Raw genomic sequence first — 288,358 nt, 5'->3', positions numbered from 1 at the left:
TCAGTACACTCTTACTGATGGGCTCTCTCAGTCTCATTATGTTCCATCTGCTGAGTCAACTGCAACACTGAGTCGCAGACTCCAGTATATCTGGTGTTCAGATTAATATCAATCTGTTTTGAAACCTTTGTGCAACACAACCTGATTCTCTCAAACTGCTGCAGGTCAAAAAGTCAACAGTATGTGTTTGAAGGACAAACACAGAAAAATGCACACATCATATGCAAATCAGTTAGGCTTGCCAATTTGCTAAATACAAATATCAAATTGGCACCAGAAACCAAGCTGTGAATATTGACGGAGGGAAGGAAAGGAAATTCAGTCTTTGTGTTATTCTTTTGTTGCCCACAGGTGACCCTCTGCTGGGCAGCACATGCTATACTGAAGGAGAACCAAATATACTTGAAAAAAAAAGCAAACACATTGAAATTGAGCAGGATTTCAAGCTGCTCCTGGCCCAAACCATGTTGCCAAGTCCATCTGTTGCTCCTGCTCTAAGCCATCCACATCTCTTCCCCCGTACACCTCATAAGGCTAAATGTGCCAAACCTGGGCGAGGCGCACCCACCTGTCTCCTCCCAACCCTGAGGGAGATGAGGCGAGAATGGAGGAAACCCAGTCAGGTGTGGTGCTAGCAGGCTGCATCCTGTTTGTCAGGGCGGAGAAACAGAAATCCTCCTTGCTATTCCAAGTCATTTTAATCACCTTCTTTTGCCAAGATGCACAGCCGGCCCTGCCTGTGATTGACTTGGCCCAAAGCCAGCCTCAATACAATTTGTTGCATAAATGCTAAATCGATGGGTCATTACACTAATGAAATGACATGACAGAGGGACATGATACTGTAGTAGCATCAAGGTTCTCCATAGCTTCTGGCCATGGTTGGGTGCCAAGATTTTGAAATGTTTTAGAAATGCTAAATCAGTGAAAATCCTGCAAGTTGATGGTGAAAATGGCCTTGAATCCAGCCTGTGGCAATTCCTCAGTCTCTTAATGCGTATGTCTCCCCTCACTTTCACACACAACTAAACCACCCGTTGTTGGACTGATTCCTGGTTCACCTTCCCATGAAAGCCCACATTAACATCTGTTTTCACAGTTGAGAAATACCAAATCACTCTGCATTTATTGACTAGGTCCGGATCTCAGGGAAAGAATACAGATTATATGATATAAAAAGTCTTTTTTTATGGTTATTCCAACTGAGTTTGAGTAAAACAAAGCCTAAGGCATCTTGGAAGAACACTTTTCCTGCCCATTTAAAGATGTCCAGACTCCTCATTCATCTTACAGAACACAATTCACGTCTTCCCAAGAACCTTGAGGACTTGCTCTGACTTTTTCTCAGTTTACCTTGAACTTTTTTTTCTCTATATCTTTTACTGCCACCACGAAAATGAAAGGAGGGGGAAAAAAGTGATAAAAATGTTCAGATACGTACTGTTTGTGTGTGTTGGACCTGTGTTTGTGTATGTTGTAGAGAGGGAGAGATGAGAGAGAGAGACTGTGACAGAGAAAGAGACTGTGACAGAGAAAGAGAATGAGACAGAGAAAGAGATGAGATTTGTGATCTCATCTGTTCACCCGGGGCCTCTCTCCAGAGCGGCCTTTTACCGTCGTCAATCATCTCCATGGAGACATCTTAAAACTCAGATGGATGGGGAGCTCTGATGCATTTCAAACATGCCTGTGATACACACTTAGAGAGATTGAGGGTGGAAGCTACTCACTTTGTGTTGGACCTGATTACAGTTCCACAGAACACTTGGGTCTCTTGTTTAAGCAACCGGCAGCTCCAATGGCAACCATCGGAGAAGATATATTCAGATATTTTATAGAAGTTAAAGCAGCAATACAACAGTGGACAAATACTGTTAAGTGAAATTATTGCATTCAAAATGACACATTTAAGAATAATGCATAATATGCTATTTAATTATAATAAGTGAAGCAATACTGTGAGCATCACTTCGATGTTGTGACTTGTAAAGTTGGAGCCAATTTCGGTTACTTCATTTTTTTAATTTGTTTTCATAATCTTAATTTGCAAAGTAATAACAGCTGTCAGATTAGTTTATTGGAGTAAAAAGTATAATATTTGCCTCCAAAATGGTGGACTAGAAGCAAAAACAATGAAGTATGAGCACCTTTAGAATTCTACTTAATTTCAGTTCTTGAGTAAACACACTTACTTACTTTGCATCTCTGTTTGCAGAACCAACAGCCAGTAGGCCGGCCTTGAATACAATATAAAATTAGAAAAGTAAAGAAAATAATGTCCAGTGCATACATAGATAAGTAGTATTCATTATGTCTGAGAGGTCTAAGAGTGGAGGGGGCGATGCTTCAGAGACAAAAAAAAAAAAAAACCTCTGGATGTACCCAGTTTCATGGAAGAATAATACAACACAGACTATGTCGATGTTAGATACTCTTGAATAATGTACAAAATGTAGACTCTTAATGTAATGCGGAGCTGTAAGATGGAAATACCAGCAAAGTGGACAGGTGATGAAAAATCTATATTCTATAGAGAGGGGAGAGGAGCTGCTTTTCTGTCTGTTTGGCAGATAGCTCAGGATGCCCTTGTCTGCTTCTCTCCAAGAACAAGGTCTCTGTGTCTTGCATTCTCGCCTTCCAGCAAACAAACAAAGCTAATGTAATCCTCAGCTTCCTCAAAGCCTGATCAGAACGAGTCAGGGTCAGTAGGACCAGACAGAAGAAATACACACGGCGTATCATTAGCGTCACAATGGCTCGCCGCAGGATTAGCCGGCGCTGCTTTCACCGCATTTTCACAGCCAAGACCAACTTTTAACACCCAGCTTTGCTCCTCACCCGAGGGATGTGGAAGGAGAATTCAATGTACTTTCCTCTGTTTTCCTGAAATTTTATGAGAACTTCAACAAGTCTTGTCTTTTTGGCTGACGGCCTTTACAGCACTTACTTTGTCAGCATAATTCACTGCCATTAGAGCGGGCGATATAAAAGGGCACCCAAGGCTAATTCTAGAGGACAAGAAGTGCTTTCACTCAATCTTCCTTCAGAGACAAAAAAGAAACCATAACGTCCCAAAGAGTGTTGGTCCCACACACTGAGGCTTTTATTCCTGCAAGAAAAAGGGAGGAAAAAACTCATCTTTTTTCTTGTTTTCAGCTCCTGTTCTTGAAAATCGATGGCTGTCTTTTTCTGAAAGTCAATAGGAAAGAAAGTGACTGGCAGCACTTAAAAAACTAATGTCTTTTAGTCAGTGCACTACAATGATATCATACTGCAGCATGTTTAAAATAGGGCTTAAAATATGTGTTCTGTCATCCAAGAATTCCAATGATCGTGGTTAGGGTTTTATTTCAAATCTAATGTCTTGAAATATAGAGACAAACCAATATAAATGCATGTCAGTGTCATGATATTTTCTGAAATCACTGTACAGCACATGCTCACTCAACATACTTCAAAGCCAAATCTTGACAAAACGCTGAATACATAAAAAAAAAAAAAAACAATATAAACAAATGTCATTCAGCACAAGGTCCTTCCTGCATTCAGTCAGTGTCTTCTGGGAGAAGTCAACAAGCTCTCTCCTGGCTGCAGAATTTAGTGCCTTTGAAAGATTACAGGATGCATCAAAAGCAAACCCTGTCTTATAAATATTGTGTAAATCAAAAAGCAATTTAGATGGCACCAACATGGTGGTTGCACAAACTCCCTTTCTCCAAGATCACTTGTTCTTTTGATATAGAGGCCAGCTGTTCCAGTTGAAATTGGCAAGTAAAATCAGAGTGATTCCCATCAGAAGTCTGTGTGTCCAACACTCTTTGAATCGAAGATGAATACCACTTGAGGTGAAATTTGATTAAACTCGGCTTCAGAGGCATCATACTAAACATTGCTTGTTAGTTCTTTTAAATTTGTTCGCCTGTGATGCTCAATATTTATGTGTCAGTCAGTTTGTTTGTTCACTCTAGATCTTGTTGGCTGCTTTATTCAAAGCAGAGACGGGTAAAAAACAAAATTGTAATTCTATATGTGGTTTGTTTTGTAAAATTGTATAATTCTGACTGAAAGTGGTTTCTCATTTACTTGAAACTTACCTGATGTACTTCTGAAGTAAAAAGGGTCTTGATCTTGAAAAGGATGAAGGATGTATTTTGCTCCCATTTCCACAGAGATTTCAGCCTGTTGAAGAAAGGACATCATTGGGGAATAACCAAGGTTATTGCTTCTTCGGGAGCATCATTATATTTTCTGAGGCCTCATGGTAAGGCAATTTAATGGCATTATGTAACTGTGAGGCTAAAAATAAAAGATACCCCAAATAAGTGGAACCATCACAGACCGTTAAATCAGATGTGTCACACTAAAAGCTTTCCAGCAATTACACTTTCACATTCCTCAGACACATCTGTATTGTTCTGTACAGTTTAAAAGCTAGATGTATTCCTTGTGAAGAAGTTTTAACCATGAAAGCATTGACTATATTAGATCAACTGTACCTTATGTTTGACTTGCTGACAAGATTGAGACAGACCTGATCAGATAAATAAAATAAAATGCAATCTCAAGGTCCATTAAGTACTGTTCTAGAGCTTTCAATCAAGATTCACAATTTTCCTCAGCAGATGGAGTTTCCAATTCCAATTTCCTACTTTTTCTGAGCACTTTAAGGACTTCCAGAAAAGTCCAGAAAATATATATAATGAAGCTTGAGGTGAGGTTGTTTCATCAACTGCTGCATCCAGACACTTAGAGGGCAAACTCCACTTGGTGATGAAGACCATGCGATATGACTGAAAGCTCCAGGGCAGCTACTAAAGGTACCTAGAGTTTGTTTTTGCAGAGGTCATGAATGCACTCAAATTCATGCTTATAACACGTATGAAATGTGGTGATTCTTGCTCTTTAATGTGCTATAAATGGGAAGACAATACCATTATTTATAGATTATATGTATAGAAACATTATATTTTCATTGATACTTTCTAATGTTCAGCCAAAGTGAATGGGGAGTTCCACTAAAATGTACTCTACTTTTTGTTTGAGGGGATTTTAAGGGGACAATAGAAAGAAACCATGAATTTGTTTGTGATTGTGTCTTATTTTGTAGAATATATAGTGAATTTTTCCTCCAACATATATTGTTTTGCCCAGACCCTGAACTGTAGTTGACAAGATGGATGGGTTAATGAATAGATGAATTAATAGATCTACCCTTGTTTAAAAATAGAGTTATGACAATACTTCAATGTTAGTCATTTGATGTGTATTATTGCTTTTCTCCTTTTAAAAGAAAATCTCACAAGGACTTTGTACTGTAAGAAAAACCTGAAGGCAACTCAGAGAGCACAGACCTCCACCAAGACAATGCCATATCTTGCTTTGTTAATACAACTGAAAAAATAATGTATGGGTCTGTCCTGTGATTCAGATCGGCTCAAACATTTAATGGGTTCTTCCTTGGTCCATGCTACACAATTTTCACCAAGTTTAATAGAAATCAGGCTGGTAGTGTTTCCCTAATCCTGCTGACAAACAAAAAATCAAACCCAAGCCAATACCTGCAATATGTGCAACAATATATAACCAATCACAGAGGCATAAACATTCTAAGTAGAAACACTATGCTTGATGACTTGGCAGATGAATTAAAGGGAAATAGCTGAGACAATGTTTTGCATTCAGTGATTGGTGCATTAATGATGAAAAATTAGGTATCCCATTAGCAGTCACATTTCAAGCTTCTCACAAATGTGTTCACAACTGAGGTCAGAAGCATGGAAGTAATAATAGGCAAATTAATCCAACGGGGAAGTTGTACTGGATATGAGAGATCAAAAGGTACGCATATTCTACTGAAACAGAGAAAGTACAAATGTGCTACAGTGATAAAATCACTGATGGAGAGAGAGATAGGATGTAAACCGTTTCTTAAGATATGAAGAAATTATTTTTTAACAATGAATCCTCTGCGGAGATTTGGTTCTGGGCTGTGTCTGATCTTTGTAAAAAATAATTATCATCTGATCATTTAACAGTCAATAAAATGATAATAAAAATGTTTTTTTTTTTTTATTCCAACACTTCCTGCAACTGTCCTGTTCCACATCTGCTCCTGTTCTGTTCTGTTCTGTGGTCTTGCTAATATTACAAGTGGAAACGATAGGTGTGCTGCCCATTCCTTATTTTTCATATCCACTCATATCTTTACATAGACTCATTATAGCAGGAAAAACACTGGGTGGAACCATCAACTACATATAAAGATAAACAAAATAAATAAAATCTCAAAATATTTTTTTCCCAAAGATGTTTTCTGTTTTCATGTTACTTCGTATCATGCCGATATTTGCTGTTTTTCCATGATAAGGTTGGTTTTAATTAATTCTTTGATTCTATAAAATAGGCGTATAACGGCATGATTGACAGCTGTAATTGTCTCGCAATTGTGTCGGGCAGTTGTTTAGGCTGGAACTCGATAGCGGCTTCACTTTTTGTCACTACGGCGCAGACTCTGGCTCCAAATGACATCACCAGCGCAAGATGACAGCGGCCCTATCGGGGATATTTTGGTTTCACTGTTCAGTGGGAGGAAGTGGTGACGCATCATCCATTCTTTATCCAGTCGTAGGTTGTAACAAATACTTTTTATGGCGGTTAACTTTTATTGAAGTACACCAGGCTACCGTGTGAGCATGCATAATCCTGGACCCTTGAACTGACATATCTAAATGCTTTGCACCCATCAATTAATTCTATTAATTACAGCTTTGCTTTTTCTACCATGACATAGCCTATTGCCTTTGTATGAACAGTCTGAGTTTCAATCAGTTCAGGATTGCCCACTGTACATTACCTCCCAGTGCCTTTTTATGACTTCATAACCATCTCCCTGTCGTTTGAGGCTTCATTTCTCTCGCTGCCTGGTGCGGATTATTACCTCAGAGACTTAGCATGTTGTTATTCGTGTTTATGGGCGCTTCAGTGGGAGCCAGCACTCGCAGCAGTCTGGATTGTGGCCTGGTTCAGAGCTGTGGAAAGTGACCTTCTCAACAGTATATTTTACACCAGGCCCCAGTGGCCCGGAGCCCTCTGTTCCAGCTGGAACACACTGTTGTGCGACAGATGCCACATTAAGCAGCACTCCCCCCGCCATCAACCTGCTTCCAAAATCCCTCCACTGTCACTTTGCAATGGCCCTTCAGCTGGAACCGGACCGCCTGTGTGTACGTGTGTCTGCGTGTGTGTGCATTAACCAATGAGGTGAGGGTCTCAGAGGCTCAGGCCATCAGAATCGTATTGGACATGTGTGCACATGTTTACACTTAAACACTTATAAAGGCTCTCCAAACAGTTCTCCGTCTCTGAAGTGCTGATGTTTTCCCTCATCCCATCCAGACTGAAATGATCCGTGTGCGCTTTAGAGATAATGGTGGGGTAATTCTGTTTCAGTGCTGTTAGTTTTCATCTGAGAGCTACCTCACATTATACAATTAACTTTTATTACAAAACAATAAAGCTGTATCATAGTACCTTCAAGAGGCAGATTTAAAACCTTTTTTTTCACTCTTGGCTGACTGAAACATATTTTTATTGCAACAACCTCCATAAAATACCTTTTGTCTTAATAAAATACCATGTTTGTGTCTATCAGGTCATTTTAATGTGCAATTTTATGCCACTAGGGGTCTCTTGATCAGAATAATAACAAAAGATAGACACCGTGAAGTATCGTAAGAACATAGGTGTTGTTATCTGATACTATTTACAGTTAATTTCAGTTATTAAAGCTTTAATCACATTATATTTAGTAAAATGTATTCATTTTTGTCTATTAAAATAGCCGTAGTGTACTAAAAAGACGACAAACCATACATCTCTTGTAGCTAATGTTATGTTTCATACAGACCTACTAAAAACAACATGACAAAAATTGAAAATATTGAACATTGTTGTACTGTTATAATGTTACCTAAAGCATTATATTTGTGGCTGATATTAGCCACTTAGTATGGCACATGTTATTACAGTGGCTCATCATTAAAATACATATCAATAAATGCCTCTGTGTTGCAAAGTGGCAATTAATGAAAAGCTGAAACGTTATCTGGCAGAAAGAAATGCTGTATTACTGTTAATGAGGGCAATTCTGTGACATTGTAAGCTTTATAATTACTTTCTGACATATCTGATGTTCACATGTTTCCACAGAGCATTTATGGGGGTAAAGGTTATATTAATGCCATTGAAAGACTGTGTCCGGGAAAAAATTACAGATTTTTCTGGGGTTGAACATTGTCAGAAACATTTGGGAAAATGTAAGAACAAAATTCATCAAAATATATACAAGGTCTAGACATTTTAATGCAGAAGTGTCAAGGATGGAAGGAAATTATGTAAAGGAAGGGAATATTCTGTGTCTTTACTGTAGCAATGATGCTTGAAAAAACACGCTTTAAAAACATCCAGCACGAAACCTGTGGCAGGCTTTTGAGACGAACCTATAAAGATTTCAGTTAGAATATCCTTGGACAGCTCTATACGCTTGCTTTAGAAGTGAGGGAATTAGAAGAGCTGTCGAAAACTGAAAGCAACATTCCTCTCTCTGTGGATGCTAATTATTGTATTTGAGTCAAACCCTGACTGTCTATAGCAATAGGCAAGAGAGCACCACACACAAACTGAGGAATCATATTGATTTGCCAGACAGCCACACATCAACCCAAACAGTTGCTCCAGAAGTTTTTATTTACTCGCTGCATGTCTCAGATGCTCTCTTCAACCTTTAAGTTTCCTCTGACAGATACACACTGACAAAAATCTACACACAGTCTTTCCATTTAGAGCAGTTGTAGTCAAACTAAGTTTAGTTCAGCATTTTAGAATGTTTCATATTTCTTGACCTCGGGTCAATCAATACCTGTACCACATTATTATTTATGGATGACCATGTATACCCGAGCCACACTAAACAAGTGACAGATTAAATGTTTTGGGGGCATTTTGTACAGGGCAGAAGTTAGAACAGATTTTGTCTATTGTAGCTCTGTCCTTGATTTTCTGTGTGTTATGAGGAGTCTTTCAGGAAGTGTGATATGTCAGGAAGAGCCAGACATGCAGTATTATTAGCTGGGAGCCCGGCTAACACCCAGAGCCACCGCGCAGTGTGATTACGTTTGCCCCTGCAGTTCAAAACAGATGCTCTTCACCAGCACTGGCAGCATGGAAGAGCCTGAGGCAGGCAGCTATTTTGGGTAAATTAGTAAAGACAACAGTTGCTCCCCAGGTTGATGCTGCCATGCTGAGGTGCGGTGCAAGGCGACAGAGTGGAAAACACAGACTCAACCTGGGCAGCACAGCCCCGCGGGCGTTTGTCATTTGGAGGCGCTCCAGCCGACAGGTGGCTGCTGTGGTCGACTGCTCCCCGTGCACCTTATCCAGGTAATTAGCCATTCAGCTCGGGCACGCAGGAGAAGAGGGCAGTCATTGACAGAGACGGGTATAATGAAGACAGGCTCGCTGTAGAGACATTATTTTTGTACATTTCTTATCTTCATACTCCTGAGTATTGCTTGCTGTGTAAGTTGGGCCTGCTTGAACTACACCTTCCATGGTGGAGGCTGTGTTACAGTGATGACTTTGTCTCTATTTACTTACATAAATAAGTTAGTTGTAGCGTATGTCTACAAGTGTTTAACCCTTGAACTGCAGAAACTGGCAGCAGGTTTGAAAAGCATGCTTTCTTAAAAAAATAATGCTCAAAATTACACCACTTATCATCGACAGAAACTGTAAAAGTGAAATATTCCGACTGAGCTGCAGGCTGTTTACACAGAGCAGAGGATAAAGGTCAAGAGCGGTTGTAAGTATTGTTCAACATGTCCAGCCCCCAAATTTTCCAATATCTATAAAACTTGTAGGTACAAAAATGTGTATGTATGGATTACATTTTTTTTTTTTTGTAAAAATCAATTATTAAAAAAATACCAGTTGTGTGTTATTTTTTGTTTGTTTTTGTTTTGTTATGGCATTGTAACTGTGTTATACTGCACAAAAAACTACTTGACTTCTCCCTACTTCCAGCCATTATTGGGCTGTTTCCATATACGGTGCATGATTTATACAATGCAGTGAAATATGAGGCCAAAGCAGAAAATAAAACACCCTGAAGCTGCTTTGGGTTCAGAGGGTTTAAGGGGAACTTCATCAATTGAGCAGGAGTCAGACTGTACATGTGAATAAAGTTGTATGAAGCCTTCTGTGGCTCCAGAGAGAGCCATGCATCACATAAGGCAACATGCAGTGTTTGAAAATGAATTGAGGTTACCAGAAGTCTCACCTCTACTTGAGGCTAGTGACTCAAGGCTACATTAGCCGGCCCTTTTAAAAAAAAATTCTGTCCATCATCAGTCCGACGGTGTTACAGGAGTGCAATGCAAAACCGGCAAAGTACTCTTTTATAAGAGCTGTCAGGCCTCAGTCATGGCTGAAAGGTAAAGGTCCTTGACTTGGGAAAATGGTTCAAAGAAGCTAAATCTAAATGCTACAGTATCTTTTATTATATTGATATATCTGTATTTTCTGCAAAAGGTCGTACATTGTCCTCCTCTGTCTCTGCTATTTGTTTTTCTCTCTTTCTGTCAAGCTCTTTGCAGTTTTAAAGTGTTCTAGCAGTATGTTTACTTAGTTGTGTATTCTAACTGTGTTTACCATATGATGACGGCTCATGGGATACCGTTGGCCCTCTTTCATAAATATTTCAATGTGTATTTGTTCTGCAACTCGTGCTTATTGTACCAAATAAAAATCTATGAGCTAATAAGACAACAGCTATACAACGAGAAAAACTTTCAAGGAGAGATAAGTTCAGCCAGTTGATGGGATGCATCTTCCTCCCAGTGGAAACAGGGCAACAGCTAGCCCCACTTCATTATAGGCTTGATTACCTATAATATGCTATTGTGCTCATATTCAGCATTATATACTAATTATATTTAATTGGCCAGTAAAACCCCAGTAACCCCTCCAGTGCTACATGAAAGCATTGACCTCTACCAACAAGCATATAGGCCCAGTAGTGGTAATGAGCTGCCGTTTTCTACAGCTAATAATGACTTTTATGCCCTTTTGGCTGTCTGAAGTTTTGTGAATGGGTTTTTTTTAGGAAGCAGAATGTGGTTGATGGGTGTTCACTGTTTGAATGTTCATCACACAGTCGGAGTTGGAAGTTCTGTGAATGGTCTAATGGAGAGTTTTGGTTTAGTCAGTCAGCGTTGATGGGCAGTAAATGGGGAAAGGGAACTATGTAAATGGGAACCTGGCTGGTGCTGCTCTGTTGGGAAATCAGGTGGCCATTTGAATATTCAACCCCAGGGCCAGCGCTCTAATTCCTTCCCCCTCAACATGCCACACAAGGAGAAAGGAAGTGACAAAATGGCAAGGGGTGCACTGGCAAGAATTTGCATTTTAATGTGCCTGTCGGAATCACTTTGGATAAGAGCTGGGAGTATGAGAGACCACACAACCCCACGGGTCGGCACCAAACAACCTATAATAGCCGTCGCCCAGAAAACAACATCCTGTGTGAGAGGAAGTTGTTGTGAAATAGGAAAACCGGGGAATCAATGTTGTTGAGAGAACAGAATAAGTTTAGCCTCAAGGCAGATAAACGGAGGGAAAAGTAGACAGTTGGGAAATATTTCTCATTTGAAAAACTTTTCCATCGCCAACAACAGAAACAACCACAACCTTGAGAGAACTTTCTCTATAAGCTGTGATGGTAAACATTGTCATTAATTGCAATGACAGTCTAATTATAAAGATTGTTTTCCTGAAGGACAATTGAATTTTTCACGTCTGGAAAAACAACCAACTCCCAAAGCAATAACTGTGAGGACGAGATGTTTTAAGGAACCAAACCATACAAACGAGGATCATTATTCTTTCTCCTTTGTACCTACACTATGGAAGTATTTTCTTTCCTACTCCTCCTTCAACAACAAAGGAGAAGCATTGTTTTTTTCATCCCTACAACTCCTAGGAGATGAAGACAGCAATTTGAAAACAGCTGCCTGGGAGTTCATCTTCACACGGTGGCACTCTGTTATTGCTATTTAATGTCCTCAATCACATTGTCATTTGGCAGAAGGTGAGGTGAGTATCGAACGCCTTGATTAAATCAGTTCAATTTTATCCCCCGCCGTTACAGAGAGTATCTTTCCACGTATCGATGAGTGTGTGTCGCGCCCCTGGCAGACGCAAGGACACTGAGTGAGTGGCACTCAGACACTTGTGCTGTCAGGGACGGTCAGAGAGCAGACAGCCAGGCAGCGAGGCCAGACATCAGGATGCTATTGAGAAGCCAGAGTCATCCTAGAGGGATGCATCGTTGAGACTGATTCACCTCATTGTTGGAGCCATTTTGTGTTTTCAAGGTCCTCTGTACAGTACAGCTTAATGAGACTGCAGTCTCCTTAGATTACTAAGCAGCTGCCTCAAACTTTTTCTGCCTGTTAATAGCTTGAATACCTAATACATATTTTTCACTGAATTATGTTAACCTTGGCATGACATTTTAGTTGAACTATTTGCTGTTTGTATCACAGTTCCTCACTTACCAAACTCTTATAGATATACCTTTTTTTTTATCTTAAAGACTATACTATTACTTAAAAAGGGCACTTGAAAAAAAACTGCTAACACTTTACAATCACCATCATTTATAAATGGTAAACAGATCATTTATTCATGTTTAATCATCATTTATAAACTGTATATAGGCTTATTAGAATATAGATATTTAGAATGGTAAATACACAATTTATTAATGTTTAACTAACTAAATAATTTATAAATGGCAAATAGAAGGTTTATTAATGTAAGTTTATTGTTACTTTACCATAAACAAACAATTAAATTGTAATTAATAGTTTATCGATAGTTTTAGTTGCACTTATTATAACATTTTAACACCATATTAAGTATGTTAATGATCTTAAAATTATTCATATACCTTTAAGAAATTGGTTGAAAACATTTAACGACTAAATACGTATAGCACTTTGTAAATGGTTAATAATTGGTTTATAACCATCTATAAACATTACTTAGTTGGTTATAGTGTTTCACCACCCTCTCCAAGTCAGATTTTCCCCAACCTTACCTTGCATGGCAGTTGGATCCTCATAATATCACAAGAACACACTAGAATGGCACTAATCCATCTTGAGCTTCAAGTAATGCATTAGTGTCTGAACTCTGTCTACAAGCAACAAGAAACAAGCAACATCGCTTCAAAACTGAGACACCATGACCACTGACAGAGTCAGAGATGTTGGAAAAACAACAACAGAACAAGAGAAAATCCTCATGCTTTACTGAAGCCAATGGTGTGGAACACTTCCTTGGAACCATGAGTTTAAACAAAGGACTTCATGGTTCATTCAGGTGCACCCCATAAACTCTGAGAAACTCAAGCTGTTGTTGTAAATTATCCTTCTGCCTTCTTTTTGTTTTTGTTGAAAAGTTTGGTGAAAAAAGTGTTATTTTGTCTTAAATACATTATTTAAATTTTACCATTATGGCTTTAATGTGTGTGTAAGTACACTGACATGACTGTTAGGTGTGGTTTCAGGTATGTCAATTGTTAACTGTTAATTGTTAAGCTCCAAGAATACTTTTTACCAGTTATACGTCTGTCCAGCTATAGGTAAAAGGTACAATATATATCTTTCCATCGGATCACATACTGCACTTTTAATTTGCATTCAGAAGAAGAAAAAGATAGCCTTCATCACTGAGTCACCACAGGACATAAACTGCTGTCTAAAGTGTCAAATTCACAAGCTTTGTACACCCAACCATTCCGCCTAAACTCCCCCATAAGTGTTTTTGCAGCAGTATAATGATATCATTCTACTAAAGAGGACAGTCATTATCTACACAACCAAACAAGCTCACATATCAAGTATCAAGTATTGGAGTTGGCCTTAAAGGGACAGTCTTTACAATTCTACAATGTCATTCAGCAGATGCTTTTATCCAAAGTGACGTACAAATGAGAGTTAATACAACACAAGCAAGGATGAAATGAAGAAACGTAGCAAGAGTAAGTGCTGTGTGTTAAGTTTGAGTCCAGTAGGACGTAAGTGCTTTTAAGTCCCGCGATCGGTTATTGCGATACTTCTCGTTGTCATCTGTGTAGATCAAATGTGAAGGTGTTCAATAAAGAGTTGGTCTTCAGTCTCTTCTTAAAGATTGTAAGTACTCTGCAGATCGGATGGAGTTTGGAAGTTCGTTCCACCACCAGGGCAATATAGAGGAGAAGAGTCTAGTTTGAGACGTAGAGCCATTCAGCGGTGGAGGAGCCAGACGTCTTTCACTCGAAGAGCGTAGTGGGCGGGAGGGTTTGTGGACCTGAACAAAGTAGTCCAGATATGCCTTATCTTTTTTACATTGTTGTCTGGTATCGAACCGGAGATGCTGCAGTATATGGAAATATGCATCTTACATCACTAGGCCACCAGGATGACTTTGTTGCTCAAATGCACACAACTTTTCTAACTTCCCCAGTTTCATCCTCTATTTCCCGTTCACTCCATTTTCTTTACCTCCAATATCTTTCATAATTTTTGTTTAGCCTCTCAGTCTGCCTGCCCTGCTCTCTCTCTGGGCCTTCCTTGTCCACTAAACCCTTTACCGTTCTGTTGTAATCTGACCCGGCCTTCCGTGCCATTATTACACCAGCTCTCCCAGATCCGGTCCTAATGCAATTGGAAGAGCTTTTCCACTCTCACTGTTTCCCCATTTTCACTTAATAAACCCCCATCTCATTGTTTTTAGTCCACAAACAGAATTTCGCCTCAATTGAATTTATGCCACTGCTCTGGGCTTTGCAGCCTCCTTGCTCTATGGTTTTTCAGTATGGCTTGTTTGTTTGTTTGGAGCTGTGACATGGCACATAGAAGTGAGAGGATTGAAGAGAAAAACAACTGAAGCTTTGCAAGAAACGATGTGTAGCTGCATCTGTTTTGCATTTAGCAAAATTTGTTTCATGCAATTTCCATGGATTCCAATTTGAATTTCACTTGGGAAGGGTGCATCTGTTTGTTAATAAAAGGCCTTGTCCTTTAGCGGCATAATATCTTAATGAATTTGGCTCGATCTGTAGCTGTTATTGTATCAATAATAGTGTTATTTCTTGCCTTTGCAGTAAGTAAATGAGCTAAAGACGAACAAACATAATTATCAGAGCAGCTGAATCAATACTTCAAAAGTTGCAAGCTTTTTCTTCTCCCCCTCAGGTCTTGTGCACTAAGCCAGTAGAGACACTTAATGCAGGCTTCAGTCGGAGGAGATGAGCCCTCACTGTGCTCCTGAACAATCACTTCCTCCAGGGAAAATGGTTCCTGTGGGTTTAACATGCAGCTGATGGTTCACTTGATTACCTGCAGCTCTCTTCACTTCCGTCTCGCTGTTTCCCTCCACTCTCCTCTTCACTCGCTCTCATTGGTTTCCATCCTCGTTTGACCCTATTGATTTGCCCCAACCCGAGCTCCCGCTCACTCGCCTTTCCTTATTTATTTGCACAGTTAATCTGCAACACAGCTTTGACCCATTGTCCTGACAATGAAGTGGAAACAAGCTGCAATGGCTGAATGAAAAGCATGGCAATTGTGTTTCAATTGCTCTGCAGCAGGGGAAGCAGCCATGTCACAAGGTTAGCCAAGCAAAATGTTTATAAGCTCCCAGGCCACACTAGCACTAGAGACAGATATGGACAAATAATCAATAGTTGGTTTGTAAGGGAAGGAAAATTTGAGAAGATGGCAGATAAAAGATGTGCACGGCAAAGTCAAGTGAACTACTTCCTATATGTCAAAGTTGGGATGTAACTGTGTATTTGTACTGTGGTCAAATGCAGAATACACTGTATGTAGATCAATGCACATAATGCAGAACAAAAGTTAACAAGTGCAAGTTTAGTCTAGAAACGTTTAGTCATGCAGCATCAGCAGCAGGTGCTGATTGGCATGAGTCAGTCATAAAATCCATCCATCCATCCATTTTCCTCCGCTTGTCCGGGGCCGGGTCGCGGTGGCAGCCGGATTAGCAGGGCATTTCAGACATCCCTCTCCCCTCCACTGTGTTCTGGGTCTTCCTCGGGACCTCCTACCAGTTGGACGTCCAAATGGTAGGAGGCCCCAGTTGTAAAATGGCGAGAAAAAATGAAACCCCGTAGGTATGCGGGTGGATTAACACCTCAAGAAACTAAGCATCATTGCCTTGCATAGCTTGTTGAGTTGTCATTGACTAAACCGTCAACCCCATCAGGTATAACTTGATGAGAAGGGTTGGTGGACGAAAGACGAAAAAATAAGACCTGTCAAAGGGCGGATGAGCTCATCAAGAGTCAATGGCCATCCACATCTGGAGAGGAGATGATCTTGTCTATTGAAATACTTATGATGATCACACCAGACAACCACATACCGGATTGGTCATGGCCCAGGTGAACCGCGACCGAGTGCTCCATTGCATCGCAGGATGGAATCAAAAAACTGGCTCTCGAAATACTGCAAGTTGGATGAAAATGATCCCGTATAATTTACATTTACATTACATTTAGTCATTTAGCAGACACTTTTATCCAAAGTGACATACAGAAAAAGGGAAACAATCAAGGTATAGTGCGATAAGAGCCATTGGTGCAGCAATAAGTGCTAGTGACAATTCTGTAAGGAGTAGAATTGTCGTGTGGTGCTAGGAGAGCTCTGAAGAGCTGGGTGGGTGCAGTAACGGAGACAGCTTTGTAGGCGAGCATCAGAGATTTGAATTTGATGCAGGATAATGCAACAACAACTGCAGATCGATCAAAATGGAAAGAACTGGTGAAAAACATCGGCATCTTAGCTATGGATTATGATGATGATGATGATGATGATGAAATGAAACTCCGAAGCTGGAAGACATGACTGTTGGTTCTCGGTCCTGGAACAATAAATGTTTCATGCTTTGAAAATCCAAACATAGCCATGGTGGAACTAACTGTAACACTCCTTCTAATGCACAATATTTATTTTTTTATATTCTGGATATTGTGGTATTTTCAGTTTCCAAGCATAAGTTATGTAGCCTGTTGTGACCTTTTTGCCTTGTGAGAGAGTGTTTGTTCAGTGTTCATACAGTGTTTAAAATGGCCCTTATTGTTATAATGAAAGTAGTTTAGCAAAATGTTTCCTCAGTCCCCAGCAAGAGGACTTTGTCTGTTTCTGACACTTGCACTATTGTCTGTTCAAAATGATGGACTGCACTTAAAATGAATAAATAAAGGTAAATAAAGAAATGTATCCTTATGCTTTTACTTTTTTTTCTGCAGAACTTGCATGACGTCTTATGGACTCAACCTTTTATGTACCATTATACTCCAAGTCAACTATTACCCATGGATCCCTAATAACTACCTCCAGCCACCATATCCAAATACAGGAGCTCTGTTTGTCTCTTGCGCCTCCTTTGTTTCAGTTCGTTGCACCAGCAGCCACAGTGGAGGACACTGGAAATTATTTCTGGGATGTTGCACCCGACGAACGAATGAGGCTCAACTCTCCACGCTGCAACTTTTATTACAGCTTTGATTCGGCAATAAACTTTTTTTTTATCCCCCTGCAGTCTCATCATTCTTATTGTTACTGTGAGAGAACTGCAGATTTTCAGGAAAAAGGTGCTATCATATCCAAATGACCAACTCTTTTTCACATTTCACATAACACAATAAGATGTTATCGCATTCAAATGGTGTCCAAACAACTCTGAGAATAATGAAAATGAATAAAACTCTGATGGGCATAATCTTACGAGTATAGCAGAACAGCCGGCATTGATTAAAAGTTTAATTTTCCACTTGTGGTTTTCTACCTTGTTTTACTTATTGACAGTGCAGCTAATCAACAACAAACAATCACAGGATAACTGAGAAAAGTACAGCAACAAACAATAACCTATCCAATCTTAAACACAGAATGCTCAGGAAGAAAAGAGAGCAGTGAAACAGACAGAAGTGACTTCATTAGCTGTGTAAGAAATTCTATTTAACACCTCTCACTCTCTCGTGTTGCTTGCTTGATTGACTTTACAGAGCTATTGTTTGGCCCCAAGTGCCATGTCACACTGGCTGTTCAATGTTAAAGTGACACCAAGACAGCTGCTTATTATCACAAGTGCTGGTTTATTATGATTTGATGAAATGGAAATAATACATGCTGTGTAATTTGATTAGTATTATTTAATTTATAAACATGCATAATCAATTTAAATTGATCATGTGTTTTTATGTTAAATCTCAACCTGAAAAGTAACTAAATCTGTCAGCTAATGTAGTGGAGTAAAAAGTGCAATATTTGCCTCAAAATGTAGTGAAGTAGAGGTAAAAAGTAAAAAAAATTAGAAATACTCAAGTAAAGGTAAAGTACCTCAAAATTGTACTTAAGTACAGCACTTGAGTAAATGTACTTTGTACATTCCACCACTGGATGAGATACACCCCCCACCACTGTGTATTACTTACTTAATTGATAATACAATTATAATTATAATATAGGTTTTATATATACAAAAAGGTGCATCTCAATAAATTAGAATATCATAGAAAAGTTAATTTATGGCAGTAATTTAATTAAAAAAGTGGAAACAACACATTATATAGATCCATTACACACAGAAGGAAACATTTCATGTCTCAATTTATTTAATCTTTTCTAACTATAATGATTATGGCTTACATTTAATGAAGAACTAAAACTCAGTGTCTCAAAAAAATGTAATATTACAAAAGACCAATTTTACAAAGTATGTTTATTATGGAAATGTTGGCCTCTGAAAAGTACTTCCATCTATATGACTCAATACTTGGTTGGGGCTATTTGACTTGAACTAATGGACTATTGGAATATTTATTTGGACTGGGACTCGATTAAAAAAATAATCTAATTAATTAGAGGCTTTGTAATTAATTAATCAAAATTAATCGCATTTTAATCGCATATCAATATTTGACCTGAGAGCAGTGAGAAGTCATTTTTTTCACATGGATTTTTAGTATACCATTGAATAATGACTGAATACATAAGCTTAAGCAACAGAAATATTGTTTATTTTTGTTCAAGTCCAACAGACCAGTGCAATTTTTGCCATTAAATGTAGCAATAGCATATTTAGAAATATAGTACATTTCAGAAATTCAGGTAGCCTATAGGTAGGTAGACCTTCTGTAAACTATAATACTTTGGTTTTTTAAGTAAAACACAATCCACGCTAGCTAGCACACTAGCTGCTATATGTTTTGCATTGAGGTGATACTTGAGGCTTGATGTGCTGCAGTGATATGCGAATTCCTTGTTGCATAGCAACACAACAATGTTCTTATCGACGCTTCCATCCGTGCGTTTTTTGGAACAGAATTTCCCATCCACGGGGCCAACTAAAGCGGTCTCATCAGCTTCTTCATTCATGTTCACTGTGGTTTGTTTTTGTCTGAACTCATGAACGCTCAGTATAATCATGAACGCTCAGTATAATCGGTCCGCCTGAAACTCATCAATATATATATATATATATATATTACAACTGCCAGTTATTTTCCCTATCTTTCCCTATTTTCCTAAAGGATTCCCTTTAGTTCCATCCAAACCCTGGTGAATCTTCCTGGGCTCCAATGTGAAATGTTTAATGGTATTTCTCCTTCATTTTCTCTGTTCCTTCTGTCTCTGTTGTCTCTGGCTCTCTGTTGTCTTCAGCCGACTTGTCAAATTCAGGTGATGTCAGTACTGTGAGTGGCAGACAGGTTCTGGCAGAGGGTTATTGGAGAATATGAGTTAAAGTCTTGGAAACATCAGGTAGGCATCACTTCTCGTGCTGTTCTATTATTTTTAAAAGGCCTCCAGAGACAATCTCTCAAGTGGGTGTTGAAGGTGTTCCCACAGCCGCTGCTTTCTCTTTAAGCATGTCACAGGAAGGATAGATGAAGTTGACGTGCCACGGTCGGACTCACCATTTGACGGTATAAGGTTTATTGTCATTCTCATTATCATAAATCATTTGAACACGTTGGCCAAACTCACCCTATAATTACTTGAGCTTGGCAAGCGAACGTCCACTTGGCTGCAGCGGATGCTCATTTGTGACTTTGGCACATAGCTTGCAGTTAAATTGTTTGCCTAATACTCTCAAAGAATTACTCCCCATGCAAGTCCAACCTGTACGCCTGGACTGCTCCCAGTTTGGAACACAGTTTGAAAGCCAGAGGGCTTTGTTCTATCTTAACTCAGATGCATGGACAGTATTTGAGGATAAAATATTGGCATTAAAGCCTCCTCTGAGCAGCAGTGTTTGCAGAGAAGGTCCGGCGACTGTAATTACTACCTCAGCCCGACCATGAATTTTATCCCCAGTAAAATGAATAAAACTTCACAAGCTATCCCCAGCTATAAAATCCTGCCTCATTTACATGTCGTCTTTAGATGGAGTGAAACAATCCTCAAAATCGAGTTTAACAGCTCAACCGAAGTTTTTTTTTTCAGGGACATTAAAATTAATTTGAGGCCACTTCCACTATCGGTATATTTTATGTTAACAGAGGAACAAATATGTGTTATGCAAAGAGGGGTTTCAACTCATGACAAAACCACAGAGAATGTCAACCAGCTATAACGAGCCACTTTTTGGTTTGGCTGTACAGAAGACCTGGTCGGCAACAAAAAGCAGGCAGACTCTAGCTGTATCCCAAAGTCAAGGATACTTCCTTGGCAGGATCCTTCCTTCGGAGTCGGGTCCTCCGGAGGCGAGGCAAGAGTCCTTCCTTTCACTGGTGTAACGCACAAATGGGACAGCCTTCGGAGTGTGCAGCTGTGCGTCATTGCGTAATTGGACGTCGTGCTTAAATTCAACGCCGCGATTTCAAAATCAGTTCATGACATGGATGTGTCTTTGGCATCAGCATATATATGACACATATTTGTGAAAATGGAAGAAGATGCTTTAAGGTTGAATCTCCACGATTTAGCAAGTAAAAGCCACAAAGTGTATTAAACCTGAATATTTAACTGATCCTGGCTGAATTTGGCCGCTACTTAGTTTCATAAAAGCAGCGGCACATAATTCATCATGGAAATATGTTCTGTGATTTTTTATTTTACAGTACAGTACAATAACAGTTATTTATAAATAACAATAACGGATAATAGCGGACTTTCGGTCCCTGTAAACACAATAAAGAAATGTATAACTTTCTGAATGGCATAGTTGCACATACTACATCATCATCTGACGCATATAAATTAATTAACAATAACTCAAGTGACTGAGACGGCATAAATTAACTTTACCGGCAATGTATCAAGATGACGTTTATTATCTTTTAGCTAAATATTCTGGCATTTTTTTGTATATGTTTTTGCTTGACTTTGAACACACGTTTTGTAAGTTATGTGATAACATTCAGTGTAAACTGAAAATACTTATTTAAATGCATATTGCGCCGCCGGCATCGCTGTTTCTACGCTCGCCATTTTTCAATCTCCCGGTAGACCGGTGTGCGTGATGCTTTATGGGTAGTCTGAGCGCACGGAGGATACAAACATGCATCCTTGGAATTTGGGCAAAAGAAGGACTCTGTCCTCTGGAGGATCCTGGACATTGGGACAGTCATCCGACGGATGTTGATGACGTAGTATCCTTCAAATCCAGCCGTTTGAGCATCCTTCCTTGAGATTGGGATACAGCCAAAGTCAGAGACTAGCTGGTAAAGACAGTCCAGTATCTAGCAGCAAGACAGTAGGAGGAGTTGATGGAGACCAAAACGGAGCTAAAAAGAAAGAGTAGTACTTCCAAATATCTACAGTCATGGAAAAAAATGTTAGACCACCGTTGTTTTCTTTAATGTATTGTTCACTTTAATGCTTGGACAATTATAATAATGACAACAAAAACAGCTCTTAAGAGTTTAATTTAAGAGCTGATATCTAGACATTTTCCATGGTTTTCTTTATAATGATTTTGGTTATTATCAAGAAAACCATGGAAAATGGCTAGATATCAGTAGTTTTTACATTGCAACAGAGTTAGCAACAAAAAATAGCCACTAAGGTTGTTTTTTTAAGTGCCTCTCAATAACAACGGAGCTATTGTATTTCCGTGACTCAGACAGGTGAGTCAGAGGCTGGCTGAGTGGCCGCCTGCTGATATGAACCACTGCCCAGCTTTGGCATCCAGAGCACAACCATCTGTTGTGTGTCGGTGTAGGTGCAGCTTAGCATCACGCTGTGTGCTAATGATTATAATTGGATCATTGAAGCAACTAGATCCCTGTAGAGTTCCCTGAAGAACATCTGCATCACCTGTATGGTTGTTGTTTTTTTCTTAGAAAGAGTCTTTTTTGTGTGTGTGACATTATCGTGGTACTGTATAGGTGATTTAGAGGTTGTCTGAGCAATTACGTGCCCATTATATTCCACAGAGGTTTAACTTTCAAACAAGGGTCCTTTCAAGTCATATAAATGTTATATGTACGTATACACCAGATCCAGCCAACTGTTAAATTGTTCAAAAACAACAATTTGCAGACTGTAGACAAGCTGTAGCAGCAGCAGTGCTCATGCTTTGGACACTTTCAGTGCTTAAACTCAGTAAGTGATAAGAAAAAAACAAAAGTTAAGAGAAAGTTAGAGAAAAAGAAGCTGAAGTTTTGTAAGTGGCCATTAAATAAGCACAAGAAGTGCAATGTCCCGAGTCCCGACATGAAGGAATAATGAAGTCAGTGGAGGGAATGATGAAGTGGAGTGGCTCCGCCTCTGCAGCATCCATTATTTTTGGGACACCTCATCATGTTTTATCTCTTGGATATCATCCATTGTGATTAATGCATTTTTAATACTAATAATTAAAAAACAATTCAAATCTTACCTTAATAAAAGGATGTTTAAAATGTAGGTTTTTTGCACAAGTTGTGTGATCTTCCTCATTGATGAGATACAGGGGGCCTCATACCTTAAATGTCTGTATTATGCACTGGATTGCATGTTAAATCAGGTAAATCAATGTAAATCTTTTCTATATGGCCAAAGCAGGTGGGTTGACAATCATAGTTCTCCACATCATAAACCAGGTTCAGCACTAATAAATTGGCTCACTACTTCACTGCAAACATGGCAGTATGCAGGAACAGCTTCAATCTGCAAACAGTACAATGTTAATAAATTGCAGTATTGCATGATGATGTAGGGCAGGGATGGGCAACTCGGCCCGCACCCTCATTTGAAGTGGCTCTTCGATTACTTTTAGAAAATTATAAAGAATGTGTCTTCTGCGGCACTGAATCAGTTGTAATGACACAGATGACCACTAGATAGCGCCCCCAATGCAGACGCTGCCTTGTGCACGCACCAGTGCGGAAGAGACGTGGAGCCATGGCTAAAAGCTATCTACTGGAGGCCCTCTGCTTGTAAGGAGATGCAGAAAAATGTCCTTCAGTGCCAGGAGTTACTTCACAAATACACGGCCAATATCGAGACACTGCAGGAGCAGTTCAAGCATCGTTTCCAAGATTTTCATGCAATGCAGCCACGGATAGTGATCTTCGTGGACCCCCTCTCCGCTGTTGTCAGTGAGCAACCTCCAGAGTTGCAGCTGGAACTCTGCGACCTGCAGTCTGATCCGTTTTTACAAACGAGACGCAATGAGACGGGAATTTCATTTTGGAGTCTGCTTCCACAGTCCCGTTTTCCACTCCTCAGAGAGTTTACACTCTCAATGACCAGTATGTTTGGGAGCACCTATATTTGTGAGAGCAGTTTTTCAACAATGAAGCACATCAAGTCAAAAGAGAGAAACAGGCTCATGGATGACACACTTTTTCATCTGATGCAGATTGGATGCACAAAGATTGACATTGATATCCAGTCAATTTTGCACCAGCAGGCAAAGCCACAAGTTTCTCATTAAAAGAGGACTAGGCCTACTACTGATAGTGGTGAGGTAGAGTGGGAATACACGGAAAATGTTAAAATCTTTTAAGTGCAGTGTAAAACTGGACAAAATTAGTTCTTGCAAATAATGTTGGTCTGCTGTTCTGCAGCTTTCTGCCATTTTTGAGGTGGATGGTGATTTGTATGTTTATTTCCATGAGAGCCCTTTGCACTGAAAAAAAAATCGGTAAGTGGTTATTATTTATTTGCCCCTTTGTATTCATATTTATCAAATTTATTGAGCAAGAAATATGTTAAGTCACTGCACTGTATGTTGGTTCAATAAACATATATATATGCAAACATTTAAAATGGCAGTTTTATCATATCTGGTTAAGTGTGTGGTCCTTTGTGGCCCTCTGTTAGTGTCAATGAAAAATTGTGGCCCCCTCCATCATTTAAGTTACCCATCCCTGATGTAGGGTATATGTCAGGTGCTCCTTCATTGCAAAAACAAGAGGAGGAGAAAGCAGGAGTGGATGGACCAAATGAAAGAGGGACAGAAACGTTGTAAGAGATGTTAGTTGTAGGGGTTTGTTTTGTAGGACCAATAACAAAGCAGGTTGGCGGTGATCATTTTACCACACCACAACCTTACGTTGGCATTCTGTTTGAGGTATTTTGTCAGATTTATTGCGGAGGGGAGAAAAAAAATTGACATGGCAACTGCACTGTAAAAAATAAGTTATTTTCCTGTCATTTTCTTGTTTTTTCTTCACATTTTCCACATTAAGTGCAAATGCCCTAAAAAGAACGTTGAAATCTGTAAATTAATATAATGGGACACTATACTTTTTTAAACAGTATTAAACTGCTTAATTGTCCTGGATGTTATATTACAGTGAATTATATGTAAAAAAAAAAAAAAAATAAACAAAATATACATGAAATTGCTGAATGTAAAATTAAGGCAACTTTCTGTTTTCTTATAGTGAAACATTAAATTGAATGTCAAACAAATGTAAAAAGAAATCTGTAATATTGTTAAATACAGATACTTTCAGTATATTATCCATATTTTTAAAGAAATTAAATCAAATAAAAGACAAAATAACCTATAGTTGTTCACTATTATTTGACGGTAAGTGTTTTACCGTGTTTTTAATGATTTTTGGGTGCAACAGAGCCCAAAAAAACCCTTCAATAGACACCTCTATTCCTGTGTCTACATCACACCAGCATCTCACTCACGTGTGAAGAGCTTTCACACACTGAGGCAAAAACCACATCAACCTCGCATTTACATTTAATCTGTAACTGTAAATAACGTTTCTGAGTTTCTGATATGCTTGCGGTCTTGATATATGTTATAACTCAAGTTGCACATTGTATCAGTCAGCTATTGGTGATTTATTAGAAGGAAAATGTATACATATACACCATTTAACCTTCTTTCTATTTATATCAAGAGTGTAGATTCAAGTTTATCTAACCATTTCCATTAAACTGTCTCATCTATGTTTGTTAATGTCAGCGACAACAATCTGTCACATTTTTAGTCTATATTTAAATATATGCAATGACTTTTATATAGTAAATACCAAGCTGAAGTAATTTCTTTCTCCATGCAAGACATGTTTTTCTTGTGGTCTCCTTTTTTTAATTTTCTCATTTTTTTTATTGGGCGGTAAGCCTGAAATGTCAACCTCATTAGTAACAAGTCTGTTTTTGCAAAATAACACAGTTGCCATACAGGGTATACTTTCTTTCATGCATCAATATTCTCTTTTTTGGTTGGCTACATTTCTGACACCGGTGCCACAGATGTGTGATTACCCATACGGCCTGCCTTTCTATCTTCACTTGAAGAGAAAAAGAAAGCGCTCTCAGGTCAGGCCTCTATTTCCTCTGCTGAATTGTCTCTTCAAGTGCTGATACTGTCATAACATTGCAAAAATGAATAGTTTGGATGTGAAGGGTACAATGAACCAATTACTAAAATATTCTTCAGAGGAAAACAACATTTTATGGTCTTAAAAAGCAAAAATGTGACGCATTTATTGTTTTGAAAGTTACAATGTGGGGAAAGAAAAGTTTTTTTGAAAATACTTCCAATTCAAACAACTTTATCGGCATGTCTAACAGAGTCTATGTGTTCTTGTTTGCTCAAAATCCACAGGATTCAGATTCCTATGCCACCAGTATGTTTATCTATCGTAAAAAAAAAAAAAAAAATCTCTCAGATTCTTAAAAAGACTGTAAATATAAGCTGGGGGAAAAAAATAACCATCACCGTGTCAAAAAATGCTACCACTTCAAGGAATAACTCCAAACCAATTACTTTGGAAAGCCGGCTAAGCTGGTGCTTCTGTTTGTTTCTGCCTCTCCAGGAGAAAAACAGATGATGCAGTGGCGTTTGAAGTGAAACAAAAGACAACATACTGCAGGAAAGACGACTGAAAACAAACACTGGTTAGAGGATTTGTTCGCTCTAAAGAAAGAGATGGGGAGGAGGATAGCTTTCTTATCCTGACTTGTCTAGTGGCAACAATAAACAAGGAAGACAACAAAGTGAAACCTGCCAATTACCGCTAACATTTGTCATATCTGATTTTTTACATTTTTACATTCTCCTTAAGCTCACATTCAGCGGGGCCCAACAAGACATAATAACCTGAGCACTTGAGAAAAATGCTTTGAGGACTAGTGTAGTCCTCACTTGCCACGTTTTATCTCTCCTAATTCCCCCCCCCCCCCCCCGTATTTCTGACAAAATCCCCCCTCTGTGTTCCCTTCTTTATTTATTTTCCCTGCTCCTGCAATTTTCTTTTGATTTTTCTATTTTCCGTAATCTCTGCGAAAGTGTCAGTGTCGAGCATCACGCCGTGTCACCGGCTGACATCTGACACGGGCCAGGCAGCATAGTCAATAAAGGGCCCTAATTGAGTGCCACTGGCTGCTGTTTATTGACAAAATAAGACCTGGGAATTAGGTGTGTCTCCGTCGGGCGCTCGTGGCCCCGTCGTCCTCCCGCCTGTCGACAGCTGTCCACTTCCCATCCATCACCTGGCTCAGCCCGGTCCGCCGTCTGTGTCAGAGGATGGTACCTTGCTTGAAAAACAACTGCTTTACCTTCCCTTCCGTGTCCAGGTGGGGAGTGGGCGCATGAGGCAGAAAGAGAAAGCGAACATGGAAAAGGAGACGGGGCGTAAAGATGGAAATGAGAGTTTTGCTTATTTTATGCTGTGTGTGTGTGTGTGTGTGTGTGTGTGTGTGTGTGTGCGCGGTGTAGCTTGTGTCTCCATCTGTATCTCTGTAATGTCCATCACAACCAGCACCAGCAGAGAAGCATCCGCACAGTAAAGAAGTACACTCACGGTAATTAATTAGTGTTTATGCTTCTGAACACTATCTTTGTCGCCTGGCAAAAGCAGAGAGATAAGATCCCCGTTGCTGAGCGCTCTCTACCTGCTTAATTAGAGGCCAGGCAAAGCCTTCGGCAGAGATACAAAACAAAATCCAGCTATCTGCCATTTCATTGTTGAACACGACGACTCTTATCATCCCCCTGCTTTCCTTCCTCCAAATTAACTTCAATCATGCGATAATGGTTTGGTGGATGATCGTCTCTGCTCGCTACGAGGATATCTGAGTAAACATTCAGTGAATCACAGGATAAGTGCGGCGTCAATTTCTGTTATAGCTGCCAGCGTGGTGACTGAACGCCACCAAACCTCAACTTCTCAGCTGCGCTATCTCGTGCCGTTTGCCTCTCCTAGTCTTCTTCTGCTGCAAATCTGCAGCACCAGGTGGGAGCGATAAGGGCAAGATGGTAGCGTGACTGGCTGGTGCACTGGGAGACGCCACACTAGCAGGCCCCGGCTGACAGTGATGAACGAGCCATCCAGCCGTCTGATAATTCGTCACTCACAGCCAGAGAGAGGTCCATTAATCAAAACAAGTGTGGCGGCGCCGCGTTTTCTAATACGGACCTTCTTTCTCCCACCTCCTTCGATCTTTACCTCCTCTGCCTTAAACTGACGTGACGAGCGGCGCGCCAGAGAGAGCGACAATCTGTTGCGCGATTGGATTCAGACCCCGAATGTGTGCACAGAAGGGACGGGAGAATGTGCTGCCCGTGATTTCTCTAACTGGCGGTGGAGGTGGACAAGCATGCATGGGCAGCACGGGCTCAGACTGTGCAGCCCAAGGCACTGGCCTCTGAGGAATCACTGTCCTGGCAGGCAGCAGGTGGAGGGATGGGAGAGCTGGGAGTAGGTAGATTGATTGATCCGTTGCAGCCGTAATGCATCAGGAGTTTCCCAGTGGAGAGAGGCTGTGTGCAGAATGTTAGGCATTTCTGCTCAAATCTGGGTAGCAGGGCACAAATCAGCCGCACCAGAATCTCCAGAGAGGTTCCCATTACCGCTGCTATATATAACAGTAATCTTGTTAAGCTTCCATTCCGTCTGGGCCCTGGCAGGGGGGTTGATTCAGTCAATAAGTGACCCCTTGGACTGTAAATGAGATTCAGCCTGTTCTCTCAGGCAGGCGCATACAAACACAAAAAGACACACATCCATGCGTGCATAGATGCTCTCACAGGCACATGTGCTCTATGATCTGGTTGCTTTTTCTGTGCAGAGAACAGACCCTGTTTTAATGAGAGTGGGGGCCTAACCTGTGTGCTCTGACACGAGCCCCTAATGACAGCCATTTGGAGCCCTCTCTGTTTACTCCCTTCATTTGGAAACCATGCTTAATTAGAAATGGCTGTTTTTCAAGCAGAACAACTCGCGCTGTCGTCCTAAAAAGGCCCCCGAAGAACTTGAAATATTTCGGAGGGAACATCTGCTACGCTCCTGAAAAAGAGAAGGAAATAAGAGTAGTGATATGTGTCATTGAGGGAGCTGGGGAAACATTGGAGGACATGTGGCTTAATTCAGTTACACCTTCTGTTTAGCAGTAAGAGCTGCAAATGCATCTTTTCCTGGAGCCAAACTGAATATGTGAGCATAAACAGATATGCATCATATTTGAGGGGAAAATGACAAAATTTAAAGGCAAAAAAAAAAATCATGCTGCCTCGATGTGATTCAAAGTCAAGTGAGAAGTAAAGTGAGGGCAGCAGATAAAAATCACATGCAGCGCAGACATCTTGGCGCATGCTAATATCGTGCTCAGCAGAAGTCCCGGGCTCAGACGGCTGCCTTGTGCCTCAGCCCACAGTGCCTCAATGCTCTCGCCCCTTTACCATACAGCATGATTTACCCCCCAAGAAAAGCAATGAAAATTTCCCTCAGAACCCCTCAGAGTGACTCCATCAGTCTGTGCCTGCCTATCTGCAAATGCCAGCTCATTTCTCAAGCTAGGCCCCCCCAGTTGGACTCCAAACGCTGCTAACTGCTCATTCGTATGCATCCCTCCTGCCAAACAGCACATCAACTGGGATGAGAAAAGAGCCTAAAGTTTTCCTGGACTGTATTTTTGGTGCTTGGAGATATCAGAGGAAGCTAGTTAAGGTAGTTTTTGGAAGGAAGTTAGTGGAATTGGTTTGGGGGGCTCTGAAGACCTGAATGAAAGAGAACAGGGGTGATTGAAGCCTGGTGCTGTGTCTGTGTGGGACGGGAAGGACGCTCTGCATCACGTCCAGAGATGTAGACAGCAGCTTTTCACCCAGTGGTGTGTGTAACACAATGGGGCTATGGGGCATGCTTTCCATTGTTTTCCATCTTACTTACTTTCCTCTCAACCTCCATCTTGAGGTTGTGTCATTGCCACAGAGCTGTGGCTGCGGCTCGATCTCTGGCTGCTCTGTATATCCCTTAGTCACAGCTGCTTCCTCCCGCCATCTGTCCAAGTGATGCTGGTGAGTCCCAAAGAGCAGGGCCCTGCCAAGCGCCGCACCGCCACCCCCCCAACCCATCACTATACAATTTAGACATTAATGAGAGGAGGGAACTCAAAGTAGCTGTCGGACTCCTGTGCGTGTTAGCTTCTGCAGCTCGCAATCTCATGAGCGTGTGCTGATAGAGGATGGCGAGCCAGAATAAGACACTACTGTCGAAAACTGTGGCTAACATTGTTTATTTTTCATCTATTGATCATTGTTGTAAAGTGTTGCATAAGCCAAGTGGAAGCTTAAATACTTTTTATTCACTCTTTGTGTGCAGTTTGCAATGTTGTCAAAATGTCCAGCACCTGAAACCAGTCTAATGTCACCTTGCATGCAGCAGCCTTATTTAATTCCTTAGGTGTGTGTGTGTGTGTGTGTGTGTGTGTGTGTGTGTGTGTGTGTGTGTGTGTGTGTGTGTGTGTGTGCTTCAGCCTCAATCTGCCCCGACTGTCTGCACAAGACAATTATAATACTGTCTATCTTATCTCAGTCTGGTATTGTCACCACAAATCAGATTTCACAGTGAATTACATGGATTAAGCCTGTCGTCATTGAAGGGAAAACTAGGTTTCGAGTTTTTGCTTTGTGCCAAATGCAGACAACATTGTCAAGGGATGCTGGGAAGAGAAAAAAAGTGTCTCAGTGGGGAGATAGCCTCACACAGGAGGAAAAAGTCTTGGAAAGAGTAAACAAGGTCTTCTTAAACAAGAAGTGGTTTCTCCAGCACAATAATCATATACTGCCGGCCACCCACTCACTGCAAATAAGAGTAAATTCCATAAACAAGGAATAGTTTTTTGAGGACAGGGAGAGAATACTATTAGTTGTTGACAGCTACTGACAGTGTGTCCTGGGAAATAGTGCCAGTGCGTCACATTTAAAAGAGCAGGGTGAGTTACGCACACGCATACAAGAATGTAAATCAACTGCTCTCCGCTAATCAAGTACTCCACTCCTCTGCATGTGTTAATAAAGCTGTCATCCTTTTAATTACAGTTCTCATTTTAAGTAGCTGGTTAATATACTCCATTTAAAACTCTCCCCTCACCTCACATCAGTGCACGGGTGAAGCAACAAATCCACATTACGCCCCGTCTTTAAAACTTAAAAGGCTACGGCACATTTGTACAGTTTACAACTTCCACAAAACATTTGCCCTTATCGAGTGCGGCAGCGAGCTGTTCCCAAAAAAAAAAAAGCCGTCCTCTTGTTAGTATGCTAAATAAGCTCGGCTGACTGAGGCATTGCATATTCATGGAAGGCTCCGTTGCCACTGAGGTTCCTGCGAAACCCCATTTTCACAACTAGGGACTTTCATTAACAGCACTTTCTGTCGTGCCGTTCTGGAAGCATTTGGCCTTTCGTCTGTCATCTCGGCTAAAATTGTTCTGTCAGAGAAGAAGAGCACTTATACCGTGGCTATGTGCCATCTACGGGGACTGCTGCTGTGTCAAAACAAAAGAAAAACAAGGAGGAGAAGAGAGAACCAAACAAGCGAGCTAGCTGAACTGAGGACCACAGTGTGCTTAGAAGCCACCATGTCTGTATCAGATGTGTCTCGCCAGCGTCTCGCTTGATTGCCTGAGTTGGCGATGCTTTGAATAGGTAATCAGACTGTGCTGCCTCTACTCACCTTGTAGTGCAGTGATAGGAAGCGATGTAGTGTCTGTCCTGTACGCACCAAACCTCCACTAGTGTCTCAGTGTCAGTTAATAATGTAGGACGCCAGCTATGCTCTACCCAGTGAGCCCGGCTGCTCGACTAATGATGTGGCACAGCCTTAAAGTCACTCTCTAGCTTGTCCCCGTCCACCTTGCTCCATCCTTATCATCCACAAACATGCATACACACTTGCACTCACACTTTCTGTACATGCGGCAATTAAGTTCTGAGGATGATGAAGCAGTAAGAGGAGACGGACGTTTATATCTTTTCTTCAGACAGAACCTGCAGGCTGCGGGACCTGTGGTTGTTCTTATCATCGTTAGACAAACACTTTAATTAAAATAATGCGCCTCAGTATGTTTGCTTACCAGACCTAATTTGTTTTTATGCTCCGAAGCTTGCATGGAATTATTAATTCATGCCCACTTAACAGCAAATACGTTAGCCACGGCTCTGTCACCTCCTGACACAAATCCAGTGTTCACGATTCTAATGGAGTGCAGTAGACTCAGCGCCAAGCAGTGGTATCATTTTTGTGCTTATGCAGGGAGAACTGTTGAACAGATCAGCCTCAGGTAAAAACTCAAGGCTGGTGAACAGTGTTTCTGTGTCTAATGTGCTTAGTGATACTCCTCGGCTGTCACCAGAAAGACGCTGAGCAGAGTTTGTCATCGCGTGGACTCAGCTGGTGGATTCAGCAGGCTGCTCTCCGTCTCGCTCAAGCCCATGTCCAACCCTATTCTCGGGAGTTTCTTCCCACACGTTGTCCTCGACAAAAACCCTGTCATTCCCCATCTGGAAAAAACTATCGTAATTGCACAAATCAGTACTCGCTGTGTTTGGCAAGCTGAAACACTTATCATATCATTCTGTCAGTCTTCGTCTGTTTGTTCTGCTTCTGCACACCTCGGCTCTATGCCGTCCCTGCACTGTGACCACTGGCTCTGCTGGGACACTGCAGGGCCTATGACATCTTTTAATATCCAAGTTGTGGAGGAGGGGGTGGAGAGGAGGGTGGGGGGGCGGGGAGGGGGGTGCACAAAGCAGACAGGTCGCAGAAAGAGAATTCATTATTCAGACCCTTCTGCGGCCTGCTGCAGCTATACCGCCTTGCACATTCCATCTCTCAGCCTGTGAATTAGAGCCCCTGCCTGTCCTGCACATCTACTGTGACCCCATTATGCTGCCACATATACAACCCTCTGATGAGAGCTGCTGCTCTGGCTCTGCCACTCTAAAGAGAAAAAAACTCCTGTTACCAATTTACCACCTTATACACACACACACACACACACACACACACACAGCACCTGAACATTGTTATTGCTACGCCCACACATACACACCCACACATACAGTACAAAGCCACCTGCTCACCTTTCGATTCTTTGTCACAGACCTCATGCTAAATGAGATTCCAGATGCACGCACGCACACACACACACACACACACACACGCACACGCACGCACACACACACATGCAGTTTTTTTCCCCAACAGTCTGCCTCAGCGCAGGCATTATGTAGCATACCACACTCCATACTTGTTAAAGTAAAAGAGATACAGACAAGAGAGAGAGAAAAAAATGAAAAACAAGGAGAATGTGATTCAGTTGCGAGCCAAGGCATTTACAATACATGCACGTTGTTTTTCTTTCCTCCAACCCTCTCCAGGATGATGGAGTCCATCGTGTCTTACAGCAAAGACGCCCATGTAACCGAACAAGTGTGTAAGGAGTGAATTAGATGCAGCGTGCATTCTTGACTCCACTTGTGGCTGCTAATTTGTGAATACATATTCTAGGGTCTGCTGGCCGTGTCTCCAGCACAACACTGGACCGAGGACCCTTCTGACCTGGTGTTCCCAGGGAATGTTAGCATGATAAGCCTCTTGTTTACCAACATATTATGCCAGATGTTGGAAATAGAATATGCACGATATGTTACGTGAGTGGAGAAACTCATATTCACTTATGAGCTGCTGTATAGGCCGTAATTCATTCTTCCCTCTCACATACACAAAAATACTTCATACAATACAATCACAAAGAATACCCCTCACATTCACAATTTTTTGTGTATGTGAGAGGTGTTTTTGAGAGGTACAGTAGTGTTCAAAATAATAGCAGTCCAATTTGACTAACCAGATTAATCCAGGTTTTTAGTATATTTTTTATTGCTACATGGCAAACAAGGTACCAGTAGGTGCAGTAGATTCTCAGAAAACCAACAAGACCCAGCATTCGTGATATGCACGCTCTTAAGGCTGTGCAATTGGGCAATTAGTTGAAAGGTTGTGTGTTCAAAAATATAGCAGTGTGGCATTCAAACAGTGAGGTCATCAATTTTGTGGAAAAAAAAACAGGTGTGAATCAGGTGGCCTCTATTTAAGGATGAAGCCAGCACTTGAACATGCATTTTTCTTTGAAAGCCTGAGGAAAATGGGTCGTTCAAGACATTGTTCAGAAGAACAGCGTACTTTGATTAAAAAATTGATTGTAGAGGCGAAAACTTATAAAGAGGTGCAAACAATTATAGGCTGTTCAGCTAAAATGATCTCCAATGCTTTAAAATGGAGAGCAAAACCAGAGACACGTGGCAGAAAACGGAAGACAACCATCAAAATGGATGGAAGAATATCAGAATGGCAAAGGGCTCAGCCAATGACCAGCTCCAGGATGATCAAAGACAGTCTGAAGTTACCTGTAAGTGCTGTGACAGTTAGAAGACGTCTGTGTGAAGCTAATCTATTTACAAGAATCCCCCGCAAAGTCCCTCTGTTAAAAAAAGGCATGTGCAGAAGAGGTTACAATTTGCCAAAGAACACATCAACTGGCCTAAAGAGAAATGGAGGAACATTTTGTGGACTGATGAGAGTAAAATTGTTCTTTTTGGGTCCAAGGGCCGCAGACAGTTTGTGAGACGAGCCCCAAACTCTGAATTCAAGCCACAGTACACAGTGAAGACAGTGAAGCATCATGATATGGGCATGTTTCTCCTACTATGGTGTTGGGTCTATTTATCACATACCAGGGATCATGGATCAGTTTGCGTATGTCAAAATACTTGAAGAGGTCATGTTGCCTTATGCTGAAGAAGACATGCCCTTGAAATGGGTGTTTCAACAAGACAATGACCCCAAACACACTAGTAAACCAGCAAAATCTTGGTTCCAAACCAACAGCATTGATGTTATGGAGTGGCCAGCCCAATCCCCGGACCTTAATCCAATTGAGAACTTGTGGGGTGACATCAAAAATGCTGTTTCTGAAGCAAAACCAAGAAATCTAAATGAATTGTGGAATGTTGTTAGAGAATCTTGGAGTGGAATAACAGCTGAAAGGTGCCACAAGTTGGTTGACTCCATGCCACACAGATGTGAAGCAGTTATAAAAAACTGTGGTCATACAACTAAATATTAGTTTAGTGATTCACAGGATTGCTAAATCCAAGAAACAAAAAAGTTTGTACAAAATAGTTTTGAGTTTGTAAAGTCAACGGCATACACTGCTATTTTTTTTAACACAACCCTTTCAACTATTTGCCCAATTGCACAGCCTTAAGAGCGTGCATATCATGAATGGGTTAGGGTTAGGGTTAAATACAGGATTTAGTGAGTATTATATTTCAGTTGGAGTCATAATTAAATATATTCTGCACACCTTTACGATACAGTTTTTAATCTAAAACCATCACATCTTTAACAAGTCCCACAAGGTCGTTAATAACAACAGCAATGTGTTTCCCCACAACCTTAGGAAATAACACCTTTATCAAGCATTGAGATGCCAGTTCATTAGTATAATTCCCTGCTCTTTAAACTTAACATAAGAAAGGGTGTGAATGCATTTAAAAGTTTGACATGTTCGTACCTTAAGTGCTATACTGATTAAAGCTTCATTCGTTCGTTAGCAAAACTTTTTTATGAACATCGACCTTACCTTGGCTGCTATTTATCTTTTATCAAGAGGAGGGCAACGATGAAGAGAGAAGTGTTTATGATGGATGAATTTATAATGTCATCAAGTGTGTCTGCTGGAATTACGAAGGGGAAAAGAAGCTCTCAGCATGTTTTTTAAGTACTGTAGCGCTAATAGTTAAAAGGTTGCTGACCTCTAATGTAACATAATGTTAAGATGATATGAAAATAAACAGCCTAGCATTCAGTTCAACAGGAAAAATAAATCAAAATGCATCTGCTTAATAGAGAAGCAGCTACTGAGCATTTTTGTTGTTGATAAAACATCAATTAGTGTAAAGGCAGGGCAAGTTTTATCAACATATTTGTAGATGTGAGTTCAAGGTAGGTGCTTCCACATTCATTTTTTATGTTGGTTGGTTGGTTGGTTGGTAGGTAGGTAAAGTTTGATAGGTATGTTTTCACCAAAAATAAAAATACAGGCATTATCGACAGAATTTGAACTTTCTGAGAGGGTTTGAATGGATCTTATGTTACAAAAGTTTCCATTAAAAAAGTAGCCAAAACAAAGCTTAAAATGTGGTATATTCAGAAATCAGTATGTTCTACATGTTTCATTCAAACGTCACCAAAATTACCATTTATAATGACCAGATTCTATTAAAAACATTAAATTCTGCTCCACAGCGACACCATGAAGCCATGATTGATTCTGCTGAGATGAAAGGTCACATGAAAAATTGTTACTGAAAATCTCTTTACATAGAGCCAAGAGGAGAGGACAGGAGAGGCTGTGAAAATGTTAACAGCATAAGGAGAAACATTTTTTCCCCAAAAAATTCCTGACAATTGTGGGCACTTGGAAAAGTGTTTCATTTTATTACAGTTTTTAAAAAGAAATTCAACTTACATTTCCCCCCTTTTTTTTTATGATGTATGACATTGTAACTGTGTTATTCTGCACAAAAGACATTTGTAAGTTCTTCTAGCCATTATTATGCTAATTCAATAAAGTCAGAGGCATTGCAGTGAAATAAAAAGCCGCAGTGAATAAAATGTGAGTAAAAAAGAGCAAAGATAGTAGCATTAGGGTATACTTCACCTGCAAAATAACCATTTCAATCCAAAATATTAATTCAGTCGGAATTCTTATTGTCAGTTAAACAGTTAATTATCAACATCCCTACATAATATGTATTTGTATCATCCCATTCTGTTTAAAAACTGTCTGCAAACCATTTCCCTTCTGTTTACTCCAGCAGAGGAGCGTTAGATGAAAGTGGATAGTGCAACACAGCTAATGTGTTTTCCATTTTGGACTCCCTCAGAGGTTGGAAATGTCATGACTGCTTGGTATTTGTGAACAGCTCAGATTGCTCATAAGAGTTCACCAACTTGTATCTAATTTCATTTAAATACTGTTCTAACTGAGCCTTAAAACAGATCATTTTAAAAAAAAACCCATATGCCATACTTCAGCTTTGGCTACACTGTAAGTCCTCGTTGAATAAATCGTCGTTTTTTTGCACCTTGAGAGCTTTGAAATTACTTTAATTGCTTACTACATAACACATATTTCTCCATTTTGGTGGCAACACCTGAGCGACTGTCTCCATTTGGTGTGTCCCGGGCGGAGCGGATGAGACATGTGGAATACTAAACAGCACTTTTTGCCTCTCGAGGTTTAATCTATGGAGCTGTCAGGGCGGGGAAGTTAGCGGCAACTGGTCCGAAGAGGGAGCAAATTTATCTGACTTTCACACTCACATTCGCACACACACACACACACACACACACACACATTGCATCTGTCTGTTACCACATACTTTCTTTGGCACCTGCAAGCTTGCAAGATACACAGCTGGTACGGAGTTAAGGAGAGACAGAAATCGTTCCTCCTGCTCCCTTGGTCACAGATTAAGATACATTAGAGGCGTACTGAGATGGATGCTGGATGGAGGCCAGATATATTTGAATCTTAAGTGTGAAATGCAAATGGAATAAGGAGAATGTTGTGTGAGTGCATCTGTGTGAGCCCACGATTGTTCCTCTCGCTTGTGATCTATATGCAACTCCGTGTGACTGTGACTCCAAATACAAGCATTTCTTTTCCTTCTCTCACTGTCAGCTGTTCTTTCCTGAGGGTTTGTTTTCTGATCACAGCCAGAAGTGGATCTTCATTAGAAATGCATATTATGCACAAGTTAAGCACTGTGATAAACAGGCTGAATTCAGTATGATTCAACAGTCAGGATTCAGCGAGCCTGTCTGGTCCTTCCAGACATTGTTCTGTGTTTAGAATATTTTCTATGTCTTCACCTAGAGAAATTGATGGGCAGCAAGAAGGTTTGTCAAAAAAAAAACTTTGTTTACCAAGGTAGTGTTGAAATAAACCCAGCTCCTGCAACTCACAGGAGATTCAGTTCCATTCTTGCTGAGAAATAATGAATAAATCTTTGGCCCATATTCCAATTCTAATCAATTTGCTGTGATGAGATAGTGATACAGAAGCAATTTTGAGATGGGATTTTTTTTTTTTAGTTGAAGGGTGAAGAAAGAGCCATATTTGGTCGTGCAACAATTGAAATGGCAGTAAATTAAATCTGCATTTTGGGAAGAGAAAATAATCCCAAACTGTGTCGGGCTCAAGGGGCACATTGTGTTTCATGTGACTGCATGTTAATCAATGAGAGAAAAAAGGTAGTTATTAATAATAAAATCCAAACAAATCAATTTTATTTTGATCTAAAACCGTACACCATACATACATAGTCAGAAACTTCTATTATGGTTTTAAGTGTATTTAATGACATCATCACCCTTAAAAAAACCCACATAATCGACTTTCACCGCCACTAATTCATATACTATTGTTGTGCTATTTAAAACTGGTTCCATCTTAGTTAATTTTAGAGCTGCTCATTGATTTGCTCAGCTTCTCCCTGCCTTTCTCTCGCTCCCTACATGGTTTTTCAGTCCACAAATGAGACAAGAATTAGTTATCCAGCGCTCATCACTGCTAGGAGACTTTGCCGGAGGGAACCGTGTGGCAGCTCCGGAGACCGACCTTCAGTTAGCTGCTGTCGAAACTCAAATTCTGCCAGCGAAAAATCCTTCGCAACAACTACTGCAATCTAATTCTACAAATAGTACAATACTAACAATATCAGCGTAGCCTAATCTTTATCTGCAACTGCGTGAACTGTGCAGGAATAGAGAATTTAGACAATGAATAGGTGGAAAAAAAGCTGTGCTGCATCTGAATGTTGCTTCAGAATTTGAATGTCAAGGTGATATGAAGATTTGATGCTGCAAACTGTTCAGTACAGCCCCAGTATTGACATTGCACAGTACATGGGCTGCATGTTGTCTACTGTTAATACTCATCTCCAGCCAGGAAGAGATGTGGAACCCAGCATGGCTGTGGAAAGTATGAAATTAATTAATGTTTTTTCAACTGTCTGAAGGCAAAAGTGTAATGGTGTGATGGATTTTTTAAGAAAAGTGTTTGAGAAAGAGGTTTAAATGCTGAATAAATTCTCACATGCACACAAAGCACAGGTGCATGTGTGATAGTCACATTGTCACAGTTTTTCAGTTTTTTATGCAAATCAGTTAGCACAATATTTGAACTTGCTATTGTTCTGTGATCCATCACAGTAAACAAGTTTGCAATATAGTTTGTCCAAGTGACATCATTGTTGTCAGGCAATGCCACACAGGTTCAAACCAGTGTAGAAATGTAACTACACTGTAAATACATTTACTCAAGTACTGTATAGTACAATTTTGAGGTTTGTATACTTTACTTGAGTATTTCCATTTTATATAACTTTATACTTTTCGGGTTGATTTAAAGTGATTAGACCTTCTTTTTTTTTTAAAGTTAAACAACATAACAGTATTTTAAGTAGTTAGTATGAGCCCTATCTTTACTAAATTAAAATGCTGCTTGCATAAATGCACCAATAACAATAATCCAGTAATATATTTGGAATACATAAAACAATCTGAGTGGGGGCCATTCTGCATAACGAGTACTTTAAGTACATTCTGGTGATACTTTTGTACATTTACTTCAGTAAGTTTTGAATGCAGGACTTGTACTTGTAGTGGAGTAATTTCACAATGTGGTATTAGTACTTTTACTTAAGTAAGGGACCTGAATAATTCTTCCACCTCTGGTTCAAACCACTTTACAATGCAACAATAGTTCAGTCAGGTAAGTTTCATTGTCTTCTAATGTGATTTTTTTATGGACCTGAATGAAGGGCATTAATGCCTGGAGCAAAGATGTAAAAATATGCTATAAAGGCAATAAAAGTAGCAATAAAAATCTATACATAATTGTTCAGGAAGCTAAAATTTGCATATAAATCTACGAGGCAAAGCACCAACCTGGAAACGCTTTTTTTATTTATTTTTTTGCTAACCAACATTTCCAAATAGCGATATATAAATTAATAAGCTTGCTGATGACTGTTTGACCTGTTTGCTCATAATGAATGAACTGCTCAGCTTTGTGTCCAGTCACTTTGTCTTGGTCTGCCAGCAGCTATGGTTCAGCTGTTGCTAGCTGCTTTGCACATTATTTGTCATTAAAACAAGCTTGTGAGCTAAGAATGGGAATAAATTATAATCAACTTCTTACTGCCACAGTGACCCTATAGTGTGACGGGGAGCCGTAGCTGTCGTCACTGTAATAAACTGATCTGAGCATGCTCCGTCTACCAGTGGCGTCTACTAATACCACACTGCAGAATTACTCCACTCCAAGTAAAAGTCCTACATTCAAAACTTACTTAAAAAGTAAAAGAACAAAATATCAGCATCAAAATGGACTTAAAGTATCAGAAGTAAAACTACTTGTTATGCAGAATGGACACACTTAAATTGTTAAATATATTCTAAATATATTATTAGATAATTATTATTCATGCATTTATGTAAGCAGTGTTTTCATTTTCTAACGGTACGGCTGATTTTAACTACTTTATTTATTAGTTAGTTATGTGGTTTAATTAAAAGAAAATAGGCATCATGATTTTAATTTGATCATGTTTTTGAAACATGAAAAGATGAAAAGTAACTAAAGCTGTTGGCTAAACGTAGTGGAGTAAAAAGTACAATATTACAATATTAAGTATAAAGTTACATAAGTGGAAATACTCACATATACATTCCACCACTGCTGTCTGCAGACAATGTGGCACATTTCACTGTTTACACATTGTTACCAGAAGGTCCAGAACAGGATGTAAGTAAACCATTCTAAGTATCAGTTTATCAAGGAGGAAAAAATTAAAGACAACAATCTTATTCAAACTGAGCCACATGGATATCCAAACAGTCACAGCTGAAATAATCGAGCAGCAGCTGCTGCTGCAAAATTGATGTATTCTGCATATGCTGTGTTGTTCTGAGTATGAAAACGATACGTTGTGTCTTGGGGGGTTTAACCGGGAGGAATGTGCAAAAAGCTGTAGTGAATAATAATTGCTGTAGGTGATGTATGGTTTAGGATTTCCTGTCTGTGAGCCCCTCTGCTGTTTGATATGAGCATGGCATCGAGGCCTATCGGTTCACAGTTGAGTGACAGCATACGACAATCTCATGTTTGCAGAACATGTCTGACTGCAGCTGTAAATCCAGCAAGAGTCAATAGAGGGAAGAGGTTCAGTCAATCAAATCTGAACTGTCAAAGGCGTCCCTCCAGAGCGCTACTGATTGAAGCTCGGTTTGTTGATTGGATCAATTAGGCAAACATACAGTAATTCTAGCTAGAAACCCAAGCTAGAAGGCCTATTAAGATCTTAAGGGATAGCAAATATGCCACATCAATGGCACTCCAGTTATACCTCCCAGGCATGGATAAAACCGCTCATAAAATCAAGTGACTGTTTAATGAGAGTTGTATGGCAAGCTGGCTGCTGATTTTACAACATTTTTTTATTCCTACCACAGTATGAACATCTCAAAGAGATCTATATCTTCTCCTTCAATTATTTTTTTTTCTCCCCCTGCTCGAATGGAAAAGTCATAAAATCAGGTTTTTTAGCTCAACAATCTTTTCACTTACATGACAGTAAAGTCTCTCAGCCCAGCATGAGACTGTTAGCTCGCCACTGTGAGTCTAGACAGTTCCGAAACAGCTACATCTTAAATGCTAATCACTGGTGTTTGTTCGTTGTCTCCCAGTCCCTGAGCTTCAGTGCAAGTGACAGCCCATTTGAACACCGTGACTCATCGGCATACCATAATGAGAGCGTCAGTGCAAGGAACTCCGAGGCTGCAGGGCCAGCTCTGATGCAGGCACTCTGATATATATATATACAGAGAAGTCTCCCAGAGCTGCTGCACCTGTGTCATCCCACCCTGGTGGCTGCTTTTCACCTCTTCCAACAAGCGCCCGTCTCATTTCCACCTCTGATACATCGTCCCTGGGCTCCTGCCCGAAACCTCCAGAGGAGTCAAGAAAAAGACTGGCTGAGTTGCGACAGTCCAAAGTGTTAATTAATAGAATCTCTCATGAATCAGTGAGTTGGCAGACCTGCTAATCTTCTGCTGCAAGAAAGGATAGAAGTATGTATGTGAAGGTAGCTGAGCAGCACAGACTCATTTGTCCTTATTCTCCTTACTCTAGACTACCTCCTTTCTCCACAATTCATTGTTTGTCATTTCCCAGCACATGAACACCCAGCTGCTCATTCATTCACCCCCCTCTTTCCTTTTATCCATTCCAAGTTGTCACCTCACATAGCCCTATGCTAACGCAGCCCCCTCCACCATTACCTGATGTGTCGCAGTGACAGCACCACAGCGGGAGTGGTGTGATAAATGCAGGGCCACGCTTTGAATATCATCTATAAAGCACGGTAACTGAAGACATCAGTCTTCTTGTTTGTTCATTCCCTTACTCATGCGCAGTCTTGCTCTCTCTCCCATCCTCCCGCTCTGTCTGTCCCACGCTCGCTCCTCTGTCATCATGCTGAATCTGCTCGCTCCCTTTGCTGTCACCATGCAAGTCTTTATGGGTCTCAGAGTTGTCCAAGCTCCACAGGTTGCAGGCTAGACTCCATCCTAATCAGCAGCACTGGTGACTTTCTAAAAATGGGTGATTTAATGAGCCCATCTCTCTTTCCTCCGTAACAAATTTGTTTCTGACACATTCAAATCATGCCATGTTAGTATATATGTAACCACTGTTCAGTGTGTACCTCATTAAAGATGCATGACGCAGGTAATTTACAGGGTTATGTACAGCAGCTATTGCTGTCTATTTGACAAACTTAAATGCACTCTTTTAACACTTTTTTCTGCAATATGGTTATAGTGAGGTGGCATTTACTGTTGCCATAATTCTACATATTTTGCACCCATATATTACAGGATTTTTCCACATGGTTGAAAAACGTAACCAGCCAGGAATCAAGTGAGGGTTTTAATAAAAATTGAAGACATTCTGCTTGAATGCATTCAACATTCTATTTGTAATAAAAATTAGGATCTTAAAATAGTATCAAATAATCCCCTTTGACCTCTCAAAAAGACAAAACAAAACAATCTAATTTTACTATTTAATTTGTAATGTGCAATATATCAAATGTTTAAGTTATAAGCCACTCCATGCACCTGTATGGCACCACCACAGACAGACAAGCATCAAAATCCAAGCGGTGAGTGGCTTCACAGCAACTTGTAGCAGCAGTCAGAACCCTTCTGTAGTAGAAGGGAAAGGTACCCTTTCCAGTTAGCTAGGTTTGTAGTTTAGTTAATGTCATGTATTTTGGGATCAATGCAACTGATTCAGTGCGAGCAGATTACAATTGTTTAGGTTATCAAGTGTCTTTCACAGCTATTAGCGCTAGGTAGCAAACATGTGACCTGACAAGCACAAACAAGCAGAAAGTTACAGTTTAGTTTAGCTTTCATCACGGGACTAGGGTGGCCGTTCGTCTGGCTTTAGGCCAGACAGTCCAGCTTTTAAATGCCCTGTCTGGCTGCAAGCGCAACCTTAAGCTGGACACTCATTTGTCTTCCTTTTAAGAAAATGACAAAAAAGGTCCGCCTTTTGACATATTGCCTTGTTAGTTTAATATATATTGGCTAAAATGTGTATCAAAAAAGCTGTGTCAAAATAAGTAATTTTGTAATTGACACGCACTCACGCCAGTTGCTACCACCAGGCTATCAATCAAGCTCTCAGCGACTGAAAGTCTGAAAATGCCAAACGAAAGACCTCCTTTAACCCAGAATGGGCAAGAGAACACGGGTTTGTTACGAAAAATAAGAGAGAGTTTCATTTTTTTTGTACATTATGTCGAAGCGATGTAGATGTGAAAAGGCAGCAAAGGCAAAGCAGCTATGGAGAGACATGCTAGCACTGACAAGCATCGAGCTAATCGGAGTACAACTCTGCTTAAAACCGGATCATACCAAACAAATATCTGCTTATGTGTCCCCTTGTATGCAAAGTGTCCTCCTTTTTGATGTGAGGGAAATGGCCACCCTTGAAGAGACAGATCTCCCCTTAAAAACAAAACTAAATTACTTTTTATGTAACTTACGTGGCTCACGTCACTGTACTTACCCTATCCTACTACTACTTCACTTCCGGCATTTACATACATTTATTTGCTGTATCTTTGATAACGCCTAACCAGGACATTTTTGCCCTAAACCTAGGTCAGTGGTTTTGTAGCCTAAATTCACAGAAACTGCAGCTTTTACAACCTCTCATTTTGTCAAACGCTAGGTTGGAGATCTTGTTGTTCATGACATAGCTCTGCTAAATCGAAGGCAAGGCACCTGAACGTTAAATAATTAAGGCAAGAAGCAACTCACTGTGAAACAAAGTAAAAAAGTAGTGAAATTTTTTAAATTCCGGCCATCCAACTGACAGCCTGCACCTCTGATATTAGCACCGTATTTCAAATAGAAAAAAAACATGTATATAGATTATTCCAAGAATCTCAAAACTAATTTTCTTTCATAAATGTACCAGGAACCTCTCCTGCTGTGGGTTTAACTCCAATCATCCGAGTGCCTTTCGCCAGCATAAAGTCCCATTCAGCCCTCTAACCAATTCCCTGAAAGCATTCAGAATCAATTAATCAGAGTAATGGAATTGTTTTGTTGGTCTGTTTAACTCTTCCTTCCTAAAGGTCAGCAGTGCCCTGGAGACTCTAGACCATATGTTATATAGTCAAAACTTCCAGTCTGACCAGAGAAAACTCTCTCCACAGTAGTCATACAATAATGTGCTTTCTGTGTCCACCACTAGAGCACATTCAGAGGTCTAAAGGTCAAAGAATTCTGTCCACATGGAAATGTGATAGCACTTTGGCCTTCGGCTGCAATGTGGAACAATGGTTTAACTAGTGAATAAACGCAAAAAGCTGCAGAGAAAAGATTTAAGCTGCAGGAGATAGTTGGGGCACTGAAGGAGTAAGCCAGAGCAGAGAGGAAGCCAAACATAACACACAGCCATCACTATTTTATTCCTCATCAGGCTTATAGTTTAAGTTACAGCAGGTTGTAAAGCAGATAGCAGGTAGGGATGCCAGAGTCTTTAAATTGGAGATTTAAAACACACAGTCCCCGCAAAGATGATTCTGTGAGCCTATTTAATCAACTGATCGACTCAGCGTAACTCATTTGGGACTTTTGAATGCTCTTTTTATTGCGATTGGCGTCTTTCAAACAAGAATGTTTGCAAGGGCTAAAGACGTCCAGGGGGCACATGACCTTTTTTTATGGTTTCATAATGTCAAATGTGTGTGCACAAGAGTGGCTAAAGTTCACCGTTTCAGCCCAAGATCAACAGTCTGTAAACAGAACATATCAGGAAACAAAAATGAAATATCAGCTTGAAAATGAGTGAGTCAGCAGTGACCGCAGACTATTCTCCACTGATGATTCAGAAAATCCTTATTTATAGAGTTTTAAGCCTGGAACCAAGCCAACCATGTATGAAATGAATTCTGACCATATAACATTTAACTTAGAGGGGGAAAAAGGATTGAAAATGTGGGAAAAGGCAAAGGTAAAAGACTGTACATAAACCACTGCGAATGATACGACTTTGGCGATAATTTAACGCACTTCTTGAATTTAACCTTTGAATTCACTCTTTGTCAATCTCTATAAAACACAGCATACAAACATTTCCCTACTAACAAACAACAATATTCAGAGATATTGCTTTTAAATTTCAGGATTGTGAGTAGTGTAGAACTTCTCCATGACCTTGCCAATAGAACATGTTTTTCCAACAAGATTTCCAACCCAAATAACAGAATAGGTTGTCAGTACCACCCATAATGACCAAATCAAAAATGACCCACATGAGCATTTCGCAGTTTGTGGTAAGAGCATTGTAAAAAAAAAAAAATAGCACACAAGTCATTATACATATATACGGACGGTTTGCGGTTGTAAAAAAAGGCTGCAGTTTTGGTGAATTTAGGCTACAAAACCACTGACCTAGGTTTAGGGCACAAAACTTCCTGGTAAGGCGTTATAAAAGACAGTGTGAACAGTAAGTTAACTATTTAGAAGGGTGACATGAGCCATAGAAGTTACGTAAAAATCGTAAGTTATGTAAAAAGTTGTTTACTTTTGTTTTCACATGGGACACAACCTTGTTCTCCTCAAGCTGGTTTTTCACATTCGGCATGTGACTTAATTTGGACTTGAGCCACGTCATTATACACACGTACAGTTTGCGGTTGTAAAAAGGCTGCAGGCTACTTTTTGTGAATTCAAGCTAAAAAAACCCTGACCTAGGTTTAGGGCAAAAAACTTCCTGGTGAGGCGTGATAAAGACAATTTAAAAAGTAGATGCATTATGCAGAAGTGAACTAGTTACAAGGATGACGTGACATACAGTAGTCCGGTGATGTTTAAATCACAGTTTACTTTTGTTTTCACATGTGACAGGAACCCCGTTCTCCTGGGCGGTGGACAGTTGAAAATCTAAATATGGGTCATATTTTGCTGCTTGTACAAACAACCTATGGGGTCGTTTTTGAGTGAAGACGAGTCTCTATTTTTACAGACTTGTATCTTCTACAGGAGTATATACTATCATTTCACAATGTCATGTGGTAAAATATTATGACTAGTAATTTAAATCCCGATTCAGAATATGAATGACATTTTCACTCCCAGAACCTCCCCGTTAAGCTCTCTACTCAGATATTTGTTAAACTAACGAAGAGACTGACACTGCCTGACCTGCAGCCACGCAGCTGTCGAGCATGCAGAATAAATAGTAGTTAGAGTACGATACAAGTAGAATATTATGCCTTGCTCCAGTCTGTTTCCTCTGCACTATAGCACTAGCACTTTATAGTATTTGTATATTATATATTTTAAGAGCTATTTCTTTCAAGTTATTCTGCACAAACACATTTAAATAAGAAAACCTGATCTGAGTGCAGTAAGCCTTCAATCTGCTTCTTTCTGTCCCTGTTTTTCTGTTCCACTCCCCCAGTCAGACAGACTCATGATGAACTCTCATGCTGAATTGATTACAGCAGCTGTTTGATTGTTGGCCGTCCATCTGCTCCGCCCTCTAAATTGTAACCCCTCCAAGAAAACGGTGGCTGGCGACTCTCACATCCCCATCCCCTTCTGTGCCACTTCCATCAACAGCCTTATTCAATTCCCCTGGAGCACATGAAATCAAATTTGCACACAGCTCTGAGCTTTGCCCCCGTTGATTTTTAGTGCGGGACAAATTATGTCTGCTTTTCAGAGAATAATGTGAACCCAATTACTTTTTGTACTTGTGAGTGATTGCAAAAAAAGACTGCTAAAAGAACACTTTCCTTTTCTGATTTAAAATAGTTGCTTGTGTGGTTTTCTTAACACTTTGGAACTCATTTGATGTTCTGTTTACTGTCTTCAATGTGCTGTTTTCCAGCTGTTATACAGTATGTGTATGGGTAAAGGCTCACTAAGTATAAAGAGATAACAAGGTGATTTAAGTACAAAGTCAAAGAGGAAGGTTTTGTATATCAAACAGTGCATACACTAGTTTTGAAATTCAGCTTTTTGTATTATTTCTGTGCTATCCTGTAGATATTTACAGGTGCAACACCCATTATTCAAAAAAAGCTTTTTATCTTTTTATGTAGTCAGGTTGCCAGTAATTATCATGGTCTTCTCCTCATGGACTCAGACAGATTTTTCAACAACAGAAAAAAAAAAAGTGACCTCCTGTGAACTTCTTGCTAGGTAATAGCTCCAATTTGCGTTTTCCTGCGAGTAATCTTTATATTGCTCAGTAATGGGCTTGGCCTCTGCTGCATGCATCACACAATGCCCGAGCAGTGGCTTTTTGAAATGAAAAGAACCGAGAGATAAAAAGAAGGTAGATTGGAATGAATCAGAGGGAAATGTCAAATAACGTTACGTGTCATACCGAAGAGAGACTTTGAAGACTGTCCCCTCCTCCTCTCTGTTAAGATTTTGTTTGTCTCTGTCAGTGGATTAATGCTTGGTTTTGTGCCTTTTGTACCAGGTGGTCATGTGGGCTCCACTTGCTGTTTTCTGACATTGGGTGACAGACACCCACGCTGCACAAAGACAGTACAGACATGAGGAACGGGTGAGATCCATCATGATATTGTGGGAATCTGACACCTTTAAGAACATGCCAGGACATGTCTGTACTGTACAGCCGCTGAGTGCAAGCAATGTGATGATAAAAGAAAAAGAAAGGACTCTAAATGTAAACTATAGTCTCACACAAGTGGCACATTTATGTGCTGGCTCATGATAAGGCTTGTGGAACTGAAATAGATGGTGCCACTTGACTGTTAGATTTTGCAATATTTATTACTTTGAATGCAACTGTGTCACCTGTGTTTGTCTGCCCTGGCACATGAAGTCACTCACTGGAGAATAGCAAGGTCAGAGCTGAAGAAAGAAGTGTTTTGTTGTTTTTCTCTCCAACATTGTCTTCAACGCGCATTTTCTAGCTTGCTTTTGTGTTTTCCTTGCCGGAGATATACTTTAAGCATGAGTTCACATACTCGACCCACTGCATTGTGAATCAATTGTTCACACAATGTTACAATTTCATTTAGCAGACGTTTTGATCCAAAGTATGGTTTTCTTGATTATAACCAAAATCATTATCAAGAAAAAAACATGAAAAATGGCTAGATATCAGCTCTTAAATTAAACTCTTATGAGTTATTTTTTGTTGTTATCATTATATTTGTCCAAACAAATGTACCTTTAGTTGTACTAGGCATTAAAATGAACAAGAAATTAAAGAAAACAAGGGTGGCCTGATATTTTTTTCCATGACTGTATGAGAGTACAACACAAGCAAAGATCGAGTCAGTGCAAAAAGTGCATAGAAGGTTCTTTTCCCTCCCATTTTATATTAATTCCCCATCATCCATGTTCATTATGTGTGGAGATGTTCACATCAGAGCTGGGTCTTTAGTCTCTTCTTAAAGATTGAGAGGGACTGGGTGGTCCGTAGCGTAGTGGGTTACACAGGCGCCCCATGTATAGAGGCTACAGTCCTCGCTGCGGTGGAGCCGGGTTCGAATCCGGCCTGAGCTCCCTTTGCCGCATGTCCTCCCCTCTGTCACCCCCTTTCTATCTGTCTCTCTTTCAATAAAGCATGTAAAAATGCCAAAAAAATAATCTTGAAAAAAAAAAAAGATTGAGAGGGACTCTGTAGATCAGCTTGAGTTTGGTAACTTGTTCCACCACCGGGGAACTACAGAGAAGAGTCCAGCTTGTGAGTTCGGGCCCTGTAGTGGCGGAAGAGTGTGGTGAGTAGGAGGAGGTTTGGACCTGAATGATTTCAGGTAGGCCAGAGCAGTTGCTTTGGATTAGATGCGGGCTGCAACTGAGCAGTTGGGGTGACATGTGCTCTTCTGGTTTGGTTGAAGACCAGAAACTGTACGACACATGTTAGTGGATGATTCCACTAGAGGGCACACAAATAAGTCCATATCAAACTACTGGATATGCAAGATGTAAATAACACACATGGCAACATTCCAATAGGTTACTACATTGTTAATTCTGAGATAGTGGCAAAATGACCATCATAGATTAATTGTAGGGTACAATGGTGAGTACCACTCCTACACTGGCCCTACTGTTCATGTGTGTATTGCATCTTGCAGACACAAAGTGCTCATTTCTGACAGCATGCACAATAAAATGCTCCCAAAAGTGCAGTATATACAATGGAACCAGCCTGACGCCTACAAATCAACATGCTTAAGTTGTAAACATGGTGAATGAAATGGTAAATGGACTGCAGTTACATATCGCTTTTATCCAAAGCACTTTACACTACAGACTGCGCTCATTCACCCATTCACACACACAATCATACTGGTGGCAGAGGCTACCCTACAATGGTGCCACCTGCCACCATTGGGAATACATTCACACACTGATGAACGCAGCATCAGGAGCCATTTGGGGTTCAGTATCTTCTCAAGGATACTTCGACATGTAGGCTGCCATGGTCAGGGATCGAACCACCGACATTCCGATCAATGGGCAACCACTCTACCAACCGAGCCACATTCAAATTAAAATTGTACCCTGCTTCATGAAAGGCAAACCTTTGTTAAGGTTAATATGCTTATTATGAATGGCCAAATGATGCATTGCTTTAAATGTTGCAGGGGCAAAGATTGTGCATTATCTACATCCCTTCTGTCATGGATAGTCAAGTGTACCCTACAGTGAAGGAAATGAAGCAGTAAAGCACCATTCCCCAGCATTTATAGAATTCGATCAGCCCTTATCATGACTGCCACTTAGATACTTTCAGGGTCATTTTACTCAGTTAAAAGACGATTCGACCTCAGACGAAGGAAAGAAGACTCAAGTTGTATTAATCCGCATTCCAAGAACTGTCTTTTAAATCCCAGAGGGGGAATCTATCATCCTTACTGTGTTTTAAATTAAAGAGCAATAAAAGAAGAAATCATCTCCACTGTGGTGTACATTAAAGAGCCAAAGGAGAGAAGTAAAAGGATGTCTGAATCTAAGTCAGTGGTTAATCTTGTTAGCACAGTCGGCTACGTTACAGTATGTGAGAACAGGATGTGGGCAAGAGTGTCTCAATGAGAGTAGAGCCTGTGTCATCTGTAACTCCACGCAACAGTAACAGTCAGCCATAGTCCACTCACTTGCACACTCCCTGGGGCGAGAACTCCGTAGAGAGAGAAAATTGGGAGGATAGCTATGACTGAACTGCATAGCGGCAGCTCCACCTCAAACAGCCCATTCCAAACTCAATTACCACACATCTGCACCCCCGCCGCCAGCTCTGGCAATCCCAGGAAACTCGGAGGATGGTTGGCCAAAAAAAAAAAAAAAAGCCTTTATCTTTGGCTGCTCAAGTAGCAGAACACCTAAGGCTTTGAGTCTGTTGAGCACTGGGACTGAGACTGCAAATGAGGTCTGTCACATCAGCATTTGCAGCTTTTCATAGCTCTAAAATGTCATAAATCCTGGGAGAATAGAGAGAAAACGCTAGCTTGATTTGAATGGGAGATGCAGTTTGAGGATGGAAACATGAGCTCAGCAGGATGGCGCAGAATCGTGACGTTTTCTCATCAGGCAGGATGAAGAATGACAGTATAGTAGGACTGCATAAGATACTAAAAATTACTTGTTTCAGAGCAGTTTCCTGACTGCAGAAAAGCAAACACCCAGCTCTGTGTTTGGCAAATTTACAAGGTAAGACACAAGAAGCTGCCATGTCTCTGTGTTGGAGTACTATATAATTCAACTACTGTTTCTTATATTACCTTGATAAAAAGCTGCACATTAGATTTCCCTTTTAGGAGGCATCTGCATGTCAGCATTCCTTTATTTATACAGGCAACAAGTGTTTGGGCACAGGTGGGGGCTGGTCTGCTTTCCCATGAAAGTTGGAACATTATGATGCCAGCCAGGGCTCTGTTTAATTACCTTCTCTCTTTCTGCCCCATTGATTTACATTGTGAGCTCTTTAATTATACAATTCATCACCTTTTAAACATGAAAAACGGTGTAAAACGTGCGCTAATTAAACCTTGTCGAAAGGTTTTCTGCAAGGGCCCAGTAAATCAAGCAAATGGGTCTGTGATGAGTACGTATGTATGTATGTTGTTTTTTTTTCTTTCTTCCATGTGTTGCCATCAATTCTACTTAATCCTCAGTAGCGAGCTGATGGAGCCTCCATGTTCTTTGAAGCAGGTGTCCTGCATTAATGTTAATGTCTTTCCTTGCTATACAGCTTTTGTGCAGTTTGTTTTTGTTGTTTTTTTGTAATGAGAAGAAGCTAATAGGGAGAACAAAGCTTAATATCATCCAACATCGATGGTAAGGGAGGATTGATGACTGGAAAAGGTCTCAGATAATAGAAGTTAATGGATACACACCCTGTTGTTTCATCACCGCAGCTGCTTGTGTAGAAGGTGTGTATGTGTGTATACAAGTCATACACATTTACCTCTGTTGTTTTTGAAGTTATAGATAGTCCAATGTTTTTGTCACATTGTCAACAAATCCTGTTAAAAGACTAAAACCAGCAGCGAATTGATGCAACTAGCAAGTACTGGCTGTGTAGCTATTATATGTTATCCCTCTGTGCCAAAGGGCTCCATTGTTATCCAAAAGCAATGAAAACGCATCAATAAGCTGCACTGTTGCACCGGGTTACATGTTCCTTTATCGTGATGAACACAGCCACTTCAAGTCAATAATAAATCCACCGTCCTGCTGCAGTAAATATTCACTAGAGCACCGAATGTGTATTAATCGGCATCTGAAAAATTTGCCCCAACAAATAAACCATTTTTTCTTATTTGAGTAATGTGTTCTCAATAAAACAGTGCCCAGCTTTTAAAATATATACAAATAAGTATAAAAAGTATATTGTATTTAAATTTAGAACAATAGGAACAAATGGGCTTGAGGTTTAGTGGCACGTGCAGGTTAAAGGTGCAACTTGTAAACTATGGCCAGATTTTTCGTTTAAAACATTCTGTAAATAAACAAACAATCAACAGAACATACATACATACATACAGACAGAGAGACAGACAGACAGACAGACAGAGAGGGAGAGAGAGAGTACTGCAGGCAGTATTACATACACACCAATCATCTTCTACTAGGGTTGAGCACTGAAAACCGGTTCCAAGTTGGACCAGTTCCATAAAGTCAGCAGAACCAATACCGAAATCAGAAATGACAGAAAAACAACAGAGCGGGAAAATCCTCCTACTGCTTCACTGAAGTGAGCAGTGTTGGAATATTTTGTCTTCCTTGAGAGTTTATGTAAACAAGGAACGGTAAAGCAGGTGGGTACCGACAGGGACTTCATGGTGCATTCAGGTGCGTCATCTAAACGTTAATGTCATGTTTAAATTAAAAATTGAATCATATTGTGACGCTAAAATTGACTCTCCAATCAAATTGGGGATTCTGAGAATTGTGGCACCCCTAATTCAAACATACATTATGAAATGAACTTGTGTGAAATGTTGTGTGTAAAAGCCATGCTTTGCATCGTGAGAAATACTCTGTCAGTCGGTTTCATTCACCGGTGAGTCGATGATGAAAGGTTGAGAGGCAGAACTCCCCTCCCCTGTTAGAAATGATGGCTCTTTCTCCTTCCTGGCGCCACACACTGACAACAGCTGTCACCAGTGTTCCACACAGAAATGAAATAGTCACGGGAACGACAAACAAAACAAAACTCATAAAAACAGCAGCTCTGGCTGTTTGGTTAGGACCTTGGCATGGAGGCTGCTGCACAAGGGCTAGATATCTTCTTGTGTAAGACTCACCTTTGACATTGAGAAGCAATGTTTAGCATGCCTCAAGATGAAATTGACCTCTTTATATTCTTTCTATACCATATGAAGAAAAAAAGGTATGCTTACAATGTATGAGGGATTGCTGAATATATTGTTTAATGTAGGTGAGAGGTCTCAGCTCAGTGATGTGCCATCGCATAGAGAATGTCAATCAAATGGAGCAACCGATCCACAAGGACACACGTTATGAACCAGGCTGCTGCAGTGTTATTTTCAAGACTTTAGTCGCAGCTAGGGAGAACAGAAGCCGACGGTGCTTTTCCAGTAACCTTGCCTTGTGTGTAATAATTTCAGAAAATCTTCCCGTATTGTTGTGTTGTGCCGCTCGTATCCAAAGGCAAGCCATCAGTGAATTAATTTGAGTAACTGGCGAAATATTTGGTGTCGGCGGAGAACTGGGGGCTTTTTAAATGTCACCTTCTCTATATTCTGGGGATGCTGAGGCTTTTTAAATGGCACCGCATTAATGATCCGCGATTAAATGCTCAATATCAAATAGAGGCTGCTCCAATTACAGTTTGTTCAGTTTTGCTGTTGTGTGGCCTTCAGTTTCCCTTTATGAAAAGCAACTTATAAAGACACACGTCGCGGTGGCGCACATTGGCAGCTGTAAAACTCTCCCGAGATGATATGTGCCATTTCCAGTGAACCCCTTGCTGGAACAAAGACTTCTTTTGTGTCTTTCCTCTCTTGATCCAACATCAGTGACCAAATTGAAATCCTCTCCTCTGTAGTGACCTGCAAATATCTGGGGACATGAGATAGGAGCGCTCACTGCCTTGAACAATGCCACAGAGTTAGGCTCTGATTCATGCTGAAAACGGATTAATTTCTCCACAAATTAACTGCTAATTCTTCCCTTATCTTTGCCCCAGACTCTCATTGAGTGAGTCGCCTTTTCTCCCTTCCGCTCTCTGTTTTCTCTCTCTTGCTCGTGGCTCTGACTTTGTCGACCGTGGCTTGGGCGCAAGCCGTGACTGGCACTACTCTTCGGTAGTCTTTCCCCATGAGTCTGTTCTGTAGAGCTCAGAGACATGTCCCATATGTCCTCATTTCTTTTTCTTAGAGACGTCTACGAGCTAATTTACCCCATGAGCTGCTTAAGGATTTAATGACAGTGACCAATTCAATTAGATGTGTGAAGTGCATGCACACCCACAAACGGGTACAATAAATGTAAATGTAGAACTTGGTTTACACTAACAAGAAGTGATTTACCACTCACACAGAAATGTGACCTTTGTTTTGTAAAAAATGACCACATTATTCCTCATGTTGCAGGGTGGCCTTTCTTCTGTTTATTTATACTGTGGCATAAAAGAACGACAGCCACAAATCAAGTCCCTGCGAGCAGAAAGCGAGGAACGGTGGCGAGGATCTAGCAGCACAGTTAACACTCCCACCAAGCCCTGTTTGATACTGGACCTTTAGGCTATATGCAGCCTTTTTAACAAGCGGATACAGTGAATGGCTCGGCCTAGTAACGTCCCACCATCAGATTAGCAGCACCTAGCTCGTAGACGGGAATGTACCGCCGTTGTCTGCCATTTAGCGAACTTTAGAAAGGACACCAAGAAAGGACACGGATTCATTCAAACACACCTCATCATTTATTCATGAAAAGTGAGCAGGGAATTCAAAGCTTTCTTCCTTTTATTTAAAGCGGTCTTATAGAGAATAATGTATTTCTCGCTGGGAGATTGTGGTTTATCTGCCTAGCGCTCCTCATCTGACATCCCTAATGGGCTGGCAGGCAAAAATTAGAACATGCGAACACAACTTTGTGCCTGCACGTGCAAGAGCAATAATATGTGCCCACACATGCAGGTGAGAGCTGCATCACACTCCCTCTTGTAAACACTCGTATGTATCCAGAGGTAATGGGCTCATTATGTTCAGCAAGTGGTGAGGTTTCTATGCACTATATGCCACATTTATGAAGAAAATCTCACATGAGTTCCATTGGGACGCTGGTGTTTCTATAAATACCGTGACATGACTCGGGTGAAATGTCCTTTGAAGTCAAAAGTGACTCACGCCGAGATTGACAGTGGCATTTAACTTTACTCGGCAGCTCCTTACCCTTTCATACCTTGATTAATAAGCCAAACTTATTATTCTCTCAAACTCGCCTAATATTGAGATAATGTGTCACATCAGGTTTTTTTTGGAGTCATTTTTCATAATCGTTGTGATAACCCTCCTTGAAAGGGGTGGCCGGGTGCAGGGAGAGCGAGGGTCGGCGAGGTAGCAGCCAGGGACAGCTGTAGCACTCTATAAATGAGTATGCTAATGCTGACTGACATTTCCTTGAACAGCGGAGAGGGAGGAAATGCTTGCTCCCAATTATCCTAAACGTCAGTGTGAAATCCATACCCATCTGGGAATAATTCAACATATAGGTAATGGGATGCAGAGACAAAACCCAAAACAGAGTGTCAGTTAAAGATTAAATGTGATGAACAGGGAAAGAGACAACTTTTTAACTTTGCTTTTCTAAGAAAATTGTTGGTTGAGATCCTTTCCCGATCTCAGTGTTGTGATAAAGACAACACACACAGTTATGGTTTTATTCTTTCTGATCTAATAAAAGGCCAACTGAAGGTCAATTTGGAACCCTCTCTTGTCCCAGAGCCCCTTCACCGAGTGATGAAACCTGAGGATAGTTACTGTAAGCTGTTTTGTTGAGTTGCCTTTTGGTGAAATGCTCTCTGGTTAGCAGTGATGCAACAGCTAAGGGAAGAACGGAAGAGATGAAGCTGCAATTTGTTGCCATTGACAAAAAGTTATTATTTTATTACCTTCATAATACCTGTTTCATGCTCTTGTGCACAGGAAGGTGCAAAAAACACACACAGTCGCTGAAAAGCCTATTCATTCATACTAATTGAAGTCAAAATGGCTCCAAGAACCTAGACCTCTTCTCCTCTGTACTGTTGCTCTGTTTTACTGACCTGCAAGAGCCTGAAACACGTCTAAGCACAGCTGTAACACATAACCCTAGGCTATATGACCGATAGCTCCTGTTGCTTTAAATTAAGCCTCCATTTTCACAGCAGATCGTACCTGCTGCTGGACTGACTTGTGAAAGGGAGGCTTATAAATCTAAACACTGATGGTTTCATTATTCTTTTGCACATCAACATTCACATTATAATATTCCAAAAAAGTTGTGACGTTGTGTAGAACAAAAATAAAAACGTGTGTGATAATATGCAAATCCTTTGTGACAATAATTCAACTGAAAAACTGTACTTAAACATATTTTATGTTGTTTTGGAATCAGGGTTTGAAGCAAAAATCTTGAGTTCAAACTATTATTACCTTGCTTTAAACTGTCGTGATCATTGTTTTCTCCTTAATGGAAACTTACACAAACTATCCCACAGATAATGGTGATTATAGTTCATGAAAACTCGAATTAACTAGAATTGAAAAAACATTTTCGTTAACTGAAAAATAATAAAAACGAGTTTAAAAAAAAAAAAAGATAACTAACTGAAACTGTATTGTGCAGTTACAGAACTAACTACAATTATAGTGAAAACGTTGTTTTGTTGTTTTCGTCTTTGTCAACTTTTTTCATCCATAAGCCTTTTTGGCTGATATGAAATCTATTAATTTAGCTCCGACCAAACAGCTGCTGGTTAGTGAACATGCAGGAACACATTGGTAAATATATTTATTGAGACTGGGATGTTACACGACTATGTGAATCGATCGCCTTCAAAAAGTTCAGCACTTCACTCAAACCAAAATTCAAAACACCCAGAAGCTGCAAGAGTTAATAACCTTATTGGGGCTGAGATGGATCACGCAAAGGAGATAAAGGTAAAAATGTATTGTGACCTTTTTGAATCACCTAACAAGAACCCCATTACAAGAAAACTAAAACTAATAAAAACTTAACTAAAACTAAGCATTTCCAACAAAATAAAAACCAGCAAACTCACTATAAAAATGAATTAAAACTAACTGAATTTGAAAACAAAAACTCATCACAAAATTCAAACTGAAACTAATGAAAAATCCCAAATTATTGAAACTTTGCCACAGACGTGATATGAATATAAATTGACCTGTTTAGAAGTATTAATGCTTGTGTGTCTTTTATCCATGAGATATTTTCAAACACTGAAGGCCGACACATAACACTGGCGTCATAATTCCATGAACAGTTAAATAACCAGACCTTACCTCCAATCAGCAGCTGTTCTGTACACAGAACTCCGTGAGATCTACATACCATCGAGGTGAGAGCTCTGGTGAGAAAGAAAACTATTCATTATGCTAGAGTGAGTACACTTCAGCGTGACTGTCGCATAAATGGAGATTAAATGCAATACCTCACGGACACAGGATTCAAATGTGTATAAAAGAGCTTATTAATAGTAAATATTTTTATGTTAGCCTTTGGCCTTTCGAGACGATTAATTAAAACCAGTTTCATCCTTGACACTGAGTCAAAATCCTGTCAAATGTTCTTAAAATCTCATTACATTCAGTTTACCAAAAGCATAAAAGTAACAGCATCAAAACGTTTTTGTATCCGCTGTATGAAATTGAGTCAAAAATGCATCTTAGACAGCTGACCTGCAGGCGTTATTATATTTCTCAACTTTAGTTATTTTGAATTAATGTTTTTTTTCCTTCGATAAAGTTCCTTGATCTCCATCAGAGCCTGAAAAACGGCTCATGTGAGAAATTGTTGTGTTTGAGAAAAGTACTATAGCCCATAACCTCTGAGTGAACTGAGGATCTGAATGAACACCAGCAGCTCCGGCTTAATAGGAGCTGTCCGCTGGAAGTGGTGCTGAACTGCTGACTGGAAAGCAGCAGCACAATCCTTTTCTGCCACTGACTATTTCAGTGTGCACTTTAAGCACACAAGTTGAAATGAGACACCCTTTGTTGCAAGCTGCAAAGCTGAATTTATCCACATTTCTTATATTAACCATGATTTAAATTATTATATTTAAGTGGGAAAGCATCACTCCTAGAACCGGCAGAGACTTTACACCCAAACACAATCTCCTTCAGCTCTTAAACAACTTGTAGTCTATTTTGAATAATTGGTTTTAATGTTTGTGCCTCGCAACTCCACTGCAAAGGGCTGCAGCTGAATATTACTTTCATGATTAATCTAACAATGATTTGGTCTAGAAAATATCAAAAATGTTGGAAAATGTCCAACGCATTTTCCCTGAATGCAACATCAAACCAACAACACAAAATATATATATTTTAACTAAACAGAGTGCAGCAGAGATTACATATTTTTTAGGCAAACCAGGAAGTTTCCCAACAAAAAACTGAAAAATTAAAATGAGCACAAGTAGCTGAAGATAAACTGAACTTTGACGCAAACATTGGCGGTATATGTAATAAGGTGAACCAGCGTCTGTTCTTTTTAAGGAAGCTGCAGAGTTTAATGTACACAGGACTTTAATGAAAATGTTTTATTCTGCTTTTATTGAGTCTCTTCTGTTCTTTAATGTTATCAGTTGGTTTGGACATCTCATTCTGAAAAACAAAAACAAAACGGAAAAAAGGGACAAGCTGTTTTTAAGGAAGGCAATATTCAAAAATGAACACCACTTTTAAGATTTTTAAATGCAACGGCCAGAAGCTCAAAGCTGACACTAAACCACAAATGAACTAGACAACAATTGTCACAACCACAATATTCTAACTCTCTCTGTGTTCAGTGTGATGATGTTTAATGTCCCTGACAACCTCTGTGGTCTCATTTAGCCTCTTGTTAGCAACCGCCTCTTTGAGACTCATAGAAAGAAAGCATGAAAATTCACTTAGCCTTGTGTTAACCACAGACATGACTTCAGGCATCTAAATAAAAACATATTAAAAAACAAACAAAAATTGACTTTGAGACAGGGCAACCAAATGCACAAAGACACCAACACATTTCCAGGTGTTAGGACTTATTCCTGCAACACTAGTGGATTATTTTATCTTTTCAGCTCTAGTTATTATTTGAGTGCCTACTCAAATATCATTGAAGGCTTCCTGGCCAGTACCACATCACAACAGAGACACAAGGCTAACAACCTGCTAGTTAACACAGTGAGTGAGATATTGTTTCTCAGGAGTTGGTGGAGAGCTACTAATAAAAAATAAAATAGAGCTGGAAAGTGAGTGATTATTGGACTTATCCCCCACGGGGCTAAAAATTCAATTACAGCAGCTTTAAAGTAAAATATTTGATGTCTTGTGAATCAATGAACCCTTGGCTTGGAGGAGCGAGACGCAGAGTCCCAGAGTGACGCGACATTCACCTTTTATACAAAAACAGCATTAACAGTTGATCTAAAACTTGAGGTATTGTGATCAAACAGTTCACTGGATGATTGAGGAAAAAAGTGAGATAAACATAGCTTTAAAACATCCAGATGTTCTTGGAACAGAACCCAGTCCCAATAGGGCAAACATCAAGAGAGCAAAGCACCCATCAGATGCTGCTTCAAGCTGAACTCAATAGTTGACAAAACTGAATCTCAACTTATACCACAAGAATTGGAGAAATTCAGACAAAAGTATAATATTTCCAAGTTTGAACATAAATACAGTAAACCACAGCTCATCCCAAAGAAAAACAAACAAAAAACACATGCAATCTAAATAATGGAGAACAAATGGAGCAGGGAAATGTCCTAAAGTAATGAACAAATGAACAACTCATACCTAAAGTACTTGCAACATGCCATTAAACTGCTAAACAAACCTCATCCAGCTCACCAGGGTCGTAACCATGGATTTACTTGGGGTGCAACAATACATCGATCTGTACCTCTTCAACGATCCAATATCAGCAATGCAAAGTGAAAATATCCATAGATATCATCATCTAAACCCATTAAGACCCAAGTGCTCCTAAAAAAACCCTCTAAATCCTCAGCATTTTTTCAAAACAACCTGCAAAGAATGTCGAAGTTTCCTAAATGATTTGTTTCTCTGCCTCTGTAACAGATTTTTTAAAAACATTTAAAAGCTTAAACCATTGGCTTAACTGTAGAGAACTGCCTTCTTTGTTCTAAAATGCATTAAGATTTAAAAAAAAAAAATCTATATTCAAAATGATGGAAATAGGAAGAATTATCAAATTTCTCAGCCTCTGTAGCACATAGAAATATGAAAAAACCATATGAAGGCTTAAACCCTTTGCCTTAACTGTAAATCTCTGCCTTGTCCTAAAAAGCATTAAAACCATTTCAAAACATCAAAATACAACAACAGCCAGTTTGTTTTGTATAATCTCGTCACTGTTCAGCTTTATTTTCAGATTTTTTCCCCTGTTTGCTTTCCACACAGTGAATCATGTTGCATTTCATCAGTTACATGTCTTGAAAAAGAAAAGGTTATCCAAAACCTGCATTTGTCCCTCCAGGTCTTAAAGGTATATACACACAAATGTTGCATCCCATCCAAATGAGTTTAAAGATATGCCTTTATTTTGAAAATCAACAGCCCAGATTTTCATTTAATTGTCTGGAATGTCAGTAAAATTGTAAAATCATATTTTAGTTTCTTTTTGTGAGTCAATATAAATGTAACTGAGTTAAATGGGCATATGACATCATCTCATACTGATCACAGGCCCTTGAATTGAATCGAACTCTCAGTGTGGCCGATTGTGTGATATCAGCATATATCACATCATGATCCAAATAACCGATATATTGTATCATGATGAAACAGATACTGATTGGCTTGTTAAAACAGGGGCATTCATGTGAATCTTCCCAGTCTGGAACTTATTTTTTTCAATAATTTCCAACACCACATCAAAGCCCAAATCGCACAATGTTATCCATAGTGAAAAATAATTGGTGCCCAAAAATGTAATGTGTTCTGAGATCACACCAGTGTGAATTAGCAGTGAGTTACAGACACACACTGCTTAGAGAGAGGCAGCCAACGTGAGTCATCATTAAAAATATCACATCAAATGTTTAATTATTTTTAAAAGGTGTTTTTCTTCTTCTCTCATTCTCTTCTACAACCTCTAAACCTGAGGCCTTGTCTCTCGCATGACTTGATCGAAGCAAAGAGATTTTTTTTTCTCCGTTCCTTGACCCGATGATTAAAGAGCTCCTCATATGTTATTTAAATTGGACTGCAGCCTATTCATCTGGCTGATAGAAAGTTGTGCATATTCCATATCAGGCAAGTTATTAATCCTCATGTCATGCTTTTAGATTAGGGTCAGCAGAATTGATTTCTTCTGTGCAGGTTTAGCAAGGGAAACAAGACACAGAGAAAGCAGGAGAGCAGGAGAAAAGATGAAAGCACGGCGAGCATGCAGCTGTAATTTCTCATAGTCACATATCTGCGAAATTCATACATATACATATATTCATACACATGCATTTATGCATATATTGTACGAATATATGCAATGAGGTCATCACTCACTACATGAAAAACAATTATTGGCTCTTTTACCATGTGGAATCAATCAGCAGATTTCTAGGAAAAGAAACCAAGGGCCGTGTCAGCGTCTGCACTCATTTTTCCTGCTGTTCCCAATATGTAGTCTTTGTCCTGCAGATGGAAGAGAATTACATCTACTTGCATTTCCCTTTTGTCTTCGTCCCTAATTCATGCAGAGTGCTTCATGCATGAGCGGCCACACTTGTTGATTTCCTTCCAGACTGCAGTACAGAGTGCTGCTGTAAATTGAAATATTGGGGTTCAGACTTAATTTCATAATAGCCACTAACTATATTGCACCAACTTCTCTTAATGAAAAAAGGCGGAGATTTCATTTGACAGTAGCTGAAAGCCTTCAGGGAAAGATTGATAACTTCCTGAGACACTCTGTGTACCGTGCACTCTAAAGCTTGTAAAGCGTACATTTACAGTAATTAATGGGCAGCAGCTTTGCCTGCATGAGTGCATGAGTACAGTATATTAATAGAAAAAAATTGCAGAATATCACTGTATTCTTGTAAATTTTCAACGCATTACTGTTCACAGTTTTGTCGGTAAATGTCTGTACAACTGCAGTACACTAAAACTTTAGTGTAAATGTAAAGTTAAGTGCAACTATTTAGTTTCTTTCTGTAATTCAGAAATACATTTGCAGTATATTGCTGCATTCTTGTATATTTACAAAGCAATACTCTTCAGTGTTGTCAGTAAATTACTATATTTTTAGAGTACACATCAAAACTTTCACTGGAAATTTACAGTAATTAGCTGGCAGCAGCTTTGCCTGTAAAGTACTGGGTTTTTTGTTTCTTATGTATTTTAGAAATAAGTATATTACTGAAATAATAAATACTAATACTAATACTAATACTAAAATAAGTATATTACTAATAACTTTGCAGTATATTACTCTATTCTTGTAAATTCACACAATACTGTAGATTGCTGTATATTCACAGTACACTATAACTTGTTAGTGTAAATGTACATTAAATTCATGTAAATAATCTCTTTAAGTGCTGTTATCTTAAATCTTTTTGCATTTTAATATACAGTTTGACACTGTATGACATCAATACAGTAAGATACTGTTCAGATTTCACTGTAAAATGTATAACCAAGGTATAAAATTTGGTAACATCGCCATAAGCAACTACTCAATAAGAATAAATGCTGTGTGATTATTTACTTATTTTTGATTTCCTATATTATCCAGTTTTTAAGCTTTCATGTTTCAGTATGAATTGATCAAAGAGATGAAATTTAATCGCTGCATTTTCTCCCATTTCAAAGTAAATCAGCACGCACGCACACACACACACACACACACACACACGCACACTAGGTAAATATACAAGATAAGATGAAAAAGAACATATATATCAGCTTCTAACTTCAGCACTAATGAGTTTGCAGACTGAGGACAAGGCAGCTAATCAGGAAGAGCAGCTCAAGAAGGAAGTAACGTGGTCTGCAGTTCTTTACCTGCAGGCCGGGGTCATCGATCAGTGCAGACTTTGCACCTGATTAAACAAGACAAGAGGCGTTAACTCAGGGACGTGACACCGAGCTGCAGCCTTACCGCCTTTTGTTTCTCTCCCTGTCTTTGCTCTGCTAATGGATTTGCCTATTAGCAGTGGAGAAGGTCATTATAGAAATTAAGATTTTCTTCTTCTCTTTGTCTCGACACGAGCCCGTGGTAAAAGGAGCCTACTAGAATTACACCTGTGAGACTTATGTCAGCACAAAAGGCAGCATGAGTCACTCAGTGTAACAGGCAGCTGAGTGGCAGCAGCGAGGACGGTTGTGTAAATTTAGTGTAATTGTCTCGAAAATTGCAGTTGGAATGATTCATCGCTTTATGTGCAATGGCCACTTGTTTCCCTCATTAGAAGCCAAAAAAAAGGAAGTCTTTTACCAATGAGAGCAGTAGCGATTGTGAGAATTTTCCGCTGTTGATTCGTTCCGTGTTTGTCTGTGCTTTTGTCATCGTGACATTGCAAACCAAATGAAAAAGGACATGAAAATGAAAACTCTGTGAAGCCATTAGGCTGCATCTCTCAGTGGGCCAGTTATATTATTTGGACTGAAGCAGTATCAGCATATGAAAAATATATTACATTTTCTTTTATTGAATTCAAGGCAGCTGAGCTCTGTTTTGTCAAAATTCTCCCAGAGTGAATGATTCAGTTAGAGTGTATACCGGCTTTGCTGGCTGGCTGCCTTGCTATCAGAGAGCTGTTTTATTCAGGTATGTAAAAAAAAAAAGAAAGAAAAAACCTCAGTGGAGCTCTCAAGCTTGAATTTGTTTTAAAGAGATTTTTTTCTGTGTTTCCTTGATGGAGCAGGAGAGGAAGGAGAGATGTCTGAAGCAGGGTGGGATGCGGGGCAGCGGAGGGGTTTTAAGGAAAGACAAATGGGGATGAGGAATGGGCCGTCGTGCCCCGTGCTCAGCTAATGGATCATGTGCCTTCCCCTCGAGTGGCTGGCCTCGCCTCTTACTGACCACGGTGCTGCTGCAGTGTAATTACCTGCGGTGAAGGGATAGCTATTGAGAGAGGGGCCAGCAAAATAGCAGATAGAGAGGACGTGAGTAAAGAGTGACAGGGTGGAGGACCACTTGTCAAACCATTCTCACCTGCAGGAGGGTTTCCAAACGACCTGACTCATCCAATGTGGGTTTACGACCTTTTAGATTATTTATATGAAAATGGGAACCGACTTGTATGTCAAGGGCTCTAACTGGATAACTTCCTTTTTTGCGACCCAATCACAACTTTTGACACCACCACTCGAACCTCTTCAGCAATTAGTAATTTTTCCATGATGATAAAACCTGATCTGACCCTCAAAGAAAAGTTCTCTGAAAGGCCTGGATACACCGGAGAGATTCAGCCTTCAGTGAAACTAATTTTCATGCCTCTGCAAAATATTTGGTTGGAGAATGAATTCTTGGTGATGAAGTGACTGTGCTTGCAGGGCTTCTTGGTGATCTGGTGAACTTGCCAGCCTGTTCTCCCCTCAAAAACGTCAGTATAGGTCATGTGTACAGGCAGTGAAAAAACTAGCAACAGGTGCATCTTAATAAATTAGAATATCATAGAACAGTTTATTTATGTCAGTAATTTAATTTAAAAAATGGAAATAACACATTATATAGATCCATTACACACATAATGAAATATTTTATGTCTTCATTTACTTATTTTCTTCTAATTAAAATTATTATGGCTTACATTAAATGAAGACCTAAAATTTAGTGTCTCGAAAAAAATTTTTATTACAAAAGATCAATTTTAAAAAATATGTTTAATATGGAAATGTTGGCCTCTGAAAATTATGTCCATCTATATGACTCAATACTTGGTTGGGCTACTGGAAATGGACTTTTCCATGATATTCTCATTTATTGAGATGCACCTGTATATTTACACATTTCAATGTCTGCTGTGATGCATCCTCCGCCATCTTGCTGACGAAGCAGTGATTGAAAACGAAGTGAAGTTAAAAAGGCGGATCCCTGCATTCAGTAGAAGGTTGGGGAGGTGGATCAGTCAAACAAACGGTGGAATTTCACCCAGGAGAGCGTGGTTTGTGTCCTGTGTAGAACAAAAGCGAATGACTTTTAACAACTTAAGTTACGTGGTTTACATAAATTACATGAATCATGTTTTTGAATGTAACTTGCGGCAGTCACGTGAGTTTAAAGTTTAAAGTTTAAACACAGTTTAAAGTGTCTTTTTTAACGCCTTACCAGTACGTTTTTTTACCTAAACCTAGGTCAGTGGTTTCATAACATAAATCCACAGACACTGCAGCCTTTTTTACAACCGCAAGTGTGCAACTTGTGCTATTTTTAGAAGGTACTGCTGTACCGCGAGCCGATATATGTACACACGTGTCGTAATTTGTGGTACTGACACAATCTCTTCTGCTGTTTAGTTTGGAGAACTTGTTGGAACTTGCAGACAAGGCTTGGGCTCGTCAGTCACGACAGATTATCTCTATTTTCTCTCCATTATTCTGTTCACTTTCTCCGTACAATTTGTTTTGTTCACCACATTGTTCACTAGAGCTGTTAATCCTTCTCGATAATCGCATTCTAATTTAATTCATTGTCTTAAACATTGGAATTGCATTCAAAATTTTTGTGCTCAAATTTAGCACATTATTTATATTTTCTTTGTACTAATAATGGAAGTTTAAACTAACACAATTCATTTCCATTCATTATCCTTAACTAATTATCCATGACTATCACAAGGCTGACATATATACAACCATTCATGCTCTCATTCGCTCCTACGGGTAAGTCAAGTTGCATGCCTTTGGACTGAAGGAGGAAGCCGGAGTACTGGAGAGAACCCACGCTGACACGGGGAAAACATGCATACCCCACACAGAAGAGCCCCAAGCTGGATTCAAACCCGTGACCCTCTTAACCACCAAAGAAATTCACAGGTCAAAATTAAAAACCTACTTTGCAAATCAAAAAAATCACTGATTCAGTCAGAATGAATTGGAACTGCTGTGAATTGTTTCCATTTTAAATGGCGGTGAGACCTTTAGTTTCCATGCAAACTTTCAAAACATAGTTATTTCATCAGCAATTTGACCATGAACGGGACTAGAATTAAAGGAGACCTCCATCTTTGGCTCATGATTTAAAATTTCTTTTGCTTTTTTCTTCGCGGCAGTGAATTAAGCTGTTAATTTTCCCAACGAAAGGTTACAGGGATGATATTTCAACCCAGCAGCTATCATGCTTTTCATGACCGCTGCAGCTTTTTTTTATGCAGTCTATCTTATGGGGCGCACAACAACTCATTCTCAGCCTTTGTTCCAAAATGTCTCCCTGCAGCAAGCCGTAACTCACTGTTGAAAGTGAACAATACTCCAGAGTTTCTTTTCAAAAATAAAAATACATCACAATGGCCATCGATAACCTTCGTCGGCACGTCATTTTGTTTTTTCTACGGAGGATGGAGATAACAATGCTAAAAAAAAAGAAAAGATTTTTTTTTAAATCTAACTGTTCAGACTGTTCCTCCGACTCTTTCTTTCTGCTGCTCTAATGAAGGCGAAGTGAGACGGCTCCTTGGTATTCACTGAGAAAGGAGAATGCTGGGACAGGCAGGCTTGCCGCGGGCTCAGGGTTAGCACAATTAAACGGCTGTCTCGTTGGATTATTGTGAAGGTTGCCTGGGCAAAATTAATAGCAGCCAGCCCTTTTGTGCTCCCTGATCTCTCCCACCTCTTCCCACACACAGGGTCGTGGGTGCCTGAGTGTCCAGAGGAACGATACGAAGGGAAAGTGAGAGAGAGAGATAGAGAGAGGTAATGGACCAATGAGCCAGAGGACGGAGAATAGTGACACAAACAGCTACATGAGCAGCAATGTTGTCATGTCTGAAAGGGTTCAGTTTTAGTTTAAAAAGCAACAGATTGTTTTTGCTTCTGTGTGCATGTGATAAGAGTTTTAGTCAATAATAAATACAGCACAGGAGGGTTGCTGGTACTGCTGATTCCACTGAGAATCAACATGCAAACCTGCAGCTCTTTGCTGTTTTTACCCACTTTTTGTTTTGATCTGTCGGTATAAAACCACATGTCCAAACCCAATTAGAAGAAAACATGTAGGGTGTGAAAAGAGGAAGAATAGAATAGATTGACTTAAATGTGTCAGTTGCATTAAAATAACTCTTATGTTTCCACACCTCTGTGTCTGTGTCTAGATGTGCAAGTACACACAAGGGTTGGGTGATATAACAGTATAGTACAACGATAGAGATGTGTCTTACCATAGAGCCATTTTGAGCTCTTGTGATCTCATGATCTTGCACAGTTTCATGATCTTGCCAATCCAGCCGCCTACAAGTAACTTGATTTTCCTGTTTGCCTTAAAATACTGTGACACTTCTCAGAAACCATAAAGCTTCCATTTTGGAAGAATTTTAGTTTTATTCTTCTGATTCTTACAAAGAACAAAAAAAAATACTACTTTTATACTTCTACTATAAGAACAGTATAGTTATTTTAAACGATTTCTTCAATGGATTTACAAAACAATTACAGTGATTCATGATTTATATGACTACGATTCAATTATACAGTCATGGAAAAATTATTAGACCACTTTTATTTCTTCAATTTCTTGTTCATTTAATGCCTAAAGGTACACTTGTTTGGACAAATATAACGATTTTTAAAAAATCGATCATAAGAGTTTAATTTAGGAGCTAATATCTAGCCATTTTCCATGGTTTTCTTGATAATCAAAATCATTATCAAGAAAACCGTGGAAAATTTCTAGAGATCAGTTCTTAAATTCAACTCTTATTACCAGGGCTACACAGTGGTGAAGTGGTTAGCATTCTTGCTTCACAGCAAGAGAGTCACCAGTTCAACTTCGGCCTGCAGCTCTTCTGTGTTTTTTTGTGGAATTTGGCTTCCTCCCACAGTCAAAAACTTGCAGCTTAGGTTTAATTGGTGCCTCTAAATTGCCCGTAGGTGTGTATGAGAGTGTTTCAGCCCTGTGATAGTCTGACAACCTGTCCAGGGTGTACCCCGCCTCTCGCCCAAAGTCAGCTGGGATCGTCTCCAGAACCCCACGACCCAAATGTGGATAATCGTTTAAGGATAATGAATGAATGACGTATACCACTTTGGCCCATATTGCACAACCCTAGTAGATGATATAGTAAATGCTAAAAGGACTGCACTTGTATGGTCTTATTGCGATGACTCAAAGCACTTTAACACTACAGACAGCGCTCATTCAGCAACATGTCAGCCACCTGCTACCATCAGGAATTTATGAATGCATCATTGGGAACGATTTTAGGTTCAGTATTCACTTCAACATGTAGGCTGCCACGGGGATCCAATCACTGCTCTGTTGCTTTGCAAACCCCAATTGGCCAAACATTACTGAATGCAGCTTTGTGGGATACAGTTATATGGTTTCTCTCCCGGGAGACAGGCTGGTTTAGCGCTGGCTCTGTCAAAAAGTACAGCAACCAAAAACCTTTATCATCATTTACAGTGTATTCTGATGTTTTTTCACTCGTACAGAAACATAAAAACATGTCTGGATTTTCATGAAAATCCGTACTTTTATGCACATCGAGACTGCGCCCAGCTGTTTTCAATGAGTGAGAACAGCTGGAACTCGCTCTGAAACTGCAAATTGTAATTTTTACATCAAGTTTAACTTAACTTAACAACATATTGTGTTAACGAAATGGTGTTTGAGGTATCAGCTTCTGTTGGACAGAGCCAGCTAAACTGTTTCCTGCTGCCATCACTGCAAAGCACATCAGGAATCACACGCTTTAATGCACAGATATGATATTTATCATCTCTTGTCATAATTTGAAAGAAAACAAACAATTGCATTCACCACAATTGTTGAATTGTTCCATCAAAACAACTTTGGTGGTAAATCAAATAGCTAAGACTCAATAGATTGTTTGACCTCTTGCACACAATCGGCTTTGTTGATGGAATAGATACATCTTAAGCAGAACACATACTCTTATCTTATCTACTGTGCAAAGTTGTCTCTTCCTTTGTAATCGGACAGCAAAAAGCAAGCCATACTACATTAGAGAGCCTCTTACTTATAAATCAGGAATAAGCTCTTCTTGGTAATAGAAATGCTAGATGCTTGCCATTAAAATGGACATAGCTGCGTATTTTACATTGTACTGCTTCACAGTCTTCTTTGTCATAGCTATTCATGGAAATGAGTGCCAGTGCTGCATACATTGTTGTTATTATATGTGAATTATTATTATAAAGCTGTTGACTCCTGCATAAACTAAATCTGCAGTGTGCAGCGATTCTAATGTAGCATATCCGGAAAAATCCTGCAGATATCACCAAATTAAAAGCAAAGCCACAAATTTGATGGTTTGTAGCTTTGATTTAACAAAGCCATGTACTTTTTATATTGTATGCATGTTAAATGACATTAAAACCAACATACAGTACAAGGTTTATTTCCATTTTTACTCTCTACATTGGAAACCATGGTTGGCTTTAATGCACTGGTCAAAAAACTAAACATTCCTGGCATGGTGCTTTATTACATGTTCACCTTTTTATAGGCTTTGGAGATTGTTGGTAACAGACCATGCCAGGATTGCCTCCATTACTTCCCTCCTTGCAGAGTAAATTAGGGTCACAATTGATCTCCAGGTCATAAAAGTAACCTTTTAAACATTTGTGGGCTGGAACAGTATTGCATTAGGTGCTGCCAGAGACAGATAAATACCTCGATACTGGGGTTTTATAGGCATTAATGCACACTAGAGATGTATTGTCATTTAAAGGTTGAATCGAACTGAAATGTGGCACCCACATGTCACAAATAAAAGATGTTTACGTTGTAACAATTTGAGATTGATAATCAATGCAACTGTGCAGAGCAGAAAGCATGCTAACATTGTCACTTTATAAAAAAGTTTACGATTGTGTCGCTTTGGCATGACAAGCCCAGAATTCTATTCACCCACAGAAGGACCTTTCCCTCACAAGTGTTTTTGTGACTAAACCTAACCCAGGGCTATGGTTATAGTTTGACCTTAATGGGGAAACCTAACCATAAATAACCCGGAGATAAATAAATAAGGGCAGAATGTGCTTTCTGTGTATGTGACAGAGAAATAGAGAGTGTGGCAGCCTGGTAGACAACTTTGCATATAATATATTAAAATAGTGTTGCCTGAAACATATGAAATGGATGCTTCTTTCAAATGGGTTTGAAGGTTTGGCATCTTGGCATAGCTCCCACAATATTGGCTTGCCGGTAAAGTGCAGATACACTGTCATTCATGAAAGAACATAGTTTGTGGTTCTTTTGGGAAACATGCTTCTTTTAGCCTGTTCATCTCATTCACATAAGACATACTAAAAAATGTAAAAAAGCAACTAGCAAATATCAACCACTACAGATGTATGATAATACTGCTTTGATCGGAGCTTAGAGAGCTGTTTATGGGAGCTCAGCTCCCACTCGAACACATACAGTAACTTGCACCTTGACCTAATGCATCCTTAACATAAGGCCCTTTCATAGTGCCATTTCAAGCCTCGACACATATGGCTCTTTAACATCTCGCCTGCATTATGAAAGCGACAGATGTGGGATGCTGGTATCAAATGATCCTCCAGAGGTAGTCAGATGAAAATTGGTGGGACTGTTGGAAGCGGGACCACGAAGAATCGGCCATCCCGGCAAAGTGAATATTTGGCGTTGCACGTGACATCTAACACACACCTCCTACTTGCTTCGACAGTCATCGTATCACAGCATAACACAGCTGCTTATTGTAAACAAACCGGCATGCGAACCTTACACAAAGTGTACAGATTGTCCGTTGCTTGTTGTAAACAAACGGAGGTCGCTAACTGAACACACACTGCTGCAGCACATACACACTGTACTGCTACAGAACTAACTGTGCAGCCTATTAGCACTGTGCTACTGTGCAGCAGTGCTGCTCCTCTGTCGCACGTCACTATCGTCTCCTCCTACCTCGCTCCGCCACGCCGGACTGCACCAAGGTTATTATAGTTAACAAAAACTAACGAAATAACGAAAACTAGAATTGAAAAAACATTTTTGTTAACTGAAATAAAAATAAAAACGAGAGTTTTTAAAAAAACGACAACTAACTGAAACTGTATTGTGTGGTTACAAAACTAACTACAACTAACTAAAATTATAGTGAAAATGTCATTCGTTTTCGTCTTTGTCAACTTTTTTCATACGTAAACCTTTTTAGTTGATATGAAACCTATTTCATCTATCTGCTTTTATGATTTAATAAACTTATCGGGGCTGAGATGGATAAGACAAAAGAAATAAAGGAAACATTTATAAACTAGGACTGCGCGCAGTACTGAACGGGCCCTCGCAGAGTGGAGCCGTCGGGGGAGGGCACGTCGGGGGAGGGCACGTCGGACGCGGCGCTGTTGGCTCAGTCCCTATGCGTCCCAAATGGCGTGTCTCCTACCACTGTGCTCGGGGTAGGTGTAAAACATAATACTTGCTGTAGCCAGCAGGGGGCGCTATGACTGTGTGTCAGTATTGACACGTGGGTGTGTTCCGGGCTAGACCCTAATCACGTGTGTGAAATTTGGGACAGATTGGACAATGTATGGTAAAGTTATACAGTCTTGTGTGTTATGGCGAGACGGCATATTTTGCCGCCATGCCACGCCCACATAGTGTGACCGTGGGTAAAGCTTTATACAACTTTTGATCCCAAAGGCCTTGTGATGCTACTGACCAAGTTTGAAGTCATTGGGATGAAATCTGTTGGAGGAGTTATGTAAAGTATGCAAGGTGGTCATGTGATGAAAGGGGGCGTGGATAAAAAATAAGGGGCTGGGCTTTATGAATTATTGTTATATAGAAGTGTTAAGGGCTGGACTCTGATGAAGCATGAGAAGTTTGGACCCGATGGGACAAAGAATGGAGAAGTTATAACAATCTTGTGTTTTATGGCGAGACGCCATATTTTGCCGCCATGCCACGCCCACATAGTGTGACCGGCGGTAAAGATTTATACAACTTTTGATCCCAAAGCCCTTGTGATGCTACTGACCAAGTTTGAAGTAAATCGGGTGAAATCTGTAGGAGGAGTTCGTTAAAGTGTGCGACCTGGAAATGGCCAAAAACGATGACAAGTGCGATAGTCAATCCAAGACGGCGGACTTCCTGTTGGGTTTGAGGTATGGGTCCAAGAGGCTTTTTGGTGCGTCTCCACATGAAGCACGTGTGTACCAAATTTCGTATCTCTACGTGAAACCTACTGCTGGGGCTAGGCGTTAAAGTTGTTACTTCCTGTTGCCATCGGGGGGCGCTATGACTGTGTGTCAATATTTACATGTGGGTGTGTTCAGGGCTGGACCCTCATCACCTGTGAGAAAATTGGGACAGATGGGACAATGTACGGGCAAGTTATACTGTCTGGTGTGTTATGGCGAGACGCCATATTTTGCCGCCATGCCACGCCCACATAGTGTGACAGGCAGTAAAGATTTATACAACTTTTGATCCCAAAGCCCTTGTGATGGTACTGACCACGTTTGGAGTAAATAGGATGAAATCTGTTGGAGGAGTTCGTTAAAGTATGCAACGTGGTCATTTTATGAAAGGGGGCGTGGATTAAGCATAAGGGGTGGGGCTTTATGAAATATTGTTATTTAGAAGTATTAAGGGCTGGACTCTGATGAAGCATGAGAAGTTTGGACCAGATGGGACAAAGAATGGAGAACTTATAACAATCTCGTGTTTTATGGCGAGACGCCATATTTTGCCGCCATGCCACGCCCACATAGTGTGACCGTCGGTAAAGCTTTATACAACTTTTGATCCCAAAGTCGTTGTGATGGTACTGACCAAGTTTGAAGTCAATTGGATAAAATCTGTAGGAGGAGTTCGTTAAAGTATGCGACCTGGAAATGGCCAAAAACGATGACAAGTGCAATATTCAATCCAAGATGGCCGACTTCCTGTACGTTTTCGGGTATGGGTTCTTGAGGCTTTTTGGTGCGTCTTCCCATGATACACATATGTCCCAACTTTTGTGTGTCTACGTGAAAAAAACCTATATTGTGAGGATGTTTTGAAAATTTTGAGGGGGCGCTAGTGAGTCATTTTGCATGGTCCATTCCCGCGAATACCAGAATACGTACATTTCAAATCTGATTTATGTATATTCCAAATATGGTGAGTTTTTGAATATGATAAAGGCCTCAAATAAGCGATTTACTTTCCCTAAAAATAATAATAATAAACGGACCAATTTCAATAGGGTCCTCGCACTGTTAGTGCTCGGTCCCTAAAAATAAGAACTAATTAAAACTAGCAAACACACTCTAAAAACTGAATTTGAAAACAAAAGTTGACAATGAAATCAAAACTAAAACTAATGAAAAATCCAAAACTATTATAACCTTGGACTGCACCATGAAAAGGCACGAATATCTCTCTTTTGCGGGATCACTATGAACGCCCTAAGGCGAAGAGCCAGCACAGATCTTTCCAGCAATATAGTGGGTCATTTGTGGGGCCGCACTATGAAAGGGCCTATAGTCACATCATTAAACAGATTTAGCTTTCAACAGTGATCTGTAACTCAGATTTGTATTATTCTGCCAAACGTGAACTTGACAGCATGGGCAAACCAGCCTGGTCTTACGAACAAGTTGTAGTTATTTCAAACTAAATTTTGTAAGCTGACAAAGGAATATAATGTAACGTTAAAAGCATTTTTACAGCATTTTTCTACATAAAGCAGCTAATGCAACAGCAGTGATCATGTGTTATTGTGTTGCAGCCACGTTTCCATCAGGCTGAAAACAGCGCTCGTCACGTCACATTTCGTAGGATATCATACCAATCACGCTGCAAATGCATTTATAAGGACATATACGGCCTGATTATGAGAATACATTAGACCACACGGTGTATTTTGTTGTTTAACTCGGAAACAAATACCAATTCAATGCTGCCAGCAGTAATTTCATCCTGATTTTAAGGAGTTTGTGATAATGGTTTATTATTTTGAAAAACCCTTTTCATGCCGTGTTAATGTTATTTTGTCCGCTCTCTATGAAACAAAAAGAGACTACCTGCCATGACTTAATGTCTCATTCTCGTCTTCATTTCTCGGCTGTGCTCAGTTTGTTGCATTATTTGTCTGAAACAACACAAGGGAGCGCGAGCATTCTGCATGCAACACGTTTGTGTTCCTGCTTTGATTTCTCAGCGAGAGAGGTACAGTTCAAGAAAACTGGTTTTGGAAGAGCAGAGGCTTATTTATTTTTTAATCTTTTTATTAAATCAATTTTAATCTTCCTTCCTTGTTTTCTATTTCCAAAAAAAAGAATCAATGCAATAATCCATATCTGTATGATTTTCCCATCAGACTTTGCAGATAGCGCTTCACATTCAGAGTTTATTTTCCAGACCTTTTTGATTATGACGGGCTTGTCTTTTTGCTCAGACAGATGTTGTCTTGAACTCTGTCAGAGTGAATAGATTGAATGAAAGTAGGCCTTTCCTGAGAGAATAAGTAAAAGATTCAACAAAGGTCAAAGCTGTGAATTATTTAATCTTTTTATCTCAGGATGGTAACATGGTCCATCATTTGAGAGACGAAGGCTGTGCAACCTACTGGATGATTAATTTGCCAATTTTGATGGAAAGCTGGCGGGATGAAACCTGAATCAATTGTTTTATATGTTTTCTGTGTTTTCTCTCACTTTTGATGTCTTCAGAGACTCATTATAGGCTCTGAATTCCCCTTTGCTCACATTCTACTTTCACAGCCTCAATGAATTTTTTACAAGGGCGGCAGATCTTCAGGTGGTACCACCATCTTCAAATCCATTGAGTATGCATTGGTCTGTATCTCTGGTATATCTATACATAATAAATGGAGGGGGGCTAAGAGTGACATACGTATGCTGCACGCTGCTGCAGCAGTTTGGCTACATTTACTGTAGTGCTTATGACAAAAATACTGAATTGCTTCCCTGGATCAAAATGTTTTGTTATTTTTAGTGAGTCTTAATGACGTTTTTAAGAACAAAAGTCTGAATCACAAAATAAAGTTTTGTTTCTTTTTAACCTTTTGCCTTTTTAAGGCTGTTGCCTCTCTGGGTGCAAAAAAAATATTGATTGCTACATTTATTTCACATGCACTAAACATTTTCATTAATTGCTTGAATAAATGTAGTTCCTCCTCTCAATCCCAGGCTTCTGCAACCTTTCAACCATCACACACACACATACACACACTACAACTGGCACATCCAAATCTCCATGAGTATAATTATTATAAGAGTGCTTGTTAGAAGAAGTTCAATCCACTCTGTCAGTGTTTACATTCTCCAAGCCGGAGCGAAAAGCCATTGAGCCAAAGAGGATTCTCTACGAGGGACTAGAATGGCCAACACCCGAGTGCTGGAGTGGTCCGATTTTGCCCCCTTCAGACGTGAGCACAAACACCTCTGTGTTTACTCCTGGAGTTCAGTGTCTAACAGGCCATGAAATTACATTTCCAGTCTGCACGGAGAGGTCATCTCTTCAGTGCTACACCTGAAGACAGCAAGCCAATACAGAGTCAAGCTGTCATTTTAATTAGTGTCTACTGTCTCGTATTGAACGCCTATTTTAGTTCATACACTTATTTACAACTCTGTCCCCTGGTGCTTTTTAGGAGGAATGGCAATGGGAACAACTGTCACATAAACAGCGTACAATGTTCATAAATGTTCGGAGAATATTCTTTGACCATATTAATACTTGCACTTTTAACATTTTACTCACTGTGGCCTTGTATTTCACTGCAATATACAGGTGCATCTCAATAAATTAGAATATCATAGAAAGTTTATTTATGTCGGTAATACAATTCAAAATGTGGAAATAATACAGTATATAGATCCATTTCACACAGAATGAAACATTTCATGTCTTTATTTAATAAATAATATTATTTAATAAATTATTTGTTATTATTTAATTATTTAATACATTATTTTTTATTATTTAATTATTTAATAAATTATTTTTTATTATTTAATTATTTAATAAATTATTTATTTCATTTCTTCTAATTAAAACAGTTATGGCTTACATTTAATGAAGACCTGAAATTTAGTGTCTCAAAAAAATGTAATGTTACAAAAGACCAAAAAAGTGTGACCTTTTGTTTATATAAATATGCATATGTTTAATATGGAAATGTTGGCCTGTGAAAAGTATGTCGATATATATGGGGATATTTGACTGGAAATGGACTTTTCCTTGATATTCTAATGTATTGAGATGCACCTGTTAGAGTCCTGCACCTATGGAATCTACACAAGCAGGGCTAGAGGTGGGAAAAACTAAAAAATGTGCAGAATCACAGTCATAATGCATAAAAAGGTAAAAATGCAAGTTGAATTCCTCTGATAAATCTTCTTCGTTATGTCCTATTTTCAGTAAATATTTGTCAGGTGACCGTTTGCCTCAGCAAAATCAATCATAGCTTCCCTGTTGCACTGAGGAGTGCAGAATTTAATGTTTTTAACAGGATCTAGTTATTCCAAACTGTTTATTTCTGGGCAAGGTTTTAATATGACACATGCAGAATAAAGTGATTTTGACAGAAGTGTAAGAATTTTATGCTCAGTTTTGGAAACTTTCATAACCGATGATGCGTTCAAAGACTGTCGGTCTAGTTCAAAGTTAAAATTTTTATGATAACTATGATAAACTGTGTATTTTTACCATTCCTCTAAAGTAAACATACTTTTCAAACCCATAGGCAGGTTGCTGGAGGATAAACTGATCTCCGGGTTAAAAATAGAATTGGTCCCTTAATTGCAAGTTAAAAAAAAATTTACTTACAGAACTGAGACATGTTTGGACTTCAAAAGGGCGTTGCTAAACCCAATTGACCATCTTCTATCTTCTTCAGCAAAAGGCCGACTGTCTCACATATGCAGCAGGACTGTATGACCTTTTTTTTTGTTATATCTTTAATAAATGGAGCAATCTGACCATTGAATATAGCTTCCATTCTCCAATGTCAACACAAACATATACTGTGCATCATGACCGTGTTCACAAATATGACACTTCAGTGTTACATCCTCACATTCAGCATCTATAGTACATCTATGAAGAGATTTTTCCTTCTTTTTTTTATCCCTTGAGTTGATATTTTCCTTTGCCTTTCTCTCAACCTCTAATATTAAGACATAAACAGCACTATTATAGCTCTAAGAAGCATTAGTCCATCATCAAACACCACACACCCAAAAATCTTGAACCCTCTCCTCACTGATAAAGCACACCCCAAAACCATCTTAACCATAAACTAGCAAGTAATTGCTTAATAAATCAAAACTGTCAAGCCAGTCGGGTCCTGTCAAGCTCAGGCCAGGTTGCAGACTTGTAGCCCAGGCGAAAGAAATTCCACCAACTCTCATATTTGGAAGGATTGATTTGAGCTTTCACATGAAGCTATAAATTGACAGAAACTTTAATGTCTGCTCCGAGATGTGTTTGACCACAATTTTCCCAAAGCTCGGCATGATTATGTTTTGTAGATGCTGCAAATGCACACACTGATGGATGCTAACGACAAACCAGAAAAGGATTTCTTGACAATAATTGCTGTAAATATGTATCATAATTGGCATGATTTATCTGTCAATTCTCATTTTCCTCAATTCAGACACAAACTAAAATTACCGCCTTGTGACAACCAGTCAAAAAGCAGTTTACATTCATGTCTCTCCTGACTCTTAAGTAGTAAGACAATGCTTGATGTGACTGCAAAGAAGCTCCAAATTCTACAAAATTATGCTTCACACCAGTCCCGGCGCCAGCTCAGTACAGAGGGTGGGGTATGTATGATATTTTAAGTTTTACCTTGATAAGAAATGGCGGCACGGGCGGTTCACTCTCCTCGCTGTGCGGCTGAAGTTCCCGAAGTTCCCATTCATTTCAGTGCAAAATTTGAAAACTTTGAAAACTCACTTGATTTATTACCTCTGAATTTTTTTTCAGGGCAACACTATGGTCTCAATCACTAGTAAAAATTTTCTTCAAGACAATTTGATGTCAATAGTTCTAATAATGGCCCCATTTAGAAGAAAATACAAGATAAAGAATCGTATGATTTGGGGCGTGGCTACAGGTCACTAACAACGCGAGCCGTCATCAGGAGAGAAGCAGAGCAATGGGTTTCCACAGCAACGTGTCAAAGTTATATATAAAGTTATATAGATAGAAAAGAGGACGTTTACCGATTTGGTCTCATAACTTTGACCCTTTCACTGTATTTTCACTTAACGAAAATGTTTATTTGAACGTTTAGCTCAGTAAAAATGTCTTGTTCAGCATTTGGTTGGATTAACAGACACTCCAAGGAGTCGCTGCTCATTTTTCTGAGGAAAGTAACATACATTTTGTTTTGGTTTTTTTGCTAGCCAAAACTAGCAATTGATGCTAACATGAATTAGCAGCGGCTTCTCTTAGTCAGGTTGAGGTGTAGAGAGGCGTGTAGTCAGTGTCGTCAGATCCCTCGCGCTCCGCCACAGTCCAATTATGGTCTGCTCCGCGTATCGGAAACAAGATGGCGACGCAAGATGGCGACGAGTGTAATGCTGAACTCGATGCTTCCGACGGGCAGTCCACAAACCAATGGGTGACGTCACGGTGACTATGTCCATTATTTATATACAGTCCATGGTTTTAACAAGTCAATGGGAGTTCTGGGTTGTTTTGAACACATCATAGACCGAAAAAAAAACAATAAATAAAAAAATTGTTTTAAATGAAAATGCTACGTTTTGACTGAGGGGGCGCCGGGACTGCTTCACACACATCTTCAACCATGCAGCAAAGATGACCATTACAATACCCACATTTCAAGGTGGGCAGTGGGACCCCAGTGATACCTATTGAGTATTCGACCAAATTTGATATCTGATCAGAATCTACCCTTCTGTTACAGAATTATAACCATTATCTGTATATAAATAATGGGCGTAGTTATCATGAAGTCACTCATTGGTTTGTGGACTGCATGTTTGGGTCAAATTTCTGAGACAAAAACCCGGTAAAAAAGTTCACAGCTATTTAGATCCCCCTCCAAAAATACCAAAAAAAGTCCCATTCAGAATGTTAAATGAAAATTTGAAAATTCACAGAATTTTGCAACCCTACTCCTGATTGACAGCTTGTCGTGTTAGCAACCTGACAATCAAACCACACCCCAAATAATACGCTTCTTCATCATCTATTTTCTTCTAAATGGGACCATTATTTACACTATTAACATCATATTGTCTTGAAGAAGATTTGAAACTGAATCAATTAAGACCATAATGTTACCACAAGAACTTTTTCTGAAGTAATAAATTAAGTGAGAATTAGTCTAATTTTGGATTGAGATAGATAGGACCGGAGTTCTTTTGCAACCATTGTTAGCGTCCCCTGTTGGTATTTTTGAAGGAATGCAGGCTGAAGGCACTTCCAGGTTTGCTTCACTACCTTGTTGTGACATTAAAAATAAACATTATGATGTCACAGTAAGGTTGACCTTTGACCTTATTTATAACATGTCATCATTTTATCCTACTGGACATTAGTCCAGAAATGTTGTCATAATTTGCATTAAATGTGTTTTATGAGGTCATAGTGACCTTGACATTTGACCACCAATATCTAATCACTTCATCCTTGAGTCCAAGTGGACATTAGTCCCAATTTTTTTTTATATCCCAAAAGGTGTTCCTGAGATATCACATCCAGTGGGCCATCAGGTACCATCAAAATCATACACTTTTTCTTTTTACTTTTAGTACGTACTGCAGCAGCTCTTAAAAAGTATGTACTGCTGCATGCAGTGTGTATACAATCAGGGATATTACATCATACCATGGCGCCTTGAATATCGACCTTGTGGCTGATACATACGGTCAGCAGGGGACTGTGTGTTAGAATAGCCAGAAAAGCATCCTGTTTTGTGTTTTTTTGGTAAGTGCATTTTGCATACTATGTATTGGGACATATTAAATCTACCTTCTTGCATACTGACTAGTAAATTAGTATGAGCACTGGAATGAACAGACCATGCCTCGGGCCAAAGCTGTCGCCAGCAAAGAGCAAGAAAATAGTTTTTCAGCTGATGTTTGCAGTTTAAAGTTTTCTTGTAAAGCATTATGAGTGAATTACTATTATTTGAAGGTTTTTCCAATACAAATGTAAAATATTATTTTTCTAAATCAAAATGGATTTTCTTGCCTTATCCTTTCTTTTGTCAAAATACAGACAGCCACTGAAGAAGATTTCGAGTTTTGTCAAGTCATAGATCACTTTTTATTACAAAGTAAGGATTTATGGGCTCAATTTAGGCAGAAATTGCTTAAAAGATTATTTGCCCTACACCGTTTATTATTATTAAAACCTAAGGAGGTGCCAATTATTGTTCACATGATGTTGAAAATCGAAATAAGCTTGCAAGAGGTCAAAGGAAATATGTTGTAGGAAGCAGACATGGAAAAACCTCCCACTTGACATACAGTGAGGGTGATCAATGTGTGAGCTAAATTCAGATCAATAGTCATCTTCATGAATATATACAGCCTGGTCTGAGGAGCCCCATTTGTGTATTTCTACATATCTGCTATGATCTCTGGCAGACATCTGAGGCAAGTTTCTTTCTCTCATTTGCACGATGAAATGTGCTGCATGTTCTCCCCTGACAGCCTCTGCCTGCATACATTAGATTCATTATACATGCACTCTATACATGATACACTTTCATACATTCTCTCCATTGTGCATGTGTTTGTGCCACATACAAATGCTGCCTCTTCATCTTTTGTGCAGTTGAAGAAAAAAGCTGATTTCAGCAAAAAAATCCTTCATGGGATGCTTTCTGTCGCTGATCAAATATTCATTGATCAGTTTCCCAATCTGTTGGATGTGTTATGTGTCTGTGTGCCTTTGTTGCATTCTGTTCACAGCTAAGGTGGCCTTTACTATTCAGATCAATGCACACAGACCCTCCGCTGCTTTTAATATTTCCAGGCACATCATTCAAACTGCCAAACGCTAATGAAATACACATACTGTAATATTCAACACCTGTGCTTCAACTCCCCTGGTAGGTCTCACAATCTCCTTTCATATTCAGGTTTCAGGGAAATGGCGATATTCACCTCTGAAGATTACCGGAGGTCATTTCGAGCACAAGCAAAATAAGACGGAATAGAAATAAGGAGAGGTGCCTCTTAAAAATTCATACTGTGTTTATCCCTGACGTGATTTTGCCCTATCACAATGGAAGACAAGACAATGCATAGGCGATAAGATCTATTGGGTTTATTTTCATTGTCTCTGAACTCCCAATCTCCTCTGAGGCACTGGCCGCCCTCAGGCATGACCTTCTCCTCACCTACATCACAAGTTTTCGCTTGACTTGACTTTTTACTTTCTTTTATTTTTAATTATACAAACTTGAGAATCCCCCTGTTGCCTGCAAGTGCTATATGAGGAAAGAATACAGGTTAAACTCAATGCAAGAATCCAGAAAGCTGCGTATGAATTCAACATGTGTGCATGAAACTTATTAATGCAGGTCATGTGAGTTTTATTATATGCTATTGCTGTCCAATTGCACACTAAAAGCAGGGCAATTAGACGAGCCCCAAATGTGTGCTCCCTTGAAATCAGCATTGTGTTTTTAAAAAGAAGTGTACTGCTTTGAAACTTGTCAGGAGACTCTGAAATCCCTTTAGTTTCAGGAAACCACCATCCATAACTTTCTTATTAATTTTCCCATGCAAAAGCCTTCATTTAAGAGCCCGACCAACAGGATAAACCAAGCATTTCACTCCTGCTATTTTAGCAGATAATTGCTGTTAAGCCAAGTAAACCTCACCCCAGTGATAGAACTACTGTTTTAGAACCGCGGAGTAATTAGCTCTCAAAAGTGTCACAGCAGCTTCTCCTGTTGTGTGTATGCTGGATTTGCAAGCAAACAGCCCTGAGTTGGTGTTTGACCTAATACACTAACCATGACAGGCCCTCTGTCTCCACAGTGCTGACCTGCCTGACCTCTCCCCTTGTGTTGCAGCAGCATGGCCAACTGTCAGCTTGGTTCTCTGCTATATGACTCAATGGATAAACAGCAGCTTTGCTATGATCAGAGCTATGAGATCTGCTTTAGACCTGAAATTTGCCTTGAGTATTGACTCCAAAACTTACTTTATTAAAACATTTTCATCCCAAAAGTATTTTAGTTCAGGCTTTGAGTTAAGTTAAGGTAATTTGACAAACAAGCATAAATTCATGCATGCATCTGCTAAACACACTTAACGTAACACACTCTATGCCAAATTTCAGCTTCCTCAGACAAAATTTGTGGCCAACAAAGACTGACAGAGGGAGCTATAGAGCTGCTGGCCCAACTAAAAATGCCTTAACATTTAAAGGACTTACAGCCATGATGATGGCTCTGTGAGGCTTTAATAATGCGCACTGGAACTGTAAGGAAAGCATGGTAGGCTTAAAATGACAATATTAACATACTGATGGTTAGCAGATCACTTTTTTCTTCATGCTTCGCTCCTACTTTGCTCCCATATGCAAGAATCAGAATGTGAAGCGTCTCCAAATGACATAAATTTATTCCTGTAGCACAATTTGGCAGCTGGTTTTTCAACCTTGCAACAGAAATCAAATATACACCATGCTTATTGCCCAGCCCCTGCAGGTAATGTTCAACATCTTAGTTTAACATGACTGTATACTATTAATTGACAATTAGCATGAGAAAAACAAAATCCAGCTGAGGCTGATGGAAATGTCATTAGTTTCGCAGGTACAATTATGAGCTGACAATGGAGCTTACTGCAGGACCATCACAGTTTACAGTATACTGTCTGGAAACCATAAATGTCTGAGCCAAATTTTGTGCCGATCCATGTTGTCGATATTGAGACAATTTATTCAAGACCCAAAATGTCAACCTCATAGTGGCACTAGACGAAGAAGTCAGTAGGCTTCATCTTCTGGGGACCATGAATGTCTCTCATAAATTGAACAGCAATCTATCCAATAGTTGTTGTGATAGTTAACTTTGGATGAAAGTGGTGCAATGATCAACAAGCACTGCTATCCTAAAGACACATCGATAAATATTGACTATATTAATTTCATGTGTTTATCCTCTATCTCACATGAGTCATAAATATACAGGCTGAAGATAATCTAGCTCAAAAAGTTAAAAGTTAAAATTCTTTACTAGCGAGCATCCAGTGAGCTGCTGGATATGCATTTCACTTGCAGTTGGTTTAGGATGACTTGTGACATTATCTATAGACTTGCCTGCAAGGACTTGAGACCCAGAAGACTTTCGAACAACTGGCCATAACACAAAAAATAAATGAACTCATACTTGTAGAGATCTGAAGAAGAGGTCACATGTATCTTCATCCTACAACCTTACACTCCTCTGGAAAATAATGGTCTTTAACAGTTTTTTGTTGTTTTTTTATTGCATTTTGTTATGCACTGAGCACACTGTGAAAACAGGCTGGAGATGTAATTAGTAGTTAAACTAAATGCCATGTCTTCCTTTCTATATCCGGCATGAGTCCTGACCATAGTTATTTTAAGGACAGTGCTGGTGGCTCACAGTGAGAGGATGGCTTGTGATTAGGAGAGATCCATATCAGTTCTGAGCATATACTTGAGAGCAATCTTTGCTCCCAGTCAAGATATTGGGGGTTCTTTTCCTTATCACCAAAAAAAGACGTCGTCTTATTTGAGTGGGAGAGGCTATTTCCCTAATAACTCTTCTCCTATTGTTATCTTCATATAATTAATCTCCATTAGTGGGGAGGAGAGACCATGTATAACCGAAAAAGATCAGAACCAGAAGGATTTAAGATCTTCTGTCTTCAAGGGAGCAAGCAGGAGGTCAGCGAGCGAACGTGGCTTTCACTTTATTCTAATCTCTCAGTGAAATCATTTCGGAGAGGACACAAAATTACTTTCCAAATGAAAAATGGAAAAACTTTCAGGTTAATTTATGAATACCACTTCATTTTCAGCATGACTTTACCCTTAAAATTTCACCTAAATTGAAAAAGAACTCGGTGAATGTCAATTATTTTGGGTAAAGTAAAACAGTGCAGACTGAGAAGTTAGAGAATAAGTAATAAAGGTTCAAAAAAGAGCAAGTTATGGCTCCTTTCTGACCATCAATTATCAGGACTGCTTTTCTATTCTAAATCATATTTTTCACAGTCTTTTCTTAGCAGCAGTGATTCCCAACCAGGGGTAGCAGGGGTACTTCTACAGAGGAATTTGGGGTATTGGGCTCAATTAATTTGAAAACCCAGAAATTGTGATTTGTTTTAGAAATCTATCCATAAGTCAGCTGCAACATTTGAGATGAGTGAGTGGAGAGTAGGGATGGGAATAAATAATCGATGATCGATAAATTGTCCTTAAGAATTTGTTCGATCACGTTGAATTTTTAATCAATCTGGGTTTTTTTTTAGTTGTTTTATTTCATCTATGACTGTTTATCAGTATCACTGAATTGAAACCGGCCGAGCATTCAGTTCTGCAGCTGTACCTCGAATAGTCAATGAGCTGAGAATTAAGTTGGATAAAGCTACAGTTTGCAAACTGAAAGTTGCAATAACAATTATAAAACACAGAAATACAAGAGTATTAATTTGAGCAAAACTAGCTTACTGTATCAAACCCTGCTAGCATTAATTACTGAGTTTAATTTCATTCAAAATTTATTTAAACACAAAACACACTTAAATATGCAAGATTACTGTGAAAACTAACCTCATGCCTCTTCAGGGCTGAAAGATTTAACATTGAACTCCTCTTTTCGTCCTTTCAAAATAAAAGCATCCATTATCAGAACAGGCTTTTGCATAGTACTGTATATACAGACATGGAAAAAATAATTAGACCATTGTTTTCTTCAATTTCTTGTTCATTTTAATGCCTGGTACAACTAAAGGTAAAGAGTTTAATTTAAGAGCTGATATTTAGACATTTTCCATGGTTTTCTTGATAATAACCAAAATCAGTATCAAGAAAACCATGGAAAATGGCTAGATATCAGCTCTTAAATTAAACTCTTATGAGCTATTTTTGTTGTTATCATTATATTTATCCAAACAAATGTATCTTTAGTTTTACCTGGCATTAAAATGAACAAGAAAGCAAGGAGAAAACAAGGGTGGTCTAATATTTTTTTCCATGACTGTATATATCTTTTATTTTGCCCATGTATGCATGCAGCATTTAATCAATTAAATGATTGTTAACGTTATAGATAATCGAGTTGGCAGGTTTCTTCCAAACGCCCATCTCTAGTGGAGAGTAGATTGCAAGCAAGAAGTTGAAATAGGTAGCGGGTAAATGGTTTAAATTGACTGCTTAAAGTAATGGACACAGCAGAAATAGTTGCTTACAGTAATCCTAAATGTTTGATCTAAATGGCAGTGTAGATGAAGGGGTTCTGGTTGATCTGACAGGACTGTTGGGGGTCTGTTCGACATAAAAGATTGAACACCACAGCTTTAAGAAAATAAAATAAAAACAGAAACTTTTGGACTTAAGCAAACACATCAAACAGGCCAATAAAAACATCTTCCTCGTGCTGCGACTTCCACCCCCGTTTGCTTCGCAGACATTGTTTTCACCGCCTTTCATTTTGACATTTTGCTTGACGTGCATGTGCAATGATTCACCTCAGCTGTAGACAAGTGTGATGCCAGGTGTTTACTCCAGCCTGCAATCAGCTGTCTAGTTTGACACTGAGTCTCCATGATCTTGTCAACAGGCGCACATATTGCACGCTACATCAAACACACACATGCATGCACAAACTCACAGACACGTGCGCGCACACATCACACAGAGACGGAGCCTACATGGGTTGTTAAGCTTGCGGCTTGCATCAGTGGGGTAGATCTGTTCGGCATCGAGCCTTGTCATTGCTGTCATCTTAATTTTGGGCTTGGCACGTCCCCAAATCGCCTCCCTGCCACCACACACCACCACCACCACCACCACCACCACCACCGCCACCAATTGCTTCCTCTGCACCGTCTTCATCAGGGTGGAAAATGGATGGGACACCAACCACAGACTGTTCAACTTTTACATGGATGTGTCTCCCTCTCCCAATCAAACACAGAGCAAACTTCTTAAGACTCCCCAGGAAAAACGGGAAAAAAAGACAGTTTTATCTCACTTTTGCAAATGCTTGCCCCCCATTTCATCAAGCTCTCCCCTGTGAAATATATCCCTCCTACTCAAGCCAAAGCCCACGGGGGCCAAAAGCCAGTGAAGCCTCTTATTGAAATTGCCATCTTATCAGACGAAATATCGCCAAGACATCGCTTCACAAATAGAGTGGTAATAAGTCTCGGTCAAGTGAGGTGCCTTTTTATATCACCCCCCCTAGCGTACAATGACGCAGTTTTTTATATTACTCAGATGTTTGGAAGATAAAATGGCAGCGCAGCAGCGGCTGACTCTCCAGTCTGCTGCAGGGAACAGCTGTCAGAAACAGCGCTCGATGAGAGAGAGAGAGAGAGAGAGAGAGAGAGAGAGAGCACACCGCTACTACAGTCTGTCATAAATTATGCTATTATACAGTATATTGGATTGTTTTTTATTCTCTCCAATCTAATCTAATAGGGCAAAGTAGATAGAAGAATAGATCGAGGAATTAGTCTAAATGGAATATTTGCAAAGTGAAAAACAAGTCCAACTCCTGTCAAGAAATGTATCTAATTTCACAGAATGCTAAAGGAGGGAGGCTTGATGTTGTACTTTTCAGCATTATCTTTATTGAATTCCAGTCACTTCTTGAAAACATCTCTGCTTCGAGCCCTTGACGACAGTGGCGATCAATATCTAAACAGGTCTATACGCATTTTCTGCCGTGTACTTTGAAACAGCTGCAATAAGATTTTTTGCCTTTCCCTTATCTGCCGTTCTGTCTCCTACCAACGCTCGCAGTTCAAACCCTCTCAATGCTCTCTGATTCGGGATATGCTCTAATCTCAAACCACTATCTTCAAAAGGCCATATGCCATGCCTCTCTTTTGGGGGCTGCCTAAGATTGCCTCCTGGTAAGCACTTTCTGGGGAGCTCTGTGGGGATTGCTCCGTTTGATCTATGCTACCTGGACTACAATGGAGCTGCAGAGGAGGATCCCCTCTCTCTGATCTCTTCAACACGCCGACAGCACACTCCGTCTCCCCTGTGGGCTTGGCTTGTGCCTTCTGAGAAATACAACCTATTTCATAGCGCTCTATTTCAGCTATTTCAATTCCAATAGTTCACTGTCTCTAATCCAATTGGAGCTTTGAGATATCTGTGGCCTCAGCTAAAGCCAAGCAGTGGTTCTCCAGGGTGACTTCGCTGACGATAAGAAAAAAAACCACCCTCATGATGAAATACAGGTCTCATGCTTACTTTTCTTCTGCAAATCTAGAAGCTTTATTTTAATGAATCTGCGGTGCAAAGTGCAGCACATGGGGCCTGGAACACTTACTTGCGGTCATTTTGTGGCCCAGCTTCGCTCGCTATAAGCAATCAGGGCTGAAATGAGATGATGATATTAGAGGATCTGTGGGTCTTTTTACCAGATTTGGTTTGGTTTGGGTTTCATGCATCATCTAGCCTGGGTATACCCATACTGCCTTGTGCGCTCGATTTCATTTCGAACCTGCAAGCCGTCTGGAAACTATGACCGTTTCTTAGCCGTTTTAGGGATCCAATCACGGAACGGGGAGGGACGGCAAGACGATGATGCGTACTATTGGACAGATGGAAGCTTGTAGTTTTGTAGTTTGCTTACAGATCCAACATGGCTGCAGCAGACGAGAAGCTCTCTTTAGCTGTAGACGGAGTGTAGTTTAGAGCGAAAGTTTATTTTAAAAGAACGTTTGACTTTACACTCCTGTTTCACCATGAAAAAGGATGTTTTAGCCTTGCTTCCGACAGGATTTGCCAGAAGCCTAATCTACCAACTAGCCCCGCTACCGCTCGCTGCTGTAATGCCGGTGATCTCGCTACAAGCCGGGGGACAGCGGAGCCGGCGAGAGACCCACAGCAGCTTGTTTATTGCCCATAAAATCAGTGGATGTGTGACTGAATGACATGAGGGGGGAATAAGGCATAAAAATAAATAATCTTGCAGAAAGCAAGAACTGGAGAAGCAAAACAGCAAGCAACACTCTCTCACAGACACACACACAGACACACACACACACACCAACACTGCCGGTAGACTGTGAGCTGAAACTACAGAGCAGCCAGAGTCAGAACATGCTGCAGAAAAACATTGCAGAAGCAGAATTGAGCATTTTAGTCTCAAAGCAGAGATGGGCTAGTCTGGATATGTAAACAACTTCTGTCGCTCTACATACGTCATCTGGTATAACTGATACGATTGGCTAAGAGCTACGTACAGACGCTTTTGATAGACATTCTAAGTGTCCAATAAACGGCTCCGGAGGATCGTAAACCATGCCTCTATGGAAAAATGAATTGTTGGTGTCCAGACTAATCTCATTTGTCTCATTTCTGGCGTTAGCCAGGCTATGCATCATCACTCATGACCAATCCAATCTTTTATAACTTTCCTTGACAATAAGAATATTCTGGAGTGGAGTCTGTATTAAGGGTTTATCCCACTGGGACACTGAGTGTATATAGAGCAAGTTACTGCTGAGAACTTTTGCCCACTGTAGAAAATTCTTCACTGGCCAGGTTTCCGTCCAAACGGATCATTTTCACTCAAATTCTTACAAATCTTAAGAAAATGCAAATTAAGCTTTGTTTCCATCTACTACTGATATAATTTTAACATTTTTCATCGTTCATATATACATTTGTGTAGCTGCAGGTCATTTATGTGGTTCTAAACTTTCTGTGTATTATTATGACAATACGAAGCATTATTTCCTCTCTAAAGGCAGAAGTTCTTGTGAAAGTCTTCCGGCAGCTCAGTTCACATCTTCAGTGTTGACTCTATCTCCAAATTCAATCTCTCTCTGTGCTCCAGAAGAATTCCCTGCTGTCCTTGCTGAATGGCAAAGCCCTCCCCCAAAACGTCTCCCATTAAGCCTTTCTTAAAGGCCCACATACCGTTTATCCACACCCCAACACACAGGAACGCAGCAGACCCATCTTCCGCTTACAGGGCCCCAAAATCTCATCATTTCACTGGTTGAATCCCATGACACAGAGAAGCAGGTAAAGAATCTGGCGGAGAACAGACTGCATGATGCGGCACAAACATTTCTGAGAGTCTTTCTTCAAAAGAAACATAAACCCATACCATTATTGTGTAGCATTTGGTCGCGCTGTCCCGCTACTTGGTGGGAAAACTTGTTACTTGGTGTTTCTTTATTAGTCCCACAACAGGGAAATTTCAGCAAAAAATGTATAGCAAAAATTTTAAAAAGCATCAATAACATAACAATAAATAGAAAGGCCAAAGCATGCACGATGACTTTGGTCCCCAAAGTGCACCTCAAAAGAATAAAAAAAGACAAAATTAGAAAGGAAAAGCAGCTCAACAGTTGGCGAGAGCTGCTGCAACAAGATGCCACTAGGACGGCGTCAAACATCAAAGGGGAATGAAACCAAACTAGAAGCACAGTATGAACATAATCTCTCACTTCCTCTCCATGGTTAAACATGTTAAATGCTGTTAATTTTGGTGTCCTGTCATGCTTAAAAAGAGCTCTTGAATTCTAGAGATTGGGGGAGAAAATCAATACAGCATAGTGTCTCGATATTTTGCCTGGCAATATTATTTTGATTCATGGCCACCAAGTATTGAAATTTAGTGTTAATTTATCGTCATTATTTTCAACGTTTTTTGTTTTTTTCAAAGGCCGTAGTGGGCCCACTTTTATGAATATACTGGAGATACTGGTATCATATCAAACTAGAATCTAAGGAATCTATAGGCACCATGTGCATCAGGAGATTGTGTCAGGAAGTTGTCGAAATAACGCTGCAAATTTAGACTTTTTTTATGTTTAATTCAAAAACAATCTACTTCACTGAGTAGCTTAAAGTCTAGGAAAGTTTGAGAAAATGCTGGAGTTGTTGTCGTACATGTTTGATATCAGTTCAGTTCAGTTTGACTGAATACTTTGTTGGTCAGTCTGTGGGTTTGACTCTCAGGGATAAATGGACTGAGAATTTTCTCTTATTTGACAAAACAATTGGAAACAAAATTCAGTTAAATAGTTAAATCGTAATATATTGTATCACAATACTCATCATATCGCAAAATGCTTAAAATCTCAATAATTTGGTATCATGACTCAAGTATCAGGATAAAAAATCGTATTGTGGGGCCTCTGCTGATTCACACCTCTTTTGCATTTCCCACCCTAAAACTTGGGTTTAGTATCAGTCACCATCTATATCTCAGGAAAGTGCCCCCAAATCAGGCTGAGGATGGTAGAAGCAAAAGCAGGACCCTTGACTGTGGCTACACATATCTTAAAGTTCCTGTAGTGGAAAAGTACTGGCAGCCTCCAACTGCCAGTTGGTCGCACCATAGCCTTGTGTGTATAGTCAGAAGTAATAATGTTTTCTTTCCATTTAATATGTTTTATAATGAAGTCAGATACAGTGAGAAAAGTTCGATAATGATTTGCTTCTGAATGGAAACCATTAATACAAAGCATTCAAATATATCAGACCTTGCCTTGGCTTTCAGTCGCCTTGAAGAGAAGCACGGCTACCGCTCCTGGAAATCCTTGGAAACACATTGTGCCACTGAAAGGAGAGTATGACACCTATACTGTTTCAGCCAAGCTCTTCACACTAAAATAATAATAAAACACAGAACAGGAGAAGACAAAAAAAAAAAGAACCGTGCTCCCAAGGTTTAATACCATGTACACAAGAACCCTCAGCCTCCCAGGGCCAAACATTATTCTTCTTCACGATGACCAGGGCTATTCAAAAATAAATACATATTTACTGACAATAAATACTTTCAATATGTATGATCGGTTGTATGAATGCAGACTTTAGGGCCAGCTAGACAATTTAATTTTTCCCAAAGGCGTCATTTGTGACAGCTCACTGGAGAACAGAAACTCACCTATTCAGTGGCGTCTGTGTTTAGAGCATAACCAGTAAATGAAAGACGTCTTGAAGGCAGCAAGGTATTCACAAGAACAGAACTGTATGATTTCTTAAGATATCCTTTGCAGCCAGATTCTAATATCATAGTATCCTCCTCTAATATCCTTAGGTGGCAATGGCTTTTTCAACATGTTGAACACGTGAAGGCCACATGTTGCTAATGTGAAGACTGCAACATGTTGTAAATGTTGAGGAAAATCTCTGACAAATACTGGACGACAAGAGTTATAAGAAAAACAGCCTTGTGCAGGATTTGATGAAAATCAAAATATAGATGCAATTATACGAACAGCAAGTGAGTTAATTTCTATTTTAGGTTCTTTATACCTTAGGTTCTTTACTCATGTAGGGTCTGACTCATGATTTCCTGTTCATCCCAATCTGGTGTACTGGGAACTCCTAAATCACTTAAAACAGGGTCACCATCCTATCTCAGCTAAGCAGCACATCAGAGTCTGATATTTTAACATTCTAACATTCTTACAATGAATTTCTCCAACTTAAACATGCGCCGACTGCTGTTTTAAACATGTTTATTATTGTGGTTGGTTTAGGCACCAAAACCACTTGGTTAAAGTTTAGTCAACAGAACAAACTTCCTAACTCCATCCGATCTGCTGAGTCCTTATTAATCTCTAAGAAGAGACTGAAGACCAACTCTTTACTGAACACCTTCACACTTGATCTACACAGATGACTATGATAAAGCCTGATTTCCACCGGGCGCGTTACTGCAGCGTCACGTCAGCATTGCAAACGCCGTTGCAAATAGGTAACACTCTAATCAATAAGAGCATTTCCACCAGGTGCGCTGCGTAACGTTACAGCAGCGTCACGTCAGCGTCTCTACACGAGCATTAGGTAGGACTTCTATTTCTCCGCGAGACGCTGCCAAATCGCGTGAATCTCAACAGAGCAGATCGCACCAGACAGGAAGTCCGACTCAGAATCAGTGTAAAACACTTCCGCCCCTTTCAAAATAAAACACAATACGCAGTTCATGTAGCCTAAAACTACTTCACATCAACATTATGTTATGACCAGGGCACCAGATCAGCAATCAATCAATCAAAGGGTCTCAGAGGATCGGCGACACGGACGACAAGAGACTGATTGTTGAAGTGGAACATCATACAATCATTTATGACATAACATATCGTTTTTATAAGGATAGATGGTCAGATCAACAGATCTTTCACGTCAGAGAAGCAAAGTAAGCTGTTGGTTGTTGTTGTTGTTGTTTACTTTATACACACAGTTTATCCATAGACTGTTTAAATAGAGTTTAGAGTTTATCACGGGATATTGCGGTCTCCCGTATGGTCAGGATTATCGCGTGATCTCGTTATCTCGCGTGTATATGACCGGCTCGCTAAACTGACGTGACGCTGCTGTAACACGCCCGGTGGAAATCCAGTAAGTATCGCACTAACCGCTCACGCGACCTAAAAGCACTAACATCCTAATTGACTCAAAACGTGACACTTACTCTTGCTATGTTTCTTGACTTCATCTTTTTTGTGTTGTACCTCTCATTTATATGTCCCTTTGGATGAAAGTGTCTGCTAAATGACATTGTAGAATTGTAGAACAGGGTTGGCTGAAAAAGACGATATCCAGACACGGGACAAGAATGGTAGTGGATTTGAAAGTCTTGGGCTCATATGGGTCATCCACATCTATTCCTGCCCACCTGATAGGCGACCTACATGGCTTTCAATAATATGTCACTTTGACAGAATTTCAGGGCATTACTTTTTCTACTTTTTAGTAACTACAAATCTGTTCAGTCTGCTTGGACCACCACCAATATATTAGACCACCTGTCATATAAACAAGAAAACATAAATATTTTAGAAATCTTTCAAAAGCTTGTTTAAAACTAAAAGTGATATGTTGTTATTTATTTTTGCAAAATACAAATTGAATTCACCTTTTTATAGCCAGATTCGAGGCGTCTCACTGGGCTCAGAGGGGTCAGAAAATAATCAAGCAGAACATTAAAGCACTAAAACTAAATTGTTTTGTTCAGAAATGCAGGTAAATAACTGGAATTTGACTCTTAATCAAGAAATAATAATGTACTTTACTATTTTTAAACTTTTTTTGTAAAACAGTGAATTGAAAATTAATGGATAATAATTATATTTTCGCATTAAAAATATCATTTGGGTTAAAGAGCTTCTACATACTGCTGTATTAACCATTATAGAAACATAAAAATTATTTTGGTAATTAGTAATGGTGTTAATTTAGGACAACTGTGGCATAAACCGGAGGTCTAACACATTTGTTTAGGGGTCCTTCCCCAAGAAAATGTTAAGTTTTCTTAAAAATATGCAATTTAACAACATTTTGGACCCTTATTATTAACATAAATGGATACTTAAAACTTGAAACGGATAGAGCAGATAATAAACAAACTTAGCTTAACGATATGAAACTCACTAAAGAAGTCCTCTGGGGACCAAGTCCAATCAGTTGATCTGGGAAAGGTAAGCTATATATTGAACAGGAACCCTACCTGTAGACTTTCAGGTTTGTGTTATCAGGAAAATGTAACACCACTGCTTTGACGACTTCACAGTCGACAAGGATGGATTACGTAAATGCAAGACTGACAAACTGATTAACACATCAATCTCAGAAGGGTTAAAAAAAACTGATGCAGTGGGCTGGTAAACATTCAGCTTAAAACAGACAACGGAACAGAACAAATTACTTAGAAAGAGTAAACTAATCAGAATACTTTAGTCGTGACAGATGTGCTGAAGAGACGAGACAGCTCACGTACACGGATAAATTAGGCTGATTAAGTCATCGACTATAAAAGATGCAAAGCAATATGTTTGACAGCCGAGGCGCTCTTCAACCTCGAGTTAATTTATAAAGTTAAGCTGACCAATAAGTAAATCGCAGCTCCTCGAAATGAAGCAATTAAGATGAATAACTGAACAAAAGAGACCCTTAACTTGATCATTCATTCCTCTTTAATGCTGTTGTTCCAATACCAATAAACTTTTTCACTATAAAGCCCAAAAAGTCTCAAATCTAATCACACCAAACTAATGGCATGTGTATATCAGCTCTCAGTAAGTAACAGGCTTTGACCCCCATAACTCCTGTTAGCAAAGGAAACACATGTTTACCAGCTCAGATTCAGCAGGAGGCGCCTGCCACGGAATAATCTTGCTGTTTGATGTATCTTGTACAGTTTTCCCTTACAGGACAAAAAGGTAAATGAGCTGAGAGTCATTCCAAGGACAAGCATGCTGAATCAGGTCTGTGTTATTATGAAGGCTTGCATAAGTGTGTATGTAAGGGATACATGTGTGTATTCTCTTTGTGAGCAATCTGTGCAATAAATATGGGTTCATGTGGTCATACAGAGTGGTTAACTTGATGGTCAGTGTAATAATAAGGCTGTCTGTTCTGTCTCTATTTTTACACATACCCACTCAATTGCAAATGCCCTTTCTGCATAGCAATTAAAATTCAATTACCTGCAGATGCGGAGGAATGGCTTTCCTTCTGGAACATACGTTTTGCACATCTATTTCCCCTTTGCCGCTGCTAATGCAATTACAGAAAAGCGTTAATGGGAGTGAAGATTGGAAATGGAGCAGTTTAGGAGGGGCAGTGGAAGGATGAGCAGACAAGAGTCAGAAAACTGATAATTGATATTGATGTCTGCCGTTAAATGATAATGCCACATGCTCCCCTTGGTGCCTCGGGAAGGGACCGGGGTCATGATGTGAGATTGTCATAGAATTTAAATGATCATAAGTTTTTCAGAAACGGCGACATTTCTCTGCCACGGCTTGTTTTATAATGGTTTAGACGTTGGTGAATTTGTTTGGGGAATTTACAAGCAAAGTGCTTATTTTGGAATTTTATAGCTTCTAAAGGGCTCTTCAATAAATCACTGACAACACGGAGAAACAATCACGGAGATTGAAATAATGAAAAAGAGGAAGGGGTGTTCTCTTGAATATATCATTCCACAATAAATCTGTGATCTGTAGTCAACAAGGAGAAGACAAATGGCTCTCTTGTCAGACACATCCTTCAATTTGAATTCTTTCCTACCACTACACATACATGTAGCACGCAGAAAAATATGGGCATCAGTGAAATCGCAAAGTCCAATGGGGGAAGAAATATGAGTGGCTAAAGACAGGCTGTAAAGAAGGAGTTTAAAACCAAAACAGGTCCAACAGGCTATGGTCATCTCTCATTGCACTGGAAAACTGTTTGCACACAACTATGGTAAGCACAGTAACTTGGTCTATGAACTATGATGGCTGTTTAAAGGCAGATTGTGTCTCCTCGCTCACAGATATCAGGAAATACTATTGCAAGTGACCTGTCATCAGAACCAATAACAATGATGACAACAAATACAAAAATAAGACCCATATTGAATCGAACTATATATAAGTCAAGAGCCAGAGCTAGCTGCTAACCACCGTCTGTAAAGGCATCACTGACCTTATCTATATTATCACCTTATAAATTTGACAGCATACAATGACATATTTGCATGTCAAACAGTCGCAGAGTAACACTGTAACATTTCCATCCAGCTGAAGAATCCACTTACTTTCTCTTTTAGCACCGTTTTGGTCTCCACCAACTCCTGAGGGAAATATCTGGCTTTTTAGCTACAAAAAAATCTCCACTCTGTTTAGCAGGACCCTGTACTACAAAGCAAGTTCAGAGTTTCTTTATCTGGTTTCACCAAATCGGAAAAAGCGGTACTACGAAGGAGGCTCTCGACCTGCTAAGTCAATGCAAGCCTGTTCCCATAAAATGGGTAATGTTTGCAGCATAACACTAATCACAAGCAGGAATAAGTCTACTGGCAGCAGAGCAGCATATCTTACAAATGAAGAGCAAACTTATATATGAAAAACATTAAATACATCATACAGGGTAAAAGCAACACAGTAAGAGATGCCTGTGTGAATCATAGACTGTCTACACGTGTTGTACATGTAAGCCTCATTACCACTTTGAGTTATGATTTTTATATTTTATTAGTTCCTATTTCACACTGCCAGTGTTGCAGCTAAAGGAATGTGACTAAAACATGGTTCAATGCATCTAAGCAACGCATTAATTCAATGAATAAACACAAATGTAAGTCGTCAGTCTTTGTGTAGCTGTTAGGATGCATTCTTTGTAATTCTGCACAGCATGCATGTGTATTTGTATGCATAGGAATGTGTATTTGTGGAACAAGACTTGTGTCGCCCTTGACCACTTGAGTAAGACGTCACAACCACCTCTCGGCTTGTTCTCCTCATTCATCAAACCACAACAAAAATGCATACCATCAGTAGCATACAGTCTAACACTCTATGGTGTGAAAGCCTAAGTTTTATAATATCTCTATCCTATCTAGGGCATGAGCAGATCTGACTATAATTACATATTGTGTATGTGTTGTGATGTATACCTAGGGTTTTATACATGCTTATTCTTTTTGCTGCAAACCTGGCAGTGTGAAATGGATTTTAAAAAACACATTTAAAACAAAATTCAATGTCGTACTTTCATATGTTAAGTACAACAAGTACAAGGTTTTAGTGCTTCAATCAGTCTATATCTGTCATATAAAATATAGTCAAAAGCGGCCCGTCTCTCGCCCCCATAAGAGACCCTCTCACAATCTATGCAGCGAGCTTTGCAGAATCTTCTATGAATGGTGATTACATTTTCTAAGTATTCCAATTTGTTATATTGTTCCAGACAATTAATCTCGGTCCTTCATCACCAGAACTTCTGATGAATCTTGGGAAAACACAAAAGCTACTAGGGCATTGCAAACAGACGAGTGCTTGAAAATCCACAGAAAAAGACCTCCTTTCTGAAGCAACATCTGATTTATAGTACAAGGAAAAATACATGTCTTGTACATGATGTTTAAATGTGTATATATTGACTTATTGAAGTGGTCCTGGATCCCGGAGCAGTGAAGCATGAAGCTTTACGTTAGGAGATTACAACGAGAACTGGGCCTCCATATCTCTGCCTGAGCCTAGAGGGGCTCAATGGTTATCTGGCCTTTTCTCATTAACTGGTAGATGAAAGTGGGAGCTTGTCTTCGGTCATGCGTCCCTTAGAGAAAACCTGGACTGGGACATTAATAAAGGCCTGAAGTCTAAGGGGAATCACTCTGGTCCTATCTCTCACGGACGAAAAGGAGTCATTTCTCAGGGTGCTATTCACATAAGCCTCGGCTTCCACTTCTGTCTTACCCATTTCCATGAAACCCCTAACTCAAACCAGAGAGGGGTTAAATCTCCCCAAAGCCCTTCAGACTGTTATAATGTGTTACATTTTCACAATGAGGCAGTTATGGTCGGCTGCTATGTGTTTAACATCATAATATCATGTGTGTACAATTGTCCTTGGGCACCGAAGAGACGTCTTGTACAGAGAAAACCCTGTGACCATTGAAAGGATATGTGAGAGGAATATGACACTGTTATTAGAATGAGAAGTAATTTAAAAGTCTTAAATAGGTCATACATTCAGTCCAGAGATAAAGGAGTTGGAATCAATGGCTGTAAACCATGCAGGTCCAAGCAATGTTAGAACATCTCCAGGAGGACTAATTAGCTTCCTCTTTGTGTACCTTAACCTGGGTGTCTTAATAGTGTGCATTATGACTTTGGGTTATTTGTACGCACCGTCTCAGATGGAGTTAAATGTTCTGAACTCAACCGAGACCGACAGCGAACTTTGCTGGAAGTATATCCCTATGCAGTTAGCTACTGAAATAATTCAGCAGTCGTGTTTCTGATTCATGGACAAGAGTTTCAAAATATTCATGTGTTAAGCTTTAGGAGACTTGTATTGCTTTGTCAGAGTCCCTGTTTCCTGAATCCTATATGCAGCAGGCCTGGGCATTGGAACAAGATTGGATGTCAGTATTTGTTTAGTTAACAGAGAAATTGCTTCTTTTTTTTTTTTTTTTTTGCTTTGGAACTGTTAATACCTAACTACGATGCCTAATATCTGCTACTATGACAAAAGCCAGACACCAAGCTTATGTGTATGATAATTATAACATCATAACACATTCAATACACTCCTTACATTGTATTTAATATGATTGTTTTGACCAATAACTGCGTTGAGCTACCCCACAATAGAATTTGCCACAAAACATCAGCTCCAGTAGCTGTATGGGTAGTCGACTCATCTAATGTTAAGTTACAAAGTTACATTGTTATATTAGTTTATCTTACTTCTGCTTTTCATGAGAATTAAAAAAACTAATAATGTGAAAGTTTTTTGAGTTGCCTCTTAGAAAATGCTTTCTAATGAGCAGGAATGCAACTTATATGTCTAGGGCTTTTATTGTGAAAGGGGGGCAAGGAAGTTGTAATGCACTGCTGTTGACAATGTGGGAGACAAAAGAGTTTGCGGTCTTGGTTCAGACTTTAGAGTGTTATTATTTGACGAACTCATAAGTATAGGCACAACTTTTAACTCTCGGCTATATTACATCATCTGTGAACATTATTTCTGCCTAAATCACGTCAGGTAGATTAATCCCTCACTACACAGCGTCATCAAAAATGTATTTTGGACCCTATTCTTACATTGCAACACAGTGTTTATAAGTTTGAACATCAGATATACTGTCCATGTACAGTTTTCAATTGAATATATATGTGACAAATGATTAGCAAATGATCGCATTCTGTTTTATTTACATTTTATCTCAACTTTTTGGGAATCAGGGTTGTAGATTTTTTGCAAGTATTCATAACTTATTGTGAGTATTTGAATACCAAAATGTCTGAAATGCCCATAGGGAGCTAGTATAGCATGTCAAAAGTGCGGAAATGCTGATTTTTTTTCTTTAAATTCGGTCTGTAAATGATGCAAACATTAACAATATGATGAGATTTCTCAGCTATAAATGTATCCTACATCAAACAGTGTTTCATTACAGTTACATACAAGTGATCACAACATTTCATGAACTCGTCTTGTTGACTCTTGTTCACGCAGCTCCATTTGAGCCAAAGAAAGTTGCTCTCTCAGCTCAAACATCGTTCAGGCTTCACATTCCTGGCAAAAACGAGCATTGAAATAAGCTGATGAGCCTAAAGATTTTAATTAAAGTGGACGTTAAGGGGTTATATATTTGTGAAGTTCACCGTGTCCTTGTTACTCTTTCCTGTGCAGTGAGTGGATGTGTATGGGAGAAAAGTGTTTGTGGGCCAGACGCCCTCAAGTGACCTGCAGCCGAGTTGTCTGACAAACGAGGCAGATTTGGCAGTCTTAAAACAAGAAGTGAATGTTATTTCTCATTCCTACAGTACAACACATTTCCTCCTTCTGTGCTCAGGTTCAAAAGTCATTCATGCCCAGAGTGCATACCTGGCCACAATACAAGGATAAGACAAACTTAAAAGATGGCAGCGGAGTTAAGGCTTGGCAGAGTAAACCTTCAAGCTCCCTGAAATCTACTGAGATGGATGTCTGGAAATGCTTTACAAAAGCACATCTTATGAATTTTAACAGCCCTCCCCTCCAATCCGTCTGGGCAAGACAAAATAGAGAAACACAATGTTCTGCCTTGGAGGTTTGACAGAGATATCAAAAATAGACTTTGCCAATTGCTCTGTGAATTCAACCAATTAGGCCAAGACAGGCAGATAAAACTTCCTGACAGCATGACTGATCTGAAATGTTGTTTTGAATTATCCTAATGGTTTAGACTTACTGGCTTTCAAGGTGAATATACTTTCATTTGCCTTAACAATTAGCCAGATTGTGGAAGAAAATCGCATTCTGGTGAGGTAAATCTATAAATCTATTTGATTACAGCAGGTCAAATGAAAAGAACGGGTCGGACAGAAATGGGAAATTGAGATTTTCCGAGCCAAAGCACAGCAGAAACATTAAATGACAATGTTGATTTCAGTAGAGAGGGGACATGCGGATACCATATTATAAAATCATCGCAGATAAATGCTGTGATTCACCTGAATTTCGTGCGAGCAACTTCCCATTTCCTCTGTTGAATTTGCTTCCCAGATTGGCTGCTGAGCTCGTACCATCAAATAATAAGAAGCAATCTTCAAAAAATAATGGAGCTTGCAATGAAAGATGGAAGCCAATAAGCCATGAATAGAAATAGATTTACATCATGATTATAATTTGAAATAGAAGTTTGTGGTCAATGTAGAGTACAAATATACATTAGAAAAGCATACTCTGTGTTCAGCTCAATAAGCAGCCCTGAATGACACCGAAATAATGGCTTCCCAGAGTTCGATAATAGTTTCCACTGTGTGAGACAAGTTTTTTTTTCCACTTCTGTTCTTTCGGAAAGATGACAAAGTTTATATGGAAGAAATGGTGTTGAGAACAGCTGCTCTTGAATATGTTCCAGTACGTGTTTGTTCTCTTTTATCCGATTAATGTTAAAGCCCTGACAGAAAATATATGGCTTAATTAAATATAGTAATTTTTTTTATCCAATCTCCGTTCGGATTCCCTGGCAAATAAGCTGGAGCTTTTCTTCGGATTCGCTTATTTGATGGGGAAAATGCCATAAGAAATGAAAGCCCATCTTTCCAAATGACAGTGATTTAGCTCATAGACAGGAGATTGTGGGGGAGCTATCTCACTTGGACAATTTGATGTAATATCTTCATCTAATAACAGTCATTTCTTCAGTCTGAGCCCTTCCTGGTTTCTAACTGGGTTTTGAATGACTACCTTGTGAATTACCTGCGAGAGTCGTATCACTAATGGCTTTTTAATCACCTTGAAAATCACTATATCCCGCGCAAAACCCGCTCTCTTTCACTTGTAGGGAAACTTCTCACTTTGCCTTAATGATCCTTCCAAGCACAGACTGTTATTGTTTTTCTGTTGGTGTGTGTTTCTGTTTGGGGGGAGGGGGGGTTTGTGAAGATGGCTCGCTCTTAATAGCGTTTTCGTTTGCCAATCTCCAATTTATTCGCCGGTTCTCCTACATCATCTCTGACAAAGCAACAAGAAGCCGCTGGAATAAAAAAAAACGGAAGGAGAAACAGAAGGAGACACTCTGATCTCTTTGCTGAATGTAGGGGGAGGTAATCTAAATTGAGTCAAATCCATAAAAAGATGGTATTAGACTTTCATGGTGTAGCATCACTGCAGAGAGTAACTAATAAGGGAATTAATCCTACTGCTACGGCTCACAGGCTTCCCCTGCCTCGTCCTGCTTTCCTAATCTATCATTTCCTCCTCTTACAAACAAATACTATGCTCATTCACTCATGTCATTGTGGATATAATGGAGTAGACGCAAAAGCATGAAAATGCCACCAGTTTAGGTGTCAGCTCTTGTTAGTGTAAAACTTGTATATCTAAAAGCGCAGCTTGCAGAGGCTTGGCATCGCGTGTGAGGGGGCAGCTGAAAGAGAGTCACATTTTACTCTGAGTATTTGCCAATTTCTCACAACCATTAAAGTGATAGCGTAATGGTTTGGGAAAGGGCCAGAAGCCTCGATCCACAGTGTCATATGAGCACGCTGAAAACATTTAACCGGTTCAATGGTATCCTTTATTACATTCTCAGAAAAGAAAAAGAGACTGCTTAGGCGTCAGCTAAAGGCAGCAGCAGGGGAATCTAAAGTGCTCTGAAGACACATGAATACAGCAGCAGTGCATTATTAGCAGAGCAGAGTTGCTGGAATTGATGACTGTCAATCCAATTTTTAGGAGGCACAGACAGACTAATGTGAGGATAATGAAATACGGCAAATAGTTCAGACGGTAAGAGGGAGAATATACAGTCAAATTAGATTTCTTTCAGAGGTTAAAACAAAACTTTATTCCAACTTATTCCTTCAAAAGAAGACTGCATGTTGACGTTTTGGTGCTTGAGTGTCAAAAAGTGATCAAACCAAGAGTCTACCTACTTTATGCACCATTTGGCCCCAATGGTAACATCGCGACCTTAACTTTGGATTTTGAAGGACAACCCATTGTCAGTTTTGACTGGGAGTGAATTTGTATGGAGTGAGGGATGTCACACATAGAGGGCCGCGGGGCCTAACAGCTTTTTGGCCCAGCGTCTGCCCCTTGGGATCATCCATAATTCATGTGGGAGTCATGCACTTGTCACAGTGGCTCTGTATAGTGAGTTCCACAAAGAGCAGAGGTGTGGGTGAATGGCAAACACAAATGCGATGCGTCTTCCAGCATCATCCTCCAGCAGGAACCAAGCACAGCTCAGTTCCTTCACTTGTCTGCATAGTAATGTCGAACTGGAGGTGCAAGTCGAGGTGGCCTTGTGTGCATTCATGTTTAACATATGATTGTGGGTGACTCAGTCTCACTCACACACAACACACACAGATGCACAGAGTTTAGAGTTCAGTTTATTATTGTGTTGCAACCTGTGTGTGCTCTAACGTACTCTCATATAGTAGTTTGTACGATGTCCTACAAAGACTTTCGCTTCACGTTTCGTTTAATATTCTACGAAATTGACTGCACTTGAATAGAGCTTTTCTAGTCATAACGACCACTCAAAGCACTTTTACTCTACAGGTCAGCGTTCATCCATTCACATAGAGGTGGCTAAGGCTACCTGAGGCCACCTTGCTATTCAACCCTTTCATACACCGATGGCAGCATCGGGAGCGTTTTGAGGTTCAGTATCTTGTCCAGGGTCACTTCGACATGTAGACCCTCCGATCAGTGGGCGACTGCTCCAACAATTGAGCCACATCCATAGCCATTTATTTTACTTCACTACTTCTTCTACTTCTGGACATAACTGCTGTCATGGTGATACAACCACTTGCCTCCTAGTTCAAAGACCAGGAGCACCATCTGAGAACCATTCAAACTATTTCTGCAGATGAATAAAGAATCTGTAGGCAACAAGAACATATCTTGATATCTTGGTTTCTGTTTAAGTGCATTCGTCCATCGAGTAGTATTGACTTGAGTTGCAGAATTCTGTGAATTTTCAAAGATGGAAACTTTTCATGGGAATTAAGAGGAATAAACCAAGAATTTACTAAATTAAACGTTGGCCCTTAACAGGGAACTTAAATAAAGTTGGGGACAATATATTTTAGCATCATCTTAACTAAAACAACCAGTACACTTGAATATAATTGCTATTCCTCCATCACATGTTCAATTCAAAATGTACATGTTGAATGGGACTTTTTGGAGGGAGAGGGGCTCTTTTCATTTAACATTTTGAATGGGTGGGGCAGGGGGGGGGGATGAGTAATATTTAACTCAACATTCATGTTTTTGTTGTTCAATGAAAGAATTGATTGTTCAATAAAATAATTTATTTGATAAAGTTCTACTTACAGATATATCTGTTGAAATGACTGAAAGAGGTGCATTGTCGCATTGTCGCATTGTCTGAAATACAATCTCAGAACCCATCAGCTATCATCTGACGACAATTTCGCATTTTATTACTAACGTAGCTAAACTGATAACTTGTGAAACTATCCTGTCTTGAAGTTGTCTCTGAAACCTAACTTAATTGTCGCCTCTCAAGTTGCTAATCGGACTGTAAACAATGAACACTGCATGGAAAAGGAAGTCTTGTCTTAGATATCAGTTATCCAGACATCTGATGGAACCCAAAAAAGGTTTGCCTTTGATTCCAGAGGATAAATTGTTGTCAAAATGATAGCTGATGGGTTCCAATAGGGCACCATTAGTAGCTCATTCACCAGCAGAGTGTCTACAAGCTAACGAGTAAAAATCCAATCATACAATCTGAAACACTCAAACTAATGCACTTTTCTGCAGCAGCTCCATTCATCCCCAACATGCTTCCTATGTGCTAAACGTTTAAAGTTGTTAACTGAGATTACCCATGATTTCCTGTTCATGTGTGTGCGTTAAGGGCAGTTTAGTCTTCACAGCGGAAACTCTGTTGCCACGGAGATTCTTGGAGAGCTCCCGCAAAGGTCACAGCCTTTTCCCGCCAAGTCTAACTGCAGAACTCTTTGGTGTGAAAGTTGAATGGTCAATTTCTGGACAGAAGGGTTCTACAGAAAGTCTTGGTGAGACACATAGTTTGTTTGAGTTACTCTTAACATACAATGATATTGTTTGCATAAACTCATAATTGTAATATTGTCTTTTAATTGTTTATGTTAATGGTGCTTAATTTTATCACATCTATGCACATTTTAACCAGCTTTCTCTCCGGGTCCCCTTAAATAGAATTCCCTAATTTCCCCACAGAGACTCGTAATGTTTCTTTTTAATATTATTCCCTTTGATCTCTCCTGCTAGAGTTGCTATTCTCCTACATTACCACTCCTCTCCATGCTAAGTTATAGTTATCGCTGTCTTGCACTTGAAGGGGAGTCCAGATAAATTCTAAAATATGCACAGCATATTCCAAAAAGGCTTCCCGTCATCTGTAGCTGTACAATTCGTGTTTGTGAACTCCATCTCTCTTACAAAACCAGACACAAGAGGATTGAGACAGCTGTGATGCCCTGCTATTGAACAAAAAAAAATGGGATGAGTCATGAATGGGATTCTGTGGGTGCAAAAAGTAGAATATGCTGCCGAAAAAGATTCCTAACAATATGCTTTTCAGTTGCTCTCAAAATAAACTTCAAAATTTCTTCCATGTATTCTATAAGTGAATCAGAAATGTTTTTTATACAGATCAGGAGACAGTAACTTAGAAAGTTAGAGTTTACTCCTTTTTTAAAGGCATTCTAGACATTTTTGCTTGAAAATAAATATATAATATGTTCAGTCTTGACCCTTTATTCAAGAGATATTAGACGATGGCCTGCACGCACATAAACTCTATATTTCTTTTTCTTTCTGCAATGAAGTTAAACGCTCTCCATCATACCCACTTGGCACTATTAACACATGTGGGTGTACAGAACCGTCTGCAGGGGCGATCCTGATCTGCGTTGCCATGGAGAAAATAGCTCAATGCTTGGAGGTCAAGACTGGGTTAGTAATGGAAAAAAAGAATGCATTTATCAAAAGACACGGCCTTTGCCTGTCAAGGTGTTCCTCTTTGTCTACATTCTTGCTTAATATCTTGCATTAAGGCCATCTGAGAATCCAAAAGCTGAAAATATGTGCTAAAAAGACTGAAGTGGCACCTTTCACATTTTTTAAGCAAGGACGGACAGCTTTAAAGAACTCTTAACTTTTTCCCCCAAAGAAGAAATGTGTTTACATGCCTCCATTGGCAGCCAGTGAATGCAGAGTTACAGAATGGATAAATAGATCCATTTTGTTTTTGGAGATCATAAATATCTCATCTAACTCTAACGGTGTGGTGGGGGAGAGATTGGATAAATATTCAACGACGCGAGAGGAGTAGGTGGAAAGTGAGAGATTTCAATATACCTCCATAAAGCAATAGACTGCAGCAGCAATATTCTCCACGCACAAAATGGCAAGTGCTGGTGAACTGTTTTTGGCATTTGAAAATAGATTCTCTGTCCCATCTTCCCAAAGTGCCCCGCAGCCATTTTATAGCGTAATCAGGGCATTGGAGGAAGGACTTCTCTCATTCTGTGATACCAGCGATTGCCCTCAGAATTCATCTTAATATCTTTTGCTACAGATCATCACCTAATTACCGCTGACAAAGAGCAGCTGGAAGGTACATGGTATTAGAGGAAGTAATGATCCAATGGTAATGAGAAGAGCGGGTAAGATATAGACATTATGTAGATATGAAATGTACTGATTAGACTAATGGAATCAATGTTATGGTCACACTAGTTTCAAGCATTGAGGAAGGAAAAAAAAAGCATTCAAACAATGGAGAGGGAGGGAGGAGTGTGGTGTTTGTTTGACTCGACACTATGACGCTCCAAAGGATCATTTGTAAAGAGTCGTGCAGATAGACTTCTGTCTTTTTACAACACAACTGCAGCCCACAGGTACCTGTTTGCATTGCTTTAAGTGGTATGCAAACAGCAAATGATCAATGATAATGAAGCAGATTTTGTTCCAGGGACACTACATCGATTTTACAAATGTAGATCAGTTTACTCATCACAATAGGTACTAATATGAAAACCAGGGGTACATTGTTGAGGTTCTTGTACTTTACTTTTATGTATTTCCATTTTATGTAACTTTATACTTCTACTTCACTACATTTTGAGGCAAACATTGTACTTTTTACTTTTTTCAGTAATGGTGAATATGTTGCTAATAGAGGCACATCTGACAGTACTGCTTCCAGACTAAAGATGTATTTATGCTTATTGACAGCACCACCGCCGCAGTAATTGCATGTTTTGCACATGATTATTCTGTAATAATATTTCCCATCTACATACTTATAGAAGAATGAGAGACTAATGCTGTGAGCAGAAGGTTTGTGTGGAGTATAGACTGTATAAAATATGGGGTAGCCTCCATGATGTCAACGATAGAGGAGCCAAGAAATTAATCTCAAATTGGATGGCTCCAGCTGTCGCCATCTTGGCAGTGCACGACTCCTCCGAGCTCCTGGCTAATACAAAAGGGGCAAAGAGTTGAGCGGGGGAGGAGCTGGATGCAGCGGTGAGCCACCTGCGAGGGCACCTGCCTGTCACTCAAAGCAACCATGCCCTTGAATATGAGCAACTTTAAGCCTTAATATCAATTAAATGGGAGTTATATTGAAAAGTTACCTCAATAACAGTTTTCATGAAAGGGGAAATTAGCTATAGAGACCAAAACACTCAGTTGGTCATTTTAACACGGGAGTCTATAGCCATGTTTCCGTCTATGAATTGCTCTGTGCATTTTAAAGATTTGCATGAGAAAAGTTTGATGGAAACACCGAAATTCAATACAAAACTTTTGAAAATGGCCATACAAGTTGAGGTGTTTTTTGTCTTTTTTTTAATGCACTAAACGGGAGATTGTTAATGTTTTTTGCAAATAATAATTTGCTGACATGGACTCTGAGCTCATGACTGATCAGCTGCTTCTGCTTTGACATGAAAGAAGGATTATAAGTTGCCCAATTGAATCTAATACCTGCCTGTCACTCAAGGCCACCATGCCCTTGAATATGTATAATAATAGTAACTTTAAGCCTTAATATCAATTAAATGGGTGAGTTATATAAAAAGTCACCTCCCTGACTGTTTTAGTGAAAGGGGAAATTAGCTATAGAGACCAAAACCATGAGAAAAGCTTGATGGAAACACCAAAATTCAATACAAAAGTTGACTCTCCCGATGCTGCATTCATCGGTGTGTGAATGTATTCCTAATGGTGGCAGGTGGCACCATTGTATGATAGCCTTGGCCACCAGTATGTCTGTGGGTGAATGAGCGCAGTCTGTAGTGTGAAGCGCTTTGGATAAAAGCGATATATAAGTGCAGTCCATTTACCATTTACCAAGCCTTGGAGGTTGCAGCTTTGTGTGGAGACATCCTTGTTAAATGTGTGTTACTAAACAGCTGCAGATTACTGAGGCTTTCTTCACCTGAAACTTGTTGGAGAAAACACAAGCAGCTACTAACTTCTTGGAGTCCTTATGTCCATAAGCAACATATGCTCTGAGACCCGTTAGCATGCAATTATAAATCAAGCTTTACCCCACACATGTGTAACCAAGCAGAACCTTTGGCACCAACACCGATTCACAAACCAATGAAATTTGTCATCTTAATGACTGCATTTGTAAGCTGCTCTGATGCTAAGAGGTGAGTATCAGCACAGCGTACGGCCAACAGCTCTGTCCGTGCTGAGCAAACAGAGGCCAGGAAATGTTAGCTGGCTAATGCAGCCCTGCTGTCAGCCAAGACCGACACTGTGGGTGCAGAGTGGTGCAGGCAAGGGCAATCTGACTGAGGGCATGAGGGACGATAGACATCCTGGCACTGCAGGCTGGCAGGTGGGTGTATGTGTGAGTGTGTATGTGCGTCAGCGTGTGTGTGTGTGTGTGTGTGTGTGTGTGTGTGTGTGTGTGTGTGTGTATGTGTGTGTGTGTGTGTGTGTGTTGGCAGAAGGGGAGCAAGTGGAAATTGATGGTTGTACAGACACCAAATGGCAGCTGGGCAGGTCTCAGGCATGGTCCAGAGGACAGTCAGAGAGAACCTGTTTATGATGTACTAGACTCTGCTGTACAGTTCGAACAAAAACTGCACGAACAAAGCGTCACCGTGAGAAAAATATGTTGTCAACGTGTTGCTAGGGAACTTCAGTACACTCCCAGCACAGCCATCACCCTAATGTGAAATAATTAGCCTGTCTGGGAGGAATACTACAAGGTTCTAATCAAAAGGAAGATTAGAAGATTAGCCAGAAGATTAAAAGTTTACATGCTATCCCTCTTCTCTCTGCACCTGCTCCAGGCTGCATGGACCCAGACCCACCAGACCCAGGGGGGCAGTGGCTGGTACCTGTGTTTCATGATGCTCTGAGTGCAACAGTTGGGATATATTCTGGAGGGCTGTTTAAACTGTGAGTGTACTTTAACTGGAATCCAGAGAGAAAAGAGCATTCATTTATCTGTATAAATACCAATGATTAATGATTTTAATGATTAAAAGTGTAAACATTTCAGTTCAAAATGCCAAAAACCTACTCTAACAGTTTGAAAAGAATTGTATAATCTGAAGAAAAATAGGTGTGGATAAAAGTCCTTTTGATATTCTTCAGGTATAGCATGTGTAAAACTAGTCTCTCATTCTTTCTCTTCTTTATTAAATTGAGAAAACCTGCTTCTCAAATTCATGGTGCAGGTAGAAAGGGTCTCCTGCTGTTATTCTCCAAGTTTACCCTGAATCTGAAATTCTGTATTTTTTAAAAAGCTTTTTTTTTCCACATCCACACCACCATCACCTTTGTTTCCATGCCTGGCTCAATCTGATTTAACCTGCAACACTCACACCGTCAATTTTTAAATCTGTATGTGTGTGTAATCCATTTTGCACCTTTTTATGGTCATATTTGAAGGTAAAAATGAAGGTTTTGATCACAAAAGACGCATATCGATGTATTAAATCCGCTACCGTATGTTGAAGTAGTATCACAATGGATCCTTTACACTTTTAAAAAACGCAGAATATACCTCTGATATGACCTGGAGCAAATCAGAAAGGCTGTGACACACATTCTTATTATTCTATTCATTTCTGAGGCTTGGGTCATCAGAAATATTTACTTATACTCCTACATCCTGCAAAACATCGCTGCAACCTTCACTTTTCCAGGAAATCACAGTCATTTTTCTGAGTGCCAGTAACCTCTGTGACCTCTTCTGAATTAGTTCTCAATGTTCTGTTTATATCTGCAAAATATGAACTCACAACTGCTTCCCAACATGTGCAGCAAGCTATTCTTCTCCTCTCCTCTTCTATTATATTGTCTTTTTTGTTTTTCTGACTGAACCTAGCCTGAATGGCAATGAGTCGTGACAAAATATTGGTCTTTGGACATAATCGAGAACTTCGCAGCAAACTTTTCCGTGGCTCCTCTGACAAGTCTAAGTGCATTGAGATTCTGTCAGGGTAAACCCTCAGACTCTCTAATAATCTCCCCTCATCTGCAGATGTACTCTAAGTTTGCCTCTGATAAGGCTGCCGGAAAAAGGGATCAATACTTGACAAATCAATCTGATCAATAATCAGGGAGATTAGGGGAGCGGTGCAGTAGAGAGGATTTTGAAGTACTCTCCTGCTGCATTTCTAATGACAGGCGCACTTGAACATAACTTCAATGACACAGCCATTCAGTTTAATTTTACATTAACTGTTAAGCCTTTGCATTTCATCCCACATTATCACTGCAGGTGCTTTCCTGCAGTGAATAACAACTTTTTAGATCCAGCTAATCCTTCACAGCAAATAAATGCACCCTACCACCTCGGCTCTATTTGACAGCGTATTCATGCTAGATGTGCATTTAAAGCTTTCTACCAGTTTCATGACTGAAGTAAATTCAATAATTACGGTTCAATAAACTATTTCAGGTAATCTTTTGTTGCTTTTCACCCATAGATCAAATCGTGATTAATAACAGATACCTGCCGCTGCACTCATTAGCTCTCGAGTGCTTCTGCTGTCGCCCATATAGGCCTGCAGGCAGAAATGATGTGTATCATTAATGTCTATAGCAGAGCTCCTGAAATTCCATCATCCAAGCTTTATGTGTCTGGTACAGTTAAAAAAAAAAGATCTCAAAGCCAAGATCATTTTTTTCCTTTAACCCTATTTTGCCTTTTTAATAAGCCAGCTCATAGTTACAAAGTACGAGCATCCCTCAGCCTGGGGGTACATATTTTTATTACCAACTTAACACAAGAGAAGGGGGTAATATTTTAATACTAGGTGTGTCCAAAAAAAAAAAAGACTTTAAATGAGTTTTCAGTGCAGAATGAAATCACAAACGAATACTGCTGAGTAAATAAATTAGCAGTTGCCCGAGGCGGGCCCATTCAATCCATCTTTTGGAGGAGAGATAATAATTTGTAAGTGCAAATTATAAAGGAAAACCAAGGAAAAGTCCATATTTCTAAAGTATATCTTCAAGCTGAATCAAAGCTTATAAGTAGGGTGGGTCAAAAACAGAACATTTTGGGGCATAAGACTGATTAAAAGGAGTCTGCTTAAATCTTTTCATACGGCATAATGTGTTTTCATCCTGCAACAAATCCAGTCATGCAATCACTGCCTTTGTAAAACACAGACAACTGCTGACTAGTGGAGTCCATTCCTTGATACACAGCGTCTCCCATTGTCACAGTGAGGATGAGACACAGTTCAGTGCAGTTTGAGTGATTACTCACTGCCCTCTACTGGCAGAAAGGAGGAACTGCGGCTGTGTTCATATTCACACTGGGCTTCTACAAACAGCTTGGCACAGAGGATCATGTTTGTTGCTGTGCGAGCAAATGGAATAAAGATCATCCGGTGCAGAAGAGCTTTAGTTAAACCGAGCATGGTCATTTGTTGTAATCTATGAGGCTGAGATGATCCTCCCCATGGAATATTACTGTAATACATCCAGTCCTCACAGATAAGGACATTCAGTGAAGATAACGAGTAACAATAGATGATATAATAACACGAGGACAAATACCAGAAGAGCACACACTCATACACATGAATTAAGCACTTGCATAATACTTATATGGGAATATATACAGAAAATGTTCCCTCTTGGTAACACCTTAAAAAACACATTGTTTGATCAGTTTGATACTTTATGAGCTTTCCTTATTTTATGAAATTGCATGTCATTTTTCAGAAGTCCATTATAGGAGCTGATTATTTCTTTATTTTAGCTGAACCACGTGTTTAAATTTAATTAATTCTAAAAAAAATCAAATGAAAAAATGACATTTCTACAACATTTTCTCTTCTTGGAGTTTTCAGTCTGTTCTCTGTGACACCTGACTTCCTCCAAATATAAGTTAAAAAACTTATAGGATGTCCATCTTTCTGCTTGTAAATTAACTCTTTACAAACTTAATATATACGTGATTATGCATAGCACATATAAAAATAAAAATGAAATCTTCGTTTAGTATAATACCAATTATGCTTGGTAATTTCTGTCATCAAGCATCAGTTTGTTGCAAATGCATCTCTAAATATTCTTAGAAAAGTAGTTTTCTGAATATTGGATTTTAACAGTTCAGAAGTAATTATAGGTTATTTATTATTATTATTATTATTATTATTATTATTATTATTATTATTACACATACAGCCACAGGGTGTGTGGGACTCCAAACAATAAGAGAAGTAACACCAATGTCAACAAATCAAGGTTAAAAAAACTAAATATTCACTATGATAACTTTATAATGGACAAGGTATAAGATAAGCTCCATATCAGATACCATTCTTTCCATTATCTACATTCCTATAAAACTGCAGTTCTATTATATCACAGTCTTTGAACAGTGATCAAGGACATTTTTCACAATCTTTAGTAATGGAGTAACAAGTAGGACATAGTGCAAAGCCATGCTAAGACAAACGGCTCATTTTAATCTCTGTTATGATGAGAAAAATATTTCGAGGTTGCAAACAAGTCTACAAAAACAAGATCTGACTTCATGAAAAACATGCATTCTGCAGTTTGTTTTTGAAGTCTTCAACTATTACTGAAACAAACTGCACTCCAATCTTCTATCGTGATTGACAAGAGACTGCTGAAAATTTTAAATCCTGAGTGAGACGTGCCCGATGGTACAAGCACTGATTGAGTATCTGGGGGGAGATGGCCCATAGATACGGGCAGACAGGTAGGTAGTAGGTTAATTAAAAACGACTGATCTTGTGTTTCCCGTCTTTATGAATTAATGCCATGTCAAGGTGGATCTCCGTGGAAATGGACTAAGCTGTCACTCAAACTTTAACGGCCGAATATTCTCTCCTTGCACAGAGCTCATGGTGTAAATTATTGACAAAGCTAGTCTGTCGTATTTGAAACTTGAATACTAAAACAGTTTTCAGCTGATGGAGCTCATTAATGAACTCAGCTCCAGGAGAAATATCTATACAGGATCTGTATTCAATAGTGCAGTGAATGCACTGCCATTTCCTCAGCCACAGCCATCTCAAACAAAGTAAATAAATTAGAAGGCAGTGCAGTACCTTAAGGTAAAGAAAAGTGAAAGAAACTGACACCCACGGAGCAGAAATGTGTCTCACAACTCCGACTATAGCAGGATCGGCCCATTAACTGCACTCTGCTGCTCAGATATATATCGAATTATTTTTGTCAACTTGTGGGGATAATAGATGAGAATTTCTTCTGTGCGAACCATTTATATACTTAAAGGCTTATTATTCTGACACCCTTTGGATTTATCTGCCTTGACTGTAAAAGATAATTGAACCCATAAGTCAGCAGGTTTGGTTGCGATTCGTGTCGTCTCAGGCGAATCTTTTAGCTGTTTGAGCAACCATAATTTACAGTTAGTCTGCGACGAGAAGAAATACCTGCTGGAGTATATACACAAGTAAAAGATATAACACAGCAGTGGTGCAGGAAACAAATTGGCCCTTGGGGCTTACAGCCTGCCTATGTCCACAGTGACTTCAATATAAGAAAAAGAAAAGAACAGGAGTAAAGTGAAATGATCACATAGACAGACAGACAGACAGACAGACAGACAGACAGATAGATAGATAGATAGATAGATAGATAGACAGACAGACAGACAGACAGACAGACAGACAGACAGATAGACAGACAGACAGACAGACAGACAGATAGATAGATAGATAGATAGATAGATAGATAGATAGATAGATAGATAGATAGATAGATGTGTTTGTAAAAGTATTCATCAAAATATACTTAAAGTATAAAAAGTAAAAGTACTCATTATGCCGAATGACCCCACTCAGATTGTTTTATATATTCCAATTATTGTAATATTATTATTAATGCATTTATGTAAGCAGAAATTTAATTTTCTAAAGTCAGGGCTCATTTTAACTACTTAATATACTGTTATGAGGTTTAATTGAAAAAAATGTCTAATCACTGTAAATTGATCATGTTTTTATGTGAAATCTCGACCTGAAAAGTAACTAAAGCTGTCAGCTAAATGAAACAGTGTACATAGTAAAGTACAAGTACCTTAAAATAGATAGACAGATAGATAGATAGATAGATAGATAGATATATAGATAGATAGATAGATAGATAGATAGATAGATAGATAGATAGATAGATAGATAGATAGATAGATGTGTTTGTAAAAGTATTCATCAAAATATACTTAAAGTATAAAAAGTAAAAGTACTCGTTATGCCGAATGACCCCACTCAGATTGTTTTATATATTCCAATTATTGTAATATTATTATTAATGCATTTATGTAAGCAGAAATTTAATTTTCTAAAGTCAGGGCTCATTTTAACTACTTAATATACTGTTATGAGGTTTAATTGAAAAAAATGTCTAATCACTGTCAGCTAAATGAAACAGAGTACATAGTAAAGTACAAGTACCTTAAAATAGATAGATAGATAGATAGATAGATAGATAGATAGATAGATAGATAGATAGATAGATAGATAGATAGATAGATAGATAGATAGATAGATAGATAGATAGATACCAGTGGAAAAAAAAAACAATTTCAACAATCACATGACACTTAATATTTGGACTGAAGGCAGTCCAATTTGGCTGCTTCACCAAAGGCAGAGAGTCTAACCTTGTGTTGCTCAATGAACTGACACCTTAACATGCTGTGTGAATATTATTGTTAAAGAATGTTAATACAACACGAAGTTCACTTTTGCCTTCCTTGTTGAATAAATGCTTTCTTTCTGGCAAGATACAGTTTTGGAGGACTCAGTTCTGAATGGGTTTTATTGTCCATTCAATAAGAGCAATAATTGACTTATGAACCAGCTCTGCAGTGGTATTTTCTATCCTCTGTACTAAATATTTCACTTTATATTGGGCACATCAGTGGCGTTTAGTGTAGAAATGATGGGCCACTTTAATGGCACAGATGCAAATTGTTTGACATAATGCACAATTTTATACTTTCCCAACAGGTAAAACATACACAAACAAACACAGGTGATAGCCTCATCTTACTAGACACGTACCTGTTTGTGTCCTGTCGTGTTTGGTAATCCTCCCAGGAAGATGTTTAATATCCTCAAAGTCTGTTCTTGAACGGGTATCATCCCAACGCTGAATAACACCAACAGGATGCAAAAAATTGTCTTCTCCAACAAGCTAGCAGATAACACTAGCCATTAAGCTAGAAACATCAAAACTGCTTATTTTTGGTTTATAACGATATCGCGTGTTTGGTGTGCACTGATGCGTTTATTCTCACGTTTTCACTTCAACAGGCTCGTGTACAAATGTATGCTGTAGATGATAGTCCATGTAATTCATGATAACTGCAGTTACTAATCTCTAATAAAAGAAACTAGAAAATTTCCTCTGGGGAAATTTTGAAAGGGCCACGGGGGCTACTGCCGGTGTGTGTACACTATGATGAGATTCTTCAGAGATTTCAAACTATGCCCTTTAACCTCAAAATGTGTGTGTGTGTGTGTGTGTGTGTGTGTGTGTGTGTGTGTGTGTGTATGTGTGTGTGTGTGTAACTAAAATCAAATAAAGTTACCTGTGTGTGTGTGTGTGTGTGTGTGAGTGTGTGTGTGTGTGTGTACGTGTGTGTTTGAAGCATATGTATGCATGTGTGAGGAGTGTGCGTGCTAACGTGCATGTGTGTGTGTGGGTATCTGTAACTGTAATCACATCAAAGATCAAAGGCAATCAGATCAAAGCAATCAACAGAATTAACTGGCACCTGTTCCGGCAGAATGACAGCAGAGGTAGACAGAGTGGAATTTCTGGCCTCGAACAGAAAGCTTTTTTGGCAAAACCATAATACCTATCATTGATCCGACTTCACTTTGAGCGTCCTGAGTTCTTCCTGAACGTCTACATATGTTTGTTTTTTAAGAAAAATGAAAAAATAGCTTCGTTAGAGCGATCTAAAGAAACATTTAAATCTCCCTTGTTAAGAAATCTTCTTGCGTTTTTAATATGGGAGCCAATGAGGCTGTTGATGCATGTTGTTGGTGCATCTGTGCGTCTTACGCCCAAACTATAACTCTGACAGCTTTACCAGAGGATTGTGAGTGAGAAGACAAATTTTCCTACGTTTCTATGTATAAATTATTTCTGTAGAGTGGAATTTGCGGCCTGGAGCGCAGTTTTCAAATTTATTTTTTGACAGTTATTTCTCTCCCTCTACACTCTGGCGATGATGTCACACACTGTGACACGAACATTCCGTGCAATACACACCCATTATAATCCCAGAATTTCTCCAAAAATGATCATGGTCATTGAACAGGGATTGATAAAAAACTATATGACTTATCGAAACGTGGATTAATACACCCATACACAAGACTTGTGTCTACTGTTTAAAGTTTAAATGGAGTCTCTAGGTGAAATTATGCGTTTAAAGATCTCCAATTATTGTTCTTTTTTGCTCACTTTTTTTTCGGCCGTCCCATTCATTTCAATGCAAAATTTTGGGCAGTTCGTATTCTGTAGAGAAAAGTAATACCACACCCATCCCGATCAAACCGCACGTTTTGATATATAATTTGACAGACTGATGACAACTGTAGCGCAGGGTGACAGGTGTCACCAGGTAATCAACCGCACCTGGCAGCAAATTGGACTTTGCGCATGCGCATTGATGTTCTTCCCAACTGGGTACATTGATGGGCGTCAGGTTTTAGAATAATAAACAATTAAGACATTTTTTTCATGCAATAATCCATAATTATATCAATTTCTAAATTATGGCGAGGATTTTTTTTCTGGGATTTTTTTTTTTAATTCAGCAGGAATTTTATTTATTTATTTATTTATTTATTTATTTATTTATTTATTTATTTATTTATTTATTTATTTATTTATTTATTTATTTCACCAGTAAGTCCCTTAAGATGGCAATCTGGCTAACACAGCATACAATTTAAAGTTCAAAACAAGATTAAATACAACAGACAGGAAATACAAATTTCAAACATATAGGGGACATAGTTTACAGTCACACATTATAGGGTTTTTATTGCTGATTATTTATAGTTTTTCCACCAGAATTATGTTTCTGATAGTGTGGAAAAGGCTTTAAACAGCATTTAGACAATCTGTGCATTTTAATACCCACACTACCACACCATTTATTATGCCAGAAAAAAAAGATTTTGTTCCATTGCATGGTATGTCAAATGCAGTATGCCAAAACTACATCCAGTCACATTTTGCAGTATGCAAGCCAACACTCTTCTAGCTATGGCTAGAGGGTCAAAGTTCAAGGCACCATGTTATTAGGAAGCAGTATGTCCAGATTATATGCATACTGCATACAACAGTACATGATTTTTAAAGGCAGCTGGAGTAAAAACTATATAAAAGATGTGATTTGGAACACAGCTGCAGCTTTATTTTGATGGATCATAGTTCAAGGTGGTTGTGAACTGCATGAAGGGAAAAAATGCTTGAAAGATTTGTTTTGCTGGTGTGGTTCCTTGACCTGAGTATATTTCTAAAAGCCTGGCTGCCTCGAGTCTATTGCATAGGCCTTCATACATGAAGCACCTATTGTCCGTCTTGGAAGACTTTTTCCTTATTCAGATCGAGGACTGTGTAAATAAACTTCACGACCATGGATACAGAGGATTTTAATTCTGCTTTGGTATGGAGCAGCTTGCATCATGATTAAAAGCAATGTTGCAAGTCACCATCAGGGGGCATACCAGGTCTGCTGGGGAGGAAATAGTGTTTATTTCAGTATGGAATCAGTTTGCCAGTGTCAGCATAATTCAACTCACATGCAGTGAAAATACATATCAGCCACTGTCAAAAGTTATTTTATCATGACTTCACAGCAGGACCAGGGATTGATTCCCTCATGCATCCATTACTGCCTGTAGTGTCAAACTGGACTCCCAGCAGTTGTCACCAGCAGCCTGCATAGCCAGGAGAAAATGTGAGGTTTTATGATATAATATAAAAAAAATTGACGGATAGTCGAATAAACTTGACAAGTTTTCCTCACTTTAATATATATTACAACAGTTACAAATCTGATCAGAGAAGCTTTGCACAGCTTAAAGTAGCAGTACAAACCCTCACCTTTATACAGTATGTACACCTTCAATCACATATAATCACACCACCTTGGGTACCTTCTACAAGTTTCACATTTAATATTTACCTTGAGACACCCAGAGCCTCCTCACATGCAGCCTGCCTAGTTTGAAGGACTCTTGAGACCTCTCAAAATACTAAACCATTAACCCATAATGTACCAATCATGTGTTTATGATGGCATTCACAAACCTAATTTGTATTTATTTATTTCTAGCAAAATATCTTCTTTTTCACTGAGGGAGAGGAACAAGAAACAGTCTGTGGCCTACTTGTCTTTCACACATACAGGAAAGAGCTCATGTGTATTATTTCTAACCAGCTAAGCACAAAAAGAATAGGCTGAGATGTAATATGTGCATTAGAAATATGGATGAGATTAACAGGACAAAAAGCAATCACAATATTCACATAAATGCACTGCACTTTTATGTCCTGCCATAGACACTCTATCTTTTAAAAGGGAAATCTTCTTCTTCATCATCAGGTTCTTGATGGGGATGATTAAATTAGACATTATATTAATCTAAATTTTATTATAACAGGTTGGTATTCCGTTGAAATATTAGCATTTTTTTAATATGAGTATTTTTACAATACCTTATCTTTTTTTTTAGAGTAGAGTAGATTAGCAAAACCAGAAGCAAAAGGTGTGAATATAAATTATAGGAAAAAGAAAAAAGTAGTAGCTTGAATAAACAATTAAAAATATAAACCTACTATCTTTGTGAAAGCCAAACACTGTTTTCCATTTACAGAGAATCATTATTTATTTATTATTATTATTATTATTATTATTACTATTATTATTATTATTATTATTATATTTAAGGCTATTATCTATACCACAATAATATTACGACTGATAACGGGTAGTGCGCTTTTTTCGCCAAACACTGGCCCTCTGTACTTGCCGTAGCGCTGTATAAAAGCTTTCCTAACCGGAAGTTCCACCCCTTTTCATCCCCTCTCTGGCAGACTGAGTGAGTTACACATTGACACATAAACAAAATTACAATTTTTATCATCATCCATCCTCTTTCACTATAATAGTCACATCCCCTGCTTTGCTAAGTTATACTTAATAGATTCAAAAGCTACGTGACGAGATAAATATTTGCTCTGTATCACCTTTATTCCCGTTGTTATAACCGATGAATTGACACCATCTTTCTCTGCTCTTCCGCAGCGCTCAGTCCGCTGACACGGCGCCATGGTAAGCACTTATTCTCATTTAAATACTCTAATACCGAAGCTGTGAATGTTGTGGGTGTACATTTCGCAACGGTAAATGTGTTTTTTGGCCATTTATTGATCGCCAGATACGTAACAAAGTGGCTAGCTTGGGCATTAGCATTAGCATGTTGCTGCTAGCTCGGGCCACCCGGCTACAGGCTCTAAGGACATGTGTACGAGTGTGTGAATTTACCTTTTGTAATTGGTTGCCAGAGGCAGTGACTCCAACACTGCCAGTTTAACTATAATAGTCTGCTATAGCTCATCATAACTCATTAAGAAATATCTTGCGTTACCCATTGGTGGCCAGCTTTGGCTATAAGTACTAACTTTGACTATAAATTGTTTTTGCAGTCAGCAAGACTATGCAAACATCTCAGGCTGATGTGCTCGAGATGCTTTTTTCAGGCTTGCAAGAGTAATGATGGACCTAGTGCTGGGTTTCGCTTTCTAACAGAAACATCAGTTCCACCGGTCCCCTAACATCACCTTGTTGTTCATGCTTGATCTGTGAATTTTGATGCTTTGTCTTAATAATAATCATTGTACCTGCCCTGTTCTTTATTTGTAGCCTCGTAAGATAGAAGAAATCAAGGATTTCCTGCTAACAGCCAGGAGGAAGGATGCCAAGTGTAAGTTATTTTTTCTTAACTGCCTCACCTGTTTGTACTGGTTGATGTAAATGAAAGATATGTCTTCACCTGAAATATAAGTTCATCTTAATGACATGGACAATTACACATGAGCCTTCTCCAAATAAAACAACCTTAAATTCATTTTATGTCATATTATCTAATGTAACTTTTGAGTGCACAGTACTCTGAAGACCAGCTGAATATAGTATCTATAGGAAAGCAAATGGGTCAAGATGTACCGAATTCAACTAAATTTCATTAATGGTTCCAAGAATCTTTCTTGGAAATAATTCAGAAGTTATGGATCTCTAAAATATATTATTTGTAAAGTATGTTTTTGATACACCTACTAACTGAAGTTTGAATTGTGCTTTCAATCCCAAGGAAATGTTTCTGTTGAGTTGAATCTGAAAAGGCTTGTTTGTCTCCCTTTTTAGCCGTAAAGATCAAGAAGAACAAGGACAATGTTAAATTCAAGGTGCGGTGCAGCAGGTACCTGTACACCCTGGTCATCACAGACAAGGAAAAGGCTGAGAAGCTCAAGCAGTCCCTGCCCCCAGGTCAGTATTATCAAGAAGTCAGCATGTGAAGCAAACACACCATGAGTGAGACATGGCAGTCTTAGTTCAACAAGTAAATCATAGTAAAGAACATTGTAATGGAAAAAGTTTCATACATTTGACCTTGAACAACATTGTCTTGGATTGTTTAGTTTTTAAGAAGTTTGCATCTTCCCTCAGTTTAAAAAGTACCATGTGGAGGTTTGAACCAATAGTCGCTTAGAGCATGTTTGTGTGAGGGGGTCTGAGACTTGTTCTACTTGCATGTGTAAATGGATGTTACAGGGGAAACTATGCAATGTGCTAATAATAAAACTCCAACTGATGTAAACAAGGCAGTTTTCAGAAAACTCATAGAAACCCATTGCAGATGTTTTAAAATTTAGCAAATCGATTCAGTGTGTTTTATTGGGCCTCAGGAACCAGTGCATCTTGGGTAGAAACAAATGGTTAAGCTGTAGTTGTTTAAAATAAAAACTAAACTTGGCTGGGTTTTGTAGGATGTTTAATGGAAAGAGTCCACAGGGAGAGTAGATATTTGGTTCTCATGGATGAAGACTAACTGCAACTTAAGGCTCAATTGCAGACAGTTCGACCAGGGTAGTTTATTTCAGTATGGGAAGTTCTGAAGATGGAGACCATTAAAACTCAGGCTAGAGCAGAGTAAATATTACTTTATTTAAAGAGAATAGGGTTATCTTTGCCAAGTATGGCAAACAAAATTCAGAGGTCTCAAAGTTGACCCCTACATCTACATATGGCTTTGAAAATATTTGTAATACATTTGTGTTTGAAGCTCATGTTTTCCCAGGTCTTGACTTTCTAGTTAAGTAGATGCTCATACATTATCAAAGTTAAAAAGAACAGTGTGTTGGAGTGCAAGCAAATTAACTTAAAAAAGTGTGCTTCCAGTAATTAAAAAAAACAAGTTCATTGTTGCATACTCCTTCACTGGACATCTGCCAAGCTGTGATGCAAACATAATTGGACTATTATGACTGCATTGATTTGGTTATATTCTGTGTGTAGTTGTGTGGATTCATTTGCTATTACGTAATTTGACAGATGAATCTTAAGCCTCCATTGCAGCCTCCTTGTTGAGACAACTCTCAAATTTTGCTGGCAGCTATTTTTTTAAATGGAGACTACATGAGTGATGTCAGTCTGGCTTATCAGATGTTCAGTTTAGGCAAAAACGGTGTTTATGGTTATTCCTTAACAAGGGATTCTCAAACGTGTGTTCATTAGTGGGTACTCATGATGCATTCCTTCAAGTAAAATGTGTAAGGGAATATTCTGGTGTGTAAAGTTGGTGACCCCGTCTTTGCTGATGTGATGTAAATGTTTACCTTCACTAATGTGTTTTCTTTGTCTTAACAGGTCTGGCTGTTAAAGAGCTGAAGTAAATCCGTGATGTACAGATAATTGTAATAAAAATTGGAAAACAGGTTTCTTTGTCTGTGGTTGTATGTGCAACATATTGTCCTGCAATGACACAAACATGATGGATCTGAAAACTGAAATGCATCATGTAGTTTGTGTCCCAAGTCATAAGGTTGGGATACATGGGGTTTTGGTATGTTTTCCACAAGATGTCAGATTTGAGCTCTAATCAGACTGAGGAGTGTAAAAAGCACTGTCCTCTTAAAATAAACCCCCAATATCACCCTATGAAAGATGTATACTTTGTTTCACTAATTGTATGTAGGTGGTTGAATACCCTTGATAGACTAGACTAATAGATCTAAAAGCTCTTTACCTTCTTGGTGTCATAACTCACATCTCACTCTGATAAATGTTGTATAAAAAGAGAAAAATATTTGCATATATGAAAAACTTTTTCAAGTCAATGCTTTGAAAGTAAAATAACATTACTCCTTGGTACAGCAGATTAATTCCAATAAGGTAGTTTTGCTGACCACTGTTAAACACTGCATTTGCAAAATGCATACAAAGGTGGATAAATCTTGTTGTACTGTGCTGCTGCTGCAAAATAAAATAATCTGCCTTAGTGCAGCATCATAAAGTCCACTAAGACATCAGTATATTAGCACCTGTTGGTATTCTTGCAGTAAACCCTGTGAAAGCAAGAATTTCAGACTGGGTGAATTGATCTGTTTCTTTGAAATCCATCACTAGTTTGATTTTACTAGTGTGCAGGTGTCCTGCAGCTGCTGGAAATAATTAAACATTTCAATATCATTTTAGTGGTTTCAAGGTTTGAAACATGCTCAGATTTTTAATAAAACATGAATTTGGGTTAAGTTAAAAACATTTTGAAACATTTAACTGTTTCATTTCCATTCATTTGTACAATATATATAGTATGTTCTGTATACAAACGTGATTTACCACAGCTGTAATATGCTGGGAAGTCTTAAATCGCTTGAATTTTACTTTGGGATAGTTCTGATAAAATAGATCTTTATTAATCCCTAAGGCGATTCTGGTTCCAGATTGCTCCAAAGCCTCCGAAACAAATACAAAAAAAAAAAATCACGATATAGAATAATAAAAGAAAAACAATGAAAAAAACTGAGGACGTGTCTGCACAGAATATTTTTTTCTGTTCTTCAAAAAAAGAAAAAGTGTAGATAAAAGTTTCTCTTTGACTCGTACGTCCCCTCAGAGGACAGCATTTACAGCCCTGCTGTATATCAAAGTTCCTTGTAATTGCTTCAGTTGGCCACTGGGTGTCAGTGCAGTAGTTAATTACAGAGGGAGTAATGAAAAAAAATAACTTTAGCAATGAAACATTAAGTTCGGATTGAAAAAAATAGTATACCTACAACTACTACAGTGACAAATGTTTATTTTTTGTAATAGTTTTATGTCAGACATGCTGGCGGACTGATATTTCCAAACTCTACAAAAGGGGCGTCTTTGCGCGCTCCCGTATCTCCTCGTGTCCTGTTATGTGCGCGATCCCGCTGGTGACTGTTGTGTGCGTTTAGAGCAGCTGTCGGTCGGACTAGAGCGGAGGGTCCACACAGACATGGGCGCAGTGAGATTATATTTTCTTTAATGTAAAAAAGAAAAGAAAAGAAAAAAGAATCTGCCGGATTCACTTTGCAGCAACACTGCTGTCCCTGCAGGACTTATTGTGCGTGTCCTCTCATGTGTTGGCTCAGAGTGTGTTTCCACAACCGGAGCATGCTTGTATCATTGTCTTTGTCTGATATGAGACGGGATTAAGATCTCCGGAGCCCGCTGTAGTGAAGGGAAGGCTAATTTAGGCTGTAGCCCAACTTTTTCTCGGGGCAGGGATGTCTTCGGCTCGGGTGGATTACATCGCGCCCTGGTGGACTTACTGGCTTCACAATTTTCCTCATATCAACCTGAGGTTTCAGCCCATTGACAACGGCTTCCAGCCCGAAGAGGAGAACTATCAGCAGGTCAGTAAACGATGGGACATGGTGCCCTATCAGGAGCCCAGTTATCAAAGACACGAGTACAGGGACACAGTATCTGTGTGTGGGATATTCAGCAGCGAGTTTTTAACGATATTGGCACATCTTCTCTATAATAACCCCTTTATGTATTATGATTAGTATATTATCATTTTCCTGGCATCATTAAAAGCTCATTACTGTTATTATAATTAACATTTCAAGTCATTTATGCTTTATGCTGCCTTCAGATTCAAGTTTCATTTTGCACTTTTGATGACCAAAGTGGCCCATAATGTCTCTAAATGCCACCCAGTCCACATAAGTGGTAGCCACCTTGATGGTGAGTCCGCCACATCAAATCCAATCCCATAGATCAGAAGACCAAGTCAGTCATACTTGGTGCAATTTCCATTATAGTGGTCTTTCTAAAAAGCAATTTCCCTTCGCAAAGATGACATTACAGCATCAAATTATGTGCTTTTTTTTGCCAAGAAATATTGCAGAAATGTTGTTTCCCAGTAGAGACAGATCATGCACATCTTGTAAATACTGGCCTGGTAACATTTTTCATTTTTTTTTTGACAAATAAGTCCAAGTGTGTGTTGGAGAGAGTGAGACCAAGAGAAGGGGGATTAGTAAGAACACTTGTGTTTGAATGTTCACAAGGATGTGCTTCACCCATGGGAGTCAAAGTGCTTCCTGTCTAACTCCAGAGGCGGTGACAGCACTGTTTCACACAGTTTTGAATGGGTTGGGATCAGCCCTCGGATGACTAATGACCTGCTTGTGAACACATGTCAAGCACTATGAATGATTTATTATTTCACTGATTAATTTTTCAGGGTTACAGCTTATCTCCTGTCAGTGCGTGTAGGTACATCGTACTGAGAGCAGATGACATTTAAGTTCGGTGCTGCAGCGTTTCAGCATGGTGGTTTCCAGGACGAGGTCAGGGGACCTTCAGGGTTCAAGGGAGGCAGAGAGGGGCCTCACACAGATGGGGATTTCATTTCAGAAATGAGGTGACATGCTGTGATTAGTCATGGGAACATGCTATACAGGTGTGTTGTCAGTCACATGTAAAAGAAACATCTAACAAAAGATAAACCTGCAGAAAAGCTGTTCAATTTAGGCTTATAAAGTCTGCAGGATGCTATGCACTGGTATTACTAAAGGTGTGCTGTATTGCTTGGTAGTATTTTGCAGTCATGCATCTTACATCGTTGGATTAGCTGAAAGACAGGACATTTTAAAATTGCTGAATAACTGACACCATAGCTTCAAACATCTATTACAAGATTATATATGGTGAAATGTAGTGTAACAGTAACACACTGATTGTAATAATGTCAGTTAGATAGCTAATGTTTGCCAACATTAGCCACATTTTAACTTGTGACAGCAGGAAAAGCACAGGTGTTACTGATAACATATTTACTTGCCTCTGTTCTATTCAAGTATCCATGACTGAGCCTGCATGTGCAACATTAGGACCCTGAACTTTAAGATGTTGAATGGATTTCAGACGTTCTTTATCGGATCATTTCTGTATTATATGCTCTTTCTCGTGTGACAATTTTTGGCCACTTGGGGGCAGAAGAAACAAGCTGTAAACAGCTGCAATATATCAAACTTTTAGGGTGATATATTTACTTTTTTATTGAATGTATATTGTAGGGCTGCACAATTAATCAAATTTTAATCGTGATCACGATTTTGGCCGCCACGATTAAATTAACCTGATTGATGGTGATATTTCCATTTTAAAATGCGGGCTCTCCTGCATATCTAATCAAGCACTTTCTACACCAGTAGTCATCCAACCACCGGAGGGCAGGGCCGTTTTTCTCCCCTAAAAAAAGCCTGGTTGCTGATTGGATAGAACGCTAAGCAGGATGTGACGTAGTACTCTACGCCACAACAACACACGCCATTTGTAAAAGCCGACGAAGCAATGTTGCCAATTTAGCGACTTTGTTGCTATATTTAGAGACTTTTCAGTCCCCCTTAGCGACTATCTTTCAAAAAAAGGCGACTGGCGACAAATCTAGCGACTTTTTCTGGTGTTATTGGAGACTTTTGGAGAAGAGTAAGAACGAGTTGAAGCGGCCCAGTCCTCCAGCAGCAGTCTCTCCCAGCTGCAGAGCCGGAGGGGATGTTAACCCCTTAGCGTCCAGTCTATGTATGTGCTGCTGCTGCAGGAGGTGTTCACTTAACATGATAAATAATCGTGATTCATAATCATGATTACAATATTGATCAAAATAATTGTGATTATCATTTTGGCCATAATCGTGCAGCATTAGTATATTGTATTTTTCTACATCACCTATATATCCTATATCGTTACAGCAATATTTACATCATTTGAATGATACTTTACGTTCTGACTCTTCCACGTTGGAGCGAAGTTGGAGCAAACCATAGCGGTGCATCTTTGTAACATGAAGGCTTTACCACATGGTTGTTTTATATGGACTTTTTATGGACTCTTTCCTGGGATTCTAACTTCTGGTTCCAAGCCCGATTCTCAACCAGTAGGCCAAGGACTGCCCCATTGAATTACCATTTATTGAATTACCAGAAAATATGGGGTTACAGGATAGGCGATTTTGGCCATATTGCCCAGCCTATACCAACTTGTAAGAACTTGTTGTCTATTTACACATCCAGCAACATGTATGCTATCCTTAGTTTTAATTCATGATTTTTTAGCAATAAGACAGATATAAGTCGACAATCACTTTACTTTTAGCTCATTTTGGGGCTCCACCTCCTACTTAGCAACCCTAATTGCAAAATGTTTCATGAGCTAGTCGCTGTTTTGTGCAGATTAGGTATTAGCTACAGAGTCTAAGCTCCCTATTTGTACAGGATTTGAGCTTTATTCCCAAATGTTTTAGTGTCTATGGTCCAATAGCATCTTGAGACACTAAAACATTGTCTTCAGCATTAGCTGTGATGCTCCCTTTTGCTTTTAAGTGCTATCTCTTCACCTACAGTGGTAGTTTGATGCATTTCTGCTCCACAAGATATCAGATGGCAGCACAAATAAATTGGATTTTTGTCGTGCTGGTATCAGGTAAGAGAGGCTAAGTGAAGGAGATATTTTTCGTCCCATGCTGCCAGTTTCCATTCTCCGCAGCACTGTGGAAGTGGAGTCGGGGCCGCGGGGTGTGGGAGGGGGTGGTGGTGAGTCTCAGCAGGAGAGCACAGCTTCCCTCTGAGAAGACCGTCAACCACAGGCGGGCACTTTTTAAGTCAGGGGTGGGAAACCCCCGTCAACCATCAACCTCTCTTATTCTCTCACTTTTGTATTTTTCTCCGCTCCTTCTATCTTTTGTCTGTTTTTTCCACAGATATAGGTCGAGCCCTTCATGCTTCCACTTTGTAGAAGCATTTTCTGCACAGCACCAAAGCTAATGACACAATTTCAAGCTGATGCAATGCTATTTAGGCCATTACATTTCCTGTCCTTTGTGGGCTGTCAAACTTAATTCTGATCACCATCTCCTTGGTCGACTGAATTAGCAGCAGTGATGATATGCGGCATATGCAAACAAGGGAGGAGAACTGGGGAAACAGGTGATATATCGCCCCTGGATGCACTTGCAGAGCTGTGAATTATATTTGAATATTTTAGGGCTGGTGGTAAAGTCGCTAATGAAGTGACACAAATCTGTATAAAAAGGTCGTATGAACACTTAAATAGGGATTTAGTTTAAGGGAATTTGCATGTTACTTTTTGTTCCGCACACTGCAAAGCTTCACGCTGTGGAGGATTTTTATCCATTTTGTTTCTGCCGTGGGATAAACAGCATTGCAACTGTGTTTAAAAGTAAAGAAATAAGTGTAACAGAACAGAAATTAATTATTATAATTGAGCATTGTAATGTTGAGTCCACTCTTTTGTAAAAGAACTGCTGAATCGATGTTTCGCTGGCTGCTGTTGTGGAAAGTATTGAGCAGTTGAGCTGTGTGCCGTTTTCAGAGGAACTGTAATTGGCTGGTTGTAGTGTGGGCAATCCTGGTGAATTCCTCTGTTGGCTCCGAGCCATCGAATGTGATGGAATGCAAGGGGTCATGATCTTTCACTGTTCTTTGTCTGCATGTGTGTGTGTGTGTGTGGTAGTAGGTTTCTCACCCTCTGTTGGACACTTGTATTGTCAGTAAAGGAATGCATGGATCACCTGACTAGAGTCCCTAGTTTCCCTAATTTCTGTCTTCTGACAATAAGCAAGCTATTCTTCTTTATCTTACAGTCACATATTTTGGAAAATCTTTCTCAGAGCTGCATCAGAATGCAGAGTTAGGGGTTCTGTATCCTGGGAAAGGACTACAATAGGTCACAATACAAGGTTAATAGTGTACTGCCTGCCCTCACCCTGCAAGCACTTGGGACAGTCTATAAGCACTTTGTTTTTACCGTACTGGTGCCTTCACTGACCTCTCCAGGACAAAGTGGCATCCTTGCACAGTTGTTAGGAGTTGGGGACTCTTAGGTGCAACACAGTTTTCTCTTGAAAGATGCAGAAAAGTCAATAATCGTAAAGTAAAGATAACAAATGACTGTATGGTAGAGTTTGCAGTTTGTGCACAAATACGTGCTGCAGCTCCAACAGAAGTTTCCCGGTCATTGAGTGTAGTGACGGAGGTTTGCTATAGAATCGACTCCAGCCCTGGAGACATGAACAAAGTGTCTCCCCTGTCGAGAAACCCAAGCAGCAGACATTAAAATCTAACAATTTGGACCGGCCTGTACATTCCTTATGGCTAAACCAACTGAATGGTGAGACTGGTCAAAAATGACAAAATAGGGCTCTGTGTTGATGTTTTATTTGCTCACCTTTTGATAATCATGATTTATAATATTTTTTTACATAACTTACAGTAGTCACGTAACTACCTCACTTCCGGCATTTACGCACATTTATTTACTTTTTAAAAAGTCTTTAAGAACGCCTAACCACAACATTTTGCCCTAACCTTGTGGTTTTGAAGCATGAATTCACCAAAACTGCAGCATTCTTTTGCAACCGCAAACTGTTCACGTTTGTCTTTCCTCCTGAGATAACCTGCTGATTTCCTCAGCGATCACTCTGTCCTCTTCCACCAGGTCTGTCTGTTGTGTTAAATGTGTTTCTCTCCCTTTGTCCCCAAGCCTGGAGGATGGTAAGTAGACAAAAACTGAAAAAGCACACCCAAAAATAAGACGGGGACCTAGTTTTTCTAACAGTGTGTGTGCCTCTATGTGTGTGTGTGTGTGTGTGTGTGTGTATGTGTGTGTGTGTACTGAGCCAGACATCATGTGTGGGTCAGCAGGTCCCAGTCCATCTGACTTCCCTTACCATTTCCTGCTTTGTGACCCAAACAAGTCTGTGCCAAATACTTTCTGTGTCCATTTTGTGTGACAGCTGGTCTTCCTACTCTGATACTTCCCAAGCAGCCAGGCCAGGGTGACAACAGTTCATTGGGTGCATTTATGGTCACTATTATTAAGTCTCTGAGTGACAGAACGCTAGAAGCAAGTATGGAAAAAATATGCATTAAAAAGTTTGTGCTTGCATTTGCTTCATGATATTGAATGATTTTGTTCTCTGAGCCGCCATGCAGCATTATTGCTATTACCAGGTCCGATTATAACCAAACAATATAGGTAATAAGTGATCAGTAATGAACTTGTGCACAACTTAGAACAGTCTTTGGTCCACTTCTGGTGCGGAATATGAAATCAGAAGGCAGTTAGCTTAGCTTAGCATGAAGATTTCCTGCAGAGACTGTTGCCCCTGGCTAAGAAACAGTCAAACCACAAATTTTCATTTTTGTATTGTGTATGAATTAAACAAATCAGATCTAATGTGAACATAGCTGTTTCCCCCTTTCCCCAAACTTTATGCTAAGCTAAGCTAATTATATCTGGGCCCCAGCTTCATAATTAACTGACACCTCTAAAAGTGGCATCAATCTTCTCATCTCAAGCCCATTTTTTCCAAAATGTCAATTTACAGTATTGTTAAAGAAAAAGTTTTCCATTTATGAGTTTTAAATCCACCATAACCCTATTTTGCACAGTTTTTAAAAAAAAATATTTAAGAGGGTAAAGTTCACTGGAGAACAATATTTGGACCACTTATTTTGTAGAATATGAAGGCAGAAGGCAGTAAGCATAGCTTAGCATGAAGACTTCCTGCAGAGACTCTTGGACTCTCTTAAAACTCTAATGCTGCGTTCGATTGCACTCGGAACTCGGAAAGATCCGACCTCCGAGTCGGAAAAGTGCAATAAAATGGCCCTTGAACTCCGGATTCCTACTCGGGAATTCGGGTAGGATCCAAGCAGCCTGAGCAGGTCGGAAATACGTGGAAAAAGTCAAAGCAAAATGCCGCCACACACCGTGAGAGGTAAACAGTCACTTTATCTTCAACATTTAGTCTGATATGTATCGTTTTAATTTAGTATTTGCATTATGAAAGTGTAGGATTACGTTGTAGTGGTATTTGCACTCCCACTCTGTTAATTAAAGAGTTTGTCTAACGTAGTAGGGACGAAAAAGCACAGTAAAAGTGTAAAAAATATTATAGTTTTTCCCATTTTTAAACTACATTAGTCTCTCTTAGGTAGCTGATGTACTTCCCCCGAATATTTTTTTAAATGCTCGAAAGACATACAAACAAACATCAATTTGCTGTGGCCGGCCATGTTTTCCGAGGTTGAGCAATGAAACGCATTTACCTCGGAAGTCTGAATTTCCAACTCAGATCTTTCCGAGTTCCAAGTGCAATCGGACGCAGCAGTCTCACACAAAAGCTCATGTAAAACGAACTAACTAATTAACATTTTTTGCTCTGTTGTGTACAAATTAAACAAACTAGATCTAATGTGATGATTATGCTAATTTAAAAAAATCTTAAGATCATCTTCCCTCTTGTTTCCAATCGTTATGCTAAGCTAAGCTAAGCTAACCATCTCATGAAAATGGTGAAATCTTTGCAAGATTGCAAGCCCTTTTCCCATATTCTTCCTACAGTATTCTTAGAGAAAAGGTCTTCTTTTTATGAGTTTCAAATCCATCCTAACCTATTTCGCCCAGATTTATATTTTAGGGGGAAACTTTTACTCATCTTATTACTTTATAAAGACCATCCTATATTGCATAGTGTTGCCACAGTATTGGATTCATGTATCTTATATTTAGGAGGTAATTTGTGGAAAGATAATATGATAGGTCTGTTTCCGTTGGTTGTTTTTGGCCTCAGTGGAACTCTATCTGGAGGTCATAGCTTGCTCACATCTTTTTATTATCTGTTGAACACAGTAGATATACACAAGTGTTGCTGAAGGAAAATGTTCTTGCTATTAAATCAGTCTTTATTGTCAAGGAGCGTCTGAATTGCAGTGTGCATTATGTCCTGAACATTAGAAGGAATGTGAAAATAACACTTTTGTATCATGTTCGTCCTTGCGCTTGTTCCAGCTTCAGGTCACTTAACTGACAGCTCTGGATCCTCAGTAATTCAGCAGATTTTAATGCAAAAATAAATCAGTTTTATTACCGTATCTGAATTAGACAACTGGATATATTTCACACTTCCTGTGTATAATTACAGATGATTAAAGAACATTTGTCTATACTCCGACAAAGACTCTTTACTTAATAGCAGCACAATTTGTCCTTGACAGAACCCCGCCACTTTCCACGTCTCACCACTGATCACTTTAATGTCCGGCTCAGACAAGTTTCTATTGAAAGCCTTTTATCTTGCTATTACCACGACCTCGGATTATATGGTATAAATGAACAGGCCACAGACTTTGCTATTCAATTACAGAAGCAAACACAGACTCTTAACACACTCGATCTTTCTGCTTCATTGGTTTTTCTTACAGAGATTCTCTGGGAACAATGTTCCACCCGAGTGCATGCAAACAGCTTCCTTCTCCTCTGGTTTTTCTCTTGTCTTTGTTTCCCCCCCTCTCTGTTGCTTTTTCTGTGTTCATCAGCATTTCCTTCACCTTCCCCTTTTTGTTCACTGATGTTAGACCTTCACATAGCGGCCTAATGGATGCACTGTTGTGTCAGAGCCGCTCATGTGCAAAAGACTGCGAGGATTTCTGTGAAGTCATGAGAATAAAATACCCCACTTTTGGGAAAAGATAATGTCCTTCAACTAAATGTTGCAGCTACTTTGATTGAACCGGAGCAACGTGTTCCTATAGTGCAGTTACTGTGTCAGTTGTTAATATTTTCTAATTCTGTGTTCTCAAATATTTGCATCAGCCCATCTTCACACAGTGCTGCTACAATTTGACTGATTGCAGCTGATTTTACAACTGAGTGCTGTTGTGTTAGCTGTGTTTAGTTTGTGTGATAGAAAAAAGGGAATTAATGCATACCAAGTGCTGAAAACCCATTATCTGCTCAGCTATCACAGGCTCTGATTGCACTGAAAAACTCCTATTACCTCCTCCTCAGGAAAAATCTTTCAAAATCTGCCATTCTTGATTTCCATGCTCTTCGTCCCACCTCAGCCTCTCTCCCCTGTTTGTGTAACTTCAGCGTTAAAACCGTGATTCAGCCTTTGTAGCTCTCATGATGTCTTTTTTTCTCTTACGTAGTCCTCGTTTGTGTCATGCATATACATAGAAAGACGCACTCACGGTGTCCCCTCTGGCTCTCCAGAAGGTCATTAACCTCAATCTGTCTCTGTAGTGCTTGAAGCCAGTGATTAGCATCACCCGATTGGCTGGATGGTATGGTCGAGGTCTGTACTAATAAAGCAGTATGCTCGTCCCTCAATGCTGATCCAACGATATTTCAACAGGAAATGACAGCGCTGCATGTCTATCCCTGGTGCCAAGGGTTTTATCATTGTTTGTTGTTCTTCTGCACTCCTTTGTGTCATGATTTTAGTTTGGTGATAAAGAAGTGAACTGGAACAAGTGGATTCACGCAGCCACATTCCCCTCCAGCAGAAACAACAATGAAAGTCTGCTCTTCTGTGCGAGCTAAGGGGGGGTTGGGTTTCCTTTGTTGTGGGGGGAGCAGCATCAGAATCACGACCTCTGACTCCCCTGAGGGGAAGGTTTGGGCTTCGGGTTCGCTGAGGGTGTCAAGGAAAAAAGGGAGATAATACGCTTCACTGCTCTCCAAAGGTGTCTCGGTGGAAGCGAGGCCCGCACAGAGAGCAGTTTACTAGAAAGAGATTCATGAAGGTGATACACAACAAGCACCTCTATGGAAGCTCATTTCCACCAGTGAAAGAGGAAAATAAGGTGAAAATGATCCTGTAAGTCATTATAATGACAACGACTTTCTCAAAAGTGTCAAAATAATGACTTAGTGCCTCAAAATAATCATTAAGTACCTCAAATAATGTCTAAGTATCTCAAAATAATGGTTTCATACCTCGAAAAAAATAACTATCTCAATGTTAGCACTTAGTATCTCAAATAATGACTGATTATCTCAAAATTATGATTTAGTTCCTCAAAATAATGATGTAGTACCCCAAAATAATCACTTTGTATTTCAAATTATGACTTAGTAGCTCAAAATAATGACGTAGAATATCAAAATAATGGCTTAGTATCTGAAAAAAATGGTTTCTTATCTGTAAATAATGACTTAGTATCTCAAATAATGACTTATTATCTCAAAATGTGATTGAGTATCCCAAATTATGACTTAGTATCTCAAAATAATTACTTCATATTACAAAATAATGACTTAGTATCTCAGAATAATGGTTTAATATCTCAAAAATCATGGTTTATTATTTCAAAATAATGATATCTCCAAATAATGACTAATATCTCAAAATGATGACTTCATTTCTCAAAATAATGACTGAATGAAATGAAAAGTGTAATAAACAGAGAGCTGCAGCTCAGCTCCTAAACATCAGAGAAACCCTGATTTTCAAGGTGAATCTGATTTATTTAGTGTTTTTTACCCAATTAAACCAGCAGGTCCATTTGTTCAGGAGAGGAGGAGAACTCTGGGGATAATTCAGCTTTCAATAAAAACCTCCTGAACACTGAAGGAATTCTAACCTGTAGAATCTGACTGAAATTACGACTTTTTTCTGTCCTTTGTTGCTATTTTGACCGAGAGACCCCGAAGCAGCAGAAATTAAACATTGCACATCTTTTGAGAAAGTTGTCGTTATTTTAAGATACTAAGTCATTATTTCAAGGAAGTTAGACTGACTCACAGGATGTTTTCTTTTCATAACGAGGCTAAGTTTCTGTGTTATTTCATTATTTTGCTGCTGGAAAGGGGCTCGCATACATTTCTCTTGCTAAAGCAAATGAGCAAACACCTCCCAAAGCTCCCGAGACCCTCAGTTTTTTATCGCAAAATGTTGAGGGTAACAAAGCAGTGCAGCGTAACAGATTTAAAGGATCCTTTAGCAACGAAGCCCCCTTCTTCTTCCCTTTTCGTCCTCCTCTCATCCATAACCCATGGGTCGCTTTGCTGGGACTTAATGGCATCCCAGCTGTGAACACGGCCAGGCCCAGCCGAGTGCACTCTGCCGGAAAGAGTCCTGGTCCCCAGGGCGTACACCCGAGTGTCACAGTGCGACAGGCAGCAGCATGGAGGAAGACAGTGAGTCGGACTGCTCCATTGATCTCTGGGGAGGGGGGCATTTCTTCACAGTGATGCCATTTCTCAAGGCGCTCTGCAGCCTACATCCAACCCTGGTGGTTTTTATTATATCAAGTGTTGGTATTACACTGTGCAGCATGTTAAGTGTATCAAAAGAGGAAATGTCAGAGGAATGATAAGATAATTAAAATGAATCTTGTTTTTAACCCTTTATCAGGCAAAGAACTATATTTGGTAACTTCAGGTAATATTTCGAGAAAAAAGTTGCAAATTTACTAGATTAAAGTGGCAAATCTGCGCGAAAAAAGTCACAGATTAACGAAAAAAAAGTGGGAAAAAAGTAACTTTTTTCTCCCAGATTCACCACTTTAAATCTCATAAATCTGCACATTTTTTTCTCGTAGATTTGCCACTTTTTTCTCGAAATATTACCTGAAGTTACCAAATATAGATCTGCAAACAAAGACCAGTGCACTCAGCTTGAGTTGCACTATGGGAATTGTAGGATTTGGTGCTTTTGCAGCTTTTCTCACACTTGACACTTAACCCTTGTGTTGTCTTAAGCTGTTTTATTGTAGGGGTTTAGTGAAAGTGGTTAATTTTAAAACCAAAATCTACTTTGCATGAAGAAACCACTTGTCATTCATCACAAACTTTGTGAATATCAAGGTTTTCCCTCTTTACAGTACAAAAAAACTGGATTCAATCAGCTGAATCCACTCGTTTTTATTACAACACATCATAATTGGTTTACCGTTTTACTATTTACTTATTGCATAGGTGTACACATTATTTTTTAGCAAGCGTGCATGCGTGGTTTTTATGGTTTTTGTTGTATGAAAGTGATTTTATAGCTGCCGGGTTAAAAAACAAACCCCTAAGACAAGATTTGTACCCTGTTGGTGTTCAGCTTTCATTGAAATAACATGAACAAAGGCAACATTTTACTTTTTCTCATGTTGCAGTCATTCTAGAAAAAGTCATCATCTTCTTTCAAGTTGAAGAAAGATCATTAAAGGGGTTTCCTTTGCTGTTATACATAGCGGCATGTCATTTTTGACCCTTAAGACAACACAAGGGTGAAGCTGTGTGTCAGTCAGAGTCTAAGGTCGGCATTTCCAAACTGCAAATCCAACTTCCAACCTCTAAGCGTTCCAGTCGCACAACGCCAAACCTAAATTAAGAAAACATGGTGGACCACGACAAACTGATGTTTCTTTGGCAATCTTTGCTGTGACAATTGAACTGTCAGCAGTGCAGCCTCCGTTTATATTTAAATGAAGAAGAGGAAAAACAATGTACAATTTACAGTACTTTTATACTTGGAAACATGTATATTTTGCAGATTTACTTTATGTTGCCCTTTCGTTGATGGTCTACCATTTATAACATGCTTTCATGTGCTCCCATTGTTGTTTAATGTCAGACAAATGCTTCTTCATGAAGAAAAGATAGATGGATTTGCCCCGTAGTAGAATCTCTGACTCTCTATTTCTGCTTTTCTAGTAGGAGGTCAGACATTGTCGAGTTCAGAGATGTCAGGATATAACTGCCTCTGCAACATTGATTTTTGACAGTTATGCAACACTAAATCACAGGAATATCCCTTTGTGAAAGAGGAGAGAATACGAACTCTTCAGTAAAGTCATAAAATCGTCTCTTCTTCCAGCAGAAACAGGACGCTCCTGCTGCTTTTCTACTCTTTGACATTTAAGGTGGAATTTCTGTCCTTGCCCATGTCTTCTTCCTTCTCTCACTGACCTGACACTCGTTTAACCCCTATCATGTTGAAGAAATGTCACTGTCCATTCACACACACACACACACTCATACACTGTGCATCGGTGCACACTGCGCCTGGAGGCCTCCTCCACCTACACACAGCTGTCTGCCACCTGCTGTGGAGCAGCCATGCTTGCGGAAGACACTTCCTATCGCTTAGCGTGCATTTAGCACTACTCCAAGCTTGTGGAATTCCACTGTTACATCAGTCCTGCTGAGCAGATGCACTGCAGCAGATGGAGGTACTTTCCATGTCTATATATTAATTATGGTCACTAGTTGTTTATTAAAAATTGATTTTTAATGGGCGTTTAGCATAAGGTATTCACTTACTTTGTTTGAGTTTGCATCTGTCTCCACATTCAGCACATCCTCCACCTCCTATGCTCTCTGCCTCGTTCCATTCTGCTCCAGTAAAGCACCTTGGAGTGCCCGTCAGGAGCTATTTATTCAGGTCAGATGTTCTGGGTTAAACATGCATGGACATTGAACATTTGGAAACGTTTTATGCAAGAAATCTCCGTTCAGAGTCCTGATGATGAACTGAAGTTGCGTGACTGTGAGGATTTAAATATGGATTCATGGGCTGCATAGAGTTGGATTTATTGCAGGGCTTTCATATTGGATTCAGTGCTAAAATGATGAATAGATTAATCCATAACTCGATTGACAGAAGGTTAATTGACAATTATAATTGATTAGTTGTTTGTGTCATTGTCAAGCAGCATTCACTGGCTCCATCTTGAAGCCAAGGACTTTTAGATTTGCATTTTTCATTACTTTGACATTATGCCAATTAGCCCATAGCCTGTATAAAAGAAGTGGACATAATTACTGTGATGTTATACATTGGTTTGTGGACTATTGTCAGAAGCCTTCAATTTGGCATTTTCACATTTTTTTAAACCAGAAGGGACTATAAATACATATAAATACAGACTAAATATAAAAGTGAGGGGTGGATTGAACACAAAGACACTACCATGGTAGCCACTTGTCAATCACAAGCGAGCCACATACCCTGCTTTATCATCAGTTTTACTCTAAAAGTGCCAATAATTTACAAAATGAAGATCATGCTGTATTGAAGGATACCTAAAACTAGTGGTTGTGACCATAAACTCATCAGGAAAATGTTTACTGAGGTAATAAATCAAGTGAGAAGTAGGGCCATTTTGTCATAGATTTCTATACAATTGGATTTTTTTTCTTTTTGCAACACCATATCATGCCTAAGCAACAGAATATGTTGTTTGTCATTGACTCAAAACGATATGTATGACCGTTATAGATAAAGTTGTTAAAAAGTCACATGGTGCAGTTTTATACATGTGACCGTCATAGTGACGTGACTGTTTGAAACTAAACTACTTTGTTAGGTTTAGGAGCAACAAAAACTACTTGGTTTGGTTTAGGTGCAACAAAAACTACTTGGTTAGGGTTAAGAGAAACAAAAACTACTTGGTTAGGGGTTGGAGCAATAAAAAACTACTTGGTTAGGTTTAGAAGCAAAAAACTACTTGGTTAGGGTTAGGAGCCACAAAAAACTACTTGGTTAGGTTTAGAAGCAAAAAACTACCTGGTTAGGGTTAGGAGAAACAAAAACTACATTGGCTACATCTGTTACGCAGTTAATTTACATTGTTATGTTACATGACATCACATAAAGGTTAAGTGAAAATAACTTAACATCAACTGTTTTTATACTTTTATATTCTCCCCTTGTTTATATTTATGTTTTTTTTACATTACCCTTGTTTATACTTCTACTCCTTTCTGCTCTCCACTTGCTGCTGTAACAAGCAATTTCGACATTGTGGGACTAATAAAGGTTTATATTATCTTATCTTTTGTTTTGGTAACATAAACAGCAGTCTCTGTTGTGTTGCTGTTGCCAGATAGATACAAAAATGATTGAATAAAAAAACAAAATAATGGTTTGCTGTAGCCCTAATTGGACTACATTGTATACACTTTACTGGCTGCTTTTCAGAGTAACAGATGGCTGTAAAAAAGTTCCTCTTATGTTAACTTTGCTGAGTTCACCTATGTGTCATCCCTTAAATTAGTCATCCTTCCGGGCAGAGCGTTTGGCGGACTTTTTTTTAATATTTTTGTACATCCAACAATGGGATTTGTAGGTTTGCTCACTATTTTGGGAAAAGAAAAAAAAATTGTAGCATTATGCAACGCTCCAGCCTCGGGGGGGAAACATCGACAATGGACTCGTAGGAGAGAAAGTGGGCCGTGCACTGAGTGATAAAGAGTCTGTCTGAGGTAGCCATGTGGACGAGGAAGCTTTGTCTTCCCGTTGTGGACAAAGGCACGTGTAAAAACACACTTTGTCATGTGGGCAATCTTTGTCTCTTTGTCTCTTTCCTGTGTCTTCTCTCTCTCATCCACACCCTGCTGTCTCACTGTTTTCATTACCTACAATATTCCCTCCTCCACTCTGTCACCCTGTCTGCCTATATCTCTTTTCTCTCCCTCTCCCCCCTCACCGCCTTTCCGCTCAGCTAGATCTTCCTTCCTTTTCTTTGCCTGTGTCACTGCCTCCAGCCTCGTGCGCGCCCCACCCCCTGTCTGCGGGGACAATTGAGAGGAAACAAAACAGAGAAGAAGACAGTGGAGTGGGCCTCTTGAGTTAGGAATGAGTAAGTAAGGAGAAGGGTGTTAACATATTGAGTCTGCTTTTATAGGAAACTACTCAGACCTAATTTAGGTAGCAGTTAAGTGGTCAGAGCTGCCAATTTGATTTTACCAAAGAGTGAATGTGTGCACACTCCGGGGCGGTAAAAGATAAATGGTGTTTTTAAACTTAATGGAAGGTTGGAGCACTTGGGAAGTGATGGTTCCAGGATGGGGTTGTGTGTGCACGTGTGTGTGTGTGTGTGTGTGTGTGTGCAGGTGCAGTCTGTGTGTGCGACGTCGCTCTGAATGGATGCTACATAATTCAGAAGCCATTATTTTTGCGGCCCACTACTGAGAAGAAAGTACAGTAGAGAGAGAGATGGACGGACAGAGAGAAAGTGGAGAGTGTTGTTTCGGCCGTTACTGCTTTAAAAGCTACCTTTGAATAAATGTTTCTCCAAATATGAGCTCCTTCTGAGGCCCGGGGCGATTCTTTTTTAAATTATGCAATGGGTTTTTACAGGCTCAAACACCAGGAAACTTAGTAAAGGATAATATAAAGGAAAGTTTATTCCTTTGATGGTCCGTGTGAACCCTCAGGAGCCTCAGCCAGGTCCCTCTGCACATTTTCCTCCCTGGTTCTTGCCCCCCTCCTTCTGCCACATTATTCACCGGTCACCAGCTGCCGAGTAGTTCTGGTGATGAGTGTGTGGACCTGTGCATCTCAAATAAATGATTAAATACTACAAACACATTGTGTATAAAGGTGCATCTTCCACCTTCTCTTTCTCTCTTTTTAAAATCTCAAACACACCCATCACCACCCTGTCACTCAATACTCCTTGTCCCATATCTTTCACTCTCATGTAGCACCCTGACTTATTCCAGACAGATCCAGATATTTAGCAGAGCCCGACTGATATGGGATTTTTCAGACTGATGCCAATAGTGATTTTAGAGGGGAGAGATACATTGATAACCGATATGGTGGCCAATATAGTAATTTTTTGAGCTGGAATGAAAGTAAACCTTTTTTATGTGGATTGTGCACCAATTTCTCACCACTGAGGGCTACTTTCTCAAACATAACACTTTATTAAATAATATTTAACATTATTATACTTTATACAAACAGTGAATTACATTGTCAGCCAATTCTATAAATCATAACTCAGAAAATAGAGAACAAATAGGAATTAAATAAATAGCTAAGTAAACATCATTATTGTTCATTACTGACTATTAATATATATATATATATATATAAGTATATATAAAAGAAATACCTAACACCATTTCGAAATCCTGCCAAGCAACATTTTCTGCATTGTATAATGTGTAAAAAGTTTTAATAACAGCAGATATTAGACAGCTTAAACACCGATACTGATAGGCCTTTGATGGTCCAATATCGGCCGATAATATCTGTCAACCCATCTATCTGTCGGCCTCTAATATTTAGCACGCTGGTTACTGATCTTGAGCAAGCACAAAGTCATTGCAGAGTTGTTTCTGATCTGGGACTTTAATCTTTGAGCTCCAAAAACTGTCTGCAAGGGGAAATTGCTTACAAAAGTAAAGCAAAGTTTATTCCTTTCATGGTCCGTGTGAACCCTGAGGAGCCTCAGCCAGGTCCCTCTCCCTGGTTCTTGCCCCCCCCCTCCTGCCACATTCCCTCCTTTCTCTGCATCTCCTGGCTGCAGGGGGAATCACAAGACAGAGGCATGGCAGTTTAAGCAGGCCCGTCACATGCTGCTTAATTCAAATAGGCTGCGATAATTCGCCCTTTCACTCGTCCTCGCAAGGGCACCAACTAACCTGCGCGTTTCCATGGCTATAAGAGCGGCTGGGTGGCCCAGTGTGCAGGAGTTCCCCCCTTTTTCCTCCTCTGTTGTCTCCCACCCATCCCCCCCTGCACATATTATCCACCTGCGCCCCACTTCTCCATCTCATTTACCGTGTTCACCTCAATTACACCCAGTTTGCGCTGACTCCATCACTCCAAATCCCACCCCGCCTTCTGACGAGACTCTTTGTCTCACCTTGGTGCTCACAGCCATCCATCTGTCTGAGCTCAACCCATTAACACATTTACAGTCCCGTGTCTTAAACCGCGGCGCTACATTTCCACTAATCTCCAACACCTTTTTTATGGGGCGCTGGAGAATATATGGAAGTTTAAGGGGGGTCAATGAGTGGAGAATTGCCCCCATCCTTTCCTTTGACACTGCTTCTTCTTCTTCTGGGTTTTTTCTTTTTTTTCTTTGTCAGCAGATGTGTGGCCATCTACATGAAAGGCATGTAGCTGTGAAATGGGACAAGATGAGGCACTGCACCCCAACAGATGGAGCTGGGGGGAGTAGAAAGGAAGGTTGTTTTAATGGGGGAAGGGAGAAAATTATAGAGATAAAGATTCAGAGTGCGGTATGAGCATTGATCTGGATCGATTTATTGATTTATTGATCAACGATCCAGTATCATCGATGCTAATGCTACGTTTACACTACCTGACATTCAAAGCTGTCAGATTGCTGCACTGTTCACCCTAGAATTGGGGTAAAAAATCGATACAGCATAGTATCACAATATTTTGCCTGGCGATATTATATTGATTCTTGGCGCCAAGTATTGATAATTAGCGTTCCGACAGCCGGCAGTATTTTTGATGTTTTTTTCCAGAGGCTGTAGTGGGCTCACTTTTAGGAATATACTGGAGATACTGGTATCAAACTATGGTATGAAATGAGAAGATCTAAGGAATCTACTCAGGATATCGTTTTGGAAAGTTGTCTAAAATAACGCTGCAAACTTAGGCTTTTTTTATGTTTCATTCAAAAAAATTCAGAGCAGTGAAGCTTAAAGTTGGGAAAAGTTTGATAAAATGCTGCAGTTGTTGTCGTCCATACATGTTTGATATCAGTTCAGTTCAGTTTGACTGAATACTTTGTTGGTCAGTCTGTGGGTTTGACTCATTGTGGAGAAATAAAAAGACAGAAGTGAGATGAATAGACTGGGAATTTTCTCTTATTTGACAAAACAATTCTTGATTGAATTAAATTTTTTTTCAGTTAAACAGTTAAATCGCAATATGTTGTATTGCAATACTCACCATATCGCAAAATGCTTAAGATCACAATTACATCGTATCGTGACTCAATTATGGGGATAAAATCGTATCGTGGGACCTCTGGGGATTCACACCTCTAGTCCACACTTCACATCCTGCTGTCCTGTGATCAGGGATCAGTAAGTGTTTGTGGTTTTCACACCTCATGACTGATCGGTGATGTGTGAAAATGATTCACCGGTCACCAGCTACCGAGTATTAGATGAGCGTGTGAACCCGTGGGTAGGCAGGTCAAAAAGACAAAGCAGCATCTCAAAAAAATGATTAAATACTACAAACACATTGTGTATAAAAGTGCATCTTCCACCTTCTCTTTCTCTCTTTTCTTTAAATCTCAAACACACCCATCACCACCCTTACACTCAATACTCCTTGTCCCATATCTTTCACTCTCATGTAGCTCCCTGACTTATTCCAGACAGATCCAGAGCCCGACTGATATGGGATTTTTGAGACTGATAGTGATTTTAGAGCGAAGAGATACATCGATATAACTGATATTGTAGCCGATATTGTCATTTTTTGAGCTGGAAAGAAAATAGACCTTTTTTTTATGTGGCTTGTGCACCAATTTCTCACCAATGAGGGGTATTTTCTCAAACATAAAACTTTATTGAATATTTTTTAACATTATTATAATTTATACAAACAGTGTATCACATTGTCAGACAATTCTATAAATCATAAGACAAAATTAATTAAATGAATAGCTAAATAAATCATCACAATCATTACTGTTCCATTATTGACTATTCAAAAAAATTCTAAAAAAAATTAAATAGCTAACACCATTTCTAAATCAAGCAACATTTTCTGCATTATGTATTGTGTAAAAAAAGCTTGGTAACACTTCATATTAAAGTCCTTGTAATAACCATTAATTAACAAGTAATAAGGCCCTTGTAAGTCCTTACAAGATGCTTATTAACATTATTGTGTGTTTATAAGCTTATATAAGTGTTAATAATGGCATTACAAACACCCATGACCCACCCATTATGTCTTTGCCATGCCTTTATTAATCTTATTTTGTTTGCTTATTGATATTAAAATATACTTTATTGCTCATCTATTATAAGTTAACTATAAGTTAACTATGCTTTTTGCAACTACCGGATCTAAAGCGAGAACAATGCCTTATTACTTGTTAATTAATGGTTATTAAGGACCTTATTATAAAGCGTTACCAAAAGCTTTAATAACAGCACATATAAGAAAGTTTTAACACCGATAAGATAGACCTTTTATACGCCAATATCGGCTGATAATATCTGTCAACAGATTTATCTGTCGGCCTCTAATATTTAGCATGCTAGTTGCTGATCTTGAGCGAGCGCCAAATCAACGATGTGCTGCCTCTGATCTGGGACTTTTATCTTTTTGACTCCAAAAACTGTCTGCAAGGGAAAAATCATGACAAAAGTTGTGTCATGTGAACCAGCGATAAGAGAAAATATTGAAACATATCATACGCCCTTCTTTTTAAACTTATATTTATTCTTTTTATTAAAAATAATAGATTGTTTTTCACTTAAATGTGTTAAATATTGTATTATCTAACTGAAGATTATACACTGAAACTTTTCAAGGATGTCAGTTAGATTTGTTTAGCTCAGAACTGGATGAAATATTAAATCATCCATCTTTCTTACCTTCAGGTGTGCATGAACTACGTAAAATGTAAAATTCCTATTGGTACGGGCAAGCAGGTAATAATCCGTATCCATCCATAAAAATCCATCTATATCTATGTATATCCTGCAGCTGCCTTTTAGCATTTTTTTTAAGTCGACAGCTGACTGACAGTGTCAGATGATCCAAACAGCTGTTTTGAGGCTTCTGGAGGATTATTCAATTTGTGATTTACCTGCATTTTCATAGCAACCGTTGACATAATCCTGCAGATTCTTCCATTTCTGGATCTTAATCCCACTACTTGACTTGCAGGACATACAGCATCACAGCATGAGAACAGATGGCTCAGCACCAAAAAGATTTCAGATGGACTAAAAAAAGGAAGAGTAAGGGGAGGAGAAAAAAAAAAGAAAAAAAGAGGGACTGAGCTTGAATAAACCCATCTGCTCACAGACGGATGCAGAATTCATTTGAGGCTGTTAGGACGGTCTTGTTGCTATTTTTGTCACGACACTCCATCTCCCGCAGAAGGTGGGATGGGGTCTAAAGGAGGAAGAAAAAGGGAGAGAAGTAGATGCAGAGATGAATGAGGAGGTGTCTGCTCTCCAGCTGGAGACAGGGACGATAACAAGCTCCCAGAATGCAGCTGGCCCTGTTTCCAGGGCTTTTGAAGGAATATTTATCAGTTTTTGTGTGTCTTATTACAGCACTTATTCCAGTAACTGTTGACGGATTCTCTGTTTGGAGTCACACAGACTCCTGACATTATGATGCTCAGCTGAGAGAGACATTCACCAGAGGGGAGGGAGTGATACAAAACTCTGTCAGTTTGTGTTTCAGTACAGTGGCACAGGTAATTGGAAGCCAAATGGAAACAAAACTTTTGTGAAGATTTACTTTTTACAGAAGCCCTGAGAGGCACGGGACAAAATAAAGTAATATATACACACACACACACATATATATACAGTATATATGTATATATATATATATATATATATATATATATATATATATATATATATACATTTTGCCAGGATAATTCTTCTAAATTACTTAAGTTTCGGCGGGTAAGAGCAAAAGTTTTTTAGGCTTGGGAAAAGATTTGTTGAATATGTCACATTGTGTGATGTCACGTAACATGACAACATTATAAGTCATTTTTGCAAACTATAAGAACACTTTACTGGTGACTCCTGTTATCTATTTTGGTATTGATACCTGTGGGGTCTCTGCAGCACACACTTTCTGCTTCTGAATAGCTTTAGACATTCATGAGATGCAATGTATGCATATTTCAGCTATATTTTTACATTATAAAGCATGTTGCATATAAACTGTTTAGCTTTAGCTTGAACACAGTTATCTTCGCTATCAAAGTAAAGTTAGACAGCCAAAGCAGAGTTAAGTTCGAAACACTTTTAGGTACACTTCATGTATGAAAGGTACTATACAAGTTAAGTTATTGTTATTATTATTATTTACTCAAATAAAGGCTCTTCTTTCACCATGGTGGATGTGACAACTTGTTGCTGCATGCATTTTGTATATAATATCTTACTATTGCTATTTCACACATCATTCACATTATTCGTTCACTATAACAGCTACACATATTGATTGTTTTCTTGCCTACCACTTACTGTTTTTTCTGTGTATTATCACTATACACATGTATATTAATCTGTACTTTTTGCACTTCTGGTTAGATGCTTAACTGCATTTTGTTGTCTCAGTACTTCCACTGCAATGAGCATTCAAGTAAATCTAATCTCATTTTAATGTAAAACACACTGTTTACTTGTAATTAAATGTGCTACATACATTATGATTCATCAAGAAAAGTGCACAGCCTGGCCTTTAATGAGTAGGCGAAGCTACAGGCGAGTTTCCAAAAAACTAAAGTAAATCTTATGAATTTTCTTGGATGCTGGGAAGCGTTTGTGGTGTGTTAGTCTTAAATACTTAAATAATGACATCTGCTCCCTTCTCTGTCTCTCTCTCTCTGTAGTCTCTGATATTCCTTGGCTGTGTGGCAGCTGCGGGGCTCGGCCTCAACCTGCTGTGTCTCGCCATCTACCTGAGCTGTTTGTGCTGCTGCCACAAAGATGAAGAGGAGGAGAGCAAGAAGCCCAACTCCTGCTGCGTCACCTGGTCGGCCGTCGCCGCCGGCCTCATCACATGGTGAGAGAACCAAGACACGGACAAGATGTTAGAACTAACTGCTGATTACAGTGCACTCACACACTCACAAACGCTCTCCCTCTTGATGTCTGCAGCTCTGTGTTTGCCCATTTTCTTTATTGGTCACTCAGTATTCCTGCCGGGGGCTGTAAATGGCACGGTGTTTTCACTGCATAGACTCTCAGCCTGTTCCTGCACATTCTGCAGTCCCACCTGAGATCCATAACCTATTAGTTTTCTGTATATTTGTCCACAATGTGTGTCTGTTTGTCTGTTTCTCTCTGTTTTCCCATTTGTATTCTCATGGCCTCGCTCTTTCTTGTCTACATGCCTTTCAGACCACCTCTCTTTTGAAATACCCCGAGCTGCTATTTGCAGTTCTTGCAGGTACTTGTGGTTTGGGTTCACAATGGTATCCGTAGTCGTCTTTATTTCCTTCCTTTTGATGAGATCATTCTTTCATCTGTCTCTGCTAAGTCTCTGGGGTTGATGTTTATGAAGTCTCTCCGATAACCCATACCATTTCCACCTTTTTGTGTGACTCGCAGTTTAAGAAAACAAACCTAAAATGCACATAAAGATGAAGTTTTTGATATTTCATACAAGCAGAGTTTTCTTTGAACATCAGCCCGGACATGTGTTTTTCAAAACAGCTCCTGATAGGGAGCTACAGCCTCTGGTTCGAGGGGATTTTGTGGGAGAAGTCATGTGGGAGTGTTATGAATATTCTGCTGACAATATACGAGTATGATTGTGCAACCAACTGGCAGACAAATCTCTTTACCTTGATGTCTAGAACCTCTGGATGGGGATCATCAACTGAGTCGGCAAAATAAAATGCAAAAAGCTGCACGTAGGCGGAGAGGTAACTGTAGAGTATGTCATGCATTTACATGAGACAAATGCAATAATCTCAGTGTTTTGAAGCCGAGCCATATTGAATATGTGCAATCTACTAGATGTACAAAAAAAAAAGAAAAAAAAAATTGAAATATTACATTGATTTTTGTTATTTGAAGAAATTAAACATTTAAAAAAAAATAATAATAACTATAAAAAATGATAATTGTATATGGACAAAGTATTAGTATTTTTGTGTAAAAACATTCAAATATACTAACAAAAATAATAAAAATAAAACTTAAGAAAAATGTATTTGTATAGCACCTTTCAAAAAAAGTGCTTGACATCAGCAAAAGCAAAAAAAAAAATAATCCAGTAAAAAAGACAACAAAATAAAATAAATAAGTAATAAGTGATTTTTTTTTTAATTTTATGTAGAAATAAACTAAAATAGATACAATAAAATAATAAAACAATGGTATTGATCATTAGGCATAAACATAACATATAAAAAATAATATTTTTGTATTAATAAATTATTAGTGTTGTTATTTAAAAATATTGAATAATAATTAATGTCAGCTGTCAGCGGCTCCAGCCCCCGCGACCCGATTGCGGATAAGCGGTTAAGGTCAATGAATGAATGAATGAATGAAGAAAATATATATTTGTATAGCAACTTTTTTTAAAGTACTTCATAGCAGCAAAAACAAAAAAATAATCTAATAAAATGACAATAAAATAAAAGCAACTAAAGTAAATACAATAAAATAATAAAACAATAGTAGATTGTGATTATTAGACATACACAATAAGGAATTCATTTAGAAAATAAAAATAACATAAAAGCCAGCATAAACTTAATCAAAGTGTATGATGAAATAATAAAACAGTAGAAATGATTATGCACAGCAATTCATTAATTTAGTAAAACTGGTAAAATACACACTGTTTTGTTTGAATCTGGCAGCAGCATTTTGAATTAAGCAAAGAATAGAAAGGTTAAGCATTTTAGTGAGTATAATCAAAAAACCTGCACATGCGGGTCATTCTAGCCTTCCACAGACTCTCTGATGGGAATATTAAACAGGTCTTGCAACTAAGTACAGCTCAGAAATTATAATGGATTTTTTAAACTCTTACAACACTTGTAAATAACATTCCCCCTGCAGCTTACCGCTTGCCTGAACTAGCAGACTGTAAAGTTTATCAAGCGTGGCCTATTCATTTTGCTTCTGTAAAAACCTCCCGCTCACATCGCTGGCTCGATAATGCACCACAAACAATGGAAAAACAGGTCACAGGTTACTGATAGTGGGTAAAATTAAAATTTTCATTAGTCCCATTAGTACAGGCGTTATGTCACCATCAAAAGGGAGGAAGTAAATAATGAATTCCATGCTCATGTCTTATGTATGGGTAAATTTGTTCAATAAACCACTTAAATGAGCGTGTTTAAGAAGAGAAATGTTGTTTTGAAGATGATATCTGACCCAGTGTTTTGCCTCGGATCTCGAGGAGCGGTGCAGTGAGATTTGTTTTGGCTGCAGGCTGCTGGATCTCATCAAGTCTGTGTTCAACTGAAAACTTCCCTGATGTGAAATGGCATTATGTTTAGCCTCTGATAAAGATGAATGATATCAGTATTGTAGCTTTTAGCTGGTGCACAGGCAACCTGGAGCACTTTATATTCTGTCAAACTTCTGAATCAACCCCTAATGCTGCAGAAAACCTTCACCTTACAAAGTAAAGGTTCACTGAAAGTGTGATAAAGTTACCGAAACACACAAATGCAGCACAGTCAGCTCTGACATCACCAGATAGAGACTATGAGCCACACAATAAGATTTGCTCCCCCTCAAAGAAGCTAATTGAATTAGTTGCCAGAGGAGTGGAGACTTCTCTCAACCATGTGACAGTCATGTTAAGCAACCAGTCAGTAGTGATATTAAATTAAGCCTCGCGCGTTATCGTACATCTATCTCTTTGCAGAGACGGTTAATTGTTAAATTGATGTCCTGAAAGCTCAGCACTGCAGAGGACAGCTTGTGTTCTGTAGGTAGTGGTGGAGAAAGTATAAGATCCTAATAAAAAATATACTCTTATACAAGTGAAAGTCCTTCATTGAGGTCCGGGGTGGATGGGAGGGTCAAACAAATACAGGATTTCACCCAAGAGACAGCAGTTTGTGTCCCATGGGCAACAAAAAGTCAATTCTGAGGTTTTTTACCTTAGCCGGGATGTTATAAGGTTATAATAGTTTTGAATTTTTCATTAGTTTTAGTTTAATTTCGTTGTCAATTTTTTTTTCAAATTCAGTTAGTTTTAATTCATTTTTAGAATGAGTTTGCTAGCTTCGATTAGTTTTATTTTTTGGAAAATGCTTAGTTTTAGTTTAGTTTTTATTAGTTTTAGTGTTAGTTTTAGTGTTTTTGTAATGGGGTATTTGTTGGGTGCAAGATTCAATAAGGTCACAATAAATGTTGCCTTTATTTCCCTTGTCTGATCCATTTCAGCCCCAATAAGTTTATTAAGTCATAAAACCAGATAGAAGAAATTGATTTCATATCAACCAAAAAGGTTTACGTATGAAAAAAGTTGACAAAGACTAAAACTAAGGACATTTTCACTATAATTTTAGTTTGTTTTAGTTAGTTTTGTAACCACAAAATACAGTTTCAGTTAGTTATCGTTTTTAAAAAAATCGAAAATGTGTTTTCAATTCTAGATTCGTTATTTCGTTAGTTTTCGTTAACTATAATAATCTTGGTTGTTACATTATGTGACATCGTGACATATTTTCTTAAAACTCACCAAGTAGTTCTGTTGCCTAAAAAAACCCCAAGTACACCTGTTTCACAACCAGTGTTGTTGGAAGTTACTTTTAAGGATAATTAGTTATGTTATTAAGCGACTCCTTATTGAAAGTTTCGAATAAAGTACTTTCAAAGTGACCTATTCACCCATTTAGTGTGTTGTCACTTCTATCGTAAAGAAAAACCCACACTACCAACTCTTATCTAAAGAAAACATGGAAAGCATAACATCTTCAATTTAGGCTATGTTTACACGAGGACGGTCTGAACAGAAGACGCAAAAGTGGCGTCGCGTCTTCACTTTTTATTCCTCGTTTAGACGAGCATTTTTGGGAGGAAATCTGCGTGCATAGTGTGTGAAATTTGATTGTATGCATGCCAGGCGGCATCACTTAAAGCGAAAAGAGCATCTTTGGGCATGCAGAAGTTTTCACGCCACACATTTTCATCAGCTTCTCCTTCCACAAAGTTCTCCACCATCCACTAGATCTCCCAGGTCTCGTTCACAGCCGTCTGGCTCGCCTCCGACGAATTGCTGCATCCTAAATGTGATAGAGGTAATTCCAGATCCTTCTCTGTTCACTAATACTATCTGTACATATCCTGTACATTTGGTGGAAAGACTCCTGTAAGTTTATTAGAGCTGCCAGAGCAGCTTGAAGGTCCGACGCATGGAAATAATCCCACGTTTGTTTATTTTCCTGTACTGGAGCATGTATGTGACGTAAACACATATGTGACGTGAGCAGATCTGAGCAGACGGACACGATACGGCGGAGCGGATTTAACTTTGCGTCCTCGTGTGAACGGGGCCTTAATGTTACCCCCAACACACAACATTTCACAACACTAACCATGTGGCCATTTCACAACATTAAATACAGCGGTCTTACAGAATATCATTGCCTTCGGGGGAAGTCATGTGTTTGTTTGATTATTCTATTCACCACACACTTCCGCAGACTTTGTCAGACTTTGTAGTTTTTTGGATGAAGACTGTCTGTTCTGTCAATCAACTCATCAATTAGTCCCCTTATTATTTTTGTAGTAACTGTTGGTTAGTTGAATTTATAGCAAAACATATTTTATAATCCCGTATACGAAAATACGAAAACTACAGTTTTGCCAAAGTTTGTGGAAGACTTGTGGAAGGTGCACTTATTTGGTGGGGGGATTGGAGATCTTCCCCCAAGATCATTTTGACATTTTTCAATTAAAAAATATGCAATTACACATTATTTTGGACCATATTTATTACCATATCTGTCAACAAAAATGTGGGAAAGCTCCAGCAGATAATATATATAAACAACACCCAAAAAGCCTTAAGACAAAACTTGCTAGATAAATCCACTGAGGACCAAATAATATCAAATACATTTAGAAATGTGCAATTTTTCCCTCTGGAATGCAGAGGAGTTATAGACTGACGTGAAAGTCAGTACTCGAGTAAATGTACTTAGTTACATTACATCACTTCCTGTAGGCGAATCAATGATTTATATTCCCTTTCTTCTTTGTCATATTTTTGTACCTCTGCCCACCGCTGCTTAATGCTATTAAACAAAGCGTAAAATGAAAAGAATAAAAGAATAAAAAGCCTCACCAACAGAGTCTTTTAAAGGGAAACTTTTAAAATATTTAGCCACTAAACGACGGTCGCTAAAAGCACGATGACGAAACATTGTGGATGTCAAATTATCTTTGAATCACCACCTGGAAAAACAGCACTAAAGCACTAATCAGACAACACTTAGCTTGATGTCGCACACATTTATTCGGAGGTTGAAAATGGCTTCTGTTCCCACACAGTCAGGCCGTCTTCATTACGAGATATTGAATCATTCATGTGCAGATTCTTCAAGTGTAGAGTGACTGAAAAGTGGCAGCCCTCTTCACATTAAAGATGTATGGTGTGAAATCAAAATTAGAAGGGTAAAAACACAAGGAGAAGGAGCCAAGAACTGTGTATCATCGTCAGTATATTCACGTATTGTTGCAGTTTGACTCAAAATGCAAGATGCCCTTATGAGTTTATTGTCTGATTAGATTTTAAATTAATCTGAATCTGTCTGGTTTTCACAGTATCAGGTGGGAACTGCTGTCTTATTTGATACTGTAGAAAAAAATACATTCTATGAAATGTCCTGGCACATATATCTCATGTTTCTTATATTCTGCTCAATGTTTTTTTTATCCGTATTGTTCATGAGACATACACATAACTTATTAAAAAAGTATAATATTATATATTAATAAATTATTAGTGTTGTTATTTAAAAGTATTAACTTATAAAAATATTGATTAAAAAAAAAAAACTTTTTTTGTATAGCAATTTTTAAAAAGTGCTTCACAGCAGCAAAAACAAAAAAATAATACAATAAAATGACAATAAAATAAGTGGAAAAAATGTACATGTGAAAATAAAATTTAAAAAAAGTATTGATCATGAGACATACACATAACATGTTTAAAAATTATTATATTTATATATTAATAAATTATTAGTGTTATTTAAAAAAAAAAAAAAAAAAATTTGTATAGCAACTTTTATTTAAAAGTGCTTCACAGCAAAAAAAAAAACCCAAAAAATAATATAATAAAATGACAATAAAATATAACTGCTGCCTTGTTTGATACTGTAAAAAATTACTTCTATGAAATGTCATTTACATATATATTTCATGTTTCTTATATTCTGCACAATGGTAATCCCATTAGAGTGACATTTTTTTTATCTGGAGTAGATTTAAAGAGCTTGCGCCGCCCGACTTGATAAGCTGTAAGACTTAATATTGTGAGATGAATGAAGAGGAAACATCCTGCGGGAAATCAACTCTCCTTCATGTGATTCCCAACTTTGATTATGTCAATCTGCTGGATATGTGCAGTGACTGCCCACTGGGTTTTGAATTGGACTTGGGAACAAGAAAGCGGGCTTCATTTTAATCTCATCAGTCCAGATCCTGTTCCCACCCTCACTTTGCTCCTCACTTCTTATCCCTATGTGTCCTCTTTCCTCTTACTGCCTCCCCCTCTTCCTTCTGTCTCTGCTTAAAGTTTTTTGCCCTCCTCCACTCTAATTATGTTTGACAGTGGCTGGAGCTGATATGCTGTGATGTCCATCCTAATTAACAGTGGTGAAGCCGGAGCAGATGTCACTCAGCTGTAGCTGCAGCCCTGCCCATGGTGCAGCACATTAAACTGTAATTATACGGTTCTGTAACTGATCAAGCTGCTTGGCTGAGGACATCTGGACTGGGACAAAGGTTTACTAAATTATAACCATTATAGATTATACATTACAGTAATAGAAGGTTGTTTTCAGGCTGTATTCATATTCAAATTCAATTGAATTAAATGTTGCTTTACTGGCATGAGCATCATGAATTACAGCAGTACAAGCAGGTTGTACAAGGTTTGAATATATATGTATAACCAGAGGTGGAAGGAGTATTCCTTCCACCTTCCACTTCCCTTACTCACTGCAAAAAAAGCCAACTTGTATTTTTGGCCTAAAACAGTGATTTAAGTTGGTAAAACTTGGAAATATAAATTATTGACATTTAAGGCAATACTTTAAGTTAGCACAACAAAGAAAGCCAGTTGTCTGCTCTAAAACATGTTTGTGAGTTGTTGTTACTTATATCTTTAAGTTGGGGTTCACAACAAGGGACAATAGTTCTGCTAACTCTTATTTCTTTGTTGTGAAATGTGGGAAAGCGGTGAAATTCGGTCATTAGCGAAAGCTAGCGGCTAACTGATGCTAGCGGCTAACTGATGCTAGCGGCACTGCTTGTTACAGCTACAAGAGTAGCCATTAGCGTATCAATGCTAACTCAAAATTGTGGTCGCAACATTAGCTGACATTTCATAGCGGCGTTACAATCGTGCCAATTCAGCACATTGCAGAAGTTAGCAGAAGTAAGGATTAAAAGGTATTACAATGTAAAATTCAAAAGTCTGTTCAAAAATCTGAATTCAGAGTTGAGCAAACTCAAAAACAACACTTGAAATATTTAGTTTAATTGTCCAACTTAAAATTTTATTGAAGTTTGTTGCCTTGAAATTTTGAGTTCACCCAACTTTTCTTTTTTTGCAGTGCTTAATTAAAAGTACTAATACCACACTGCAGAATTACTTAGTGAAAGTACAAAAGTATCAGCATCAAAATGTACTTAAAGTTTCAGAAGTAAAAGTTCATGACTGCTCATGAAGTTGGAATAAAATATTATTTTACCTCTTTCCATGACATTTTTGTGATAATGTGATTTATTCTTCATAGATAAAGTGTATTTCTCAAAACTGTGTTAATTGTGCTTTAATTTTCATCCTAATATGTTTGGAAGAGATTGATGAATAGAGGACTCTGAAAACAAAATTATTCCAACTTTATGGGCGAATGTGTATGTGTATATCCTAAATATATTATTGGATTATTATTTTTGTTGCATTTATGTCAGCAGCATTTTACTGTTTTCTAGGTGGGGCTCATTGTAACTACTTTGTTGTTTGATCATGTTTTTTTATGTTAAATATCTACCTCAAAATGTCTAAATGTATTGGAGTAAAAAGTATAATATTTGCCTTTAAAATCTAGAAAAGTAGAAGTATGAAGTTACAGATGTGGAAATACTCAAGTTAAGTTCAAGCACCTGAAAATTATACTTAAGTACAGTACTTGTATAAATGTACTTTAGCTACAAAGAGGTGGACTTAACCGCAGAGACATACCTAGCTGGGTAAGCAAAGGTGATCTCTAATTCAAAATGAACAGCCAACTTCTTTTTGTGAGTGTTTTAGTACAACTGAACGCTGAACGAGAGATTTTTAGTCACCAAAATGAATTGAAAACACATTGAAAGGGTCAAAGCTCTAAGACGAAACACAGTTTTTCATGGTAGCAGCTTGTCAATGACAAAGTAGCCAAGCACTAAAGAATACCCTGTTACATCATCTATTTTACTCTAAATGAGACCATAATTTATGAAATGAACATTATGGCTTATCAAAAGAATTTAAAACTACTAATTGAGACCATAAACTCACTATGAGAATGATTACTGAGGTATAAATCAAGTGAGAAGTAGGGTAATTTTCTCATACACTTCTATATAATCTGACTACTTTTTGCAACCAGTGTAGTCGCCCCCTGTTGGCCATTAGAAAGAATGCAGGTTTAAGGCCCTTAAATTAGCTTCACTTTCAAAGCCAGAGCTCACTGCGTGGTTTACAAGCATAGCAAATTTGAAAATAAACATCCAAAACCTTTTCAATAACAATTGCTAATAATAATAATAATGATGATGTAAAAGTGAATTGTTGCCTCAATTATTTTTAATATACTGTGCAAGATATCCATTAGTTTTTGATCAGGGACAAACATTCATTTAAAAGATACTTGTTTATTTGAGCCAAGCAAACACAAAAACTCACAAATAATTAAATCACACTCATAAACCTGTCTAGAAATACAAAATATGATGACGGAAAGCAAATATGTGACTTATAAAGGGTAATTAATAGTTGCCAACAATATCCACTCCACTTAGGCGCACTGTGTCAAGGACAGAAAGTACAAATTATAAATTTATACACAAGGTAAAGTGAGCAGCTCGACTGTTCAGTCTGCTGTTGGAATGAAGTCAGTAAAAAGTAAACAAAAGAGAGTTATTAATATTCTTAGATGCCTTTTTGAGGACTTGTTGAGTGTTAAGCTCTACTAGGGATATGTCGGTTTTTCCAACAATTTTAGACTTTACATTTGCTTCCTGTCTTGTTGACAGTCGGATGCAAATCAGAAAAATATATTAACATTTAAAATACTTTCAATTAAAGAGGCATAAAGCGTTGTCAGTATTTTCCAATCTGATCCAGTTTAATTTGGCAGCAGACTCACAGTGCGGGCTTCACAGCAGTGTCGTCGCTGCTTATGTAAATGGATCGTCAGAAGTTATTCTCCTTTCCAGGACACTTGAAATATTTATTTGTTGTTGTTTGTTGTGATAGGTATCTGTTGCCAAGCGGAAATGAGAAAAAGGGAGCGAGGAAGAGAGTTTACATGCTATGGGTGTCCTCCGTTGGATCCCACACAGAAATGTTTTGGCACACGAGATGCTTTTCATAGCATGCCTACAATATCAGCATGTTTTACAGCCCTTTTTTATGGGGTCATGTATTTATAGTAACTCAAAATTTATAACTTTCTCTTCATCTCAGGCCTTAAATTGGCTATTTCGGAAATTTCCCTAGCCCTGAAAATGGAGACGTGTTCATGCAAAATTTAGAAAGAAGCTATTTGTGTTTTAGGCCAACTGCATATTAAGAGGATTTTTTTTTTTAGGGGTAGGCCCTGGCTCAGACTTCAGGAGGTAAAATAAAAAATGTCTATATTCGTCACGTCTGGAGAGTCACTGCTGCCATTTTGGGGCAAAATCTCAAATATTCAAACATGTCTGAATGTATTAATAGTGGCTGAGGGCGTTTCTTTTTCTGCTGCCGGCTGAAGATTTTGCTCCCTTTTTCCTGAATTCCCCCTCAATGTCTTTTACTTTATCTACTTTGTCATTTATCAACATGACAGTTTGGACTTTTGCTCAGTGCATGCCTACTCCAATCTATGATACTCTTTCTTTCTCTCTGAATTAGACCGTAGATATTTAAAGGAGCAGCACTAAAGGAACAGGAAAGCACCAGATAGTCTCTCTCTTTGCACAAGCCTCTCCCGGTTTCCTTATATTAATTAGATTCTACCCTTAAAATATTTGCACGTTTCAAAGAAGTCCATGTTTCTCCCGGCTAGCACAGTTTCTGCATTTCGACACACTGAGATGAAAGGAGAAATACTTTTCATTTGTAGGTAATATTTTTGTGTTAGGGGGGAACAAATCCAACATAAAAATGTGCCAGTAAATGTGTCATCAGGAGACTATTATTAAATATGGGTGCATGAATCAAGGCAAATCTTGTATTTTATGTCTCCTGCTTTTTTTGAGTCTCGCTCTGTTTGTCCCGCTGCCTTGCTCTTTGCCTGTGTGTCATATTATTTGCTGTAAACTGTCCGTCTCCCTGCTTGCATGTATATTCAGTACACACTGTCTGCATGTATCACTGTCACTCTGTCTCTTTTTGTCTGTCTGTATCCATCACTTGCTCTCTCTCCCTCCAAACTGATGCTTTCATGTCTCCTCTTCCTTAACTGTATCTCCACCTCCCTTTCTCCATGCCTCTCCCCGAGGGTTTATGTTAAAACCTGCAGAGCGGGTGGTTTACCTGCAGGGGGTCAGCTAATGAGGCTCCGTCCTTGTTGTACTAATTAGGAAAATAGCCCCCGTCGTTCTGCTCCACCTGCGCTCAGCATCGACCACTGCCACCCTGCACAGCTACAACTAGCGCCAGACTTCAGTGATTCCAGACGAAGCATCGCTGGCTCTGGGTTTATAGGCTCTCTTCTCTGCTACATCGGGGAGTAAAGTGAATCCACGAGGTTAAGGAAACTGTTCAAGTTTCAATTAGACTGACTCCTGTTTGCATCCCTTTGGTGCTGACCTGACCTGCCTCTGGCCTTCATCTGGAGCATATTTTCTGATGGCTCAGAGCGAATCTCTGCTTCCAGGATCCTATATTCCCCAGCTCAGCATACTTTTTTTTTCCTGGGTCAAATATTCAGTTTATGTTGAGGCAGTTTGCATTCACCAGAGCATAAAACCTACTAATATACTCCTTAAATATGCAGGCTAGACAGTTTTCTTGATTTTTAACATCTATATATCCACAGTGGCTGAACAGATTTTTCCATTTAAGCTGCATTTGAAATATTTATCTCCCTTTTTTCTCTTGTAATTTGAACCACGAAGATCTTTATGATGTTTGTTTAGCCTGTATAAAGAGACTCAGACGCCCTGATCATATAGAGATGATTCTGTTTATAGGCCTATGTTTACAGTTACTAGTTTGCAGAGTTGTTGGATAATCGTTTTAAGTCAGTGAAAAGTAATGGATAAAGAGCTGAGCGAGGCAGCCAAAAGTTATGAGAAGTAGGGTATTTTTCTCATGCACTTCTATACAATCTAACTTCTTTTTGCAACTAGTGTAGTCGCCCCCTGCTGGCCATTACAAAGAATGCAGGTTTAAGGCCCTTAAATTGGCTTCACTTTCAAAGCCAGAGCTCACAAGCTTAACAAATTTGAAAATAAACATCCCAAACCTAATTGCTAATCATAATGACATTATATAAGTGAATAGTTGCCTCAATTATTCTTAATATACTGTGTAACATGGATAAACATCTGAGATAATATCCTAAAAGTAATGGTCAAAACATCTGATCTTAGTTAAAAATAATGGATAAAAACCTTCGATACTTTGCTGAAATTAATAGATAAACAGCTGAGCTAGTTAGCTTAAAGTAAATGTGGTTGACATAAATTTTGAGATAGCTTTGAGTGGAATTAGTGATTAAGAGATCAGACAAATCTGTATTGATGTTTTACGGTTTATTAGATAAGTGAAGAGGCAACTGCACTCATAAAACCGTGTAGAATTAATGAGGTGATAAAATATTGATCCATAATTCATCATCGAGTCAAATAGCCATAGCTGCATCTGCTCAACTCCTGGGAGTGATACAGATCCCAGTGAAGCAGCAACACTTCCTGTGTTATATTAACTGGTATTGATTATCGCGTAATGAATTTTGAGAAGAAACGGAGGAGTCAGTGTTTGAGATAATTTGCCTGCAATGTAATCTGGGAATCACCTTTAATGCAGTATGTAGGCTATAATTCAACAGCTCCACAAACTACATCATCCAAACAATCACACACAGACCACAGACTGTATAAAAATAGTGGATATAGTCTCTGGAACATCATCTGTTTGTTTGTGGACTTTGGTGGAAACCTCAAGATCGACATTTTGGCCATCGCTATCATGGTTTTTGCACCCATTCATGCAAAGAATGAATCTGGAGCCAAATGGAAGTTATAAGCTAACACTAGCACTACCCAATTAATATTCAAAATGAACAGTTGACTCCTTAGAGTGTCTTCTAGTTTAACCAAACACTAAACAACACCAAAGTGACCAAATTATATTAAATTAACTTTGGTGAAGTGACTAAAAAAATTTTTAAGACCAAAACTAAAAGTGCCCCATGGTAGCAGCCAATCAGGGTAGTCCGCCCTAAAGCATACCCTTCTTTATTGTCTATTTTACTCTAAATGGGACTATAATTTCAAATCTGAACATCATGCTGTATCGAAGAAGACTTGACACTAACGATTGAGACCATAAACTCATTAGGAAAATGTTCACCAAGGTAGTAACTCAAGTGACTTCTTTTTGCAATCACTGGAGTTGCCCCCTGCTGGCCATTAGAAAGAATACAGGTGCAAGACACTTCTGCATTGGCTTCATTTGCAGGCAAGAACTTCATCACTTTATACTGACAAACCAAAAATAAACTGAGGTAACAATGAATGCAGATTCTTGCAGACAAAGCACAAGGTTCCACGCCAACCAATCTTCATCAAAACACCAAATGAGGAAAGATGGTGTTCTTCCATCTAGAAGAGTTTCAGTCACTCTGAGGTGCTCTGGAGGCTCGTGGTGGTCCAAAAAACTTTACCAAGACACTTTATGTTGTTTTAGCCTCAGTTTGTCATAAGCTGAATCAACACTTCTGAACATTGCTTCAAAAAAGTAGGATTTACTTCAGGGCTGTATGAATTGGATTGCACAAATGGTGTGCTTAATAAACTGATGACTCAGTGTATGAACAGTTCCCCTTCAGTCTATGACGAGTGTTACCGGTTCTAAATGCATGTCATTGGATGATTAATTGTCTGATGGTCTATCTCAAACCTTTACTCATAGCAGTGACTTTATGGAATGTGCTGTGTCGTTTAGTGAATCATTTCCCCTTAAGCTTAATTTTTAGTTCCATAAATGGGGAATCATTTCCTCTGAAATTAGCACAGATGGGGTTTTTTTCAGGTGAGACACTCAAAGAATCATTGGCATTTTACTGCACTTGGACTGTTTGTTAATTCGTCCTTAACCCCTGTTTATTGTAGAAATAAACTTGAATTTGAACTTCCTGACAGTCCTCGAACGGATCATAGGTTACGAAAGTTTCCGTTTGAAAAAGTAACCAAAAAGAAGCTTAAAATTTAGTCTCATTTAAATGGTCACCAAAAATAAACCATTTGGATTAACTAGATCCTGTTAAAAACATTAAATTCTGCACTCGTCAGTGCAACTGTGAAGCCATGATTGATTTTGCTGAGATGAACGGTCAAGTGACATTATATATATTCACTGAAAATCTGAGGGAACTGCAGGCTGTTTACACATAGCAGAGGGGAGAGGACAGGAGAGGTTGCAAGTAGAGGCTGTATAAAATGCAAATAATTAAATATGTATAACATGTAAAGACCCAATTTTGTTTTTCCAATATTCAGGACATTAGGGGCCACTTGGAAAAGTGTTGTTTATATAAATTTAATTTTATTCCAATTTTTAAAAAATAATTTATGACAGAAATTCAACTTTTTTATGATTTCTGTCATTATAATTGTGTTATTCTGAACAAAACACATTTTGGAGGTTGTTGCCACTTCTAACCATGAATGTGCTGATTCCATAGAGCTGCAGAAATTATATATTTTATATATATTTTATATATTGCAGTGAAATTCAAGGCCACAGTGAGTGAAATATAAAAAGAGAAAGAAACGCCCTGAAACAGCTTGTTGGGGCTCATGGACATCATTGTGTTTGCAAGATATTCTTGTCCAGTGTATGTTAGGAGACTTTAAGTTTCTACATCTGATTTATGTTTCTGTAGCTGCTTTAGAATCCCTTCATATAGCACAACAATGCCACATCGACTTCGGGGAAGAAAGAAGCTCAGAGGGACTACTTAAGAGTGTGCTTTATGTTGGCGGTTGTTTTGTTTGTGCTGATGCTCCAGCTGAACAAATGAAATCCTTGGATGACTGAATATGCAAAAAAACAGTTTTCAAATTATGCACATACACATTCAGAAGTCTGTATTGTATAATTTCTGGTTCAAATAGCGTTGTTTACATAAATGAACACAGAAATTCAAACACTTTCTTGCAGCTCAAGTGCTTTATAGATACAGTATATTTGTTTTTCCTTCTGTAGTGAATCATTCAGTCGTGAGGTTTGCATAAACACGTCCATGTAAAGTAGGTTTGCGGCACGCAGGTTCCACTTTCGGTCACTTATTTTTGTGTTTTTCTGAAAACAATGTACAAAAAGTAAAAGAGGGCAAGTCGGACATGGTGGTGCAGCACAAAGACGTACAAACTCTGAATTAATCTAATTTTATCTCTCCGACAACCTTAATTGTGTGTCTCTCCAAGATGCTCCCCCAAGACACACACACACACACACACACACACACACACACACACACAAACACACACGGGGCAGCCTTCCAATCCACTGCCATTCATTCTGTTTGGATGACTACACTCACCTTGACAATTAACTGTTAAATAGACAGAATAACATTTCCGTCTCCTTCCGCTGGATTGTCCCAAAATGCCTCATTACCTTTTTGCATCTTTTTCCTGTTTATGCAAAAGTCAGGGTTGATGGAGAAATTGATGATACGGCTTTATGATAATGCTCAAATGCCAAGGCAAAAAAGATGGCATGAAATATTCATAAATGTTTTGTAGGTGCTGTTGTGGCTCCCTCCCTGTAGGTAGTGTATCTCTGCTGTGGGATGCACTGTGCTTTAGAAAGTATTTAATTTGAGGTTGCATTAATTTTTAAACTCAGGAAGGTTTCTAATAATGAATTTATATCTCAGTGAGTGAAAAGGACGTCACCTTCGACATGCAGGATTTACTAGACGAGCAGTGCTGATGTTGTACCCTGCTACTTCTATTCATTCATCAAAGGCTTACCTGTCCCCCCATGTCTCCTCTCTCTACAGCATCGCAGTGGGTGTGGGTTTCTATGGCAACAGTGAGACCAATGACGGCGTGTACCAGTTGACCTACTCCCTGTACAACGCCAATCACACGCTGGGCGGTGTGGACAGTCTGGTAGGTTAAACAGTGTCACACAGTGTTGGAACCGGGGCCGTGGAACGCCCTTTCAGTTTCAAAAGTAGACAATGTGCTTTTTTACTTGTGTTTATCTTTTATAGCCATTTCACCATACACATATATGCATTTTACAGTGTTTCTTTTTCTTTAGTGCACTTGAATGCAGCACAGACAGAGCACATTTAAGTGCAGAAACTGTAATATAGGCATTATTGTCTGGTTGCGAAGGCTTCAGTTTCAAAAAGTAACCAAAACAAAGCTTAAAATTGTGATATTTCTGTCAAACTCACTTTACGTGTGTCCTTTTTTGGAATAACTAGATCCTGTTAAAAACATTAAATTCTTCTCCTCAGCGATACTGTGAAGCCATGATTGATTCTGCTGAGACGAACGGTCACTTGAGAAATATTCACTGAAAATATGTTTACACAGACCTGAGAGGAGAGGACGGGAGAGGCTGTAAACAAATAATTCAGTATGTATAGCATGTGGAGATCCATTTTTGTTTTCCAATATTCATGACACTTGTGGGCACTTGGAAAAGTGTTGTATATATAGATTCCATTTTAATCCAGTTTAAAAAAAAAATATCAGAGAAATTTAACTTCAGTCCATTGACTTTGTATTGAATGAAGGAGTCTCCTCATCAATTCCGTCTCTTAGCAAACAACAGAAAAATGTCTAAAAGCTACTGTCAGGTGAAATGCACTACCAACAGGGTAAATAACCCATAATTATATATATTTTTTTAAACGTAACTTTTAAGAGGAGACAATGCCTTTTCAATCACCCCATTCAAAAATTGATTTCTTGTTAATTTCAGAAATCTAATACAGGTGAATAGTTGAAGAGCCTAAATGGTTTATGCTATGTCCCTTGTCTTTCACATGTGTTTTATATTGATCGGGGCATTGAAGTGAATTGATGGTAATGAGTTGAACTGAAAAAAACAGTCAAGTATCTGCAGGATTCTGCTATTAAAATCTGGCCTTTTCCACCACCGGTGTCACACATTTTTATGTCCCCTGCACATAAACACATGTTTACCTCATCATGTTAATTAAGCAGCATCATGTTTTTCTGTTCGGTTCACTGTGTGCTGTTTTGAGAGATATACTGTTTATGGATGAGAGATGTAGCTGGAAACAAACAGCTCTGAGTGCAAGCTTCAGAAATGCTTGTGATGTGTTCACACACACAAACACACATTTGGAAAGCCCAGAGGACTCAATTTAGTATGCCTTTAAATGTTATTATAGTCTTTTTATGGCTTCTTTTTTTTTTTACCACTACACACAAATTGACAGCCTCTCCACACAGAAACTCTTTGCTTCCAGACAGACAGCTCACACACTCTCAGCCTCCCTGCTCCACCTCCTCCCAGCCACTGTGGCCTCAGCAGAAACAAAGCAGCACCCTGTGTCTTTCTTGTGCTCACTTTAGCTCAGTATGTGCGAGCATGATCCTTTTTCTATTTTTATCTGTCTCACCTCCCATCACACAAGACGCCCAAACGCAGCTCTGATTTGGCACTCGTGACAAGTCTTTTTTTCCTCCTTTCAGCCAAACTCAAGTTAAAGCAGCTTCTTGTTTTAATGCTTATATAAAAGTTGTTTGTGCAGCAATATAAAAGTTAATTACCTGTCAACACTATTAGTTAGAGTACTTGGTGATTTGGCTCAGCGAGCCACAGTATTGTGTTGTCATCATGAGTTATCCTCAAAAGACTTAAGACCTTGGCTTGTGCCAAACTTGCATCACATAAAATATTAACTGCAAATTAGATGAAATTATAAAGATTTTAAGTTTGCGTTGAGTTGGACTTCATTGAGATCTGTGCAGACTAAACAAAGTCTTGCCCTGAGACTTTAGACTGAATATTTCTGTTTGAATGGGAGATATTCTGCTCGATCATCATCTTTGTTTCTTGGGGTTAAAAACAGATTGTGGCATTTTAAAGAATGACATTATCCAGGCATGCCAATTTACAATATTTTGTTTTAAAATAAGGGCTACTTTTGCTTATATTGTGCCCTACTTGTGTGCATAATAACACTTTTTGAAAAGTAAAAAATACATATGTTGCAGTTTGACACGGAAAAAGTTACACCCACAAAGCATGGAGACAAGAAAGAGTCCCCTGATTCTCCGAGGACAGTCATGAGTCCCACTTGTTAAGAAGTATAAAATATTTTTATGAATCTGTGGCAGCTGTCTATCTGGAGCATAACAGCACGGCGTGCTACTTCAGACTGGATATCAATTAATTCCTGTTTGCTCTAGGCCTTTTCTCAGATAAAATAAATAGAATAGAATAAAAACAATTTAGAAATTAACATAACCTACTACTGGGTCGTATCATTTTACTTCTTACACTTTGCAGCAGTGTTTCATGCACCTTACGGGGCTGATTTCACAAAGCTACGTGTAACTGTTTTGATCACAGTAATAGAGAGCCAACATAATGACGTATTTTTGTAGGACAACCTGGAAGTTAGCATCACCATGGGGTCTATTGAGAATTAGCCTACGGGATTTTTGCATTGGATTTGCAGAAAATAAGCTAAACACATGTTTCTGATACTTCAGCAGGATAATTTTCACAAATTAACACCACTTTTATGATGTTTGAATCGTTAATGCAGCCAACATGCTGTAGCGAACTACTCGAAGGTCTCAAGACTTGCACGTCACTACCGTTAGCTTCAGACGCTCTCCGACAAGCTAACCAGCAGTTTTGACAAGCTAGTGAAACTGTAGTCAAATAAATTGTATATAAACATAATTTACAATCTACAAGAGTTTGCAAGGGCACTGAAAAACATGACTAGAGGCTGTAAGGCGGACTAGTGAATGAGTTCTCTGGCGTGTGTCCGGCGTAATGGTGTTTAATATCCCCGACAACCACTGTAGTCTCACGTAGCTTGTTAGCATCTGCCTTTTTAAGGACAAATAAAAACTGCAAAATTCACAAGTTGGGGGATTTACTAACATATTTTATGTAGTACAACACAGCAGAAAAGGAAATTATTTACTTTTATTAATTCAACTGATTTTTTTTTCTTGTAAAAACAGTAAGAACAGCAGTTACCAGTTAATGGAAATCCAGACTGAGACTAGACTTGAGACTTGTAAATGAAAACTGTGACAGTCAACATAAAAGTAGGTCTTGTTGGTAAACATCAGTTTTGGCGAGTGGTCGTGTGACGTGTCAGCACGGGCCGATACCTCGGCTGACTTGCTGTCGAAGAGTACAGATTAAGTCTCCATCTGCTTTAATGGAGATTAATGTGGTCGTGTGTGAGCCACTTAGTGCGGTGACTCAACACGGCCTCAGTAATAAACACTTTGCAGAGAGGGTACGAAGCCTGCGGCGCCATGTTCTTCCTCTGCTGAGGGGAGAACACCAGCTCAGATTTTAATGGAGGCAGTTCTTCGCTGTCTGGCTCTGATTGATGCACTTTATAAATAATTCAAATTAGAAACATGTAAGAACTCCGAGATTACTGATGTTGGAAGATCAGTCGAGCTGCTGTGGACTGTCAGCAGGGATTAGTTCTCACGTGACGTGCATTAACATGTTTGCCTTTTTGGTTTATTCCAGTTAATCAATAGAACCGCAGCTCCTATAACCTCAACACAGAGGGTCAGATTCATCTCTCCAGTACTTCTAGATTGTATGATTTGCTCGGCGATTATCAGCCACGTTCATTTCTCAAAGTCATATTAGCAAGAGGAGAGAGATCATTAACATATAGCTCATCTAAAAGCTTGTCAGTGTGTCCCTCAGGGACGTGTGAACTCGTGCAAACACATAATTGGACATGGTGGCCTTTATTTTAGCAGCTTGTGCGCGTCAGCTTGTATGTGTGTGAGAGAGTTCATTGCACGCAGCGACGGACTGTTAAGGAGTCTCGTTCTCGGGTGGGGACAAAGAGCTCAGTGTGCCACACACAGTTCCCAGTCCCCCCCCACCTAATCAACCATGAGCCCGGGAGACAAAGCCGTTTGATGGGGCAGAACAAGGAGCAGAGCCTGCCCGTCTGATTGGCAGAGTCAGGATTGAAATCTGTATTGAAATCATTGACAATGAAGGCCTCACTGCCCTTTTGGCCCACACAAATGCCTTTTTTAGCCCGGCTCCAAGAGAGTTTAGAAGTGAGTTCGCTTCTAAAGACTCAGTATATAAGAGAGGAAAGGAAGGAAGTTAGACTCATTATCATTAGATGCTTTTATCTCGGCTTCTGTTGAGACCTTGATTAGTTACGGTCTGGAATATATGCATATGATGTGTTTATGAACACACACAACGTCTTCGTGAGAATTTCAATTAAACAAAACACTTGCATACTGAGAGAGGTGCAATTTAGAGATGCAAAAAAAACCATCAACAGAGCTGTGAAATCTGGAAACTGGCCAGAGGGGATGCTTTATGGATGCTGTAATGAGACAGATGTGACATTTGAAGAGTTTAGCCACACTAATAATAACTCTATTGTTTGGAGATGGGTGTTGGAGAGGTTTGGCAGCCAACAGTCACCCAGTGGATCGGGTCGATGTCTGGGTCAGTCGCTTAGCATTTGGCCGGAGCTCAAACACGGTTTGGAAGTCGGCCCACTAGATAATTACAAACATGAACATTTCCGCAGCATTCTCATAAAAAAGGTATTCATAATGTGAAGGATTTTAAATTGAAAACTGAATGATTTTTAGTGCTTTGAGTGGAGGTTGAAAGATAATTAATGTTGTCGTAATTAGTCCCAGTATTCCTGATATTTAACCTTTCGTGTGGGAGGAAGCTTTCACAGAAAAGGGGAGCGCTCCACACAGATGGTCCCAGTCAGCCCAGGTGCACTTCAGCCCTTCTTGCTGCGAGGCGTCGATGCTAACTACTGAGGCAACATGCTGCGTGTGTCTGTGTACATGCATGATCGCAGTCTGACCCTGGGTTCTGTCCAGAAAAGAGAGAGATTTCTGAGAAAGTATCTTGGGTGTATTGTTCATGAGGGATGAGTGTGAGATCAGTGCAGCGGAGGCAGTGGAAACAGATTTATGGTCACTGCAAGAGGTCAGCTAGAGTCGGGCTGCAGCACAGGTTTTTATTTACAGCTCTGCATCATATTTACTGTTGATATCACCTCCACAACACCAGCTGGATGTTTTACCAAAAAATGATACATGTATGGATTCCTCCTCCTCTCAGACAGTCACTTACAGTAGAGCTGTAATACAGAGAGCATCATCATCTCTCATCTGACCCATAGTTAATGTGCTTTGGGTGATTTTTAACCAGTGAGTTAATTTAAAAAACTTGTTACCTTAGAGGGTAAAATTGTAGGTGGTCAAAAAAGTGCTATAAACTTATATGTTAATATTATTTTCCACTTTCACTGAGTTAAATCTTTGAACCAACATCTGTCCTGATAGAAAAATCAAAAAACACAAAAAAATATTTTTACTCACGTGCAGTGGTTTGAAATGTTTGCAGGGTTACACAGCTGAATACAAAATGTAAAACTCAAGTGATTATAGGCTATGAACAAAATACATGAAGATTCATACAAACGAGAACTTATAAGAGAATATTTCACATCTTGAAAGAGTAAACAGTGTTTTATATTTGGTACACCTACTGGATATTTATTCATTTTCAGTATTTGTATCCATTTTATTGCCAGTTTCTTCACATAATGTCACTGTTTAGTTTTCTTATGAAAAAAAAATATATATATATATTCTGTTTACTAAAGGCTAGATGATTTTTCTTTTACCCGCAGATATGTTGATGAATAGCAATAACAATCATTTTGATATTTTTTTTTTGTGCAGTCTCTTGTTACCATAGAATACCAAAATGTCACACCTAAACGCTATAAAAACTACTATATATTAATATTATTTTCCACTTACACTGAGTTCAATCTTTGAACCAATGATCATAACACTGCATTTTTTTATTTTCTATTTTTTATTAATTTAATTGCCAGTTTCTTCACATAATGTCACGGTTGTTATTTATTTTAAAAAATGTTTTCAGTATACTATACATACGATTTTGAATTTTATGGCTGCTGACAGTCCTGGGAGCTTGATGTACATAGCAACAGACACTAAGGGGACGGAGCTTTTGCGAACCGTCAATTAGCTCGCTGTGCTAAACGTTTATGAGGTGAAAGCTCACCTCACATATCCACTAGTAGAGCCGAGTCTTACTTTTGCATTAACACGGCAAAAGGTCAAGACAATAAACACGGCCAATACTTTCACTTTTATGAGTTGGATATCCAAATTACCGCTCCTTTCACCACCAGAAATTCTTCACAGTCTGCTCTGAAACAAGCAGAGAGCAGTTTGTTTTAACTTCCGGGGCAGTTGCAGCTCAGCTCAGCTGTCAGTCAAAACGCATTGATTAGCCAATAGGAATGCACCCAGAGAAACCCGCCCACACGTGAAATTTGTGCCAGAACCGCAAGAAAAAAGGCTGGCATCACAAACACACAGACAGAATCGCAAAAGCAAAACCAGAATCGCAAATGCAAAACCAGCAGCAAACAAACAAAAAACAGTTATTCAAAGACTTAAAGGCAAAAGATTTATTTTGCAATTACACAAATAATTGCAAGTTTTGAATTCAACAATCAACAACTCTAGCAGGTATTTGACCCATAGGGCAAACATGAGAAAATGGCTGGTTGTGGTGAAAAAAAGTAAAAACTCCTCTTTTGAAGCCAAGACTCTAGATTGAAAGCCTATTATAACTGAATGCATGATTATATGCTGTAATGGCCGTGGGATCAAAAGTTATGGTTTTAATGGGTTTCAATGGGCATTTTTGTCCTTGAGGGTCTTATTGAGTGTCTGTATTTTGGCTACACAGTTTATTAAAGACTTATTACAGGACCTCCAAAATTTGGACAAAAACATAATTGTCAAAATTAAGGCCATATGCAGGATCACAGCCAAAAAATGTCCCTAAGGATGATGCACGAAGGTTGAAAGAAAGAAATGTGTTACAGATTGGTCTGTTTTCCACCAAGAAATGTGGGCAGTTTTGTGTGTGTCTTTCTGGGAATATTACATAATCTGCTTGTAGAACTAATCCTACATTTCCCACGAACACTATGTTGTGATGTGTCATATGAACATTGGCTACGTGCCTAGTATACGTGGTATTAATTATGTGCTAGCTACGCTGATACGGAGAAGATAATAAAATAAAACAAAGGGGCGGAAAGTAGTAGTAGTAAAGTTAACGTAGTTAGGCAAAGCAAACAAATACAGTCATGGAAAAAATTATTAAACCACCCTGGTTTTCTTCAATGAATTGTTCATTTTAATGCCTGGTACAAGTAAAGGTACATTTGTTTGGACAAATATAATGATAACAACAAAAATAGATCACAAGAGTTTAATTTAAGAGCTGATATCTAGACATTTTCCAGGGTTTTCTTGATAATGATTTTGGTTATTATCAAGAAAACCATGGAAAATTACTAGATATAATCTAGTCTAATCATTTTTTCCACGACTGTATGTGGAGATATTTACCTGGAGCAAAAAAAACAAAACAACAGAAGACCAAAAGAGGAATGCTGAAGACACAGGGGACACTGGAGATGAAAGAGGAAGGGAAAAGAAGAAAACAACAACTTTTAATTTGAAATGGCTGTCACGTCATGAGTGGTTAGTATTTGACATTATTAGACAAAGAAATGAATAATATGTACTGTAAAAATTTGGTTAGTAGAAAATCGAATTGGCTGGTAATTTTAAAAATCTACCAGCCATGATGGCTGGTGATCGAAAAAGTTAATTTAAAGCCCTGTTAGTACTTGTTTATCAGCTGCAGAAGTAAAGACCTCTCTGACATCTGGATGAGTTCAAACATGTCTGATGGAGACGTTTGCTGACTTCTGCAATCTCATGTAAGGCTGAAGAGAAAGTACTGACTCGGGGTCAGAGGTCATCTCTGCAGCCAAACCACTTTCCCTCTGAGTGAACTCTCTTTACAGACATTCACGGAGCTGTTAGAAGTGCTCGCTGCAGCTCACAGCAAACCATTTTAATGTGCTGATCCCACTTCCTTCCTTTGGTTCACACACTTCGCTGTGTGTGGCTGCTGGTTTTTTCGAAAAAGTTTTGATTTAAAGCCCAAAACAAACCCATGCAGGACAACCTGTTTACTGTTATATATTTTATTTATTTATTCTTAATTTGAAAATAACCTGAAACCTGAATATACATAATAATCATATTTATTTGATTTATTAAAAAACGTTAACATAATATATATACCCCAAAAAATGATGCTTGGGGTGACTAAGAAATGGTGTTAACTGTTTATTTTATTTTATTTTATTTTTATTTATTTAAAAATCAGCAGTTGACTGACACTGAACATACAGTACAAATATTTATTTAACCATTTTTTTCCCCAGATATCATTTCTCAGTTTTCAATTTAAAACATTATATGTATACTATTTAATAATGTTATATATTCTTGAATAAAGCTATTTGTTTGAGAAAGCAGCCCTCAGAGTACCTTTGCTGAGGCATTTAGGTGCAAAATCCACATTAAAACGTTATTTTTATTGGGAACTTTTGTGCAAGATGGCAGCTCCTTTATGGATATTATGGTTTAATTTTTGTCTCCATACAGTCTAAAATAAACACTGTTTGTTATCATACATCATGGAACACGTTAGCTGATGACATAATTTGGCCAACTATCCTATCCTATTACATAGTAATTGGTAACGCTTTATATTAAGGTCCTTGTAATTACCATTAATTAACAAGTAATAAGGCCCTTGTAAGTCCTTACAAGATGCTTATTAACATTATTGTGTGTTTATAAGCTTATATAAGTGTTAATAATGGCATTACAAACACCCATGACCCACCCATTATGTCTTTGCCATGCCTTTATTAATCTTATTTTGTTTGCTTATTGATATTAAAATATACTTTATTGCTCATCTATTATAAGTTAACTATAAGTTAACTATGCTTTTTGCAACTATCGGATCTAAAGCGAGAACAATGCCTTATTACTTGTTAATTAATGGTTATTAAGGACCTTATTATAAAGCGTTACCTAGTAATTTATTAGCAATAATGTTAGCAGGCTGAAGAGAAAGTACTGACTCAGGGTCAGAGGTCATCTCTGCAGCCAAACCACTTTCCCTCTGAGTGAACTCTCTTTACAGACATTCACGGAGCTGTTAGAAGTGCTCGCTGCAGCTCACAGCAAACCATTTTTAAATGTGTTGATCCCACTTCCTTCCTTTGGTTCACACACTTCGCTGTGTTTGGCTGCTAGTTTTCCAAAAGTTTTGATTTAAAGCCCAAAACAAACCCATGCAGGACAACCTGTTAAAGTCTCTGTGGTCATCTCGTATCTGAGAGGAGAAAAAGAGGAGGCAGGAGAGCAGGAATATATTTTTAAAGAGATGTTCTGCTGAGCTTCGTTGCCCGGCGGTGAGGACGGTCTCTGTCTTGCGGTGACCGAGCTGCAGAAGCACTTCAGACCCATGTTCCATTTCACGCTCTAGCTCCCACATTCAATTTTAATTGAAGGGAAGTCTCTCCACTATCGAGCAGAGAAAACCAGTTAGAGCAGGAAAAAAGGGACGAATCCTATATCTTAACCTTTGTTTTTACTTAAAGATATGTGTCATAAATAGGGTTGTCACGATACTAAGATTTTCAACTCAATACCGATACTCAAGAAAATATTCGATACTCGATACCATTTTCGATACCACAAGGATAAAAACAAAGACCCCAAAATTTAACAGAAATATTTTTATGAACAAGAAAAATGCAACATGTAAAAGTTAACAGAACAGAATATTTTCTCTCAGGTTATTAAGTTTACTGATATACTGTACGTTTTATGTGGTAATTATGTTTGATGTTTGTTTGTGTCTAGTTTTAGTTTTAATGTTATTTAATGTGTTAAAGTTCTTATTTACTATTGATTTTATTTATTTATTTATTTATTTAGGTTGGTTTTGTGATTTTGTGGTTCTTTTTCTTTTTTTTTTTTTCTTTTTTACTGTTTTTGTCCATTGGTGACTTATGTTGTGTTTTGTTTAAATTAATAATAAAAATAAAAAATAAAATAAAAATTAACAGAACCACAGGTTAAATATTTATAATAAAAAACAGTTGTGCAAAAAGAAACTGCAACTATGATAACAAGCTTCAGATACTCGATACTTTTGAAAATGAGTATTGTATCCGGATAAAACGTTTTAGGGTTGTCAAAAGTATCGATACTCAAAAAAGTATCGATACTTTTGACAACCCTAGTCATAGATAAACTAATCCTTATTATTAATGACAACTGTGGCTGTTTAGTGAACTGCAGTCAGGATCCTATTACTGGCGGCCGTGATTAACCTGGAATGAATAATCATATTCATTCGATTTATTAAAAATGTGTAAATAACCCAGAAAACCATGATTGGGGTGACTTAGAAATGTTGTTAGCTATTGATTTTATTTTTTTAAATGTCAGCAGTTGACTGAGAGTGAACATACAGTATTGATGTTTATTTAACTACTATTATTTTTATTTATTCTTCATTTGAAAATAACCTGAAACCTGAAAAAAAAATCATATTGATTTGATTTATTAAAAAACTATTTTACATAATAATAAACCCAGAAACAATGATTGGGGTGACTTAGAAAAAGTGTGTTAGCTATTTATTTTATTTTTATTTATTCTTTACGTGAAAATAACCTGAAACCTGAAAATAAATCACCATATTTATTCGATGTATTAAAAACTTATATACAACCCAGAAAACGATGCTTGGGGTGATTTAGAAATGGTTTTAGCTATTGATTTTATTTTATTTTAATTTATTTAAACATCAGCAGTTGACTGACACTGAACATACAGTACTGATGTTTATTTAGCTATTTTTATTTTATTTATTTTTTCAGATATTATTTCTCAGTTGTCAATGTAAAACATTATATGTGTAATATTAAATAATATTATATTATTTAATATTTATTTTTTTAATAAAGATATTTGTTTGCAAAGGGACTCTGAAGGCTGCTTTCTCAGAGGCATTTTGGTGCAAAATCCACATAAAAACTGTATTGTTTTTTGTGCAAAATGGCTACTCTCATACCTGGGAAATTATGGCTCCATTTTTGTCTCCATACAGTGTGTATAAAACTATCCAATCACATAGTAACTTGCAAACAAATTATAGCTAATATACACTAGCGTTCAAACGTTTGGGGTCACTTAGAAATGTCCTTATTTTTAAAAATTAAAATATCAGACATACAGTCTAGACATTATTAATGTGGTAAATGTAAGATTTTCTTATGAAATATCTATTATATAGTGTCCTGTGTTCCAGTGGCACATTGTGTTAATCCACGTTTATAGTGCTGAAAGGCTGATTGACCGTTAAAACACCTGTGCATCATGTTAGCTGCAAAATGAGAAGCGTTGGAGTTAAAGTTGGAGATTTGTACAGATTAAAATGATTTCTACCATTGTCAATGTCTTTGCTATATATTCGATTAATTTTGTAACTCATTCCATGAATAAAACAGTTTGTTTTCATGGAAAACAACAGACATTTTTTGGACTGACCCCAAACTTTTGAGCACTAGTGTATGTTGACAGTACTGCGTATACTGCAACTAAATAAACAGGAGGAAAAGTGAGGGAAGACAGACTGAGTGACCTATCTTAGCTTAAAAAAACTAAACAAAACAAGGCACTTAAGAGCGCACATTAACATCACAAACTTCATTTGTTTTACTGGCAAAACTGTCCCCTGTCCTCTACAGAGTAATCAGTCCACAGGCCGTCAGAGGGAAGAGAAAAAGTCAGCGAAGCTCTCCATTTTTAAGTTATCTTGCAATCTGTTCACCCTTTGGGAATAAAAAGTGATTCATGCAGTGCTTTAGATAGTATCTTTAACAAATGCTCTCATCAGTTTCATCAATTTATCAAGTGATTACAGGACGACTACAGAATACAGTGGAAGTTATTCTTGGTCTTAATCTGGCAGCGGTCTTCAGAGTGTGATTCACAACTTCCATAAAACAACATGAAAACCAACTTTGGCGAGCGGTTTTCTGTTTCAACTCAGTGATGGACAATCTGGGAGGTTTGTGTCTTAAATTAAAAATGTTCTCTTACAGCCTCTGTCTTTGTTTCGCTCTCTCAGATTCATCTCTCATGCACCGCTTCCTCCGAGGCCGAGCATGAGCCCCAACAGGCTTAAAGATAGAGATCCAATTCTAGTGAAGGAAGTGGGATTTATATTCTGTAGAGCCTGAGAGGGGCTATTGTAATGTTGCAGCCAGGAGAGAGACACACACACACACACACACACACACACACACACACACACACACAGACACACCCAGATCATTCAACAGAGTCTTTTTCCAATCCTGATATTATCTCTGAGAAGAAAATAGATGCTCTGATAGCAATCTTTATGAAGTATTAGTAGTAGTTTAAGACAATGTGAAAGATGGAATTCATAAATACTATTTTTGGTAACGCTTTATATTAAAGTCCTTTTAATAACCATTAATTAACAAGTAATAAGGCCCTTGTAAGTCCTTACAAGATGCTTATTAACATTATTGTGTGTTTATAAGCTTATGTAAGTGTTAATAATAGCATTACAAACACCCATGACCCACCCATTATGTCTTTGCCATGCCCTTATTCACCTTATTTTGTTTGCTTATTGATATTAAAATATACTTTATTGCTCATCTATTATAAGTTAACTATAAGTTAACTATGCTTTTTGCAACTACCGGATCTAAAGCGAGAACAATGCCTTATTACTTGTTAATTAATGGTTATTAAGGACCTTATTATAAAGCGTTACCCTATTTTCTTCTATGTAATAAGAGATCATATTGTGATCGTGTAGCCCAGGGGTCGGCCAACTGCGGCTCCGGAGCCTCATGTGGCTCTTCTGGTCAGAGCCGTTGATTAAGAGAGTCGCGTCACATCCGTTCACGCCAATGGACCAGTTTTTTACTGCAGTTGCGGAGGGTGAGCCTCTCAATAGTTCCCGGAAGTTAACAGGAAGTACAACAAGCGCAATAGAGTTGCAGTGTCGCGGAGTATTCATGATGCACTTTTGAATGCTAAGACATCTAAAGTATATTCTACATTATCAGCTACTAATTACCAAAAATCAGTTATTCCACTCTAAATAGTTTTGTCAAATGGTCGCCAAGGACTTCAGGGAACTATCTGAAGTCTACATGGATCACGTGATGAGTTAGTGTTTTGGACTTCCGTTGGCGCAACTTTTTTAATCAACGGTTCTGCTTCAGGCCATCTACAGTGGCTCCCTGCAGACTGGTCTCCCCTCAAAAACATCAATATAAGGCGTTTGTACAGGCAGCAAAATACGACTCATATTTAAGTTTGCAAGATGGCTGTCCTCCGCCGCCATCTTGCAGATGTTGTAGTAGTAACTAGGGTTGTCAAAAGTATCGAAACTCAAAAAAGTATTGATACTAAAACGTTGTATCCAGATACAATACTAATTTTCAAAAGTATCGAGTATCTGAAGCTTGTTATCATAGTTGCATTTCTGTTAAATTTTGGGGTCTTTGTTTTTATCCTGGTGGTATCGAAAATGATATCGAGTATAGAATATTTTCCTGAGTATCGTGACATCACTAGTAGTGACTGATGGCGATTTGGAGTTTAAATGGCGGATATCACACTTTGGTCAAAGCGAGGGGAAGAGGATGGGTAGAACAAACGGCAGACTTTCACCAGGAGAACAGGGTCGGTGTCCCGTGTAAAAACAAAAGTAAATTAATTTTTTTGTAACTTTCCCAACTGGCTCAAGCTACACTCTTAACTACTTCACTTCCGGCAATTATGTATATTTATTTACTGTTTGAACTGTCTTTTCTAACGCCTTACCAGGTGCTTTTTTGCCCTAAACCTAGGTCAGTGGTTTTGTAGCATAAATTCACATAAACTGCTGCCTTTCTTAAAACGCTTGGCCCTGCATCGAGAGCTGCTTTTGACAAACGCTCATACGTGTCATTATGGGTGGTGCTGACTAACTGTCTATTCTGTCATTTAGGTTTGAGATGTTGTTGCTCCCTGTGGCTGTTACAAAAAAAATGTATGAAATGAAAGTTATTTCTTTACATTTTAATGTTTCATTTATCATTGGTTTAGGTCCAAAGCAATTTGTATTCTTTAATTGAAAAAATGTGTAGCATTAAACTTTTTTAGTCAACTAAAATGTGCATCGTAGCTTCAAAAAGTCTGCGGCCCGGCGCCTTCAACTCGAAATTTTGCCAACTTCAAGTCTAGTTTCGAGTTTTTCTATCTTGACTAGCTTTCAATTCCAAATCTCCTGAGATATTTCTTTGGGTCCAGCCGCTTATTTGCACTTGGCTCCTTGCTGCATTCTGACAAAATCATATTTAGAAAGCTCATTATGACCTATTAGTAATGTTGGTAGGTTAATTTAGATTAGCTAGGTTTGCAGCACCATTCTGGCATTTTCCCCTTTTTTTTGTCAACAATGGCTTTTTTACACAGTTGCCTTTAAAGTTGGAATAAAATATTTTTTACCTCTTTTCATGAAATGATTGTGACATTGTGATTAATTTTAGGATAAAATGTTTATCTTCTCAAAACATTATTAATCAATCTCTTCCAAACATATCACAATGATAATTAAACCACAATTAACAGAAGATCGTGTCTGAAAACAAAATTATTCCAACTTTATTGGCGACTGTGTATCAGTAAATGTTGGCGACCCGTGGTATAGCCAATGAGACAAGAAGAAGGAAGTGGGACACTCAAAGCTTAGAGTCTTCAAAATAAATACACAGCCATGTAAAGGAGAAGCTCTACATAATACCTGCTGTTCGATATATTCCCCCCTCTCCTCAAGCCAGAAGCTACATTTGATATTTGACGGCACTATTTTCAGCCCAAGGCCAGATGTCATTTGTCACAGTTATGTCATTTGTCATTTCTGTTTGTTGTTCACCTCCCGGCATGTAGAAATGAATACCCCACAATAAAATAGCTTTTTTTTTTTTTGGCCCAAACACACTCTGCTGCAAATTGTTTGTTTTGAAAGATGCGAGGAGAAGAGAATGCTTCTCCGTGCCCTCAAAACATCAGGCTGAGATAAAGAGTGAGAAGACTGGGACTGGGGGAATCATATCTTCTTGATCGGTGCGGATCACTTACACGGTGAGGATCAGAACCAAGACGGGAGGAGAGATTAGCTGGATTGGCTGTCTCCACAGGCGTTTTAGATAAGATTCTCACACAGGAGGCAAGGATCAGATACATGCCTTCATTTCTCATCTGCGCAGTCTGAGGAGGGAGAGGCATCAATGAGTGATCAGATAACAAACAACCGAGCACCACAGGCCTTGGGTTTGATCTCTGTGGCTGCTTCGGTGGCGTTCTTTGTTGTCATTTGAAATATCAAAGTCACAAAGTGTATCTTTAAGTGACTTTCAACGTTAAAACTGACTATGTTTCAAATAATTCTGATTTATTTTTCTTTCATATGTCATTCTCAGTGATATGTTACTTTAGGTCAGTTTATTCCAGTGTTTTTTCATGCCTGTGTGGCAGTGGCAGCCTCATCCTGGCTGGAGCTTTATGTTTCCAGGTCGTCTGTCCGGACTCAGAGCCAACTGATTAGAATTTGGTGGTCAAAGGTCAAAGTCCTCGGATAACAGGTTTCTGGCCATAACTTCAGAATTCATACGCTTATTATGACACAATTTCACACAAATGTCTATGTCAGATGTCAAATGTCAGTTAATATTGAAAAAGGTCAAAGGTCATCTTTACTGTGACGTCATATAATGGCTATGGCTCAGTTAGTGGAGTGGTCACCCACTAATCAGAAGGTGGTACGATTCTTGACCATGGTAGCCTACAAGTATCCTTTGGCAAGATATTGAACCCCAAAATTGCTCCCGATGCTGCATTCATTGGTGTATGAACGGTTCCTGGTGGCACCGTTTATGTTTGAGTGGTGGCAAAGACTAGAAAAGCGCTATATAAGTGCAATCCATCATACTGTTCAGCAAAAACACTGCTTTTTGTCCATAACTGAGGAACAAATGAGAGACATTGATCGTATTTCACATTTGGTCGGATACTGAATTGGTGACACTAATCTTTGGTGTCCACCTTGAAACTGTGGTGATTCTACAGATCTTCTGTGCTGCTGCATTCACAAATACCTCTTAATAAATTCCTTCAAAGTCTTCACTAGTTATATGAATCTGGACACACATGAATGTCAACTGCAACTTGACTGGCTTCAGATTACATTTTACAGACATACTGTTGGCAGAAGTTAGTCTGTACTTGGTTAGGTTTAGGAAAAAAGCAATACTTTTTGTCCAAAGAGCAAGACTTCTGCAAACTTCTTCCTTGTGCCAGAGGCGGTAATTCCAGTTTGATGCTGCCACTGGGGGATCTTCTAATTCTTCACTTATTCGCTATAAATAACGCAAATAACTAATTTCTAATCAGTTGAATTCCAAACACGAATACATATTGCAGCTGTTAGCACGAATGGATGGATGGATGGATATTTTTAGCCATGTTAGCAGCCTGGCTCTATGGATGACCATGTCACCCTAGACTGAAATTAATCATTAACTATTTGATGGATTTCCCTTAAATTTGGTGCACCATGCATGGCCTCCAGAGGGTGTATTCTAATGACTTCCTCTGATTTTTGCATTAACACCACATCGGCATTGTTGAACATCCTCAACACTGTTTGCTGCAGATATTCAGGGTTCCTAAAGTTGACTGATCCTGTAACTTTAAACCTGTTCCCTATCACCAGGTAAAAGTATATATGTGTCCAATAGTTTTGTTTGTGACTAAATACCTGCAAAACATACGCATCAGCCTTAACCATGCTGACAGACTAAACTAAGATGGTGACCCCGGTTTATATTATTTGCTAAATATCAGCATGTTATCATTGTCACTGTGAGCATGTTATATGACGTTATTAGCATTAAGCTCAAAGCACAACCATGCTTACGAGCAGCCTCACAGAGCCGCTAGCGTAGCTGCAAACTCTCAGTCTTGTTTCCAGCCTTCCACTACGAGCTGCACACAGAATGCAAACCCAACTAATTACTTCCACACAACCTCTACTCGCCTCAGCTCCAGCAAATCCCGTGCCTGACAAACACAGCAACAATATGAGTTTCTCTCCTGTGAATGCCAAGTACCCAGAGCTGAATAGAAGCATTTATTACCCTTTTTAATTATCAAATAGCAGGATGTCTCTGTGAATGCCATTTCCCTGTAAACAACTTCCCCCTTCGAGCAAAGTACAGAGTAATTAAACCCAAGGAAATGGGTCGGACCTGAACAGAAGATCCACTCCACAATAATAATACAGTCTGGCTGTATTTACCGGCTAGGTAAAAAAATCTGATGTGTAAAAATCAATGAGTCAGTCTGTTTTCATTCTGTTTGTCTGAGAGGATCACAGTCGCCCTTCAGGATCGGATTAGTTCTGATATGATTACATGGTTTAAACAGGTAAACAGACTATCGGTATCATTAGGGAGCCATCAATCGGAAAAAACAGTCTGACAAACAACAGCAGTTGTGGAATACAAATCTCCAGCACCAGCAAACGTACTATTTCACCTCTGGGCTCTCTAGTTTTGGCAGTTTTCCAAGCTGAACTGTTTACTCAAAATGGACCTTTTCACTGACACCCACACTCAGTATTCCAGCTCTCCCACACTGTCCCCCCCCCTCTCCCTGCTCTGCTGCACACACCAGCCTTATGTTAAGGCCGACCTCACCTTTGGCCTTTTTTTTTTTCTTGGAAACTTTCTCAGGCAGAAAAGTTGACCAAAGGCACCCACACATGAGCAGAATTCTGCACTGTACTCAGGACTAAAAAAAGCCTGTCAATACATTATTATTTTAGTAGCTTTCATGCTTGATATTCCGCTTCTTGCAGCAGTGCTGTTGTAGCGTTCATCTAACCCCCCCCTCCTCCACTTCCTCTCCCTCTTCTGCCCTCCAGGTGACTGGCACCATGGGTAGCATGAAGAGCGGCCTGCACCAGCACCTCGCCAGGCTGGACGAGATCTTCGCCACACGGGGCGACTATGTGCAGACCCTGCAGTTCATGCAGCAGATGGCTGACAACGTGATCAAACAGCTGCTGGGGCTACCTGACTGGGAGGAGGCTAAAGTGGACCTGGCATCCATTGCTGATCAAACAGCAAACATAGAGTACTACAGGTGAGGAACAGAGAAGTACATGTGTCAGGCTTGTATGGTGCAGGAGGTGGGGGGTGCATACACTGCTGGTGGTGGTGGTACACATGTGCAGGTTTCCAGCAACGGAAAGAGGAAAACTGCAAAAATGGAACACATCCAGAGCTGGGAGTGCAAAATCAGGAAGCTTATGTTTTTTTTCCAAGGGTGTAGTGCATCCAAAATTGCATACATGTTTCACCCAAAAAATACACACATTCACACATACATTTTAATAAATCCCTTCAAAGTCATTACTAGTTATATTATATGAATCTGGACAGGCGTGTATATAATATGCGGTTTGACTGGCTGGCGGAGGCATGCTGTTGGGAGAAGTTAGTCCGTACTTGGTTAGGTTTAGGAAAAACAATACTTTTGGTCAAAAGAGCAAGACTTCTGCCAGAAAGCCCTGAAGCCAAACTTCTTTCTTGTGCCAGAGGCGGTAATTCCAGTTTTATACTGCCACTGGGGGGCGCCAGAGGGGAATCTTCAAATTTGTCACATGATGGCTTTAAATAATACAAATAACTAATTTTGTCTTTTTACATTTCTTCATAAGGGTTTTCCATTGTAATGGAAAAACTACATCAATTAATTTCCAAACGAATGAATGGATGGATGGACATTTTTAGCCATGTTAGCAGCGTGGCTCTAAGGATGGCAATGTGGCTCTGTTGGCCCAGACTGAAATTATTCATTAACAATTTGATGGATTTTCCTTAAATTTGGTGCACACATGCATGGCCTGCAGAGGGTGAATTATGATGACTTTCCCTGACTTTTGCATCCATCACGGATCAAACAGAAAACATAGAATACTGCAGGTGAGGAACAGAGAAATACATGTGTCAGGCTTGTACGGTGCAGGCGGTGGGACACACACACACACACACACTGCTGGTGGTGCTACCGATGTGCAGGTTTCAAGCAACACAAAGAGAAAAGCTGCAAAAATGGAACACATCCAGTGCTGGGAGTGCAAAATCAGGAAGCTTTTTTTTTTCCAAGGGTGTAGTGCATCCAAAACTTTGTGGGAGTCAAAAAGTTCTAGAGAAAAGAGCTTTATAAATATGTAGAAGTAGAGAAGAGTTATTTATACCTCAGGGAACACTTTCATACACTAGATTGTTAGAGAGAAGACATCTAAGCATGATGTTAATTAACTAAGAATGACTTATCACATTTTTCCGATCATATTTAAATACTACAAATGAACATAGAAATATACATATGTTTGCTTCTACAAGATACACTTTAAGCTGATGGTATCATGTCTCTTTTATGACTGCAGCCACTGAGCAGCCTGTCAGTTGAACATGCAGTTGAATAGATAATTCATATGTGGGTAGTAACATACTTTATGACCTGAATATATCGCGTGATATTTAGTGGATGGGATGTAATGAGGCGGTTGCATGTGTGCATCATCCATAAGTAAGATCCTTACAGGCATGCATCTCAGTGAATCAAATTAAATCAGCAGCAATCATTGCATCATGGCACAGAAACAGTCTTCAGAGCTATTAAAGTTAGGAGTTATTATCCTGGTTCTGGTCTAATGACGGTGAAACTGACACTTTTATCATCTCAGAGCAGAAACAGGCTCATTGCCAATTCTCTCCTCCTTGTGTAGGCATGATGGTATTTCTGTGGAGTCTGCAGGATCAGACAGGGTGGTGTGTTTGTATTGATCTGTAATGTGACTCCTCTACTCTGCACATAATTCAATACCCCACATAGCTGCACACTGATAGAGTGGGCAAACTGAGAGCAGACAGCCAGACACTGTAAGCTGTTAATGGACTCATTATCACTGCCTCATGCCCCAACAAATAGTTGTGGTCGGACGTGTGTGTCTGATTGTTTGTGTCTGTGTGTGTGCATGGTTTTGATTTGACTCATCAAAGTGGAAGTGGTGCGTCAGAGTTGGCGGCCTGTCTTCAATGTGCTGTAATATTTAGTTTACTCTTCAAGCATAGTGTTACTTTACTGACAAACAAAAGGAAGATCCTATTTTTATTTATTCTGTGGTCTATCCAATTCCTGTCCGTGTTTGACATTGACAACACCAATACATTTTTTAGTTTTCAGCTTGAGACACAGCAGCTTTAAGAGGTGTGTGAGGTCCTTTTTATATATATATTTGATATTTCCCAGCATCGACAGCATGCTGTTGGTAAGGACGTGTTTGAGGTGGGTGTTGTCCCAACAGGGGTGCTGGAAGTGGGGACCCCTACTTTACTGCCTGATTTGGAGTAGGGCTGGGCGATATGGACCAAAAGTCATATCCCGATATATTTAGGCTGAAAATCGTTATACGATATGTATATATCCCGATATTTTTATCCCAAAGTGAGAGCAAATGTTCAGTCAAATCAAAGCCAAATATGACATGTCACAAGTAGTTTTATTGAAACCGTTTAATTTAGTGAACATTAATACTGTTTAACAACAGGAGTACCTTTTTTTAATCAAAGTTCCATAAAGCGAACATTAAAAAAAATAAAAAAAATAAAATAAAAATCGCCTATTAAATAAATATATTTATATGACAGAAGAATAACGAACATTATAAAATAACTAAATATGACAAACCCTAGTAAGGGCAGCATTTACATTTATGTATAAATCTGCTTGCCTGGAGCAAGGATCACAGTGAAAATTTGAACTATATGGATATATGTGATAAGGTCTAATTCAATATCACATTTAAAAAAATATTGACATATTTTTTTAATTGATATATCGCCCAGCTCTAATTTGGAGTCGCAGCTGGAATGATCTCATCACAAGGTGCTAGTTAATCCTGGAATTTGTAAGTCTTTGCCTGATATCGAACAGACTTATCAACCCGTTACACTCCCTTTTCCTCTTCAGTCCCTGACAGCCTCAACTCTAATTGATTTCCGTTAGAGAAGGTGAATCAATTTTCTCAAAACCAATCACAAGAAACCAACATATCCTCCTGAACCTAATGCCATTGGACACTGACGCACAGCCATGCTAACATGCTGGGTTAGTCAGGAAACACTCTTGTCATAGATTTAACCATTTATTTCAACAAATAGAAATACACCTTTACACAAAATAGACTTGGCAAAGATGGTTCCATTACAGAGTCCTCCCTGGATTGACCAAACCGCAATGCTAAACCAAAACAGGGAGCGTATGACAAAAATAATGTGTTTTTAAACATTTTTGCATGTTCTAGTAGAATCCAAAAATGCAAATATTAACCTGAAAATGAGTATAATATGCCCTCTGTAAATATTTTACTCATTCGCACTCAAATAAAGCTTCTCTTAACACGTCTGAAAAAAATTCAGCTGGTGCAAACTGAAGACAGGACACAGAAGTACATCAAATTTATTCTGCAACTCATATCAGTCACTCATTGATATAAAACTCAATCGATTTTACCTATTCTGCCTTATAGAATACACTAGTAAGACCGTATGAGAAAAATAATGTGTTTTTAAACATTTATGCATGTTCTAGTAGAATCCCCAAAGACAAATATTAACCTGAAAATGAGTATGATATGGCCTCTGTATATATTTTACTCATTCTTACCAATTGAACCAGTTGTAGATGTGGAAAAACAGACTTTACGTTTCTCAAATAAAGGTTCTCTTAACACGCTTGGAAGCAGATTTTGGTTTTCTTTCCACTTTACAGTATCTTAGCCCTTGTGGAACCAACTCTCCCTGAAAAAAAAAAGTCATCAAATGTATTCTGCAGCTCATATAAGTCACTCATTGATATAAAACTAAATCGATTTTACGTATTTGGCCTTATAGAATATACTAGTAAGTGTGTCAAATCAGTAAAAAACAGTTTATTTAATTTATTGTATAAAAGAAGAAATAAAGGAAGGTAAGGTGTGATTTTATGGGCCTCTTAATGGGGTCCCTCAGTGAGTGTGGGCCCTGGGTCAACTGGGCCATAAAACCCACTATTGGTAGATGATGGTGACCTCTGACCTCTCTGTGGAGGAATACATTATCATATTTTTTATCATTATTAGATTTTAAACTGAGTCCTATCACATTTGGAGCAGCTCTCTGCTAGCCAGCACAACTTCTTGAAGACATGTAATTTTCTATCATACATAGAAATGTAACCCCCCCTCCACCCTCCATCCCCATGTGCCTCTCTGCTGTACTCAGTCTGACTCTAATTGGATTAAGATGACACAGACAAACACGGTGGCAGTGTCACCCGAGAGCCTCCATGTGCATGTTGACATCCCAGCTTCTACTGCCAAGAGGGGAAACGATGAAATGAAATAGCAAGGAGGAGGTGGTGGCGAGGAAGAGAAGGGCGAGGGAGGGAGAGAAAAAGGGGGCTGACGGGGGAAAGAGACGGAGGGTAAGGAGATTAAAGAGAGTGGAAAAAAGAAAGAGGAGTGCATGAGAGATGAGGGAGATGTGGGAAGGATGCTGCGGAGTGATGGAGACAAAGATGGGTGGAAAATAAAATAAATAATTGAAAAGAAAAATCAGAGAATAATGTAGGAGTGGGAGTGCAGGAGGTTTAATGGGAAACAAGAGAAAGATGCACACTGATGGGAATGATAAATAAGGGGGCTTTAATTAGAAGTGTTGATTGATAAATCAAAGTGAAAAGGTGATATAACCACACCTCCCCCTGTTTGTTTCACAGCATGAAACATTCAGCCATATGGATTCGAGTCCATCCATTATTAACCATCTGGACAGGCTTTCTGTGTGTCCGGTCACAGACTGACCACTGCTCAAACAACAGATGGGAACACTGAGGAGGGCAATACTGGAGGGGATCACAGGCGATACCCTCAAGCATCAACACACCTCAGATGACAGCATGTGTCCACTGAGGTGAAAATAAGTGGGACACTCTCTCCACTCCCAGTGCTTTAATGACTTCAAATTCTGGTTTATTAAGATTTTTGTTACATACGCAATACACCAGGTTCCCAAATGGTGTGCCGTGAGGCAAGTCCAGGTGTGCCATTGAATTTTGTGACAACCAGACACCATTAATGCAGTGTGACTCACAGCAGTATTGCCAAAATAAGTGCCTGTCACCGGTAGCAGGAGATCATCATGTCCTCATACCTAAATGTAGTAAATCTGGTTAATGTTGTCAAGCAGTTGCATGTTGTTTAGCTGACTGTAGTTGCAGTGGTGGAAAAGGTATTCAGATTCCTTACTTTAGTTAAAGTCCTGCATTTAAAACTTACGTAAAAGTACAAAAGTATCAGCATCAAAATTTACTCAAAGTATCAAAAGTAAAAGTACTCGTTATGCAGAATGGGCCCACGCAGATTGTTTTATATATTCTAAATATATTATTAGATTATTTGTATTTATGCATTCAAGCAGCATTTTACTTTTGTAAAGGTAGAGCTACCTACCTACTATACTGTTATGAGGTATTATTTAAAAACAAATGTCTAATCACTTTAAATTCATCATGTTTTACATGTTAAATCTCAACCTGAAAAGTAACTAAAAGCTGTCAGCTAAATGTAGTGGGGTAAAAATTACAATATCTACCTCAAGATGTAGTGAAGTAGAAGTATAAAGTTACATAAAATTGAAATACTGAAGTACCTCAAAAGTGCAAGCACCTCACTTTAGTACAGTATTTGAGTAAATGTACTTAGTTACATTCCACCACTGTGGAGTTGGCATAACTTGCACCTGCTGAAACACCCCATAGTGACCCATAAAAACTTGGTCAAAACGATCTATATCTCGTGGAGTGTTCTAAAAAATAATGCACATGTGATTATACATACATGTACAGTTTGTGGTTGTAAAAAAAGGCTTCAATTTCATTAAATTTAGGCTACAAAACCACTGATCTAGGTTTAGGTCATAAAAAAAACTTGGAAGGCGTTATAAAAGCCACTTTAAAGAGTAAATAAATGTGCGTATAGCATGCTACTTTTCCCCACTGGCTGGCTACTCCATGTCCAAGTGGAAAGCTCCTGATTATTGGAGTATGACAAAGTCTTTTTAACACAGATAACATGTGTTAAAGAGACTATTTTGCACAGGTATGAATACAGGTGTGCCTTGAGATTGTGGCTTGAACTTTGGTGTCTAAATCACTGCAGTACACATTGATAATGCTGAAAGATTACAATTTGAAATTCTGTGGAAAAAAAGCTTTATAATCTAGTTTTTTTTATCCACTGAAACAACAGTTATGGCTTCCATATTTTATAGGGTCATCCCTTTGTTCCAATGTTCTGTCTCTTGATTTAAACTAACATTGTAAGAAATTGGTTAGGGCTAGCTTCTCAGTTCAAATTCCAAAAGAGCAAAAGGATTAAGATGTTTCCAAAGCAATTTGAGTGGTGAACATCCTTTCAGCCACTGTCGAGATATCAGTGTCTAAATTTAAGAAAACTGCCTGTCGGCTGTTGGGTGATTTCTCCATGTTTACCAAAGGAAACATGTTGAATATTTGACCTAGGGAAAAACATGAAAGCCTTTGAAAGGTCTCCCTGATGACTCATATTAAAGGATAGATCGAGGGAGCATTGGACCCTGGGACATAGATCCCTATTTTATCAGCCGTAGCTAACTAGCTAATTAAGCTAACTTAAGCTCCGTGAGTTGGTTGAAAATCGTGTCTGGCTGTTTGATGTTTCCACTCGAGAACCATATCAAAGGAGTTACATATGCACTGCTGTGCTATAAGACTGAAGCGTATGATAGCATTGTTTCATGAATTAAACTTTTCATCAATTAACATTGGAATCTTATTTCATTAAAAAATAACCCTGTTTAGATACTTAGTAGGGAAAAATATAGTTGGGTGAGCAGCTTTGAGGTTAGATTCATGCTAATTGTCTTCAGTGGCAAGTTTTTGTTGATGTTACTGGAGTAAAAACTCCACAAATCCAGAAAAGAAAGTAGGTCAGGGTTGCTTAAAAGTTACTGAGTAGATTCATGTATGTTTTGGTCCTGAATTTTGTATTTAGCTTAAGGTATGTCTTTTGTATTTTTTATGTAGTATGCTAGTTAGCAGTACATGCTGACAAGCAGAACACTGTTTAATCAATTTCTTGCACAGTCGGGGGACCTGTTCAGTTTATTGGATTGTGAACATAAAATTTAAATTTGTGAACTATGAACATAAACTACTTCATTTTAATCTGTGTGAACTGCACTTTAAAGCCAGCTTGTGATGTTTGAATTTGCACAACACTGCTGTTGTGCCTATGTTGCTCAGCTATGATTGAAAAAGAGGTTTAGCTGCCCACAGTGGTATTACAGGAACCCTGGCAAAAAAACTGCACCATTAAGACCCAGGTTGCATGAAAACTGAATTTCCTGTTAACAAAATTACCTGCTCTTTGCCAAAACAAGCATTTACCAGCAGCACTTTTATTTTCCATCTCTGTCTGTCCCTGCAGGTGGCTCACCTACCTGCTGCTCCTCATCCTGGACCTGATCATCTGCCTGCTGGCCTGTCTGGGGCTGGCCAAGCAGTCTCGCTGGCTGCTTACCACGTGAGTCCAATACGCCTTTGTTATTTACAGAGACAAGAGCTCTTTTTTTGGTTGTTTACAAAGAAAGGAGGCAATCTGCTTTATGGTTTTTGTGTGATTTTCCTAAAGGCAGAGAGTGAAGAGGCAGGGGCAGGATGTATGAGAGAAGGAGTGGATTGGGAGATTAGCAGGCTGAAGTAAATCACAACTAACTGGGAAACATGAATTTAGTCTTAGTCACATTTATGCTGCAGCAGCTGCTACAGATTTCATTTGTCCACATGTTACAAGAGACCAACACAATGCTCTTTTCTCCAAATCAAACACTAGATTCTCCTTGTACATTGTCTTTGGTAAAACTAGGCCAAACTTATATTTTCTCCCAGTTACTACTAGATATCCTCTGATGTCATATCCTATATATAAGTGCATCCAAGAATCTTTCATTTGGAGTTTCTACGACTAAGCAGTGAAACTCCCTCTCCTGCACATCTTGTTATCCTGATGAATGTCATTGTTATTTATGAGTGCAAAATAATTCATGCTGTGCTTTTATACCGAACAGGAGCTCCATTTTAGCAAAGAATGAGATGAATTAGTTTGTACTGGTGTAGACAGAGCGAGCTGGAGGCAGGAGCTGCTCCTCTTCTCATGGGAACCTGCCTGTGAACGATGCAGCAAAGTATTGGATCATGTCCTTGTACAAACACTGCCCTGCAAGCCCTGTTGTATTTCACCATTTGCCTTTCAGCGTTGCCAGCGGTGGGTTGAACTCGCTCCGAGTGTTGCCGTGTCAATAGCTTTGCTCTACAAATTGGATCTGAGAGCTGCGGGGAGATGGGAGCGCAGCCATTTGATGTTATCAACAATATAACTTCCTGGAGATTGTTATTCCGGTTAAACACTTGACCTGCTTTAAATGGCTTCAGACATGAATTACATTCGATAACGGACACGGTGTTCTGGATCTCCGGAGCCTGACAGGGCACGTCGTTAATTATTCAGCTTTGTATTTTTAGGCCCTTTTTCTCAGATTAATATTTTATTGATTTTACCTTTCATGAGTGACAAGAAAACATGATAAATAAATAAAAGTACATGCAGTGTATATTAAAACAACACCAAACAGAAGAAAAAAAATAAAGGATGATAATTGTTATTATATCACAATGTCCTCTAGATAGGAAACAATAGCGTTATATATATATACTGCTCAGTATCTGCTGACACAGGCTACCATGCTTTTCTTGCTTCTTTTTTTGAGCTTCATTACCAATTCCAATTGCAAAGTTCTGACTCACCATTGTGAGTTATACTTCCAGAAACTTCCAGATATGATGACTTGTTATGGCAACCCGTAAGCTCTGTGTTATGCTCCAGCTCATTCAGGAGCATAACAAAGAGAGTTCAACACAGCAACAATTTAAGTAAAGAAGTAAATTTATTAAAGTCAAACCCAACTGAAACAAACTTGCAGTCAGTAGTGAGGTGAATGTGCTTTGACAAAGCAGATATGCTAACATAACCATCACAAACAAAGAACAACTAAATCCAACCAAACAAAACTAAAGCTGGGTCCCTGAGAGGCAACAGCCTTCCAGGAGGAGTCATCTTGCAATCCCCCAGCTTATATAACCTCTCAGCAGGTGCAGCCAATCCCACAACGACATGGGAGGTACCAGCCAATCAATAAGGACTGCAGCAGAAAACAGAGGCAGGAGATAGCAGGTATCTGCATGGCCCAGGGTCATCACACCTGCCATTGGTTAACCTTCATTTGCAGTTGTGCTCTGCTGCCATACTATCTGTGTGTTTTATCATGCAGAAGTGTCGAACAATACTCCTTGCATTCTCAGGACTGCTTTATGCTTTCAGTCCCAAATGCCTGTACAGTAACTGGAAAAAGTCAGAGGTTAATGAGCCACTTTAACAATGGCCATATCACTTTTTCCCTCATTCAAGAGCATTTTTTTTTCCCCCTTCCTGACAAGATATCATGACATGGTTACCAACGGTTACCCTTGGGCCTTCTAATTTCATATGATGCTACAATGCATCTTTACCATATCTTTACAACTTAGCCTGCTTCAGCCTCTGCACTAAATAATAGTCTGACTCTTAATTTCTGTTCCAACACTTGCTTTTTAATTCCTTTGAATTTTTGTGTTTTCTGTCTGTCTTTAAGTGTTATTCATGTTGCTGCCTGTCTTGGCCAGATCTCCCTTCAAAATTAAAAAGTTATTAGTTAGTATTCTTAATTTCAATGGGACCGTGGGAAGTTTATTGAAAAATGAGCAAGCCGAGTGCTGTGAGAAATGTCAGTGAAAACAGAATGTTGGTATGACATTCAAGACATGAAAACACTCCCACACATCATTATACACTAGCACTGAAAGATTAGTTATTGCAGATGATTATACCTAGCACACAAATACTGTACTTGTACATACAGTACATATTCACACGCAGTGCCTCCGCTTCCATTTAATCTTCTTAAAGTATATATATAGCTTAAGTGTATCCATCTCCACTGGAATGTGATTTTTTTTCTTTCTTTTTTTTGCTGCTGTAAAGGAGCTTTCACAGGGCATGAAATCCACCCGGGCCTCCATTCACCCAGCCGAGCGTCACTCTGTCGCTCTCAATCAGTCAGTTCAGGGTGTGAGCCGCACTAAACTTGCCCTACTAACCACGAGCCCACCCCCACTTCGCTCTCCCACCCTCTTTTTGCACACACAAGATGAGTCAGTGTCAAGAGTGTCTGCCCTCCCAAGGCATGCTCTCTTCCAGTGGAGTGGAAGCGGTTCGAGGCTTTTGGGAGCAGATTACACTCTGGGGGCCTGCCGACTCTTCCTGGTGCTTATAACTGGCTGGCTCTGTGTTAGCATGACACACAGTAACAGCTTAGACACGAAGATACACCCACATGTGAGAGAGGGAGAGACATCCATAGACCTCGCTGTCAGCAGTTTTTATCTGAATTTCTTTCAGTCTGTTCTGTTCTGAGGAATTATTCCAAATTGAGCGCTGCAAACAAATTTACATCCACCTCCATTGTTGTGGGGTGTTGGCAGACATCTCAGAAAACTGACATCTCAAAACCTGCGAACATAACACAGCATCTATTGGGTGAACTGAACCTTAAAATGTCACTACGTAAATACAGAGTAAGCCTGGATTGCAGGATCGTGTGTGTGTGTGCCCCTCATGCACATAAAAATAAAAGGGAAAAAAAACTAATTTTCCCTGGATGATAGGAACCGTTTGAGCTGTTGTGAGCAAGGACGTACACTGAGAAGACTTGTCATTTATACAAACAAAGCAAATGAGTGGGATGCACTGAAATTATAATGAAACACACAGCATTGGTAAGAAGAAAAACATTATTTACTGCCTGGAGGAAGGAATGGTAATAGAAGCTACTGTATGTGTGTAAAGTAATAAACAGTTTTACAAGAGGAATTCGGGTAATCTCAAATGTCCAAAATTGACCCTATAGGTCTGAGAAAAATGGCAGCAGAGTTCAGAAAAAACATTGCAGTTTAGCTTGTAGATTAAATATCTGTTACCTCAACAAAATTTTGTATTGTATTTAATGCAAGAAGGCAGATATTTGGACTCTTGAGACTTGACTTGGAGGTTAAATACTTGTGACTTTACTTGATTTGATGACTTAATATCTATTAAAATGGTTATTGTTTTTAATGTTTAACATTACAAGTGTCAGATCCCTGTTACTCACACAATCACATACAATCTGTTCTTTCACAGCTCCGAGTTAGCTTAAGTTAATTAGATAATGACTGATATAACCAGTCACCCCAATCAGTAGAATACATTATTGGTATTGAAACATTGTGTTTCTGTAAACCACTTTGAAACCCAATGTCTTAGTTAAGGTAAATTTCAATGTTGATCTCGTTTTAACATTTTTGCATCATTAACCGATGCATTAAATGTCTGTTAGTAGATGAATGATTATGTTTTGTGTGTGACTATGTTGTGACTAGACTTGGGACTTCAACTTTACCTGATTGATTTGATTTGACTTGAGATAAAATGACTTGAAACACATTTCTTCAAGAGCATGTTTTTAATTTTAATATTTTAATTAATAATAAAAGTCTGCTGGTCTTCACTGGCTTCATTTTTCAGCTCTGCAGGTTTCAGTGAGAGATGTTGCTTGTCTCGTGCACACATGCATGATTAAAACACAATTAAACATGCAATAGCATGAAAATATTTTAATTCTATCTACAAAGAAGGACTCAACCTTTTTAACCTTTGTTACCTTTTGTTTGTTCCAAATCCGCCTGCCCAACCTAAATATGAATTCATGGTGTACCACAGGGAAGTGTACTTGGCCCCTTTTAGTTCGGCATCTTTACAAAGAAACCTTCCAGGACAGGTTACTGAATGCATAATCTATATGCATGGAGATGGCACAGATCTTTAATATTCATATAGTCAGCAGGAATGGAAGGGGCCACAGTCCAGCAGCTGTGAATCCAGGTCACTGCAGGTTGTAGATTTGATCAAACTCAGGTTGTTTCATGATTTATTAAAACTGCAGCTATTCAAACTTTGAAGAGGTTGCACTAAGCTCTAGAGTAATATCCCAAGTATACATGTACTTCTAGTATACATCTAATGTAGTCAGTTGATGGTAAGACACACATAAACCAGTAACAGGCTCCTGAGCTTGTTTTCTTAACAGCACAAACACTCATTAATTCAGTGAAGTCTGGGTGTCCAGTGTTTTTTTTTCTGCGTAGCAAAGTCACAATCCGTGAGGAAGTTATGATTTGTTCAAGACACAAACACAATATAATGAGGTGCGTTCCAAGTTAGTCAAGTTAGACGATTTCTGAGATGACAATCACAAGGCAGAAGAGAGAACGATGTGATTATTATGACTAATTGACATTTGCAGCCTGTACCCAGTATGTCTTATACATTTCTGCTTTCAGGTTCACTGCACGTTCATTTAATCTGACAAATATAATAATGGTTTGTATAATGATATTTAGATCCATCACTTTCCATATTATTTATTCAAACTGGACATGACAACAGATTAAAGCAAAAAGCTGTAATTCTTTCAGTTGAGAAGAAAATCTACTTCACACACTGATTTAATTCAGAGTGACTTGACCTCCTCCCTTGTTGAGTGCACTTGCGAGCATCATCTGCCCTGCTTATTGGCCTCTGAGACTTTTTCACTTGATGTGCTTTGCATCAGGTTTTCACCCGATTTCCCGTGTAGCTCAGTGTCCACCAGAGCACAAAACTGAATACTGTCTTGCTTGGTTTCTGCCGGCGCTAAGGAGGCGATCAGAGGGCATTTTTATCCTTTTGCGCGGTCATCCAGCGTCATAAAGAAACTCTCACACGGTCCATGTGAGAGCTTATCATACACCCTGCAACAACAAACTGTCAAATAGGCATGGTCGGGCAGACACATTGGCCAATGGTTCCCAACCTTTTTGGCTTATGACCTTTTAAAAACCAAAGGGGGGCTTATCCTGCTCAGTGTTTTATATTATTTGAAATATTTTTAGCAGTTGAAAGTGTTTAGATTAGTCAAAAATAATAAACATAATTTTGTTTTCTGCATGTCACTCCAGTGTGAAAATGCTGCACATTTATGTGTGCACAGACACATGCCAACAAACCAAGAAGCAGACTCACATTTAGATAAAACAAGGCACAGAAACATTCAGGGCATTCGGTCTGAGAAAATAGACTCTCCGTGTAACCATATGCAGATACATGCATGCATTACTGTGGTAAACCATACTGAACCAGTAAAACAGTTGAGCAACTTTTGCATCTGTTCTGCTTCTTGATTTTAAATCGAGATAAGGACTCTGCGACGACTTGCTCTCTTCCCCATCTATTCCCTTGTTAAGTGTCGGAGGGCTCGATATCAGAGGAAGGAGACAGACTACAAGAGTGAAAAACTGATAAAGAGTGAGGCAGGAGGCAGAGGAGAGATAGGGGAGACAGGGGTGAGGGAATCGAAAGTGTAAAGAAATGGCAGAAAAGATAAAGGAAGAATGAGAACAGAAGAGGTGACTTATAAGCTGAGTGTTGGGAGCTCGGTATCTCCTGAGCACATTGTGAATAGGATTATCTGGGGAGCTGTTGAAAAATGAATGGGGTCTGGACATGCATAGGCAAATTACACTCATAGCCCTGACTGGATGTCCCCTGTGCTTATCTGGAAAGTGCCACAGTGGTCAAATCAACAGGAATTTATTGGATTTCCTGCAGATAATTTCACCTAACAGGAGCTCATCTATGACAGGACCAGTGTTCATCTTTTAATGGGTATTGATCTGTTCCAGACACATCGCCGCACCCTTGCACGGAAAAGTGCTCACCCATACGGTCCCTCCCCTTCACATCACATGTCTCTGATGTCATTTTCTGATACTGTGAGATCATCAGGGGGGAGCCCGCTGTGAAGCAAAACCACATTTTTATGTCCTCATGGGTGCAGGGAACAGTCACCCACCCAAGGGGCCATAATCAAATGTAGGCCAACAGAGCGGATACACTCGTTCCTCGGCCCATAAAGCCACTGCACTGCAGCTGTATGTTGAGGCTGCAGAATTATCCCCCACAGAGTAAAGCATGACCCTTAACTTCTCCTGTTGATGACAGGACAATGAGATCACCACTCCTGGCCCTGGGGGCTCACGCTGTTTCCTTTCAATAACAGAAGCTATTATGAAAATAGCTCCATTTGCGTCACTGTACTCCCTCTGCAGGACGCTGATAACTGTATGAACTTCAAACCACCAAAGACCAGTTCATGGCAGTCATTATACATATTTGTAGATTAAAATTGGATCATAGGACTACTTGTTGAGGGAGGACGGAACCTGACAAAATAAAATAAAAATAACTAAATGCATAAATGACATGATAAATAAATCAATATGCCAAGTAATGTGCCAAAAATTGATAAAATGTATATAGTTTTTAATCTGCTTTATTATCCATTTATCTTTGTATTACTTCCCCTATTTATTTACTTCCCTTTTATTAATTGTTAGTGTGTCACATTTTTAAAAATATTTTTTATTTATTTATTTGAAATATATGATTTTTTTTTTTAAGTTTATATATCTTATTATTTTAGTATTTGCCAATTGCATTATTCCCCCTATTTCCGCTAATTTATTTACTTCAGTATCCATAAATAAGCACCTGTTTGCTAAGAAGTTCGGCACATTATATTAAAAGATGATGATATATCAGTGTTGTGTTTAAAGCTTGTTTCTGCTGCCACCAAGTGGCCAAAAAATGAAATTATTCATTCATTCATTATGTTAAACCGATTATCCGCATTCAGGCCGGGGGGCTGGAGCCGATCCCAGCTGACATTGGGCGAGAGGCGGGGTACACCCTGGACAGGTCGGCAGACTATCACAGGGCTGACACATAGGGACAGACAATCACGCTCTCATTCACACCTACGGGCAATTTAAAGTGACCAATCAAACCTAAGTGCATGTTTTTGGACTGTGGGAGGAAGCCGGAGTACCGGGAGAGAACCCATACTGACAATGGAGGGAACATCCAAACTCCACACAGAAGAGCCGCAGGCCGGAGTCAAACCGGCGACCCTCTTGCAAAGCAGTGTCTCCACTTGTAATCAACAAAATTTATTGGAAAGAAGTTACTGCAAAATAAATATAAAAACACAAATGCAAAATGTAAACCGTTGAAGTAAAGCTACTTTGGCAACTTTACAAATCCGTCATGTTCTGCTTGTTGAGGCTCCAGTTAATCTGCGTCTGATTCAGTGATTGTTTGAGTTGCACTGTGACCTTGCTGCTGCTTTGTGTCCCTGCAGGATGATGGTGTTTGGCGTGCTGACGCTGGTCCTGAGCTGGACTTCTCTGGGGGCTGACCTGGCCACTGCTGTGGTGAGCTGCTTGCTTCCTCTCCCCTGACTTGCTCTCCTACCCCAATATGAACTAGTTTAAACTGGTCTGCAATCAATACCTGTCGTGTCTGACAGTAATGATAAATTGCTTCAACTACACGCACACTGCTCTTGAAAAATGTCTTTGAATGTGTAGGGGTAAGGGAGGAGAGATGATTATATACTGCTGCACATATGCTTATGTGCATATACCTGCATGTATATGTGCAATAACATCTGCAGTGTGTCATAACAGAAAGGATGGAAAATCTCAGGGACACGCATGCACCTTTTTACCAAAATGTTAAAATATAATACAAAATAGTGCATAGCTGCTCTTCAAGTGTCCTTTTAGTCTCTCTTCGCTGCCTTTATAATTTTTCTAGCCTTCTCTGTAAAAAAAAAAAAAACCCCTTACAGCCATGCAGTGTCATCTAAAAAGCTTTTAGCGCCTTCTCACTGCCCAATTTCCAAAATTCTTCTGATCTTGATTTATCTTTCTGTCACCTCCGACGCTTTGATCTCTGCTGTCAAACGGCATACCGCTGAAAATAGACTGACAAAAGAACAAAATCCCAAACCTAAACCTTGTCAGCATCATTATACAAGCCTGAATAACTTAATTCAAAGTCAAGGATTATGACAACAGGAATCCAATTGCAGCTTTAAAGCCCATAAGGCTGAATAGCTGAATAATTCCAGTGTTTTGCTCTATTATGGTGGCCCCCCACCCAATAAAAAACACATAAATGTTTGAATGACCTTGAGGGTTAGAATGATATGTGAAAATAGAGAGATGCATTTGAAAGAGTATCAGATGGATGAGCACTGGTGTTTGACTCATCTGCCTCAGGCGTGTGTGCTATTTTTCTCAGGTTTTGTTGCTGGATGTTGTGTTTTGACTGGGGGCTCTAGAGGAACATGTGTGAATTTAAGTTGGAGATAATGAGCACCGGGTAGAAAGCAGTAGGAGGTGCAATCAGTTACAACAAATTAGTCTCTGGTTTCGTTTTACAGCTTAATGTCTCCTTTACAAGTCTCCACTCTCTGTGGCCTACATTTGCCCGATCGATCGTTGAGATTCCTGTGGAGTCCTTTTGATACCAAAAAGCCAAGACTTACAGTCCCAAATCCTGCAAGCATGCAGTGTTCAAAATGCTGCACAATATAGAACGACTACACCAAAATCAAAAAGGTTCCTTCTCTGGGGAATATGAACATTCAATGGTAATCCAATCCTAGCCCTTTAAAAGTCGAAAAGTAGCATGGGATACTGGGAGGTTTTGTCTTCAACACCATTCAGGGTTCTTCGTTCAGGATGTTTTTAATGAGAGCTGAATTATCTGCAGACGTCTCCTCATCCCCAAAACAAACAGACTATGTGATTTATACCCATAAACACACTGAATAAAGCATGAAACAGGACATCCTGGAGGGTCTGCCAGCCGAACTTTTGCTCAGCTTGTTTTTCTGATAAATTAAGATTTAGACGTTTCATTACTGAAATCCATCATCCAGTTCGAATATATGGTTAAAAATAACCAAGATCTTAATAGTGCTGGGTAAATGTGGCTTAAAACTGGATAAAAGTCAACTTATGGCAGCTTCTGGGAGACAACCACAATACTGACATTTTAATGGGAAATGTTACATATTATACCATTAAGGATCACAAAAGCCTCTTGTAAATTTCATTGCAATTGTAAAATTGTAATTGTACATTATTAGAGTATTAGATTATTTGTCCAGTTTGTAGGAAGCAGTAAAAGAAAGGTCATATAACAATCCGTCTAGGACCATGAATATCCGCAGCTGTAAATATTTTAGACATCAGTGGTGCTCAAGGAAAAGTTTTGACCTAGCTTGACAAAAAAAAATGTTTAGGGGGTCATTAAATTCATTGGAAATCATCACCTGGAGATCATAAATATAACACCAAATTGTATAGCTTTTATAGCTGTATATATCTGTCTTCTAGCTATATTTACGCTAGACCAAGATGAGTTGTTTTGGGGTGGCTTCATGAAAGAAAAGGAATGACAGAGACCATTGTTACATTACTCTCAATGTGATAGATTTGAGGATTTTTTTTTGTGCAATCCAGGGAATATCAATAAAACTGCTGTTGGGTTGTCAATAAGACATCTAAAAAAAAAAAAAAAGTATTTTTAAAGTACAATCAAGGAAAAATCTAAAATTCTGTTCATTTTAAAATGCATTCATCTGTTTCTGTACATTAACTCTTCATATAAAATCATGACATTTACGTCATCCTGTTATGTAACCTGTGTGTTGCGTGGTATTTGCCTGAGGCTGACCCTGACTGGATAGTGATACTGACGTCCACGGTGACTTTTCTCCGCCTGAGAGAATGCATCGCTGCAGCTCAAAAAGGCCTCATAATTACCCAGACGTCGATAAAAACAGCTGTGAACAAACAATTACATGAACAATCAGCAGCGGCTCTTTCATACATCATCAAACATCATGTTTCTGTGTGAAGAATCGCGTGTGTGTCGCTTCTCTATTGTGTTTGAATGTGAGCGGTTAAGGTGTCTGTGTGTGTTCCTTTGTATATTACAGTGTGTGTGTAACCTGCTTGTGTGAAGGTTATACAGACAGTGCAGGTGTGTGTGTGGCTGACACTCTGTGACTCAGTACAGTCTGCCCTGCTCTGAATACGAATGACACATTTCTAGCGATGTAGAATAATTTGTAGGGTCGTCATTTGATTAATCATTTAGTCTAGGAAAAAGCCCATGGTGGTGTCTTAATACAACCTTTTCTGTCCAACTAAAGGTCTAAAACCCAGAGATATTCCATTCAGAATTATATAAAACAGGGAAAAGCAGCAAATCCTCACATTTAAAAAGCTGGAACCTGTGAACTCTTGCTTTATAAATGACTATAAATGACTTAAATGCTTAATCATCACAAGTTAATTGATTGCAGTAGATTTTCTGCCAAAGGAATCATTGTCAGAAAAGTATGTGACAGAAAAAATAAACCTAATGTGAATAATATTGGAAGATTTCACTTTAGTTCAAGCTAAAAATGTCTTGTTAGTTTGCTTTTTGTTTCCAGAATTGGTTTCACTCTTGGCACCATTCATCCATTTCTGGGGGCTTTCAGAGGCTGCAGACTGTAACAAACACTGGACAGGTCATCAGTCCACTGCTGGGCTAAAATACATTGACATTCACACCTGTGGGCAACTCTCCACATGAACTGGCTTTAATGGTTTTGGACTGTTGAGGGTGTGTAAGCGGGGAGAACATGCCAGCAGCCGCTTAGGTTTCACATCTGAAAATCACTGCAGTGCTTGCTCTGACCTCCTCGGAAAATGTACTTGCCACTGCCGCCACACTGCTGTGTCCCACTTTAAATGAGAACAAGTTTGGTTGCTAATGATGTCAGACAACCACCACATCCAGAGGAAACCTGCATGCCAGAGTTTGTGTGTAAAAAACTGTTTGTTTGTCTTTCTGAGGATCTTCATGTGTGGCCACAGTCTGTGCTCACAGGTGTGCGTGTCAGATTTATTTGTGCTTGACTGACTGCGAGTGTTTGTTGTGTCTGCATGTGTATCTTCAGTTCTGTGTGTGTGTGTGTGTGTGTGTGTGTGTGTGTGTGTGTGTGTGTGTGTGTTAGTCGGCTGCAGTGAGATTAATGCCGTAGTACACAATAAATGAATGCATAATGAATTCACCCCTTCGCGGGACTCTTAATTACAGTCAGTGCGTGGCAAGAACTCTGCAGAAAATCACTGTTTTCCCTTCAGGAATTCTAACAAACTTGCTCCTGAAATGCAGAGCTCTCTCATATCCCTTGTTTCAAACAAACTAGCTCGGGTTTACCGAGGAACTCAGCTTGCTGCGTCTCATCTGCGTGCACATGCTCATTAGCGCCACCCTCCCCAAAGGAGAAAGTTAAACTATGAGCAGTGTGTTTGACCTGAGCCCGGGGGACATTTAACATTCAGACAGCACAGTTTCAGATGAGACCAGCACTCCTCACTTTTGTTATTTTGGCATGCAGGTTTCTTGTTAGCACTGTGCTGTGGAGTCAAAGTGGTTGTGAGTGACGGAATTGAAAAGTATTCCCGTCTAGACAGGCTGAAGTGGATTATAACAGTAGCCTGTCCTCTTTTTTTATTCTTCTGTCAAAAAGTGATATGAATGATGTGAAAAAGACTTTCAAAGTGTTAATGAACTATCAATGTCAAGTATTGTCAAGAGTTTGACAGTCTGATTCCTTCACTGAATGGTTCTTTGTGAATTTCTGTTTCTAACCTCCTCATTTCAAGGACCTTTCATTATTTATAGCTGTTGTCTGTTCGCCGCTCTAACACATCTCCTGTTTTTTATTTTCAGGGCACAAGCGATTTCTGCGTGTCCCCTGATAAGTACCTCATGAGCCAGACAAAGGGTATCATCGGTACCGGTGAGTTTCAGAGCGAAGAATAAGAATAATGGAATTGTAATTATGGGAGCGTGAAGCTTTGGCTGTGACACTAATTGCAGTGCAGTTAAGGCAAAAAATGAAAATGTATCAGCTTCTTCTGTGTTTGTGTTTTCACAGATATTGTTCATTACTACCTTTACTGCAACCAGACTCTGACCAATCCATTCCAGCAGGTAGGAAACAGATGATGCTCTGCTGACCTCCTACTGAATGTTGACTTTAAGGTCATAATGATGTCTACATGTCAAGAGTTCTTGCCTAATTAAAATGTAATTTTAAAGTGAGAAATGTTCTGATTTAAATCAGGAAGTATATGATTAAAAATCATAGACTGTATTGTCTATAGGTTTTCATTTATGATCATTTTAAAGCCTCAAAATATTCATCTTGTTCTCTTGAAACCAGAAAACCATGCCCACTGTGAGGAGAAAACAATATACAACCAAGGGCTGAAACGCTAACAAAATGCCTGTATCTAGCAAAAAACATTAGATTTAATCTTAAAATTCTTATTTTAGCACTCTATGTCTCCCAGGGAGGGCAGTTAGCTAGCTATTAGCAAGCTAATGTTTGCAATGTGTTAGCAAGCTAAGGCACTTGATTTATTTCCATATTCCACCACAACACACGTAACATTCAAAAATATTAGCCTGGACATATTGGATATGTGGATTGGATTTAAGCTAATAATATGATTATTTTAGCACTCTGTCTACCAGAGAGGACAAATTAACTGTTAGCACACTAATGGTAGCTATATGTCAGCGAGCTAAGGCACTTGGAAACATAATGCTGCATATCTTTCTGATAAATTTCCATATTCCACGACAATACAAGTAACATATTGTCAAAATGTTTTAGCTTGACTTACAAAAATATAGTCATCCTGGATATATTGGATATATGGATTGGATTTAAGCTTATCATATGATTATTTGGTACTCTATTTCTACCAGGGAGGACAGTTAGCTGCTAGCATGCTAATGTAAGCTATATTTTTGAGGCACTTTAAAACATAATACAGCATAGTTTTCTGAATTATCCACATTATACTACAACACATGTTACATAGTGTCAAATGCTTGAGCTTAACTTACAGAAATGTAAGTTAAAACTGACTTTGAATATATGATTTAGTGATTAAATGCGATACATCTCTAAGTTAACGTTTAGATACTGAGTTTCATGATCGCAAAGTTTCCTCATAGTATACATCTGTATCCACTTTTGTCCTCTTAAAAGTTCAGTTTTTTGATTCGTCTAATTTTAATAACTTCGTATGGGTTCTTGCCCTGTTGGTAGCGCCTTTCGCCACACAGCAGCTTTTTGACATTTTCTCACTAGTCCGCCTCACAGCCTCTAGTCATGTTTGTCAGAGCTCTTGCATACTCAGTTAGGCTACGGTTTCACTAGCTTTTCAAAACTGCTGGTTAGCTTGTCAGAGAGTGTCTGAACGGTAGTGACCTTCAAGTTATGTGACCGTGGAGTAGTTTTCCATAGCATAACGTTAGGTTTTTACTTCTGTCGGCTGCATTGACGCTTCAAACATCATAAAAGTGGTGTTCATTTGTGAAGATTACCCTGCTGAACAAAACACGTCAGCATCAGAAAAGTGTGTTTGCCACAGAGCTTATTTTCTGCAATGAACTAAAATCAATGCAAAATTCCCATAGGCTAATTCCCAATAGACCCAATGATGATGTATCATTTCGTTTGCTCTCCATATACAGGTATTAATAATAACTTATTTGTTTAAGACAGTGGAAAAGATGGTTTGTTGCGGTATAAATATTGTAATCTAACATGATAAGTGGTAGAAGCCATCCCTGGTTTTGGCTAATAATACCATTGTTTAAATGCCCGAAAAGATGGTTTTATGCTAGATGTTTTAAAACTTGTAACCGAAATGTCCAATGTCGGTGCTAGATAGGGAGTTCATTCCTCTGCCCTTCGAGCCTTGTCTGTGTCAAGCTCTTTCTTTCTCTCTCTGCAGCCCTGTCTGTCTGATTTACATCCTACCTTCACCTCACAACTCAGCCTGAACATTACAAAATTACAAGCATCCAACCCTCCATCTCCCAGGCTGTCACCATCACTTTTCTCTTTTCGTCTCTTCTTCAGTTGTTGGCTGGTGTCAGGCAAACAAGCCAAAACAGGCCAAAGATGTGGCAAAGCTCCCACAACAAAGGCTTTAAAATTACAGCAATTTGGTGAATGTTCTTCTCGCTTCTGTGAGGTTCTGTGAGGTGACTCTGAGAGGAGCAGAGTAGATACTGTGGGTCACATCAGTGGCTTCACCACTGACATCAGTCAGTGGTAAAGTCAATTTCTGCAAGCTTTGGCCCAGCGGAGCTCAGATCTTATTATCTGGCTCTCGTAGACATGCCCCGAGGATAACAAGAGCGCAGCAGCAGAGGGCAGACAGCCGTCACCTCGCCTGGTAAACAAAGTCAGCACTCTTTTCTACGCCACACAGATACCCAACAGGTGCAAAGTTCACAAGCGAGCTGCCAGATACAGGATTTCACACTGATTGGCAAACATACAAGCCCTCCCTCTCTTCCTATTTCTATGCTGCGTCTCTCTCTCACTCTCTCTCATGTATTCTCAGCCTGAACCGCAGCCGTGCCCTGTAGTTCTACCCTCTGTGCCCTTGTATTTCATCGCTCTGGGGCATTACTCCTGCGTTAACTTCTTTCCACAGCTCTTTTTCTATTCTTATCATCGTCATCTCTTCTCCTTCTCGTACTGTCCTCCTCCATCCACTTTCTTTGTCCTATTTTTTACTTTATTTGGCTCAGAACAAGCTCATCCAAGCTAAAATAAAAAGCCAGATCCGATCAGGCCGTTGGATTGTGCTGCAGAGAGCAGTTTGACCACGGACAGTCGTGCAGATTCAGAGAAAAAATGTCAGATCAGAGGAAAGCAATTACATTTATGGATGGTTGAGGTAATTGACCATATCCTGTTTCAATTTAACATCATGCCACAGGCCAGGGGGTTTCCAGGCTACTCTTGTTAGGTTCGCCGACTGCGAAGATACAATTTTACTTTAGAGATGTGACAGATTAATTCGTTTATGGTTATGCTTGGATGTTAATTTAAAAAGAGGCATTGGGCAGAAGGTGTTTTCTTTCAGTGAGGTTGTGATCATCTACTTGTATTGAGCTGAATGTGGAGGCTTATTTTGCCCCCTGTTGGTGGGAACGTAAACCTGCACCACCACAACACCAGACAAACTACAAACTGTTGTAATGCAGAAACAGGATATTTTGTGTTCACCGCTCTAAAAAGTAGTATATAGTTGGGCTGAAATTGAGTTAAGACCAAATGAATGGTTTTCATTTATCTATTTTGGGCCTGTGCTTGAGTTTTGTTGTCCCTGTATAAATTAAATTTGAAAAGCAAAAAGTGGCCAAAGTGAGCCTTATCTAATAAAAATCCACATTTTTCACATTTATCTGGATTGTCCATTATGAATATACTAAGAACTTAAATTAAAGACAAATGAGAAGTCTGCAGTCTGAGAAAAGTGCTGGGCGATAAATTATTATTATTATAATTATTATTATGATTATGATTATGATTATGATTATTATTATTAATAATAATAATAATATTATTATTATTATTATTATTATTATTATTAATATTATTATTATTACATGTAATATGATTTATTGTGTATATTTTTTTTTATATATTTTGTAATTCATATATATTTATATGTTATTCATTTATCTTGTGTTTTTAAAAAAAAATTAAATTGTTTATTAGTTGAATCATATTTATAGTTCAAGAAAATCCACCATAAAAAAAAAAAAGAAATGCATGTTGTTTCCAAAGTCACTGATTGTGTTAATCAACATTGAGCATTGAGAATGATTTTTGTCAGCAGCCCTACTGGAGAACCATTATTTTTGTACGCTATATGCTGACTCTTTGATCTCATGGGAGGCATTTTAATAAGCGCTTACACTTCATTTGCATGCTCTTTACTCTGCACGCCTTCTAACACACTTCCTTGTTTGCAGCCTCTGACCATCTTCCAGAGGTCCCTGACCACCATGCAGATTCAGATCCAGGGCCTGCTGCAGTTTGCCGTGCCTCTGTTTCCTACAGCTGAGGTATCACACACACACACACACACACACAAGCTATGACTTTGAGTCAACATATTCTAAGAGCAGCATTAGAAGGATTTTCTCGTAAGTGTTAAAGTATTTGTCGGTGACACTGCCTGTTGACCTCTCCACAGAGAGACCTACTGGGGATCCAGCATTTGCTCAACTCCTCGGAGGCCAGTCTGCACCAGCTGACCGCCCTGCTGGACTGCAGGGGGCTCAACAAGGTTCGTTCACTGCATCCTAATTGGCATCACAGCAGCACAACTAGGTCAACAGGAGAGTAAGTGGCCACAAAGGACTTCAGCATCAAACTAAAAGTGGAACTGGGAAGAGAGCAGAGCAGGGCACTAAAGAAAGAATTTTAAATTTAATGAGAATAACTTTTCTAAACTGTGTTTTCGTATGTATGAGTTCTCTGCACTGTTAAACCTGCTCAGCGTGGCTCGGGACTGCAGTGCAGTTTACGTGAATAATGTTCATCCCACTGAATGTGCATGACACGAATGAAGTATATGTCCTCCTGGAGACGACACACTCCAGCGGGCTAAGTGCTTTTTCATCTTTGCTTCATTTTGTCTGCAGCGAATTCATTCAGTTTATGACAGTAAGAGTCCGCCTGTACAAGCAAGCCGTGCATCTCCCCTTTTTGTCTGTGTTATATGATTTGTTTGACCTCTTTAGGACTACCTGGATGCGATGGTGGGGGTGTGCTATGACGGGGTGGAGGGTGTACTCTACCTCTGCCTCTTCTCCTCCCTGGCAGCCTGTGCCTTCACTGTCATGCTGTGTGCCATTCCCAGGGCATGGAGACAAATTGCCTGCAGGTCAGTTCGTTCTCTGCTCCTCTGCCTGCCTGCCTGAGCGCCCTCATTTTCTCATCCTGCAGCCATCTATATGCAGCTTCACCTACTGTATGAGCCAGCCAGGGCGTGCATGTGTGTGTGAATGTTCTCCACATATGTACAGATGCTACAAATACATATGTAATTTTCTGACTGGAGTCGAGCTCTAGATACATTATTAAACTCATGTGGATCACTAGGTACATTTCAGGCTTTTTGATTTGAATTTTTTTCATCATTTTTGCTGTGTTAATGCATTTTGCCATACTTTTACAAGTGTGTGAGTTTTTTCCCCTGAATTTTGATTGTTGAACCTCAAAATACTATAACATCAACTATAATAAGTTCATAATAAACTGTGTATACAAAAACAGACACTCAGATCCCATTGAAACCTTTTGTGTTTCCCATTGTGTTGTATCAGGCTCTCAGAGCACTGGCTTCGAAATGATAGTTTTTCAGCCAGATTTCAGCCATTTTCTCATATTTGCCTTGTGGGAAAGAAAAATGTTTTTCTACTGCTGTATAATGGAGCTCTACAGTGTTTGATTCAATGCATCACTATTGCTGCTGATCAACATATCCCAGACTGTAAAAAACAACATTTCTTCTTGAATTTAGTGCACAAAAAATATTTCATTTCATTCACACATCATCATCATCATCTCCAGTTTACATGCTACACACCACAAACAATATTTCATTTTTTGTGGTGTGTAGCATGTAAACTGGCATTTGCAATGGTTTGCAGCATTTTATAGCAGTTTTAGGAAGGAGGCATTTACACCACGGCCATTCATCAGTCCCTTTCTCCTCACCCTGTGTCTCTGCCTCCAGCACACCTCACAGTTTCCACTAATCCAATCATCTGCTGATTCTGTTTCTTCCCTCCTCTAGGGAACGAGACTACGACGACATCGATGAGGAGGATCCATTCAACCCACGGGCGAGGAGGATAACCACTCAGAACCCCAACCTCACCAACATGCACAGCTTCTGCAGCTACAGCAGCAGTATGGGCAGCCAGAACAGCTTGCACCCGCCCGCCCCGGCTGTCTCCAATGCCCCTGTGTCCGAGTACATGTGAGTCAACAGAAGCAACGTGAAGCAAAGTTTGATTTGATGTAATTATTCCTCTAAGACACCTCTTTTGTTCCTTCTCAGGAACCATACAGCTCTGTTTGGGGGAAATCCACGGTACGAAAACGTGCCTCTGATAGGACGAGGCTCTCCTCCTCCCTCGGTGCGTTGGGTCCCAGAGGCCAAGTCCTTCCTATGATGTCACTTCCCTCTAAGCTAAGAGACACATTTAGCCTTTAAAGGACAGGAAACTGTTTTATTATAAATAACTGCTGATTTCATTCACTACTTCACTCTGTGACTCAGCCCACTTACTTCCTTGAATTACATTATCCAAATGTCAAGACATACAGTATCTAATAACCTAACCTTTTAGGGATTTATTAAAAGGGGATAGTTTGGATTTGAAGTGGGGGTTGTAGGGTTGTCATAAGTGGTACTCTACGTACAGTCAGTGGTGGAAGAAGTATTCAGATCTTTTACTTCAGTAATAGTACTTATACCACACTGTAGAATTACTCCACTACAAGTAAAAGTCCTGCATTCAAAACTTACTTAACTAAAAGTACAAAAGTATCAGCATCGAAATGTATTTAAAGTATTGAAAGTAAAAGTACTCGTTATGCAGAATGGACCCACCCAGATTGTTTTATGTATTCTAGATATTTTATTGGATTATTATTATTATTATTATTTACTGTTGTCCTGGTAGGGCTCATTCAAACTACTTAGTATACTGTTATGAGGTTTAATTAAAAAAATGTCTGATCATTTTAAATGTATCATGATTTTTATGTTAAATATTGACGTGAAAAGCAACTAAAGCTGTCAGCTAAGAGTCAATGTGCTTGAGTATTACTTGGGAAATACTCAAGTAAAGTACAAGAACATCAGAATTGTACACAAGAACACAACTTGAGAGTAAATGTACTTAGTTACTTTCCACCACTGCATACAGTAGATGGTGGTCGGCATGCTCCCAGATTGAAAGAAGCAGGCAGGATTAAGCCATGTAATGCTAAGGATAGGGGCAACTTAAATATCAGTTTAAGTATACACTAGATTTAGAATATTTCCACTGCTTTAGATTGTAATAATAGTAATAATAACTTTATTTATATAGCACCTTTTAAAAACAGCAGTTTACAAAGTGTTTCGACAGAGAGCAACTAATCACAACGTGAATAATGCCATAAGGCTAAAAACTATTCTTACATTAAAAGAAAAACAATAACAGACAGAGGAAGAAAAATCACAAGACATTCTCAGATACACAGTAAATAAAATGTAAAAGGAATAAAAAAGTAGAAAGTGAAGAAGTAAAAAAGGAGTAGTGAGATAGAAAGCATTACATAAAAGCAAGTCTATAAAAGTGGGTTTTAAGAAGTGATCAGGTCAGAAGGGAGCCACTCAAGGATCTGAGGACGCGGGTCGGCTCATATGGCGTTAATAATTCTACTAAATAGCTAAGAGCCAGACCTAAAAAAGCTCTAAAGTGATCAGCAAAATCTTAAAATCAATCCTTAATTGAACAGGGAGACAGTGCAAAGAAGCTAATATCGGGGTGATGTGATGTTGTCTGGTAAAACCGTTAAGATTGCCATCAAACATCCCTGTTTAGGTTTATGTGCAGTTAACTGAAGTCGCTTTCTTCAAAACGAAACGACTCCATTGGCAAAAACCCTAATTTTACATACCAAAACACATGAGTTGCTTTGTTTGTATTATTGTATTATAACAGTATATCCTCTGTCCTTCTGGGGGAAATTACTGCATGCTGCGTATTACTATGAAACCTCACACAACCCCCACATCAAAAATTCCAAGCTATCCCTTTAAATTACATAACTCAACTGGTAAGCCATATCTTGTAAAATCTCTTTGATTTAATCAACTTATTTAAAGTATTTCTCAAAGGTATTTAATGAGAGGCTCATCAGAGCACACTGTGCCTTCTTCTGCCCTCCATAATGTTCCCAGGCTGACTTACAGTACCAAAGCAAGAAGAGGAGAAGTAATGTGGTTAATATTTAATCATGGAGTGAACATCATTTAGCCTCTCTCAGGCCAAATTCCCAGGAGGGAGTAAACCCGGTCTTAAACCATAAATTCTCTCACTGTTGACACTAAAGATTTTCTTCCTCATTGAATAAATTTGCCTCCCACTGGGCCACTTGTTTCCTGTTACGGTACATCATGGCGATAAAAATAGAAAAACATTTTGGATTAAATTTTCATCTGGCACAGCCTCTTAATAACATGCTGCTAGTGTGTGATGAAATACAGCAGTTAAAAGCATTCTGCAGGTATATTATCTATTTTAGATTGTCTTATTTTGAAAAGGTATTTTTGAGAAACAATGTTGTGATCATCTAGTCAGGGAATACAGACGAAATACATGCTTTATTTTTTATAGATTGCATATTATTTGTTATGCCTAGAGGTTTAAATTCCAGAAAAAGATGTAGCAAAGATCCAAATATTTTGTACTTTTATATTTGTGTATTTACAATGTTTTAGTAAAGTTTATAGAAGAAGGAGAAAAAGTTTTTTGTTAATGCCAGTCATCATTTTCATTAACCTTCAGTTCCAACTTTAGCTCTCCAAAAAATGTGATATACTTATGACTCATTTCCTAATTAATGCCAGCAAGTAATGTATAATTAGATTCTCCCTCATGACTTCAACTGTACAGCATCATGCAGTAGTTTGCAGCTAACAGCTTCTTTTATATATTTTTTGTTTGTTCGTTTGTCATGTGTATGTTTGTATCTTTCATTTCTATATTTCCTCTTTTTTTTAATCAACTTTTGGAGATATACTCTCAGCAGTATAGAAACCGAGTAAGTCTTTTCAACTCTTCTTCAGGGTTAACTCCCTCTCTTTTCCTCTGTTGCATCTCCGTCTTCTACCTCTCCTCCACCTCACATCACTTTGTTTGTTTGGTTCCTGTGCGGTTTTCCTGTTTGGCATGGCTTATTATTAAACTCACAACCTGTTGTCCTCATTCCAGAAAGTCTGTTAGTCTGTAAGTTTATGAGGATTTGTCTGCCCCGGTGTTCACAGGGTGGTACTGTAGTTATGTCCCTGAATTTCCTCACAGTTAGCCTCTCTGTGCATGCAGTTCTGCTCCAGTCATTCAATTCTATGGCTTGTACTGCCACCAGGTGTTGTGTACTGCTATAGAATGTATTTAACCAGGTATTGACAGATTTTAGAGTAACGTAACAGTGATTGACATGCTACTAAATGTACATTTAACAAGAAAAGAAAAAATGCTAATTTGATTGAACAAATTGTAAATTAGATTTGTTCTTCGTGCCCTGAGTCAGTCTTGTAAGTATGAGTTAAAGGTGTATTCCACAGAAAATCTGTTTTTCTTGTCCTGTAGGCATTAAGGTGGCTCTTTAAACTTTGTGTTTTGCTTTTTTGTGATAGAATAAGAGACTATAGTCAGTTTAGATTCACAGCAGGTAAGGTGGATTCCAATGGTGGCCCAGAGTCGTGTGAAAATATAGAAAAACGCATCATACGCTTGTCTGCCACTGTTCAGAAATGCTATTGCTATATATTTTATGACCCTCAGCATGTGATTCAGACATACAGGGCACCTTTTAGCATTCATACGAGACGTATCAAGCTTTCCAACAATGCAAACAAATCCGTTACTATTGTAGACGAGTAGAGTAACAGATGTCATATAAAGAGCGCAAAAGTGAGACCACTGTTTATGTTACTTTTGATACAAAGATTCAATATCATTATTTAGAGTAAATCTTTTTTGTTTTTTAACCCAGTCAACTAAAATTTATCTCAAAGCACATTAAAAACAACTCATGTTGACCAAAGTATATAAAATCACAGTCAAGACAGTAAAAACACAGGAAATTCATTGTGAGAATAGTAACACTAGTCAAAAAACATCATTAAAACATCGCAGTATCAACAGGCACATATCAAGCCCTATCAGGGAACACTAATGAATAGAAGTGGGTTTTTAGCCTGGACTTGAAAGAGTCAATAGAGGGGGCAGAACTGATGGAGAGGGGTTACTATTCTACAGAATCCTGTTCTTTTACCCTAATCTTAGTCTGGTTGTTTTATAGCCTAAAGTCAGCCGTTTCCTGCGAAGACTGAAATTTATTTTGAAAAGCCACTATGCATGTAACTAGACACAAAAGGGTGCCTTGCACTTCAGTGTCAGATGCTGAGGACAGTGACACAGCTTTGGTATCTGGCGAGTTGGGATGAGGATGTGTTATGTGGACTTAAATTCATGAGTCATGAAAAAACAGGGACAGTTGCAGGTACCCAGTCAGAACAAGCAAACAAGTCCGTAGGGGAATAAAAAAAACGGCTAAACATGCATGTAGTACAGAGGGTAAAGGTCAGGTTTGAATACCTGATAAGGGAATTGGATCCATGTGTGCAGCTTGGTGTGGAGGTCAGGTGATTAAAAATGGTGGTGTCTGAAATATTGGGAACGCCTGCTGAAATGGCAGGATCTGAAATCATGTTAAATGTTGAATGGACAATATGTGCTGATAGGTGCCTCTCAATCAAAGCAATAATAGCTAGTCAGCTTCTACCAGTTGTCATTTTTTCAGTATTCAGCATTCAGGACCTTTTTATTGATAGAATCACAGGATGATCATAGCCTGGGTCACCATTGAATCCATTGTAACTTCAATGTTTACAGAGCCTTCTTTCAGTGCTACACATGGTGAGAAATTGAAAGCCAAAAGATAGATTTTCAGTGGGATTCTCTTTTAACTTAACATGACATTTTTTTTTTTACTGATTTAATTCCAGCTCTGTCCATAACCTGTGAAACCTCGCCCTCATCTCACAGAATCAGCTTGTAACATCCTGTGTGTGTGTCTGTGTGTTTACCTCTCCCTCCACAGTACTCTCCCAGTATGCGGGCCACCTATCTGTCCATGACCGAGGAACAGATTAGACACTTTGGGAACGACTTCCAAGCATAGACTTCTTTATCTGACCGAGGAGGGGAAACAGCATCACAAACACACACACACGCTCAGCAGACGAAGAGTGTGTGGCTGCTCCATCACAGAGGACCGTGTGTAACATCTTATTAGTCCAGGACTCAAGTCTGTGCAGTCTCAGGACAATGGAACCACATCGGTGCTGTTCTCTGTGCTCATAAATGATAATTCACATTCGCCAGCTCCAAGGCATTTTTGGGAGGAACTTGCTAAATACTTCTGACACCCGCTGTTAAACTTAACCTGCTCGTAATAGGATGTGTTTGTCATACCGTGTTATCTATTAGTGAAGCATTGAGTGAAGATTTGGCTGTTTTTGTATACCTGAGTTCTTCAGGTACAACATAACTTTGATGATATGTTGAGGATTATTCTCTCACTGCAGTAAAACATAGCAAAGTTTTCACTATAGAGTAAAACAATTACAAATTATTTGCATATCCTGTTCAAATAACTTACATTCAGGTCTCCAAAGAGAAACGTGACAGCTAAAAATTTTATTTCCTTTGCTTCATGTGTGATATTTGTGAAGCACAAACCCAGCACTGGCAGCACACAGCAGGAGGTATTGTTGAGGTATAATTTATTTACATTCACACAGAGACACAACTGCAAGTGAAGCTTTATGTTTCTGAATCTCCCGGAGAAGAGACTACCTTGAGACCACGGATTCTGTATATAAGTTGTACAATAACAGACAGTTGTCTCATTCTGATGTGGGTTTATTTTGATTTTGTTTAAACAATGTGCCAATTTTTATATATTTTTTCTAGTTTTGTGTGGCAATGTCACATAGGATCACTATTTTTTTTGTACTTTCTAAAGGGCCATTAATTCTCTGCATATATTATCCAGCTAATAAAATAAAGTTGTAGTTTCTGTCATAACTTGGGAAGCTGTGCTGCTCTAACCATGATTAATGAGAAAATTCAGGTAATTATTTTCATCGATTCCAAGCATCCAAACAGTATGTGTTTTCATTGACTAACAATGATTTTATGTAGGGATTTAATACATGCAGTTTTGTTAATTAATTATTTTTGGTAAGTGTCATTTCTTTAAGCATGTAACATTGTACAGGCACTGAGAATGGTGCTTAATTTTGTGTGTGACCCCCAAAACTACAGGGTCTAATGTGAGTTGAATAAATCTGTTTTGAGTACAACTTGATGTGTCTTCATTTTCTTGTTGGGTGTTCATTCCCTTTGGGTGCATAATGCTACTGGGAAAACTGCTGTGAACAAACCAAAGGGAAAGTCTTGCAGCCAACAAGTTGTTTGAAAACTGTGGGCTTAGTCATGTATTTTGTAATTCTTCCAGCAGATGTCAGTATAGTCTTGCAAAAAAATGCTGCTCAGTTGAAGCTGCAATAACTCCTGAACTGAACACAATATATCATGATATTTTTAGTAACATGAAATACTTAAGAAGGCAAAAGAGGGACTGATGAAGGAATAACCACCAGGTACTGTATAATGTTTAAATGTTTGCAATTGCATCAGTGAATCTTTTGAGATAAGAAAAAGTCATAAACCACAGTGTCAAAATACTCTGTTACAAGTAAAAGTACTGCAAAGTATTTAAATTAGATTACATTTTTGTAACCCAATGGATTACATAAGGATTACGTAAGTATCCTAAAGCGATTATTTACACAGTGGGGGCCAGGGCCCCTTGGGGCCACCAGGGGGCCTCAGGGAATTGGAGGAAGGATGAGGGGAAATTGCGAGGGAAAAAAAAATGTTTTTAAAGTATGATACATATCAAAATCCTGGCTGTAAGCGCACCACTTAAATGTTTCATTTCTTTTTGAAGTAAAACAAGCAATGTTAAAAAATGTACAAAAACATGATTTCCACAAGGTACAGTGTGTGTGTGTGTGTGTGTGTGTGTGTGTGTGTACATACTTTTCGAACATGTTGATGCATTGTTATTTTCAAAAATATTGCACAATTAAAATATAATATTTTTTTAAGTACATTTAAAAAAAAATTATAATCATTTCTTGTTGTGTTTTATATGCATACAATCATTTATAATAATATGACGTTATCTTTCTAAAAACATAATTCATATCATAAACGGGCAGTGTCTGTCTGGCCAAAAGTACGTAAATTAGTTCAATTCCCCCACTGTGCACTTGTGAAAGAAAAATAATTATAATATCAGATAATTACAAAAAAGATTAGAAATCATTTTTTTATAATCGGAACTAGCAGTTAGCATTGTTTAGCTCGTTTGAACTGTCGTTAGCTTGATAGAACGCTGGTGTCTCCAGGGACAACAACATTTACGCACGCGCACTCGCACGCATAGCAACCAGCAGTCCGCAGCAGCAGCAGCAGGGCAGCGGAGAGGAGCGGAGCGGGGACACACAGGGAAGTGACCGGAGCAGGTGGGCTGCACCGGCGTTACCCACCACCGCCACCACCTTTCCAGCTCTTCGTCTGCCACCAGATTAATTATTCTCGTGTTTCGTGTTTCTAACGTGCTGAGTGGAGATACACAAGACGAGTAGTGAAGCGTCGACGCACTTTGAAGGACATAGAAAGAAGAAAAATAGAGAAGCTAGGAACTGATAGTAGGACGAAGTGAGAAAGCCACGACGTGAGCTTTATTTAGCTGCTGTCAGAAACCATTACCAGCAACTACAGAGTTCATTAGTTAGTTAGTGTGTGTGTGGTGAGTGCTGCACTTTTTTTTCTTTTTTTAAAAAGAGGAGGTGACATGCAGGTACAGGCGGTGAGGAGGATGGTTCACTGTCCCGTTTGCTGTTGATGTTTGTTATCCTTCACTCTGACCATAAGTGACCATGAAGGACACGGGGGAATCAAAGGACCATCAACTAACTGTAAGTTTAAACTACACATGTTTTTTTAACTGTTGCTTGCAAGTCCAGTGTCTCTGCTGGGACCTTAAATAGCATGAGTTGTAACTTAACCTTTGTATAATTTACTTTATTTATGAGTTTTCCCTTTGCTAAGCAACTTGTTGTCAATGGTTAGTTATGGCAAACCATAATAATGTAGCTAATACAAAGACCCAGAAATATGCTGCCAAGTGTACACTCAGTGGCCACTTTATTAGGTACACCTTTACAATTTTATGCAATCCCATACAACTGTTTTGTCGTAAAGTCTACTTACACTATGCCTATAATGTTCAGTTTTTGTTTACATAGTATGAAATGTTGTTGACGTTAGTTATGTGGACAGTTCATCCTAAAATCAAAAGGACATATCTTTACTCTTTACTCTATGTTGTTGCTGTTGTTGTTGTTCTTGTTGTATTTTAAATCAATCTTCTATTTACTGTTCAGGTGTGAGTCTGTGGATTATCTTGAGTAACTTGGTCATGATTTCTGGAAGGAGACATTGCTGTTGAGTTTTCTTAATTGTATTTTTTCGACACTCAAGCCAAGTGCTATATAGTTCCATTATATTAGAGAGAAGGCAGACATTTCGATGTCCGATATCTCTATCACTCACACCAAATGGACCAAAAAGATCTAGACTGATAAATGGCACTACAGTTAAGAGGGAAAATATGTATTTTTGTTTTTTTGGGTGAACTGTCCCTTTAAAGGCGGTGCGGTCCTGGACTACATTTTATAAGAAGGTGTTTTCGAATGGTTTGTCCTTCCTGTTTACCTATATGAGGTAAAACGAATAGACTACAACACTATGACCTCAATGCTAAAACATAAACAATGTAAACCTTGAAGACGGTGTCAGAAACCCTTAATATTATACACATTATTAAAGTAGAATTTGTGGTTGGACATGCACACTGGGATGCATTACATTGTACAGATCTACCTAATAGTGGATTTTTCTGTTTTTTTTAAATGACCAAATGTTCCCTTTTGTACTCGTACAGCATTGGTGTTATATTTTACATTTCCCAGCCATACACTAGGTGCACTGTGTTCTGCAGCCCATATCTGAATAATTGAAGTGGCTGTTTCAGTTGCCTGGCCTCTCCCTTGTCCAGCATGTAATACACATTCTACAGGGTGCTGACAGAGAGAGATAGAGAGGGAGAGAGAGAGAGAGAGAGAGAGAGAGAGAGAGAGAGAGAGAGAGAGAGAGAGAGAGAGAGAGAGAGAGTTTTTTAACTGCAAATGTCTGTGGGTCACATGCATGCCAGCCTTTTGGGTATATGACACCACTGCTGTGATTGTTATTGTCGAGTTTTATCCCATTTACTATCATTAAAAGCTTTCTGTTGATCTCTGAATGTTAACATAAAAAGAAACCACGCAGTGAGAGAAAAGTAGAACAGCAGGATGGTCGTGAACAAGTGTATCTGACAAATATTTTCCGGTGTTCATAAGGGAAGGCAAATTTTCTGTTTACTGGTGTCTGTTTGAGTCCTGCTGTTTGTGGGAAAATGCCGTCACTCTAAATTAGTTTTTTTAATTTTTGGAGGGAAATTTTCAGGCTCTGAAGTGATTAAAAGTTAAATGTAGCATTTAATTACAAAGTAAATCTATTCATCCATTAGTTTTCTTCACCTATTTATCACACTCAAGGTGGCAATGACATGTAACGTATTGCAGCATACTCTGTGTGTGGACGGGTGACAGGTCTGGAGCGTACTCCTACTATTTACTTCAATGGACAATTTTTAACTTTCAATTTCCCCTACCCTGCATGTCTTTGGGCTGTAGGACTGCAAGCTAGAGGGAAAAAACATGAAAAATTATGATAATAGGAAACAATTGAAAAGGTAACAGGGTTTGGTTTAAGCCTAACACTTTGTTAATTCAAGTGTTTTTTATTATCTATAATGTATTACAATTGTATTTTTTTAATCCTGGGCTTGACATTTAAAGATGACTGATGCAATGTTTGTACTGCTCTTCCATGAATTTGGGCTACTCTGGAGAGAGCTCTTTTTTTGAATTTTCAAATCTATGAGGAGATTTTGACATATGCAGCAACTAAAAAACAAACCAAAATGGTCTGAATTATGAATGATGTTCTCCTGTACCACACTTTTCAGTTCAGTTTGGTTCAGAACAAGTCTTTTTTAAATAAGAATTTATGTATTATAGAAACTAAACTACACTTGTGCACTGTTAATGTTGTTCCCTACTCAAGCAGGCAGAGTTCAAGTCATTTTCTAACCTTTAATTCCAGTAAATTGAGTATCTTCCTGTTGATTCAACTCAAGGACAACTATATTCACTCTCTGTGCTACAGGTTGCCTTGAGAATTCGACCCCTCAGCGATGCTGAGCAGGAGGAGGCGGCTACGATTGTGGCCCACAGAGTGGACGACCAGGTGAGATGACTGTCCTTTATTCTACTGTTGTGTGTCAGTAACCTGTTAACCTTACATACAGTATGCATGCACGTGATTGATTGGTTGGGTCAGAGGGTGTGCATATATGGAAGAGGGCTGTTGTCTCTATTTCAGAACCCTCTTCCTGCCTGTCATGAGGTTGCACAGATAAGGTGTCTGCACAAACCCTCTAGCTATTCTTAAAAACCCAATCAACTCATTTGTGAAGCTCACATGTCGCATTTCGTTTGTCAATGAATGCTTCTGGTCTGAGTCATCCAGTAAAGACAGTGGCCTTAAAATTATTCCATAAGCAGATGGCTGAAAGCTTCACCACAGAGGACACCTGTGGTTTAATTTGACATCAGCAACTGCAGAGCTGTGTAGTGCCTAATAGAAATTAGAGCTGGAGGTAGTTCAGTTTCCTAGTGTGACTTTCTGTCTGACTTGAATAGAAAAACTAATTACAACTATGGCAGCAACTAGTCATTGTGTCTGTTATGGATTCATCTGACAATTGTTTTCTGTCAGTCAATCGTTAAAAGAGTACTGCGTTAGTTTAGATTTGCTGTTTCATAATGTTAGACTCATGATGGACAGTTTAAACACAAACACGACAGAAAAACAGAGGCAATGTCGCATTGCCCGCCAGCAATCAGACCACCAACAGTTCTGTCAGAGATTTGGATGTGTGATGCCAGTAACTACTAATGTAGTCCTCAGTGCAGATTAGTATTGTGCTACAGAGGCTGTTTAGCTTACTTCTTTCTACCCTCAAGTCTGACATTTTCTCAGACTCCATAGCTCTCTCCAGAGCCACAAAAGGCTTTACACAACCTTATGCGGTAGTACCAAGACCTATTAACAGACTTTGATGTGCAAAATCTCTTCCCCTTAAGCACAACAGCCGTTTTACTCGTATTGTCAAGTTGTAGGGCTCTTTGCCTTTTACCAGAGAAAAGTTTGTTCGTGTCAGATTAATGTTGAAATTTGTTTGAAACTGACATGCCATTAATGCCACCTGCCCAAGACTGATGGAAACAAATGCCTGACTCTGTTCACCTTATTCCCAACAGTGTTGTTTAGTTTTTCCCCTTACTCAATAGGAGATAGCTTTCTAATTTATTTTGCAAGAAAACTGTCTTGAATGGAGCCATTATACTAATTGCATTTCCATTAGAGTAAATGACATGACAGGGAAGTTTCGGAATTGAAACAGTTGAACAGAATGCAGATTGGCTGTAATGGCCACAGTACAGGTATACACATAAAACATAAATGACACCATGGATTTTGGATTTATGTGTTCTAGCTTTAGAAAAAATATGCTAACTGGACTTAGATTTCTATAGCATAACAGAGGTATTTTCCCTGAGGGCATCCTGTCCTTGGAGCATGACCGCTGCGCAAGGCTGTTACCACGTGACCATATGAGACGGATACAAGTTCCATGATCGCAGCTCTTGCGTTTAAACTGGTCCCTCTTGGAGACCATTTGGCAGTACAGGTGTGAGTTTGTGATGATGATGATGAAGGGAATGCAGATGATAATGAGCATCTTGAGTTGGAACCTGCTGAGGTGTCTCCTCCCTCTGCGTATGCTGATTGAGGCACTAGTGGGCATACTGATGGTGGGTGGACAAATCCAATAAAGGAAGAGCATAGCAACAGCTGACAAAGTGACTCAGATTTTCCTCTGTGAAACAGTGAAGGAGGAAAACATTATATCCATTCAGGTGTGTGATTAGTAGTGGCTGGTCATGCTGCCGAAGGATTTTACTAGAGAACACTTCTAGAATAGATTATCCACGATACTTAGACCCGACTTGTTTGTCTGTCTTCTCAGAAGTAATTCAATTACACCAAGTCTTAAGGACAACATCAGCACTTCTGTCTGCCATGACATCATTAAAATAGGCTTTGGCACAGGGGATTAGGGCATAGTGGTAGGGAGGTAGATATGGTGTTGACACAAAACTTTGTTGTTGTCTCAAGCAAACCTCAGCTAGAAAAGATATTTTTTGTGTCTCCTTTTCAACTTTACTTGCTGTTTGTTGATTCTATACCTGAATAGCACAGTTCATACTGTATTATGTCTGTGGAGAGAATTACAAACCGCCAGATGTGCTGTGTGGTCTCTATGGGGTTATATCAGGTCCACAGTGGCACGTTCAGTGCACGGGATTAGTATGGCTTACAATATACACACTTGTTATTGAGACATCGGGATTGTGGGCACCTGCTGTTTACCTTTCTGTCTTGGCTTACCTTGGCTGCCCTGACATCAGTTGAGATATATTGAGGTAGATAACAACAACACAGGGGAGTTGTGAGATCATAGACCATAGAAAGACTTAATGTTTATACCGAAAAGCTGTCACCCTTCAGACATGTAATATAGCTACAAATAGGACTGTGAGATAATTCAATATGATAATTTATCATCATATATCATGACAAATAAATACATCATCTTATTACTCCACTGTAGTAAAACCAACTATTGGTCTATCAAATGATTCTGTATTTGTGTGCATGCATGTAAACATAGTCAGTGTATAGCTGATCATTTTACTTTAAGCCTATGTCCATTTTGCTTAGTTTTTAATTTAATGAGAAAATACTCTTTACCTTCCATTTAATATATGTAATTCACACAGTAGATAACAACAAAGACTATTTGTTTATATCAGATCACCAGAAAATGATATAATCATATATAAAACAACATGAAATGACCCTTATTAGGGTAAAACATTTGGCCATATCACTTAGCCCTACCTACACAGAACTCTGATCCCTTCCACAAACTGTACCTCTGCAAATAAACAACACCTTGTACTGATTACTTTGTTTGCGAGAAAGGCAGACCAGCGATAGCCATATGGCCTACATGTAGTGCTCAGACAGATTAGCAGGGTGCTGGTAGCTGACTTGGCTGACTGGTTGGGAGCACTCAGATTTGGCTTTCCTGGCAGAAAAAAAGACAACTTGAAGCTGACTAAGCCCGAGGAGATGAGCTCATTGGATGGGTTTTAACTCAGGTTAAGCCTTCTGCCACCTGCTCTCTTTCTCTCTTGTTGGCTTTACTCTCCCCCTACTGACAGTCACAGAAGATCCAGACACTGCCTTTCATGGACCTCCTGTTACACTCAATGGGCTATTCTAGTCTTTGAGTAAGTAGTACACAGGTCAGAGGTGGATTTATGAATGAGATATTAAACAGCTCAGGTTAGACAATTTTTATTCAGTCAAGTCAAGTCTTACCGGCATGCGTGTTTGTCATTTGTATACAAGATTGAATACAAGATGGGTACAAGGTAGTCTTTGCTATATCAAAGTAGCATATCTTGATTTTTAAGTAGAGGTAGACATAAATAATAATATTGGATGATTTCCACATACCTAAATGGGGGGCAAGAAATTAAGTGTTTTGGCCAGCTTAGGGAAATTAAGAAACTGGTGTTGTTCGGGACACTATGGACATTGAGAATAACTAAAGAACCTTCATGGATACCATGTCAAAATTAAAATAAAACAAGTGACACTTTTTAGATTGTACATTTTTCTTTTAAATAATAATTTTCTGAAATAAACGGAAGCTATTACCCAGAATATTCAAACCCACATATATGTTTATACCAACTCTCATTCTGTTTGTTTGTCATTGCTGTTCAGAACTGATTAAACCCAATTCACTCCAATCAAGAAATTACTTCACTTACAAATTATAAACATCACAAAGCTTGGTGAATTAGTACAGTACATCTTGTCCATCAGATAAGATGATTATGAATCAGAACTAAGTTGTTGTTGTTCTCAACTGACCTGAGAACTGAGAATAACGATCGAACAGTGTTTTCATCCTACATTGGAGTAAAAGACCCAGAGAGGTGATCTCATCCCTCCTTAAGAGGCTAAAAGGATAGCTATGTTTATCTCCCAAAGGATAAAGATGGTCCATTTTATATCACTACCGATGTCACTCTGCTTACAGTATCTGTTGTGGCCTTAGAGGTTACACTTGTTAGCCATTTAGACTACATTAGATACATTAGATAAATAATCAAAATGATTTATACATTCAATTCCTTAAAGCAACATTTTTGCTTTGTACATTTACAAATGTTATTCCAAACTATGTGTTTTTGAGGTCTTGCCAGTGGTGATTAACTCAGTGCAGTAATCATGTTTGTAAATGTATTCATACACACGTAAATCTAAAAGTCTTGCTGGTAGCAGAGTGTGTTTACACTCTGCTGTATGTGTCTTACTTAGCTCTCTAACTTGTTAAGCATGTCTTCGGCAGGGCTGGTCTGTCAGCAGCACACAGTGGGGAATGCTTTATGGTGAGGCCTTGTCTCCATGGAGACACATAGACAAGGTCAGGGCCATTGTTTGTTTTTGTTTTTTTATTCCTTTTCCTCAGTAGTACAGTCCTCCATATGGAAGAATAAGGAAAACCAACAGGGGAAGAAGGCGCCTTTTTGTTTTGTTTTTTGTTCTTTCATGTCCACAGATGAATTGGCTGTCAAATGTGTTAAATGAACATTTGTTCTGCTCAATTCTTTGGATTGGACTTATCAATCCAATTTCTGGTGTAAATGTAGTAATAGACCTGTTCAGAGTGGGAGTTCTGCTGTGTGCAGGTAGTGGAAAGACTACCATGGATTCATTCATGTGATAACATTAGAAAACAAAACAGGTGGTTTGTTCTGATCGCTGAGAAAATCATTTTGCCTCTCATTTCCTTTGTAAAGATCAAGTCTTTTAAAACAATAAGCAGCATTCAGCTTGGTCCAAGTACAAGTCTACTTGATTACAGTATGCCATGAATTGGCACATTTTCTGCCTTTGTGGAGCACAAAGCGCCTCACCTCAAGTGCTTAGTGTAGAGTTTCCACCACCCTCTACACAGGTCTGTCAGTGAAAGGAGATTCAAATTGCCTTCAGCTTAGAGGCTGAATTGTAGTTAGCCTTATTCAGCAAAAAACAGCTCCCCCTGGTAAACAAACTACTTTGAATGAGAAAGGCGTTGTACTCAAACAAAACCTAATTTACTGCTGTTGAATACAGAACAAGCATGAGTATGTTACAGAGGAACATTGATTAAAAAGAGACTGAATTATTTCGTTATGATTTTGATTTAAAAATGGACCGGTTTCAATGTGCAAACACAGCACATCTGACTTAATTTAGAGAAAGATTCCTTGTGGCCTGATAGTGAAGGAGATTAAGCACCATGCGTGAGAAATGATGAGAATTTTGCATAAAAATAACTCAGTTCCCTTGTTGTCTTAAGGTTCTCTGACTCTCGGCTGATGGAAATGTTCTTTCCAACAGTCCATTGGCACACTGGCCTAGTTAAAAATCTGGGGGGAAAATGTGTAAAAGGGCACACTTTGTCCATGCAGACTCTTCTTTACGAGGCAGAGTGTTTGAATAGCTTCACGGCTGGACAAGAGAAGGAAAGCAACTACAAATAGCCATGTCCTTCTAAGCTGCAAAAACTTAACCTCCTCACACTGAAACAGAGCCAGGAACGAGACCTGAACCTAAAATGGCACAGCGAAGAGCACGGAGGAATTTATTTTGGGTCACATGCAACAGGTAGTCCCACTTATTTGCAGAGCTAGGTTAATATGTCAACACAAATAGACTGTCTGACCCCGAAAAGTGGATAATCTTTGCTTTTCTCGTTTTCTCCGACTCCACTTCTCCTTCTCTGCTTCCGAGCAGCACTCTCTCTGATTCCCCTGATCCCTGCCCCTCCCTCGAGTCTCTTTTACGACGAGGGCTATTGTGTGTGGGTCTGTGCATGTTTGTGTGAGGTGTATGTGATCCCTCTCCATGCCTTGCCCGCTCTTCCACTCTTAATCTTGTTGAGAGAGCAGGGCGTGGCGGCTTACCACAAGCAGCCGCTGAAGGAGACTAGACGCTGGAGTGGACCTGCTGTGAGTTGTTCCGGGCAGCTTTTAGTACTCGAGTAAACACACCTATTGCTCCTGTGTAACCCCTCTGGCAGCACAGCTAGGTTTTTGCTGTGAGGACCAGGAGAGACCTAGTAATCACAATGAGTTCATTATAAATTTGCTTCAATAACAGCATTATACAATCCAGCTTTTACGTAATAATGAACATTATGTAGCAGGTATGAATTGTTCACACCATGCTTTGTCCTTGTGCGTCTAATGAGTCATTCTGCAGTCCACAAGGGGTTGATGAAAAGGAAGGGACTACCCAAAGGGCTTTTATAACCTTCTGTAACCTTATCAAGTAATTATGTTTCACATTATGCAAGCATCTTTTCCATTTAAGGGGGAAAGCAAAATTGTGATAAGAACACATAATTTGGTGCTGTGTACGTGTTCCTTTCTGTGTAACAGAATCAGGAATACAATGTTCCCCTGCTTCCTCCGTGACCATCTAATACCTCTTACACAAGCAGGAAGCACAGTTCAGCCGCAGGGACATCAATGTGCAGTCTTTATTGGGCTCTTGGCCAGAAAGGTAGGCAGGCATTGGTCCATTGTTACATGGCTTTTAGGTTGTAAGTTGATTCCCTCAATGACCAGAGTGCGCATCAAAGACAAAGTCCTTTCAAAAATTGCAAAAACACAGATATATTGAACTGAATAAGAGCTGAAAACTATATCAGCTCAAAGGAAATATGAATGTGTGAGCAGGAAGAGCAACAGGTGGCACTGAGAACAGACAGATTTGCAGCTAGAGTGTTTACCAAGACAACATCTCCCATATGTCTTGGGTTTTAAGGAACCAGAGGGAGTAAGTCTCTAAGGGTGAAATCAGTGTAATGCCCCAGTCATAACAACATGTTTTTTGTCTGGCAAGGGCCTATGAGCCTGCCTTCCAAGAAAACGAAACCATAAAATGTTGAAGCACAGTTCCTAAGCAGCCATAGCAGATCAGAAAAACCTGAATAATATCTTGAACAAACAGCTTTATGTTCTTCATTAGTTTTCTCTCTCACTCTGTGTACTCAAAGCACATTTTGTTTGTCTATTTTTCATCCTACTAAAAGCAACTTTGAGCTTTACTGCCTATTGGGATTGCTATTCGTGGCTGTGCTTTAGTCCGTGTCTTTTTACTCTAGCATTTGAGATCTTTCATCATCAAAAAAAAAACGTGCAGGGTATTTTTGAAATCCTGTGGAAGGTTTAATGTGTGCTGTAGCCGCAGAAGACTTGAAGCTACTTGGACACACTAATGGCTGCTTTTGTGTTTCACACACACAATAGCAAAATGGACTAAAATGACTAAAAAAGCAAGCTGTTTACCACTATTCTGCTATTACTGATGTCACTATGTGTGGACATGGGCGTGAGGGCAACTTGACACTGTACTAAATAGATTCTTGCACAGCTTGCTACTCGCCGCCTTCTGAATAGATCCTCCACAGGGTATTACTTACCAAAGGTTGAAAACATGTTTTCTGCCTTTAATAAAGGCAGAAAACAGTGGAAAATCTACCTATGGCAAGAACTATATACTGTTACTATGATACAATTATAATAACCAGAAGCACTGCAACTGATTTGGCACTGGTCGGTCTATCTCTGGAAGTTAGATTTTATGAATCACTATAAGAGGAGTTTGCTGTTTTATTGAAATGCAAAAACTATTATTCATCAGTCGCCTAGCAACGCTAGTTTTCTCACAACTTAAACCACCTGAAAGTGAGGTGTACTGACTTTTTTTTTATCAAAACTAGAACAAATGTTTTATTTGAGGGCAGCAATTATTCAGATATTTCTGCAGACTTAGACAGCTGTTCTACTGAAACTGTTGAGATTTCACAATTGTTGGCACACTGTAATTCCAGCATTACAGGATGTTTATCAGTCATTTTTCTTTTCATTTCATAATGACTTGTTATGAACAAGGATGCACGGCTAGAGTGACTGTGAATTTATGATTTTGATTAATCTCCTTCCAATGTCTCCCCTGATACTTAATTTTCAAAAGAAATATTACTTATCATTTTGTGGTGGGCATGCAGACATATTTTGAACAAGTTCACTTAGGAGCCTGAGTAGAGGCAGGCTTGTCTTAAATTTCCTGTCAACTTGACTTTAATCCTGAGATTTCCTTCTTTGACCTCATTCTTTTATGCCAAAAGTGCATTTGTACAGCTTCGTCTTTAGTCTTAAGTTGTTCTTCTGGCACTCAGATTTTCAACCTGTGGTGAGATTTTGACCACAGAGCTGTAACTTGAATCTGTGTAGTGTGTGTTTGTGTGAATATCTGTGTGTTGTTGTCTTGGTAATTGGTAATTGTCCTAGTCTGTGTGTTATGGCCGACCTCCGGCCTCTGGCCTCAAGACTACCTCTGACCTTTTAAGCCTGCAGTTTGTGCCAATCTCTGGCAGCAACTACTGAGCTTTCCTGCCAGTTGGTGTACCATTCGATGTTTGTTGTTTGTGATGGCACCAAGTGGATAGATATTAGCTTTGCTGGCAATCAGCCTAATTACCTCTACTGAGGAGGCTGTGCTTTTGGGATTGACTTTTGTTAGTTTTAAGGATATCTAAAAAAAATGTTGTACACTGAAATAAGAACAACCGGCACATGGAATATGTTTTTTTATTTTACAGTGAGGGGGATATTAATGGCAACATGAGGGCACCCTTCACCCCCCTACATCTTCACACTTAATTGAGATCCTGTGGGTTCAATGAATTGCTTTCATGGATGACAAATTGCTGTATTGTTCCTCTTATCCTTTGTAACCATCTGTGCCTGAGCTATCCAATATTACATCTGTGCAACATGCCCTTATAAACCGAAATGAGTAGGGTAATGAGCAAAGGAGAAAAAAGGACAGGTGGCAGAAAAAAGGAAAGAAAGGAAGAAGGAAAAGCAATTTCTCTCATGCAGTTCTTGATCTTTCAAGAACTCTTGTTGCATTGGGTAAGAGTGACTTTGAATCTTATAGCAAGTGTGCAAAACCGCAGGTGCACATGAGTCCCTGAGTCGGAATTGTAGCAACCCTCATCTGACTGTACTGATGAGGCGTTCGTTTGCCACAGCCAGACATCTTATGTAACCACAAATGAAGAGCAGACTTTGCTATCAAGCACCCTGTATCAGGTACAATGTGATCCAACACACACCTCCGATCAACTCGAGCCCCTGAAACGGGATATACAGTAGCATTGTTGGGGTGCAGAGAGGGCAGCTCTGAGGTTTTCTATCAGATAACCGACCGCAATTGTGCCTGTTGGACTTTCCAAAGCTTCGGTTGCGTTTCTGAAAGAGCAGCTTGAAAGGTTGCCCCGTAAAGGTCACCGCTTAGACCTGATTGCTTTCTTTTTGTGATCTTGATCCTTTATTCTTTGCCGTATTCTTGACTCAGAACACAGATGTCATTGCTAAACGACTCTGCGGTTAGGTCATTGTGCAACTCACAGATACAGGAGGGTGACATGGTGAAACGTATGCAGAGAGAGCCCAGCTGTCCACACACACATACACACACACACACACACACACTCACACACAGTTGCCTGAGAATCATGTGATAATTTGTCAGTGTGAATCTAATTATTTTTGAACAGAGGAGTTATTTTCTCACCTATACATCCCACTAAACTGTCAATAACCAGGCGTATTTTCATGCAGCTCTAGATCCAATTCTATACATATTTCATGATTTTAATAATACATCCTTAGTACAACTTTGCTGATGATTCCCACTTTCACACAAATGCACAGCACAGTTGAAAGTGAACTGGAAACATGCTTCCATGGTAACAACAATGTCACATGGAGATGGGTTTTGAATATGATGGTGTTTCTGGGGAAAAAGAACAAGGGTTAGATGGCATGCACTTTAGATATGACACTGGACCCAGAAATGAAAGCCTGTCTCTTAATCTTCCCTATACATGCATGTTCTACCCTATGGGCGTGACAAAAAGGGATGTAACCTCTTGACCTTTGAAACCAAAGCAATAAATACAAGACACAAATGTAAGCAATAAAACGTGACACCAGTGTGTACACGTGGTATCGCTCTGATTCAGACCCCGTCTGCTTGATTTTGTCTCAAAGGAACATTTCCATCTCCATCTGCCGTCTTCCTCTCTTTGGGTTTCTTTTTCTTAATTTTATCAGGCTTTATTTAAAGCAGCAATTTGTCTGCTTAAGTGCCTATTTATCTTTTTCTTAATTACACTTAACTTGTTTACCAAGCTATTTCTTCAGTTTCTCTATAGCCCTAGCTGCTGGCAATAGGACCAGATGGAGCCCTGTTTCTGGTGATCATAGAGAATAACTTAACTGCAAGACAGGGAACCATTAATTTAGCTTCTAATCAAACTGTGTGTTATAGCAGTATGAGTATTGGCCAGTGAACTCTCTCTTTATCTGATTGAGATTTCCAATTGCTCTTTTGTCATTTTATTTGTGATCCGAGCCATCATTTAGGTGTAATGAAACCAGTGCCTATAAAAGCAGTTGATGTCTACACGACTGCTGACTTTTGTTGGTCGTCTTGGCAGCATTTGCAACTTGGCACACATTAGTGGAGCAAGTCAGGGAGAACCAACCAGGGCAGACTGGCTTGTGAAACCGTACCACATCCAGGCTTTGAATTATGGATCCACGTTGGGAGCTAGCAGCGCTATAATCAGCAAGATGGCCAACCAAGTCAACCCTGCTGCTTTAACGACCAGAACAGCAGGTCCTGTTGATTAGAAAAGCCATCAGCCAAGAAGGGCGCTGGGCAAGGGTGCTCCATAGCACCCCACTGCTTTTTATGGCATTTAGATAACTCCATCACGCTAATTGGTTTCATGTCACTGCATAAGCAAGCTGTTGTTTTGACTTTGGCTGATCCAAGTGAGGATATGAATATTTTAGTGGCCTTTTTTTCATAGCCACAGTGTGTAAATTCACGCTCTGACCATTTGTTTTGTCAGCCCCGGGGTCATGTTAAATTGAGTCGAGCCCTGCATCCAAATGAAAAGTGGCTATAGCTTGTGATGGCCATTGTGAAAGGGGACAGCATGATTAAAACTGCTAAAAATGACACCACATTTACAGAGGCTGTCAACCAGGAAATTGCTTTCCTTTTCACCTCATGCAGTTGTTGGGAACTACAGGCTTCTGGCCCACTTGTGTCAAAACTGACGTTTCCTTTAATGGCAGCCATGAATTAGTCAGTGTAGATGGGGTGATTGGTACCAGTAGAAGGAGCATCAACACCCAATTTAGACCCCATTGGAAAATCTGACCTTGGCATCACTCTACTGTAACATGTGTCACAGCACCCAATACACCATAAATATGTGTTTATGACAGTGTGCAGGAGTCTTCTGTGAAATTATTATTGATTGAAATTAGGTCTGGGACGATAACAAATTTTGCTGGACGATATATTGTCCCACAAATTATTGCCGATAAACGATATTATTGTCAACATGATAATATATCATAATAATGCACACCCTTTCAAATACAATACACTTTTATTTCTCAGCGTTTTTTACCATTGTAATTGTAATTTTAAGAACGTTTAAATATCCTAAATAAATAAAACAAACATTTTTTTTTTTTTAAAGGGCAGCATTTATTTTGCGATGTAGCAAACTCCACTTTCTGTGAGCGCACAGCGTTTATATTTACTTTGTCGACTAGTGTTGACTGTCGGGACGAAGGCTCTGCATCTCCAGGTGCAGTTTTTTTCCCCAGCTGGGAAAACTGGGTCGGGTGGTTCTGCTTTAGATGGGCATGCAAGTTTGTTGTGGTGGCTTTTTTTGTTGCCACCACTTTTGAACAAATTCGGCATACAGGCTCGTCCGTGTGTTGATGGGCTCACCTTTTTCATTCGGTTTGAAACCGACATATTCCCACACCAGGGCTGTGGCATTTGGCTTTGCAATCATCTTTTTTCCTCGCGTTGCTCCGCACGAGGCTCACCTGCTGCACCTGTGCATGCTAGCGGCCCAGCCTTCTCCACAGAGACAAAGAGACTGGATGACTGACAGGAGGGTTCACTCCGCTCATTCTGCTATGGAACAAAATCGCCCAGGTGCTGAGATCAAGCACAGAGTGAACCCTCTTGTCATCCAGCCTGCTTGGAGGCAACAGACGAGGAAAACAAACACGCATGCGCATGGCGATATATCGAGGCCGGCAAAATTATTGAGTTCTTTTAATTTATCGTGCGATTAATTGATTTATTGATTATCGGCCCAGGCCTAATTGAAATACTTGTCTGCCTAGACTGTCTTTCATCATCAAAAGTTACGACAATGAACAACAGGAGATAAGAGAAACAGATACAAGGCAAAAAGACAAATAGACATCTGATAAATGCTTTTATTTGTCAGTCTTCATATTAGAATCACAGCCAAATGCCCCAGTAATTAATTAACATTGCCATAGTTACAGCTTACTTTGTTCATTAACAGCGACACCAGAACATTTCTATTAATCTTATCAGCTCCTGTGTGTTTGCTGCATTGTGCCAGTTGTGTTTATAGAGTGGTTGCTGTGCAGCTGTCCACTGACTCACAGTTGGAGTCATGATTCAGGTACAGCAAATAAGAGGGATAAATCAGTCAGCTTTTCTAAGGCTGACTCTGCCAATTCCCACTGCCTGATCACTAACTTACAGTTGGATCAGCTACTAAGATCCTGCTTGGATCTGTTGTTGTGTGAAGTGTGTGGTCAATCCATTTGGAAATAAATAGACTTCATAGAAATAGGCACAGGGCACACGTTGTCATATCTACGGTTCAAAACCATCAGAAAATATTTACAATTGAGAAGCCAGAACCAGTAAAATTGCCATGTTTTGCTTAAAAACTGCTCTTATGGTTAATCTATTATCAAAATAGTTGCAGATACTTGTCATAGCTCAAATAAAGAACTGTTGCACTCCGAATGATAGAAAACACTGAGTTATATTTGGGAACTGTGTTGTGGTAATGTTTGTAATTGTATTTTTATACAAATTGTCTGTAAACCAAATTTCCCCTTGGGAACATTAAAGTTTGACCTTACCCTAGAAAATATCTCTTTTTACTCTGAAGGTGTTGAACGTTTGTTGCATTCAACATCATTTTTGCCAGTGCATAGATAGAGTCAATCAAATCAAGTCAAAATTACTTTATTCATCCCCGAGGGGAAATTCAGTTAGTCTGGTAGAATCTCTTGAAGAATGAGAGAGCCTGGTGGCTGTAGGAGCGAAGGATCTTTTGAATCTCTCCGTCCTGCAACGGAGAAAGAGGAGCCGTCCAGTGCTGTTTTTTTGGTCCATAAAGGTTTTGTGTAGTGGATGATGTCGCCACTAAATAAATGTTTGTTGTGCAATTAATACCGAAAACACCTCCTCTTGTGCACACACCCAAGCACACTCATTGCGTGGGAGTGTGCTGGCCTCAGCTCTTGTGGTCAGTCATGCTTCTTGCCACCCTGCTTGCACAGACTTGCTTGTTGCAGAGGGCATGAAATACTGCTCTTTAGTTGCTATGTGCGTATGAGTACACGTTTCCACGCAACTGTGTAAGAAAGAGAACGAACGTGTGGGAGATTTAATGGTTTCTATGAGACTGCCATGTTTCCAAATTATCCTTAACCTGTTGTGTACACTAGACATCAATGTTCAACAGCTAAAACTGACCCGTGCTTTACCCCAGACTCTTTGTTTACAAGAAGCCTCCTAATTGAACTCAGGACAGTCGACTGTGAAGGGCACCTATGTTAGCAAAGTCTAATCTCGGGTAAGTTGTAGTCCATTATTGGCATAAAACCCTGAGGCACATGCCCGGACATCCAGTCTTATGTTGCCACACAGTGTACTGTCATTAGAGCCAGCATCTTACAGTCTTATCAGAAGACTTATTAGTGGTATAGAATCTGCCCAAGCAGCAGCTGCCATGTGTGGATGTTGGGTGGAGCTGTGGAAGGTATTGTAATTCAAGAAACAGAGACAACAGATGGGACTAGAGGTGTTATCAACACCCTTGGCCTTTAATGATTTTCCCAAGTGCATGCACACGAACAAAACTGTGCATGGATGAGCACACTATTTGATACCTACTATACATGCAATTATGTAAGAGCAGTGTTGCATACTCATCAGCTTTCTCAAGGAACTCAGTTACACACATACCCTGCATATAATAATGGTAAGGTAATGGCAAGGTTCACACTAAGCTGGCAAACAGCATGTTTGAAAATGCACATTTTCGTGTGAATGAGCACAACAGTGCTTTTCTAAAACAATGATGCATGTTGACACAGAAATGTTTGGATATTGTGTAGAAGTTCTGTTATGAAGGTGTTAATTTTTTATTTATGTTTCATTTCATGAGCTAAAAACAGACTTGACAACAGTAATTCCTGAGGTCATTGACTGTCATTTGTCTGGTTGCTACTCCTAAGAACTGCTGTGAAGTCCCATTTTGAGAAGAAAATTGCTTATAATGCTAAAAGACAAGAAACTCTGCATCTTCTAATGACAACAATTTAAATGGTGCACCATGAGGCATGACAATGACTTGCCTACTGTCAACACTTATCCTAATGTGTACACATTTTAGACTAATCCAACTTTGTGTGAATATGGCTGTAGTTGTGCATGTCCTGTTCTCTTGCAACTCAAAACATCCTGACTTGCCTCTCTCTTTGCTGTTTTTTGACAAACTGATTCTTCTGACTATACTCATATTTTTTGTGAAGGTCATCAGATTGGCCGAGACTAAGTGGCTTAAGTGCCCCTGACCTTATGTGCCTCTGATAGTAAGAGAAGTCCTCGCTTGTTCACAATATCTTTCCTGTGAAATGCGATCAGAAGCCGCACGTCATTGTAGTTGGACGGCGTTCAAAGAAAAGTTAGAGGAGAAGCAGGAAGTTAAGAGGATGGGGAAAAAGAAGAAGGGGGTGGATTGGAAAGAGTATAGCATCAACTGCTGCACATGCTGCTCTCTTCTCCTCACGTTGTCTCCTTGTGTCTTGAGCACAATTGGTCCTCTTCTTCTCCACGTGTATGGATTAGAAAAGCAAACTCTTCCAGGAGAGAGCCGCATGAAAAGGCATATTTTGAGGCCAGTAAATTAGTAAACTCGAAAGACAACCAAGTGTTGCTTCATCTCTTCCGCCTCTCCATCTTTCCTCTCCCGCCGTATCTCCCCCTTGAATTTCAATTGAGAGGCTTCAAAGTGAGCGGCTCAGTGGTTGAGGGGGTCATCAAACAAGCCGGGTGATTCAGCGTTACAGGCCTCAGAGGGCTCTCAAGGTTCGCTGATGAACAGAGCCGGTCAGCTGAAAAACCTGGCAAACTCCCAGCTGCCCCATTGTCATATCTGAAATAAACTCAGGGGTCCTCTGCCGTGTTTTCTATAGTTTTATTGACTTTTCTGCCGATTGCATCGCAGGAGATTTAAACCCATACTTCTCAAGCCAATTGCACCCATTCAGTAATGATTTATCATCAACATCATCTTAATATTATCTTATGATGTCATGCTGCACTGTTTGTTGGCAATTTGTCCATGAAATGTTCTTTTACAGAGCTGTGATTTACTGCCTATTGTGGGTTAAGCTTAGACTTTGTCAAATAGAACAATTGGAACAATGAGACATCTCAGCATGAATACACATAATGCTTAAGCTGTCATAGGCACAAAACAAACATTTTTAGCAACCTGTCGCTGATCTCTCTCCTCCAGATGCTACAGTATAAGGGTACTTGACACGTGGGCTGATGGTTGGGTCATTATGGTCTGTAACCAGGATGACAGATGGCTTGAATGGATTCCCATTTGCATACATACATACATGCTACAGTATGAAGTGCGCCTGATCTGAACTGGGGCTGTTTTTGTCACAAGGACAGCATGTCTGAAGTGGAGCAGACAGCTTGCATTGAAATTCCTTTTTCTAATGAAATGTTGGAGGAAGAAATAAAGCAGAGAACTGCACCAAAGTTGACTTTTATAGTTTGTGTTTATCTGATCAGGCTATGGGGATATATAAAAAAAGGTTGTAGACCACTACAGTAGATAAACCTGCCAGAACTAACAGCTGACTATAATTAACTTAACTGTTAGCTATAACTGTCTGAAGTCTTTACATTTACTTGCTGTACAACACATGCATATTGTTTCAGTGGAAACAGACATCTGCAACAGACAGAGAGCCATCTGCAGTTTGTGTTAGCTCGTCTTGACAGATGATGCTCCAGCTGTGCGGTGTACCTGTTGCTTTATTTCCTATTGCAGCTATCATTGTAACACATATTATAGTCTAAACAAACGGCAAAGGATTACAGCAGATCTAAGTGAAACTAGAATTTTCTGTTCTCTGCGCCATCCAATTCCAAACGAATTCAATTTATTTTTCAGTAATGTTCAGACCGTCATTTTGGACTTTTTCCAGTAGAGCACATTTTCTCATTAGCTCAACTTTTCACTGTGATTGACAAGAGACTTTAATTGGCTGCCCAGGCATGAATATAAGCTTGACAACTCAAAACCTAATCATACCATTCTCTTGGCTCCCCTTCTTTGCCTTCCTCTTCATCATTAGATGGTGGTTCTGATGGACCCCATGGAGGACCCGGACGACATCCTGCGTGCCAACCGCTCGAGGGAGAAAACGTACATGTTTGATGTGGCGTTCGACTTCTCAGCCAGTCAGGTCAGTCAAAAGATAAAAAGGAAAGGTTGAAATTCAATCTAAAGCAATCTGGTACAGCTGTTGTGTCACAAGAATAAACACTTAAAACTTTTTGTTTTTTCTTTCCGTGCAGGAGGAGGTGTACCGAGCTACAACTAAAGGGCTGATCGAGGGCCTCATATCAGGATACAATGCTACCGTGTTTGCCTACGGACCCACAGGTTGGTGTGTTTGAGTCTGTGTCTGTGTGTGTGTCTGTTTGAGCACTTGGTCTGAATGGAGATGCATCATCCGCCAATTACATGTGTTAGCATTCTGGTGTATAATCCGTAATCACTCATCAGCCTCATTCTGAGTCAGCTAGCCAGAAAATGGTGACACGTGTTATTCACTTGCAATGTGCATTACAATGTGAAAGAAACATCTTTAAATCAGCAGATCATTTTCGAAGTAACAGTACTTACATTTTTAAATACAATATTCTAAAAGTTATAAAGTTCACAAAAGGCCAAATCCTTATTTTCCTTCCTCCATTCATATGAATAAGCAGTGGTCATCTCAAATATCCTGGAAGTTATACAGAGAAATTGAACTTTTTTGGCTTTGTGCGTCACTGACCAACTTTCATAGGAATTAACAGGGCCCCATCTCAAATTCAGTATTCAGTTGTCTTTATAGAACTATGGTAGGGACAGATTGTCAAAGACTTGTAGAGCACTATTGCTCCATCAAGTTATCCATCTGTCTCGCAGACTTCCTCTCCCTTCTGTCTGTCCATCTGTCTCAGAGATTCACAGCTCTTTGTCTTTTCTCATTGGGAAGTAAACACAGGGGTTTATGTGTTTGTTTGCAACATGTCCAGCAGTGTGGTCTGACCAGCCAATGACACATTAAGACATCATGAACATTCAGGACACAGGAAATAGTTTCAGCTTCAGCAATATGCATTAATAAGGTGGTTTGGTTTAGAATATACTGTAGTATTTACTTCTGGTTTACAGTTTTTCAATACTGTAAACTTGTGTATGATATCTTTAGAACCTAATTTATTCAATTCATTGTCAATTTTGGGCAGTTGTTGACATTGTACATGTAAACCAATAAATGTAACAATAATATAGGGCAAATGATGTAGAAATTAAACGGAAGTCTCAGCTGAAAGAAAGTTTTTAAGACAACAACATTAACAGTTCTTTTGTGTTTTCAGGTTGTGGGAAGACATACACCATGTTGGGGACAGACAAGGAGCCTGGCATCTACGTTCGAACGCTGAACGATCTGTTCCGTGCCATTGAGGAGACCAGTGACGACATGCTGTACAGCGTCTCCATGTCCTATCTGGAGGTCAGAGTTTCATCCACAACTTGTCCCCAGACATTTAGTCTCATCGTGAGCTCATTGAATCATCTAGTTAGTGCCACAGCGATGACATGTCTCCATGGTTCAGGGCTCGAAATGTTATAGCCATTAACTTGATTGCACACTTCAAATGTGAAGAAATAAGTCTTTAATTTTTAATTGTCTCTATCTATCTCTATATCTTTCAACACCACAATTAGAAGTTATTCTTTTGCCGTCATCTGTTCACACTGATAAGATCTGAGGTTGTTAGCTAATGCCAATTGCAGGCAGATACTACTGGTGTCCCTTTACTTTTGCCTGGCATTCAATTTCACATCTGTAATGAGCTGAGCTGGCAAACACAGCCCTATAGAGAAGCCCAGACACAAATGATACACACTGGTATATGTGGTTTTTATATCTTGTCTTGCCTCCTGTTGCCTTCTTTAAACAATTTAGGCTTTGTTTTTTGCACCTTTTCATTGTTGCTGCTTCTAAAGGCAAAAGATCACAGGCTAACAACACCAGTGCCCCTTAAATCTATCAAACACTTTCTAAATTTGTATTCTGGGCAGATATAATGGTAGCCTACAGCATTTTGTTTCGTCTCTCCATTATGTTCTTTGAAATAGAAAACACAGACTATGGACTGATTGTTTTATTTCATGGCAAAAGACAAAATTGATTGTACATGTGTGCTGTTGATTAGCTGGCTATCGACTGTAGGGATTGCGTTGTGTTTAAGTGCATCTTCTTTCACAAAAGGCAATGTGAGGCCACAAAAGTGTTCAGAAACTTAGACTTTGTTGGCATTACTTTTTTCAGGTCAGCTTGGTGTGTCAGGGCCTTTAGATGGAGTTGGTTTTTGAGCATAGTGTCATGAATAAATACTTAGTGAAGATATAGAGAGGAAATCTGTTTAAAGATAACACATTTTCACAAGGTACCCCTTTAGAAAATGGTTACTGTTGTGAATTCACACAAAAGCACTTGGTTATATTTAGGCAACAAAACAATTTGGTTAGATTTAGAAAAGATTGTGGTCTGGTTAAAAAGAGTGTGTTTGTGAAGGCTTCAGACAGAGATTAACAGCGGTTTCTTTGGTTAAAGTCCTGTTATTTCTTCAACTGTTTTTCTATGTGGACTGTCTCCCTCCTCTATACTACTTCACCTGTCTCCCTCAACAGCCCTGTATGTCCAAAAATGCTAAATCAGTACTCAGTCACTTCGAGACAGGTCAGGACCTCCTATCACCTCAACACACAATTTGGGTTCACAAATTAGTTGTTAGAGTCTGAGGAGGTTTGTCTTTAATGTCTCATGATGAGTCACTTCAACACCACAGTAAGTAACTGTACTTTAGGTGTAGAGCTGCTTTGTGGCACAGAAGCCCGCAGTACTTTCAGGTGTGGATTGATCCGTGCTCCTGTTGGTTTAGTGATTATCTTTGCCTTTGTCACCGGATAATGAAGCACAGATAAGACGGCAGTGTGATGATGGCGGTCTCTCTGTGTGCCTGCTGGCTGTGGTTCCAAACCTCATTACTGTGGAAACAGGTACAGCTCAGACTGTGCATTTAATGGAAAAGCCCTTATTAGCACTGGGTACAGTGGAGTTGGTTCATTTGACTATCAGTAACTGAGCCTCACTGGTGTGAATTAGTGTTCCCATTTAAAGAGGTAAGTTTTGGCTTTTCTGGACTTTGAAAGACTAACAAATCTCTGGTCACTTTGAAATAAGTATAGTGTTGGCTATATGGTTTTCTTAGTTCTGAATAAAGTTGTCCTTTAAAGTTATGTTGGCTTTAACTTATGTGATACAAGAAATATAATATTGCGTGCACCCTGGAAAATAGCCTCATTCAGGATCTATGTAATGATTTGAAGTGGATAATATGTACATCCTAGTTTTTGTCATGGTCTAAAAGAGGACAGCATGAATATTAAGAAGAATGACTCAGATTTTCATAATTGTTCATTTCAGGGAAGGAAATGAGAAAGTAAGAGAAAAGTGTATAAGAGAAATTAAAAGAGATACAATAGGGCAGAAAAGGGCAGATGATGAATTCAACCTTGTATGAAAAGTAGAATATGAAAAGAGCATTAGCCTGTTTGTGAAAATGAAAATAGCACAATAAAAGCTCTTGTTGGTAACACATTTTGCCTATGGGGCGGAGGGGTGGCATCAGACATTGAAATTACATTTGTGTTTTGGTGCCAGACGCTATCATTATGTCCAATGATTGACAATGTTTTTGAGGCTCAGCTCTTTAGTAGCTCTCTGGGTGGGTGGAAATAAAATCGTTCCTATTAAAATGCCAATAATGGCGTCTGGATGTTCTCTAACCTGTATTGAACTCTTCGGGATGAATCCTGACACAAGGCTGTGTGTGACGTGTGTGTTTGCTGTTTCCAGGGAGCAATCTGTTGCCACCGCTGCCTCGCCACAAAGAGGTTAAACGCCACTTTACAGCCTGACAGGCTGATGTGCACACATCTGCTCCTTTTCTTGTTCAAATCACTCTCTCTTTCACGTGTGCAATCTCTAAACACATGCACAGAAACACATATAGTCAATGTGTCTATTTTTAAGCGTACAGTTATTCTTTACCACTCACGTGCATGCACTGCTCCCTCCCCCTTTTATCTTTACCCTGGTTGTAATTTAGACTTTCGATTCTCAGTGGAAGGAAAAACCTTCTTAGCTACTGTATGCTGGCCACAGATAGCAATGTGATTGGTTTATAACCAAATGAATAATGACACTCCCATCAGCCTCAGCTGTACTTTGTGTTTTCATGTGATGAGGTGGTGAACATTATACTTAATACTACCATGTTTAGTTTCTTTTTCAGCTTGTTCACCTGCTGACATTTGCACTTAGCTCAAAGCACCTTTGTGCTCAAGTACAGCATCTCAGAGCTGCTTGCATGGCTGTAGACTTCCAGTTTTGTCCAGATGGAAAAAATAATAGCAGAAAGTCTAACTGTCAGTGTCAGTAAAAGCACCCCCTCTCAGAGTTTGTGGCCGGGGTCTGCTTGACAAATAAAAACTGTCCTCACAGCTCCAACCTCCCAGAAGTTTGTCGTCCAGTGGTCACTTTCCGGGATGTCACTTCCTGCACTGAGCTTTTATGTGGGTTTTGGGGCTTTCACTGCAACATCAATGACAGCTCAGAGAAGTCACCTGAATTTGCTTTTTGTAAAAGAAAGAAGAGCACTGACAGCGGCTGATGACAGTGTGCCACCCAGCAAGCTGCGGTTTCTAAATGACAAGTTGCTGAATATAGAGCACTTGAGGTTTATGTGCCAGGTTTGGGACTGAGAGCCTGAATGGAGCCTTTTCAGAGCACAAAAACAACCTCCAGTTGATTCATGTCTATAACTCAAAAGGAACATAACTTCAATAATCATGAAGATTTTTATTAAATATGAAAAGTGTCGAACACCCAGCAGTTGCTTGTCACACATTATCTCACAATGTTATAATTCTTTGTCTCTTTAGATCTACAATGAGATGATCCGTGACCTGCTGAACCCATCGTCGGGCTTCTTGGACCTGAGAGAAGACTCTAAAGGAGTCATCCAGGTTGCTGGCATCACGGAGGTGTCTACCATCAACGCACAAGAGGTTAGACAAGTTACCTAACCGTGCACGACATGACTTCTCATTTATTATAATCAAAACATTCAGCTTGCATCCAGCTCAGCTGCACACATGACAAGAACTCTGCCTCGTGTTTTCAGATCATGGAACTGCTGATGAAAGGCAACAAGCAGCGCACCCAGGAGCCGACAGCCGCCAACCAGACATCGTCTCGCTCCCACGCTGTGCTGCAGGTGGCCGTGAAGCAGCAGAGCCGGTGTCGAGACGTCCTGCAGGAGGTCCGCTTTGCACGCCTCTTCATGATTGACCTTGCCGGCTCCGAACGAGCAGCACAGGTGTGTGTTTACATGCTCAGTCAGGAGGTATTTAAAGGGCTGAAATTATGTTTAATTGGTAGTTTTCTGGTGGACTATTTATTTGATGTTTGACAGAGACGTAGCTGAAAAAAGTAAAAGCACCGACCGACATACACAAACTCAAGTTCAAAGACGTGGCTAATGTCCTGTTACATACACTGCTTCTTTTAAAACCTGTATGGACACATTACACATAACATGTATAGCCTCAGAACTACAAAGGTCTGCTCTCTGAGTGCTCACTGGGGACACTTGGCAGCATCTTTACAACAGTCCAGAGGATTGAGGTTCCCATAAACATTTAGGAGACTTTAATAAACTGCATAGCAGGACATAATGGCAGGTATAAATAGGCTTTTATTAAAGCAACACACCAACCTTTTGGCATTTGGCATTTTGGCACAACCATTTCCATTACATTTCCACGTCACTGCATTTACTTGACAACTCGCTTGGCAAAAACCTTGCCCATCATGTGCTTGAAAATAGCATGAGAGATACAGATGAAGATGATAAGGACTTTCATGATTGCCAGATAAATCATTTTACAGCACAGCCAGCTTCGCGCTGTTACTCTGTGGAGAATAAAGTCTCTGATGTCGTGCTGTTGCGGCCAATACTTGAGTATAGAAGAGCAAGGCTGTATTGTCAGACATAAAGACTATCTGTCCATCTATCTATCTTTATTTCCGGGGTTTTATTGTTGCTTTGACCTTCTCTTTTAAAGCAGTCAAGTGAGGGAGTTTTTGTTCAGTTTGCTATCGGCAGTTTTTCAAGATGAGTCTGCTTTTGTTGGTCAGATGAATGGCTCGTCATTTATGCCATGTTAACACTGCCATGTCCTTGCACACCATGAGAACAACATATAAACAACCGGTGATGGAGAGCACTTGCGTACCATGGAGACTGTGATTCACCGCCGTACTATTGATGAATAGAACATATGGCCTCCATTAGGAACTGAACAGAGTTGTTTGTCACTTGAAGCAACAGGGGAGTTTTTTCCTGCCACGAAAGAAGAGAGGGGCAGATAATTGATGTTGAGGAGGTAGTGCCATCTTCTGGGCAAGAATGGAAACTACAGCCAACTGTCTCTTCCCATATGTCAGAAAAACCCTAACCCATTTACCAACCTATTGTATTTTACTTTTATTTGGGAAAGGAAGTATTGCAGAGCATACAAAACTATTTTCATCTGTAATACAGCCATGAACTGCCCAAAAAACTATAAGATGTTTTCTCACTTGCATCTGTCTGTCTGTTAGACTCAGAATAGGGGTCAGAGGTTGAAAGAGGGGGCCCACATCAACCGCTCCCTCCTGGCTTTGGGCAACTGCATAAACGCCCTGAGTGACAAAAATGGCACCAAGTATGTCAACTATCGAGACAGCAAGTTGACCCGCCTACTGAAGGTACAGTAATTTGAGAATTTATAGCTGACCAACTGCATTATATTCTAACTGTAGTTTCTGTTTGTAATTAATTTTTTTGTGTTAAGTTTATTATTATTCATGCATTATTTTTGCTTTTGATGATTTTGATTGACAGGACTCGTTGGGCGGGAACAGCCGAACGGTCATGATAGCTCATATTAGCCCCGCCTCTGTTGCTTTTGAGGAATCTCGTAACACTCTGGCGTATGCTGACCGTGCCAAAAGCATTCGAACACGGGTGAGAACTAATTTCTTCTTTTGGACTTATGAAATCCACTCTATATCAACTGTAGTAAAGACATGATACCAATGGTTTAATCCTCCTGTCCACATTCCAAAATCACATTTACCATTAAACAGTATTTCATTCTGTGTTACATTTCATTCCAAGAACCAAACTAAGCTGTGTTAAATCAGAAAATGTAACTTGAAACCCTTGTCAATATCTTAACTCTTCTTCTCTTTGTCCCTCTCAGGTAAAGAAGAACCTGATAAATGTGTCATACCACATTGCTCAGTACACCAACATCATCTCAGACCTGCGCTCCGAGATCCAGCGGCTCAAGAAGAAGATTGCAGATCAGGCGACCCGCCAGCTGAATTCAGACCGAGCTGACATCCGCCATGTCCAGGGTAAAGTCTTGTCCACACTACCTCCTCCATTGCCGGAAGAATATCAGCCAAGTGAAGCTGTCACATCTCTTTTCAGCTCTGCCTTTTTATGACTTCAACCCTATTCTGTCTGATCTCTACTCATCATCATTCTTCATCTGTTGTAGCCGAGGTCCAGGCCCACTCCAGCCACCAGAGCCGGGCAGAGATGGACCAGTTGAGGGAGCAGCTCCTGGATGCCTTTCGCCAACAGATGGAGATCAGGAGGAGCCTGATGGAGCTGGAAAACAGCAACATGGAGATCCAGATTGACACCTCCAAACACCTGCTAACCATTGCAGAGTCAGTGTTTAGGATTTATATCTTTCTTTCATCCCCTACCTGATAGCATACTTACAGTAATCTGTAATCTCCTGTATGACATTCAGGAATACAGTTAGATGACTAAAAGGTTGAAAAAAGTATCTGTTGTACATCCATTATGCATCCAAATTATACACCTGATGACATAGTTATAATAATAATAATAAACTTTATTTGTATAGCACTTTTCTTAACAAAGTTACAAAGTGCTTTACAGGCAAGAAATAAAAACATAGTGGAAGACAGAAAAAATTACAATAAAACAACAAAGCAAAGTATAGTGCAATGCAGACAAGTTGGAATCACAAATGTCAAAACATAGAAAGTGGCACGAGCTGGGGGAGTTATTGCTTGCAGTTCATATGTTTGTATATCTTTCTTCTTCCAGCTGGGAGCAGGAGCGAAGTAGGCGCAGGAGGAAGTGGCGGGCTGAAAGGAGGAAGGAAAGTGTCAACAAAGACGAAAGCGAGAAGGACTCCGACTCCCCGGAGTCTCCTCCGGACAGCACAGAGACGCAGCAGGTGGCGATGGCACGAGAAAACCTGGTCACCCTCATGGCTGAACAGAAAAAGATCCACAAACAGAAGGTAAGACTTTTTGTTTGTTTCTGTAGAATATTAAAAACAACCAATTTCTCCTAATGTCTAAAAGTTTGAGGCATGGCTACATAACCCTACATGAACATGACATGTTTGAGAGTGGGAAACATGTTGTGCACACATCTTAAACAGTTTCCTTTTATCCTCAAGTCGTTGCTCGAGCGCAGATTTCTGGAGCTTCGGGATCGGGCCCGGCGCTTGGAGGAGCTGCTGCCTCGGCGGGTGAGCTCGGAGGAGCAGCGTGAGGTCCTGTGCCTCCTCTGCAAGGTCCACGAGCTGGAGATCGAGAACGCAGAGATGCAGTCCCATGCGTTGCTCAAGGACAATGTCATCCGGCACAAAAACTTTGTGGTGCAGCGCTTCGAGCAGCACAGACACCTGTGTGATGAGATCATACAGCAGCAGAGGCAGTTCATTGATGGTCAGTTTGTCACATTTACTCAAAAATATGTTGAAAAGCCTGTATTTGATATGTGGTTGGTTAATTGGTTTGTATGTTCTTTCCACAAGTCGAGTTTAGAGTTGCAGTAATTCATTAAATTAATTAGTCAGTCAGATGAAAATTGATCTCCAGCTATTTAAGAGAACTTGAGGTCTGCTGCAACTCTCAGCTCTTTTAAATCAAGTCTGAAGACTTTTCTGTTTCCATTTTAACCTGTAATTTTTATTCATTCGCTCTTTAACGTTTTATACATTCACTTTTTTTTTTCTTTTTTTTTAATTTGCTTTTAAATGTCTTCTAATGTGTTTTATGTATTTTAATCTTGCCCCTGTAAAGCACTTTGAATTTCCCTGTGTCCGAATTGTGCTATATAAATAAACTTGCCTTGCCTTGCCTTGCCTTGCCTTGCCTTAAATATTTTAATTTCAACTTTTTGATAGTTCCTGTTTCTCTGAAGTAAGGCTTTTCTGCTTTTGTTATAGTAAATACAATATTTTAGAGGTTTGAACTGCTGATTGGGCAAAACAAGACACTTGATTATTCAGTGGGTGTATAAAACCTCATCGCATCTATCAAGAAAATAATCTGCAGTTTAATCGATAAATAAAAAACAAACTCTTCATCTAGTCACCGGGAATTTCGGGTTTACTTAATTGTATGTGTGCATTTGTGTTCCAGATCACAGCCTGCTGGTTCCTCCACACCTCCAGGAGCTGTACGAAATGTACATGAAGGAGCTGGAGGAGAGGAAACTGGACAGAGCCATGGCCCTGGATAAGGTTACCACCAGACACACCATCAAGGTAGCATTACAAATCTAATCTAGTTTCTAAATTTAGCATGTGGCCTCATGAATATTCATAGTGATTATCCCAAATTATCATTTCCAGGAGGGCTCACTACCCAAGATCACCCTGCCCGGTCAGGGTCGTGACAACATGCAGGACATGGACTCAGACCAGGAGAGCGTACGCAACATGTGCTCTGATAACAGACGAGGCCAAGCCAAAATCCGCAGGCACACTTTGCCCCCCATTCTGCCTGAGCCTGACTTGTAAGTGGACGCCTTTTTCATGTGTTTCCCATTTAGAATGTATACAATAAATGCATTTTTATTAAAAGGAAGTATGACAACACCTCCATATTGCAATAACCTACTGCATTTCTCTGTGTTTTCTCTCTCTCAGCGACAATAACAGAGTTTTTAAGAGCAGCCCTCATGCCAGGCAGATAAAAAACTGTGTGACTGCTGTGATGACCCCACCTCCCATCCATATAAACGGGAAGGGCAACAGAGAGGTGAGGACGATTCTTATAAGCAGTATTTGCTCCAGATTCTTTCCATTTTAACAGCATTCCCTGAGAGGTGCCTCACGCTGTGAATGACAGTCTAGTCAGGTGTTACTTCTCACTTCAAGCAATACGGGTTCCTGTTTGAAATATCTGTGCGAGATTAATTCAGTCTGGTAGAACATTTTCATTTCAACCCACACGCCTCCACAAAAGAAACTCCAACATAAACTGTCATAAGTCTTCACTCCACTCTTGGATTCAGGGGTTTTTTGTTCCTCTTTCCATGTTGAAATTTGCAAAGCAGCAGAGCTACATCTTCCACACTTTAAATAATATTGCCCCCCATCTATTTCTCTCTCTATTCAAATGTCTCCGGAGTGTGACTCATCGCATAGACGAGATGAAGTAAGGAGAGTTATGAGAGCTAGAATCCAAATGCCCTATTCAAAGTAAAAAAAATATCATTTTCAAAAGGCCCAGAATTGATTAGATGGCACTCAGTGTGACCTTGACTGAAAGTGTGAGTGCTGTGAATGCCTGATCATAATGTGGCACTGTGCATCTCATGTTTGCAGCTGCAGCCGCTGGCTCCTGAGAGCTGCCTGAGCTACAGCCATCTGAGTCACAGTGTCAGCAGCCACCTGGACTCTTCACCTGAGAGCAGCGAGGCCGGGGCTGACATCCCCCTTTCACGAGCTGGTAAGATGTTTAAACACATATATGGAGTAGAGATCAGGTAAGCTGTAGCCAGTGGCGGTTCTAGACCAGTTTTACTGTGGGGGCCAAGCAGGGGCCAGTGTTTAATCAGAGGGGCACATTAAAAAAACGGCAGAGATGATATTTAGGCATTCAAAACCTTTATTTTAGCTCATTTAAAAATCTCATTTAAGTATATTTGGAAGATACAAATACACTGTGACAACAATGAGACTTACCAACAATAATTATTTTTGCACGACAATGACATTTCTCATTTTAGTGCACAATTACTTTTTTTTATTTTGAAAGTGCAGAGAATGATCTTTTTTTCTATACACAAGCTTTTATTGCACAATTCAACTATTATACAATTGACACATTCTGGATGTCTTTTGTGCACAATGAGATATTGTTTGAACAAAAAAAAGGTTAGAATTGTTCCGTCGTTCATCGTTATAAATTGATCATTTAAATATTAATTTGACACAGGGGCCACAGCAGGGGCCAAGGGCTTCTTGGCAGGGGCAGTGGCCCCTGTAGGCCCCTGTGTAGAACCGCCACTGGCTGTAGCTTTAAAAGCATTGTGAGAATGAAGTAAATGACAAATATGTCTCCGTCTCCACAGAGCGGCAGCAGATCCTAAAGGGGGTCCAGAACATTGTAGTAAAAGCAGCCCGTCGGCGCTCCAAAGCCCTGGAGGTGGAGGCCTTGCGGTTACCCCCTCCCCCCTCTCCTCTGGACCCCAAGAAGCAGAAGAGCAGCCTGTCTTTGAGTGAGGCGCCCCCTAGAGGTTTGCCATTACGCCGTGGCAGGCAGCCGAGCCCTGAACTCAGACACGCCACCTCGGATGATAACCTGTCCAGCAGCACGGGGGAGGGGCCCGGCCTGCAAGTGACCTGGACACACCCACGTAACCGCCAGGTCACTACCAAGAATCAAACGCCACGCGAGGTCGACTTTGAGGCTCGCCGCAAGAAGAGGCGCTCACGCTCATTCGAGGTCACCGGCCAAGCAGTGAGTATTTTCAATTCTGCATTTTAAGTTTATTATTATAACATTTCATGAGCTGCATTATGTGATTTTTGACTCCAAAGCAGATGACAACCAGCCTTAATTATTCGAGTGTACGTTTGTTTTTGGAATGCCAATGCCTTGAGATTACAAAAAGCCTAATAAAATAGCAAACAATTTGAGAACTCTAACCACCATCTTGAAAATAGTGACACAAGTGTTAAATGCAGGTCCACCAGAGAAAGAACTCCTTCTTTTCCACTGACATCAGGCTCCTAAACAACGCATAGGACATTATAATCATGGACTACCTCATATAACTGAACCTGACTGTCAAATTTTCTGTTTGCACTTGCACATGCAGAAATGCACTGCTTACATTTGCTCTGTTTTTATTATTATTATTATTATTGTTGTTGTTGCTTTTTTATTATCACATGCTGCCTTAAATTTTTTTATCTTGTAATTTTTTTCAGTATATATATAGTATATTTTTAGCTTTTACATTGGGTAGAGGGAAACATGTTTTGTACTGTGCATCTCATAATAAACACTTCGATTTGATTTCATTTGATTTGATTGAAGATTTCCAGCTAATCATGCTAACATACATGCAAATGATTAACCTACAGTACAAATCTAGTAGAATCAGACAATATTGGTACTTACTGCATTATGTGAAACAGGTAAACCAGGCTTCAGGGAGCGTATGTACAGATTGGTGACAAATTGAAGGAAAAACTTGAAGTGTCTTAGTATAAGTCAGGCCAACACAAGCAACACCGTATTAGATTGTCGGTATGGAAGAAGTTTGTGATATAATTTTCTCCTCCTTTGGCTTGCAGCTGCCTCAAACTAAGACAACCGCAGCTCAGAGGTTCCGTCCTCTGGACAGCACGTCAGACCCCCATCTCCACAACAATGGGCCCCAGGCTCCCATGCTCCGCCCCCAGTACAGAGGGGTTCCTCCTCTCGCCAAAATCAGAGCACCCCACAACCTCCAGCAAACAGGTGTGTAACGGCTGTAACTGCTAGTGTGAACCAAGTGATGTTCTCTCTCTGTAGCCACCTGTTTTTACTGAGCTTTGTTTGATATCCCCGTCTTTCTACAGGCTCAAATGCAGAGTCCTCCACAGCCCACATGAATAACCTGAAGCGCGGGCCCCAGCTGCGGCAGCCCCAGCCCCTCCTCTACATCACCACCACAGGCACCGGGGGCCAGCGCACACGCAGACACTGAGCCAGCACCCACAGTTATCCTCAACACCAGCACTAACACCCAAACCAGCTGAGCCTGGAGGGGAACCGGAGAGCACCCAGCCCAACAGTTAACCCCTCAGTGACTGACACTAGGCAAGATTTGGAGACAGTATGACGGAGACTAACCAGACATTAGCTGGACGTCTCCTCCCAGGTCTCCTCCTTGCTTTGCTGTGGACACTGAGCGACGGCGCTGACAGGTTCTGACACCTAGCAGCCTGCAGACGCCAAAGATTGCTAAACGTACAGTGCATGTTCTGTTCTGTCAAGTGTTTCCACTTTATCTTGCTGTCGTGCTGTCAGGATGGTGTCAAGCTCACTATGAATGCAACACTGTACTAATGTTTGTGCATTATGAGTATATACTGTTTGGTAATGTTCAGTGATTGTAATGAAGGCCAGAAACTGAACCATTAAGTTAATGGGGGATGTTTATGGTGCTCAACCTCGTCGTAATGATGTAAATGAGATTCGAGGGGGTGACTGGCTTTATTAGACAAAGCATTGAAAAGCTGAGAGGATATTACACTGATGGAAACGTAAAACTGTACAATGAGAAAGGGCCCACTCGAAATGTTTCAGCATCAGTTTTTCTTGTAGTGGGGTTGTTTCAGTTTAATGACACACTCATTTTTGAGTAAAGTCATCTTGATTGTTGTGCACTTCTGGATTCAAAAACTGTTGTTTTCTCACACGCCCCAGGTTTATGCCTTCTTTTACCCAAATGTGACATTTTAATGTCATGTCTGTTTGTGTAGATGTAAAGTACCACAAGTTGCTTTTCAAGGTTAGTTGGCTGTATTTTTAATGAATTATTTAACTGTTGCCTTTTCTTTTATGTTTTTGTCAGACAGTTGTTTTCATAATGACTACTTTCTATGCTTTATTTTGTACATTTGTTTTTTAATTTGTACCCAAATAAATTCAAATGAGACAAATGAAAAGTTGCTGTATTTTTTCCCACTGAAACATGCGATTGACTGGATGCAATAAAAATCAGGTAATAAATGCATTTCCACAGCAGAAATTAAGTGGATGAAATGTGAAGGACAAACAACTGGATCCCTGTGTTTTAGAACAGTTTGAGACTCTTGCATGAACAAAAAAATATTCTCTTCTGAAATATTCTCTAATGTCATGGAAATTCAAATTTAGGGCAAGACTCGAAGAAGGATGCTTTTTACTGACTGTATATGTAATATCATAAACGTCAACTAGATGGTGCAAAGTGGCCACATGTAATGTGTAGAGGATAATTGAACTTTCCAACATCCAAGTTACAGTACGCCATCTAATGGACCAACTCCCAACTGACAACACATGCTTCTTCTAAAAGAGAGACTTTAAGTAGTAACTAATTGCTTGATTTGGCTTTTAATTGCAATTTTTGGATCATTATAAATTTGCAAAGACTTCTATGACCCATATTGGAGGTTGCATTTATCATTTTACATATTGTATCATAACTAAGCATAGGTTTTCTCTCTGTGCCATTTTATATATTATGATGCAAAGTAGTATCCCTTTCTCAAGCACACTTTATCATATTTATCCTGACCTGTATTTCCTGAATCGTGGCTGCATAAAACTGAGGGTATGGAAGCCTATGAGTCTGTGTTTTGTCACATAGTGGTTGAGGGGTGATACGTTTTTACCAACACACTATTTTGGCTGCAAAACCAATATTTAAAAGTCTCACACAGAGAGCCTAAGAAAAGTAATTAGAAACAAAAAAACATCATAAAAATTAAAAGAATTCAATCTTACCTAAAGGACAGTTTTAGGATTTGTCTTTTCCAAGTTTTTTCAACACTGACTGGGACAGAAAAAAACTTTATACCTTTTCTTTTCTTTTAGTTGAGACTGAGTGCTCCAAGTAATGAACAGACTTAAATATATATATAATATAAAACACAACCACAAACCATTAGTTATCATTGCTCAGGAGCAATAATTAATGTTATAATCAGGATATTGTTAAGTCTTTCAAGTGTGGCAAGGGCATCCTCCCTGGCCAAAATAATATTCACAGATGCATATATAAAATGTTATTAGTAAAAGTCTACTTTTGTTCCACATATGAGGGTTTCAGCTTGTTGGCCTGCTAATAAGCAATCATCCAGGTAACACAGTCGAACTGACTCCTGCACCAATTATTTATCCCTGAGCCCAAAACAAGAACGAACATCACTCTGGAAAAGCTCACTTTCCAGCATTCATATAGGTCTACTTTGCAAAAAAGGTTCTTGGTCGACAACACCTCCAAAAATTAGATTTTAAAAAAGCAAGCAAAAGAACAAGAACAAGAGTTTCATCCCCTTGTATCTGGGTGAGACTGAATCGGAAGTCCCGCCTCCTATGTTCAACTGAAAGCCTTCTAAACCAATGAGGAATCACGTGTTGCGTGATTGACACATCAATCGACCAATCAGCGCAGGGATTAAGGCTCTCGGGCGGTAGTGCACGTACAGCTGATTTGCAACCCGCCGAAGCAACAGCAGAGAAGGAGGAAAAATGTCGCTGGCTCCAGCGCGGACCGTTCTAGGATCAGTGTCCTTTTAGGAAAAAACACACGGCAATTCGGTGAGTGGGACAGCCGTCACTAGTTGCATCCAAGGTGAGCGGTTAAATTCGGTCTGTCCCGTCCGGAACCGCAACCTTTCGCTACAGTTTTTTACCCGTTTACAGCACCATTTCAGGCCTGCCGTCCACAAAACAGACGGCTGCGCCTGGCAGCCATGATGAATGTTGGTTATAAACGTAGCATTGTTGATTTAATTTACGTCGTTAGTTGGTGGCTTAAAGGGCAACGCTATTTTCCTCATATAGCTAAAAGTCAAAATATGTTATAAAATGTTTATGACAAAATGACAGGTACAGATGGGAAAGCTTGTCTTTTGTTTTATTTTATTAATTTATACATCAGAGATGCTTATTCTGAGCGCGAGACACAAACCGTTTAATCACGCGCTTGTGCACATTACACATCTCCCTGCACCAACAAGTTAATGAGTTTGATTATAATGTAGACAGTTGCTATAATAAGTTGATATTTTAGCTGAAATAAAGAGATATACTCTTGCTAAGTCTGGCAGACAGCAGTATTGATTGTTGACACTAAACCTGTGACCTTTTAACCTGCTGTCTGAGCTTTATAATGGCCTCTAAGGTCTATTTGTAAGGTCACGTGCTAACCAGGATCTCCTGTCCTCTCATTTACTGTCTTTATGAAGCTGTGCCTAATGCACCTGGAGAGGTTTTGCGCTTTGAGTGGACCACATCCCTGCCTGCTGTGTCATTCCCGTTCAAAACCATGAATAAGAGTAATGGCAAGTCACTGCTGAGATTTGACTTGGGTGTTTAGTCTTTTTTTTAGTAAATTTTCATATACACTCTTTGCTTATAAAGGCACTTAATTTTCTTTTCAGATTTCACCTCACGTTATTGAACAACAGTGTAGTTAAAGACCAATTTTAGTCTTTCTGGGGGGGTTCAAAAACTGGAGTGAAGTAAAAAAGAGAGAGAAAGTTGATACTTTGGGGGTAAAAAAAAACAAAAACATTTGTGTCATAAATGCAAACTGGCTTTAGGTATTCCTGTGTAATTATTAATTTTGGGGGGGGAAGCATTTGGAATACCTAAACCCTGTTTGCATTTATGACACTTTAGAAAGAAATAAAAAACAAAAATCTTAAATTAAACAGAGTTAAGAGTTTGAATGCAGAACTTTTTAACAAAGTAGAAAAGTATCAGCATCAAACTATATTTGAAGAGGGAAAAAGGAAAAGAAAAGAAAAACTACTCATAATATATTTTCAGAAATTAAACATTTTACATCATAATATGTTACGGTTTACAAAAGTGGAGCTCATTTGATTACTTAATGTGCTACTGAGTAGCTTATCTTATAGTGATTAGGTTTTCTTTTTCTGACATGTGGAACAAACTTCAGCTCTCTGGCTTGAATTGCTGCAATACCTTCATTTTTTATAAGCCTGCACATGTCAGCCAAGTGACTATGGACACTGTTTGGGATGAGTACATTTTATCCCACCTAAATATCCCAGAACAAAACCACTGAGATTACCAAATAACAAGGACATAATCTTTCAGTTTCCAAACAATAATCAAAGCGTTTAATGTACTGAGTTTTCCAAGGTATTTTAGGCATTTTTAAAGGCATTTCAGGACCAGAATTAACATAACTTTTTCATTTTTTTCCATTGTGTAGTAGGTTGATTACAAAGCTTAAAAAACACAACTTAACCTTTGTTACTAACCATGATTTTTCTTTTTTTCTTTCAGTATGAAACCTCTGCTGTGTTGCTGCTATGAGAGAACAGTTCACTTTCTTTGTATAGCTGCATGAAGTTTATTATCCAACGGGAGGTTTTAGCTTGACTATAGGAAGAGAGTCGTCTTACACTCCCCTTTTGTCACGACAGCTTTAACGACAACCATTTAAGAACAGAGGAATATACTGTAACACTACATGGGCCTCTAAGGTAACCTGATCTGATAATTACAGCCTCCTCCCTCACATAGAAAGGTAACATTTCAGTCATGGACCAGTCGACCAGGGTGTTGGGGCTGGATGCCCAGGGGAACATGGTGTTCACAGTGGTAAAACCAGTAATGGGCATCTTTCAGGTGGCTTCAGAGCAGACGGGTAGTGTTGCACAAGGGGGCATGGGGCTGCAGGGTTTACCCGAAAACACGATGATCCTCCCTCAAGCACAAGGCCAGGCTCCACTGGACCACAACCAGATGGAAATTCACAGCCTACAGCCTCACATCCAGATGCCACAGATGCAGGTTTCTGCCCCGATTCAGACCGAGGTCGTGTCCCAGCATCAGGACCCGCCACCAAACTCAAGCACAAATTCAGAGTCCGCCCCGCACATGCCTTTTGCAGAGGTGTCGTCACTCCTGGATCCCAACATGAAAGGATCCAAGGCTCGTAAGTGGCCAGATGTCAAAACATAACACGTGTAGTCAGTTTACTCAACAGCAAATGTTTAATCTGAGAATTTAATTTTTTTTTGTTATTTATATGTTTGATCCACTCTTTATTTTTTAGGGAAGTATCTCATCTCATATGATGAAATTAAACGCCGCCTGCAGTCCCCGGAGAAGATGTCCCTACGCTCCCTGGCAGCCTACACTCGGGTCAGCAGAGGCCCTGCCAGCAAGAAAACACTTCTGGAGTCGCTCAATGTCCTCGGCCTCACGCCAAGCACAACTACCTCTGTATCCTCCTCTTTCTCCAAACTCACTGAAGGTAACAGAGATATGTGTTAGTGTGGAAAAATGTTCGAATTGGTTAAAGTCCCTGTCCACTCAAAATTGGGTTTTGTTATGTTTATATTTACATTTAGTCATTAAGCAGACGCTTTTATCCAAAGCGACTTACAGAAAAAAAGGGGAACAATCAAGGTATAGTGCAATAAGAGCCATTAGTGCAGCAATAAGAGCTAGTGACGATTCTTTAAGGAGTAGAATTGTCGTGTGGTGTAAGGAGAGACGGTACTCTCTGAAGAGCTGGGTCTTCAGGAGGTTTTTAAAGGTAGAGAGAGACGTCCCTGCTATGGTAGGAACTGGTAGTGCGTTCCACCAACTGGGAACAATAAATGCATATGCATTATATCCCCAAAAATTTGAAAATATAGACTTTTATCTTTGCAAAGTTTGTCACTAAGATATTTTTTGCATTCCTCTACTGAACTGGGAGATATCAAGCTAGATAAGGCACGTGACGGCTTAAAAAGCCAATCAAACGCAATAAAAGAAAGCTAAAATTTCCAGCACAGAGTGGACGCACTGCAACATCGTAGCAGATAGCAGATTGTTTTGTTTCACAATCACTCATGCTGCATCAAGTACTGCCAGTTGCAAACTAAAAGATGTTACACTTTCCATTCTGACACGTCTGCTAGTCCTCATCTGAGCCTCTTTATAAAAACAAACATGTTAAACAAAATCTTAATCAACTGTCTGGAGGGGGATTTGATTTTCTTACACTCTTCTCTGTTTTAATAAACTTTAACTGTGTTTTAATTTGTGTGGTGTGTTTAGGCGACACCAGAGCTCTGTGTGACGATATGAAGGACTTTGCCCATGACTACATCGACTACAGCAACATGGCCAAACAGCTCATCCCCGAGACGAATACAGTCCAACACTGGTCCAAAATCATTGAAACTAAGTACTGTGTGTCTTTGCTGTAAAATGGTCTTCAAGGTTGTTTTTTCCAAGGAACTTTGGACAAAGAGTAACAAAACTGTCTTTTTCTCTCAGGAACCACTTGGAGGACATGAGAAAATGTTTCAAGGACCCAGTGAACAGCGGTGCGTTTGACAACGTCACTCACGGCCTGGGTCTGGGAATGTTGGACGTTGCTTTGGACATGATCGTTATGGTGATTGAACAGCAGATTCGGATCCTGTCTGGCGTGGCTGCATCAGACCCGGCTGACTCCGGCCCACCGATGAGGCGTATCCGCAGGCGTCACCGCAAAACCCGCTCGACCGACAACGACAGCCCTCACAAGGCGTCTGGAGGGGTCAAAGAGCAAGGGAAGGCCATTACAAAAGGCAAGGGCCGAGTCAGAGCCAGGAAGAAGGTCAGACAGGAGGCTCCAGCTGCTGTTCCTATGGAAACCCAAGCAGAGCAGTGCAAGCCAGACGATGTGGAGAGTAATGTCCTGACCCTGGTTTCTGTTGGATATGAGACAGTGTCCAGCGGTCTGAATGCAACTGGAACTGTTTGACACCTGGTCACAAGACGGCTCCAAAGAACCATAGTCCCATTCAAAGGGAAACTCAGCGATGACACACAAGCTCTGCACAAGTTGAGGTCCTGTGAAGGAGATTACAGCTGTGGTGAACTCAGCATCAGTGCATAATATCACGTCCAGAAGTCCAGCACTTGGACATTTTGGGAAATAGACTTACAAGGTTTCTTGCTGAGAGATAGAAGAATCAAATGTATGCAGCAGGCAGTTAGCTTAGCATAAAGAGTGGAAAAGGGGGACAGCAGCTACAGCCAGTCCGACACTGTCCTACAGTAACAACAGCAACGCAAGTTAAAACTTTTCCTCTTGAGCTACATTAAGTTGCCAGAGATTATCAGTTTCAATTAAAGTTTCAATTAAATCAAATCAAAAGTGTTTATTTTGGGTTCACATTGCTGATTAGCAGCCCAAACACAAAGGGGTCTGGTTTTCTGACGTATCTGGGACTTCCACAACAGGTAAAAATCAGCAAAAGTTGGTTTTCAGGCATGGGTAATAACGAAAAGTATTTGTACGGATTAATTAACAGGTTATATCTTGTTTGTTCTTTAGAAGTTGAAGTAGGTGGATTTTGTCATCATTGGACAGAGCCAGGCCAGCTGTGTTTACTTTTTATGCTAAGCTAACAAACTGTTGCTGCATATTTACTTTACAGAAATGAGTGGTTTTGATCTTGTCCAACTCTAAACAAAAAAAGCAAATTTCCCAAAATGCAGAATATTTCCTTTAAGTGGATCCTCTGTTTCTTTAGTAGCGGGTTTCATATGTGTGTAGTCTAACTGAGTCCAATTTTACTTTATTTTTTTACACTATGTTGTCAGTAAACGGACTAAAATCTCCACCGTATGTGTATAAATGTCATCATGTTGAACACAGACATCCTGTCCTCGCACAACCCATAATGTAGAACAGATAATATCAGTCTGGATATTTTTGCTGGTGGTTCAATGTCTCCTGTTTCTCTGTTGTATTTATTGTTTAGATTTCCAATTGAACATCTGTCGTCTGTTTTTACTGGAACATCAGGAGTTGAGTAAAATATAAAGATTTAATTTTTATTACTACTTTGATTCTGTTATTGTCTTATAAATGGAGACAACTGTGCATGAACGTGTTGATCACTGATTTACACACTACAGGTGAATACGGTCATATTTTAACTTCCACAGTTTTGTATTTATAGAAAGACAATATTTATTTGCATTATAAGTTTTCTGAAATGTTATGTTTAGATATGCAAATGAGGTATGAACTCATTAAATATGCACTAATTTGCATATATTTCCAGGACATAAATCTGAACATTGGATGAAGGAAATTTCGAAGTTATTTTATTTTGTTGCTATATTCAATTTTTTTTTTTACTGAAGGAAATCTCTTATCAGAAAATACTTTCAAAAGCCATAAAAAAGTCAATTTTTGGTATGTTTTTTGGAACACAATGTTCTATAAATCAGGGTATAAACCCCACTTTCAGAATATAGTTAGGAATTAATCTGGTACGTTTGGTGTCTCTAAATTGAGCTGAAGTTGAGATTGATTTTGAGAAAACGGCCTTTAAAGGTTTTTATACATTCTTAATAGAAATTACTATTTGAAGAGAAAATATTGAATGCAATTCACAGCAAATACAATAAAGAACATATAAAACACATAATATTGTGCAGGAGAGCGGGAGCTTTCTAACGATGCCTGTGATGACGAGGTCTAGACTATGCTCGCGGTACTACATGTTGCAAGAGAAAGCAAATTTTTAGTGAATTTAGGATAAATCTACAGGTGCAAATGGATCAAATATAGTAAAATATACACCTAAATGTTAGTTTTTGGATGTTTTCTTCCCACAATTCTGAAAAAAGACATGTTATGGAAGAAAAATAGCCAAAAACCTCAAAATTGACAAGTGCATTAAAAAAGTATGAGCTCCCAAGAGAAGAAAATACCAGAAGTCATGTTCAGTCGTTCAAATATTATGATGATGTAACGAATGATCATTTAAACATCAGGCACAAGGAAAAAATGCCATCTAATAATACACCTGTGTACAAAAACAGGTGCCAGGTGCACACCTATCTGTGTTGTTGTTTTGGCTGAGATTTTCTAGAAGCTGCTATGCATTGTGGGAGATTTTAGGGCGGTAAGAACACATGCAGCAGAGTCAGCCAAGTGCTAATACCTTCAGTGCACCCACAGCCACTCAGGGAGGGGGAGAGAGAACAGCTTTAGTGAGGATTTGCTCTGTATTAACCCTGAGAGGAGACACAGCCAGCTGGAGTACAGGCAAGACAAACACGACAGGCCTTTACAAAAAAAACGACAGCTATTTAATTCTGCACAAACAACACTGCGAGATGGGTTAAAGCAGGTTTAAAGTGAAGTGAAGTAGGTTTCCTCAGAGTGGCAGCTAATGGCACTAAAAGAACAATCTGGAGAAAGGAGAATAAGGTGCAGTGTTGTCTGCATGAAGATGTCAACCTGAGGACGTTTCAGCCAGCTGTTGCTCGGAGCAGAATGGGACACCCCAATGTGCCACTCATGTACACTTACGCTCGATCCCACAGGAATAAACGCAGATCCAGTCGGCTACAGCCCTGCACACCCAACGGTGAGTACTATAGTAACATGGTCAGAGTTTTACACTGATGTGAAGTTGGTTGTCAGTAGGTTTGGGAAGTTTGCTTTGATGTTAATTGGGTTGTAATAGCTTTTTTTCATTCACAGAAGCTACACACTTTTGTTTTTAGGAACGCTCATGCTTCTCACACGTGACCTTTTCGTGCAACCAGACTGTAATACTGTTGGCCCCTGAGCTGCTTAATTAGACAGGTTAAGGGTTAACTGTCCTGTAGTAGTTTTTGATGGGAGCAAATGTTTGTATACAGACACATTTTCACAGGAACCTGGTCTCAAAGGAATCCGTGAAATAGCCACGGATTCGCTTAACTCAAAATCCGTGGAATAGTCACGGAATAACTCAAATTTCCGTGAAACTGACACGGATTTCGCTACAATGCAAGTTAATGACAGTCATATCCCGTGGCTATTCCTTGGATATTTTTTCCTATTGGTTTGTTCCAAGTCACGTGACTTTTAAGGTCCCGGCGGTCAGAACAAAAAACATGGCAGACAGTTCTCTCATTTTTAGTGAAAAAATCAATATTTTGACTTAGTTTCTGCATGAAAATGGATTTTGATCACATTTCTAGCGAGAAATATATGTTTTATTTTCTAAATATTCACTCAGTGAATGTACATAATCACTTTGTATGTTGGAATAGCCACGGGATATGACTGTCATTAACTTGCATTGTAGTGAAATCCGTGTCAGTTTCACGGAAATTTGAGTGATTCCGTGACTATTTCACGGATTTTGAGTTAAGCGAATCCGTGGCTATTTCACAGATTCCTGTGAGACCAGGTTGTTTCACAGCTAGTGAAGAGACTCTTTTGAATTCTTCAACAACCATGCATATGTAATTCTTCAAGTAAAAAATGTTTATTAAAGAGTTAAACAAATCTAAAACTATCAGGAATGCATTTGAGGATAATCTGCAAAACGTTTATGTATTGTTTCTACCATTTCAGGCAGCCATTGTTTCCCCATTCATGTCTTGACAGTATGGAAAAAATCAATGTGCAAAATGAAACCTGCTTGAGTTGTGTCGTCCATCACAATGATCATCAATAGTGCAGTGTTTTACATCATTGTGCAGTTTTGCACGCTTAAATCTTACTTGATTAAAACTGTTGTTTACACACCTTGTGGTTGGGGGCGATGATTCAAAAGAGTGGGAGAAGATGAGTATTTTGTAGCCAATTTCCTTATTGTACTGTATATAAGACCATATAACTATAACACCAAAGAAGTTCAAGTTTGTCTTTGTGAATATCAGGGTTTTCCGTCTTTAACACAACGATATTTTTCATAAAGAAACATCCTCTTATGCATCAATAAGATTTGGGGCTTGTAATTCAATGAAACTGCTTTATTTTATAGATTTATTAATAGTCATTGTTTTACCCTTGGGACAAGGCAAGTATGCAGAATGTTAAGTCTTAAATCGGTTCTTTATCAGCATTTAAAATACTTTTTTTTTTTTATTCTGCCGGGAACGGTAGGAGAAAAATATTACACATATATATCATGTGAATTATACATTATTTGTTGTAAATTGGCTTTTAAAAAAATGCAAATCTACTATTAAAGCTTCCCAGTATTCCTCCTCATGTTTGTGTCTTCAGTAAATTGTCTGAATTAAGGAGTGGAAGTACAGTAATTACTACTAATCACTGTGTGTCACTGACCTCTGTACAAGTCTATTGAAGGACCATTTAAAAGAATCAGTTTAGACACCAGAGGGTTTAATATTTGAACAGACAGTCGGAGCAGAAGAGTGCTCGCTGTAAAGTGTCCTTGACCGAAGCACTCACCATAAAGCTGCTCAGGTCGGCAGGGTGAAATTGTTGTGGGCAGCAGCTCACTGCCAGCTGTTTATTATCTCCTGAGTGGTGCTGCAACTCCGCTTTAATGATGTTTTAATTTCCATGAGTAAATTAATCTAAGTGCCACAGTCAAATAAGGTTAGTAGAGTTCTACTTGGAGCATTCTCTTGACAGTTTGTGAACCAGAGACCCTGTTGGTAGAGTTATAAACCTAGAACCACCAGTTCAGTGTGATGAGGGCTGATACTTGTAAGGTTCTGGTTGGTCAGTCAGTCACTGTCTCAACTGAAATAACTTCACAAAAAAACAAATCCTTGCACAGAAATGTGTGGTCCCAACAGGATCAAACCTTTGATCCCCTGACATTTCCTCTGGTGCTACCAGGATATTAACTAATTAATTTGAGGTTTCTTAGTGAAATGTCTCAAAAACTATTGGATGGATTGCAATGAAATGACATACAGATTTTCATGTTTCCCTTGAGATTTCCTAATACATTTAGCGATCCCTTAACTGTTTATCTGGAGCTTTAAACCATAAGGTTAAACAATGTAACTACTGCTTGTTTAATGCTAATTAACTAAACTAAGAGGATAAAAATTACAGGCATTATTCCTGCTAAACATTAACATGTAAGCATGCTTATTATAGCCTTACAAAACTTTTTGGGTTTAGACCCAAAGACCAGAGACTGATAGATGGTTGTCAAATAATTTGCAAATAAAATGCTTTTTCATGTTTTTTGAGCAGGCCTGCTTCTTTCTCACACAACTCCAATTTGAATTGGGTGGGGGGCGCCGTTTTTTCTTTTCCGGAGGCCATAGTGAGCTCACTTTTAGGAATATAGTGGAGACTGATATCATATAAAAGTAGAATATCTAAGGAATCTATAGGCACCGTGTGTGTCAGGATATACTGTCGTGAAGTTGTTGAAATAACGCTGCAAAATTAGGCTTTTTTATATTTCATTCAAATACATTCAGAGCAGTGAAGCTTTAAGGGGAGGAAAGTTTGATAAAATGCTGCAGTTGTTGCTGCCATACATGTTTGATATCAGTTAAATTCAGTTTGACTGAATACTTTGTTGGTCAGTCTGTGGGTTTGACTCTCAGTGTGGAGAAATAAAAAGACTGACGTGAAATGAATAGACTGAGAATTATTCTCTTATTTGACAAAACAATTCTTGATTGAATTTAATTTTGTGGACACAAAATGCAGTTAAACAGTTACAATATATTGTATCGCAATACTCATCATATCGCAAAATGCTTAAAATTGCAATAATATGGTATCATGTCGGGATAAAACCTTATTGTGGGGCCTCTGAGGATTCACACCTCTAACTATAATGACTTTCAGATATCCTACACTCCCATACAGCATGCATATCTGCTGACCACATTTTATGACTCTCTCACCATCTCTCTGTTTTCCCTCATCTCCCCACAGAAAACCTGAACTATGCACTAGGAGCCATCAGAGTCCTTGGTTTGGAGCTGATCGCAGACGAACTGAAACCACATCTGAACACAGTGCTGACCAACATTAAGGAGAAGAGTGAATTCATTTACACTGTTTTACACTGGAATATCTCGATTTTAATTGAAATATATGATTTCAGGCTCTGCTTTCCCTCCAGCCTCATAACACGAACTGCTAGACGACATTACATAGATCAGACGTGTCAAGGTTTGGTATAATGATGAGTTTCAGGGTTATTTTCTCTTTCATTTGATGCGATTTGAATTGCAAAAATGCAGGCACTCCTTCTGCCACATGCAATTTACATATTTATGTCTTCCCATACCTTAAGACATAATGCCTCCCACTGCTAGTGGCAGCTATATCGTACAGCTTCTCGTTTGGAGCGATAAAACCTGCAGCAAAAAGCACACCGGTGAGGGACGGGGAGCCGGGGGTTGAGAGGCTGTGAAGGGATCAGGTGTATGACAGTTATAAGTCCTCGGGAGACGCTAAGCTGTATTTGTGTCTCAGAGCAAGAGAGCAACAGGGGGATAGAGAGAGAGGAGGTAAAGACGGGTCAGAGAGATCACGATGAAAGGAAGCCTGAAACAGAATTCTGTGGCTTTCTGCTCAACGATTAAAAGGAACAAATCGATTTTAAAAGCTTGTTATGAAACTTCATCTTTAAGCCGAAATGTATTCGGCCTTATAGTAATTGCGTTGTGTTTACTGTGTATTTGTATCACTGCTGTGTTTACATGTGTGCTACCGCTTGTGTACAGACAAAGGCGCTCCTGAGCAGGTGGTGATCAGTGGGATCCTGCCCATCCTGGCCCTGTCCCTGAGGAGCAGAGGGCCGCTCACTCTGCTCACCGCAAAACTGGTGGCCGAACTCGCCAGGGAATGTAAGATTGTTATACACATATATCTCTTTGTCTACCATTTATTTAGACATAGTTTCATATGTAGCTGTTATTTAACCCCAAGCTGTTTCAGGCATTTTTTGTGTGTGCCCTTTTTATATTTCACTGACTATGGCTTTGTTTTACCACTGCACTCTCAGTCCTGCAGCTCTGAGGAATCAGGACAATCATAGCTACACTGTAAAAAATGTACATGTGTAGAAATTACAGTAATACACTTTCAAATTACATGAGAAGTAGGGCGTAAAATAAAAAATTGCATATCACCGTAATAGACATTTTTAATTACCGTAAATCAAGGAATAGAACAAAACTTTTGAAAAACTGTAGAAAACAGTTTTACTGTAAAAGTATTCATGTAAAATTAATGGAGAAATGAAAATACTGGGCGCAGTAATGTGCTGCCCACTGCTCCTTGCATGGTGTGTTCACTTGTGTGTAAAAAATAAAAAAAGGATGGGTTAAATGCAGAGGTTGAATTTCCCCATTGTGGGATTAATAAAGTTATCTTCTTCTTCTTCTTCTTCTTAAAATGTCACAAGGACACAATTACCCTAAACATAAAGGGACTTCACAGTCTAAATTGCAGTTTTTGCTGATATTTACATTTAAATTTACATTAGAAAATCCACTCCCTGTCATTTTTATGGTGAAGTTCTGGCAACCACAGCTGTCGGTATTTTACCATAAATTAAACACATTATTTTTTACAGTGTCGTGTGTGTGAACAAGTAAAATTACTTTTGTGAATAATGACAGTTATGACATAAATCATGAAAAAAGAAAAAATGCATTTTTAATTTCTCTGATCATTTTTTTTAAATGGAGTAAAATGAAATTAATCCAATCAACACTATCCAAGTGCTAACAAGTGTCAGGAAAATAAAAAAAAAAAAAAGTTTCCACATATCGAACTATATGCATTTTTACAACCTCTCCTGTCCTCTCCTCTCTGCTCTGTGTAAACAGATATTTAGTGAATATTTGTCACGTGACCGCTTGTCTCAGCATAATCAATCATGGCTTCACAGTGTCGCTGAGGAGCAAAATTTAATGTGTTTAACAGGATCTAGTTATTACAAACGGTTTATTTTTGGCAACGTTTTAAATGAGGCATGTAGAATAAAGGGATTTTAACAGAAATATCACAATTTTAAGCTTCGTTTTGGTTCATTTTTCTAAGCAAAACTTTCATAACCTATGATCCGTTCAAGTGACGTTGTAAAGTTTAAATTCTGACAATGTCAGAATTTACACTTTCTACGATAAACATGTATTTTTGGTGAATTCTTAAAGAAAACATACGTTGTAGGTGAGGTTCAGAGGTTCCCCTCTAAGGTGCATTTCCTATTGGCTGCCTTTAAAGCCTGCCTGATTTTCTTCATTCCTTTTGTCCTTTCATTTGGGCAGTTTTACGTTCAATCATTGAGTTTTCTTGTTTCCTGTCAGCTGTTGTCTGTAAAGGTTTTGGTGATGCGGGTCTGGTTACGGCTTTGCTGTCTGTGCTGACGAGTCCAGACCAGGATCTGCTCCTTCACGCTGCGAGAGCCATCTCACGCATGTCTTATGACAGCTGTAAGCAAAAAAACATGTTGTGGATTGTGTAATTTAATACTTTTAGTTGTAATTCATGTGTGTGGTTACCATTCTCTGCTAGATTTGAAGTTGCATTTGACACAGTTTGAGGTCAAACTCTGTATTCTCTATGCCTCTCTCCTTCTGTCGCCTTCAGCTAAGCTGCAGGAGATGTTGCTACGTCAAGGTGCGGTGCCTCGCCTTGTTGCCATCCTGCTCCGTTTCCCTGGTAAGGAGGCTCTGGAGGAGGTGTGCCTTCAGGCCCTGTGTAACCTCAGTGGCATGGGGGTGGCAGAGGAGGCTGGCATGGTGTGGGAGAGGGGGGCTTCTGTGAGGCCGGGGGAGTCGGTGTTTCATGGCGTCTCTCCTCACTCCTGTGGCTTCGCCTCCTCCGTGACCCTGGTGTGTGTGTCTCAGTGGGCGCCGGGTCAGTACGCCGTCAACATCGAGGTGTTCCAGCGCTGCTCCTCCTCTTTCTGGAGCCTCCACGGGAACAAACGGACTGCTCGTTGGTTCCCGTTCTCCAGCTTGGGGAGCTGTTCAAATCTGTACAAGGTGATCAAGTTCTCTACAAAGAACATCCCTCGAACAAAAAGTCTGAGAACTCGTGTGTTTCATACTTTCCTCTGAAAACTGATCCGAACTGGAAGATTTAACTCTGGGGGGTTTGATTACACCACAACCATTTCACAACCATCTCTTCATGTCAGTCGCACCTCATTTCAGTTAGTATGGGATCCTATGACACACTGCTTAGTTGGGATAAGTCACTGAACATAATGTATCCATGCATGAAAACCTTAAAAATGAACATTATAATGGTGTCCTTGCTGTTGATTTGTTCACAAGTGCTTCAAGTAATTAAAAGGCAACAATCATTTTCTTTTCTACAGTGACACCAACTTTAAATGTTAAATGTTTACTTTAAATGCTTATATGTGTCTGTACAGCAGCCCAACAAGGTTTTTGTTGTCTGGGGAGGTTTGGAAATGCTTGGGGAAAGTTCTGTTATCTTTGACATTGTTGATAAAAACCACAAAAAAAAAAACACTTACAACTATTTCTTGCACAACCAAAGTTTCCAAAAATCTTCTACCCAGGACAGGTCATTTCATATTTAGATAATGGTATTTCTCATCATATAGCTTGCTTTTTGATAATTCAATAAATGAACAATCTGTGTATGAAATCACCTTATGGTAAAGCCTGTTTTTTATAATGCATATGCAATGTTGGTAAAACAGCATCTTCATGGTTCACTCCTATATATGGATCAGATTGTAAAGTCTCATCTGAATGATATAAATATTGCTATAGCACAATTTCGCTGTTTTTTTTTTTACAATAATGACAGCAAAGTTATAGAAAAATCCATACAATAGACATTTTTATATTGTTTTAATGACGTACTGTACATCATAATATCAATCAGCACCATTTACTAAATTCTACCAGTTTGTGGTAGTTAAAAACAAAATAAAAACCCACATATGTACAGAATGAATGTCCAATAACATCCTGTTTGCATGTTGCATTTATTTTAATCTACTCACCCTTTCATTGTCGTTTATTCAGGGTTCCCCACTCTATAACTTGTTACTTAACACCAGGGGTCATCAACTACAGTTGTCCAAGGGCCAGACACTGTTAGCGCCAAACTTTCAAATAAATAAAATATAATGTACTGATGCCTCCTCAGCCTATCATTGCTTGATATTTTCACTTTCTTACTAAATTCATGCTATTTTTATTTGCCTTAGTGTCAGACTCCTAAAAACCATGTGACATCCAGAATGATAACTAGATATTTAACTAGAAAATGCTCTGAGTCTTCTTTCGCCAGAACGCATTTTTCTGAATTCATCAATCGGTTATTCTGCATTTGATGATCGCTGCTTTAAACACAAGAGGCACTTTTTTTTATTATTATTATTATTAACCATCCATGAGCCACTTATTCCTCAACATCATCTAACAAATGTGCAATTATTCCCTCTACAGGTGCATCTCATGAAATTAGAATATCATGGAAAAGTCCATTTCCAGTAGTTCAAGTCAAATGGCCTCTGAAAATTATGTCCATCTATATGACTCAATAGTTGGTTGGGGCTAACATTTCCATATTAAACACCCTTTTTAAAATTGGTATTTTGTAATATTATTATTTTTTTTAGACACTGAAATTCAGGTCTTCATTAAATGTAAGCCATAATCATTATAATTTGAAGGAATTAAATAAATAAAGATATGACATGTTTCATTCTGTGTGTAATGGATCTATATAATGTGTTATTTCCACTTTTTTTAAATTTAATTACTGACATAAATAAACTTTTCTATGATATTCTAATTCATTGAGATGCACCTGTATAATGTACTTATGCCTAGTTAGCCTATCATTGCTTAATATTTTCACTTTCTTCTAAATTCATGCAATTTTAATTTCCCTATATCAGTGTCAGACTCCTAAAAAACATGTGAAATCCAGAATGATAACTAGATATTTAACTAGAAAATGCTCTGACTTCTGCCAGATATGCTAAATATCAGAATGCATTTTTTTCCCACCTCACATTTTCTGAATTTATAAGGCTATTATTCTGCAGTTGATGATCACTGCTCTAAACACAAGAGGCACTTTATCTGCATTAACCATCATGAGCCCATTTATTCCTCAACATCATCTAACAAACATGCAAATATTTCCTCTATATCAGGGGTCTGCAGCTTTAACAAAAGAGCCATTGTTGGCCAAAACAAGAGAAAAAAAGTCATAATGGAGCAGCAAAACTTATTTTGAGCCTTACAGTAAAGATAAAACAGCTTACTAAGTCTAAATTAGCCTATCAACCTGACTAATAGGCCATACTGAGTATTTAATAATATGAAGAATGCAGAGAGTACAAAAAGTGCAAAAAAAGAGGCTGGACACCGAAGAAATATCTCAGGAAATTTGGAATCGAAAGCTCGCCTAGCTAGAAAAACTCAAAACTAGACTTGAAGTTGACAAAATGTAGAGGTTAAGGCACCAGGCCGTAGACTTTCATAAGTTTTGTAAGCTATGATGCTCATTTTAATTGACTTTCTAATGCCATGCCATATATAAGCTGCACATTTAAATTCCAATGGGCCGACGCCAATGATAAATAAAAATAAAAATATAAAGAAATCAGTATTCATTTCGTATAATTATTTTGTCGCAGACACAGGGAGCCAATGTAGACGACCTGAAGATCCACATGTGGCTCCGGAGCCTCAGGTTGCTGAAGAACATAGAATAGGGGATTCTACATCTTCCTACTCCTCTCTTACACTGTGTGTGGCTTTGTTTCCATGTGCAGCCTCTCTGAACTGACTGATTACTGGAGTTTAACACTAGATGGCATGCCTGTGCTTTGTAGAAACCTTTGTAGTCTCCGTACAGTACACTGTTAAAGAAATAGAGCGCCAGGTTGAGTTTGCACACAAGCCTACACACTGAATCTAATAACGACACTGACTTCTCTGTGGATATTCTCAGATATTTACATAGATTTAATTGGTTTACTTTCTCTTGCTGAGATGAGAGTGCTTTATAATAGTGTCGAAGTTCAATTGAGTGCTTGCCCTTTGACTGTAAATCTGTTAAATACAAATACCAACAGAAAGATAGACACAAGTGCATCCCCCCTCTTGGTCTTTCTCCCATTTCTCTTCCTCTAATTACCTCTCTTATTGGTTCCATCCCGCTCCAGGCGTCCAGACGCAGGGGCACGTCCTCTAATCAATCCTAACTTTATTACTCTGGGAGCCACTTAAATATTTGATGTGATAGAGATGAGGCTTTGGAATTATTTACAGGTAGACAAGATGCACACACACACACACACACACACACACCAGACACACACGCGCACACACACACACACCTATTCTTGACTGGCTTGATCTGGTGGAAAATTGCTTCATGGTGTGCTTGTTAAAGTGGAACAAAAACATATTTATATAAGAAAAACAACGTCATAAACAAACTCACAGGCATCAATATTCTCATTACAGGAGAGATAATTAGTGCCTCACAGGCTGTCAGAATCAGACCAAAAATGTTTTATATGAAAATAACACTTGTCTGGCAAGAAACTACTGGGATGAATTTGAACTGGTGAGGTTTTTTTTTTTCCAGGGCCCGAAACAGAAACCAGAGGTGAGAAGCTCACACTTGTTAAACCAGAGCTAAGAAGTCGGGTCAGAGAGGATTTTATCAGCTCCTTCACTCCTCCTGCAGCGAGTCCAGGAAACATGCTGCTTTTAAGGGTTTTTTGGCCGGTAGCGATGTGCACATGCTTGAATTATATAAACACATCCGGAAAAAAGAAGCATCACAGTGAATATTAACAGAAGTTTCCATCTGTTCTGATATAAACAATACAACAAATGACATATTCACAACATAACACACATTTGTCCCTAGTTTGTGCCTTATGTGCATTGCCATTACATGCTAAGCATCTGATTTTGCAAAAAATGTATATATTCTTCAATCTGTGAAAAACCAGAAGGTCGTTTAACACTTTCTGCTATTCTGAAGGTATTTCTAGTTTCCTAGATGACTCGAACCATCTGGCTGAGCAAATATTCCTTCTGCTGTATGATAGAAAAAATAATTTAAACATTTTTTTTAAGTTTTGTCTCTTTCTCCTAATCCAAACAAACATGTTGATAGAAGACACACATCTCTTTGCTTAATAAACTGTGAACTTAAGTTAAACATTACACAGCAGATTTTTAGGGGGAATTAACAGGTCAAAGTAGATGCTACAGAAAAGTGGTGAACAATATGTCAAAGCTTGAACCTGAAGATCAATTTGAGATTCAGCTCAGCACTGTGTGTTCAGTTGGTATATTCACAAACCTGTAATATTAATCAATTCAAAATTAGTATACTGTACAGGTTTTTAGAGCATTATGATATGAATATATGATGCTCATTTCCATGCTCAATTATGTCTCATATGTTGTTGCAGCAATTTTTGGGTTGAGACCATTAGTTCAACACATTTGGTGCAAAATGTTGCCATTTTTTATTTTAGGAATGGATAAAAATAATTACATCCCTCCAAAATATTACATCAATACACCAAGAGCTTTGGAACGACAGAGAAAAGAAATCCATAGTGTGATTTGGTTTTTAACAAACTTTGGAAGAGTTGGATTTATTTGATTTCTGTATTTTCATAGATCTGATGCCCAGCACTTCTGTTCTATAAACTGCTGACAAACCTCTTTATTGTCAATATATGTAGGAAAGCTGCACATCCTCTGAATGCTCCAGGTCTCTAGTTTGTGGTTGTAAACTTTCATGAGGCTGTGATTATCCGAGAGGTAACAGCAGCTCATTTTATACACTGAGCTCATTTTTACCCGATTTATGCAATTCACAGACTGTTTGCAGAAATATTCACGTACAATGGATGTAAATAACACATTTGTACTACATGTTTTTTTCTCTGAACTGAATTGGATTAGTATAAAGTGGGCAAGTGGAACCTTGTGGCCCCTTTTGATTCAGTGATCTGAAGGTCAAAGGTCAAGGGAAAGCTTTGAAAATTGCAAAGCTAGTTTTTTTCTCTCTAAAACTTTCCCTAACTTTCGTGTTATTTCACTCGAAGATATCATGCCATAATGTGTCGTTTGTATATGTTACATTATTTATCTAATTCCATCTCTTCTTTATTGAATATTCAGCACTTTGGAGGTCCATATGAACAGGATGTGCTGAAAGTTATATTTTGTTGCCACGCTCAATAAAATACACTTTTTCTGCAGCTGTTGCCTCAGTCTTTGCACAAACACGTAATGCGTCAAACACAAAGTGTTTAATCAATAGCTCCACTTCCTTCTGTAACAAGAGGCGCAGAAAGCCTGCATATATTGCTTTTAATATAAGACTTATTAATAATGCATGATAAATTTTGCATTATATGCCCTCAAACCCAAATAACATAGCTGAAGACTGTTTTATTGCTTGTCTTTGCAAATGAGTCATTTAAACTTTAATCCTCTTGTTGATTTCTGCAGGAACAACTGCATGTAATTGCATTAGGATTTCATGGTGCCGAGATTCTAATTACCGCTTCCGTCATTCCTCTATTGTGGCCTCAGTTATTCTTCGCCTGTGGCATCTTTCAGCGATAGACAACAATGATCCACCTTGTTGACTCACAACACACGCTCCGTCTTTTGATACAGACGCACAAACAAATGGCAAAGTATAATGAAACACAGACACACAGATAGGATGTTACGGCATGATTTCACACGCAGACAAACAGAGCATCTGCAGATACGAACACACACACAGCTATCACTTCAGCGGACAGCGAATGCAATCACTTTGATAGACCCTTCCTCAGGGGTTTGCTTCTTGTCTTTAAATATAACAGGTTTGATTGTCACGCAGACAACATGATGGACCCCTGATTCTCCACGTCTCCAACACCCCGCTGCCTTTGCAGCCAAACACTTTTCACTTGTGGACCTCTGTGACAGGTCGATGACATCTCTCATCAGCAGAGACTTCAGGATTAGCATGAATCAATCGATGTCTCTGTCAAGTGCGAGTGTGTTTTTTGGACAGATCCACTTGTCTGGATTGTGTGCCATTTTCACAAAAACAGCGGGGGGCTCAACCTCATAGAGGGGAGTTCAAACGCAACACCAGGGGAGAGTGACATCATCAACAGCCTGTCTCCAGGGTCCATTAAGAAAGGCACTTCAAGAACAATACGCGGTCTTTAATGTCATCTACATATCTTTAGAGCTGACACGAGTCACCTACTGGGTAGACGGGCGGATAAAAACACTGCTCATTTCATTCAATTAGGCTGCGCACTACTGACAGATTTCTAAACAGCAGTGACAAGTGTTTTATTTGATCAAGGAGCATGTATTTGTGTAACACTGATAACTGAATTAAAGGGATTGTTTGGATTTTTGGGAGTGGGGTTATATGAGGTGCTTATCTATAGTTAGTGTGTTGAGTAGAGGCCTGAAGAGTCTGTCAACAAAGCACATGCACAGAGTGATACTGGAAAGACTCAAGACCATGTGACAGACAGGAGTTCTTTAATGGATGTCTGCAAGAAGATAGCAATCCAAGTTGTTTATATGCTGATTTGTGGTGAAAATCAAAAAGAAAAGAGTAGAGATTATGGTTGGGGAGAAAATTCAAAGTGATTGTTGGCCCAGTCGCCAGAGTAAATGTGTTTCTGCAAACCACAAATAATGTTGATTATCTATACTTTTGAACCAGAAATGTGTTGAATATGAACTGCAACCAGTTCTCATTGTGACAACAGCAAAACATTGTTGTTTTAAACACTGAAAATACTGAGACAATCCAGTTAAGGTTAGGCACTAAAACACTTGTTTAAAGGTTTGGTAAAAAATAACAGGGTTTAAAAAAACACTTTTACTCCAGACAAAACTTCGAATAATGGGACACAAAAATCAGTCTCCTGCTTCATAATCCTGGGTTTGTTAGTTCTATTACCTCCCTTCTTACCCACCCGAAAATGAACATGTGCAGCTATATTATTAAATCATTTTTCTACGTCACAACAAAAAAGAAAATGTTGCTGATGAAGGTGTCCAGGTACGTACGATGCCAATTATTGGCTGGTGACCGGGCTGTGGCTGCTGCAGAAAAAATGCCAAAAACTCACATTTGTATTTTACAAACTGTATCTTTAGTTGCCAGTTTGGATTGTTTAACCCTCATGTTATGTTGCGGGTCAAATTGACCCATTTCAAAGTTTAAAAATCTAACAAAATCTCAGCATTTATATATTTTCCAAAATGATTTGGCGACCCCCAGAACTCATCTCGCGACCCCAATTGGGGTCGGGACCCCAAGGTTGAGAATGGCTGCCATAGAGGGTTAACAGTGGACTCTTCTGTCTATTCCTGAACACGGAGCCACTCAGACGCCAATATCTGATACTATCAGGAACGTAAAACTAGACCTCTTGTGATGCCAATCGTGAGAATCGTCAATTGAAACTTGCTCCGGTCTCGGCTGAATGCTAACACACCTGTGGTTGCCCCGTCACGGTGTGATGCTGTACCAGGTTATGACAAGCAGATGTTAAACTCAACACCAAAGAGCCCACCGCGTCCCAGACAGCTTATTTTTACCCAGGGATGTCAGGGAGCTGAATGGTCGGTTCAAACGCCGACTCCTTCACTTCTATTTCTGTACAGACATCACAAGTGAACGCAGCACAGATGTAGCGCTCTCCTGCTGCTCTGAGCGACAGAATAAGGCTAGTACTGGAACAGGCAACAACAACCACGACCAAACACTGAGGCTGCGCTTCAGGCATGTGTGTGTGTCTGTGTGTGTGCATGTAAATGTGTGCCTGTAGTGGCAGGTTGGTGGGAGAGGAGGCCATCTGTCCTGGCCTATTACGTCCATCACAGGAGGGCCTTTTCACTCAGACACACGCAACCTCGTAGACGTCGTGGCTCGTACAGGGTGTCAGAAAAGGACGGCGCTCGACTAATTGCGGATTTTGTTTTCCGGTGCTCTCTTTTGTTTGATGGCTGGTTTGAGGGAATATTGCATTTTGACATTATCAGCAGGAGGACGCAGGAACATGGTGAAGGGACAGAGGGAAGGGCAGAGCGCCGGCGCACAGAGATGACTCGGCAGATGGTTTATTGGAGATTATCACTGTGGGAGGAAACACCCGGGAGCCAATCAGGGGCGGGGACAGTGGAGCAGGGAGGATCAATCAAACTGCTACATACCTGATCGTGTCGTTCAGATTTAAGTTTTTTTAAATTGTACTTATTTATTAGTGCAAAAATGAAACATGACTTTACAGGTACACTGATACCTTTTATTATTATTATTATTATGATTATTATTATAATTATTATAATTACTCATAACAACAACAACAACAACAACAACAACAACAATAAAAATAATTTATAATAATTTATAATAATATGTAATTAAAGAAGGAAAAACATTGGGTGGTTGTAATAAAGGAGGAATGAAAAAAAGAAGAGTAATTCAATATTTAGAACATGATTTTATTATGTTATGATGTTAATTATCCAGACAAATGGAAACAAGTCCCACCTGAATAAGATTGTGTGTGTGTGTGTGTGTGTGTGTTTAGTTGTGTATGTGTGTGTCGGTGTGTTTACTAGTCCAAACCTTTGGAGGTGTAAAGCAAATGAGCTGCAGACTTAATGAACAGTTTTAAGAGGTGATTATGGGTCAGACCTCTGGGACGCTATTTTAATCAATGATAACATGACAGCAAAGAGTTTGTGTTTGTGTGTGTGTGTGTGTGTGTGTGTGTGTGTGTAGCTGCTGAGAGAGAAACAAGAAAAGAGACTGTTACATGCTCAAAGACAAAGATAGAGGCAGAATGTAAGATGAGTCACTCACAAAGCAAACAGAAGAGAAAAGATGGCAGCAGCAGCGAGACTGAAGTGAAAATAGAGAGCCGACTTTGACAAAATAAACATCAAAATGGTCTTTGAACTTTTCTTTTCATTCTCCACCTAATTTCTCTGCTTTCTGTTCTAGTAAAAGTCCCCAGTCACTGTTTCCCTCAGCCTGTCTGTGGGTTTGCAGTACAGTATGTGTTGCTGTCATGCTGCTGAAGAGTGATGACGGTGTTAGTAAGCGTGGCTATCACTTTGTTTCCAAATGACTGCAGCTCCCCTGACAGGCTGAACACCTCGCACATCTCTCTCTTCAGAGGTCTGGTTCAGAGTTTGTTCAAAAATTCCATTAAAATTAACTTTATACAGACGACGTGCACATGCAGCGTCAGAAAGAGCAAACACACCTGAACTGAGCCTCCCTGACAACTCTGACTCACCAGGAGTTAAGAGATTAAGCCAGCTTCTCTTAAACACACAAAACAAACTCTTCATTAAACTGAAGTAGTCAGTAATTGAGCTCTGGTCTGAGGCGGACCAGTTTGTCTGAAACTTGTCAGTGAAGGTGTGAAGGGCAGACAAGAAGAGGGGGCTTATGCTAATGTGTCTCAGTGCTGCTCATGTCTTGGATATGTCGGGCCTACAGGGGGCCGACCTGGGAGTGAAAACCACGCGTGACCCCTGGAGAAGCACTTTGCACCGACACTGGGATGATTGACTGCTCTGCAGCTCGGATTATGCAAATTGATTGAACTTTTCCACAGTGGAAGGTTCAAATATAACTTGGGCCAAATTGGACAATTAGCTTTGGAGGAATGGGAAGAAAATGGCAGAGAACATAAACGGAGAAATTAAAAGAAATACACATGAGAATGAGTGTAAAATCAGTACTAGTATGCAGTTATGACCTGTAGGGTAATATGTTGACCTTTACTGTTTAACCTTCTGCACATTAAACTTATTTTACAGATGCTGCAGATGCCAACGTGCTGACAATAAACATGCTGATGTGGTGTTTCTGCAGCATGGTACGGCTTTGCTCGACTCACTTTTGGTACCAGGTCACTTTCTTCATTTCATTTTCCACTGCAGATCAAAGCTGATTGCTTTAACGCCAACACGTGAAATTGGCGATTGTCAATTGTACAGGACAGTAAACAACAGTTTTGCAGGCTGCCATTTAAAAAAACAAATTCGAGTGAATTTTTTCACTCAAATTTTTTATTTTATACATTAAACCACATAAAAGTATATTAAGTAGTTAAAATTAGCCCAACCTTGACGAAAGTGAAACACTGCTTATATAAATGCACCAATCATGATAATCATGATCATAATGCACCAATCATGAGTTGGGACATTTTGCATAAGTGCTTTTTCTTTTGATTCTTTAAGTACATTTCGATGCTGATACTTTTGATCTTTTAGTAAAGTAAGTTTTGAATGCAGGACTTTTACTTGTAGTGGAGTAATTCTGCAGTGTGGTATTAGTACTTTTACTTAAGAGATCTGAATACTTTTTCAACAACTTGAGATTGGAAGAGGAGTGGCATGAGGATGTTCAGCCTTGAAGAGTATTAAGATGCTACATACTAAAAAAATGAAATCAGAGGAATGCATGCTGTATTGCACACCTGGTTTATTCAACCATTTCTTTTGACACTGCTTAATGATGAGGTTTTGACAAAAACAAAGGCAACAGCCTAGAAGACGTTCACATCAGTGGCAACCCATTGAATTTCAGCATAAAGAAAATACTTTTTTTTTTTTTAAAAGTCCCAAACCGACTTTGTTACATAACATGGAATGTGTGCAATGGTGGCCAGGAGAAAAACTATGAACCCTTTGAAATTACCTGGTTTTCTGCATTAATTCGTGATTCAATATTAAATGTGATAGACTGAATTTAAGGGAGGAAGTGACAATGTGGATGAGATCGGACAGATAAGGAGGGGGCGAGGTGGTGTATGGCCTTGTAGGTGTAGAGGAGGATTTTGTAAATGATGCGAGATTTGACTGGACTATGGACAAGCACGGTAGTGGTGTGGGGGTTGAGGGAAGGGCGGAGACGGTTGATGCTGCGGAGGTGGAAATAAGCCGACCGGGTGATGTTATTGATGTGAGAGTGGAAAGATAGGGTGCTGTCGAGGATGACATGAAGTATTAGTCACTTTTATTTAGAACAAATGCATAAACTGCAGTCTCACTTTTAAAAGTCTTTAAAAAAGTCTTAAATTTGACATGTTGAAACCTGCAGAGATCCTGTCCTTCTTCAACTGTACAGTTGAAGGAATTCTTATATTATTGTATTTCACTTTCTTTAACTTTCAAACTAAACCCGTTGACTTTCTTGTCAAGTTAAATTCATGTGTGCTTTATATTATTGGCAAATAAAGGGATTCTGACGTCATGTTTTTGACATTGTCAGAGTATTATTTGTGCTTTCAAACTGCTGTCCCATTCCTATTTGTACCATTTTGAGCCCTTACAGCCTCTTGCACTACAAGGTGACACCAGCTAAGCCCCCTGAGGGTTCAGGGACTCAGGCTTTAGGGGTGAAATTGAATTTGGGTCTGGGTGAAGAGTACACGCATCCCAAAAACTTTTACAGGTGCTGGGTTAAAAAAACAACAACAAAAAAACAAGGAACGAACCAAACAAAAAATCTCCAAACCCAGAAATTTTAGTTCTGGAGCTAAAAGAGCTTCAGGAGGCAAATGTCCAGCAAAAAGCAGAGCAAACATTGTATAGGCTCAAACACACTGAAGACCAGGTGATGGTGATCAGGCTCTAATCAACATGGACCAATCAGAGCGGAGCTGCAGACACGGCCATGAAAGGGACAGTTTATAAAATCACATAAAATTAAATAAAATCGCCTGACTCTCAATCACACAGATCACCATCACCTGGGCTTCAGTGTGTTCGTGCAGATATAATGTTTGCTCTGATGAAAAAGCTGTGTAGATTATTTCTTCAACTCAAAAGTGGTGAACGTTTTGACCTGGTTGTTCTCAATTAAGTTTTCAGAATTAATCCTGAGGAGGGTGCAGTCCATTGCAGTCCATCCAATATTTGTCAAGACATTTCACTTAAAACCATAAATACCAACATCGTGGTTTTGCATGAGGAGTGAGGGGTTAGGTTACTTTTAGTTTGCTGTATGAAGAGGCATCAATACATATTTTAAGTAAAATTCAAGCACTTTCAAGGTTCACATGCAAGAAATGTCCAAACTCTCAAAGCCTTTATCATAACATCTGAACTGTTGCTGTAAATGCAATTGCAAAAAACAAAGTTTACATCATTATTCCATAGCCAGAGCAATCAATGTATAGATTTCTTCCAGCTGCTTAGATATACTTTGATGTTTTTAACATTATGTACTGCTTGCTCAATCCAGCGATGGAAACTTGAGAGTGAAAAAGGTAACAAAGATGCAAAACCCTGAGAATAAAATGTTTAAATCATTGTTAGCATTTACCTTGATTTACAGACAGTTTTAGCAAGAATATAAAGAAAAAAACCCACCCTAGAATTGATGTGATCTTACTGCTACACAGAAACCAAGTTATGATGAAAAGCAAGCACATTTCGAGGAGTTTATTCAAATTAAAGCAAATTTTCTAACCTTGAAAAATGAATGGTTCAAATGACGCATTTCCCAAGCTTTCAAGACTTTGTATGAACCCTGTACACGCAACACAGACAATATAAAAACATGACATCGGCTGAAGTTCAATGTGCAAAGGGTGGAAGTCGTCATTTAAAACTGTCTGGTGTACAGGGACACTAGCTTGGACTTACAAACCTGCATATTATACAGTTTAACAACTTGAATTTTAGAGAGTTTCTGTTCTTTAAAGATTGGTTTTCAAGCCATTAAGTAGTTAGGAATTATCCTCTAAGTACCACTGGTGTATCTGCCAAATTTTATGGCAGTCGATCGTTTATGCATTTCAATAAAAAGAAAAAATCTAATATTTTAACCCTCAACATTGCCATCCCTAGATCCAATCCTCTAGCTCTAAGAAAAATAATCTTCTTGACAACAAATGACACATTAGTGACACATTTTCAAACCTATAATCTAAAGGCATTTATTATAGATTTTCTCCCGTAGAGTAAAACTGTGGCTGACTAAGGCCAGGCGGAGCACCGCTCTCCAACAACCCTCCCAAGCCTAATTAAGATACTCGGCTGATTACAGACTTGTCTGATTAGGCCGTTCATTATGTCTGCCCAGGGTGAGAGCTTTCACACCGGCTGCAGACCATCTTTGATATCACTGTACGACACCGGATGGATACAAGCTTAATGGAGCTTAATGGAGCACATTCAGTCTTTGATCCCTCTTGAAAACATACTAGGTGCCTCCTGATCATGCACAAGCAACATGGCCTCCACTTGAGCACTTCTGATTTCTATTATTCCCCCCCCCCCCTGCTGTCCCCACCTCCCACATCTCCCCGGATTGAAAGACAAAGCTGCCAGGCTTCCCTTCCCTCCTCGCCCTCCTCCTCTCCTCTTATTTCTTCTCGTCTCGCCTGATCTGTCAGCGAGTGTCTCGCAGCCATCACTCTGTCTGACGGACGGACTATCTCTGAGTCGTCAGTCACTCCGCTGCCTCTCTGCAGCCGTCATCTCCAGCCGGCAGGGACACCCCCTGCAACACAGCCGTCACACTGCAAATGAAGAGAGGCCCCATGTCTCCTGGAACAGGAGGAGCATGAGAGGAATATTTCTCCTGATTAAGGATGCCTCCCTTCTCCTGCGGTCATTAGCATTGCTATCAGTGGTTGTAAAGTGAATTTTAATAGTGAGGATGAGGTTTGACCTTGGAGTTGGAGGGTGTAATTCTGCTTTAGGCAGATATAACACTCTGGTTATTATAGTTCAATAGGCAGACTGCCTTCCGAAACATCGTAGTTTTAAATAAAATACATCCTGTTTGACAAAATAAAAGCTTGATCTTGTTTCTTAGGTTAAAGAGACAGAGATCAGATGAATACATCCATTTTAAAAGCAGATTTTCTTTGCTTCGATCGAAGTCTATTTGTTAATTTATGACACTGTTGGAGCTGAAATTCTCATTTTGTGAAGCTCCTGAAAACCAAACCCTAAAAGGAAGGAGGTTGTAGTGGGAGCATCTGATTGACACAGAGGAGTAATACAAAGACACATGTCAATGACTGGCAGAGACAAGAAGTGCCTGATGCTTTGTAGAAAATGAAATTTCCCCTCAGCAATGACTTTTTTTTTCTTCTTCTTTTGACAGAATTAGAAATGAAAAGTTGGTGCAGAAGAGACGGGGAAGGTCGTGCTCTGATAACAGTTAGGAATACAGAACAGGTTGCCTTCAAGTTATACAGTAGAGGTGAGAAGTTACAACAGGTGAGTAAAACACAAGACACATTAAAAACAAACACAAGATGTTTGTTTTTAATGTGTTCTTACTGCAGTGGGAGGACTGAAAAGATATTGGATATTGAACACCAAGCGACCAAGAAGCATGAGACATGCTACCACCTCAGGATGTAGCATGAGATTCAGTCGTATGGCTGAAGGATATATTTTGGGGGCTCAGGAGCTTATTTAGCCATTCATTTTTCCATTCTTGGCTGAAATGGACAGCATACTAGAGAGTTATCTTGTTGAATGGCACTAGCCGTGTTGCCATTAAAGTCTAATCGAAATTTTGAAGCGAAATCTTGAAATGTCTCATTACAGAAAATGCTAATTAGAGCGAATAAACAAAGCTGCATAAATATACTTTGGTCAGTAGATGGCAGTGTAGTGTTTTTGCTGTAGGCTAATCCATCAGTAAACAGAAGCAGAGGAAAAACAACAACAAAAAGAGGTTGTCAATCGGACATCTTTGGCCACCCAAATGGAGAGAAGTCTTCAGGAATTGGATTCAACTGGCCAACTTATAATTTTTCTTGTCAGAGGAAACAGCTGATCACTCATGAGATACATTTTTCGCTATGTCAGAACTTCGGAAAAATAGTTTCCACCTCCTGTTTAGCACATTTACTTTTTTTCCGAAAAAGACAAAAGCGTAAAAACTTTTTTTAAACTTATCAAATTTTGGTGTTTCCATCAAGCTTTTCTCATGCAAATTTCCATGGAAACATGGGGAGGCTCAGCTCAACATCCATGAGTTGCATCCAAAGTTTAAGTCCTCCCAACTTGCCTTGATACATGCAGAGATGGTCTGGCTTGTACATTTGGTCGGGATCACAACAAATTCCTGTCTTCTCCACCTTTTCCTCGGTCTACTCTGATGTTTAAATTTGAAAACCCTGACCAGCCAGGTTGCAGAGTGAGCAGGAGGAGTTGATTTCCCTGAGTGACTGACATTGGACGATGATTATATAATGTATGACTCAATCAAAAAAAAGTACAACTAATATTGCTAAAATAGACCGAGAGAGCATGAGTTTGCATTTGATTTACAGACGGAGAGGCAACTGGATAGGTCTGTGGCTGGATAACATTTCTGTTTCTGATAAAACAAGAAGAGTATAGCTGCTCCTTCCATTGTAGAAACTGTATTTGCTTTGAATTCCTGCTGTGTTTTGTCTGTAAGTATAGTGACACTCATGTTTGACTTGTAGGGATTATAGGCTGGTAGAATTTGCCAAATACCACCAGTGGTGTGTCCCTCAGAGGCGAGGCTGACTATAAATGTGTTTTCCCTTAAAGCATGACAGATAGCTTTGATAGATGGGGAGGTATGCACATGTGTGAATAAACAATCATTCCTTATATAGATATACCCACCGGAGCTCCCTGCCACTGTCTATATGTTCTTTAAATTGATGTTCTTTAATGCATTTTCCTTTACAATTGTCGCATGCAGATAAAATGAAATTGCAAAAGGGAAACAGTCCATCCAAAAAAACATAAATTAGAGCAACCTCAATGCATCACTGTATGTGTTTTTACTGATAAACCCAATGCACTCGGAAAAAAAGTGATGTGATTCTGAATATATGCTGACTTTACTGTCTCTTTATGCTGTTTTCTTCATCCCTACTTTATTCCTCTCTTCCCCTCTATCTTTGGTCAGACACAGTTTTCAGTATCCTCAAGTAAACAAAGACACTGTTGGTTACTGCTGCAGTTTGTCCTCAGCCAATAAGAGCAGCTCTTCTAACAACAAGTGAATGAGTGAATAAAAATAACCACAAACACAGTGGACAATTGTTTGGTGTGGTTCCTTGTTTGAAGTGGCATCAAGTGCAGTTTCCAGTCCAAACATTCAACACTGCTGCTCACACAGATGCCCACAGTGACCTTGCACTGTTTGTGTATCCACAGATGACAATGTTTGTGTGTGTGTGTGTGTGTGACTGAGCTTTTTTATATTCTGTTGATTTCCAAAGATGTGGGTGAGGGGACATAAACAGTTTCTTGAATTAAGTTGTTTATATTTGTCTTATCGTAAAATATATTCTATGAAACCACAGTAAATATTACTGGTATTCATGTTCTGTATATGAAACCATAGTTAGTCAACCAGACTCTGAGATTTTTATCATTTATAAGCTGTTATCATCCCATAAGTATGGGCAGGTCAGGTCAGCCCATTCAATGTTTGCCTGTTCATTACATTTCAGTTTTGGAAAAAGGTTGCAGTCTGGTTAAATTTAGGCTGCAAAATTACTTCTATGTAAAGAAAAAAGTTGCTTGTTAGCCGTTTAAAGAGTTTAAAAAGTCAAATACCAACAGTGTGGTAGTTAGGAGGATAACCTCTCTACCAGAAGTGGCATAGTTAACTTCTTGACTTGACACACTGAAGTTAAATGATGTTCTTCAGATAACATTTACTACTGTGTTTTTTACACTGGACATGAACGCTTACTGGGTTTGTTTGACCCACCCTAACTTTGGTAACTTTTTGTGCTTTAGTTTCCCTGCTTCCCCCTTTGCTTTCACACTTTAACCCCTTTTCGACCTTTTCGAAAAAAAACTAACTCTTCGCTGGTCTCGAACCATGATCCACTTATGTCAGAGACTGGGGTGGATTATTGTGACCAACAAGACCAACTAAAACGTGTATCATTTATTTTATTTGTTTAACTGCAATGTGATTGATAGATGCTCTCATTACCAGGCTAGCATTAACATCTTCTGTTCCGTGTTAAGAACATAATCGCCGTCCATAGCGATCAAGACCAGCAGAACAAATGTGTTGTACCAGTCGTGTTTGAATGCCAATGTAGGCTCACAAAGCCAGGGGAAAATGTAGTCTGCCATTGTTATGCCTGTGGAAAATGGAGACATATACACTGACACAATGACGTGGCTCTCAAACCTGTGGAAAAGCAAACAGGTTCTGAGACGACGAGCACCAGCCCAGCAAAAGAACTAGTTAGCATTGGTCGAAAAGGAGTATTTGTAACATCACTTCCACCTTGGCACTGTTCATACTTTATGACCACTAGAGGGCGCCTCCAACAAGACATGCTAATATAGCAGCTCATTGATTGGGCTGACAACAACCTACAAGAAAAGAGGGCAAAAGTCAGACTGTTAGTAAAAATGTTGAGCATTAAATTAAAATATCTGCACCAAATACAAAGATGAATTTCTTGTATTTAAAACAAACTACTTTGCAATAAACCTGATTGATTCAAATGTATACATAAAGGATGTTTGTTTTCTCAGTAAAAACACATTTCAGTTCCTGCACAAACAGATATTTATAGACTTGTATTTAAGATGTGCCTGTAATGACGACCATAAGTTATCAACATCTGTCTCCTTGTATCCCTCCATAGATCTCAGACCTTGAGGCCAGCTGTTTCACGGTGGTCTCATGTGATTAAGACCAGAGAAAGGGTGGGACACCATTTCCCGGTTGAAGTAAAAATGAGGAGAAAAGATGGCTGTCTGTCCTCATGGGGCCAACACAATACTTTAATCACCTCACACCTATCCTCCGTTTCATCCTCCCATCCCAGATGCCCAAAGCAGCCAGGCAAAGTCTGAAGATCATTTTTTATCTTTGGTTTTTCACATTCCCTCCATTTTCTCTTGTCCTTCTGTGTCCTATTTCTCCGTCTGTTTCTTCCCATGTCCTTAACTCTCCTTCCTTGTCCTTGCCATTTATTACGTATTGACCATTTTCCTGTCACTCTGTGTTTCTCTCGCCCTCCTTCTCCGTGTCTCAACATGGTATCTATGAAGACAAATGTCACCCCAAGGATACATGATACCTATTTTCCAGACAAAGTCAATCTGCCACCATGTAACAAGGATAGATCCTCACTTAAAAGGACAGAGAGGTGGAGAGCCAAAACAAAGAAGAGAGAGAGATGGTCTGTATCTCAACAAAACAAAATATTAATATTCCCTGGCACAATAAGATGCTGAGATGACCAGCTTTTTCTGGCAGGACGGAGCTTTTTATCCATTCATCCAGTCTGTCGGGGGAAGGGATCAATTTGCTTTATTATTACAACCTGGGTCTTATTTTCTATGTTTTGGACATCATTTATGAAAACACTGTACTCACAAGGGTAACTGATGAGATCTGGAAAGATGACGACATCCATTCAACAGTCCGAGATTTACAGTTTGTAAACAGGCCAACAATTACACCACTTAGAGGTAAAACTGAAAGTGAGCAAATCAGAAGTATTTTGGCATTCTTTTTTTCAAATGAAATTAATTTAGCCTTTTTGTGCAAAGTGCGGGACTTTGATCAAAGTGCTTTTGGCTGACGGCAGGATCCAATTTGGTTTGCAAAAGACTACATGGTTTTTGTTTGAGCTGCACCCACAATGTGGACTCAGAGTTTACACCAACCTTGAGTTATCTGCCATACATATGCCAAGGTTAGCACAACATAAAAAGCTGTAATTGTAACAATTTTCCTATTTTTATTTTGTGTAAGTCTATTTAATTTGAGTTTTCCATTTCATACTCGATGGGAAAGTGTATCTGTATGCATTTGTTTTTTGTAGCTGTATGAAACACGCACCAAACCCAGACTTCTCCAGACGGTTACAAACCTAATTTTGGTTATTTTTCTTAGAGTGAACAGTGTCTCATTGTTCAAGTTATTGTTGACTTGTCTTGTATTAAAACAAGCAACCAAACCTTATCCATGTGCTGTGGGTGCAGAGAAACCAACAAAAAGTAAAAGGAAACCAAATTGCTGTGTAGTTGCTGCAAGCAGACATCGAGGAAAACAAATAAAATACATTGTCAGCAACATTTTCCATTTATCTTTAGTATTGTATCTGTCATAAACATTTTCTTAATATATTGATTTAATAAAATCTGTTTAACATCCCTTCAAAACTAATTTGCTTTTGCAGTTTATCAGTATGCATTACGTCAATGAGTGTCCTCACAAAGGATTACAAGGGTGTGTGTGTTCTTGTACTTCCTACATCTTGAGGACCATGTTTTTAACTAACAGAGCGAGGACATTATGCCGGGCCTTTCTACTTTTAAAGGCCTGTTTGTGACCTTAAAACCAACTCTTAACCATCAATTAGGTTTAAGTTAGGGTAAGGGGCTCAGGAACCCATAATGTCAATTAGCGTCCTCATAAAGATAGAAGTACAAGTGTGTGTGTGTTTCTGTACATCCTCCATAGAGAAGATGAACTTTTAACCAACCGTCAAGACATTTTACATGGTCCTCAAATCTTCAAATGCCTGTTTGATGATTAAGACTTGGTTTTAAGGTTAGAATTGTAGGCTCAGTGCAATGCATTATCTCAATGACTGTCCTCACAAGTGTAGAAGTACAAGCAAGTGTGTGAGTGCATTCTGTGCATGACAGGGTAATTCATCCTGTTGTGACAGTAATTCTGAGAGATAGTATTGATTGATCCTGATGGAGGCCGAGATATCGAGCAGAAGGACACTTGTCTCTGTCTAGAGTGGCTCTCTCTCTCACACACACACTCACACTCACACATACACACACACGGATCACCGACATGCCGAGTTACCACATCAGTGGATAGAAATAGAAAGTAATCACATAGTTAAGTGGTTAGACAACGATATCAGTCTACCAAACATTCTTTGCCTCACCCTTGTGAAGTCCACCGTGTTTTAACGACTGAAAGGGGAATTCAGTGGCAGCTCACTTCATCACTGCCCTGCAGGAGACTGTCTGTCTTCATTCTCTGGATGTGATCCGCTATACATGTTTTACCGCTTTACATCCTAATGTCGCTTTTTGGAAAAGTCTCTGTGTAAGATATGACTACATGCTCCAAATATAAGGGACTGACGTTTCAACTTGTGCAAGAATGACATGATGTACTTATTGCTATACATTTGAGGACAATGCAAGGTTTTCCTCTGTGATTACAATCTTGAAATGCTGCAGACTTTCCAAAAATTACAACCTACATGCAAACTGAGATTTTGCATTTAAAAGACTGGAATATCAAGCTCAATGCCAAAGGAGATTACTAGTTCAGAAGGAAGGAGGAACATTGCAATGGATGCAGAATCCAAGTTCGGTCTTAATTTTAGTCGTAAAGCTGTTAACAATGGAGCTGCTTCCACTTCTTTGGTCTGCCCTCAGATGACAAACTCCACAGTTACTCACTATCACCTCTCAGGATACAAGTGGTATTACGGAACGGGAGAGGCCAGGGCAAGCTGGTTAACATGCTAATTTCAATAGATATCTTTTGGACAAATATAAACATGTAGCACCCGAAAATGTAATAAAACCCAATAATGTAATAGCATATCCTGACTGATATGTAGCAACATTTTTACTTATAATATAATACCTTATTGCAATATCTGGTGCTACAACACATCTTTGACGTATTGTTGACAGTGTTAGTTCATTTTTTTTTAACTAAAAACCTGGACATATCTTACACCTTGCACCTTTTTAAAGGATTATTTTTGACCATTATGATCCATGGATTTGTCAACTTCACTTGCCATCTACTTAAAGAGATGAACCACTATGTACTGGGTCAAATACATATGTTGTGACCCTCTGTCATGTGTCCAATGTCAGCCCAACCTCTGAGGCTGAGGTCTGACCATGTGTCTGTCTAATAAAACTACACAGCTCAGGTGTTGCTGGTCTGCTGTTTCTCAGTTTGTACAGGTTGGTTCAGACCTAACAGGTAGCACTCTTCTCATTATTCTGTAATGGCTCTTTAATTGGTCTTTTAATGGAGCTTTTTTCCGAAGGCCTAATTGGTGTTTTGCAGCGTAGCCAGCAGTCCCTTCCGCCTGCCAGTGAGAGCAGGGGTCCTTAGGGCGCTCTCAGGTGTCTGAGCTGATTGCCTGCCTGCCTGTTTGCTCTCAATCTGTCAGTGCTGCGGCCATGCTGGCAAGAAAGGAAGCGGGATTGCAAGAGAACATTGTGTGTGTGTTCGTAGTGAAGCGTCTGCATGGCACGCCATCCTTCAGGCGGCACCACGACAGGACCCATCTGCCAGCCAAAACAGAGGGACTGGTCGGAGCAACTCTGGCACAGATTGGCACAAACACAGCTCACCTCACCTCTCCACCTCCCTTTTAATAAGCCTTTTCTACTCTCCGTCATCCTCCTCTGCATTCATCCAGTTATCACTCTCCTCTGCTAACCTTATCCACCCGCTGCTGTTCATCTTCACCCTCCAATCTCATTTCCATCCTCCTTCTTTGAGAGCGGTGACTTATCCGGCTCTCTTGTGAAGCCTCTCCTCCTTTCACTGCAAACAGACGAGCCTGTCTGCTCCCTGTTTCAAATAAGAAATATATAAAGCAGGCTCCTTAACTGAAATCTATTTTTGACTCGTAAAATGTTCCAAGCTATATTTTATTTTGCATTAAATCCCTTCTTATATCCATCAGTTACTCCCTTTATCCCTCCCTCTCCCTCTCTGAAACAGGTGGGTGGATTAACACAGTATTCCTATTGATTTATCTCGCTGAAAAGGCGGATTGCAGTGGGTGTTTTGTGAACCCATTAGTGTTACATCATACCTGCACACTGAAACTGTCCACACTGTATCCTCCCCCTCTGCTGGTTCGACCCCTTGAGTGCAAATTAAGAAGGGTCAAAGGTTGTACAGGTGGGTGACACCAGAGATGAGCCTTCTGAATAGCGAGCTGTAGCCGGAGTCCATAAAATTGGTATGTGTGTGTTTGCTTGTTGGCTCGCCTGGCCCCAGACTGGATAATTGGGAGGTGATTATCATCCCGTCACTGTTGGAGTGTGACTGACAGACTTTCTCATCAGGTAGCAGTGAGTCACTCACACAAACGTGTAGTAGCAGCAAATACTCACAGAGCTGATTGTTAGATAAGACACTCCAACACATTATTTAGCTTACCTGTCCTGTTCCATGTTCAACCATGCAGACAGTAAATGTTTTTCCATGAGCTTAGTTCATTCATCGATAGAGCAACCTTTCCACATGGTAGACAAACTGTGATGTTTTCAGGTGGACTGTCCACCCCGGGGAGTTTTTACTGACTTTTACTTTCTTCATTTAGCGGCTGTGTCGTTGTGAGTGTGCCACCAAACACTGTCAGGTCTGGTTTGGGAGAGTGAGGCCCCCTGTCCAGTAATTAGCAAGCTGCTATAGGAGCAGACTGTTGGGACCAAGCTGCCAACATGACACAGCAAAACTCAGAAAACTCATTTTTCAAAGTGGAGCGATAATGTTGTTTGCAGATTAAATGTTGCAGGGATCTCTCTCTCTCTCTCCAAGTCTCAAATGTTTTTTTCAGCAGCTGTTGCAATCAGTTTTAAAATACTGAAAAAAATTCCAACTTATACCTGGATCTGGCTGTAAACAATGGATCACATGTCAACGTGTATCTGAAAGGGGCTGCAAGAAAGTTATTACTTAATTTTGCCCTGCAACTCTTTTGCTTCACTCTCCTGGTTTTCATGATTGCATTTTCCAGCACAACAGGCAGCTGTGTTAAGCAAAAAAAGCTTTGATTAACCTCCTGTTCACACCCTGCCCAGCACCAAACACCAGACAGGCAAAGTTGGCAACTAGCTGGTGAACATAGTGGGACATTTAAGTAGCTGAAAGGCCAGGTATTTCCCTCAGGAGCTGATGGAGACCAGAGAGTGGAAAGGAAAGGAAATATTACACTGTACCTGGTGCATAAATAGGGAAACTTAAAAAGTAATATGACAGTGTTTTTAAACCATCCAAAGATGGGGCACCGCTATGCTCACCATCTGGTGAGAGTCTATACCTTAAATTAGCTTTGTCCGGTTGGTCTTAGTATGCAGTCCTGGTCTTTTTTTATGGTGTTGTATACATAATTTTCCCAGCTTTCTCTTGGATACAGACTCACAATTTGGCACCTGGTCACTACGTTTGGTCTACACATCCAGCGCGTAAAAGGCTTGTGCCCCGAGAAACATCCTGAACACAGCAAAATCAAAATTCAGGAAAGGAGACTGCAAAACAGACACCACCACACACCACAGTGGTCATAGGTGATGACTGAGAGGGACTGTTTTCACTTTGGAAAAATCATAGTGATTGTGCCTTTTAATGTTTAAAAAAACATGCAAAATTAGTCAATTTTGAGAGGTATAGACGTCATTGAACAAGGTGTAAATCTGGTAACAGAATGTGAGTTTATATCGGTTTTGTTGATGTGTGTGTGTGTGTCTAACAACCACCAAATCAAAAAAATGTGATTTAGTGTCTTTCACTCACTCTCTGCATCTCGTTGATATTTTTATACACTCGACTGTCCAGGCAATACACAGCACAGTATTTGACACATAACTGTGCATGCATGTGTAAAATTATAAAATGCATTCTGCTCACACACACGTCCAGCCACAGGAGATGAACGTACTGTCATCATTAAAATGACTTTATCCATAAATAAACAGCCATATGTTTCTGTGACATAGTGTACATACTGTATGTATGAGGGTAATGTGTCCTTCTAATGAAGGTTGACATGAAACAGACGTGAGAGCACAGGCCACACACACTGCAAGAACACACACAGCAGGAGAAGGCTTGCGCTGACAACTGGATCATGTTTGGAAGGCCTAGATATCTAAATTCAGATTCATCTGTACGTTTTTTATTTTTATATACTCCTATATGAAGTTGTACATTAAAAGTCCTCCTCAGTGGGATCTACACACATCCCATTACCTTTAGAATGAGATCTTACACTGGCTAAATGTCTTTAATGATATAGGGGATTAAAGGATGTCTTCCTAGGACTAAGGGCACACATGCTTCGTTGAAGATTCAGGTATTAACAATTCTGTAATTATCATTAGTGTCATTAGGCCCCTTCCTTCCCTCTCCTCCTCCTCCCCTGCTCTTCCTCCCTTTCCCATTGGCAAAGTGTAATCATCAGAGTTATCAATCATGGCGCATTGCCCACGGCGCCAAACTGTAATACCTGCAATGACGGAAATGATTCATATCCACAGCTTGCTCATTATATCAACACAGACACATTGCACCGGCTCAAACATTTATTCCTTCACTCAAAGTTATGATTTAGTACACAAGCTATTCTTTATTTATCTGAAGCATAGAGTCGGGAATAAAATGCTGTAGTGATTACAGCAACAAGTCGGAACGGTTTGAAAGGATAATAATGTCTTATGTCTGGGGTGCATCATGTTCTCTCTTTCAAAGATTGTTTATGAACTATATTTAAATAAAACCCATCATATTCAGCACACCGATCCTCAAAGCTTACATAGAAGTCATTGTTTACTGGTTTCACATTGAGTTTGCTTTGTGTCTGAAAAAAAGCATAATATCACAACAGCTGATCAAAGAAAAATAACTGAAAAAAAATTGAAATAACTTCAAAGTAACTTTTATAGGGGTTTTTTTGTGCTGTATAAAATTAATAATTAAAGAAATAACTGAAAATCTGTTTTAAGCTGCTAAACAAAACCACAAAGCTCAGGTGCAAATCTCTAAACAGCACATTATTATTGGCAAAGTGAGACCATATTCCTGTGTGCAGTCTTCAGCATATGTTGGGTGTAGAATATTTATGTACAAACAGTGTTATGCAAGAGTATTACTGCCCTTAGGTGTTGCAGTAGCCGTATGCAAAATACTGGCGGCTGTGTGCTGTCGACACAGCGGCAGCTTGTATGCATCATCTTTTAGACTGAGATCCAGTTTACAGTAACAGTTGTGATGTGATTGTTTGATGTCTGAGGGTTTGGAGAAGTGTTTAAAAACTTGAGGGCAAGTGTCAAATTGGGTGATTATTTTTCCCGATGGGTTTATCACTACGAGCAACTCCTTTCACATCATTTGATCCATCATTTATGTGAAAAGTATGCCTAAGTGCAGCTAAAGTTGCAGTACAAAACAGTAAAATACTTCCGCTCCTCCAAGTATAACTGATGCATTTAAATTGTTACTTTGAACACCTTGCAGTTGCTTAAAGTGACCAATGAAGGGTTGAATCCGAGAACTGACCATCACAACCAGTTATTACAACACATTTACATGCAATAGTGACTTCGGCAAAAGTGCTAGAACACAGACAGATTTCAGAGCTGGAATCAAGCAGGGCGAAGGTGCCAACATCTCCTCTTTACCATTGTCGAAGTATAAATGCGTCGGCGATTGGTCAATATAGACAAAATCACCCAAGAAGGTCAGGAAAGGGGATTGCAGTAAATCAGTGGTTCTGAAGGTGCCCTAGCCTCTCTGTTCCCTTTTGAATCTGGCCTATAGTCCAGTGTTGCTGGTGGACGACCAGGCATCTCATACTGTCTCACCATTAACATCAGACATCTTTGGATAAGGCTTTCCATTTCCTGCCTCAAACCTTCCCCTCTGGGATGGTTTAGGACCTTATTGTATGCTCTATACTGACTGTCTTGCTTTGGGTTCCAGTCAAACTGAACCTTTTTTGTTGAAAGGTGTAGCTTGATGTTTTTGGGCCAACCTGGTTCTAGATCCGAGTCTAACTTGCGGATCCCTTTATCCTGTTGCCTATCCTAATGAGGTGGTCTGGTGAGTAATAGCAATGTTGAGGATTTCAAAATTAAATAAGGTGCAAAATTGTTATTTAAGGAACAAAAACTAAACATTAGGACACACTAATGCAACTCACAGTCCACAACTGAATATACACTGTTTTGGGCAAGTAAGAAAAATCTTTTGTTAAAGTGTTGTATGAAGATTGCAATAAAGCTGGTAATAGAGGGCCTAAGACGGGGCACCAGAAATGTTGGAATCTGGTAGGAGTTGGTTGAGTGAATAGCAAATATGAAAAATTTAACGAAAAATAATAGTCTCAAAGAATGGTGTCCACTTCAAAATGCAATATATATAAACTATTTCACATCTATCAAGTGAGCAGTGAAGGGATGAATCCAAGAACTTAGTCGCAACCAGCTGTTAAAACACATACAAAAAAGGATTTATTGAGTCAGGCTTCATATGTAGGCCTTTCTTTGTTCACCCAGATTGTGAGTTCCTCAACATATGTAAGACGATGGTAAAAACAAAATGTAGAACATGCCTCTCTTGGAGGTAGATTGTGGTAAGTCGCTGTTTGTTTCTGATGGCCCCTTGCGGCCTACTACCCTGTTATCTTACTCTACTTTTCTCTGTCACTTTGATCAACACCTCGTCTTGCGCTGTCAAACGCTGACCTTCGGCGTGCGTGTGATGAGGCTGTTTGTCTGATGGATGTTTGGGAGACACCCGTATGGATGTAGGCCGGTGTAATGGAGGCAACAGAGGTGTTGCAGTTAACAGGACAGGGGCTTATCACCTT

The 288,358-nt window shown here is 39.2% G+C and overlaps 5 protein-coding genes across 6 annotated transcripts; all 5 read left to right on the top strand.

Moving 5' to 3' along the window:
* The first annotated feature begins 119,100 nt into the window (after positions 1-119,100).
* Positions 119,101-122,060, top strand: rpl38 (ribosomal protein L38). Its single transcript, XM_059325422.1, has 5 exons — positions 119,101-119,163; positions 119,370-119,396; positions 119,988-120,048; positions 120,489-120,611; positions 121,992-122,060. The coding sequence occupies exons 2-5, from the start codon at positions 119,394-119,396 to the stop codon at positions 122,015-122,017; spliced, it is 213 nt and encodes a 70-aa protein (XP_059181405.1). The 5' UTR covers positions 119,101-119,163; positions 119,370-119,393; the 3' UTR covers positions 122,018-122,060.
* A 1,354-nt stretch (positions 122,061-123,414) lies between these two features.
* Positions 123,415-212,174, top strand: ttyh2 (tweety family member 2). Of its 2 annotated transcripts, XM_059324389.1 has the most exons (15): positions 123,415-124,006; positions 145,799-145,971; positions 161,606-161,717; positions 179,821-180,041; positions 187,474-187,569; positions 195,416-195,488; positions 199,861-199,930; positions 200,069-200,124; positions 203,986-204,078; positions 204,210-204,302; positions 204,760-204,902; positions 205,818-206,003; positions 206,085-206,163; positions 208,817-208,843; positions 210,908-212,174. In XM_059324389.1, the coding sequence occupies exons 1-15, from the start codon at positions 123,878-123,880 to the stop codon at positions 210,986-210,988; spliced, it is 1,632 nt and encodes a 543-aa protein (XP_059180372.1). In that variant the 5' UTR covers positions 123,415-123,877; the 3' UTR covers positions 210,989-212,174. The 2 variants fall into 2 exon arrangements, with proteins under 2 accessions (XP_059180372.1, XP_059180373.1); XM_059324390.1 differs by lacking the exon at positions 208,817-208,843 and having other exon boundaries at positions 123,417-124,006.
* A 1,230-nt stretch (positions 212,175-213,404) lies between these two features.
* On the top strand, positions 213,405-246,904 carry kif19 (kinesin family member 19). The gene is made up of 20 exons (XM_059324707.1): positions 213,405-213,860; positions 216,217-216,297; positions 232,857-232,967; positions 233,080-233,167; positions 234,154-234,290; positions 237,791-237,916; positions 238,033-238,227; positions 239,514-239,660; positions 239,797-239,919; positions 240,158-240,314; positions 240,461-240,635; positions 241,045-241,243; positions 241,406-241,676; positions 242,376-242,500; positions 242,588-242,751; positions 242,885-242,996; positions 243,566-243,689; positions 244,315-244,703; positions 245,546-245,711; positions 245,813-246,904. Exons 1-20 carry the CDS (start codon positions 213,822-213,824, stop codon positions 245,938-245,940), a joined length of 3,057 nt encoding a protein of 1,018 aa, XP_059180690.1. The 5' UTR covers positions 213,405-213,821; the 3' UTR covers positions 245,941-246,904.
* Positions 246,905-248,444: 1,540 nt separating this feature from the next.
* Positions 248,445-253,857, top strand: si:ch73-127m5.2 (uncharacterized protein LOC561202 homolog). Its single transcript, XM_059323992.1, has 5 exons — positions 248,445-248,543; positions 250,266-250,920; positions 251,041-251,241; positions 252,036-252,165; positions 252,258-253,857. The coding sequence occupies exons 2-5, from the start codon at positions 250,524-250,526 to the stop codon at positions 252,727-252,729; spliced, it is 1,200 nt and encodes a 399-aa protein (XP_059179975.1). The 5' UTR covers positions 248,445-248,543; positions 250,266-250,523; the 3' UTR covers positions 252,730-253,857.
* Positions 253,858-255,288: 1,431 nt separating this feature from the next.
* Positions 255,289-261,825, top strand: si:dkey-21e13.3 (uncharacterized protein LOC100150043 homolog). The gene is made up of 5 exons (XM_059325244.1): positions 255,289-255,358; positions 258,646-258,753; positions 259,443-259,565; positions 261,033-261,158; positions 261,316-261,825. The coding sequence occupies exons 1-5, from the start codon at positions 255,289-255,291 to the stop codon at positions 261,786-261,788; spliced, it is 900 nt and encodes a 299-aa protein (XP_059181227.1). The 3' UTR covers positions 261,789-261,825.
* The last annotated feature ends 26,533 nt before the right edge of the window (positions 261,826-288,358 follow it).

Source organism: Centropristis striata, chromosome 21, assembly GCF_030273125.1.
Source record: "Centropristis striata isolate RG_2023a ecotype Rhode Island chromosome 21, C.striata_1.0, whole genome shotgun sequence".
Lineage (NCBI taxonomy): Eukaryota > Metazoa > Chordata > Actinopteri > Perciformes > Serranidae > Centropristis > Centropristis striata.
Note: the sequence above shows the minus strand (reverse complement) of the source record. Positions and strands in the feature narration are given on the sequence as shown.

Excerpts from the sequence above, each read along its gene's own strand:
- rpl38 (XM_059325422.1), top strand. Across the intron at positions 120,049-120,488 it reads CAGGAGGAAGGATGCCAAGT|CCGTAAAGATCAAGAAGAAC; the intron begins GTAAGTTATTTT and ends CTCCCTTTTTAG. Across the intron at positions 120,612-121,991 it reads CAAGCAGTCCCTGCCCCCAG|GTCTGGCTGTTAAAGAGCTG; the intron begins GTCAGTATTATC and ends TTGTCTTAACAG.
- ttyh2 (XM_059324389.1), top strand. The coding sequence starts at position 123,878 with ATGTCTTCGGCTCGGGTGGATTACATCGCGCCCTGGTGGACTTACTGG. Across the intron at positions 199,931-200,068 it reads AAAGGGTATCATCGGTACCG|ATATTGTTCATTACTACCTT; the intron begins GTGAGTTTCAGA and ends GTGTTTTCACAG. Across the intron at positions 206,004-206,084 it reads GCCCCTGTGTCCGAGTACAT|GAACCATACAGCTCTGTTTG; the intron begins GTGAGTCAACAG and ends GTTCCTTCTCAG.
- kif19 (XM_059324707.1), top strand. The coding sequence starts at position 213,822 with ATGAAGGACACGGGGGAATCAAAGGACCATCAACTAACT. Across the intron at positions 232,968-233,079 it reads TCGACTTCTCAGCCAGTCAG|GAGGAGGTGTACCGAGCTAC; the intron begins GTCAGTCAAAAG and ends CTTTCCGTGCAG. Across the intron at positions 242,997-243,565 it reads ACGGGAAGGGCAACAGAGAG|CTGCAGCCGCTGGCTCCTGA; the intron begins GTGAGGACGATT and ends TCATGTTTGCAG.
- si:ch73-127m5.2 (XM_059323992.1), top strand. The coding sequence starts at position 250,524 with ATGGACCAGTCGACCAGGGTGTTGGGGCTGGATGCCCAGGGGAACATG. Across the intron at positions 251,242-252,035 it reads TTTCTCCAAACTCACTGAAG|GCGACACCAGAGCTCTGTGT; the intron begins GTAACAGAGATA and ends TGGTGTGTTTAG. Across the intron at positions 252,166-252,257 it reads TCCAAAATCATTGAAACTAA|GAACCACTTGGAGGACATGA; the intron begins GTACTGTGTGTC and ends TTTTTCTCTCAG.
- si:dkey-21e13.3 (XM_059325244.1), top strand. The coding sequence starts at position 255,289 with ATGTACACTTACGCTCGATCCCACAGGAATAAACGCAGATCCAGTCGG. Across the intron at positions 259,566-261,032 it reads GGCCGAACTCGCCAGGGAAT|CTGTTGTCTGTAAAGGTTTT; the intron begins GTAAGATTGTTA and ends GTTTCCTGTCAG. Across the intron at positions 261,159-261,315 it reads ACGCATGTCTTATGACAGCT|CTAAGCTGCAGGAGATGTTG; the intron begins GTAAGCAAAAAA and ends TGTCGCCTTCAG.